The sequence below is a fragment of the Orcinus orca genome, chromosome 1, assembly GCF_937001465.1.
Source record: "Orcinus orca chromosome 1, mOrcOrc1.1, whole genome shotgun sequence".
NCBI lineage: Eukaryota > Metazoa > Chordata > Mammalia > Artiodactyla > Delphinidae > Orcinus > Orcinus orca.
Window position 1 is genome coordinate 125,398,817 of NC_064559.1, and position 285,686 is coordinate 125,684,502.

Sequence of the window (285,686 nt, forward strand, 5' to 3'; positions counted from 1 at the left end):
TATGCCTCACCAGATTATATAAAAGTTAGATTGGGGAAGACTAAAGCCGTGGTTAGAGCTTGCATAGTTACAATTTGGGACCAGTCAGGGACCACATGGCAGGATGTGACTCTCGAGCCTCTGGACCAGTCACACTAATCTAAGATTCATCCATGCACAGGGCCATGGATGTAGAATGGGATTTGGAGCAATTTTCTAATGCAACCTCTCTAGGCCTAGCACTGGCAATTACAGCCAAAAATTCACTAGTGAACAGGGACATCGACTGTTTTGTAATTAAAAGTAGCAAATATAATGCTGCCTACCAATGCCTCAAAACTGTTGAATCCCACATCAGCCTCCCCTGTGATGCCAGGCCAAGCTGTTGTCAGGAACCTCAGGATCAAGCTGCAGCAGCCAAGGGCCTAAGAGCCCTCCCTGCTTTTTGGTTAAGATCACTTGCCTGCAAGCCCTCCTATAAGAGAAGCTACTTATTTATGGGCAAACCTGATATAACTTCCAGTGAGCCAGCGAGGTCAGAATCCTGCCTGGCTTAGCTGCTTAATGTCTCCCGGCTCAGGGCTATCGGCTTAGATTGCAGCGATTAATAGCCATGGATACACTGGAAAAATATGGTGTGATATACACCAGCGTCACGGCTTGGGTCAAAACCCCACCTGGTCAGCATTGAGTCAAGCATGAGCAAAGCTTGAAGATCCCCACTCTACCTACACTAGAAGTTTAAATTTTTTAAAGCTAAATGCCAGACCTTTTTGCTCTTTCAGATTGCTGTCCGTGCACCAAAACACTGCTTATTTATGAGACCACAGGTTTTCTACCACTAAACACCAACCACCCCCATCACCCCAAATTTGAAAGCCTCATCCCTCCAGTCACAAGGTCCAACCCAGACAACGGATGCCTGCTGGAGGGACTTAGTAATTACAAGTTTACTGCACGCTTGAGAGTAAACCAGAGACGTGCTTCCTACAGACATGCCAATCCCAAGAAGAAAGGAGAGAGAAACAGGCAGAGCTAAACCCTGTTGTTCCCACCAGCCCACTACTGATGGAGAGAAGGCGCTGAGAGGCTAGAGCATCAGGGAACAGTCAGAAGGATGGAGGAGATGTATTACTCATCCTCAGAGTAAGGGTCCAAGGCTATTAACTTTTTTCCAAGCATCTTTTATTTTAAAAACCACCTTCTCCTACTGACTTGAAGTGTCATTTCTTCAATTACTAAATTTACATTTATTCATGGGCCTGCAATTATCCATTCAATCACTACTCTCAAGCTAGTTACATTACAAAAGTGTTAAATAATGTATTTGTAAATATTTATAGGGTTATTCTCCTCTCTTGTTCTTTTCCCCACATTGTTTTAATAGATATTAATATGTTAATTTTCCCAGATTAAAAAAAACATTTTGTGGTATTCTTTTTGAGATTACATTATAGATTTGGCATAGAATTCTAATACAATAATCAAACATCTTATACCATTTCCTTATTTGTACTTTTTTCTTCAACTTCTAGGTTTTGAACTCCAAAAGGACAAGGACCACTTATTTTTACTTCTGCATTTCATACAATAGTTTCTACATATGTTAAGTGATAGAAGCAAAGACATTTTCCAAATATATTGGGTATTTTTACATCAATGCCTTTTTCCTTAAAAAAAATTATATCTTTTACTTAGATTCTCTTTCCCCACCTTCTCTGTCTGCCATATTCTGTTTATTCTGCCATACTCACCTTAAATGTAACCTCCTCTGGGAAGCCTGCACATATACCTGCCCAGGTAGAGTCTTAGTCTCTCCTCTGTGCTGCTGTATTACTACCTATAGGTCTATGTCCCTCATGACATTTTACTGTATATGTATTTATCTCTCTTCCTAGAAACACCAAGTTAGGCTTCTTAACAGAGGGATATTCTTTGTTTTTTCATCTTGTACATTTGCTGATATATAACCTGGTTTTCAACATGTGTTATAAATGAATAAATGCAATAAATGCAAATTGCTTCTGCTTAATATTTATCACAATGGAAAGTAAATAAATACTTTTTTGTGTAATTCATTACATACTCCATTTAAAAAAAAATTATTGGAGTATAAGTGATTTACAATGTTGTGTTAGTTTCTGCTGTACAGCAAAATGAATCAGTTATACACATACATATATCCACTTTTTTTAGATTCTTTTCCTATATAGGTCATTACAGAGTATTGAGTAGAGTTCCCTGTGCTATACAGCAGGTCCTTATTAGTTATCTATTTTATATATAGCAGTGTGTATATGTGTCTTCCCCATTAGATAGTAAGCTTCATGGTCAGAAACCATGTCAGTCTTGTTTAACACTGTCTCCTTAGGGTGTGGCACAGAATAGCTCATTAATAAGTATCTATTGAATAAATTGATATTATTTCCTATTGTAAGTTAATAATATTATTATTCATATTGTGATGAGACCATAGCGAATGTTCAAATTGAAGTTTTGCATACAGAAATTGTATAGAGAAATACAAAAGATCAATAGACACTTCAGGAAAAGGAATAATATTGTCTTATGACGTTTTCAAGATTTAAATTCCGTATTTTAAAAGTCATGAAAAGACTGTGACCACAGGAGATGTCCTTCAGCGAAGCAATATCTTTATTTTACTCTAAGTCAAAATATGATGAGTAATTTACCCATAAAGCATTTATATGGTGCATATAAATAGGCTGTTAGCAATAGAAACAGCAGCCAACAGGTTTACCCTGTCAACAGCAACTTATTAACATGACAAATAGATAAAATAACATGTAAAATGAGCCACAATCCTGCTTCATTTTCATTTCAATGGTCACTCCAGAAGAAATTTTATTATCATTGCATTTAAGTGTTTCCTTGTTGAATATTTACAGTTGTTTTTAATAAAGAAGTGTCTGCAGAGTCATCAAGAATTTTTTTAAATGACAGTGAAATATATCTAGAGTGGCACCCTTTTGAAGGGAAAATAATTCTGAAGATATAGAAATTACAGGCTCTCCATGAACATGACAGAAAAGATAAAGATGCCATTACTGAATAATGGACTCACCATGAGTCATTAGTAAGTCGCTGTTGTTAATATATTATGTATTCTACTTAATATATGATCATATACATTATGCTTGTGTGAATAACTGCAAGCATAGATCTTAATAGTAACCTCGCAGTAAACATTTAACTTAAAATAAATCTTTATAGATCCCATTACGAATCAATTTTAAAGCTTAATTGTATACCCTCTTTGGAAAACTTGGTTAAGATTATTAGTTCTAATAATAGCTAATATTTATTGAGAATTCACTATGCATCAGGCACTGTTCAAAGCAATCTATACATATCGCCTCATTATTTGATCTTTTTAATGACCTATGAAGTAGGTACTGTTATTATTACGATTTGATTAAAAAGGGATCTAAGGCTAACAGTGGTCAATGACAAGGCCTATGTTACCAAAGTCAGCAGTGACAGAGCTGGGACTTGAAATCCAGTTACAAATCCACAGTTTTGTCTGTGCAGTGGATTTTAACCACTGTGCTCTATTCTGTACAGCAAACTGGCAGTATAAAGAACAGATCTGGCTAAAATCTTGGTCAGGAGACTATTACAAATACATTTGAATTTGAATATATTTTGGCATGGCATCACTTTACAGCTCTTTGCATTTCTGCCTTTCTCATTACTCTCTATTGCCTGATTACCCCTCTTGGTGCAGTTAGTTGACCTCTCAGAAGACATTCGATTTTGAGATTCTTGTTTAATCACATCAAAGACATAGAATAGAATAGTAAATATTGAAGTCTGGGGGCAAAAATGAAAAGGTCTAGGATCAATAAGACTAGTTGAAGATCTAGCTAAAGTGTACCTCTAAGGTTCTAAATAACATCTGTGTCTGTGTTGGCATCTTTCTATCAACCTCTCCATTGGAATTGGATTTTAGTGCAGACCTCATTTAGCTTTGACATCAGGTATGTAGCAATGTTTATACGCAGATACTTCCATTTGGGATTACAGAAGATGGAACTGATTTAGAGGACACAGATCTTGCCCACAGGCATTTTATTATCTAGATTAGGAGACATCTGGTAGCAAGTAACTGAATAAAAGCACTCTAATAAGAAATGTGAGTATAATTTGAGATACAGAGATTTATAATAGAAAGAGCCCAGGCTTTGGTGTCAGAATGACCTGAATAAAAATCTCAGAGTTTCTATTTAATAACTCTCACCTCTGGAAAACACATTAACCATTCAGTTTTACTTTTGGCCTATCTAGGATGAGAGTGGCAGTGCATTCCTCCCTTTCTAGGAAGAGATTTTGGAGCTCTGAAATTAGTTCATTTAACTTTTTTGTACCTTAACTTTCTGATGGGTATAAAACCCATGATATTTCTACAGTTCACAGGTCTTTTCTTTTGAATTGTCCTTTCAGCTTTTAGGAACATGAAATGACTTTCATTTTTAATATTGTATTTTTCAGTTCTAGAATTGTCATTTGTAGTTTTGCACTGTTAATTTTTTGCTAAAATTTCCTATCTCATTATCCACCTTTTCTGCTAAACATGTTAACATGTTTATAACAGTTATTTTAAAATTCTTGTCTGTTAATTCTAATCTCTGGAATACTTTTGGGTCTGTTTTTATTGACCATCTTTTCTTTTTTAAAATTAAAAAAAAAAAATTTTTGGTCATGCCATGGTAGCATGTGTGATCTTAGTTCCCCAACCAGGGATCGAACCCACACCCCCTGCAGTGGAAGTGCAGAGTCTTAATCACTGGACCACCAGGGAAGTCCCTGACCAGCCTTTCTTTTGAGGATAGGTCATATTTTTGTGCTTCTTTGCCTGTCTTGTAATTTGTATTCTGGATATTGGTATAAAAGAATAATGGATATTGAAGTAAATGATATTTATTCCCATTAAAGGTCATGATCCTTCCTATAATTTATAGTTGAGCTGATTCTAGAAGGGATTGAAGTTTGGTTTAATTTCAGAACACCACTGGTTCCAAATAATTTCAGAGTCCCGTTAGGACTCTCCTTTAAGCAGGACTTGGGATTTAAGCACCAATAAAAATCTTGAGATGTCTGACGGTTTTACAGTCCTGCTTTTTAGGTCATCAGAAAGCTTTCACTGCACTCCAGCCCTACTCCCAGCGTTCATAATTTCAGCGATCTCTATCTGACCTCTTTCTCTGCTCTTAGCCCTTAGTGAGCTCTGCCATGCACACACTATAGCCTCCATGAACTTTGTGGGATTTCTTTCAGCTCTCCTGCTATTTTCCCAGCCTTTGCCCTGTGTGCTGGTGAAGATCCCATAAAAGAATTGGCAGATGGGTGCAGACTTGTTCTACATTTGGAGGTCCTCAAGATTCTAATCTGCCTTATCAACCTCTGTGAGACCTTTAAAAGTTTCTCCTTACTTTGCAACCTCACCATTTATGTTGGGCATGCATTGTCTCCCACGCAACATAGGAGGACATTGTAAAGCTCTGAAATTTAATTCCATTAACTTTTTTGTGTACCTCACCTCTCTGTGGGGTATTATAAACTCTAATTTTTGCAGTCTATCCATCTTTTCAGTTGGTCCACTGGGAGCAATACTCTCTTGTGATTTTCTACATTCTAACGGAGTGAGGAAATCTTACTTTAACCATTCTCAGTCACTATTTTGTCATCTCTGAAAAGGGAAACTTCGTGTAGATTTAGGACAGCATGTGAAAATTCCTTAGCATGATGCGTGACATTGGTAGGTGCTTGATAAATACTAATGTATCCTTTCTCCATTACGTTGGCTATCAAGGGATGTCCAGTAAAAAAATAAACAGCTGTGTGGGCTTTGCCGGAATCTTTGTATGTCTTGTTTATTTCTTTCAACTAATATTTACAGAATGTTTACTTATTGACTGTGCTTATAAGGATTGTTCTTAAGGAGACTTCTAAATCAAAGGTCATGTGCTCACCTATTAATTTTTTTAACCCTATTAATGTATCCACTACATTCTACAGAAACAAACATGGTTATTTGCACTTAGGGGTTTGTTTAAAAGGGAATGGGAGATGAAGTGGAAGTTGTGGAAACATAATGGATTCTGATAAAAGGAAAACTAAATTAAGGGGCAAAAGAAGCACAATGGGTAACAAATTAAACCAGGAGGAAAACTCTTCCCAATCAAGGACAGCAGACAATGACTGAGAGTGTTTATGTCTCAAGGAAGGAAATTAATTTATAAACAACTCCTTGTTATATATCAGAAAAGAGCTATAGATCATTGCTAGGATTCACACCTGGAAGGATGAATTGGATTACTGGGGGGTGGGGAAAAGATCAAAAAGGGAAGCTGCACTGTCAGTTACATTTAACCTTGCTAGAGTTTTCTCTTGATGGTTTGCATTTACTCAGACCAAAAAGAGTCTTTTTGCTCAAACTGCTTTTCCCTCACCAGGAGAACCAGATGGGTTACCCCAATAAGAAAATGAAGTAAACCTTTACATATTAAGAGATTGTTATTGAACAGAATAATTACATTTTGGGGGATGTGAATTTTCATATCTTCCACTTTCATCGTGAATACATGATTCATAGAAAGACAGGAAATTAAAGCCAAAAAATCAAAGGAAAGAATAAGAAAAGAGTCTCTTGCACATTTTATTTGGGTCGGTAACAGATTAAAACCTCATTGAATTGAAATCCTATGGGAGTAGAAGCAGGAGTGAATTTCTCCATTTGTGATCTTGACCTATCAGCTATTACATGAGGTTTCCCAGACGCTGGCAAAATCGGTCCTTGTTCTCTGGGCTCTCATCATCCCCTCTACAGTTTCCTGCTTAATCTGGGAGAATTTGATTAAAAAAAAAAATATCTGACAAACCTTAAAGTCTCTATACTGGCCAGACTAAGAACTATACTGTGTCATCGGGCACAGCAGTCATTTTATATCCTTTCTCTCTTCCTTTCCTGTATCTCTGGGGAGGGAAATATTCCATCAGACGTCTGTATCTTTATGCAACTTTCTAAAACTGGGCATTAAGAGCCTCTTGATTATATGATTTTCTTTGCTGAATATCACACTATATATATATATATATATATATATATATTATTTATTTATTTATTACACATATTATTCTTGCCATTCTGTTTATGGCAGTCAGTACTCTAGGAAACAAAACTACTTTCTGAGTGTTTAACTTATAAGTCACTGACCTTGCTATCTATTTCATAACTTACCCTCCTCAGTCTATTTGAAACCAAAACCACAGTACTGTGGGCTACATGCATCCTAACACTTAGCACATTATATTTTAATTAGGAGATGTGATGGTATAGTAAAAAGTACACGGGCCTTGTTATCAGCATACTAGCTCTAATACTAGTTGTTTGACGTTGGGTGAGTTACTCTAAAATTCACTCCCTTTACTTGTGAAATGGGCATAATAATTAGAAGCTTTTTGTTGTACATTTTCAGCTCTTGTACATTTTCATGCAGTTATTGCCAAGCAGAAGTAGATGGCACTAGACTGGCTACTTGAAGATTTTTTTTTTCTGTTTTTCTTGATTCAGATTCTTTCCCATATCAATTCATCAATTTCTAAGCCTTTGGGGTCAAACAGAGCATGATAGTTGCACTAATCTTTCAGGATTCATGTGGTATATCCACTGTCTCTCTGATGTACACCTTTCTTATTTCTCAGATTGATTCTGGTTTAAAAACTTCAAAAGCCCCAATCTCTGGAATTTAGCAGGACAAAAGAGCCAATCTCTGTGGCCTGTGAGGCTTGACTGAGAGACATCTGAGAGGACATTCTGCTTTATTTCCCAATTTAGGGTCTTTGGTGGATATTAAATAATCCCTGACGATAGCTGTGACTATTAGAAACCCAGAGGGAAGAAATGGTAAAATTTATCAATTTCCAAATGAACATGTAAAGGAGAAGAAAACTCTTGCTACCTAAGGAATATATTTTTTTCTTAAACAAAGTTAAGTTGAAGGGAAAACTAAATAAAATAATCACAAATTCAAAAGCCCCCAAACTCTACACCTATAGAATTTGGTCTACCATTTCAGTGAAAAGGCTCTGAAAATCTGCCCTCTTCCCAGAGAATCTCAGTCTCTCTAGTGAAAATTTACCAATCAGATATCACATCCTGTTCATGCCAATATGGTCTGTCCTATTCAGTCCATCTTTAAATAGCACTTACAAAGGAAATGATAGGTGCTAACTAAGAGAGCAAGAGTTCTTAAAGGAAATCAGGACCCTGAAGAAACACAATTGGGCTTAAACAGCCACTACATCATAAAGTTTCAGTTTCACGAAGGAGAGATACAGTGTTCATAGGGAATGATATTGACAAAGAAACGCTTTAAAACACTCTCCTACTGTCTTAAATTTGGGCCCCTCACTCCTATGTAGTTCTAGTTTTCTAAAAAGTTAATTTTTTTGCCTTTGAGAGTATAGATCCCCAACAAGTCAATGGCCTCCTCTGCCTTCCCTAAGTCTTGCATCTTACCACTCCAACAGCAAGGAAAAAGGAATCCAGGACACACACACCAGAGGGAAAAGAAAGAACACTGACCCCCATATCTAAGGTGAGCTGTCCTAGGCTGTCCTCCCCAGGCCTTCTTATACTGGGCAGCTGCAGTGACCCCAGTCCAGCATCACCTCACCAACTGTGAGTTTGAAAAACATCCTGTAAGTAAGCAATGGAAGGAAGTGTAAAGAAAGAGTAATGGTTTGCTAGACTTTCTTCCAAAAAGTAGCAACACTGACCCTACTTCTATACCAGCTCCAGGGAATACCTACATCTAAAAAGCGTTTTGGGGCCTCGAGTTTAATCTATTTCTCCTTTAAAAAAATCTATAATATGTGGTACATCTCCATTTTCTATTCCACATTATCTATTTTATCTCCAATCTTTTTTATTTCTGTATTCCAGAGAAGCATATCAAAATTTCCTCTTAATCAATGAGTTGCCTTCCTGGAGCTTCAGTTCTGCAGTTTATAACCTCAACTGTGAACTTAAGTTGTTCATATTTCATCTTAAGTTTTCTAGTACTTTAAAGTTATTTCAGTCTACTTACATTTACTTAGAAATCATTCGTGAAATTCTCAATTATTTTTCAGCACTGATAGTGGTCCTTGACCAATTCTAATTGTGAGACTAAATAGTTGTGGTAGGTAATTACTTAAAATTTGTTGATGACAAATTGACGTTATTCGTGAAAGTTACATAAAATTTTAAGCATTTATGTGGACAAAAAGGGGTATTGTAACTTATGTATCTTGTTGCCTCAATATGATGTTTTTACAGTACAAAAATACTAAATGAGATGATAAAATCTCCCAGAATGTAAAGCACAAAGACAAAAGTATAAAAAATATAAAAGAGAGTGATGAGACATGGAAAATCAAATAAAGTCAAACATACATTAAAAAGTATTTCCAGGGAAAGATAGGAGAGACATTAGTCAAAGAAATAATATGAGTTTTTTACCAAAGTTAAGGAAAAAATAAGTCCTAAGATTAAGTGTCGAGCAATATAAGTGAAAAAGGCCCACACTTAGGCATACACTCCTAAAGTTTTTCAAACCAGGAATAGAGAGAAGATTCTAAAAGTTTACAAGAAGAGAAAAGAATAAAATTGACTATCTACACAGAAGTGAGAAATGAAATTACACCATGTTTTTCAATAACAAAGGCTGATAAAAGGCAACAGGATATATATACTTCATTGAAAAAGTTTCATAATATTAGAGAAATGAAACTTACACAAGAGTGAGCATAAAATCATAACACTAACTTAGCTAAGCATCAGCTTCAAGACAATGTTTTCAACTGAGTTCCTAATGAACAATTGACTTTACTGTTAATAGGTGAGAAATAAAATTCCGCTCATTTACTTGAGTATACTGGAGAGAATGTAGCCACACAGATAATATATGGACTGTAGCTCAGCCAGAAGATGAACACCCCCTCACCAAGAGCTCAGATCAAAAGGGAAAAGATCAAGAGTTGCTGCATCACAAGACCTATTCTCAGTTAAGTAAAAATCAGAATGTTGGGTCTTCCCTGGTGGCGCAGTGGTTGGGGGTCTGCCTGCCGATGCAGGGGACACGGGTTCGTGCCCCAGTCCGGGAGGATCCCACATGCTGCGGAGCGGCTGGGCCCGTGAGCCACGGCCGCTTAGTCTGCGTGTCCAGAGCCTGTAACGGGAGAGGCCACAACAGTGAGAGGCCCGCGTACCGCAAAAAAAAAAAAAAAAAAAAAAAAAAAAATCAGAATGTTGGAGGAAAGCAAAGCTTTTCATAGATTTTCTGTATGGAATTCATCACAAATGTGTAAGCAAAATCACAAAAGTTTTAATCGTCCCAAACCGAGGTGACATCCACCATATGATGGTTAGGGATGAGACTGATAGCACATAAGAAGAAGAGAAACAAGAAAGCCAGAGCACCTCCAAGTTTTGAGGATCCCAAGTAATCTGGGTAGAGTTTCCCTTAGAACTCTGAGTAATTTCATAGATGCCAAATAATTCATGCTTAAGATAATGTGTGATAAACTTATTAGTTCATAGTCTGTATGAATTGAAGAAACCTGGAAGAATATATACCAAAATGCTAATAAGAATTATCTTTAAACTGTAAGATTATGAATTATTTTCACTTTCTTCTTTACATGTATTTATAAAGAGAAGTAAATACTTTTATATTCAGAAAAAATAAAGCAATTTTTTCAATTGATAAAATAGAAATTAGAACCATTCTAATAATGGCAAAACTATGCTATATAAATTCAGGCTGCTATGATTAGTATACTGCTTAAAATAGCTAGAAGAGCTAAGACTTGTCCAGTGTAGCTCAAAAGATAGCTGAAGTGATCAGTAATAACATACAGTGCTTTTTTTTATCTTTACAAAGTGACGTAGCTAAGTTTATCTTGTAGTTTCTGTTCCTATTGAGAAAAAAAATGCTGTGGCAGCATGTATATACGACCACAGTTCTGAAACGTACAGTAAGATTCTCTGAGTCACTGTAAAGTGCCCATTGTATACTGCTGGACATCACCAACACTATTCCACTTTTTAGGTTGGGCTACTGAATTTATGCAAAGCCTAAAGACATGGCTAGAGTTTCCAACATAGTATTTGCTGAAAACCCAGGTTCACAGATTCTGAATTAAGCTCTGCAAAGAAAAAAAAAAAAAATCCATCTGTTTATTCAGACAGGGATGATTGGTCCCCCAACTTCTTCCATATGTAAATAGAAGTTTCAGAAGGGCACATTTCCCAGATTCCTAAGCACCTAGGTGTGACCTTTTTATTGTGTTCTAGTCAATACTGAATTGATATGCACATTTCCTCTGTGGGAGAGGACACCTCCTTCTACTCCTTTCCTCCTTCCTGTTTCCTAGAAAGCAGACATAGTGGAAATGAGCCATACTGGACTATGTAGATGAGGAAAATGCCTGGATGACAGAGCAACGTGATAGAAGGAACCTGGATCTTCAACACCATGCAGCTGCCTTATCTGCCCCACACCATGTACACCTGGACTATTACTTAAGTGGGAAATTAATTTTTGTTTTTTTAAGCTACTGTGATTTTAGTCCTCTATTACACATCTGAAAAGTATCCTAAATAAAGCAATTTCAAAACTGATGGGGTAACAAGGGAATTGCCTATGCGTAGGATGGTCAGTTTAAACACACATTCAAGGACTCACTACGAAATCAGTAGCTTTTATTTTTTTACATGCTGCTCCCTCATCTTCCAGAAAGCTGCCATATTCACCTATTATTTTAAAGTCTCACAAACCTCAATATTTAAAAGTAAAGATTAGAGCTTGACAAAGAGGAGATTTTTTTATATTCATGTTATTTTTTCCTTTCACTCTCTTTCTTCAAGAAAATGCATGTAAGCTACCAGTTAAATTACTGTGGGTTGGTAAAAAGATAACCTAACCAAATATTCCCTGAAATTATACAAACCCATTATGACAGTACCCTAGGGCACACAAGGTTCTTGGCATTATGGAAGATTTTAATATCATTTTGTGAAATTCTTCAATAGAAGCTGCAATTGATAATCAATGAAGTATTTTCTTGTAGAGGGTGAGTTCATATATATGCACTGCTTGAGGCACAAGGGGACAATTAATGTAAATCAATTAATACAGAATAAGGTATTAAAGCAATATATAAATGGTAATAAAATGTAGAATCATATTGTGGGGATCTCTGGCAATAATAGAATAGCATTGGTGAAACTTAATTATATTAATTTTGCTTTAAAAAAATCTGAATTTTTCTGCAGATATTTACATACTTTAAGGACACAATAATATTACAAAAGTAGCAATAATGTCCAGTCCCCTCTTAATTTTTGCACTAATGATGAATAGATGTAGCAAAGTTAAGCAAAATTTTTGATTATCTTTAAATCATTTCTAATGGAATGTGTTATGTGGTTTCAGGGATAGAAAATACAACAGATTTACCTTCCTAATTATGTTTTTCTGAGACTAATATTAACATTAATTAGCATTCCATTTGCACCTACCAGGAAAATTATTCTAGAATTTAAATTTGCTATAGTTAAGTCATATTCAAATTGAGTAGATTTTTTCCATGTATATTAAAATGCTTAAATTTCCCCTGAGTGGGGAAAAAACTTCCAAAATATATTACATTTGAATAATTCTTTCAACTTTTCAATCTGTTTTATAGCAATATAAAAATTTTTCCAAGATTATAAAGCTAGTAACAGTTCTTAAGATCCCCTCCAAAAAAGTCTAATTATCTTTTCTTACCCCAAAACTGCTACTTAGATACCAGTTAGTCCCAAATATATATAGCTAAATAATGATTGAATTTAAAGTAGCATATGAGACCCCACTCTAATACCTTGGTAGCTATTACCTAGTATATTAGCTTGCTAGAGCTGGGTGGCTCATATAACAGAAATTTATTTTCTCACACCTCTGGAGCCTAGAAATCTGAGATTAAGTTGTTGGCAGCGATTCTCCTCCCTGTGTCTTCACATGTTCTTTCTGTGTGTGTCTGTGTCCTAATCTCCTTTCCTTATAAGAATACCAGCCATATTGTATGAGGTTCTACCCTAATGACATTATTTTAACTTAATTACCTCCTTAAAGGACCTATCTCCAAATATAGTCACATTCTGAGGTACTTGGAGATTAGGACTTCAACATAGGAATTTGGAGAAACACTGCTCATAACACCTAGAAAATATAATCTCCTCTTTTTCCTCTCACAAAGATCCCAATTATAGTTCCACAGACAGAGGTTACTATCCATCTGTTTGATTAGGAGCTGAGCTCTGTAGTACAAGGTCCCATATCCTGAGATTGTTTTGAGTGGACAGTACTTATTAAGTCTTCTTCATACACAGTATTTCACATGATATTTCATTTGATCCTCAAAACAAACATGTGTGGTAGGTATTATTACTACACTCATAAAATAGATGAAAAAACTGAGGATCAACAGGACTAAATGGCTTGCACAATGTTACACAGTGATTGACAAATCCAGGACTCAAGCACAGTCCTCAGACCACACCACCTGCAAGGAATTAACTAACCAAATTCTTTCCTTCCCCCTTCCCTCCTTTTTCCTTCTTGTCTTTTTTTTTTTTTAATAAATTTATTTATTTATTTACTTATTTATTTATTTATGGCTGTGTTGGGTCCTCGTTTCTGCACGAGGGCTTTCTCCAGTTGCGTTGAGCGGGGGCCACTCTTCATCGCGGTGCGCGGGCCTCTCACTATCGTGGCCTCTCCCGTTGCGGAGCATAGGCTCCAGACGCGCAGGCTCAGTAGTTGTGGGTCACGGGCCCAGTTGCTCCGCGGCATGTGGGATCTTCCCAGACGAGGGCTCGAACCCATGTCCCCTGCATTAGCAGGTGGATTCTTAACCACTGCGCCACCAGGGAAGCCCTCCCTTCTTGTCTTTTAATTTTTTTTCCTTCCTTTTTGTTTTGGGTGCTCTATTTAATTTTTTTTCAAATGCTATAAAGTCAATGAGGATTGGTTTTTAAGATACATATGTAAATTTATATATTAATATTTATATATTTTAATATTATGTATAAAACCCCAAATACATAGAAGATATATTAAACCAAAAGAAATTGCTAATATTCAACGAGCTTTGACCTACAAAAGTGGCAATTTCCTACGATTCAATCAAGAAAAAACACACCATAAACTTCCAGTTTCCTATATGCATCTCCCTTGAATTATTTCCCTTGAGATTTACTCCCCCTTCCATCTCTCATTGGACCCCATCCCAAACCCAGCTGTTTGTCAGCCAGTTGTTCCCTTCAAGATACCAATCTGGGAACAAAGTGGAAAGGTCAGGGCAGAAGACATGGCGATGTGTCTCTTGAAAAGTGAATAAGTGAGTGGATCATGAGCAAAAACTAAATAACCATTTCCGAGAACAGCTTCTTATAATTCTATTCCACTGAGAAGTTAAAATGAGTTGACATTTACTGTTAGGTATTCCCTTCTCCAGGATAGATAATATTTCTTTACAAAGAAACTAACCCCCAATCCCCCCCAAAAAAACAAACAACATACCACTCATGATCACTGTTGTTATCTAATACACACGTGTATCACTGTTAATACTTGTGGTAATTATCTATTAGTGTGTAAAAAATTACCCCAAAGTTTGGCGGCTCAAGACAACACACGGTTATTACATTACAGCTTTTGAGGACAGGGAATCCAGAAGTGGTTTAGTTGGGCAGCTCTGGCTCAGGATCACTCTCATTGCTGCTGTCAGCACATGGCAGGAGCTGCAGTTACATGAAGGTTTGGCTGAGGATGGAAGGTCCATTTCCAAGATGCCTTACTCACATGGCTATTGGCAGAAGGCCTCAGTTCCCCACTGACTTTTGGCGGGAGGCTAATGTTCCTGCCACGTGGGCCTCTCCTCACAGTATGGAGCTAACTGGCTCCAGACCCAGCAACCTAAGAGCAAGCCAGCCAACAGGAGGACACAGTGCTTTTTATGACCAAATTTCTGAAGTCACCTGCCATCACTTCTGCTCTATTCCATTCACTAGAGGCAAGTCACTAAGTCCAGGGGAGGGAAACTAAGCTCCACCTATTGCAAGGAGGAGCCTCAATGAATTTGTGGACATGTTCTAAGCCTGCTACACTACATCTATGTCGTGCGTGCCAAGAAGCACTCAAGAAAGAGTCCGTGGCTCTCAAACAGTAATTCGAGATCGAACAGGAAATTTGGGGCCTTCGTCTTGTACATATATAATAGAATACATTAAACACTTCTGAAAAATAGTTTAACATAACTGAACGTACCAGCAGAAAAGTTGTCTTGGCTTATTTAAAAGATCAAAACATTTTGATTCTAAAGCGTTGTGTTCATGTGTACAAAGGCCATTCCTTCCTGGTTAGCTCACCTGTTGCTTCATATTATAGTTCTACTCAGTGTCTGACTTTATTTAAATCCCAAATCATTGATAACTTGCACAGACTTCAAATAAATTTAACCGAAATATATTGGTTTTATGATGAGTATGACAAATTAGCATATAAAAGTTATCAAAAGTTTGTCCTTACCTTTGCTCCTGGTTTCCAAGAGAGGGCACCAAGAGCTGAAGAATAACATCTTCATTTTGGAAGGAAGATTCTGGCAACTTATACCAAGATGGAAAAGGTTGAAAATGATGCTGGCAATATGCCATCGCAGAATTAATCATTATTTTCCCTCTAGTTTAATAAAGACCACATTTCCTTTTTCATCACTCAGTCACTGTACACATTAAATTTCATGAAAGGTTATATTAGTTTATATTTAGAGAGGGAAGGGATAATGCTTGCAGCGTGCAGACATCTAAGGGCTACGTGACCCACAACTGAAGCAAGACCATGGCATCTAGCCATCTGCTTCTCTTTTCTGCATCTCTCTCTGTCTCTCTCTCTGTCTCATTCTCATCCTAAATTTTGGGGATCTCATACAATTTGTTTTTCATCATTGTCAATTTGGATTAGTCTTTTGTGGCAGAATTAATTCACAGACTTTTTCTCCCAGGGCTTCTTTGAAGGTTCTTTGCAAGAAAGCTCAGAACCCCCTCCTCCCTCTTCCACATGCCTTCAGCTCCCCCTCAAAGATGTCCCTCCCTGCACTGTCTTGCTGCTTGGATTTCCTAGCCTGACAAGGTGCAAGAAAGCCCAAAGCCCAGGTCCCTTCTCTCGTGTCAGCTCCACCCGTGGGAAAATGAAACATCCTTCCCCTGTCAAACAGTGGGTGTGCAGGCTACTTTTCAGTGACTTGTCCCCAGCCTTACCATTTCTTGGCTAGTCTGTGCTGAAGGTGTAGAGTAAAATTGAAAACATGTGCACAGGGCCTCCCTGGTGGCGCAGTGGTTGAGAGTCCACCTGCCAATACAGGGGACGCGGGTTCGTGCCCCGGTCCGCGAAGATCCCACATGCTGTGGAGTGGCTGGACCCGTGAGCCATGGCCGCTGAGCCTGCGTGTCTGGAGCCTGTGCCCCGCAACGGAAGAGGCCACAACAGTGAGAGGCCCACGTACCCCAAAAAAAAAAAAAAAAAAAAGAAAAACATGTGCACATAAAAAAATAATTAGAATATATAATTGTTATCACATAGATTTCTTACCATTATCTTCAAAATTAAACTATGTATTTTATCTATCTATAGAGAGAGATGGATGATAGATAGATGGAAGTAAAATAAAATATTTTAAAATAAATTATATTAATGAAATTCAATAAGATCGCTGCATGTCATGAATCTCCAATAATTTAATCCATACAATGAAAACCTTATAAGCTAAATGTAGCAGGAAGCAATCTTTGGTGAACAGGATGCTGCATGTAAGTAAAATTTTTGTAATTGTGAAACAATGCCTTTATTCCATGTAAGCTTCCCTATCCATAATAATCTTCTCTTAAATTGTCGCATAACTTCTTGTATTTGTTACCATCACAGCTAAGCTACTACTGACATATTTTAAATGAGTGTAAGCCAGTGGGATATTAGAAAGTGGGGCAGAATGCAGGAACAATTCTTCATTATGTATAGAACTGTCCTGGGTACAGAAGAACATGTAGCATCCCTGGTCCTTGCCTTTGAAGGTCAAGAGAGGGTCCAACTCATTATAATGACTTAATTCCCATTTACAATTTCCAAATATCTCCTGAAGTAAGGCATTCTACTGAAAACTACTGAACTATGGGGAGAGAGAGGAAGAGGTTGGAATGGTTTGGCTCCTTCAATAGGAGGTAGACCCCAACTTCTAACAGCATCTGAACTTAGAATATGGGACATCACCTTTTGGGCCTGGTCATGATAGCACAACACAGGGAAAAAAGTCACACTTTATCACCACTTCAGCTTCATCTACAGATGAACATAGAAATTCAGATATTTCTTCTGTCTTTAATGAGTTGTTTACACACACATATTTTTGTATGTCATTCTCTGATGGTAATCCTAAATAAATATTTAATTTAGACTCTAAGGTTTTGACTCCGTAAGATTTTGCCTCCTTGACTATCTGAAGGAACTGAAACTATTTACTTATACCTTTTCATAAGGATCATAAACAAAATACATTAGTTAATAATTCTGTATACACATTTTCACTGTTTGACTCATGTTTACCTAATCAGGTGGTTTTCACATTGAGAATATTTTATTTTGTAAATTTTCCAAGCCAAGTGGTGAGGATAATAGGGAACGTTCTTGGAATTTGAGCTCCTGATCAAAGTTCAGGACCTCTTCCTCCTTCATCATGTTCCTTGGGTCATGTTATTGACAAGTGTTTACTGACAAGAGGTCATCTAAATAAATGTCTAATATTATGGTAGAATTGGGTAGGGGCGTATCTTTCAGGCACAGAGCTGCAATAGGAGGTGTGGCCATGGTGCCCAGTGAACTTCAATGCACTATTTCCATAGCCATAATGCCTATCTCTGGGACAGATATAATCTAACATTAGATACCGGGTTATGCCTGCATCAGGATGGAAGTGGAAATGTTTGATGATCTCTCTCAAGCCAGAGGTAGCATTTAAAAAAGAAGGATCCCTGTGGATGCTATGTGTAATACAAGTGAAAAAATATTGATGTTTCTGACATTCCAAACAATAACTCAGGATGCAAGATGTCAGTTCCTGTTAAAGACAAAGTTAGCTTTGTAATGAGAATTTATGGAGCTTCCACAGAGCATATAGCCATGAACAAGCTGATTTCAAAATCATTTTTTCTTTCTCCTTATCCCAACAGACAAACATGTTTCCAAATCATCAAAGCCAAGAGTTTAGGAGCTACACAATTTTCCCCTGCTTCATCTTTGTAGAGGTAAGATTATTCTGAAAATTCGACCTTAGAATATGTATTAATCAAAAGAAATATGTTACCCCTTAAAAGTTACTCTATGTATCCTCCTCTGTAGACACTGAAGCTTTAACTATAGAAATCTGTAATGTCACAGGTGTATTTTCATCTGAAATGTTTCATGGTCATGGTGATTATGAACATGTGTTCCACATTTGTGTCACGTGCAAATGCCTTTCTAGATCTAGAGTTACAGTTTCATTACCTCATCAATGCATTTCCTTCTGTCTACCTCCACTTTCTGATATCTACCCCTCCCTCCACAAGCTATTCCTTATCCCAGGACCTGTCAGCTTTGCTCTGGAACTCCATGTGTTGACTTCACTTAGTTGATTAATATAGCTATAGCTGACCCTAAATTAGCCAGCAAGGCTTGAGGCTAATGTCACGCAGTTCAGGACCTTCTGCCTCACTTTCTGCATCATCACCACTTACTTATTTTGGCTTCCTCCACCTCATTTTTCTTTACTCACCTTCTTTTCCATCTCATGCTCTTATTTCATTATATTTATCAAGGATTATAAGGAAGTTGGGTTGATGGGAAGTTAGGGTACATCTCCAAGATTTTTGCATCACACAGCCAATGAAAGAGTTTATGGGAGATTTAATGTGCATATGGATGAACTATTACTCACATTGGCCTTTTTAGATTGTGCGTGCATAAGAAACATGCTCATAATGCATCAACTACGATGGAAAAGAGACACCCAACTGAAACCTGTTTGGCCAGCCCAAATTACTGCTATATATTTACTTTTTTATTAAGTACCTGTACAACATTAGAGATACCACAAATACATTTTACAGTGACCTCATCTTTATTATATGTATATTATTTCCATGTTATAATGAATAAAAGTAATACTTTAATTAAGCCAGAAACACTAAATGATAAGTGCTTCTTGCAATGATGGCTTTAATAAGATTATAGCTTAGTGCTCAGACATGACAATTGCTTTCTTGGAGTCAACATCCTATTTTTATGACTGCAATGCAGTTTTCTCTTATCCTTCTAAAAATGATTCATGCCAATCATATGTCTTGGGAGGCAAAGGTATAAAGATATTAGAGGAAAGAAAATGATGAAATAAACTGGCAAACAGGTTTTCAATGTTTCAAACTTTCCAATTATTTGAAACTATGCTTTAAAGCTCTAGAACTACAAGAGGTAAAGCTCCTTTAAGAAACTAGGTTTTGTAAAAAAATATCCAGTAAATACACAAAGTAAGCTGAAAGTAACTATGTTTAGAATTTATGACAGAGAACTTTAGCCTTAGTGTCAGCAATATTTACATAAAGATAAATAAACTGATGAATAATGGATGAGAGAAAATGCTTTCTTTACAGTTGGGTAAAAGATATACAACATGATATTTCTACCAATTTTTCTTTCATGATCTGGAAAAGAAATAGCATGGATGGCAATAGGAAGAATTTAACTCAGTCAGACTACAAGTTAAACAAGTAGAAGTTCCTGGGTAGCTAAATAAGGCTGGCAATGGCAGGCACAGACCGTAGTTTTTCGCTATTTAAAGTTTTCCAAATTAGGTGGAGCATGAGAACTGGAGCACAGAAGGATAAATGACAGCTTCTAATGCCTAATCACGTTGCTCTTGAAACTGAAACAGTACTGGTGTTTGGGGAGCAATGGATGTTCTTTAGAAGGATTCTAAGAACTGAAAAAATGCTTTAGGGTGAGTTGAGGACAGTTGCTAAATTACCTTTGGAGTCAGTCCAGGAAAATAGACAGCTAATAGTTGAGATGGAAGGAGTAAGGCAGGAATGGTGACTAGTTGTTTTAAGTTAATTTTAAATACTATTTTAACTGATGTTAATATATGAACAGAGATTGTTAGTCTATCAATTTACTTTAAGTGATGTTAACTTGTGCCTCAGTTGAGTAAACTAGAGATTAGATTAAAAAACGTTTGGAATAGCATCCATTAGTCTACTTAACTATTCATAGCTAAGGAAGAAAAAGTCAGGCATGGTCCTCCATCTCCACCATTTCATCACCCAATTTTAATTGGACAGTTAGAATATAAAAAGATACTCTGATCTGGTTTCCTTGACCCTCCTTTGGATAGCTCCACTCCCGTGCTTTCACAGACATGGACACAGTTTTCATGCTCCATGTGCTTTGTTTCTGCTACCTTGATGTCTCTCAAAGTAGTGAGACCAAACCACCTCTACCTGCTTGACCAACCACTTCACTCCCCTATTTTCTTCCCAGACAGCATTTAAAGTTTTTCTTTAAAGTAGAAATTACTTTCATTTTCTTTCTGATTTTAAATTAAGAAATACGAAGTTTTAAAAAATGGATATTATAGTAAAGTTTTTAAAATTCCATTTATTCATTTCTGTTTACTGAATGCCTTATATGAAGCAAGCATTGTTTTCAGCTCTGGGGATACAGAGGTGATAAAAATAGATAATATCTCTTTCCTCATGGGTGTCACATTCCAATGAGCTGGGAAAACAAGTAACACATAAGTGAGTAGAATATTTAGAGAATCAGTTGCGGATAAGTGGTCTGGGGAAAAAGAAAGCAGGGAATGAGGATGGGGTCAGCTGATGCCAGGCAGCCTCAATTTTCCTTATAATGTTGCCACTCATAAATAATTCTGTTAATATTTTAGCATATAACTTACCATAAAGTTTCTTTTTTAAATTCATTTTATTTTTTTATCTATAAACATATTCACATAGTTTAAAAGGTTAAAAAGCATTAAATAATTATAACAAAAAATCGCAGTATACTAATTCTGTGTCTCTCCCTCCCGCAGAGTAACTTTTTAATCTGTTTCACCAAATAATATGTGTATACTGCTGTCTTGATTCATAAATTTTAAACATCATCTATTGACTTGCCTTTGAGGGAATGAAGACTTTATATCTTTTACATTCCCTACTCCTTTCTCTCCATTCCATTCTACTATAACTGATGTATCAGAGTTTCTGGCACAAATCTGTACACAACATTTTCATTATGATTATGGCTTTCTAGATTCTATTCAAGTAATGGACTATTGGTTCATTTCCTTTCTTTTATAACTTCGCTTTCCTTGGAGTTAATAATGGCTTCGTTATTTTATTTGCTTAGTTTTCCTTAAATCTCTGATTAACTCTTGACACACAATTTAATCTATTACAAATGTCTTACTACAATTTTCTACATGATCGAAGCTATCAGATATTCTACTAGTTACTGTTCCCTCTTAATCCCTCTAGGTACCTTTTATTCTCTTGTTTGAAACTGGTCTATCTGCTCTCTAGGCCTCGTCCACAACAGTTGTCTTGAGGTTTCCTTTGCCACCATCTTGGGGATTATCTTTCTTTCCATCTCCTGTGTTGTATTGCCTGTTCACTGCATCCTAGGTCTCCTGTTCTTGGTTTTTTCTCCTGTTTTAGTGGAGAAAATCTTGCAATAGATTCTCAAAAAAGTTAGTTTTCTATTGCTTCTGTAACAAATCACTACAAATGTAGTGGCTTAAAACAATACAAATGTATTATCTTGCAGTCCGTATGTTAGAGTCTAACTTAGATGGCACTGGGCTAAAACCAGGTATGGACAGGGTTGCATTCCTTTCTAGAGGTCTGCGGGTGAATCTTTGTCTGTTCTAGTTTCTAGCGGCTGCCTGCACTCCTTGGCTTGTGACCCTCCCCATTTTAAAGCCAGCAATGGCGGGTTAAGTCCTTCTCACACTGCATCACTCTGACCTCCTCTTCTGCCTCCCTCTTCTACTTTTAAGGACCTTTGTGATTACACTGGGCCCATCTGAATAATCTCCCTATTTTAAGGTTAGCTGATTAGTCAACTTTACTTCATCTGCAACCTTAGTTTCCCTTTGCTATGTAAGGTAACACATTAACAGGTTCCAGGGATTAGGACATGAACATCTTTGGGAGATCTATTGTTCTGCTTACCTCAGGACAGATAGGAAACACATATTAGTCTCTGTTGTACATGGACATCTGATTTAAAGATCGGTTGGATACAGGATTATATGTTTAAAATGATTCCATTCATAATTTATAAAGTATTATTTCACTCTCTTGTAGCTTGCAAATTTCTCTTCAATTCAGATGACATTCTGAATCTCAAGAAGCCTTAAGGAACTTGTTTTTACTGGTATTACAAAATTATATAATCATATAATTATATACCTTAGTTCATATATTTTTTATTTACTCTTTGGGCATTTGGGGAGGGTCCTTCCACTTTAAAGACAAATATCCTTCAGTTCATATATTTTTTTCTAATTACTTGCATTTATTGATTTCCTCCTCATCATTTTTTCTATTTTCTGTATCAGGAGCTCCTGTGGTTTGGTTATTGGACTTGAATAACATACATATATGAGATAGAAGAGGCATCATACACACATGTAGATAAAAGAAGAAAAAGAGGAGTTATGTTTATATTAAATTATGTAAAAATTAAATAAAATATATAAATATATATATATATATATATATATAGAGAGAGAGAGAGAGAGAGAGAGAGAGAGAGAGAGAGAGGGAGGGAGAGAGGATTCAACCAACCAGGACCATGTAGTACTGAAATACTCTTGAAAAATATTTGCATATAAGTGGGCCCATGCAGTTCAAATCCGCAGTATATATACATACTGTGTATATATATATATATATATATATATATAATTTCTGTGGTTTTTTATTCACCTCTTTATCTTATTTTCTGAGAGATTTCCTTGATATTATCTTTGAACATTCTCACAGAATTTGTAAAAAAAAAAGCTATAAAATATTTAATTTATAAGAACTGAACTCTGTCTTAGTCATCCTTTTTTGTCTCATTTTCTTCATACATTTTTTCTTTGTAAAGAATGATTTATTTGAAGTTGTCTTCTGCGTCCTGCATTGCCTTTTCTTGCTCTTAATTCCTTTTCTTTCTTGGTGTTTTTTTCTGGCCTCTCTCTTCCATATTCTTCTCAATAGTTAGTAATAATCAAATTTCCATTTCTTATCAGAATAAGACGTAAAGAGTTGATTGGAAATTTTGCATGTAGAGGTCAGATTTATTGATAACTGTGTTAGGGCACAAGTACTACTCAAACTCTACCCAACCCAACGCGATGAAAAATTTTGAGATGCCCAAAATATAGAAGTCACCGTATTTCTTACACATAGAAGTCTCTAGTGGGCAGGTTGTTTATAATTATAATATGATACTTTAAATATGATCAGATGCATGTGAAAATTGTGTGAAAGTGGACTGTGAGGCCTTTATGAAAAGGTCTTCCTTAAAGGTGCATAGTAACTATTCTGGAAAGAGAAGAAGAAAGATCATTCTAGCTTAACAAACAACAATCCAAGTGGTTTATTACAGCCACTATGGAGAACAGTATGGTGGTTCCTTAAAAAACTAAAAATAGAACTACCATATGATCTTGCAATCCCACTCCTGGGCATATATCCAGAGAAAACCATAATTCAAAAAGATACATGCACCCTAATGTTCATAACAGCACTATTTACAATAGCCAAGACATGGAAGTAACGTAAGTGTCCATCAACAAACGAATGGATGGATAAAGAAGATGTGGTATATATACATACACACACACACACACACACACACACACACACACACACACACACACAATGGAATATTACTCAGCCATAAAAAAGAATGAATTAATGCCATTTGCAGCAACATGGATGGACCTAGAGATTATCATACTAAGTGAAGTAAGCCAGAGAAAGACAAATATCATATGTCTCTTGTATGTGGAATCTAAAAACATATGATACAAATGAACTTACATACAAAACAGAAACAGACCCATAGACATAGAAAACAAATTTATGGTTATTAAAGGGGAAAGGAGGGAGGGGATAAATTAGGAATTGAGGATTAACATATACACACTACTATATATAAAATAGGTAACCATCAAGGACCTACTATATAGCACAGAGAACCGTATGTATAGTGATATATATATGCATATATGTATCACTTTGCTATATACCTGAAACTAACTATAACTGTAAATCAACTACACGTCAAAAAAAATTCCTGTTGGGGAAGAGTGGATCTTAAAATTTGATAGACTATGCAACTCCAGCTTTAATGGATTTTCATTTCCAGTCTGAAAGACAACAGGAATGAATATGGATTTTTTAATGAAAGAAACTTTATGAGTAAGTGAGTTTTAAAAAATTAAACTGGTGGTGGTTTTCCAAATGGCTTTCTTTTTAAAAACGAAGGCTTGGAGAAGGAAAGGAGACCACACTGGAAGATATTTTATTAATCAGGCTTTTGTGGTGATAAAATTCTGAACTATTAAGTGGCATTGAGTATGAAGAGGAAGTGACAACCTAAGATGTTGTTTCTAAGAGAAGCATCAATATTCACTCAATGATTAAATATGAAAAGGGAAGAGAGAAGTTAAACATAACTCAAAAAGTTCAGGCCTAGGGGACAAGTTTTAAGTAATTTGTGTGGTGAGAAATATTTTCTGTATAAGCCCTGAGTGCTTTCTGCTTAAAATTTTACTCATTCTCTATTTTGAGAGCTATCTCTTTATTTTCTTAATTTTTTTTTTTTTTTTTTGCGGTACGCGGGCCTCTCACTGTTTTGGCCTGTCCCGTTGCGGAGCACAGGCTCCGGACGCGCAGGCTCAGCGGCCATGGCTCATGGGCCCAGCCGCTCCGCGGCATGTGGGATCCTCCCGGACCGGGGCACGAACCCGTGTCCCCTGCATCGGCAGGTGGACTCTCAACCACTGCGCCACCAGGGAAGCCCTATTTTCTTCAATTTTATAACCAAGCCTCTGGCTCTTTCTGGAAAAGCATCATCTTTCAAGAACAACTTTTTAATTAATTACTTAACACTTTGCACGTCCTTATGAATGAAATGCCCATGTGCTTTTTTTTTCTTTTCTGGAATTTAGAATTTATCATGTGGTAGTGATCTGAATATTACAGCACAGACTAATGAGAACTGAATTTTTTATACGTTTTTTGCTTGATAAACATCCATCTTTTTTTCTGTTTCAACATGGATAAAGTTGATAAATAATATTAATGTTTTGAACCTGACAAAGTTTCTTTCCTTGACCAAACTCTACTCAGGTTCCCTTGAGCTCTTTTTCAGCTAGGCTTGACTTTTGACTTGGTGTTCTTCTCCGCACTGTTCACTTTTAACCAGTTTCCCCCATCCTCCATATCTGATCACCCTCGATATACAAGCAGGTTCCTCATCCTCTACTGTCTCCCAAGTGGTCTCTGATCACCCTGGCTTGCTTTCAGCAAGAATCCTGTTGGATGGGTTCAGCCAGAACCTCCCATTGCAGTGATTCCTATACCTATTATGATACAACCCCCTTGAATAAAAAGTCCTCCTTACCCTCTTCAACAAGTATTGTGAATAATTTTTTCTTTAACAAGTCTTATGCCCAAGTTTCATCAGCCCCACATAATTTATATCTGTGAAATGAGCAAATGACTGTAGCTAAATGTCATGGAGACTGTAGATTAATGGATGATCATCACCTCCACAATCACCCAACAGCAACAAGGAACATGACCAGGACACCTACTAACGCCTGGTACTGTGCTTGGTTCTAGGGGTACAGGCAGATATAAGACCTTTCCATGGCAAGTCAAAGATTACAATTATTTGGAAGGAAAAATATATGCCAAAATGGCAAATAACTACTTAGGTCAATATTTCATTTCATGGCTTATATTAAATCCCAATCTTCTCTTTAAAATTAAGCTTTAACTAAAAATTGTCTCCATAAGTCTGCCAGGGAAACCTTTTATATCTTTAATCCTTCAAAACTGTCAGGACAGAGGAATGTGAAAGCAAAATAAATAAGGAAATGGGGCAACATTGCCAATAGACTACTGTTATGTATTTGAATTTGTCTTGTATTTACACAACTTACTAGGTAACAAGAATGAATACTATCTCAAAAATTCATCATGAAAAGTAGATAATGTTTTCTATTCTAATTTACCATAGAATAACAGGATATTTATCTCATTCATATTCCATCTGACGCATTTAAACTCAGTTGGCTCTCAAAAATTTTTGTGACTCCTGCTGATTCTTCACCTCTCCTTTTCATGTTTCCTTTTATCTTTTGAGAAGCACCTTTTTAAAAAGTTACTTCTAAAGGAACAAAGAGCAGTGTTGTTGCAGTACACACTACTCTTCTCATCAGACTATTTCGATTGCTTTGGTTACCTGGTAATTTACATTCACTCCCTTCAGGTAGCATTCAGACCCCACAAAACATCTTCCCCAGCAGGCTTATTGCTTTTTCATTCCTATGGAGTCTTGTGCTGGACAACTTCAGACACAGGCCTTCCATCCAGTCACAGCTCCTCACTCAGTAACACTCTGCTGTGATTCTTACATCCATCGCAAGATGGTTTGATGGTTGAGACTGCCAACTTTCTACAGAAATAATAAGAAAGGTTTAGAGGAGTTGGCCTTTTAAGTCTCTATAAGAATTGGTCAATTAAAAGCAACTATAAAAAACACCTTCCAAACAAAAGCTTTTCTTCATACTGTGAAAGGCATTATGGTGTATCTTATAAAATCTGCTTCACCAAAAAAAGGCAATCTGTCCAACCCTGTATAAGTAGCTGTAGGTATACATTCTCATGGATGCTTCTTTTTTCTCACTTGGCTCATTTTTAAGCAGAAAAAAAATAACTGTACTTTAACTGAGGCTACTAAATACTGATGAAAATGATGATGAACCGGCAGTGTGATAGAGAGAAAGTCCACTCAGCTGAGATGCTCATGATTCCTGAGAAACCTAGGAGTACTTGGTGCAGAATGTTTTGTTTAGCGAATAATCATATTTTGGAGTCAGATCCTTGGATTCAAATTCATCTCTTAATAAAAATGAAAGTTTTGGAAGTTACTTTAACTTTTCTCTGAGACTCAGTTGCCACATCTGTAAAACGGAAATAATTCAAGTGGATTGTTCACAGGATCGTTGCTAGGAATAAGTAAATCATTTACATAATGTATTTAGCACTACACCTAGTACATATTTGTTCTCAATAATACAAGTTGTTAATGTGTATCTATTCTACAAGGGTCTATTGTGCTGTTTATACATCCTAGTCTTTTTTGAGTATCCCAAACTGAGTATTCCTGCACTCAAGGACTGTATAATTTAATATAAGAGATAACCTCACAGTCAAGTCATTTAAACTAGCAGAACCTATAGTGACGAGCCTAGGAAGCCATACTTTCTTTCTGTAATTTCCTCTTTTGACCAGTTGATATTTGATTCAAGGTGATTCTGTCAGTTCATGACATTGGAGATTTGGAATTGATTTTAAGAGATACAAATTAGTCTCTGAAAATTGCCTGAATCGAGGACAAGCATATCCAAGAATTATGGAAATCGTGGTCAAGTATTTCCAAAGCAAATCAGAGAAATTTGATATGCCAGGAAAGAAAGACTGAGAATATAGTGGCCTTGCTATCTGGTAGCTTTCCAATTTCTGATTCCATTTCTTTGTGAAAGCAAGCTGCACTTTCTGCTTATCGGTTACATTTAAAAATCTATATTTTAATAATTAATTTTCCTTTTGGCTTAAGTTTGTATGATTTGAGTTCTATTGCTTAAAACCAAAGTGCTTTAACTAAGACCTAGGATTTGATAGGAGAAAGTGAACTGATATTTAAAGATCTGGAAACAAAGTCACATCTGATGAAGGATTTGTTGTCAGTTATAGCAACAAGAGGAGCAATAAAAAGAAAAGACTGAAAGCCGACTGAAAACTGAGCAGGAGTGGTGCATACCCAGGGTCCAAACCTAATTGTGTTGAATGTGTTACTGCTTCCTCAGCAGACTTTTATTCTCAGCCATTCCTCTATGAAAATCTGAGCCCAGGGTACCTTTAAGAAAGTCACTGTAGGACTTCTAACAATAGTAATTGTTAAAACCCATGGATACTATAATTTGCAAATAATATTTAGTATTACTTTGCTAATGATAGAAACACCTGCCCCAATATTGTGTGTCCTAGCAATGCCTAGAATAGTGTTCTAATGTATTTTTTGCGTGAAATACAGTAGTGAATACATATTAATTACTTAATAAGATACGTACTTTGCATAATTAATAAATAATGTTTCAATGAAATGTTTGATTCAATATACGGCAGTAATTAATAATAATGATATACACTAATTAACCAAATTAAAATATGTAAATTATCTTCTGGTATTCTGTAGTTGTCAGTTCACATCATGGATTTGAGACTAATTTTTGTTAATTAAAAAATAATAAACCTAAATAAACTATAGGTTATTTTGAGATTTAGCAAGGAAATTTCTTCAGTAATAAAGCCAATTTTATAAAAACATATCTTTTATTCTGACTCATGTGTTGTTTGAGTATCAGAAGTACTCACTCCTCATACTGCAACTTAATTTCTGGTAAGCACTGGCTCCACAGGAACAGAAATCCCAATTTAGTTCTCTAGACATGAGTTGAATGAGAACCCCCAAATTTGTACCTGCAACCTTAAAAATTAGGAAAATATGTCAAAGGCTTTACCATGTAACAATTTCTTTTCCAAAAAAGGATTTTGTCCTTTTAGAAGTATTTGGGGATGTATTTACTACCTTAAAAATACATATTCTATTTCTTTTAAAATGCTTGCTCAGGGTTTTGCATCAGATTAAGATGGAAGGACAAGAACTGTATTTACACTCCCACCAGAAAAAACTTAAGAAGTAGACATAATATATCAAACAACCGTTTGCAGATATTAGATATTAGGCAGTGCAGGGAAATGATCATGAGACAGGGGAACAATTAATGTAGTCCTGTGATTGCCGGAGAGAGTTTCCAGGCCACAGATCAGGGAGGAGGAGCAGAGCCCAGGATTTTCCCTGAGTTGAGGTTATAAAGTTGGGAGTCTAGGAGCAGAGTATTGGTAAGAAAAGAGCGGGAGAGAGAGAGAGAGAGGGAGAGAGAAAGTGAATGATAAGCAAGTAGTTGCATATCCATATAACCTAAGGTTCCTCAGCAATAATAAACTATAAATGCAGCAACACAGGTGAATCTCAGTTATGAGAAGTGGAAGAAGTCACACCTCCCCAAAAAGGCTATATTCTTTATGATTTTATTTATATATATATTTCTAGAATATGAAAAATAATATATAGTGAAATAATATATGGGACATCAGCCCTTGCCTAAGCATGGGAGAGAGAAGTGGCAAGGGGAAGAAGTGATGCATAAAGGGCATGAGAAAACTTTGAGCTCGTGGATTTGTTCATTATCTTGATTATGGTGATGGTTTCGTGGGTAATAAACTCACCAAATTATATATTTAAAATATGTGCAGTATATGGTAGGTATTTATGTATATGTAATACATTGTATATGTGCAGTCAAATTTATCAATTTTACCTAATAAAACTGAAAAATGATTTTAAAAAGCACAAAAAGCCTTTTAAAATATGAGTATTTTAGCATTTTAAAATTTTCCAGTAAAGAAAATCAATCTAGGCCAATTTACATGAAAACACCTATACACAGTCTTGAATGTCCTTAGATGGAATGAAAATGAGTTATGTCATTAATTATGTATCAATATTGTTTCAGGATAATAATTATCTCTAGGCCTAAATTATCATAATGTTCATCACTTAAATCTGTGTTCCTTGCTTCTTTATTCATTTTTCTATAAAATACATTATTTTTAACTAAAAACTGATCCAAATAGCTGATTGGATAAAGGCAAAAATATATTTTATTAATATGCCACCTACTGATGAGATTATCCACTTATATATTAGCTATTATAGGCAAAATCTTCCTTTGTCTTTTTTTAATCAGACAAATTTAAATAAGTTACTTAATTTTATGAATATTGATGAATGGAGAAAAAAACATGGTCCATCTCCTTATCATTTCCCATTAAAAAACTTTTGTAGGAACTACATAGCACTCAGCTTGATACTGTGAACAGGGCCATCACCATGGGGGATAGTTCTGTTTCAGATCTTTAATTGATAAAGTGTCCTGAATCCATACAGTGGAATACTACTCAGCCATAAAAACTATTGACATATACAATAACATGGATAAGTCTCAAAGACATTGTGTTAAGTGAGTAAGTCAGTCTCAGTAGATACCATACAGTATGATTCCATTTATACGGCATTCAAAAAAAGGCTGGGTACCAGACGTTGAGGGAGGTAGGATGAGGGAGGGTCTGACTACAAAGGGTCAGCAGGTGGGAAATCTTTGGGATGTTGGAATTGTTCTGTATCTTATTTGTGTTTTCAGAAAGCTTTCTTTTAAAGTTCTCATGTTCTCCTTTAATTTATTTTTGGGTGGCAGTGTGCCAACTAAAATCTCAACTTCTTAGCCTTTGTGTCCTTGAAGCTATGGATAGCCATGTAACATAGTTATGGTTAATGATGTAGAAATATGGTACCAGGTGGGAGGCGTAGAAAACTATTCTCACATAATAAAATATTAACTAGACTAATCTTGTGTGCACCTTTTTGCCCATCACTTTTCCCCATTACTCTTGCCTTCAATGCAGATGACATGAATGAAGGTGTGGCAGCCATCTGTGACCAAGGGTTATACACTATAAAAAAAAAAAAGAAGAAGATAAATAAAGTTCTACTGTTATCAATCAATGAGTTTGAAAAAATGCTGACTTTTTATTGCTCAATTTATGATTTAAGATAATCATTTTTCAAGTTAATAAACTGTACTTAGTTAACAAACTACCTTGCCTTCATATTGGTAGCATGAAAATTCTAGTGATCTGTTATAGAAAAGTTCCCCCTTGAATTTCTCTGCAACTTTTCATAGTGATCATTAAATCTACTGTGACATTTTATCAACATGTTCAGAGTTTGCCTTTTGTGGATAATACAAACGTTGCACTCTATCAACCTGTCAATGTATTTGGCTTTCGGAGCTCTTACTCAAAGAGATTCATTCCATAATTCATTCATTCATTATCTTGAGGTGGTAGCAGCTTGTAAAAGGTTATCTGTGGGGAAAGATTTTTCTCCTAATGCTAATCTCTTACAATGAAGTAGTTATCAAAAAGATGGAGTAAAAGGAAAACTCATAGTCGATAAATAAATATCAACATGTTCAGAGTTTGCCTTTTGTGGATAATACAAACGTTGCACTCTATCAACCTGTCAATGTATTTGGCTTTCGGAGCGCTTACTCAAAGAGATTCATTCCATAATTCATTCATTCATTATCTTGAGGTGGTAGCAGCTTGTAAAAGGTTATCTGTGGGGAAAGATTTTTCTCCTAATGCTAATCTCTTACAATGAAGTAGTTATCAAAAAGATGGAGTAAAAGGAAAACTCATAGTCGATAAATAACAAAATGTGAAATATGATGTAAATACACATACACATATAATATGTATATAGTCTATATCTATAGCTGTATCATACAGATAAATGTGGGACACTGTATAGAGGATGGAGGTATTCCCTACAGACATTAAGAAATCTAAGACTTCCTGTTCTTATATTTGGGACAGTACTGTGATTTCAAATAATTAATAAAAATACAATGAAGCATTTGCTAGTGTAAAAGATAGCTCAATCTCTTCAACAAGGAGAGAAATAAATCTTGTTAAATAAAATTGTCTAAAGAGTGCTACGTAGCTACTTCTGCACACTGTTGAAAGCAATAAGAATCTCGATGGTAGTTATCGGCTGGGGTCACCCCAATGTATATCTATGACATCAAACCCACTTTCTTGGGGAAAAATAAGCATTTTACTAAATAGGTACTTTAACATAGAATGGAAAATGAATTTCAACCACCTCACCACCAGTCTATTGGTAGTGGCTGCCTGAAGCATTGCAGTGAGAAGAAAGCTGAAGTAAAAATTGGATTCAACATGAAAGAACAAGATTCTTGATTACCAGTGTCTGCACTGGTTCGCAGGTGAATTGAAGTCTCAAGTACCGTGCACATCCCAGCCCTGGACTGGATTTTAAAAGATAAAGGGATTCATATACAAATATCTGATTCCTCCTTAAGGAACTGATCAAAATCCTCAATTAAGGGAGTTATTTTTAGTATGAATTTCTTTTCTTTTAGGTTCTCTTTATGCTTTTTTGTGTGTAACCCCTGTTACCATTTTCCTATGTAGACTTGCACTGGAATAAAATATTCTGGCATAAGATACCTTACTACTTCTGGCAGACAATTTTTGTTCTCAGCTTCTGTATTTGCTGCTTCTTATAATAGAATTTTTTTCCCATATTTTTGTCTTCCTAGTATCTGATCTCCTTTCCTGTGCAGTATGAATTTCCCACTTCCTATGCTGTGTGAACTCCCTAGGCTGTGTGTACAAGTCTTGGTCTTTATGGGAGATGGAGCCTGTTTCCCATTTTAGAAGGCTAAATGACTAGATGCTCATTACGCCAGACTCTTGTAGCATGGGTATATATAATTGACCTAGGCTCAGACAATCAAGTACTATAGGCATTCAGACAGGAGCTGGTGACTGATAGAAGTGGATATAAAGATTGTGATAGAAGCAGATATGGAGATTGTGATAGTGGCAGCAGTATAAATAGTATGTTTCCAAAAGCAGCTATGTCAGTAGTTCCAGGGGCAGCATCCAGTGTCCAGTGCAGGTCTTCAGGGCAGTGGTGGCTGTCATGCATGCTGTAGCACCTAGCGACCAGGGGCAGCAGCAGTGGTGTCTTTACTAGACCTGCTCTGTGATAGGATTCAGGCTAGGGTTCTTGCTACTGCCTAGCTTCCTTTGCTTCTGCACAAGTTTATTTCTCCAGCCTTACCAAAAATTCTGTGGAAAATCCAATATATTTTCAATAAGTACTTTTTCTGTGTAAATGAATCAGAATAGGTTTCTCTTGGTTGCAGCTAAGATCACTGACTAACAGATTTGTGAGAGCCTTTATGAGTGATAAAACTAGGTAAGTTTTGCGGTACGCGGGCCTCTCACTGTTGCGGCCTCTCCCGTTGCGGAGCACAGGCTCCGGACGCGCAGGCTCAGCGGCCATGGCTCACGGGCCCAGCTGCTCCGCGGCATGTGGGATCCTCCCGGATCGGGGCACGAACCCGCGTCCCCTGCATCGGCAGGCGGACTCTCAACCACTGCGCCACCAGGGTAGCCAAAACTAGGTAAGTTTTGCTTCTCCCCACTTTGCTCTGTAGATGCTAGCTAGCTTTGTCACTTGATAAACCTCAAAAAGGGTTTTTCTGTCTCCCTGTTGAAATTTGCTCCTTTATATAAGCTCTCTATATAGGTTATATGCTGTGGTTTCTGCTGCACTGAAGCAATGGGGCTGATAAATTTTGTACCTTTTGACAAAAGGAGTAGCTTCACTTAAGTCGGAGCCAAAAGTAGAAAATTCATCTTCAGAAACATGGATACCATAACTATTTTGTCATCGTTTCTAATGATGACAACAATATATTCAAAATTCAACCAATTCTCACATCTCCACTCCAACATTGTCACCATCATTTCTCCACAGATGACTCAAGAGCTAAATAACTGGTCCCCGGTTTGTCTCCTGCCCATCCTACCCATCTCCCACATGCACAGGTTATCTTCCAGATAAAACTTTTAATGGCATCTCAGCATGACTTAGGGAAAACAATCCAGAATCTTCACCATGGTTTACAAAGATCTACATTCTTTGGCTTTTGGCTACATCTCTGACTTCATTTCCTATTGCTTTCCATCTTGCCACACTGGCCTTTTTGCTGTTCCTTTACCAAGCCAGCAGTGCTCCTATTTCAGGGCCTTTGCACTTGCTGTTCTCTCTGACTTGAGGATTCCTTTCCCAGATACTCACATAACTCATCCACTCACTTAGTTCGGATCTCTGTTACAACACCATCTCCACAGAAAGGACTTTACTTGCTATTCTTTCTAAACGACCACACTTGTCACTCTTTGACCCCTATTCTACTTTATTTTCTCCTCATAATTCTTATTACTATCTGACATTATACAATTTTGTTGTTTGTTTTTTTGTTCTACTCCCCACCCCCATTAAAGTGAGCTTCATGGGAGGCAGAGATTCTAACATACTTTTTTTCATGGCTATATGACAAGTGCCTGGTAGAGTGCCTGACACACAGTATTAAATAGAGGGATGAACCAGAACAGTTCAGAGCTGGGTGTTGGGTAAGTGTAGAAAAGTGTTGCATAGACTCTGACTTCCTTCCTACTATTGCAGCAATTTGTTTCATTGGAGCTGGACTCAAACATACAATCGCTGAGAGAAGTGTCAGCCTAGCACCTAACAAACTCTAAAATGTCTGTGTATGAGTTTGACTACATAAATTAATTGGTGACAAAACCACTTAATAAACATAATATATTTAAATAATGATCAAATGATTAAATAAGTGAGTGATCAAATATAACTGGACAGTCAACTTGGAATCCTTACAAACATTAGGAAATGCCTCGGGTGGCCTCATTCCTAAATTCTATATTTTTTTCCAGAAGTTTTTATTTCATATTTGTACCACTGGCTTAATAAATTTTCTTGAGCCTTTATGTTAAATTGGAGCAGCATGCACAATTTAAATTATCTGTTAAGTTATAGTTATTACTTGGTTGGTATTTGTGGCTTTTACAGAAATTCAGCTAAGCAATTCTTTTGTCATCATTTACCATGAGCGTCCAGGTAAATGTTATTTACTCCATTCCGAGAATATGGTGTTATCTGGTGCTTGCTTCAAGTCAGTTAAATTCAGAGCACAGTGCTAGGAAATGTGGAGATTCTCTAAATAAAATGGCATATTTCCTGTCTCCAAAGAGTCTGACAGTTCTAAAACTAGTACAAATTGGGAATCTTTCTGGGTATGACACTTGATCTGTTTCCAGCTGAGTCAGTCTTCGTCTTAGTTTCCCCAACTAAAAAATAAAGCTAATAATATCACTGACAGGAAAAAATAGTGGAGAACAGCGAGGTAAAGTTTAGAGTTTGAACTTACTAGTAAGGTACAAGTTAGGTCAATACATTCTAGAATGTTTCAGTTGTGTGAAACAACAAAAAAAGAAATCAGATTCTCTTCTAATATCTATTAGCGTTAGATGACCTATTAGAGCTGGAATTCTAACAATTCTAACAAAACAACAAATCTAGTGTTTTCAAACTTTAAAAAATTGGAATTATTTTGCAATGAAATCTTAAGCTGAGCCATAAGTGCTTAAAGTTGTTCAAAGTGGAACCATATAGGTGTACACTGCTTAATTAGAATTTGACGTCTCTGAGACCAACCTCCTGGGAAGCTGTCACACAGATACAACAGTCTGACAGTTTTATGGTCACCTGCACTAATTCAGATACAGTCTTCCCTTTGGCACCATTAGACAGAGATTACCTATTTCCAGGACAGCAATATAAGCTGTCCCAGCACAAAGAGATAAGAGGAGGGAATCGAGCCGCCTTAGATATAAGAGCTTGACTCTTCATCTCAGCAATTTCCTCTCGATATTTTGAACTTATCACCAGCCTTCCTTAATTCATGGTGTCTCATCCTTTTATCTGTGCTGCCTCCTGAAAAATTAGGAACCTAACTCTTGTCCCAGATATGATTTTCTGTCCCCACATTGTGTGTGTGTGCATGAACACACACACGCACACGCACACACACAATCTGATCCCATTCAAGTTGGTGGTCACAACCCAAAGCTGACTTGCTCCTATCTGTTTTACAAGGACAGTGTTGGCAGAGAACTTGCAGATCTTGTTCACCATTGTATCCCAAACACCTATCACAGTGCCTGTATTCATATATGCCTGCAGTTATTTATTCACCACTTAGTTAAACACTTGCAAGCTTTCTCTACATCCGACACTGTCCTTAACACATAGAAACAGTGTTGAGAGAATTTGCTCCTGCCTTCCTGGATCTTGCCATCCTATGTATGGTTGGTAATCTATAAATAATTTTTCAATTAATGAAAACAGTTTCCTTCTGGCAAATAAAGAAGCAGTCATGATTGGACAATAAATAAACAAAGAAACAAACAAGTTTTTAGAGCAGGTTTAGGTTCACAGCCAAATCGAGCAGAAAGTAGGAGAATTCCCATGTACTCCTTGCTCCTCCAGCCCCACAGCTTCACCCACTAGCAACATCTGGCGCTGAAGTGGTACAGGTGTTAACAATTGATGAGTCTGCATGGCCACATAATTACCACCCCAAGTCCACAGCCTACATCAGGGTTCACTCCTAATGTTGTACATTCTATGGGTGTGGACAAATGCCTAATGACATGTATCTGCCATTTTCGTATCTTACAGCATAATTTCACTGCTCTCAGAATCTGGCTAGACTTTTAAAATTCTATTTTAGGATTTACAGAAATTAGATTGAGTAGCATCTCCCTTCAGATTTTTTGATCAAAAGTTCTGGCTTAGATGATATTTGATTTTCTGAGGAACCAGCCCATTCTGGCTGAAACATGTGTTCAGATCAGGTGATCTCACAAACATGTAAAGGATCTGGCTTCTCATCCTCTCATAGCAAAGTAGTTTCTAGAGAAGTTTCCCAAATGAGGCAGTATATGGAATGACAGAAAAAAAGTCTCTGCCTTTATCATCACGAGGCATGGACATCACTTTGATAGTCTTTTGTTTAACTTTTTTTTTCTTCTGGAAAAGGAGCGTCAGTTGGCTGATTTCATTATCAGAAACCCACACAATCTAGAGAAACTTCTTTATAAATTAGGAATTGTCTGGCATGGACTCCTCTCCAGTCATGACCCAGCCATTAGGCCGAACGGGATTGCCACTCAGACTTGCCTTTGCACTTGACCGCTCACAGGTGGGCTCTAGACTCAGAGCTTAGAGAGTCTCAGACGTCAGAAACAGGATCAGCTGAGCACCAAGTGGTTCCTGAGGCATCAAACACAATTTGAAAGTCATATTTCTAATTCCCTCATTTTCAGAGAATGAAACAGAGAGTCACAGGGTGAAGTTACCTACTTGCTTCAGATCAAATAGCTGAGTAGAGGCAAAGGTTATGCTAGAACAGAGGGATGTGGAACACTTATTCCAAAATTATTTCTACTGCTCTATATTAGTGATGTATTTTCTGATGTACTGACTTTCATCAGTCAAAACCAACTAATCATAAACCAAGATTTAATAGAATCGCATAAAGATGATATTCCTGATTTAGTAAAACATTTTGTAGTGAGATGAATCAAAATTTTCCCATTGAGGAAACAGTTCTCTGAAAGCAGACATGATATTTGTGTACCTGGGAATATTTCCTTGTCTTAGAAATGCTCAACGCTTTTTTTTTTTTTGATGACACTACTCTTTCCTTCTGAATTCCATGCATGGGGCACCAGCAGCCATTTAGAGGGCCTTGGATTTCTTTAAGCTATTATTTTCCTCATCATTTAAGCTTAAGTATAAATCTGACCAACACAACTCTGCAACTACTGAAATCAGAAGGGAAGAATGTCTTAAGCAGGTGAAATCCCCAGGAATCTCAGGCAAGTCAGATAAAATTATTCCGTTGGAAGCTGGCCCTGGTATGAGAATAGCCACCAACACCCCAGGGAGAATTGCATGGCATCTTTAGTGAGAAGACACGATAAAACATTAGTTTCTTCCTTCAAAAAAATTATCACATTTAACTCCTTTGAGAAGGGTGCAAGAGTTCACCACTACTTCCATCTGATTATAGAAGTCTAGTTTTTTTTTTGAAATATACAGAAGCTGACAAATTCATTGAGCCAAGGGCTATAGCATCCCTCAGGGTTTCACCTGAGTACTCATAACAGGTGGCTGTCTAGACTGTTTTTGAATACTCCAAGGACAAAATTCCAGTTTTAATTATGAAAATCATTTATATAATATATTAATATGCTTGCACATGATTTTCCTACTTTACATAGCAATAGTGAGGATGAAATGAGATAATACATGCAAAATGTTAAACACAGAGGCTGGAATATTGTAGGGTTTAATACAATTTATTTTCATTTCCTTTTCTGTCACCAAATATAAACAAAATATAAATTCCATACACCTGAAACTAACACAACATTGTAAATCAACTTTACTTCAATAAAAGTTTTTAAGCTAACAGTAAGCTAACTGCAAATGCATCTTTTTTCTAATACACTATAAGCCCTTAGAGCAGACACCATCCTATTTCTGTACTCTCCCTGTCTAGTTCTGTGCATTGCTGAAGAGTAGGAAATGAAGGAAGAAGGGTGGAGAGGAAGGAAGGAAGGAAAGAAGGAAGGAAAATAAACAGGAAGGGAGAGGGTAGGAGATAGGAATCATCAAACAGGCTTATATTTCTCCAGTAATTCCCTACCACTTTCAGGATAGAAAGACATGCAACTCCTTAGCTTGGTTTACAAGACAGTTCTGGCTTGGCCCTGGCAGCCTCTGTAACCTCTATAAATACAGTTCATGTTCAGCTTCAGTCAAGCCCAGTTAGTAGCATTTCCTCAGATACACGCTACAATCACAGCCCCCAACTTTTGCATATGCTACACTTCTAACTTGAACATGTCCTCTCTTGATTTCTGTCCCCTTAGAGCCTAGCTAACTTCTCCTCACCTTTTAAGCCTCAGCTAATGCATTTCATATAATCACAGTAAGTAAATTCTTTTCATCCTTTTCCTTTCTATTGCCTCCCATTTCAAAAAGACACTTTGTCATTTTTTCTTTTTCAAATATTCATACATGATAGCATATTTGCTTTCTCAGAATGTACCCCAAATATTTTTTTGCTTCCCATTCTGTCCATTTTATGTGTACCAGATCCACATATAAATTTTTTTATCCATAACATGTGCAATCCTCTTCCCCCCTAAATATCACTTGTTCCCACCTATTCTTTCCCTGCTATGCACTCAGGAACCAGTGCTACACCTTAAGTAGATGATCTCTCTTGGACTCTGGGACTCTGGAATATTCTGTAGGAGAGTTTGGTATTTTTTTTACACCAGTCCTACTTTAAAACATTAAACTTTTTGTTTTATAGAATTGGAGGTTTATGTGCAATTGTCAGAAACAGTACCGAGAGACGCCTCATACCCTTCACCTAGTTTCCTCCAAATGTAACGTCTTTGAAAGCTCCAGTATATCACAACCAGGATTTTACTATCAATATAGTCAATATACAGAACAGTTCCATCACCACAAGGATTCCCCGAGTTGCCTTTAATATTACAAGCACCTCCATTTCCCCAGCACTATCTTTGACAGGTGGCAACCACTAACCTGTTCTTCATTTCTATAATTTTGTCATTTCAAGAATGTCATAGAAATGAGACCATACAGTATGTGACTTATTAGTATTGTTTTTTTTCACCCAGCCTAATTCCCTGAAGAGTCATCCAGGTTGTTTTATGTATCAGTAGTTCATTCCTTTATGTCACTGGCTAGTATTCCATGGTATGGGTATACTACAGTTTGTTTATCCGGTCACCCATTGAAGGATATCTAGGGTATAGTTTTTGGAACTGGAAGTTTGGTTCATGTTTGTTTAGTACCCATTTCTTCAACAAGGACATAAGGACCATGAGGACAGAGGTTATTACTCCATTATTTATACCTAAAGGTACACTTAGCAGTATTACATTGCTTGGCACACAGTACATACTTAATACATATTTTTGAATAAATAAGAGGCAGAATCTTGTCTTCAATTTATGTCCAACTGAGGATAGTTATACACAAAAAACTAGGTATTCTGAGTAGTTTATGATCCCCCTTTTCTACCACATAAGGTTGTATCTTGTAAATATATCAAAGATTGTAAGGAAGCAATCCAGTCACCCAGTTCCACCATTCCTTGGGCCTGGTGAGCACTGTTGCACCATGTCTCCTCTGGGTCTCTCTGCTCTAACTGCAGCTGACAACCTCTGAGAGCTCTACCCCTTCAGCCCCATCTCCCTGAAGCCCCTCAAGGCTTTCAGTTATTTACTGAGCACCTCCTTTGTGCCAGGCACTGTGTTTAGAGCTTGAGGAAAAGCAGTAAACAAGATGAAAAGACAGAGTCTTAGCTTCTTTGCACTCCATATTTTATTAATGAAGACAGACAATAAATATGAAAAACAGAAATTAACAAGATTTCAGATAGTGATAAATACTGTGAAAAAAATAAGACAAAGTGACATGGTAAAAATATGCTGGTGGACTGGGGCAGGATGGAGCTGCATTTAACCAATGGCTTAGAGATGGTCTTTCCAAGGAGGTAAGATTTGAACTGAGGTATGAATCCATAAAGGATACTCTACATACTCTTTTGTGTCTTTTCACTCTCATTTTTCCTATTGTTGCATACAGTTGTAGTTTAATTTTCACTGCTGCATATTATTCCATTATGTGAACCTAACAAAGTTAATTTAGTATTTTCCTGTCAATGAACATGTGAGTAATTTCCCACATTTGGGAATATTACTAGCAGTGCCACTATGAGCATTCTAGTGTGTGATATTTGGAGACATGGAGTAGAATTGCTAAGTTATGAGACATGCATATGTTTGGCTTTAGAGGATAGTACCAGTTTTCCAAAGTAATTACACAGATTTACACTCCCATTAGCACTTATTGACAATTCCTTTACTTGGTATTTTATGTATTTTCCTTTGAACCACTTTGGTGGGTGTAATAGGCATCAATTTCTATTTTATTTGATATATTTATTTTGTATGCTCATTTTCCAAATCTCTTCTTAAATCTTTGACTTGTACTCTCTTTTCATTTCTTTTATGTTCAGATACCACATTCCAAAGTCAAATACCTTTCCTTTAGTTGATAATGCTGCCAAGTGAAAGAGAGCACTTGCTTTCACACTTACACCTTCATATGCCTTCTTATCATTGAAATACAAAAATATTTAATTTTCAGCAATCTCACATTGTCTGACAGTAACCATAGACCCTAATCATTATTTTGCAGATTGATGAGAGGAATTTCATCAATAGATGGTTTCAAAGTCCCTTGTATCTTCAATTGTTATTTTATTTAAATAATTTTCATCCTCCATTCTCTTTGTGATCCTCTTTTTCCCTTGGAACAAACTTTACTTGTTTCTGCCTCAGTGGTGTTTGTTTCCCCTTTTGCCATCCATTTTCACCTAGTTTAGGATCCCAAAGCAACACTTAGGTATTTATTCCACTTTGATAAGAAGTTATATTTTATATATGAACTTAATTTCCCAGAAATTTTAAAAGTTATTTTACTTAGAAAAAGGTTATGGAAAGACATTATTTTCCTAGAAGCTACTTTTTAAAAAATTTTATTACTTTTTTATTGAGGTATGGTTGATTTACAATAATATATGTTTCAGGTGTACAACATAATAATTCACAATTTTTAAAGATTATACTCTATTTATAGTTATTATAAAACATTGGCTATATTCCTTATGCTGTACAATATATTCTTGTAGCTTATTTATTTTATACATAGCAGTTTGTACCTCTTAATATCCTACCCCTTATCTTGCCCCTACCCCTTGCCCTCTCCTCACTGGTAACCACTAGCTTTTTCTCTATATCTGTGTTTGTTTCTTGCTTTGTTATATTCACTAGCTTGTTTTATTTATTAGATTCCATATATAAGTGATAACACACAGTATTTGTCTTTCTGTCTGGCTTATTTCAGTAAGCATAATATCCTCTAAGTCCATGACAGTTATTTTTAAATGGTTTGAAAAAGAGAAGTCTTCAATACCCAAAGAAACTCAAGACTATTTTCATACATATGGTAGAATTATGACCAACATTTTCCTAAAGCAGCTTAAGAATTAAACCAGTCCTTATACACAGTGGCCAATCAAAGTGATTAATGTTTCTGAGACTGCTAATCACGGCACTATGTCAAATGGCCAATTAGTTCAGCTGACAGTTATGCTATTGGACCTGCAGCTGTACTGGTGGGAATAGCCATTGACTCAGCAAATAAAGAGCAATAAGAATTTCCAAGTAAACCAATTTAACTCCCATGTATATGTGTCTATATAAAAACATGTTTCATGTGATATTGCTAGCAGTTAATGAGGTATTGAGGTGCTGTCTCCTGAGTCCCTTTAAGCTACATGATTCTATGTTCTGTTTCTATAGAATTATAAACCATGTAGCAGGAAGCTCACATTAAGCTACTACCTTTGTGCTGCCCGATGCTGGGATTCAGGCATAGTTAGATAAGTTGTAGAATAGATCTGCCAGAGTTTCTTAGTGACTGAGAAGCTTTCTGGAAAAGAATATAAACTGTGTTCATTGCTGAACTTCAAGCATATCTGATCATGCCTGATGAATTGATGAGTTGGCTTCAAAGAAGCCTAACTGTGAGTAAGAGATTAAAAACTATATATAGAGAGTTGATTCCAAAGAAGAAGAAAGCAGGCAAATGGCTTAGATCCAGTAACAAAGATTTTAGTCATCAGAGGAGGAGGGACTCAGTACAAGTCTTGGTTGATGCATGATTTCATTCTAGGCTTAGCTTCAAGGACCTATAAATTAAAATAGAAAGACTTCTTTGGCTAAATGCTGTAAGACTTCGTGACACAGGCAACATTAATTTCCACCATTGTAGTAAAAATTTGTTAAAAAATATTCAGAGGGAAGTAAGACTGCTCCCACATCCTTTCATGGACCACACAGACCTTTGTTGTAACTAAGGGCTCAGAGTGGACACTCAGAGGTCTTGGGAACCCAGGAAAGCAGCAGGAAAGACTCTCACCACCACTGTAGCTGTGTGGTGGTCATCCGCCTCTGCATTCTTGAGAATGGCGACTTTTGCGTCAGTGGAGCATTACATAGAGCATACAGCGTCAACAGAGCAGCATGGATGCTGTATGTTAGGTCTTCTTCCTGACAATTTGTAAGACACTTCCTGGGGAATCTCCGACTTATTTGTGGCCAGGTGTGTTGAGTTGGAAGTATGGAAGGATGTGATGCAATGCTAGGAGAAGAAATTTTGCAAAGGTTGGATTTTCCTATATTGAGTAGGTCAAGGCCAGAGCGAGGATAATTTACAATAGGATAACATTTTTAAAATTTTCTCTAAAATTGAGATCTTCCCCTGCAAAACTCTAACCACTCATCCATATAGGCACCCATTTATACATTTTAAACATATTCAGTGACTGCCTTTATTTCTCCCCCTCTGAAACCAGAAATGGAAAAAATCGTTTGTCAGTTTGGTTGGGCTTATTATAAAATTTCTGTCATTTTTCAGTTCTTTATCTCATCTTAATCTTAGTTTCTTTATTCTTTCTTAGTTCCCTATCTCTCTTTGATTAAGTTTTGAAAATTATTCTTAGAGCCATGAAGTAGCTATATCAATAAAATTATATCAATAAAAATGGACATATTTTTGTTGTAAAAATTGTTGGTTATTAATTGCTCACCGTCCTTTCCTCCTGGTTCTAGCTAACTGAGAAACAGAATTGAGGGGATAAATAAGGAACACAATTAAGTATTGATACCGATTTTATTGATAGAGTGGGATTGAGAACCCAGTCTGGATCTGAGGCCAGGATGGTACTTCCTATGGCCCCTCCTGAATGGAGTCTCCTCGGTCCCACGGAAGTATTCACTCATTCACAGGCAGAGACGCTAGGTTAGAGAGAACAGAGGGCAAGCTGGGCTCACCAGGACACTTTTCAGTTTGGTGACCACACGGGTGGGAGTGCAAGGTGGTCAGGCCCTCAGCACTTGAGAATTGGTGGTGATTACTTAGCAATGCAGCAGTATTTCAACAAAGTGACACTGCCTCACAGTAAGTGTGGCTCACAGATGTTAAGCTCCCCTAGATCTCACCAATCAGATATTTTACCTCTGCTCCTATGTGTGGAATATGTGACGTACCATCCTCTCTCCAAGGAGAAAAGGAGAAGGAAGTCAGGGAATGAGTTCTCTTCCCCAATACTCCCAAACTTTGTGCTTATTTAATTGTGTGTGTTTAATAACCAAGCCTATGGTCGTCCAGGGTTGTGACTATACCTCTTCAGAGGAGGAATTAGCAGAGTATTAGAGGTGCCCCATGGCCCACCACTGCCCCTCTGGGCCTCCTTCTGGGTCAATAGTGAACAGTTCAGCTTTTGAACTCAGAAAGTTCTGACAAAGCTTAGAATAAGCCATTGATTGATGTAACTCACAGGGTACAATGTACTCATGGCCAAAAACTCATTCCCTGTTCAAGTTCTAACCTCAAATTATGCCCCACTACATTGTCAAATGCTTCTTATTAGAAACTATACAAAAAGTCCATATAAAAGCAAAAGTAGCGCCAATAATACAGTTTAACTTCAAACTATATCACACACTTGCACAACATGAAATTCTTCTCAGTATTGTATTCCTAGAGAGAAATGAAAGACCAGAAGCAAAATCTGATTCAAGTTAATGAAACTTCCAGGAAATCAAAAGTCCAAAATCTTGCCTCTTCAATGTTTTTCCTTCTATTTTCAGCAAGAAGGATTTCAATCACATGCAATCAGGGTCCTTTTAGGAGCAGGCTGGCCTTTTCCTATGGGAATAGGTGTAGCCTCTCCAACAACTTCAAAATTTAATGACTCCAATTTTAATTCACACTCACGTGTGATGTGTTATCAGACAAAGAATCCAGGGTCTATAGGACATGTAAGATGATTTCAGCTGCAGCCTTCACTCATACAATTTGAAAGAGACAAAATAATTTCAATCCTCCCACAGCAGTTATCCCCATACATAATGTCACAGTGCAACTGTCAGCACTGAACCATAGCAGAAAAAAAAAAAATAGAGTAGATTTGATTTGTCTTGCCAGAATGCCTGATAGTCTAGGCCAGTTTATTTTGAGTCCTTACACCATGAACTTAAATTCAGTTATGAGAATGCTTCCATTAAGAGGTTAATGATGACACTGTTTCTCACATTTCATATGTTCCTACATTTTCCAAAAATTACAAATTTGCTGTGATAGCCTCTTCAGCCTCCAGGCCTTATTTGAAGCTCTCATCTTTCACTTTATGTTCATTTCACAACTTTTCACTTCCATATCTCCCTTGAGTCGTACTCTTCCAGCACGATTCTGGCATGTGGATGCTGAGGAATGAGCATGCCGCCTGGGGATACAACCTCCCCTCCTCCTTGAGAGCTGGGTACCCTACATTTTAAAAGAGCCAACACTCCAGAGTTCATTGCATCACATTCTCCACAATGTCAATCTTCTGCTCTGTGTTTGGATTTCTTCAACCTCAGAAATATCGAAAGGCATTTTTAGCAGCGTGTCATTTTCTGTTGCAGCCTCTTCTTTTGGAATTCCTTGGGCCTAAGAATCCTGTGTCTTAGTGGGATCTTTCCCTCACCTTCAATTTGCCTCAGCTGGAGATTTTCCTTCAGTATATTATTGACTGAAAGTTGCCATTGATTTTTCCAATGTTTGTGCCCTTTGTGGATTAACAGAGGATAAATATATCTTTCCTGTGCGCACTTTGTCCAATTCTGCATTCCCAGAGTGTTAGAGTTGGTAGAAGTTGAATCCCTTATGTTTCTTCCAAGCATCCCAAACACTGCTTCCTGCTGTCTCTTTTTCCCACAGGTTTCCATTTGCCTTCAGGGTTCTATTTCTCTCTGTTGTTCCCCTGCTCTTTCAGTGAGAACCAGCTGAGCTTTTAAAATTTTACTCACTTCTTAAATGACTGTCTTTCCTTCTCTAAAGCAACAACCATAATATTAATTATAGCAACCTAACCTTTATTGAGTACTTATGGGGGGCCAGATCCTATGCCAAGAGTTTAAAGGTAGGCATGTTTATTTCCTAGTTACCAATGACTATTTCAAGGATTCAGGAGGTGAAGATATCTCCTGAAGTTTACAAAATTAGGGTTAAACTAAAAGAGAGAGAGAAAGCGAGAGAGAGAAGAGAGATGAATTACCTATTATCCACATTTAAATAGGATACATCTATCTGTAAAAAAGTTCCTCACCTCACCAGCCAGTTAAATCACTTATCCTCCATTAGAGAAGAGCAAATGAAGGGTTAGAGATAGTATCAGAAAATATGTACTGCCGTGCTGGAGAAAGGCAATGCTTTCTTGTGGTCAAGGGTCCAAAGTCCCTAATTGAGTTGCTGTAGAGACTAAGTGATTTCATATAAGTTACTCTCATTAATAAAATCAGTAAGTGCTGCTCCTTTCTCAAGAGTGTTACAAAATCTTCTTCCTTCTACAGAGTTAAGGAAAAAGGGAATAATTGTGTTCTCCAATAATGTCCAGTTCAGGACCCTCACAATCACAGTGGAAGGAGAACTTGTTGATTCATTCACATCATATTTCTCTCTGTCTTACAGCATGGAAGAAGAGCATGCCTATTAATACGGAACTTGTGGTGATTATGCCCCTTGTATGGTTTATAATAATGGTGTTTGATCATTTACTCACAGTGTTATATATAAACGTTAAGGATTTTTTTCCTAAGAAATAGCTTGGGTGGTTTTTTAAAAGTATAAATACAAAGCATGTCATTGCAACTATTTTATACAATACTTATACAGGGAAAAGTAAATGAAAATCACTGGTTACTCCACTTCCAAGAGACATTACTGTTAACATTGTCATGGGAACCTCTCAGGGATTTTTCTGTTCATGTGAACACACATACCTTAAAATTATAAAGTGGGGTATCCATTATACTAGTGCCCACTAATGTGTTAGAATGTATTTTTTCCCTTAATAATATATCATTGGTGGAGGGGCGTCAAGATGGCAGACTAGGAAGATCCTGAGCTCAACTCAGGGAGCCCACAAACACATCAAAGCTACAACTACATATATGGCAACTCTCACTGAGAATTACCTGAAGACTAGCAGAACAGCTCTTCTACAACCAAGGCTATGAGGAAAGAACCACACAGAGTCTGGTAGGATGGAAGGAGAATTAATCTAGTTGGGACCCACACCCCTAAGCGGGGACCCAGAAGAGAAGGGGGATTTCACAGGCTTGGGGATCCTCCCTAAGAAGTGAGAGAGATACGAGCCCCATATTAGGCATCCCAGCTATGGGGTCTGGCACTGGGAAGATAAGCCCCCGTGACTAGTTTGAAAACTAGTGGGCTTACCTGAGGGCTGTAAGAAACGGAGCCTCCACTCTTGAAGAGCACAAGCATGGACTAGCTTTTTCCCAGTCCCGGTGCAGAGGCAGCAGATTGAAAGCTGCCTGATGCTCCAGCTGGCCTGCCAAAACCTCCCCAATACACCCTCCAAAGCCACATCAGCTTCCTGCTCGTCCATCTTGCTCCGACACTGCTCCCTGCTAAGGTGGAGACCACCATCGTTTGCCCCAAGGAAAAGTGAAGCCAGCTCAGGAGAGCTGCTCCAGCACCTTGGGCCCCACACATGCCCCCAACCAAAGAGAGACTGCCATGGCTGCCAGGAGAAGCCCAACTCCTTCAGGGCCCCTTGGGCCCCAGCCTTACCCCATGAGAGCAAGGCAACAGCCACTGATCCTGGGAGAAGCCCCAGAATTCACAGGGCTTTGGCTCTTGTCCCTCCAGCTTGCCAGGCTTACCTCTCACCAAGGCAGCAGCCACCAGTGCATCCCAGGAGAAGAAACAGCCCATGCTCACTTCAGATTCAGCTCTCCCACAAAAGCCATGGGGCACAGGCAGACTGCATAGGGACACTCCCAAACAAGGACTCCTGACCATCCTAACATGGCCAAAGTCCACCATGGCAATTGGTAACAAAGGCATGACTACTTAATTGTGCACTTAGTGTAGATATTTGCAAATAAGTCCCAAGTTTACACCCATATATGCCTTATGTCCGATAACTGATGTAATCTTTCTTTGAAACCACCTTCCTGCCACGCTCTCCAACAATGCTGGCGAGTAGGGAAAATATAATTTAGTTTAATCCAGTAACTTACATTGATCCAATAACTTAAACTTTTTTTTTAGATAATAGTCTTACTCAAGCAAATTCTCCATCTTCCAGATTCTCTGTCCTTGTCCTGATATGTCCAAAATGGTCTCAAGTTGTGAGATGTAAAGGGCTACATAACCCATGGTGATTGAGAGGATGGGAGGGACAGGTCTGCACACAGGTCCCTGTATGCCGTGTTGGCATACTGTGCTAATGTCTGTGATTGGGGAATTTGTTGCATCTTCTTTGGTTTGATCAGGACCCAGAGATCCTCCGCTCTTGACTCAAAGTTTCATTCACTTACAAGCGCTAAAAGGTCCTATGTGTGGCTGCAGGGTTCTGTACTTGGTTGTGCCCGGCTATAGTACATTTAATCCCTGCCAGACCTCTATGGAACCTCTGGGAGGTACCGTAGCTGGATGCCCAACTACTTCTACATCTCCACATCAACTTCACTCTGAGGACATGTGGTACCTTCCAGGTCTTTTTCATGGCACATAAGAGTTAAGTGCCTTAGGAGTTTTATCTAAGACTCTTATTCTGCCTAAAGACTCCAGAAGGAGAGCGGGAGGGATGCTCTCTGTAGCTGTGTTCTCTTCAAGGTAGACTTATTTAGATAGTTCTTGATCCAGGGCTCAGTGCCAGCTGATACATCTCTCCATCTTACTTTTAATGTTTCCTGTTTAGTGTGGCAGACACCTATGTATACTGTCAGGTATAATACAAACCTTATATTCCCAGCTTGTGTCAAAAATATTTTTCATAGTCATTGGTAACTTTCCATTTAAAAATTGACCTAGCTTAGCGAGGTATGTAGGATAGATGATCTTAAGTCACAGCTCATAAAGCAGATCTACCACCAACAAGTAGCTATAAAAACATTGGATTGAGGCTGATGGGGAAGTTGATACAAACAAGCGTAATAGAGACATATCCTTTGGCAGGTGTCTGGGTCAGCATTATAATGTAAATTTGTTGCCAGTACTCTTTATCTTCTCAAGTCATTTGCGATTTTAGAGATGCCCGGTTTGCACTAAGGCATAATGAACCCTGTGAGATTTTAACGTTGGCCCAGTTTTAAAATGTGGTTAACTGAGTGGTTAATGTAGGATGAGTTCTTAGGACTGCATTAGGCCAATCAGTCTAATTAGGTTGCATGCCCGTTGGGCATGGACTGTGAGTGCTTGACTAAGTTTTTCGTTAAGATTTAGCACATTTTGTCTCAATAAATTTCTTTTGCACTAAACCTCACAAAGTGGTTTGCAAATCACCACTTAAATATTACAAAAATACAAACACATGATTTATAGAACTAATACTTGCACTCAGTTTGAAAGCTGGCCTCTGATTTTATGAAAGCACTTTAGTACTGTTACATAATTTTTTTCCCAAAACAGTGAAGGGAAAAATCTGGTGATACATGTGTACATTAGATACGTGTTAGGCTACTGGACTCCTGTAGGATTCTATAATTCTATGTCAATATAAAGGAATTTTAAAAAACTACTCTGTCTTATTTCCACCCAAAATTTCTAGACTGATTTATTAGTTGTTCAGTTATTTAATCAGTAGCTCAAGATATCTTAGGAGTTTCCACTTTTTCAATAGGCTGAACTGATATTAACACTGGTCTATGTAAACATGATTTTTTACTGCACTGGTAGCTAACTTTAAAGACTTTATGAGAATCAACCTTTTTCTACTGTCCACAGCTGTATGTATTATATATGTATGTACACAGAGCTAAAATATTTTCAAGAGAAACTTTCTAATCATATGCCCATATCATGGTATTTAGACTATAAGATTCATGAGGACACATCCAAGTCTTTTTCACCTTTGTTTTACAACAGAGTCTGGCACACAGTAAGGACACAACCAAATATGAATAAATAAGTACCTATTGAAACCTCCTGGCAATAAGAGACACCTAGTCATATGTTCATGAGATACCACCTTGGGAAAGAGAGAGAACGGTGACTCTAGGGGACTCTGCTTATAAAGATTCAGGAGATTCATAAAAACTTCAGTAAGGAAGAAACTCATTCAAGATGGTAAGATCCATGTAGGCAAACATTTCCCTACAAATAACATACCCGTATCTTACTTTGGTTTCATAGAGTCCATAAGATCCGTATGAGGTGCACAAAAGAGAAAATAAGTTCAACATCTTATGAACATCTTATAGTATCAGAGATTCCTAGAGTTAAGAAGAATCTTAGAGGTCATCCGTCTAAGTTTCCACCAAAAATTAGAGATTCTCTTCTCAGCCATAGTAATCATCCAGCTCAAATCCTTCCACTAATAGGAAACATGTGCTTTGTAATTATATACTTACGTGCTTGTAATCCAAACTAAACAGATTTAGATCCTAAGGAAATGAGTGGGCTTGAAGAAAATGACCATACATGTAGGACAGAAGAGTCCAGATATAATGAAGAAAATTTACCTAATTAGAAATAAAGCCTATATCTAGATCAAAGGGAAACATTATACTTCAAAAGCCAGGATTAATGAAAGAGACCAAACCTATAAATATATTGGAGAAATTGTGATTTCAAGGATAAAGCATCTTTCGGGCTATACTAGAACTGATAATTGACACCCCTGACCCAATATCATTTCTCATCTTCTTTTGTAATAAGGGTATTTTAACACAGCTACCTAAAATAAGCATTCCTTTTCCCAGACTCCCTTGCATCTTAGTGTGGCTATGTACCACATTCTGATCCAAAGGATGTGAGCAGAATTTGTGTATGTAACTTCTAAGTCATGTCCTTAGTAGGAAGAGGTATATCTGCCCCTATGCCCCCATTCCCTTTCCAGCTGGCTGAGATGTGAACATGGTGGTGAGCCATCTTCCATGTGGATGAGAACAACTTCCTAGAAGTGGCAGAACGGCAGGATGAAAGGACCTGCATGTTTGCCTTGATTGCTTATGCTTGGACTATTACAAAGGAGAGAAATAAACTTACTTCTAACTTATCTGAGTTCCTTTTATTTTAGGTCCTTACGTAATACACAGCTTTCCAGGTGGACAAATTGCAAAGTATCAGGATCTAAGTAATACAGATATAAGTGTGTTTAAGTGATGTATAATAAACTTAAGCATCATACAAAAGATACAATACTTTCTCTTCTGGAGCTGATGAAATATTTTCAAATATTATGTTAGGTCAACAAAAACTCATTAAACTATAAAAAGCAAAAGTTGTACAGGTGATTTTCTTTGATCAAGAAAATAATAACACAGAGGGTAAGGAGATAATTATCAAAAACATTTGACTACTTAGAAAATTTTAAAATGTATCCCTTAGGTCAAAGAAGAAATTAAAGTTGCAATTATAGCTATTTAGAAAATAATGACAAGAAGCTTCTATTAAAGCTTATGAGCTATGACCTCAGAGCTGTGATTGTCTCTGGACAATCTGGATGTTATTTTCGGCCAAAAGGAGCCAGAACTCACTGAAGACAGCTGATTTCAGTTCTGGGTCAGGAAATGTACACATGTACAATATGAGTCCAGAACATCTTTCATAAAAGAAAGTAAGAAAGTTTTCATGGTGTACTGGGTTCATGTCAAAATGACTCCAGAACAAACATGAAAAGATTTCCACTGGACAAAGGTGAGCATCTTGAAAAACAATAATATGTGCTCTGGGTTGAAATACATCAAATATGTTTAAATCTACGAGTTCATGAGGGTAAGTGCTTTCCCCACTCCACCCAAGCAAATTAAAAAAAAAAATCCTTGGATAACTATGAAAGTACTAGGAAACAAACTCACTGTTTTGAAAAATGTAAAAAAGAAAGTAATCAATTATTTATCTTGTCCTTCACATAAGATCTACAGCTCAGAAAAACAAATAATTGATGAGTGAATATTTCTCCTTATGGAAATTTTGAAGCTAATAAATGTAAAAGGAATGATAAAAGTGAAAATCACTATTCTGCAACCCTAATGCAAATCTAATGTAAACAATCCAGGCAATGATCAAAAATGGCTGCTAATATGACAAAAAGACAATCAACATTATGTGTTTCTTGATGGAAGTATTATACATAATTCCACCTTTGATTGAAATCAAATCTGCTCTGATAAGGACCAGTTTACAGGGAAATAAGGGACAAAAAATATGATAAATGATACCTAAGGAAAATAATCATCAAAATCCAGTCTTGGGAAACTATAGAATAATAGAAGAAAAAGTCAGGTTTCTTTAATAAAAAGATGGAGAGAGAGAGAGAGAGAGAGAGGGAGATTTGTAGAGTATAAGATACTTAAAAGACATATCAAGTTATATAAGAATGCTTATATTTTAGAGGTACTTATAGATGAAATGATATGATGTCTAAGATTTTCTTCAAAATAATCCAATGGTGAAAGATCTAGCTGAAGACCTATAAATAAAAGAAGACTAGTCATCAGTTGATATATTTGCAGCTGGGTAATAGGCCCACATGGGAGTTTATTACACTGTCTTACTTCTGTATACGTTTAAAATTTTCTAAAATTAATAAATTAAAAAATTATGGAAAAAAGCATTTCTCAGAGAAAATATCATTTTAGTCTTGGATCTCTTCATTATTAAAGAAGATATAAACTAGCAATTCCGCTCAAGAACTTTAAAAAGAATAACAAAGCAAACTCAAGGAATATAAAGTAAATTAAAACATTAAAACATATTAAAAATTTCAGAAGCATAATGTCTTCTATGTCATAAATATTCTTCAGTACATCAATTGATTCCTAATTTCCTGTGTGAGGGCATTTAAATCAAGCAGTCTTAGAATCTAGCTTAATAACAAAAAGTCCTTCTAATGGAATTCCATCAGAATAGCCTCCCTTGTCTTCATCTAACAGATGTAGAATATGTAGACTTATGAGTCCTGGTGTCACAGAATCAATAAAGGTGATGGAAATGATTTCTTTTAAAACAGTATTAGAATACTGGTCTGTTTCTGGGACCTCATATGTATAATCTTAGGACTGTTGACTCTCCTTTGACTTGAACTCTTGCCAATATTCCAAGTGGTAAACCCTTAAAGAGTCCCAAATCACTATCAACACATCAAATTCCTTAAGAAGGAGATTTCTAGTCATGCCATCTATAGTTGACTATATTGTCTTCCTCCTACAGATTGCTGTCACCCTGGTGCCTCCCTTTACTACTTCTATAGAGGGCACAAATGTCTGGAAGACAAGCTTTTCATATGATAATTTCTTCTACTCAGTCAAGATAGATTCTAAAATCAAAATCATTATACAAACATCAGAGATGATAGACTCTTCCATTTAAAAGGGATGCTGGCATTGAGCTGGTTAAGTTTCTGAAGTTGCAAGTCATTTTATAACACACTCCGTAAGTAAACAGTAAATATCTAGTCACAGTTTATGATATATCTTTTCAATATGTGTAATCATTTCTTTTTCCCTAAAGTGTTCTCCCTAAATTTGCAATAGCTCATGTAAGCATTATGAGCTGCATAATTGGCAATAGCTCATGTAGGCATTATTTTACCTATCTGTGTAACTATTTGCTTAAGAATCTATGCGATATTGGGAAAATACTGTATTTCTCTGAGGCTGAATTTCTTCATAGATAATACTGAATAGTAACACCGTATATTGATGTTGTACAAATTAAATAACAATGTAAACGTTCAACATAGTGCCTGACTTATGAAATATACCTTGTATAGCTTAGATTTCTCTGGACAAATACAAAAGGACAAACATTTAAGCACCAAAGTATATTCCTTATGAGTTGTATATTACTATGCTGTTACAGTGGCGACACTATGATATTTGGGCAATAATTCTTGTGTGTTTTAGTCATGACATTCTTTCCACACCATTTAGAAGAAATTTTTAGAGAAAATCATTAATAAAGAAATACAATTTACATTTTTTCTCACAACTTAATGGCAAAAAATTATGAACTATAAGCACCTAATAGAAAAAAAAAGTCATGCAAAGAACATTAAAATGAAGCTATTGATGGTGGCTTATTCATGAGCTATTGATTATGCTGATTTAATTACCCACAGTTATAAGATTTTAGAACGAAAAAAAAAAATTGAGGACACCCAGTGCAATCCTGGTCATCTCATCTTCTGTACTTGGGAGCATTATTCATCTTTTTAAGGGAAATATAGATCCTAATAAATCAAAACCAAATGTATTCTTCCTATGTTAAATCTTTTAGGGATATAAATTTGACAAGTTTTGAAAATTTAGGAGGGAACCTTTTGCTTTCTATATCCCTTTAATTCCTTTAATGGAATAGGGTGAGGGTAGAGGGGTGGAGCAAGGAGAGATGAATAATGATATCATTTTGATTTATTATAAGGCATAAGCTAATATTATTTCTGTCCTCCACAGTATCAGATAGAGAAAGTAAAGAAAGCACTTATTTTCAAAAATGAAGTAGAAGAAAAATAAACACACTGAAATTTATTTTTGATTATATGGTTGCTAAATCAATCTTATTTTCCATTGATTTATTTTGTTTCCTTCAGAGAAATCTAAATATTAAAATCTTGCCCAAACAGATAAAGATTTTTTTTTGCCTTTGTCAATTTTAGTTTAGTTCTTAAATTTGGTGCAGGTTTTTCAATCCCAGAAAAATGTCTGAGTTATAGGTGCATAAGAGGTACAACCAAAAGAGTTTCTGTCATCAAAGTTCATGATTTTTTCGTGTGTTACATAAGACAGCAGGCAAAGGTCACCAAAACCTGGTCCCTTCTGAAGGTATAGTTTTCTCCCCTTTCCCTCCTTTTCACTACCACTCATCCCTCCCCACTCCATTAAAATAGCTGTACATAATATACAGACTAATAAGACCCCATTATTTGATAATCTGTGTTATTCTTTACCCACTTAAGACTTATTTTTCCATAATTTTCTTCTATTTGGAGAGACTGTTCAAATATTTTGGCTACTCAAGGCCTATATAAACTCAGGATCCACCTCAAACCCGTTTCCTGCCAAGAAACCATCTTTGATTTCTCTAGTATCTGGAATTAGTATCTCTCCAGTGTAATTACTTGTGAACCCCCCAACCCTGATTAAATTCAATTAATGGACTTTTATCTTGCTCCAAGCATCTGAACTTGGTCAGAAGAAAGACAGCAATGCTGATCAATATAATTTTAAATTCATCTACACTGACCTCAAGTTACAAGCAATTCTATCACATTTCCTCACTTTATTAACTTTCTTAGTCTCTTAGGTAAAGGTTTCACATTTTCTCTCCCTCTTAAAACTCCAATACCCCATCCTTCTCCCATTTGATTTCCTTGAGTTTTTTGTCATTGAGAAAATATGGGCAACACATGCTCTTCCTACCAAATTTACCATTACTTGCATCTGTACTCATACCACCAGTCTTTATTTCCATGACAATGGTAAACTAATGGTAACTCTATATCTGAACAAACTCTTACTTTGTGCACAAAATTCCATTCCTCTCACTCACCCTAGGGCATTATTCCTGCAGTTGATCCTTTCTCTCCTGGATTGCCATTTTTATCCTCTTTTATTGGATAATTTTTATCAGCATAAAAACAGTTACAGTATCTTCCATGTTAAGAAAAAAAACCTTTCTTCACCCCACTTCCCCTTCCAACTACTACTCTAATTTTCTGTCCCTCTTTACAGCAAAAGTCCTCAAATGAGTTGTCCATCCTCACACTCTCCATTTGTCCTTTTATTCTCTCTTGAATCCAAGAGATTCATCAGAAAATCAGTTGGCTTTACCTTCCAAAGACATCCAAATTCCAACAACTTTTCACCACCTTCACCCTCTTCTAAAGAACCATCATTTCTCACCTGAACTAGCGCTTCAGCCTCCCAGCTAGTCTTCCTGCTCCCATAAGTGTCCCCACCCCTGCACTCTGAGTGATACTCTTAAAACATAAGTTAGTTAGATCATGATACACTTCTGCCCAAAACCCACTAAGGATTTTGCATCAAACTCAGAATTAAATTCACATCTGCAGCATGGTCGGCAAAGCTCCCATGATCTTGCCCTCCACTAACTCTATGATGTCATTTGCTGCTAATTTCTCATTCTGACCTCACCTCATCTCAATTATTCTGCCCCAGCCACAGTGTCCTACTTGGAGATCCTTGAGCGCACCGGGCACACTCCTGCCTCAGACCTTGGTACTTGCTGTTCCCTCGCCTGAGAAGCTTTCCTCCCCCCACATACCCACACATTTGCCTCTCACTTCCTTTAGTCTCTGCTCCAATGCCACTTCTTAACAGAGAGGCCTCACTTAAACACTCTGTATTATGTCTCTACCTTTCTCTCTCTGCATTATTTTTCTGCATAGCATTTATCAGTACCTAAATATTACATAGGTATTTGTTGAGCAACAGCTTTTCCTGCTAGAATATAATCTACATGAGAGATTTTTTTTCCACTTCTCTATTTCCAGCATCCAGACTGTATCTTTCAAGTAACTGCTCTCAATAAATATTTGTTGGCTAAATAGTAATATCACATGTTTTATCTTCCTTTATGTAATTTATTATAACTTGTTTGCACTGTATGTAATACATATATATCTTCTGGTCCATATACATAATATATCTTCTTCAGAGCAACCAATGATGCCCAACAATACATCTGTGTTTTGTGGACATTATCTGTTTTAATTCTTATAACAATTCTGAGATTAGGGTTATATTATCCTCATTTTACAGATTTGGAAATGAATCTAAAGAGATTAAAACTGTTGAACATAGTTACCATTCACAAACCTCATTCCTGACCCCCCCAAATAAAGGCTCTCCCTGTAACTTTACAGTTGAATTTGCTTTTCTAACATTTAGTTCAAACTATGCTATTTGTTGGAAATTTAATTAAGTTAACAGCTCAAACGTAAGCATCGTTTATACACCTTTGAAACGTGGATCTATAGAAATGGCAGTTGAATTAACTACTTGACAAGAACTATTTTCCCATTTGCCTTTACTTTCCTCTACGTTCATTAATGAAAGCACACTTAAATACCATGAAATAATGGAGTTGCCTAAATGATTGGGCATGAAAAGCTGGAAAAACACAGTTTTGGCTCAGTGAGATATTGAAATTTTTATTTTTAGAAATATTTCTGGAGAGAGTAAAGCTTGATGAAGTATATGAAAACTTGAACTGAAATGTTTTATTTATTGACGTAAGTTTTTTAAACAATCCAAGCTTTAATTTTTTTTCATATTTAATTATTTTTATGCCACTAATTTTCTATGACTTTCTACTCATGCGCCCATATTCCCTCCCCGAGGCCTTTATATTTCTAATTCTTACACATATAATAAAGGTTGGAACAAACTGATGAGGAAAAAAAGTAGAATTCTGCCTTACAAGATCTTTCTTATAATTTTCTAGATGTGCATCCCTTGCTTTCAAATTAGCTACGGTTCAGGAAGTGATGCTGCTAAAACTCCAACGTGAATGTATGAAGATCCAGACATGAGAGAAGCTGGACTTTACATACAGATCTTTCCTCACTGGCGTCCCTCTCCCTGCCTTGTTCATCTCTGCGTGGGGTTATGCCATCCACCCAGGGGCACAATGTCTATTTCCACAATGCATGGAAATCACCCTGGGCATCTCTTTTCCCTCTCTATGCTTTCTGTCCCCATATTAAATCCATCACTGAATCTTATTGACTTTACTTCTAAATAACTCTCTAATCTATGAACTTCTCTCCCTACTTATTGTCACAACCCTGGTCTAATTCTCTGGCTTATGGCAACAGGTTTCATACGGTCTTCCAGCTTTCAAACCTTTTTTGATAAACAGCCACTGTGATTTATTTTAAACACAAATCAATTCATATCTGTGTAAAACCTTTCAATGTCTTCCCATTGCATTTAGGAAAAAATTCATCTCCTTTCCATAAATTATAATGTTCTTTATGCTTTAGCCCAGCTAATACCACTCTCTCTCTCACTACCTACCATCCAGTGTTTATAACTTCACTGGAACTTTTTCTGGTGGTCATCCAACCACCTAGAATGCTCTTTTCCAGACCATGCAAGGCTGGATTCTTCTCACTTTCAGGTCTCAGTTTAAATGACTCTTCTTCAGAGAGGCTCTCCCTGACCACCCAAAGTAAAGTAATTGTTCTCATTGTATTCTCTGTCAAACAATTTTATTCATTTTCTCTGTAATACTTTTTGCATTCACAATGACATATTTACTTGTTGATTGTATGTGTCTCTCATTACACTGTAGACTTCATGGGAACAGAAACGTCTATATTGCTCTCCAGTATACACCCAGGGCCTTGCACAGTGCCCAGCATGTGGTAGTTGCTCGATAGATAACTGACGACTGACTGACTGACTGACTGAATGAATGAATCAATGAAAAACTGAATAAATTGTTTGATTAACTTGGTAAACCAAAATTATTGGGTTCAGAGTCTATCACAAGATGTTCAAGCCAAATAAGCTTAATTATAGATAAAATTAAAACATATATATATATATATAACTTTTGAAAATTGTAAAGCACAATAGAATTGAAAGAATCATTCAACAAAAATATATACTCTTTGTTCAAGCTGATATTTATAATTATAGACCAAATACTGGCTCCTTAAAAAAGCATAAATAAAATCATTATTGCATAAAATTTATACAGTAGTGCTTTACATTTTTAATAGTATAGGAGTAAATTTGCCTCTGTGGAAACATCAATTTTATCAACCAAGCATTAATTAGAAATCGAACTATAAATGTTGGGCTCCTGAATCAAAAGTGAAGGCGTATCTGTCTCAACACTGCGAGTGCTTTATTCTCACAATGTCGCTCATGAAAGCATCTCCTTGTGTCTGTGCCTCGTTCCTCTCCACGGGACTAGGATTTATTTATGTTGTAGCATTGCTCTGGGAAAAGGACACCGCACTGCCCACTTCCGTTGCCTCAAACTCTGGCTCATTCAAATCAGCTTATGCAAATAGATGTCTGAGAGCAGCCTTCTCTGTCTCCACCAACTCAGCAGGCATATGTGGATCTTTGTTTAGGTCAATGCATGCCATATATGCGTCCACATGGCATGAAAAATATATTTCTTAAAGGAAAATTCTTAGTATAAAAATTTAAGCTAAAAGCACAGAATATAAAATGATGTGGGAAAGAAAGTATAGTAAATTTGACTACAGGCGTGATATGTAAAGTTATATTATAATCCAAGAAAATTCATTACAGCAGAGATGAGAAAACATTGCCTTATCATCTATTCACTTTCCCAGAATACTGCTGAATTCTGGGAAGAACAAGTGGAAAATAATAACAGTTAAATATTCTGAAGCCTTAAGTTTTCTAAGCACTTTATGTACATCAAGTAGTTCATGCCCCACAAAAATTCAGTGAGGTAGGTAGTAGTATTCATTGTGTTTGACAGATAAGTAAACATGACACGTAAATATTAGGTAACTTATACGAAGTCATGCAGCTAGTAAGTGGTATGGATAAGATTTGAGTCTAAAGCCCACATTGTTTGTTTGTTTGTTTGTTTTTCCGCGGTACGCGGGCGTCTCACCGTTTTGGCCTTTCCTGTTGCGGAGCACAGGCTCCAGACACGCAGGCTCCGGACGCGCAGGCTCAGCGGCCATGGCTCACGGGCCCAGCCGCTCCGCGGCATGTGGGATCCTCCCGGCCCCGGGCACGAACCCGTGTTCCCTGCATCGACAGGCGGACTCTCAACCACTGCGCCACCAGGGAAGCCCTAAAGCCCACATTCTTAAATACTGTTCAATGCTGCCTCTGATAAATAAGTTACATTCCAAGACATTCTTAAAGAACCTACAGATCTGTAAAAGGGAAAGACACATGCCCGAACAAAGGATTAATCCTTTTATATAATTAATATTTATAATTTCCAGAATATTTTTACTATTTTATTACATTAATTCATATAGGTAAACAATTAGCATAATACTTGGCATATAGTATATGCTTGAAAAGTGTTCTTCTTCACTGGATCCTCACCTCTACTCTGTTAGGTAGCAGAGAGTAGATGTCAACATGAGGAAAGCTATTCATGATTATGAATTAACCATGAAATTCTGGTGACATATTCAGCCAGAGTTTTTCTCACTCATGCAAAGTGCCATGTTGGTCAGCAAGGGCTCTCCTTCAAGCATGGATCAGAGGCAGTAAAATCTTTGACCACGGTTACCAGTCCTAAACCTCAATCCAACTCCCTCCACCTCAACACATGGCTACTTGGGAAGGCACAGAATGAGGTCAAATGTTGATAGCTCCCTCCATCTCAACACAGGTCATTTCTTTTCCTTTTTGTTCTTTATTGCGGTATAGTTGCCATACAATATTAAGCAAGTTTCAGATGTGCTACATAGTGATTCACAATTTTCAAAGGCTGTACTCCATTTATAGTTATTATAAGACATTGGCTCTATTCCCTGTGCTGTACAATATATCCTTCTATTGACGCTTATTTATTTTATACATAGTAGTTTGTACCTATTAATCCCCTACCCCTATCTTGCCTCTACTCTTTCCCTCTCCCCACTGGTAACCACTAGTTTGTTCTCTGTATCTGTGAGTCTGTTTCTTTTAGGTTATTCAATAGTTTGTTTTATTTTTTCAACACAAGTCATTTCTGCTGCTTACATTTTCTTAATCAGAACCAGTTATACGACCTGAATGCAAATCCAAAAGAAGTTGGAATTTGCAAAAGAAGTTGGGAATGTTTTTGTTCATGTAATAAACAAAAAGAATTGTATCTGCTACTAGTACTAGTATTCCTCTTTGTCAGATCAGTATAGTGAGGTACATGAAGGTATAGTGACCTACTCTTGACCATTCAGTCAGTACACATCGAAATGAAACAGGCTTTCTGCATTTTAAATTAGTGGTCATTATGCTAAGTATCATAACCAAATAGTTAAATCTTATGAAGAAAACAGTTATTTCAGTTGAGAGTTATTGAAATCCTTCATAGAAGAAATGCCATTGAAACTGTTATTAAAGGTAGATAGGATTTGTGTACAGAGAGATGGGATAAGGGAATCCTAGGCAAAGCTACATAAGCAGAGTAGAAGTAAAGTAGTAGAAAGTATATATAGGAGCTAACTCAATTTGACCAAATCAGGATAATTATTTTAATGGGCATAAAATTATCCTGCTAAGTGAAAAATTTCACCTTGGTCTGATTGATACAAAAATCTAAGTGCTTAGTTGATATGGACATTAAGACAACTTATTATTTCATGGTTTGATCACCTTTGCTCCTTTTATTGTTAACCCAGACATAGCCTTGGGTTCTAAAATGTACATATGTTACCTGAAAACTCATAATTTATTTAAAGTTTGCTAGTGGTAAAATGCTTCAAAATATTCCCCCGATTTCAAGTATGGTCATTAATGACTGGTATATACTTGAAAAAAACAATCTAAAAAGCCATTAATATAGAAACATTAAATTTAAACAAAACTAGCACTCATTCATTCATTTATTTATTCATTTGGCATTTACCTTTCAAGGATTTATGTTCTAGGCAAAATACTTGATGCAGTTAGACATGATTGAGATAGGTCACTCACATCCTTTTAATTAGTATAGACCAGTGCACTTCACATAGAATTAAAATAAACAGGATTTGCAATAACAAAGATATGCTTTGTAAGTATTTGTATTTTTTTCCCTTTTTGAAACTCAAATGCAATAATTAAATTAAGTTGGGCACAAATACTGACATACAAAATGGAAGAATTTTTTTAATCATGCCTGTCAGGATTTAACCTAAATAAAGCAGAGGATCAGTTTTTTCTCTCTTTCTGTGTATATTACCCAGAACAAGGGGAGATTCTGAAGCTTTGGCAGTGGACTTGGAAAAGAAGCATACAACATCTCCCTAGGCAAAGCCCTAAAACAATTTAAACTGTGTGCTTCTGTGAAACATGCTATACGTGATATTATTAGGCTGAAGCAGTAGAAAACAATAAAAATAATACAGCTTTTCATTTGTGTTCGTCTTGAAAATTAGGCAAAGAGGATTCACTCAAGAACAGATTAGTTACATAAAACATGACACATGTACCCAGTTAGAGGGCACCTGCTTGTTTAGATCCTTTGGTCTCTGTGGTTACAGAAGGCTGGGCCAGATGAAGATGGACTTGCCTCATCTTTCTCATAAAGTGAAGGGGTGACAGGCAGATAGTGGCCCACAGCCTTACCATGTGCTGGGGTGTCAGGAAAGAATAGATTGAGTATCAAGGATGACAAAATATCATCAAAATGTTCCATACAAAATTAAAAATAATTATTTCAGGATTTTTGGCACAAGAAGGTAATGGATGGATTTTGATACAAACTATAGTGTGTTATAATTTAAAACCAACTATACATTATAGAAGGCACTCTAGGATTAAAGAAAATTCCCACAGCAAATAAAAATTAATGTAAATGTTCTCTGGGGTTACATTTTTGCAGCTTCATTATTTCGTGGAAACTTCTGATGTGGGAAACCATATTATTCACTGGAGATAGTGATATATGCAATCGACACAGGGTAGAATATTTCAAGTAGGGCTTCAAGGTTTAATTAGAAAAGGCAGGTTAGTGACCTATAAACCTAAGAAAGAGATTCCAGTATTTCTGTCTTAAAAAAAAATCAACAAACATACAATCAATAGACTGTTCTTATGGAGCCTTTGACGTAAACGATGAGGGATATATAAAAGAGAATGAGAAAACTTTATGCCTGCTTGAGAGGACAAAATATACCATGATGAGCACTGTTGTTTGTCAATTTTAAGAATCCTATGAGAAGAGGAGGACTGGAGACTAATATGCAATAATCAGAGAGTGATATAAGTTGGGATAGAATGAAGAACTAAATTGTTGGTTTTCACTCATCTTATTATAAAGTTTTGGAGAAAAGGGCTATCTGCAAATACTAGGTTAGACAGAAAAACATCCAGAGAAAAGTGAGCCTTGAATTGAAGCTTAAGTGAAGGGAAGAAAAGATATTGAAAAGAAGAGGGTAGAGAATTCCATGACAGGGAACTGTATGAACCTAGGATATAGAAAGATGATAAAACTTGGAAGTTGACATCAGGGCAGAGTTGGAAGTTGCTTGAGATAACTTAAGGAGGATCAGACAATGATAAAAATCATGGAATTGATATGTTCAGCAGAGAATTCATTGAAAGTCATTTTTTAAAAAGTGTGATGTGATAATTACACTCAGTGTCTTCTGAAGAATAGCCTGGAAAGTTTAAAAAAGATGAACAGAAAGTTGAGATGTGATGTCAGGGAGACCACAGATTGTACTAATTAAAGCATGAGATGATAAGGGGCCAGGAATACTCTATGTTATATAAAGAACAACAGATGATCTTCCTTGATTATTAAAATTAACGCATCCACAGTGATACTCCCTAATCCTCTTCACGCACTGCTTTTTCTTAGCTTTCCTAACCATTTTATTTTTATTTATTGTCTCTCTCATCTCTACAATAGGTAATCTTTTTTGTTTTGTTTTGTTTTTTCAGTGTTGTATTTCCACAGCCTAGAACAGTGCTTGACACATGATACGTGCTCAATAAATTTTTTTGATAAATCAATGAGTAAATATTGCAAAAATCCTGAAGAAAGTGATCCTTAGGAGCAGACTGAATATAAAGAATGCCTACTCCTGGGCATATATCTGGAGAAAACCATAATTTGAAAAGGTACATGCACTGCAATGTTCACTGCAGCACTATTTACAATAGCCAAGACCCAAGTGTCCCTCAACAGATGAATGTATAAAGACGATATGGTGTGTGTGTATACATATATAAAGGCAGACAGAGAAAGACAAATATCATATGATATCACTTATATGTGGAATCTAAAAAAATGATACAAATGAACTTATTTACAAAACAGAAATAGACCTACAGATATAGAAAACAAATTTATGCTTACCAAAGGGGAAAAGGGGGAAGGGATAAATTAGTTTGGACTGACCTATATTCACTACTATATATAAAATAGATAACCAACAAGGACCTAATGTATAGTACAGGGAACTATATGCAATATTTTGCAATAACCTGCAAGGGAAAAGAATCTGAAAAAAAAAATTATATATATATATATATATATATAACTGAATCACTTTGCTGTACACTTCAAACTAACAACATTGTAAATCAACTATACTTCAATTATAAATGAATAAATAAATAAATAAATAAATATAATGAGGAGTAAGATAAAACTAAAATAATGATTCCAGAGAATACAACGTAGAATATTTTTTAAGTGATGGGAACAATTGAAGAGTTTTTATCCAATGGGGGTAGTTTGGAATTAGTTTTAGGTTGGAACCTAAATAATATTAGTAAAATTTTATTTGGTTAGTATTGTCTTCCCACACTTAACACAGTACCTACAAAGTTGGTGTTCTATAAATTCATTTTGAAAGAATACATTCTATATTGAGTTTAAGGATTAGTGAATGTGCTCTGTTTGGAGTTGGAAAGGTAAGTCTGAAGAGCAGGGAAAAATAGGAAAGGTAGATATGAAAGGTTTCAGCATAGAAGCTGGACGATCTGGTGTGGCAAAGGAATTTTCAGAGCTTGGAAATGCATAAGTGTTTTCATGTGTTCATGCAACTAATTTTGTGAAAGAAAGGTTACTCTCATTTGACTAAAAACTTGTTTTAGCAAATTTAGAAATTAATTTGAGAAATTTGCAACCTGGAGGCAGAGCATACAAGCACTAAACTTTGGAATTAATTTTACGCATATGTGTCTTTTATTCATTAGGTAAATTTCTGAAAAGTTATATGCAAATCAAATAAGGGCAAATCTAATAACATTGACTCACATTAGAAGAGCTATTTTATATGCATTTCTGATTGATTTGCAATTGGCAGTCCTTCATAACACCTTCATCCTTTCTTTGCCCTTCAAGATTCTGTCAATTAGTTGATGAACTGTCAGCATTTAAATTCTTCAGGAGCTTACTATTTAAAGGATGCCTGTAGTGAATGCTTTAGTTGTATGAGAAAATCATATTGGGATATACTGAGTTTTATAGAGAGTAAGGAACATGTACCATGACATCTCAGAAAAGTTTTAGTATCATAAGTACACACAAAGCATGGAATGAAATAATAGTTGTTTAAAACACAACAAATGTTGATGCAAGTTAGTTTGTTGAAGTTAGTTTGTTGTTTGTCCCCTTTAAGGGAATATATATAATGCTTTTAATCAGTGCGAGAATTTGACCAGCTATTAAGGTCTCTGAATTCAAATTTTCCAAGACTGGGGACTTGATATGAAAACTCGAAAATGCCATTGATTTGCTTCTATTTCATTCTCTTTTGTCTTAAGACAAGCTTAACATTTTTACTTTGGGGATATTTTAATTATGTGTGTCTGTGTGGATAAGTGTGCCTCCAGTATATAATCTGTACATAGACATAAATAATTAGTCAACTTACTTTTTTCCCCTTCTCCTTGGAACATCTATTTGTGAATAATTTGAGTCCACTTGAACCAATTAACATCTTCAAGAAAATATTTTGTACACCAATTACATGCAAATGTTGGGGAAACAAATTTGAATAAATTTTGAACCTGACTCAAAGAGTTCTGAAATCCATGATCCAAAGATCTCCCAAGGAACCCGGAGAGCAGGGGTCCTCGTCCAATGGTACCTTTTGGACCCCATGGCACTAATGAAAGCTGTGCAGTCCGTACTTGAAAATAATGTGTCCTCTGATCTGAAGATAGTCAGATTTATTGCATTACGTATTAATATAGTTACCCCTTCTCCCTATCTTCTGATAAAGATACAACAGTATGAGTAACAAGCCAGTGAGGCCTTAGGCACCGACTCTTTTCTGATGTAAACCTCTTCCAAAACAAACACACTTATCTTCTTCCTCACCACTCTCAGCTATTCTCCTTTTCTCACCAAAACGTATGATTTTGATGCTGATGGTCTGAATTTCCTTCCCTAGGCATTCCTGCTAAAGATACAGGCAGAACCAGCATGATCATCACACTATAATACTATTCTTAATCTTTCCGAAGATTAAATAATGACTGGGAATGAGAGTAAATTATATAGGAAAATACCATTGTGTAATTCTCATATGTGAACATACTCTGAGTATTATTGAAGATAGACTAAAATATGTTGCGGTTACACCCCTCCCCCCCAAAAAAAATCCTTTAAAATCTCAGTGGCTTTCAGCGACAAAAGGTTTGGATTTTTTTGTTTGTTTTGTCTTCCTTATTCCTGCAACATATTCATCTCAGGTCAGTGGTGAGCTCTGTTCCTTTTTGTCTTTGTGGGGTGGAGCGTACAAGCCAATATGGTTTCATGTCGATGGCAAAAAACTGTGTCTTCCAAAGACTTCCAGCTGGAAGCGGCCCGCTCAACTTACCTTCACAATGCTTTGACTAAAGCATGTCACACGTCTATGCACAACCTCAAAGGGATGGAGAGTGCTGTCCCATCAGGTGCCTGGAAGGAGGAAAATTACAAATCACAAGTGCTCTTAAAACTAGCTCACCCTGAACTGAATAAGCAATATGTGTATATACTTTTTTTTAAAATACAAATTTTCAGTTTAAACCAGTTCAAAAGCATTTTGGAAAGAATAAAGCACTATATAAATATACGTACTATTATTATTAACATATTTTAGGCAACATATGATCATTAGAATGGAGAATTTGGTAATTATAATAAATGACTAGTTTTAAAGTGTCCTTTGCTTTTTTCCCCCCATTCATAGAGTATTTATTGAGTACCTCTGATTTTCCTGGTACTGAGCACATAGGAATAAGTGAGACATATAGCCTCCTATCAAGGAAATTACAATCCAGTAGAAAAGAGTCACTAGTAAATCAACAATAATGACAGATTACATTAAATGTGATGACAGAAACAAATAAGTGATGTAAAGAGAAATTTCATAAAGCGATGTCAGGATGACTCTGCTTGCCCAGGTAGATTGCCAAGAGTAGGTGACTTTGAGATGAGTCTTAAATACTGAATAGAGATTATTACAGAATGGATAAGAAAGGTCTGGACAAGCACAGACATAAGAGTTTATATAATGGTGAGAAATTGCAAGGACATCCGAGGCTAGAGAATAGATTTATGAGGGCAAGGGGTCCACAAAGCAAAGTATAAGTTAAGAGATGTAGGCAGATATATTTGTGTCATGCTAAAAATTTTTCAACGTTTCTGAAAGATAGTGGTGAAACATAGTAGACTTTGCCTTAGAAAGAACATTCTCTTGGTAGGTGAAGAACAGATCTTCATTACCTTGTATAATACCTAGTATATAATCGGTAGTCAACAAACAATGCTGACAGAATGAGTGAGTGAATGGTGGCATGTAGGCCTCACTGCAATACATTAACCAATTTTTCTGAAATTTGGAAATATCATACATTCAAAATGTTGGTAATGTTTATGACAAGTATTTCTGAATAAAGACCCAGAAATGCAACTATTAATTTATTCATTCAAGTATTCATTTCTAGATTTTCTAAATTCATTCATGTAACAGATTTTGCTTCTATGCAAAGCACTACATTAAGTGCTATGAGAAGCGAAGGTACTGACATATAGATTTATTTTTTCCTGCAAGGACTATAGAGTCCAACAACAAAAAGAATAAGACCCATGCTCAAATAATTGCTTCAATGTGGTATATGGTGAAAGGAATAAAAGAAAAACAGATTGGTGCTTACTCTAGGCCAGTGGTTGTAAATGCTTTCTGGAAGAGGTTATCATTCAGGCTGGCCTTTGACAGATTTATTTTAGACTTTTAGAGATAGTCAAGTTAGCAGTAAATAAACAGCAATGCCTATTTCGAACAATCTGATCCATTTTGTATTTTATTGTCGTTATTTATGTTAATCCGTCGAAATTATGAGTCAGACTAATTTTTAACTATGCAGCTGATTCAAGTCAGTGAGATAACCCTGAATTTATCTTGCATACAAGTTAGCTCTCAATGCACCAGCTACTCATATTTAGTTACCTTTCCTGACTTGTGGAACAAATATTGACAGTTTGTTTTTGTCACCAGTATTTCCAGAAAATTAAAATTTATCAGCCTTTCAAACCATTTTCCAATTTTATCCTTTGGGAAAAAGGTGGTAATGGAATGATTAAGTACATATGCAGATTTTATAGGAAATACATTACATTTTATAACCTGATAAAATGCTTGTTGATAAAATGCTTTCATTATATTATTTTATTTCATAAATTTATTCATCATTAGAGTATTTGTTATGTTCCAGAAAATGTACCAAATGATTAAGAATACCAGATTCATTAAGCCTATTGATTTGCCAAGCATTCAACTATTTGCTTTGCACACCTTATTCATTTAATCCTCAAAATGATGATATAAGTATTGTTAGTCTCATTTTACAAATGAGAAAATTTAAGTGTAGAGAGTAACCTGCCAAATGTCACATAAACAATATGTGAGGATCCAAGATTCAAACCCAGATCTGTCTTTTCCAAATCATACTCTTAATTTCTATACAGATTGAGGAAAGAGAGAAAAAAAATCTGACTCATCCTAATGTCCACCCAGGATAACTTGACATATACAGAAACCACAACTGTAATAGAAGTGCTGAAACGGGGACTGGAAGTTCTAAACGGCAGAGTCTGTCTTTTCCCTTTTGGAATCCCAATGCCTCACCTTGGTCATTGGTGTATAGTGGTTGCTTAGGATACATTTGTTGAATGAACAAATGAATAAATAACTACAAAGAGATAAAAGGAGAAATTGGAGCATCAGGAGACTTTTTTTTGCATAAGAGGAAATTGAGAGGTTAAATATCTGCCCCAAACAAAACATCTATTCTAATCAAAATTAGGCTTGAGCCCAGACCATCTAACTCTATTCTTTTCCATGGTACCACAGCTGCAGGAAGATGGCATACAGACACAGATGACACTTGTCCTTTATCAAGATGACAATACCCTTGAACTCAGGTGTCGCTCTGTATTTACTGTAAAGCTCCAGTGTGTTATTGTATGCATGGAGTGGAGAGTTATGTAGTGATGAGAGCATGAGCTCTCAGGCAGGTACGAGCAGGTTCAGATTTAGGCTCTGCCATTTATCTCAGGTAAGTTGCTTAACCTCACTAAACCTCAGTGTGATCATTTATAAAATGGACATGTTGTGCCCAATCCATAGAACTGTGAGGATTGAATGTGAAAACTCGTGAAAAGTGCTTAGCACAGTGTCTAATGCAGAGTTCAAAAGAGCTGGCTGTTATTTTGTATCATCAGATGTATTTACTTAGTAGGACTGCTGCAGCAAAGCACCCAAAACTAGGTAACTTGAAACAATAGAAATTTATTGTCTCACAGTTTTGGAGCCTACAGCTCTGAAGTCCAGGTGTTGGCAAGGCCATGCTGTCTCTGATGGATCCATGGGAGAATCCTCCCTTGCCTCTTCTAGCACCTGGTGTTTGATGGCAAGCCTTGAGGAATGTATTACTCATTATTTAGCTTGAGGATGTATTACTCCAGTTACATGGCTGTCTTCTCCTCAGGTGTCTTTACATCATCTTCCCCCTGCACGTGTCTCTCTCTGTGTCCAAATTTCCCCTTTTTATAAGGATACCAGTCATACTGGATTAAAGCCCACTCTAATGACTTCATCTTAACTTGATTACCTCTGTAAAGATGCTATTTCTAAATTAGGTACTTGGGATTAGGATGTCAACATATCATTTTGGGGAGACAAAACTCCACCTTTAATACCAGGCATCTACTTTTAACACCGCTCCTTAAGGGAGCTGTGTAACTTCAAATCTCCCAACCCCGAAGAGCTGTATAGAAAGCACTTTTCTGAGAACGTTCTCTTGTGCGTCCTACTTTTCTGTACCTAGCTTCTCAGCTATCTCCTGACAGCCTCAATTGAGAGTTGCCTCTTGGGTCTGGTTTAGATGTCACTCCTGGACTAATTAGGGGAGTCTCTTGCTGAACCTGCAACCTCTGTCCCCAGTGGCCCCTGAGTTCTGTTCTTCTCGCATCAGTACTGCCTTTGGTGGTAAGACTGCCTCCCTTGGAGGCCAACCTTGTCCTCATTTTACCTTCATTCATCCTCTATTGACATAGATGATAGTAGTAACTGCTCATATTTATTGAAAGCTCTAATGAGCTAGGAGTTATATCAAACACTCGACAGGCATTGCCTCATTTAATCCCCACAACAGCCACATATAGGTTACAGATGAGGAATCCAAAGTTCAGAGAGGAGGTTAACTTGCCCCAAATTGCACAGCTAGGAAAAGACAAAGCTAGAATGTAAGCCGAAATGTGTTTAACACAAAAGATTGGTTCTTAACTATACAGTCTCTGCCCTAAAGGAGCACAGAATATAGTAGAAAAATGAGACCACAAAATCAGTAACTATAGAAAGTAAAATGAATGGAATACGAGATAAACATAAAAAACTATGTGGACACCCATCAAGGGTCTTAATCCCCATGGCAGTTATCAGGGAAGGCTGCTGAAGGATTATAATTCAGTAGGCATACATGGAAGTATGTGTCATGGGCAGAAACAGGTAAAAGAAGAGGGACCAGGAAGGGCTTGTATAGCATACAGAGGTCTGCAGTCTTAAAAGATGGTAGAGGGATGGAGAGCATACCAAGAGGAGATGGCATTAAAGATTCTTATTTAAGCAAGGAAGTGACATGATTTGTTCACATGTTGGGAGATTCATTCCGAAAGGAATGTGGAGAAGAGATCTGACAGGCACACATTGAGAGGTAGGGCATGTCTATTTCATGAAACAGATAAGAAACCATGAGGCTTGAACTAAGATGGTGGCTGAAGGAATGGAAGAGAGACAGGATTTCAGAGACAGCAGGTCTAATCTATTGCACTTGGACCTGACTTAATGTGTGCAAGAGACAGTAAACAATGAAATAACTTCCAAGGTTCCAGTGTGATACCTGATGGGTGCAAAGCATTGCTTTTCACTGGAATAGGGAATGAGAAGGGAAATCAGCTGTGGATAAGATGGGAGGCAGTCGTGGCTTTAATTCTGAATTTGTTGAGTGTGAGGTACATGAGGTTATGTAAGTGAAGGAATTTCAGAACTGGAAAAAGAAGTACAGATATGAAACCAAAGAGGTTAAGTACAAATCTTGTATTCCTGACTTTGAATTGAAATGTCAGTATGAGCTCATGGTGTGTCTTCTCTAAAAGAAAAAGTTAGCTCTATCCATTGAAAAGACCTAGAAATGAAGACCAACCTGGTAGCAATAGACAAACCCTAATTCATCAGATTTTGGTCTGTAAATACCATTTTCCCCTAACAGGAACCAAACTATTTTGGAAAAATAGCTGGTTCTAGGTCTGGGGAAAAACATGTACAAGTTAATTCTGGAACACCTTATCATACCAAAAGCAAGGAAACTACCTATCCAAAAGACCCAGGAAATCATTCTGAAGACACTCTCTGGCCCAAAATAGGATAACCAGAGTATAAATAAGATTAACAACCTAATGGTTTGAAACATATCAAACACTTTTAAATCCATAAGTTTGTAATTTTATATATATAAACTTTTCTGAATGTTTGAAATGTTTCTTAATAATAATGCAAAAAAATTAGGCAGCTAGTACAATGCCTTGCACATAAAAGACATAAGTTGGACTTCTTTTTATTATCACAGCCTGAAAGTAGCTAGCACCTTTCTATAACTCATTTTATTCCTGCTTTCATGTTAAAAAGTTTATTTTCCATTGATAAAAACTTGCTGATTCAAGGGAAACTGTTGAATTATCTTATTCCTCTTGGTTCTCATTTTTTAAAAGGGAACAAATGAAAATCGATAATTAATAAACTTGTTTTTCTCAGCTTCAAGTTACCTGAAGAAAATCACTGCAACATAATGATTTTATATGTAACCAATCTTGCCATTGACCACATTGCTTTTGTCTTTTGTGTTTAATACAAAACTGCTTTACTCCACATTTTGAAATGTTTTCATCTTTCTCATAAAAAGAGGGAGGCACATAACATATTACTGATTTTCACTAACAAGTGCTAGACCATGTGAAAAACCTCATGGGGTTAATTTTCTGTTTTTTGTTTTTCCCATGCTAGGCTGATTGAATGTGTCCCATGACTTAGTTCAGCCTCAAAACATGGCACTGGATCAATCAGTAGGTTTGACACAACTTCAGCTGCTCTGATAGAGGATTCATTAAAAAGAAGTCATATTCATGAGATATTTTAGCTGATAAAAGAGAAAAATAAAAGTGTGTCCTTGCTACTTTTTCCCAAGGGGAAAGGGAAGAAAGGGGTGTTGGTGGGATAAAAAAGAGTCAAGGGAGTGGGGGCCATGTTCCTTGGATGCAGGAATCTTAAGGTCTGCCTTTTGACTTCAAGATTAAGCTTTGTTCCCATGGTAGCATGGGTTTCCAGATTGGGACGCCAGGTCCCTTCATATAAATATATTCTTCTAAACCTCTGCTTTTTTCAATTGGGTTACTGTGTTCTATTTTAGTACACTTCTCACTTACTCTATAATCTAAAAGAGAGACTTTGATACCGGAGCTAAATTAAAGAAGAGACCTCGCTTGTTTTTAGATAAAGTGAGAGCCGTCAACCTTCTTGAGAACATCATGTTTTGATTGATAGATTTTCTCACTGGCTCTTTTCTCTCAACTTCCCCTTGGTAGAGGACCTCATCAACTTCCCTATTCTGTTTTGTTTTCCATCCATCTCAGTGAAGGAAGATGGCTCCATGAAGGCTGACCCTATTGCCCATCTCACCTTCTCACTCTTTTCTGTCTCTTTCAAAATCAAAAACAAGTTCTTCCCCTCCGGCTTCCTTATTCACTCATACTTCTATTGGTTCTCAGCCATCAAATGTGTGCGCTGATTGTTCCTTTCTTGGGAAAACAGAACAGAACAAAAAAGTTTTTACCTTGTGACCTCCTCCACCCACTATTCTATTCCCCTCACATTACTGATTCTTAAACTACAAGAACAAATAATCTGGACCCAATGCCTCTGTTTCCTTACTGCCTTCTGAATCCTGGCTTCCTCTTGACCATTTCATGTCGAATAAAATTGTACACGTGACCATGTACCTAATCACCGCATTTAGTGGCTCAGACTCTGTCCTCATGCCCCACATCTGCACGACAGATTTGATCTGTGTTCCTCACACATCCTTTGTGAACTCTCCCTCCAAGATCTACTTGACACTGGGAAATCCTTGATATCTTCAAACATTTTCAACCATTAATTCCCTGTTGCACTGGCTGCTCTATTTTTCTTTACTCGTATACTTTTCTTTCTAAAACTTTCCAGAATATTGGGCCTGTAGGAGGATAATATACAGTATCACTTGATTCTACTGCATAATTTTGAACCAAGTGAAAAACTGAACATGGGAGATCAGCAATTGGATATTAACTGTTTCTATAGATCCACGGCCAAAAAGGGATGCTAATATTCTTTGTCTCTCCACTTATCCTAAGCTCAGAGCTTGAAGGAATCTATTCAAGGAAACAAATTGGCTTTGTAGGGCAGACATACTTACCCAGAATTGTTGCTTCCCACAAAAAGGGGGAAATGAATCTCCAGATCTTTCAGGCTTTAAATAGATAAGATTTACCCAGTGGAAAAATGTGAACCAGTGAATGTCACTGCACTCCCAGTCAAATAAATCACTGCTCCCTCTTGGGGAGAAGTGATTAAGACACATCATGAGTGTTACTTCTAGTGCAGGTTTTTCCATAAGGAAATACGGAACTATATATACACAGAGTATGAGGTATTCTTCATTCTTATGTTAATCATCATCTTTATGTAGATAATTCTGTCTCTGAGTTTGATGTATGCCTAACTTTACAATGTGAAACTTACTCACCTGCCTCTACCCCATGTTCTTCTCCATTATAGCCAATGGCAATACCACTCCCAGTCATCCAGACGAAAAACTTTGGCATCATCTTTAATTCATGAGTCTCCTTTCTTCCTATTGCTTTTCTTTCAAAATGTCTCTCGTACTCATCCTTTCTCTTCAATTTGTACATCTACCACTCTCTTCTACTCCTTATTTATCATCCATGCATTCAACAACTATTTATTAAGTACACACCAGGTGCTAGGAAATGTTTTAGGCAGTGGAGATATAACAGAAAGGTAAACCATGGATTCAGCCCTCATGGGGCTGAGAAGAGCACACAAAGGTTTTTATCCATCTCCTTTTGATTCAGTTATCAGAACATACAACATCTGCTAAAGCTGAAGCCCACAGTCTTAGAAATTTTTCTTTCATTGCACTCCCAGTCTGCACATCATTAGTACAATTCAGATGGAAATCCTGTAGAGATGCAATATTGCTAACAGACTGCACTTCCCAGAAAATTTGACCTCCCAAATTTGATTTATTTAACATATTTGCATTTTAATGCATTTTTCTGAAAGGGTAATCTCATCAAGATGGGCTGCTGTGGTTTTACTGAGTAATTCACAATTTTCAGCTCATTTATATGTATTTATTAATGTGCAGTATGAATATTTGCACAATGCACAGGCACATATGGATTGTGTCCACCAGAAATGCACATTTAAAAATTTCAAAGGCTGAGCATTTGGTATCTTGGTTACCTTACAGATGTTCCTCCTCTAGCTTAATATACTCCATTGAGTCAGTCTCCCAGTTTTAAGGTTAATAATAAGTAACACTTCTGTGGTACCCTACAATTTATAGTACACACTTTTCTCTGACATTAACTCATTTAATAACATGCCTGACATCTTGGGAAAGCTCAATAACCTCTTGAAGCTACAGAAGAACCATTTAAAGGGCCAGTTCTCCTCCAGCCGCTGTCACTAACCTTCAGTGATGCAAGTTCCTAAGTCAATCCTGACTAAGCTGTTACATTTAGGTATGGCACATGGACATGGTCAGTGGATGTGGCCAGAGAAATTCTGATATGACCAGATTAAATTCTGGCACTCTCCTTCCACCAGCCCCAGCCTCCTTTCAACTCCATTTTCTAGGCTCAGTTGGCACAAATGTGTTTTTTTCCAATGTCTCTTTCCTAGTTCTCTAGTTCTTCATGGGAATTGGTATGCTTTTCCTTAATCATTGGGACAGGGTGCCTATTTCTGCCAGCTGCTACCATGAGAAGGAACTCTGGCAGAAGAACCCTATCTACATTCTTCTCAGATATTGGATGGGATGTTTACATTAATACGCTGAATTCTTGTCTGAAATGTTCACAATATTCCTTAGGACATATATATGTGTGTGTATATATATATATATAAGAATATATATTCCAAAAGACTGTTGCAGGTACATATCAGTCTTCATTATTTCTAAACATCATATTTTATCATCTTTCAAATACAGCTAAGTCATAATTTATACCTTTCTGTATGGGATTAAAAACTCTCACAAAACATGTCACCTTTATGTGTAAGAACAAAACTACAAAGATATCAAAAGTTTTATTAGTATGATGATGTCTTTCTTGTAATTGTCCACACTTTAAATATTTCCTTTTTAATTTTTTATTGATGTCTTGTGTACAGTTCAATGAATTATAACCTATGTATATTTCAGATCATTGTCACAACAATTGGGATGCAGAACAGCTCCATCACCCAAAGAACTCCCTTGTGCTATTTCTTTACAGTCACCCACACATCCACTCCTAGCCTGTGGCAACCACTGATCGGTACTCTATCACTGTAGATGTGTCTTTTCCAGAATGACATAAAAATCGAATTGTACAGTATATAACCTTTTGAAACTGGCTTCCTTCACTCAGCCTAAAGTCTCTGAGGTTCACCCAAGTTATGGAGTTTTATTCCTTTCTATTGTTGTGTAGTATTCCTTAATATGGATATACCACAGCTTGTTAATCTATTCAAGTATATCTTTTAATATATTTATATTAAATATAAATGGTATTTGTAGAATTGGTACAACATATTAAAAACTGTCAATATGATGCAATAGAAATTTCTTGGGAACCGGCCAGATCTAGGTTCAAACACCAGTTCTGCTACTTATTAATCATGGGCCAGCAGGAAAGTATCTCTGAGATTCAGATTTGGCAAAGTGGGAGGTAATGGTACTTAATATTGCAGGGTTCTAGAATTAACTACATACAATTGAAACATGTGAAGTGTCTGGCACATGGTAAATAGTCAAACGTGTCTGTATTACCTCCCATCTGCCACTAAGTTAAGGTAGCATAGTGTATATTTTTAGAAATTTTTGTCTTCCTGATTTTCAGGTGTGGAAACTCATAATATTGACCTTATTGTAATGATCCAATAAGGTCATAATATTGACCTTATTGTAATGTTTTGTGAGCAGATGGGAGGTAATCTATTCTTACTATGCCTGTACAGACCTTTGCAGAGCATAAATTCTTAATAAACATGTCTCTAAACAAATGCAAACCACTAGTTTGCATGCTTTTCTAGTACAAGGTTATCTTATGGAATAATTTTCTAGAGGACCGGAATCTGGTAAACTTGTTTTGAGCAGCACCAGCAGAACTGGGGGTCCATGTAGTCTGATGAGATATATAACAGAATATATATATATATATATATATATATATATATTTTTGTGGTACGCGGGCCTCTCACCGCTGTGGCCTCTCCCGTTGCGGAGCACAGGCTCTGGACGAGCAGGCTCAGCGGCCATGGCTCACGGGCCCAGTCGCTCTGTGGCATGTGGGATCTTCCCAGACTGGGGCACGAACCCGTGTCCCCTGCATCGGCAGGCGGACTCTCAACCACTGTGCCACCAGGGAAGCCCAAGATGCATATTTTATCTGCTCCTCATCTTGCAGTCATACATAGCCAGGTGGAGAGAAGGGGGCAATATTTAAATACAAAGGAGGCTTGGGTGATTCAGAGAGCATTGGTAAAGCCCTCTGATGAAGCTGATTTCTAAGCACTCTTATCTCACTTGATACTGGACTCCATTACCTGTCAGTAATTGATTTGTTGCAATTCCTGGAGCGTAGCATTTGGCTTCCTTATCAGTATGAGCAAGAAGCAGCAATTAAATTTCTGACCCAAAGGTAAAAAATATGTGTGTGCTTAGCCCAGACTCCCCATATTATATTCATTTTATACTTCCGGCTGTACAACTGAGTAAGACTGTCCTTCAGACACCAACATTTATCGTCTGAAAATCATGTTGAGGAGGGTTTCAGAGCAGTTGTATTGCCAAGTAGATCGTTAAAGTTATGTACCATTGAATCAATTTTAACTCATGTTTTCTGACTTTTACAATGAGGTAATAAAAATTTACTTGGTCTCAAACTTAACTTTAAAGAGTTCAACTGGAAATCCATCCGATTGGGAGGCACAGACATCATTAAACAGTGAGGAAATATAACTTATTTTTTCCTAACGTTACAATTTATGAAATAATCACCTGGATATTTCAGCAATCAAGCTTATTTGTATTGATCTTGTATAGGTTGATCCACTTGCAGTTGCCAATTTCATACGGTTCAACCTAATGAAGCATTCTAATATATTGAATTGGGAGAGCAGTGGGATGCTCTTACGGACTGCATTATGTCCTCTCACCACTAATATGTTGAAGCTCTAACCTCCAGTGTGACTGTATTTGGAGACAGGACCTCTAAAAGGGAGATAACTAAGGTTAAATGAGGTCATAAGGCTGGGACCCTAATCTGCTAGGATTGGTGTCTTTGTGAGAAGAGGAAGAGCTACCTCTCCATGCGAGGGCAGAGGAAAGGCCACATGAAGATACAGTGAGAAGGCACTGTCTGCAAACCAGATAGAGAGGTTTCACAAAAAACCAACCCTGATGGCACCTTGATCTTGAACTTCCGGCCTCCAGAAATGTAAAAACAAAAATTTCTGTTGTTTAAAGCCACCCAGTCTATGGTATTTTGTTATGGCCAAACAGGCAGACTGATATAGTTGTCAATCCCCAATCCTCCCAAAATTTTCACTCCTGGTTCAGTAGCTAAGCTGGATTATCCAATATTAAAAGGACATAGGGCATCTACTCCTCAAGCCTATGGTCTCATTTACAGGTCCACCAAACACTAAAATGAAAACTCTGTGTTATTTCAGAGCAGCTTATGTTTTATGCTCCTGTAGAATTACAAATAGGTATCTTGATTAGTAAAAACCTGATTTACTCAAACTGGACTCCACAAAGACTAGGACCCTCAAGTAAGTGGTAGTATTCTGCATACTACTTTTTGGAAGACTGATGTTGTCATATCTCTTCAGTAAATGGAGTGGGGGGAGTGTAGTTTTAAGAATCAGAGATTCTTAGAACTATTTTAGCATATAGTAGTCACTCAATAAACAGTATTGTGGTTTCAAATAAATAAAAATATATTTCAGGCAATTTTTTTCGCAAAATGTCCAGAGTTTATCCTACCATCAGCACTTACAAAAATCAATCTCCTACATCTAGAATCACTACAATAATAAACAGTAAGAGCTGAGCTTCCAAATAATGACCCCTATGTCAGATCACCAAAGAAAAATGTAGTACATTCAGCACAATTTGATTACTAATTTAAGAGTTCTGACAAAGAACGTTAGAGGGTTTCTATTAATAAAAGCAGTAGTTCCCCAGGATACTCTATTTCATGAGCCTTTCTAAAGTTAATTAAGATTTTACTCTTCATGTTCTTCTATTTTTATTGGCGATCTGTATGAGACAAAAGAAGTATTAAAGCAAGTCATCACTAAGTGGAAAACAAGGTAAAATATTTTATCCTTATCAAGTACATTAAAGGCCCCATTACACATTGAAGCATTGATTATAATAACATAATTGATAAATAATGAAATATGATTAATCACACCTGACTTAATAACAAAGGGTGATAATCACAAGAGTAACAAAACAATATGCACAGTGATGTTTCTCTTCCAAATACTTCCCCCACTTTCCTTCAAAGTGATACAATCTATAAATATTTATACTTTAATGGCAATTTTTCTGCTACTTACTAGCTTCCAATTAATTCAGCAATTAAGACATTATTTCTTTACTTGACCAAAAAATTACTTTCCATGTTTATAGATGTAAACTTGTAGGTGGAAAAAGCTCAGTAATTTATGAACACATTCAAGAATGATGAAATGATGAAATTTAGGGCAGAAATTCATCATGCCAGAAGCCTTTGTGCTCTCACTAAAATAGCATTCCAAAAATCATCTGATTTTTTTTTTTTTCGGTACGCGGGCCTCTCACTGTTGTGGCCTATCCCGTTGGGGAGCACAGGCTCCGACGCGCAGGCTCAGCGGCCATGGCTCACGCGCCCAGCCGCTCTGCGGCATGTGGGATCTTCCCGGACCGGGGCACGAACCCGTGTCCCCTGCATCGGCAGGCGGACGCTCAACCACTGCGCCACCAGGGAAGCCCCAAAATCATCTGATTTTAAACTAATAGTACTAATAGTTGATCATGGTCCATGTGTGAACATAAGGAACCATTCTGAGTGTCTAATTTCTGTTGTATCTTTACTTCAATCATTACCTAGTGCATTGAAGGACAACCAAACAAACGCTGATTGGCATTCACAAGCTGAATCTTTGACAAAGGACCCGCAGCTGTCATCAGCATAGTTGGCATCACATGCTCCATATCGCTGCTAAAGAAACTGTTTCTCAAATTGTTAGCAGGATTTGTGATTTTGTTCAGTAGGATGGTTCTCATTTATCATAGCTCACATAACGACTTTCAGGTGTCTTCAAGTAACATGAAGTTACAAAGACAGTTCAGCAGAATTTTATGCAGGCACTTTTCCAAATGGATCAATAAAAGTTTTGCTGATCCAGCAGTGGCAGGATTAATTATACCAGAAGAGTAACAATAACCGTAATGATCACTTATTGTGGTGAATGGCCAAGGTTCTATATCACATCTTAGTGAAGTAGGCAACATTATCCTCATTTTAGGACACTACAGAAATTAAAATGACTTGGGCCAAGGTCCCTCAGTTATGAATCTACAGAGTAAAGATATGAAGTCAGTTCTGTAATCCCCAGTCCTCAGGCTTACCCATCATACTTAACTGACACACTCTTATGTTCTTATCCTTAACAATTGTTTAAAGGTATTCTTAGGGAAATTGAATATTTTGAAACTTCCCCTGATGTTTTGGATCCATAGATTTATACTTAACAAAATAATTTTTTTTTATCACTAAAACATATGGTAAACAATTCCATATTCACAGACATGGCAACAGAGCAGGAAGCAATTAATCTGAGCTTTGGGGAACTGAAACTCAGTGCTGGGGAGAAAATCCAGGACCCACTCAGATGAGGTATTCTCTCCTCCTAATTAGGATGCTTTCTAATGTAGATTTGTCCAATGCTTTAATATTTATGAAACATTTTATAAATATAAGTCATTCGATGTCTTTGTAAAGATTCACTAACCCAGTTTTACAGATGAGCAGACTAGATTCAGAGAGGCTAAGTGATTGTCACGGCCACACAGCTTAAGTAGTAGCAGCATGTCCCAATTAACTTTCCCTAACTTAATAATTTAAATTTTAAATTTTACTATAGGATAATAACAATAATTTTAAAAGATAGCATGCTAGTTAAATTTTTCTGTTCTTTCCCTGCTTTAATATTTAATAAATTTGGGTTCTTTTACCTGGTCAATCAATTTCACACCTATACCTTCAGTGAAATATAACTAGGTTTTCTAATAAAATATGTGCTTCGTTTGTGATAACTGTTTTGAAAGTGAAAATTTAAAATACTGGAAATATAGAAGAATAGAATAGCTGTAATACAGTCACAGAGTAAGGCACTTTAAAGATATCTTCGTGGTTCTAGAGGAAGATAAGTACCACTTATTCAGGTCAGAAGCATCTGGCCTTTGAGATAAACATCCCATTACAGCTGGAACCTCAAAGGCAGACATACAAATTACTATTCTAGCTGTTTTTCTTTCCTGTTTTCTTGAGAAAGCAGTTACCTCCTAAATCAAGCACTGAAAACCACCCTGTGAGGATGCAGTATGCTATGACATCCAAAATAAAGAGGTCAAAGGTGTAATCCCAAATGCTCCTATCTCTCTTTAGTTTTCGTATGAGGATATTGTCTCTTTGAGTTTGTATGAATGTGTTTAAGTACAACATTTCTTTAGTTAACCACCCCTACATCTTATTTCTTATTCAAGCTTCAGGGGTGTTCTCTATATCAAATTGTTTGGAAGTTAGTAAACTAGTGCAATTGTTCATTTTCTAGATCCAGGTCAATAAAGATCTGTTGAGATATTGTCTTTTGCAGCTCAATAAGTATTAGAATGAATTACTTATTCTGAACACAGCTATCTGGCCTATATAAAGCCTTTTTTTTCCAAACCTATTCCCATGAGATCTTCTACCAATATATGTTAATATTTAACGTTCCTCATTAGTACAAAGTCCTGTAACTTGTCACACATGTGAATCTCCTTAAACATCTCTAGTGCAGGTTCAGCATTATGAATACGGATTTTTGTTGTTGTTTTTAAAAGAAGGACTCTATTCTTCTTTTGGAGAGCTTCCCTAGTCCATTTATGTACAGCCTTCTAAATTCATACCTTACCATCTCATCTATGAACTGAAAGTAACGTTATTTATCTCACCATCTCAGCTATGTACAGAAAGTAATGTTATTTATCTCTGTTTTTGCACATGGAATGAGAAAATTTCAGGAAAATGCCTGGGTTTACCTCTCAGTTACCTGAAACACATGGAAACCATTGTTTATAATTCCATATCTCCTTTGGTCCTTGGAAATGCTCAGGTATCTCTGCCAAAAACATTCTGTCTATAAACTAATGAGGTCCAAATCCCTGAACCTGAGCAGAGAATCTCAATCTGGCTCTTGGTATTCATAGATTTGTTGTACGGAACCCAACTGGTCATAATCCTGAGGAGTCATGTCCATCTCCTGTTCCGTTTTAGCAGGCACATTAGGTTCTCAAACTTAAAGAAGAAGAATACATTCAGTCATCTAGCTATCCACAAATATTCAATGCTTGGCTTCCCAAGGATTATTCAAATGGTCTTTGCACTTGCTACCAACCTAAAGGTCCCCTCCACCTTGCCTTTTTGTACATTTGTCTTCTATCTATAGAAGAAAAGTTATAAACCATACAGACAAGGACTACATCTTTCTATGCCAGTCTAGCACCTTACTAGTTCTTACTGGAGCATGAGTATTGGGGTGGGTAGATGGGAGGTATTGGAACTGATAAATGATTCCCCCAAGATCTGTCCCAGTATTCATGTTTTATAGGTGGAGAAACATGGTGGGATGGAGTGGTTGTTAAGTCATGCACAGATAAATACAATATGAATCACTGGGAGTTGGAAAATAAAAGTTATAAATACCACACTTTTGACCTACATTACTCACTTTGGTAGGAGCTGACATGGGGAGAATTTGGACAGGACAGACTGACGGCTACAATACATTTGAAAGCACAATGATATGCCTAAGAATTAAATTAAATTAAGAATTTGGGCAAGATTCCAAAAGATTAAATATGAGTAGTGCTTTTTTTAATCTAGAAACAGATAGTTACATTAAGAATTGAGGCAGGGGCTTCCCTGGTGGTGCAGTGGTTGGGAGTCTGCCTGCCGATGCAGGGGACACGGGTTCGTGCCCTGGTCCGGGAGGATCCCACATGCCGCGGAGCGGCTGGGCCCGTGAGCCATGGCCGCTGAGAGGCCCGCGTACCGCAAAAAAAAAAAAAAAGAATTGAGGCAGGGTTCCAAAGGATTCTTTGAAGTTGAAAAACGTCTTTTAGAAAAGAATTAGCTTACATGATTCACAGGAAAATAAAATGAAGAAAGGCCCTAAATAAGTACCTTCTTTGGTACTTACTTGGTACAAAGCCCAGAGGTAAGAAAATTAGTTCATTTTGTCCCCAAAGAAGCTCAGGCTCAGGAAAGTAAAGTAATCAGCCCAAAGGCATATTGCTCATGCTCTTTCATCCACCTCACACCATTTCTATGTATAACCAAGCTGTTCAAATATTCATGGAAGTTTAATTTAATGTTGGTATCTTTATAATGTGAGTTAAGATTATTAACCTTGAATTTCAGCATTGGATGGTTAGTCAACCATGAGTCGGTCAACAACAGTTTTTGACCATCTAAAATGAACAAATCATGGGGATATTGAGAATTCTGAAGGAAAATAATATCTTATTCTTGAGGTGGATACCATCTGAAAGAGAAGATAGAATGTGCACAAATCTACAGAAAAATATATACAGAAATATGGATACACCCAGAATCACTTTGTTTTTGTTTTTGTTTTTCTTTGCGGTACGCGGGCCTCTCACTGCTGTGGCCTCTCCCGTTGCGGAGCACAGGCTCCGGACGCGCAGGCTCAGCGGCCATGGCTCACGGGCCCAGCCGCTCCGCGGCACGTGGGATCTTCCCGGACCGGGGTACGAACCCGTGTCCCCTGCATCGGCAGGCGGACTCTCAACCACTGCACCACCAGGGAAGCCCCAGAATCATTTTGTAAGCAATAAAAAGAGAAGGAAGTGACTGGTGATGGGTGTTAGAATGACCTGGGTTAAGGCAGGCTAGATACATGTATGACTAAAGGTTAAACTTTATAGAATTTAAACACAATGTGCCAGACATAATGAAATGAGCATCAATAATCCTCATAACAACCTTGTAAAGTAGTTACGAGTATCATCCCTATTTTACCGGTGATGGAAGCAAGGCAGGAAGAGGTTAAGCATTTTGCCCAGGTTCCCAGAACTGGTAAGTGGCGGGGCTGAGATTTGAACTGAGGCAGTACCAGAGTCATTGCTCTAACATTGCCCTGTGTGCCAAATAAGTATACAGGCTAGGTTTATCTGGGGACATAAAGATTGGGATTCCCTAACCTCGAAGTAAATTTTATACGTGAAAACACTTCCCTGTTGTTCTTAGAGGAGTAAGTTCCTTAATTCATTCAAAGATTAAATATCTACAGTATACCATACACTGCTCATGCTGGGGACAGAGCAGTGAACAGGACAGACGAGGACCCGGCTTTGTTACACGAACAGTACTAGGCACACATAACACCAGAACAGTGCATTACAGTGCATTTTAATTTCAAAAGTAATGCACGTTTTCATCAGTTTGAATACATTACCTACGTTAGACTCTCCTTAATCCAAAGTTACATTTTAAAACTATCCTTTTAAATTAACACCATTCTTCCAAAAATTCTATTAAACAGGATTTAGAACCAGATTTGCAGTTTAAACACTCTTACAGTCTTAGAATGATTTTCTGAATGTAGCACTAGACCATGTATCTTTGTAGTAGTTATATTTTCATCGTATGATAAGTCTTGCTTGTCCATTTAGGAACAGTTTGCTCCCACTGCCCCAAATTGCTTATTACATAGGTTTTTCGGTGTTGTTTTCCTGGTAAGCACTAAGTAATTAGTTATTAAATGATGTCTGTAATAACATGGAGGGTAAAATAATTCTACATTAAAGAAAGTCACACTGCCATTATTATCTCATCCCTAAACCACCAATCACTTGCCAAATTTAAAAGGCCTTTTTTAGCTTAAAAGTGTTTTTTCCTGATGATAAAGGCCCACCTCTAAAAATCATCAGGCTACAACCCATTAACATGAATATTCTACAAATCTCCTAAGGTAATTCCACGTTGTAATGAGAAGGGCAGGGCTCTAGGAGTATTTTCATCCCCTCGCCGTGCATACAGGCTTCCTACCTGCTCTCCGGAGTGAAAGGTAAGCAGTGTCAGGTTCCACTAAGCTCCACCCCCCCCTAAGCCCCCTCAGTCGGCTGCCTAATCTTGCAGGCAGGGACCCATATGGCATCACGAAACGGGCTCCTTACATACATGCAGTTACACAGCTACTTACATACCCACGCACACGCGTGCCTGCCCAACGTATGGGTGTGTTTTGTATGCCTGTGGTGTGAGCCCTCTGTCTCCCTCTCCTTTCACTTGACCCCTGGGGAATCCCGGCAGTACCTGGGAACTCAGGGAATAGCGAGGTGAGGCAAATGGCCCTTTTCCCTTCCCTAGGGGCTGCACTGCTGGGTCCCAGGAATCTGCAGTGCCTCGTCTCACAAGCAGCTAATAAAGGGAAACTGAGAAGATGAGCCAGAGGAGACTACGTGAACGAGGAAGGGGCCGTTGTACAAGACATGATGCTTCGGGAACTCCCGAGCTATGATTTCTGTTTTTACATACAAAGCCCTAGGAAGCTGGAGCGGGAAGCAAAAAAACTCAGAATCTAAAATCCTCTGGGATGATGTTTCTCATTGCGCCTAGAAACTCGCGCTGGGCGTGTGTCCTGCACGGGGTTAAGGAATCCAAAGAGGCACCGGCTGAAAGTCGCTGCGCGGAATCGGCACTTGGCGCTTTACGGGGTTGCGCTCCGAAGACGCGTCCGCACCATTTTCCCAGGCGTTGCGCGGGTTTCCTAAAACACCCAGCTGCTGCCTCAGAAGGGAGTTTCTAGAAGCTCCTTCTCTACTGCCTCCCCTCCCCCCCTTTTGGTTTTTACCCCTGTGAGGAGCTTCGCTTGCTCCACTGCCTCCGCCTTCCGAGGGGTACAGGTGCCGCTGTCCCAGCCGCCGCCGCCCGGTCCGCCCCTCCTCCGGGCGGGCCTGGGGGCTCGGCCCCGCGCAGCTGCATAGCGAACGGTGTCTCGCCTGGCCGCGACCCGCCGCCCGGGACTCCCCGCCCTCCCGCGCGACCCCGCGCCCGGGCGGGCGGTGCTTGCGGCGGGCAGGGGGCGGGGAGGGGAGCGGGGGTTCGTCCGGGGGTAGCCACCTCCTCCGCAGCCAGCCGGCGCCTCGAAACCCGGACCTGCCTCCGCCTCTTCCTCCGGCGGCTCCATCCTGCCTCCCGCGCCTCGTCCTCCCGCCGCCCCCGCCGCCGCGCCCCCGGTGGCTGCCTCGGCGGACCCGGGAGGGGGCCCGTCCGCCGCCCGCTCGGCTCGGCCCGGCCCGGGAGGCGTGCATGCCCCGGCTGCCCGCGGCGCTCACCAGCAGCATGCTCTATTTCCAGATGGTGATCATGGCAGGGACGGTGATGCTGGCGTACTACTTCGAATACACGGACACGTTCACTGTGAACGTGCAGGGCTTCTTCTGCCACGACAGCGCCTACCGCAAGCCCTACCCGGGCCCGGAGGACAGCAGCGCCGTGCCCCCCGTGCTCCTCTACTCGCTGGCCGCCGGGGTCCCCGTGCTCGTGGTAAGCCCGGGGGTGCCCGCCCTCGCCCCGACTGCCCTTTTCGGCCCCTCGCCTTCAGGGTTGAGGCCCCGCTGAGGTCGGGGCGCGGCAGCCTTTGCCTTCTAAGTTCCTCCAAGTTGGCGGCAGACCCTTCCCCAGAGGACATTCTTCTAGGGCGCGTCGGTATGGGTCCGAAGGAAGCCCCCAGCTCTCCCCACCTGCCGCCCCCGCACCCCCCGCTACCCCCCGCGGTGGCTGCAACTTAGCGTGACACGGAGGGGGATGGGAGGGAAGGGGGCTGTAGACGGTAATGGGTGGGAGTCGGGGTTGGGGAGGAGGTGAGTTATCCGGTTGAATCTTGACTTCATCTACTCTGTGGCCTTGCTCCGCTGGCTGCCACCTCTCACATTGCGACTGGAAGACGAGCAGCAGCGGGGCCAGCGGGAGGGAGACGGCGATCAACTGCTGGGGTGTGGAAGGGACTTCTGCTTCCAGAGTCGGGGCGCAAATTCCCTTTTTACCGCCTCCTTCCCTTTCGAAAGGAAGTGCCAATTAGACTAAGCTGACCAGGGAACAGATATCTAAAAAAGAACATGAGACCTCTCCTAAATGAAGAGGCTCCAGTAGCAGTGCTTGCTGAAAAGCAGGAGCTGTGCCTAAATTACAGGATTCATTTAAACGCTCTTCCATTCCCTGGGCGGCTTAAGTCCTTTTCTCATAGAGCTTTTCTGAGAATGCCTTTTGGATTGTGTGTGTGTCTATACGGGCACATGCACGCATATATATACACAGATATACATATGTAACTATTAGAATGATAATCGTATAATAATTTACATATGTGAATGTGGTGCAAAGTTATAGGTAGGAGAATTGGTGGTGTTTTTTCAGAAAATAATTATTATGGTTCCTTTAATACTGTCAAAGTATTGGAGGTTCCCTTCTTGTGGTACAGCTCATCTTGTCTCTCTCTCTCTCTCTTTCTCTCTCTCTCAACAGATAACTAATAAGAAATTAAAAATGAAGAGGGAAAGGAAAGGGACTTTTTTTCCCAGTGGTTGAATGTGTAAATTGCAATAATGAATGTTAAGAATATCTGTTTTATCTGTTAGGTTTGGATATTCATGTTTTCTTTGATTTTAGAGGAAATGAGTTAATAATTTACAGAATAATGAAAAGTTCCTAACACACATAATGGAATTCCACAAACCAAGGAACTTCTTGATAACTTCAAAGTAACTTTATCACAGGTACTGTGATAGTTGACGTCAAATACGGCTCCAAGAATACTGTTTTGAAAAGTGTTAGACCTTGCACCAGAAAATGTTTTGTTTTGTTTTTTTTCAGTTGTAATTTGCTAAAATATATCAGAAACCCCGAATCCAGCTTCATGTTGGTGTTCTCTCTCCTCTATTTGGAAAGCTGTAAGAGAAAAAAATAAATTGGTCCTTCTTGGGCCCTTTTGCTTTCTGCAGATGTTGAGTTTCCAGACACATGTTTTCTAGGAGACTGAATAGCTCAGGGATTTTTCAAGGATTTTTTTTTTTTTTTTCTTTTAAGAAAAAAGCCTGTCACTTTCAGGACACTGGTTTGGGTACAGCCATAATCAGTAATGTCTGTAACTCATCCCTTGGTGATTACGATTCTGTGGCTTATTTAAATGAGATAGCACTTTTCAGATCCTAACCATCCATCCATGGTGGCAGGTGCCATTTAGAGACATAACATATTTTCCCAAAGAATTTGATTATTCTCCACTTAGGGGGAACCACAGAGGGGAAAGGGAATTAATTAGTCATTATTGAGCACCTGCTTTGTGCTGGGCACTGAATAGTCATGGCCACGTATACTTCTCAGAGCATCCCTTCCAGGAGATAGTCTCTCCAGTTAACATTTGAGGACCCTGAGGATCAGATAATAAACTAGAAGCACCTGAAAACAAAAATGGTGGGTGTGGTGTTTGATGCCTGTGAGACTGATGCCAAATGCCATACTGCTTGTCCTACTTCCAAAAAACATGTTCTCTGAAAGAAGATGAGAAAGGCTGCTTGGGTGGGGATCTAGAATATTCTTGAGAGATTTTAAAAGGGAGGATCCAACGTGATTTCCATGTTTCGATTTTCAGTTCATTAGTTACAAGAGAGAGAATTTGGGAGTCAGTCTGAAGAGAAGGAAATGTTGGATATTCAGGCTAGCTGTGCTGCTGGCCTTTGTTTCTGCTTCTGCTCTTCCCAATATTACACTCTCATAATGTGAAAGTTTGGGAACAGTAATGGCAGCCCTGCTTTTCCATTCTTCTCAAGAACACTGGCTTAGCACAGTCACTTTGCATGAAAACAATATTATTAATAGTAATGTTAGTAGTACCCATCATTTGTTGGGTTACATACCCTATACCTATCTAATACTTGCATTATCTATGAAAGCAGTTATTATTACTGTCACCTACCCTTTGGCAAAACTGAGGTTTAGGAAGGTTAAGTAACTTGCCCGAGGACCAAGGCTAAAAACATTACACCCAGAATTTTAACCCTACCGTGTCACGCTTCCAAACCTGCGCCTTTCTATTACAATATGCAAATTCAGCTTACTTATAAATCATTCTTCTAAATAAATGCCTCAAATGGTCTCTTTCCCCATCTTTTACATTTCTTGGACTGTAGTGATACAGATTCTTCATTATATATATTTTTAATCTTCAAAACTCATTCTAATCCTTAAAGTTAATTTTGAAAAGTAGCTCTCCTTACTGCCACAATCTGTGGTTTTGTTTCAAATTTGCCAAATTTATTTATCTAAAAATTAAAAGGAAAATATTCTTTAAATTTTATCACTTTTATATAGTGTTGACTTGGGGCACATGTTAGGAGTCTGACAAGTTTGGATTCAGATTCAAAGTGCATCCTGCTGTTATGGTAAGAGTTGGGGATTCTGCTTGCTGTGTAACCTTGAACAACTAATTTATAGCTCCTTAATCCTTAATTTTCTAAGTCACAGGATTTTGAATATTAAATGAGATATAATATATAAATATCATTCTTTGCCCATAGTTGATACTCCATAAGAGATCACTATTTCATTAACACTATTAGTAAAATAGTAATTCAGTAAATGCTTATTGAATTCCTGTGTTACAAGCACCATATCAGCCAGAGTGGTGGTTATAAAGGTAATTTCAGAAGTAAACCATGGTCACTAATCCTTAAGAGTTTACAGTAATTTGGGAAATTGGGTAATCATGCCAAAAGTCATAATGTAAATCACCATAATAAAAGTGTTTATGTACATATTTACATATATATATATACCGCAAAGACCTCTGGTGGTTCAAAGAGGACAAGATCATTTTTATTTGGAGAGGAGAAGAAAGGCTTCATGAAGAAAAGGGTGGCTTTTGAGATGTGACTTGAAGGAGAGGCTGAAATGGAGTTTGAGTCAGGACATCACAGAAAGCAGCAGTGTGAACATGAGTGACTGCTTGGTAGCAGAAAATGCAGTCTGTACTCTTGAAACAGTGGTTGGTCTGTCTTGTTTCTAAGAGTGGTGTGTGGGGAATACAGGGGTATATGGCAGAAGAGGAAGACTAGGGTCTCATTGCTGAGTCTTGGAATGTCAGGCTGAGTTTTTCTCCGTTTATTGGGAATTGAGTAGGGACTTGTCTGATAGGTGGTGTTTTAGGACATTTTGGGGACAGTAGTGTAGGGCTCTTCTATTAAAATATCTGTGTAAGACAATTTTACACTCTAAATCCCCGAGTCTATTTTGTGTTGTGAAATATTATTATTTTAGTTGTGTTTTCAGAAAACACCTGTAATTTGGGCTCATTTACAAAGATGACATGGTTTATAAACTCTTTGAAAACAGGTACTGTTCAGTTTGATCTGTATGCACTCACCCAAGCACTACCTACAGAATTTACAGATATAAATTTAATTAGTGATCTTTGTTTTTCATTGATTAAAAGACCTGGTGATGACAATGTTTCTGCCCCCCAAATTTGGATACAGTGGCCACTAGCCCCTATTGTACCTTAGATCTCTGAGCAACACAGATGATTTGAAGGAGACAAAGCTAGACCATCCCTCTTCATAGAGTCAGAATCAAGACAGAGAAGACCAGCACTGAGGGTTAGGGAGCATCTCTGATTGTTTATGCCTGCATCCCCAGGAAGCTCCCTCTGGGTTCCGAGACTGAGGCATGGAGCTACTGCCGCTATACCAAGGATGTTGCATCACTAAATGTGGTGGAAGTAGATGGTGACAGAAAGGCATCTTATATCCAGAGGTCCATCTTGTTAAATCAAAGCCTAAAGCTCTCCCATAGACCTCTCCTTCCTTGAACCTTGCCTTGGGTGCCCACTACTATCTCCACCCATCTCCACTCCTGGAATCCTATGAGTATAAAATGAGTTGACATTTAAGTACCAGAGTAGTGCCCAGCTGAATATGTGTTAGCTACTGTTAGTCCTCCCAAGGTTGGGATAATTCATCAAGACAACCTATTTGGGCTTCCCCGGTGGTGCAGTGGTTAAGAATCTGCCCGCCAATGCAGGGGACACGGGTTCGAGCCCTGGTCTGGGAAGATCCCACATGCCGCAGAGCAGCTAAGCCCGTGAGCCACAATTACTGAGCCTGCGCGTCTGGAGCCTGTGCGTCTGGAGCCTGTGCTCCGCAACGAAAGAGGCCGCGATAGTGAGAGGCCCGCGCACTGCGATGAAGAGTGGCCCCCCACTCGCCGCAACTAGAGAAAGCCCTCACACAGAAACGAAGACCCAACACAGCCAAAAATAAATAAATAAATAAATGAAATAATAATAAAAAAAAAAGACAACCTATTTAAGGCACCTAGCAAAATACCTTTGTTAGTGGGTTCCAGGGCTGATAAAATATTTGAGGTGAACAGAAGCCACCTAGTTCAATTCATCACCCACAAAAATTGGGGAGTCTGAGTAGCAAGAACACTAAAACTCAATTAGAACTCTGTTCTTCCAGTCAAGTCAGTGATTTCTGCCTTTGACGACTCCTCCATTTCTTCAGCGGGCTAACACTAGCTAATATTTCCTATGTACCAGACACTGTGTAATGTACATTTAATGTGTTACTTCATTTAATGCTCACCATGATAGTACTGTCTTTAAACGTAGGCACTATCATTAAGCCCACTTTATAAATGAGAAATAGGATGTTTAGTGAGATTAGATGTCAGACTTGTATTAATTTTTTTCAGTCCATTAGTATAATTAATCTTCACAATAAACTTATGAAGGAGATTTGGATGTAAAAAGGTGAGATGACCAGTCCAGAGTCCCACAATGACAGTGCTAGAATCGTCAGAGCCTGTGCATTTAGTTCTTTTGTTATGTACCTTTATCCTTACACAATAAACAAATCTTTAAAGATATTTAGTCATAGGGATTCAATACTAAAAGGGTTAAATTTTTCTCAAAACTTTTATCTTCAATTTCATTTTTTTCTGGTTTGATGGGAAACTTTGTGTTCTAGTGTAGACAGTGGTTTCAATGTGTAGTGTAGGAAATTGTTTTGTTTCCTATTAAGCTCGAAATGTTATGGAGAGGTTGGTGGCAGCGGGAGGGATTCAGAGATATTTCTGTTCTGATCTGCAGCCGCGTTTCTTATCTCTGTGGCACACATTGGCACAGGGCTTCAGGCACCTGCTTTTCTGTGGAACCACCCTCTGGTTCTAGATCTGCAAACTGCAGTGCACGGAGAGCTGAGGGGACCTCTGTTTCTAAGACATGTTTCTTAAAATGGGACCTAGCACTAGATTTGGGGGGGGGAGCAGTGAACACACTGAAATTATATTATAAAATACCGTATGTACATATGTATGTATGTGTGTGTGTATGTATGCATTTTTCTAGTGAGAGCCTCCATGGCTGTATCGGATTGTCAGAAATGCCCAAGATTCCTAAAAGTTAAGAACTACTCTTTGAGGATTCATGGATCTGTTTAAACTCCTCCTTAGGTCTCTTAGGCCCTTGCTTTACTTAGATATTCTCATTCATATTCACTCATTCATGTTCACCCTCCCTCTTTCCCTTCTCCTCCCTGCATTCCTTTGACGGTCTCTCTTTTTTCATTTATCCCCTCCCCTTTGCAAACTGATTAGGAGATTGTGATGGGGGTAAGGGGAAGCAAAGGCCCAGGAACCTGAAAACCAGCTTGTGTTTCCTTTCCCTTCCTTTTCCCTGCCTCTCCCCCTCCCTTCTGCCTCTTCTCCTCCCACGCCCCTTCTTCCTTTTCCTCTCCCCTTCTCCCCCTCCATCCCCTGTCACTCATCATCCCTGTTGCTTCTCTGCACCAGTTACCTTATCTGAAAAATGTTGACTTATTCCTTCCTGCCTTTCCTACCTTTTGGAACTGTTCTTGAGAATCAAACGGATGTAAATGAACCTTGGAGACAATAAGTCACTTCATGCATATGTGGAAAACATAATGTGAGCAGATTACATGGGTGTAGCTGCTTGGTCATTGGAGATGGTGACTGCTTATGGCATGGCTTTGCCAGCTGTATACACTTACTCTGTGGAGTAGAAAAACGGAAAAGTGTTTTATACTTATTTTTTAATTTTCTTGTAGAAAGAAGAGCAAAAATAAAAAGACAACAGTATGAAATGGCCTAACTGATTATTACAGACTATTACTCCAATACTCAATGCTGTTTTTCAAAATGTTTCAATAAGCTCTTACTGTCAAGATTATTATAAAGAATCATCCCATTCATTTGTGTAATTTGAAAGAAATAATGTTTCCAGGGAGCAATGTTGATACCATCTGTTAAGTGTGCATTGTATCATATTCATTTTTAAATTTGTACTGTACCCAAAAGTCATTATTTGTAAAAGTTTGGAATGATGATAATGGATCTACTATGTGCTAGACACAGTGCTATTACTTGACTTGTGTAATGAGGGAGGCATAGTCACTGCCCTTCAAGAGTTCAAACACTATGCATGAAATTATATCTCCAAGCCTCAGCTTTCTTGTCTGTAAATTGAGATGATACTTAACATTATCTTTTAAGAATTAAACATAAGCATGCATTAAGTGATAGCTGCTCTTTTAACATAAATGCCAGTAACATTTATTGGTGCTACGCAGCAAAAGGACATCAGGTGTCCTTAATCATTTCTGTTGAATGGATGTGGTAAACCATTTACTCTTCATATTAACTATTCCAGGTACTATGTGTGGTAACTAACACATCTAGGGAGCTTATGCAATTCCTCCACTGGGTAAATGCCACATCTAGGATCTGAATCTATTACTTCAAATCCAATGCTCCCTTGGCTACCTGCCATTGCCCACTAATTTGATTCATAGCCTGAATGGTGGCATTCCTAGAAGGCAGAGGAGAGTTAAAGCATATTGATTATGTATCATTGTGCTCTTTACAGCGTCCTTATGCTTGTAAATGTATAGGCTCAATTACAACCAGACGTGAAAAGGGGAATTTAAAATCTGTGTTCAATATGTATATGTATAGCTGATTAACTTTGCTGCACACCTGAAACTAACACAACATTGTAAATTAACTATACTCCAATAAAAATTTAAAAAATAAAATAAAATCTGTGTTCAAAGACAAAACTTCACTGGTTCCTAAAACCAGTGGAATAGCCAACAGAACTTGCTTCTCCCAGCTCAACATTCCCATCCATACAGTTCGAGGAGGCAAGTTCTGATGTCAGAGATCTTAACCTAGGAAGAGGAAGAGCTTTTAAACAGACTTTGGAAAATCATAAGACTATCGTTTTGATGGGAGATATTGTAAAATATGTGAAATGGAGTTCTATGTTCAGTACTATTTAAACTATTTCTGAGAATGCCAGTTTTCACTCAGCAGGCTGCTTACTTTTTTAGTCTTATTATGACAGATGTAGTTTGAGAACCACTGTCAGTAAAATCACCATTTTTTTTTGTAAAAACAGAATCCTAGAGATTCTTTTTCCAGTTCAGGTGCATTTAAAACTTTACAGACAGTCTTGGTGGACGTTTCTCACTGAGAGAACATGTGTGAGTGGAAGCGTGTGTGTGTGTGTGTGTGTGTGTGTGTGTGTGTGTGTGTGTGTATGTGTTTTTGGTATTTAATACATTTGTAATTTTTTGTATGAACTCACTTTTATGTCCCTTGCTTCTAACCTTTATAGTGCTCTCCCACCCTTCCCCTCAGGAAAAATAATATTTCTGAAACATTCTGCTATATCCTTTCAGACCTAGCACCAACTCCTCTAAGTAGATCCTTTTTCCCATATGAGGTAGCTGCATTCTCCTCTATGATTCCTTTGTGGCTTTAGCACATTATGGCATTAAAATAATCTTATATTGTGCTTTATGTTGTATTTAATTTTATTCATGTTTCTATCACTAGACTTGAGCATCTCAAAATCAGGGTTTTGTAATCTGACTCATCATGCCCAACTCTTTGGTTATTTTTGGTGGATAAATTATCCAGGGACTAATCGAAGTTTGTGATGATGAGGTTATAATGACCAAATTCTGCTGAGCACACAGTTACTTAATAACCATTCATTAAAATAGGCAAAATATTCCATACAGCCTATTCTGTAAGTTTAATGAACTGGCAGCTCTCTGTCCTTTGATGCGTTTTAAGTGTATAAACCCTGTATAAAAGGTTCAGCATAGCCAAGGTATGATTCTGTGTCCTCAGACTGACATGCTTCAAGCAGAAACCTTCCTATCCATTGAGAACAAGTCACTGGGATATGGGTTACAGGCCTCCCTGGAGTCTTACACCCTGATCATTCAAGGGTAGGAAGTATCTCCAAACTATTTTAGTCAATCCAGTTCAATAGCTTGAATTTCACCAATTAAGAGTCCATTTTAGCACTTATCATGCTAACTAAAAGTCACTACTTTCATCAGTAAAAAATCATTTTATACCTACAATGCTAATTTAGTTGTGATATGATATATGATATATGATAGCAAAAAGACTTACAGCAGCCTCTTTGGAGTGTGACCTTTCTGATAAAATGCTTGTGACATCGGACTTCCTCTCTCCCTCTCTCCCTCCCTTCCTCATTCCTTCTTTCCCTGAGCAACTATTTGTTGAGTACCTTCCATGTGTAGCATACCTTGAAAATAAGGCTTACAGAAGTTACCTGACTTGCTCCAAATCCCAAAACCAGAATTAGAGCCGATCTTCCCCTTTTCCAAATCTTTCAAAGCAGTGTCAGGAAGTAAAACACTCATGAAATCATGGGGCGGTTAAATACAAATGTAGTCCTGACATATCTGCATATTACCAAAGTAACTTACGGCATTTCTTCTCTAAGGATTTGTGTTGATATAACCAGCCCTGCTATGTTGAGGAAATTGTGTATTGTGTTTCTAGCATAATGATCCCTTTTTTGAAAGGGTGCTCTCAGTAGTGCCAGCAGAAACTGTACTTTTCTATCGAGATTTTTTAATCGAGATTTCAGATTTAGCTTTTTCTCACACTGGGGTGCACAGAAGCACTCTTGACACTGAGAAGAATCTTGTATTTCCAGAGATCTCATCAAAGCAGAATGCCATGTTCTCCCAAACAGAAAAATTGAGCAGTCTTGGATAAAGGCAGTGCACCTGGGGCCTCATCTTGTAATTTAAAATGAGCTCCTGACATTTCCAGTCAAAAAACAAAACACTATCTTTGGGTTGGTGGCAATGACCTCTTCCTTCACACGTGCCTTTCCAGTGTGGGGTTTACTCAGTTACTAAAATGAATGAAGAGACTTAGTCAAAACTACGTGACAACCCTTTTGGTCTTTCACAAAGAGACCTTTGTTTCTTCTTCTTGCTGGCTCCATCACATGGTTCCTTGGGGGGTCTCCTTTTCCTTTTTCCTGGGGCTCAGTCTAGAATACAGATAGAGGAATCCAGTAGACACTTTATTCAAGCCACACTGTCAGGCTTTTACTGCCACTCCATTTTTGGAAAAGATTTGTGAATCCCCTGTGAGAGAGATTATGCTTCTTTGTAGCTGGGACTTTTTAGTCATGAAAGAGGCCTTAGAGATCATTTAGTTTCATCTCTTAATTTCCAAATGAATGGCCAGAGAGATTAAATGACTTGCCCAAGGCCATGCAGCTAATGAGAAATTACACCAATTGCTGACATGTATGGGCACTTGGTATACATCAGTCCTTGTTGTACTTTACACTTATTAACTAATTTAATCCTCACAGCATTAGAGGTAGGCACTATTGTTATCTCAATTTACAGATGAGAACACTGAGGCACAGAAAGATTAAGCAAAGACCCCACAGCAAGGAAGTGACATGCCTGGGCAGAATGTCTCCATATGAGCTTTTAATAACACAGAGATGGTTCTTTTCTCCAGTACCATTTTTTTTGTCATCTCCTGGAGAGGTTAAGGCCGCCTGCAGCAAATCGTTCTGCATAGCAATATTAGTTGGGAGATAGAGATGAAGAGTATGTGATTATTATGATAGCTTTTTCCTTATGACACTGTAGTGCTGATTGAGAACATTTTCCTGAATATTGTATTTACAATTAGCAGTTAATCTGTGATAGTGAAGACATAGTAACAGATAAGGAAAAAGAGCATTTAATTCCCTAATCACTTGGTTCTATGATGCCTTCTTTTATGTTGCTGACATCAAATCTTTTCAGACAAAAAGTAAAACTACATTTAAAACTTGCCACAAGTGGATATAACAAAAACCTAACCATGTTTAATACGCAGACCTTTAAGTTTTTTTTTTAATTTAAAACTGAGGGAATATCATTAGGGAGTTGATTACACAGGTGATGGGAAAGTTGAGAAGCTGAACAGGAAATGGTGAGGCCACCCAGAGTTTATGCAGTTGCAGAAAGCCACTACTACAACTGCCAGGGCTGGAGAGACAAAGGAAGGAGATGGGGTTAGCAGAGCTTGGGGCAGAAGTTGGAACCTTAAATGATGTGTTTCACAGGAGCTAAAAGTATGGAGGAGAGCTCTTGTTAGAGGTGTTGCCTGAGGAGGGAGGAAGGAAGTGGTGAAGAAATACCGACTTTGCCTTCCTCTGCCTTTCAATCTCCCATCCATACCTCCCAGACTTTAAGTTCTTTTAATGTGATTTTTACGTAACACAGTAAAATGATCACACTACATATAATTGATATATAGCCTATCTACTGCATTCAAGACATAGTTACTACATTTGGCATACTAGTTTGGCATAAGTTTGGCAACTAGTTAGAGGCATGGAAAAACTATTGGTGTAAATATATGTCAGAGAAAAGGATAGGCAATTATATATTTATATGTTTTGAAGTCTTCTCTTTTTTTTGAAGGAACTTGGAGACATTCTCAAAACTTGGTTCAATCCTGTGGTGCCATTTCCTGCGAAACAGCAGTGACCTGAGAAAGTGCAGCTCTCTGCTCTCTGTAATTCTCTCTGCTGTTTGTTTCCATCTATTAAATGATCTCTATTCTTTAATCTGGGCAACTTCAATCATACCTCTTTCATAATTCTTTCCTTGATGTGTCTAGTCAATATTAATCTATCTTTCCTATAAACTCCTTTTTTTTTTTTTTTAATATAAGTCTTTCCCCTTATATACTTTCCATAAAACAGGAGTTGTTGCAGGTGTGAGATGGGGAGCTGGAGAGAAAGCAAGACAAAAGAAAAGGATCAGGGCTTCCCTGGTGGCGCAGTGGTTGAGAGTTCGCCTGCCGATGCAGGGGACACGGGTTCGTGCCCCGGTCCGGGAAGATCCCACGTGCCGCGGAGCGGCTGGGCCCGTGAGCCGTGGCTGCTGAGCCTGCGCGTACGGAGCCTGTGCTCCGCAACGGGAGAGGCCACAACAGTGAGAGGCCCGCGTACCGCGGGAAAAAAAAAAAAAAAAAAAAAAGGATCAGTAGCAATAATGTACTCTTTTATGGAAATAGTGAATGCAGAGAATTGGTAATAAATTTTGTATTCGCAGGTTTCATGATAATCTGAAATTAAAATAAATAAATAAAAGGAGCAGTGACTCACTGGACTCACAGGCAGGTGACCTGAGCTGTCCTCCTTGCTCTGCTGCTTTCAACCTTTGAGACCTTGAGAAAGTCAAGTAGCTTTCGCACCGCTGTATCATTAGATAATTGGTTTGAAAGTGTTTGAACCTCACCCAGGGCAGAAAACTGGCTCATGGCCCCCGGAGCAGCTCTTTCTGTGCATGAAACAAGTCTGACTATTAGGACGCTCTATATTACAGTGAAAGTCTGTCTCCCTGTCTTCTGCTCAGTGGTCTCTCTCACCTTTTGAAGCCATCTGGAACCACCTAGATGGTTTCTCTCTGAATCTTCCTTTCTTGAGACTTAAAGTCTTCATCTTGACGTAGCATGGACTTGAGTCCATTTTACCCTTTTGGCCACTCACATCTGACTTTACTTCGGATGTCCTATGTTTTTAAGGTGTGGCACCAGCACTGAATGATGTGTCTCAGGTGTACTCTCACCCCTCACAAATAGAGCAGGAATTTTGCATACAAATTTTTTTCTTAATACATTAGCCTTGGGACCAATATCCAGTCACCTTGTGGTTAGTTATCTCATCTGTAAAGGGAGTAGCTTAAACTTTTCGTCAAGTAGGCAGAAGCCCTGTATGATGATGTACACCGTTCTGCTCCCATGGCCACAGCAGACATTGCTAAGAGACTGTGGCATTTTCTCACCAGCTGAGACTGATCTGGGCTTTCAGTCCTTAAGACAGAACTCCAGGCAACCTCTTGTAACTGTATTTGCCCTCTTGGAATCAAATGACTATTAAAAAGCTTCAATTGTATGTAGCATGTACAATGTAGTATACTGCATGGCTATGCATTATAGTTAATTACATTTAAATACTATGGCCGTCAAAAGATTATAAATGCTTATAGAACAGCAAATATGTCTCGTATGTCTTTGACTCTTGCTCATCACATAATGCCTAATAGAGTGCCTTTCAAATAGTAGATATAAGTAATTATTTGTGTATTTTAGAAGAGAATTAGAGAAGCATAAATTAAAATTATTTATAATTTTACCCGTTCACAGATACTTAAATCGTAAAGTCCAAATTATTTTTCCCAAACCCATCTTTAATATTTTACTTTATTTGCCAGTGATCCCTGATTTCAAATATTTTCCCCATGTACACTCACTTCATTTTTTTCATTTACTTAAAGTTATGTAGAATGTAGTTCAAAATAAATCTTATTTACTTGATATGAAGAATATGTCAAACACCTATCATTTTGTTTTAAAAATCTTTAACATCATCAAGTTTTGCTTCTGTAACCACTATTTCATTCCCCATGTCTTTAATTGTCCGTTGCACATACTTTTGTAACTTAAATTGTCACTACTTAAGCTTTTATGTAGCACATGCTCTTTCTTCATCAACTGTGACATTTTCTTTATTTCAATACTTTATTTTATTTTTCTCAAAACAAATTGGTTGATTTAAAGAGCATATCATCTTCCATTCTGTTTTGTAAATTAAACCACCAGTACATTTTATGTGTGAAATTTGCATGTATGGTAAATTGGAAAACTTTTTTGGTGTTCTGAAGGAGAATCCAGATGGCTGGCAGGGTTTCTAAATGAGATGAGTCATGATTTTATTGTCACTCAGGGTCTCTGAATCATACTGTATACATTTTCATTAGTAACCATAGATTAACGGTTGAAACATTTGACTCAATACATGGAACTATTTTTGAGGAGAGTTTCTTTCCTTGGAGAGTGATAAAAATTAGTGGTGCTTTAGAGAATGACATTAATGAGTAAAGAAAGATTCAGTGCTGCTGGGGCAGGCAAATCACTTACAACTTCAATTAACTTCAGGAGGAACCAGGAAAATGAAATTAGGATTTTACTGTTTATGGATACTTTTCATTGAAATTCAGGATTTCCCAATTAGAGTAAAATATCAAACAAGTGCAAATTAGTTCCTCTCTGAATCAAATGGGTGCACATGAAATGGTCTCCTAACAATCACATTAAAGCACAATGACCTGGTATTCAGTAATTCATTTCTTCATGTATTCTTGAGAAAACATTTACCAGTCCTCCCCGGACAAGGTTTTGTGTGTGGAAGCGATTCTACACATTCAAATGGAAGAAAGGATTCCTGTCCTCAAGGAACTCAGTCCCATGTGTGTGAAGAGTTAAAATATACTAATCGTGATAACTGACAGTGAGTGGGCTGGGGTGAGGGAAAGCGAAGAAGGGAATGAAAGAGAGTTCTGAGAGCAGGTGATGTTAGCTAGTCAGGGACGTGACGCAAGGGTGTTCCAAGCAAAGAACAAACACAAAGTCATTTAGGCTGGAGAAACCTTCTTGTTTGAAGAAACTCCAAGAATGTCTGGAATGGAAAGGTGTCTAACACAGAGGCAATTAGGTTCAGAACATAAGGATGTTTAGTAAAAAGTACATTACAGTAATACTCAGAGTTTGAAGTCCAGATTCCCTTATCTGCTTGAAGAGGTAAACCTGTGATACACAGTCTAACCTCTTAGGCTCACTTGATCTGTCTGCAAAATGGGACATCTAAATCTACCTGTCTTACAAAGTAAGTTTATTTCTGTGACTGATTTTTATTTAGTAAACTAAAGGAGAAACATTAGAGTACTTTTCAGAGTTTTACGGCAATATTCATCACATGGGTCTTGGCTGGCAAGTGTGTTCCAGAGTACTTATATTTTCCTTGTTTTAAATAAACATACCATTGTGAAATAAACTGTTAGATAGCTACTGAGAAGTTAACCCCCCTGACACATATATTACATGATTTTAAATCAGTATTTGCAACATGGACAATGCTAAAATATCCATATTTGTATAATTATGAAAGCTTATGTTAGTATGCATATTTAAAATTTAAATTGGTTAGTATATTTTTGTTACTATTGCTGTGTTTTGCTTCTATAATTAGGTCATTTTGACTTGCATTTTATAAATTACATAACAGGTGTGCTCACCTGTGTAGTAAATGTCTTCAGTCTTCTCATTTTAAATTGGATACTAAAGTGAAAAATATGCATCTACATATTGCTCTAGAAATGTGAGGACACGAGTGTGCAATTCTTTTAGAAAGCACGGGTTAAAATTTATGTGTAATGGAACTGTATCATTCTTGGTAGGTGAAACTCAGATTTTCCAGTTTATGGCATTAAGGATTGAATGTGCTTGGTTTTCTTGCAAGATGCTCTATCCTTCTAAATTTAGTCATCTAATTAAGATTTCCATTCATGGGGAATGACTTTAAAGAGCACATAAGACAGGCTTTTACACAAACAAGCTTTGATTGGATTAATTGGATTTGCATAAATTTTATGAGGTGAGTGTGCTAGTGTCTCAGCTTCATCTGCTTGGAAGGGAGAACTTAAAGGGATTTGTAAAGAGGAAACACATTAAAGGTTGCAAAGGAAGCACGCAAAAGCAGTCAGGTTAATGGCATGGCGAGAACAAAGCAGCGCTTTGGCAATATATAAGCTGGCCAAGTCTGGAAAAGCTGGGCATAGGACAAAAGAGATGGGAGGTTCAGAAAGACCACAAGATTTTGGGGTGTGTGTGTGTGTGTGTGTGTGTGTGTGTGTGTGTGTGTGTGTGTATGTGTGTATGTGTGTGTGTGTTTGTTTTTGTTTCCCCAAAAGAAAAGGGATCTAAAGCAGCCCTGATGCCTGATGTGGGTCTGACTACAGAGGCTGGGGGAGCTGGTGGTACATTTAGGACTGAGATAGCCAAGGCAAGGATGGCAGCTTGGATTGTAGGCAGGCAGGCTTCTTGCAGGCAGTTCTAACAGAGGGTCGCTTGGTCATTAGAGACCCGTGCTGATCCAGGCTTACCGAAAAGATGGCATTCTGGAACTGGGACGCTGAGAAGTAGGACAGAGCAGGGCAGCACCAGGGAAGCAAAGAGGTGGTGAAGTGGAGCAAGGCACATGTGACACAAGGCAGGCTGGTCAGAATAGGCAAGTCCAGAGGAGACAAAGGACAGAACAGGCTGCTGAGACAAGGTCTCAGGCACACAGCCCGGGGCACCGGGGCTTGGCAGCCCAAATTAGGATCTCCAGCAGTGGAGACCAGGAACCCTTCCCAGCAGGCAGCGATCAGAGGCTCAGAAGTTGATTCTGAGCCGAGGCTCAACAACAGATGTGAGGTAATAGAATTCAGAAAGCCTTGATATGGAACCAAACTTCAGACCTTCCAGCCGCTAGTGCACAAGTGATCTGCAGAACATTGATTCTGGCATTCACGTATTAAATAGTAACAATGAGACATCAACAATAGCAACCTCATCACCCCTTACATTTGCATAAAACGCTATCTTTCACAGAATGGTTCACAACAATCATGTGACATGGATAGTCTAATCACTTAGAGGTGATAAAACCCAGGCTCAGAAAATTAATATTTTCTCACAGTCATGCAGTCAAAACAGTGGCAGGGTTTAGATTAGAACCTGTCCCTGGTGTGTTTAAACCTTTGTTTTTTGGTTTTTTTTAAACATCTTTATTGGAGTATAATTGCTTTACAATTGTGTGTTAGTTTCTGCTTTATAACAAAGTGAATCAGTTATACATATACATATGTTCCCATATCTCTTCCCTCTTGCATCTCCCTCCCTCCCTCCCACCCTCCCTATCCCACCCCTCCAGGCGGTCACAAAGCACTGAGCTGATGCTTTGCAGAAAGTAAAGAAAAGGGCAGCTGGTATGAGGATAAATGAGAAGGGCTTTCCTGACCTCGGGAAGTTCACAGTCTAGTCAAGGATCCAGGCTCATGCAGAAATAACCTTAACGTTTCAAAAACTCATCCCTTTACTAGAAGAGCAACTGGGGCCTGGGAAGCATTCAGCCACTGTGTGATGTCTGAATGAATATCGAGTGAACTGTGGTAGCCCAGTGAAGAGAATAATCAGTTTGAACTCAGGCTATAAAGAAGGCTTCTCTGAGAACATGGCATTTTAGCTACTAAGGACAGGATGCTTCCATGAGGGACATGCTTGTTTGGATTTGGATGGAAGGGAAAGAGAATTAGTATTTATTGAGGTAGATTTAGATTAGACATACCTGGGCTTGGATCCCGGATCTACCTCTAAATCAGTGTAATATGGGGCCGGTAACCTGACCTCATTGACTCTCGGTTTTCTTATAGCACATGCTCATTGTACAGAAGCTAGTGCCTTGGAACATGTTAATTTGTGATCTGCAGATTGGATCCTGGATCTACTACTTAATCAGTGTAATGTGGGGCCGGTAACCTGACCTCATTGACTCTCAGTTGTCTTATAGCACATGCTCATTGTACAGAAGCTAGTGCCTTGGAACATGTTAATTTGGTGGTGGGGAGTGTAAGTTAATTTTCACAAAGGTTCTATCATTTTGTATTATCACCCTTTTGCAAAAGAAGAAACTGAGACTCAAAAAATGTTAAGTAACTTGCATGAAGTTAAGCAGTTTGAAACCAGAAGATCTTCCTGGCTCCAAAACCCATTCTTTTTTTTTTTTTTGCGGGGAGCTTTGAAAAGAGGGAGTGAGCTTCTTTCATTTAGTCCATTTGATTGTATTAGGGAGTTTGTAGCAGGAGAGAGTTAGAACCAAGAGAAGAGAGCAGTAATTTATGTGCAATTGAAACAATTCCAAATGCAACGATAACTATCACTGATGGAGAAAAGAGGTTTAGAGGATAGGGTAAAAATTCCATATGAAAATCAGACAGCTGAAATGCCTATTGAAATTGTAGCCCTTATAAAGTAAGATGAGGTGGGTTTAAAGGTGTGAACATATTCAATGAGTGAATCAAGACAATATTGAGTTGAACTAAACAACCAGAAGAACTTATGTCTCATGGGTATTTTGAATTAGGAGAAAACAGCTTAACTGTAAGAATATTAAATAGGATGGAGGTGAAAAAAAAAGGGGGGTATTAGTCTCTTCCCAGAGTATGATCTGGGATCATCTCTTCGTGTTTAACGGTCTTTTTATATCTCCTTTTGTCAATTCTGCTTTTCCCAAATTATTCTTGATTGATGCAGGATCCCAGATAAGTAGATACGATAAAAATGTAAATGTGAGGGCTTGTGGATTCTCATAGTACCATAAAGAAGGAAGCTGTCTTGCTACTGGATATGTGATATGAATAAAGACTTTTTGGTATGTTGAAGTATTGGCAAAGGCATAAATTCTGAGTCACACAGATTGTCTGTATGTGAATATGTGGATGGATGGGTGATGAAACATTGACACCGGGGCATGGCTATGGTGTCAGGTCCACAAGTGTCTCAGTGAGATCCTACCATTGTTATAGCTAACATCGTTCATTCAGGTAGCAGGTATTCAGTTTGTGATTCAACTGAGCCAAGCTTCTTTTCATTCTTCCTATATCTCTCTTTCTTCCTCCCTCCCTTCCTCCTTTCCTCTCTTTCTTCCTTCCTTTTTTCAGCAAACATTCATAGTTTGCCTTCTCTGTGCCAGGAACTGGGCAAAGTTCTGATAATAGATAAATAAAGGAGTCAGGAATCGTAGTTGAGACTCAACCATTGTAGACCTTAGAGGAATTAAAACTCATTCCTGCTTTTCTCCTTTGGCTTTTGGCAGACAAAAGTTTGGAACTGTCAAAGATTTTACAACTTTTGTCTAAAGTTACATTCATGATCTATAGCATAGCTATAACACCAGAGGTAGTTTTGCATGAGTATTTTGAGAGAGTTACATTCTTACTATTCCACTTTCTCCTTTTCATCTTTGTTATCTTTGGTTACTGGCTTATTTAATAGGTACTTTCCAAAAGCTCTGTCTACTGTAGTCTAAGTATGTAATATATATGATGTGAATGTTCCGTAAGAGCCTCCTCTATGGAAGAGGCCAGTTTCTGACCAGAGTATAAGCCATCGCTCCCTAGCAAATATCCACACGTATTAGCCACGCATAGGGAAACTGGATTAAAAACATACCAGGAAAAAGGTATACTTAAATAATGCCAAGATGAGGAACTAGATAAGGGGAGGAGCTGGTTCACTTAGAAGCGTTTATTGAGTTTGCTGCATTTAAATAGATGGTATCTATAAAAAGTTTACTTAAGAATCCTAGTTGATTGGCAAAAATTCATAGTCAAGAAAAGCCAAGTTAGAAATTCTAGATACATTAGCACATGTCTATAGAAACAATAATAACATTGCTTTCAGGAAGGAAGATAGGAAAAAAAAAACAACAACAAGGTACAAATTTTGTGAGTTGATTCCTCTCTGATCTGTTTGTTGTTTTAGTTAGACCACGTAGGAATAATGGATGGTGAATTGATTTTTGCAGGTTAGACCTCAGATGTGATTGACACGTCAGAGCTGCATCTAATTCAGGAACATGACAAATGTCAGGACAGTTGATTAAAATAACCATCCAATACAGTAGAGTTTCATGTGTATTTATTTAATCCATCCTCAAATGTATGCTCAGTTGTTGGTAGAGTGTCTATCATAGAGCACTTTATCTTTTGAAGACCAAAACACTGTAATAAAGAGACATGATGAAAAGTTTCCTAAAAGCTCTCCTCATATTTAGTTTTATATTTCTGCCTTAGAGAATCAGTCAGATGTGCACACTAAGTAAATGCCTACGAATCTATTTCCGCGATCCACTGGCAGCTCTTCCCTCTGCTCTGGCTCCTCTGAAAACCCAGGGCCTCCCGAGCCATCTGCAATTATGATGGACCAGGGGATGTAAAAATAGAATGTAGCCCCATGATATCTAATAGAAATATAATACAAACCATATTTCACAATTTTCTAGTAGCCACTTTTTTAATTAAAAAAATTAAAAAGAAAACAGGTGAAATTAATTTTAATAATATATGTATTACTTAACCCTGTATATCTAAAATATTATTTCACCAGGTAATCAATACAAAAATTTATTAGTAAGTTATTTTCCATTGCTTTTTGTACTAAGTCTTTGAAATTCAGTGTGTGTTTTACACTTACAGCACATCTCAGTTTGGACCAGCCACCTTATGAGTGCTTAATAGCCAAGTAAGTGCCCAGGGCTATTGACAACCGTATTGGACAGGACATTGTTTTCTTGTTATCTTAAAGAAACTTAGCGGTTTCCTAGCCTATTCTTCCTCTGCTTTTAGGGGATACTTTTGAATTGATATATACCTTTTTTTTTTTTTTTTTTTTTTGCGGTACACGGGCCTCTCACGGTTGTGGTCTCTCCCGTTGCGGAGCACAGGCTCCGGACACGCAGGCTCAGCGGCCATGGCTCACGGGCCCAGCCGCTCCGCGGCATGTGGGATCTTCCTGGACCGGGGCACGAACCTGTGTCCCCTGCATCGGCAGGCGGACTCTCAACCACTGCGCCACCAGGGAAGCCCGATATATACCATTTTGAGTTGTGCTTCAGAAGACACACCTGAGTAGATTTTTAAAGAAGTGTTCTCAAATTAACAAAGACTTGGTTTACTGTAACTGTTTCGAATATGATTTTTAAAACACTTTTTTAAAATAAAATACTCTTTTTCATCAAGGTTAAGAAATAGAGAAAGATGTGAAAATATTAAAACACTTCTGAATCTTAAACTTGGATCTGGACATATTACAGATTTCCCTTCCATGAATCGTGCTGTGGGAGGAAAAAATTCATTGCTGTGTGTGGATTCTCCCCCAGTCACCTCTTCCTTTTGCCCGTTCTTTGTATATGTTGAAGTATGTGGAGAAAGGTTATTCAAGGCATCATTAAGACATTCTTGCTTTTTTTTAAATAATAAGATTTTGTCTTATCATCAGCACACATGGTGGCAGCAAGTGCCCTAAAGACTGCAGTTCTGTCATATGTATCTTTTCTTTCTTTGTTTCATTCATTCATTCGTTCATACAACACTTAGTGCCAGACCACTTGCTGGGCATGGAGGTTAAACAATGAAAAGGCTCTCACAATGTAGTGGGAAAATTGTGTAAAAAAAACTACAAATATTAACATATGATGTCCTTCACTACCCTCAAGAGGACATATTACTTAATCTTTGTTGGTGTGATAGAGTTTGGGCCCAGATGTCTTGGAAATGGGAAAGTGTTTCTCTTTTCCTTTACTTTTATTGAAGGTGCTAATTATGTTCATGTTCCTGGGTTCCAGCCAATCCTTTCTCCAAGCAAATACCCCTCTCCAGAGAAGCTTATGTTCATGTTTGTGCTCAATTATTAGAGCCATCAAATCAGTCTGCATAGATATCAAAAGAAATAAATACTTTACTATTTGAAATTACACTGGGTTATATTGGTACTTTTACAAGTATTGCCACCAAAATCTCATTGTTGACAACTTTATTCATACTGCAAATACTGGCAAAAAATATACTGTTGCAGCGTTCAGTTCATCTGTGTGTGTGGATCGGAGCTTCTCACTGGTTCCTGTACATCTCCAAGTACATGAATCACGTGCCATGATTTTTGTTAATGGAGGGGCACATTGCAGAATCTGTTTTCCTCTAGTGCCAATTTACAAGTGTTCCCACTTGCCAGGATGCTCTTTGCAAAGATGAGATTGGATATAAACACCTAATGCCGTGTATCAGGACAGGTGAGGCAGAGAGCCATTCTGTGACCCAGTGGAAGAGCTGGGGCATGGGAGCAATTGAAGAATGGACACAGAAGAGTAGACTACCCCAAGGGTGCTCTGGGCATCTGGTCTTGCAGCAGAACATGAGCTATGGAAAGAGGACTTACAGAAGATAGGAATTATAGGAAAGTCTGCATCAGGGAGGCCTATGGGGAGTAGTGGCGTGTGCTGGTATTGGGCAGAACACATCTCCCAGGAATCTAGGAGCTGGTGGGTGTGGGGAAAACCTGTTGCTAAGTTAGAGAATAGGGCTTTAGCCACCATGTAGGGTTAAGCAGAAGAACTCCACTACTTGGAAGACAGAGGGGGACTGAAAGTCTCATCCATAGCGGCACTGGGGTGCTAAATAGGTGACCAAGGCAGAGACTCAGGAACTGGGCTCATCCAGCAAAAAACAGGCACAAAGTAGAAATTACATTTCAGGAACAAGGCATAAATCTCGTTATCAAATATAGGCAGGAGTGTTCAACCTGAATTAGCAGTAGAGACTTGATATTGAATCACAGAGCCTGTGCTATAGTTGTGTAGTTCTCTCCTGCCTAAACTCTGAGTTTTCAGAGATCAGGGAGAGCTCAGCTTAAACTTTGGGGACAAAGGGGAAAGAAATATACTCAAGTGACCCTGGTTTTGTGAAGAGGGTGGGGGAGGGGAGGTACAGAGCTAAGAATGAACTAGGATGAAACACTGTCATCCATTTCAGAGTCCCACCTTCAACTCTTCACCAAATTGATTTCATTATTTAAATTGAACCCATTGTCAGGTCATTTACGATTAGACTGTTTGGGGAATTGCTCTGTTGATTCAGCTAACAAGGTTTTGTGAAAGGCAAAGGCAATGTGAAAAAGTTTTCTGCTTTCATCACCACCAAACCCTTTCTTGGAGGTCACCACCACCAACCTTCTTGTTTGGACGTTAAATTCCTCCACTTCTTTGCAACACTGGACACAGCTGATCAAGGACCCCCCACCCCCACCCCCCTGACATTATCTCCTCCTGGTTTCCTTGACGTGATCATTTTCTTCCATCTCACTGACACTCCTGCTCTGTGTCCTTTGTTGCTTGTCTCTTTGTTTCCCACTCCCCAGTCGTAGGTGATCTCAAAAGGTACCCTTAAGCTTTTCTTTCCTCTGCTCTCCTCTCCTCATTATTTGCATGTGCCCCTTTGCTTCCCCACTGCTCTAAGCCTGGCTCATTACCTGGAAGGATTACTGCAACAGCTAACTTAACCTGGCTTTTCACCCCTCTCTGTAGTCTCTTCTGCTTCCAGATTGATTTTTCCTGAAGCACAGGTCTGATCACACTACTCCCCTGCCCAGAAATGTTATAGCCTCCGACTGTGAACAAAATTAAGTACCAGCTTCTCACTTAGATCTCAAGGCATCTACATCATGGTCCTAAGATAATCTCCCATTAGGCCCCCATATCTAGTCTGCATTCCAGCCAGATTGGCCCACTTACTGTTTCTCAAGGGTATCCTATACTTTCCCTCCTCTGAGACTTTATTTATATTCTCCTTTTGCCCTGTAACTGTGGTAACCACATGTCTTGGTTTTTCTGGATCAGTCCCGGTTTATTCCTATTGTCTCGATAATAGTATTACTCAGCTCCCATTTCACACTCAAAAGTATAGTAATTTGAATGATAGATTATATGGTCACCCTACCTATAAAGCTCTTTTTCCTGTTCCTTCTCTCTGTCTTATGCCTCAGGCTGCACCCTATTTAATTTTGCTTGTGGTAAACATAGCCCTATCCTTTTAAGCCATGTGCCATATTAAAAAAAACCCAGAAAACTAACTTTCATGAGATTTACTTTCTCACTCTCCACCCTACCATCACCAATTTAATGTATTCCCTTCCTATTTTCAGCCCCTACATTTGCCAACATGGTATTGTAGTTGTTTGTTTTTAAATGTAGTTATTTGTATATTTTAAATCCTTCATAGTAACTTACAAGTTCAAGGCCTTATTTTTTGTATTGATTAGATTACTTTTATTTGTAAATAACAGAAAACTCTGACTTAACCATTTAACAATAAGGAAAATTTATTGTATCACATAACAGAGGGTGCCAAGTTAGGATGGCTCAAAAATGACTAATTTAGTATCTGAACAGTGGATTAAAAATCCAGGTTGCCCCTTTTATTAAATGCTTTTTCAACATCCTTGGAAATGATTGTATGTTTTAATATTTCAATTTAGTAAATTGTGTTACTAGACTATTTTCACTGCATTCCTGAATATAATCAATCTGTTTCTCATTGTATATTGTTCATACTGCATGGATGAAATAGTTTTGGTAATGCTTATTTATGAGGCGTACATTAATATTTGTAGATAAGTGGTTTTAAAAAAATCATTGAATTATTTAAAAAAAAAGAAGATCCAGGTTTCTCTTCTCTTTCCATTCTGATACACTATGCGTCTACTCTAATCTTGCTACCTCCGCTCACAATTGCCCAGTGGCCAGCCTTGTTCTAGAAATCATATGCAAATGTGATGATGTCTAGAAGAAGAATATTTCTTCTGTGAGTCTCTAAGCAAGAATCCCTGTTACAGAAGCACCCATTCCCAGCAGAAGTCACCTCATCCCTCCTTGGGCAGAATTTCATTACATGCCCAGCCTAAACTAGTCACAGATGAGGCCGTCAGGACTTGACAAATCATTCATCCCCTGAGGTTGAGGTGGCCCTGATTCCCTTGAAGATCGTGGCCATTAGGGAAGGTTGAGCAGAGCAAAATCAAGGCTCTGTGAGGAAGAGGGATAATTACCACTAGTGAGGCAAGCAACAGTATCTGCTTCATATAAGTTTGGGTTCAATCAATGTTTATTAAATAAGGTTTTAGTTTTATTTCAAGATATGAAGAATTGTAATTCACTTGAATATTCTAATGCTGTAATGAATTATAAATACTGATCTTAAATAAACCTTTAAAATGATCAGTACTGCACATAGCAGGTTCATTTCAACACTGTTTTGCTTAAGTTCATATGGAGAGATTAGAATTAAGACTTTGAAAGAAAACTTGATTGAGATTTTAATAGCTATCTAAAACTGCTGGCCAGAACACTGTGCTCAGAATTGCTCATTAAGTAGAATTATTTCCTGTTGCTTTTTGAGGGAATGTTTTTCTGAGTATTTGAGTGCTATATTCATAGGATTCAAATACTCATAGGATATCAACTCTCTGTTAACAAATTTACCTTTTGGCACTGAATTGCAGAATTCTCAAAATACCTGCCAACTATGAAATGTAATCAACAATAGGTCAAAACATTATGATTTTGAAATGTCCTGCAGCATCAAGAGGAGTTGGAAGGAGAGGCTGCTGAACGAGAATCCTCTTCTCATACCCACGAGAGGACTCTTGTTCTTTCCACCCAGGGTGTGTTCAAGCCCAACACCTCCCAAGATCCTCTGTGGGTAAATCAGTGGTGGAAGCCAGAGAATTTGGAGCAGTTCTTGTGTTCCTTGCACAGTAGTTAGTACTGTACTCTGTAAATGGGGGCTCGTTCAACCTTCTGAAGTGTTGTCACCAGTCTGCCACACAGATGGTCCCAGTGAGGAGACCCTAGGGAGCCAGTACCCTCTGGGTCAACAGGAGATGGAGCCAGCACTATTAACCTGAAAATATTCCGTGCAATAAAAGTGATCAGAAAGACTCGTTTTATTTCTGAATGAAACAAAGGACAGAACAGAGGAAAACTGCTTCTAAACCCTTCATTGGATATTGCTGCTCAGAATTCTGGACCTTGGTGCCAGAGGGCTTCAGGCTGGCATTTTATGTTTTCAGAAACCCTCTTGTTAAGTGCTGAGATGTAATGACTCTAAATATTTTGACAGCCTGCAGTAGGACTCAGGAGAGAGGCAGAATCTAAGATTATGCCTGGCTTGGATATTTGAACAAGTTTTCTGAAGGGTAAAGGGTCTGGATAAGATCGAATTCCTCCCAAGTGTAAAAGTCAGGGATTCTTATCTAAGGGCGGCCTATTTGCATGTATGTTCAAATATATGTCAAAGTTAATCTGAATCTCAGTGGGGAATCGTGGTAGGAAAATAGCACAGAAACTGAGTAAGCTGTGTATGGAAGAGATAGTGGACTTCAAAGTCAGACTTTTTTTCCCTTAATAACTTGAATGAATAGAAACATTTTCACATCAGTCCTATAGGCTTCTACTGTTCCATTAAACTCCTGCAAATAGATATATAGTCATTATTCTTTTGAGAAATAATATGAATATATAATTTTTATTCAAAGTTTTTAAAATAAACTTCCTGCTAATATTATCTGAACATCCCACCAAACTGCGCCATCACCAGTACTTCAAATGACATTTTGGGGTAACAGGCTGATTCTAAAAATAAGATGCAGGAGGCTGGGAAGACATTGCAGAAATTAATATTCCCAGCCCCACTGCACTCTGCCTACCCATACAGACTGTACTCTTCGTTTGAATGCACTTAACTGTTCATTAGAACATCTTATCTATAAGCCTCATCTAGCTTTTTTTAAAAAAACAGATTCCAGTATTTGTACTTTATTCAGAAAAGCTAATTGAGGGAAATAATATTCATAAGTGCTGAAGTTCAGGTGAAAAACTTTGCTAGACTTTCTTCCTAAAATCAAGCCAAATAATAAAAAATATTACAGTGTCAAGTTTGACATTGAGTGATAAAGTAGGTTAATATGGATTTTATAAAGCGCTTTGACTACATTCCTGCAAAAATCTTTAATGATGAATATAATATTAAAATTGGAGTTACACTGCCTAGATTTGAATCTCAGGTCTGCCATTAGCTATGAGACCTTAGGAAAATTACTAAACCTTTTTGTGCCACAGTTTCCTTATCTGTAAAAAGGGATAATAATACCTAGGGTAAGGTAGTGTAGTTGTGAGGACCATGTCAAATTGATATACATAAAGTGTTTAGAACAGCACCTGGTCCATGGTAAGTGCTATATATCGCTTTTTAAGATGACAGCAAAGAGGGTGTATTTATGAATTTATATAATAAATATGTATGTGTCATAAGCTTAAATTAAGGGCATTTGGGATAAATAATCAGTTTTCTAAAATGCATTTCCTCTTATATATTGGAAAACCTTACATTGGCTTGCTTAATAAATTCAGTGGAATCAGAACTGTTAGGGTTTCACATTTAAGTTCTAGTTGTACCTTTTCCTAATAAGCTGGGAGCAATAAGCTGGAAAGTTACACGTATACCAAATACAAGTGAGCCCAGACTGCAAAATGAGCTTATGTTCCAAGATTCATCTCATTCATTTATTTTTGGGTTTCAATCATGCTAGTCTTTGTACATTCTCATCAGCATTTTTAATGACTTGGTAAAGTAGAAGCATTTCCTGCATAATCAACATTTATTTTTCCTGAGAAAGTATTTTAAAAATAAAGTCCTTCAAACGTCTAGTCTTTTTTTTTTTTTTTCAGTAAAAATGAATGGCCTTAAAAGACATTTGTCCTGGCAGTCTATTTAAAGATGAGAGAAATGAAAGCCAAGAAAACCAGAAGAAGATGCCCTCAAGGGAAAGATCTGTATGATGAATTTGAAATTGCAGAGAATACTATTTCTGCTTTCCCAGGCAGAGCTGTCACCTCAAAAGCCTATTTTCATGAAAGGAGAGTGTTACTCAGAGTATCAGAGTTTAGTCTGTTGAATGCATATTCCCTTAATGCGGGTAAGGCACTTGAAGGTGACCACTTATCATTCAGTCTTGTTGCACAACAGAAACTTGTATTTTGGTCCAGGAGAAATCTTAACCAAACAGCAGTGTAGATTCTTCGAACTAGCAAAAAAAAAAAAAAAAAAAAATTACTGTCCACTAAAGACAGTAATGAAGAGTTACTACATTGGCTCAGGTCCTGAGATTATTCTCCCCAGATTCAGTTGCCAGCAGGCATTCCAAGGAAGTCCAGTAAGGGAACATATAACTCGTCTGTACTATAGAGAAGAAATGTCATTCTTTCTTAGCCATTGATTGAAAAGGTCAGGTATATCCCACTATCCTTCCCTGGGTGCTTTTCTGCTACACAGATACATCTCAAAACACTACTTAAAAGCCTCTTTATTTCCCACCTGTGTCATTTTTTAGAGTAATATTTTTCTCTCTCGTGTGACTTATTACTTGGTCTCTTTTGTTTTAGACATTCTTCTCTCCTCTTCCTAATAACTAGGGAAGTGGTGAATGAGTTCATCATTGCTTTATAAAGTTAGCATTTCTCAACTTTACTTTTTCTAAAGAGCCCTAATTCTTTTATCCAATTATCATAAATAGCTGTACTAGCTAATCCTTCCTAAATGTGAATTTTTCTCTTCTTAAAAAAAAAAACGACTTCGCTTTTACTTACTCTGCCTAGTGTTTCTGGGATACAACTCTACCAGGATTGTCCCTAGAAGATAAATTGCTAAGATCACATCAATTTCGGAAAGTTAACAGTTTTCTTTAACAGATTGTAATACTTTGGGTTATGTAGGAAAGCTAATTGGGAGGAAATTGCACTTTTAAATGCAGAAAGTTCAGGCAAGAAAGCTTTAGCTACCAGACTTTTCTTCCTAAAATAAAGGAAGATAATACAACTTTACAATGTCAAGTTGAACTCCAGAACTGGACTGCATGGAGCTGAGTGAGTCCTGACTTCCTGACTTATTACCTGAATGACCTTAGATAAGTCACATAACCTCTCTGCACCTTAGTGTCCTCATCCATAAAATGGAGACAGTAGAATAATACCATCATAGGGTAGCTGGAAATTATGAATCTTGATGTGCTAATGTGCACTGTGAGTCTCCAGGAGGGGTTAGAGTTTGCAGCTTTCAGCTGATTTTTTTTTGATCTAGGAGTCTCCTCCCAACCTCCCTAAAAAAACCCCCAAACAAACAAGAAAAAAAAAAAAATTACTTTACATCCTGTTGAACTTAGTTTTTAGAAGCACTGACATAGGGACATTTAATTACTGCTTGTGCTTCAAAGGCTCATTTCTAAAAACTCTGTTATCTCCAGGTCCCAAAGAATAAATTTTCTCACGTTGCTTTTTTATTGTTGATAAGAACAGGGGAAATTAATTCAAACATGTATTTTAGAAGAGCTTGAAAGCAAGCTAATAACCTGTATACTAGTTTTTATTAATTATAAGCTAGCTCTTTTGAGGAATGACAGGTACACTATAACCGTAATGGCCTACAGATTTGTGAACATGCAGAATTTGACCCTATATGTTAAAATTTTTAAAAAAACACTACAAGTATGCAAAATGAATTTATATTACAGTGCTCTTATAATTCATTTTTCTCATAGCTTATGTTCACTACATTTATATGAATGGTTGGGCAAAGTATGGATATCATGTAAAGTTTAATTAGCAGCTATTATTTTAAATAGGAAAGAAGTTTTTTTTAATGGTTTTCACAAGCGTCTAGTCATTAAAAAAAAACAAACAAGAATGAGCATAGCATGTAAATCTGTGCCTTGTCAGGCAGACCGTGTTTCCTTTTACTGCATCCTCATGCTGCTCTCCCAACCCCCCAACACAACACACATATGCACCCCAAGATTAATGGCAGGACTTTCATACTATTCCAACTTATCAAACCACTTTATTATGCTATTCCAGGCATCCCAGATTCCCTTACCACAAACACTAACCCATCACAGATCTGAGCTGGACAGATTCTTCAAGGTCATCTAATGATAGCTAAAATGTGCAGAGTGCTTACTCTGTGCTAGCTCCTGTTCTGAGAATTTTGTAACAGTTAACTCATTTAATCTTTACCACAGCCCATGATGCATTATTTCTATCTGTTTTTAATAGATGAAGTCACTGAGGCAAGGAGAAGTTATGTGGCTCATCTAAGGTCATTCAGCTAAGAAGAGGTAAAGGCAGGACTCAATTCCAGGCAGTCAGGTTCTCGAGCCCATATTCACTGTACTGCCTTGGAGACACAGGCATGCCTTTCCCGGGCTTGGAGCGAATATTCCAGGTAGTATTTCTCCATCCTCTGCTCTCTGGTCCTCAGGCCCTAGAGAGTTAATACTGACCACACTACTTAGACTGGATCCCTTTCTGCAAGGGTGTTTGCTCACTTGCATACTCAAGTCCTCAGTCAGCACTTACTCCTTATCTCACCCCTTCTTTGTTCATTCACTACTATTACTTGTGTATGTGACCGTAGTGGCAGGGAAGTTGGATGTTTCTCCGATGTCCTCCTGCATTTCAGCCATAGTGAGAAGTGCGGTGAGTAGACTCTGAGCCAGAGAATGAGCATGACCTGCTGGGGTGCTGAGCATTAGGTGACCTGTCAGGGTACTTCATCTCTCCAAGTCTCATGTAAAACATCTGGAAAGTGAGAGCATTGGATTTCTTTTTATTTTAGGCTTCATTTAACCTCTTTTACAATCCCACCCTTCACTACAATGCCTAGAATAGCTCTTTGCACAGTACAAGTACCTAATAATTATTTGTTCAAATAAATATCTAGAAACCCCTTTTATAAAATGTCCCTGACAAATTTAAAACATGCGGTAATCAGGAGTTTTAGACGCCTTGAAATAGCCTGTAGAGAGCTTGAGGGCTTATTAAAACACTAACGGCTGGAACCCGTGCCCAGAGTTGCCGAATCAGTAGGACTGGGGTGAGGCCCGAGTTGCATTTCCATCAAGTTCCCAGATGCTGCTGATGCTGCTTGTGTGGGGACCGTATCTGGGAATCACCACCCATCAAGCACTCTCAAAAAAAAAAAACATATCCCTTTCCTCTGGTTTCTCAATTAAAAATGATTTAATAAGATTGTCGCATCCATTGGGTGGTTTGACAGCTTTCATGTGTCTCTTATCCCCTGCTATCTGCATTTTAACAGGAGTCTCTTTTTAAAGACTACAAACCTTATTTCACAGGAGCAAATCTAGTTCTTGGCCTCCTAGCCTTCTATCTAAGCTACCTTTGACCCACTGTGGCACTAAATCTGTCCTCTCCCTAAGGTATTAGGGCCTCCTTGTCGTCACACACCCACATCTTAACCACTGCTCTTAACATGTAAAGATTAAGAGCATGGGCTCAGGAGGTGGGCTGTCTTGGGTTGAGAGGTTGGTTCCTCACTCTATATCCAATCCTAGACACTTTCTCTGTGCTTCATCGTCTTCATCTGTGACTGGATTTCAATAACAGTACCTACCTCATAGTGTTGTTTTAAATATTAAATTGGTAAATATTTGCAAAGCACTGAGAATAGTCCCTAAAACGTCATACATGCTATGTGTTTTTGAAATCTTTTTTCCCCCACCTTTATGGAAATATAATTGAAATAGAACATTGTGTAAGTTTAAGGTGTACAGCGTGTTGGTTTGATACATTTTATATTGCAAAATGATCACCACTATAGCCCTAGCTGACACCTCCAACCCATCCCATGATTACACAATTTTGTGTGTGTGGTGAGAATATTTAAGATCTACTCTTTCAGCACCCTTCAAGTATATAATACAGTATTTTTAACGATAATCACCATGCTGTACGTTAGACCCCTAGAAGATGTTAATCTTATAACTGGAAGTTTGTGCCCTTTGACCAGTATCTCTCCATTTCCCCAACCTCCCAGCCCCTGGTAACTAAACCACCATTCTACTCTCTGTTTCTATGAGTTTGACTTTCTTTTTTTCTTTTCTTTAGATTTCATATATAAGTGATACCATGCAGTATTTGTCTTTCTCTGTCTGATTTATTTCACTTAGCATAATGCACTCGGGGTTCATAAAGGTGTCACAAACTAGGATTTCCTTCTTTCTCATGGTTGAACTCCATTCTGTATACACACACACACACACACGCACACACATAAAATACACCTTCTTTATCAATTCGTCTATAACTGGACACTAAGGTTGTTTCCATGTCTTAGATATTGTGAATAATGCCACACTGAACATAGGAGTGCAGGTAACTTCTGTATCCTGATTTCAGTTCCTTTGGATAAATACCCCTCAGAAGTGGGATTGCTGATTAATATGGTAGTTCTATTTTTAATTTTTTGAGAAACCTCCATACTGTTTTCCATAGTAGTTGTACCACTTTGCATTTCTACCAACAGTGCACAAGATTCCCTTTTCTCCATATCCTCTCATACACTTGCTATCTCATATTTTTGATGATAGCCATTCTCACAAGTGTGAGGTGATATCTCATTGTGGTTTTGCTTTACATTCCCTGATAATTAGTGATATGGAGCACCTTTTCATGTACCTGTTGGCATTTGTAAATCTTCTTTGGAAAACTGTCTATTCAGTTCCTTTGCCTAGTTTTTAATTGGGTTGACTTTTTTGCTGTTGAGATGTGTGAGTTCTTTATATGTTTTGAATATTAACCCCTTATCAGATGCATATTTGCATATATTTTCTCCCATTCCATAGGTTGCATTTTCATTTTGTTGATTGTTTCTTTTGCTGTGCAGAAGCTTTAAGTTAGCTTTTATTATATGTTAAATGTTTCCCAAATTTACCTCTCAGGGTAAATTACCTTCATGATTTCTATCATGGCTGCATATCCCCTCAACTATCATTTATTTTTTCTTTAAATCAATCTACTTTGCTAACAAGTTATTATAAAAGAAAACTTGTATTATTACTGTAAATGGAACACTGGTATCACTTGATAAATAGAGGGTAACCATAAATTAAATACAGTGAAAACCAATGTTTTTTTATTATAACCAGTTATTTTCTGCTGAGTACTCTGAGCCTGAGACTTATTCCCTTTTTATGAAAAACAGGTAAATTAGCAAGTTCTAGCTGCTCTAACAGATAAACCGCCACATTTCACTGGCTTCATACACTAGAGTTTTTCACTCACGTAACAGTCCAGCGCAGGGCTGCTGATTCAGGGACCTTGACTCCTTCCGTCTTGTGGCACCAACAGCTGAGGGACCCAGAAATCTCTCTGCGTCCAGTTAACAGATGCAGGGAGAGAACATGGAGAAGTCACCTGATTTTTTGCCCTTTTGGTCTGAAACTACCATAGGTAATTCGTCCTTTGGTGTAAATCACCTAGAGGTGGGTGAGCAGGGAATGTTGGTCCAAGCTAGGTAGCCACTTCCCACAGCTACTTTATAGTATGAAAGTGAGAACACAAGTTTTTGATGGTCGAATTATGAAACATAAACAGGTTCTAGCAAGACATAGCCATAGTTTCTGAATTGCTGGGAGGGATTGTGCAACTACTTCTTCACTAACTATATTACTATTTTAGTTCAATTAATTCTCCTCTCTCCTAACCTCAATTTCACTCAGAAACTGTTCCAAGAAGTTAACAACTGCCTTACTTAGAGAGAGTGAAATCCATATAAACACAGAAGAAACCTGTTTCTCTGTATCATGACACAAAATTAATGAGATAGTACCCAGTGTAGCTTTTTACCTCTTAGTATAGCTTAGAACTTTCCTTGGCTAGATGGGAAATGAGCTCTGTCTCTATATATGTCTGTATAATAACCAAGAATGAAAAATGTGGTTGATAGGAACTTACATATAAACCCAGTACCCTCCTACATTTTAAAACTTAACTGTGTGCCATTACTAAACTTTTATGATTTAAAGTTGTTGTTATTATTTGACATATATTTGAAATGTGTGAGACACATGCCCAGTACCACCACACTGATTGCATGATTTCTGCTGCTGTAGTACAATCTGAAATATTTTTCCTGTGCTATTTCAAACCAATGAAGCATGGATATGTTTGAGTGACCACCAGCTGAAGGGGAGAGGAATTTCTAATTGGGTTTTTATAAGTGAAAACTAAAGCTATTTGGAATTTGACATTTGATGAAAATCTACTATGATGTTATCATCCTGGAAAAAATTTACTTCTCTATTTTGTCATGAAGAAGTAGGGATAACAGAGGGTCAGCCCCTGGAAGCTGAGGTATGAGAGCAACATTATGTGCTCATAACAGGGAAATTTATACTTAGTGATTTATGATTCATACCTGTATTTTTGTAGGTTGCTTTCATCAGCCACATGGAGCTTTTTACTCACTGGCGAACATAGTAAAAGATAAGAAACAGAACTGGATACCAGATCTGTGTTCAAAGATGAGCTGGAGGCATTGATGGGTCATTTAGGAAGGGGGACTGTATAGGCCCAGCTCGATAAGCAAGGTAGGGTTCAAGCAGCTTCATAATGTCAACACTGAGTTCAGTAAAGCATGATGGAGTGACTCAGAGGGTGGTGTATCATAGGGAGCATATAGTACTTCATTTTGGTTGGTCAGTGGACTGTAGGGCTTCCATTTACAGGCTGGGTGAGGTTCAGGAGCACAACTGTTTCCTCCAAGGAGGTAGACTGTCAGGGTGCAGTGGGGAGGGGACTGTGACTCAAGGAACAGCACAGTTGCTCAGACACAGCTCTGTGGAGCAGTGACAGCCCTTCAGTATCAGCTCCTGAGCCCTTGGTGGGCATCTTATCACATTCCAGATATATTGTCATGGACCACGAATGACAGCAACCTTCCAGGGAGGTTGCTTGAGGGCTTCCAATGGAACTGGGGGAACAGGGGCCTTCCCCTCTCTTAGCAGGGAGGCGTGATGGTGGGATGAGGTTAGTGAGCCCAGATGAGGGGAGCTGGAAGGCAGATGCAAGGAATGAAGTGAGGGTTGACTGCTGTGTTCTTACTGTGCCAGCCTACACCCCTTCTACCAGTAGAGTCTTTTTTTTTTTTTTTCTTTTATTTCCCAGTGAATGGGGAGCTTTTGCTGAGGTGGGGGAGGAATACCCCCAAGGAACTGATGGCCCATGGGAAGCGGGTTGATTCTCCCCGCCAGAGCCACAGGTGTCCTTCCCGATGTTCTACTCCTTTCTCATTCTCTGTAGCCCACTGCAGCCTGTGGCAGGCAGGAGGAGGGGCCGTGCTTCCTCTTGGTGGGTCACAGTTAACACTGTTCATCATCTCAACTCTCTCTGGAAATGGCTTTCATTTATAAGTTCACAGAGAAAGGGAATTTTATCAAGGAAAACTACAAAGCTTTTAGCATCTCCATCTATGGCTTCCATGCCCCTGTCCTGTCATGTTTCCCTGTCTCCCACTCCCAGGACAGAAAGCAAGCAATTATGATCTTTCCCCAAGGGCTGCTTTGGGAATCTACTGACAATGGCAGCCAGTGACTCCAGATTAAGAACTCCTTCTTGACAATGGTGAGAAATGCCCAAAGCACCAGGTCCTCAGTTACACGTCAGAACCTAATGCCTACAGTAGAAATATGAAGAAATTTTACTGGAAAGAGAACCTCAAAATAATAATGGCAGAGTTAGAAAGGGTGGTGTGAAGCTTTTTTGGTCTTTGTGGGAAGACTGGTGTGTGTGTCAAAAGGATCAGGAAAATCTTTTTCTATACTCAGTTCTCTTATATCTGGAGATTCCAGGAGTTATAAAAGTGCTTTGTGCCCCAGCACCTTTCCCTTAAAACCGTAGAAATGCTAGGAGTATGGTGGGACTCCAGGATGTAACATGAGCATTGAGGACCGACAGTAGGGATCAGGGGGCTGACCTGGCTTAACCTGGGAAAATTAGAGGAAAAGCTTACACATTCCTAGGTGAAGGCTGTGGTCAAAATAGCTCTAAATTTGGATTTCAGATTCTCGTTGTGCCAGTAACAACCATGTTTGACTTCTTTATTTCTCTCTGGGTTGGTGTCCTTATCTATTAAGGGCAGATTGAGCTCGATTTCATTCATTCATGCAGCCATTCATATTTATTGCCGATCATGGTGTTTTAATATGGAAATATAAAGATAACATTATACAATCCCTGTCTCAGAGAAGCTCTCAATTAAGTGGAGGAGACAGATGTTACTGATACTTGTAAAAGCATACGTAAAGTACCATAATAAATATACAAAGTGCTGTTGGAACACAGAGAGGGAGGGAGGGATGGGTTGTACCAGGAATAGAGTTGCAGTAGAGTATGCAGTATGTAAATCATGTCTTAAGAACAGAACTGCCTACCATTGCCTGTCATAAGCGTGGACCAAGTATACAAGCCAGAATGTATGGGAATGCCTGGTATGTTGGGGAATGAAAATGTTTAGCTGTGACTAGAGCATAGCGTGTCTGGAGGCTTGTAAGGGAAGCTGAAAAAGATGGATTTAGGTTCACCTGTAAACAGTCTCTTACAACAATTCCTGTTACTCCATTGGCTATGAAGACACACTGGAAATTGTAAACAGGAAATTTGGATTGCACACAATTTGAGCAGGGAAAAATGCAAGCACAGAGGTGAGTTCTGAGAATATAAGAGCAATACAAGAATATTAAAATATAAGAGCAATAGAAGTTAGCAGTTGATAGAGGCAGAGGAGGGAAATGAAGGTTTCAGCATGGTGTGTAAGGGTGTGAGAGTTTTAGCCTGTGTGTCCAAGTTGGACAGGAGGTTTAGGGTGTGAGACTGGAATTTCACTTTGGATGGGAAGGCTTTGAGGCTTCAGTATGTAGGTCTGAGCATGTTGAGATGTTGCTATTTGATAGGTGGTTGGAGACCTGCATCTGGAGCTCAGGGGAGAGAGAAATATTTAGGACTTGTTACAGTAGCAGGGGTTGGTAAAGCCTTAGGAGGAATGAAATCCTCTAGGGAGGGCTTCTGACAGGTCAAGAGAAAAAGAACCTGATAAAATCAGGGAACATAGAATTTAGGTCTGCAGTTCACTGACCAGAGCCTCTACCTCCAAGGCAAACTCAGTCCACTTTAGCCTTATGTTCAGGTCAAGTTGAGAGCTACAAGGAGAAAGGCTATCTCCTTTCCTCTCCTAATGCTGTCTTCCCCATAGGGCTTCCATCCAAATCCTCTACATCTGTCTAAGAACTATCCTTCCTTGAAGCGTAGTAAGAATCACCCCCTGTCTTTCTTTGATACCATGTTAATTTGGGTTCTTCTAGAAGCAGGTACCAAATGTGATTAGATATATACCATATGTTTATCAAGGGAAACACTTGTAAAAGCTAAAAGTTGCAGGGTGGTAAACCAGAGAAGGCAAGGAGAACCTTCAGACTATGATGGAGGGCTGACCCCTGTGAAGGAGAGGGGGAAGGAAGGAGGATTGGGTAGGAAGCACCTCAGAGTACAGCACAGCTCCAAGAAAGGCCAGAATCATGGGGAGTCTTTATCCCTCATCTTAGAGGAATAGACTCACCTGAATCCCCCCACCATGCCTAGCCATTGCCAGGAGGAGCCTACAGGAAGTGTGGCCTCAGCAGGGACTCAGTATTTGATCCAGAGGAGTGACAACTGGGAACATCAGACCAAAAGCCTGCCCAGAGCAGGAGATCCTAGTGGCACATTTCATGGCCACCATAGATGGCCTCAGTGACTCAGTGACACTTCCTAAATGTTCTCCTGGCACTTATTGTCCAAACCAGTCAAAACTCAGCGTTTACAGCCTTGCACCATTATTAATTATCTCACCTTGTGTCTGCCCAACTAGATTATAAACCCTTCCTTAAACATCAGTGCAGTGTCCTTAACTCAGAGGCATCTATGTATTCATCGTAATAAGAATTGTGTTATTTTCATTACTTGAATTTATCTGAGAGGTGTAGCAATGGGAGTTTTGACTTAGGAAGTTGGGATGAGGGAAGTTAAGAAAGAATATGATTTGGATGAGGCGTTCCACAGATGTCACAGTGAGGGAGGGAGAACTAGGGAAGCAGACATACCCACTGAAGGAAAGCAGACACTAGGGCCTAGGCACATGAATTTGATGAGATGAAGTCCAGGTAGGCAGACAGAAGCCAGTATCCAGAGAACATGGTAGAAAGTGCTAGTCGAAGGGCAAGAACTAGCACGGAGGAGGTCCAGCAAGATATAATGGATGGGAGTTTGAAGTAGACATCACGGCAACTCTCTTTTTTTGAGAACTAACCTTTCTACCCACCAGGCAGTTTTCATGCACCATATCACACCTTCTTATCCTTGGTTAATTGGACCGAAGAGACACCTGTCTCAAGCTGAACCTTCTGGGAATTTTGAATCGGGGTTCAGTAAATCTAATTAGTCGAATTTTCCTTGAACTGAGCTGACCTGTTGAAGCAGGGCTCTTGGAGACTGCTGGAGCCCTTGTGTACACTAGGAAGCAGTAGAAGCGGCTGCAGACAGACAAGAATGAGTCAGGCATTCAGAGACAAGCTGAGATGAGAGACAGCACAACTCCAGAGAAGAAGAATGAGACTGAGAGAGTCGTTGCCTGGACTCCTGAGAAATTTCCATCCCTCAACCTAATCCTGTGCCCTTTCACACTAGGTTCTGAGATAACCCACCAACCTTAGAATAAATTCCCTATTCTTCTTAATCCAGTTTGAGTGGGATTCTTTTAGTAGCAGCCAAATAATATTGACTGAGACAGTGTGTTGACAGATATGCTCAAGACACAAACAGGAAGCTCAGAAACATGCAATTTGCAGGGATACAGACAAGCGAGAGGTTAGCATTAGGAAAACTGGGAAGAGTATCCCGGACAAAGCAGCTTTTAGTCTGGTAAGTAAATGGGTAACCAAGTCAGAGAGTAAACATACAGGATCTGCTTAGAGGAACTAGGGTAGAAGGTAGAGCCTTCCTCACAAGAACAAGGCAGAAAAAGATGGTTATTAGGTGTCAGGTAAAAGGTCAGAGGCAGGCTAAGATCTTCCGATCTATTGAGGATGGGACTCATTCATGCATTCAGTAAGAATTCTTGGGTATCTACTACAGTCTAGGGGGTTTAGTGTGTTAACAGACTGAGTTGTGGGTTCAGTGTAATGTGGGGTGGAGCCAACCCGGGAGTGGAGACCCTATGATACCTGCTGTGGGGAAGAGAAGGCTCAGAGGGCAGAATCGGGGGGCATCAGTCAGCTCATGATGTGGAGTGGATGATAGAATGTTAGAATTTGGAACATTCTGGGGTAAAACAGACCTGGACGAAGTTGGAACTGAGAACTCAGAAAGTAACTTCTTTTAAGGAGCAGCAGAGAGGAAGGTAGGGTGAGGAAGGAAAGAGTGATTCAGAATGGGCGATAAGAAGGTGTCAGGCACACAGCTTGTCTATTTGTCAGTTTCTCCTAGGACCCTGGTGGCAGCTGATGAACCCATAAAAAAATACCTGTTGTGCCTGTTTATGCTGACCTGCTCGACTTTGCCAAAGTTAAAAATTTCAGGAGGATTTGGAAAGCTATAGACTCTAGCCTTTCCTAATTCAATTCTACCTTACCAGATAGGCAAGACTAGATTCCTTTAAAGTAATTCAGTTCAACATCTGGTTAAACTTTGAACCCTCACATACTGGGAAGAAGAAATATAGTAGAGGAAAAGGAGGGAGAAGGAAGGATAAAAATTAAGAGATGCCTCATAATCTGTTGCACATATTGGGATAAAATTAGTCTCCTGTGATCTCCTTCTCTACCTCCCACTCATAATTTTGAATATCTGGTAATCGTAGGTATATCTTTTCACAAAGACCCCAAAATCACTTCTCCAGTGGATGTCAGGGACTCCCTATATAGTGCGTTATTTAACCTTGATAAGATGACCTAAAAACTAACCTAAACAATGACAAATTAGGAGACATGCTATTGGCTCTGGTTTCTTTTCTCATAATCTTATTTCTAGTGTGGTTGTGGTGTTAAATAGAGTCAGAAGATCTAGGGCTGAGTCAGAAATTTCTGCTTGGCTTCTGACTGGCCTTATGGGGAGCAAATTATTTAACCTCCTCAAGCTTTCATTTCCTCATCTGTAAAATGGTATTATGACACATGACACTTGTTCTAATACCCTGATGGGTGATTTTAAAGACCATGTATAAAAACTAATGAAATGGTACAAACACCAGTGGAAGGTAGCCAGGTCCTTTCATAAATCACATAGTTGAGTAAAGAATCTGTATCAGAACCTAATTTTTCTCCTCACTAGCTCTGTGGCCTTTGACAATTCATTTGAGTTCCAAGTCTTGTTTTTTTTCCCTTGTCAAAGAGGTATGATAATATTCTCTGTTTCATGTAGTTTTTATGACGATTAAAATGACATATGTATACTAAAGTATAAAGAATATATTAGTGATTACAATTCTTAATGATGTCCCAGAATAGAATAATGATACTATTTTGATTATATTTTCTTGTTATAAAAGTATTAATATAATTTTATATTAGTATATTTATATCAGATCCTTTCAAGATTCTTTTCTTTTTTTTAAATAAAAGCATTCTTTTTTTAAAAAAAAATATTTATTTAGTTATTTTTTATTTGTTGCACTGGGCCTTCGTTGCGGCATGTGGGATCTTCGTTGCGCCGTGCGGGATCTTTAGTTGCGGCATGCGGGATCTTTTAGTTGCAGCTTGCGGGTTCTTAGTTGAAGCATGTGGGATCTAGTTCCTTGACCAGGGATCGAACCAGGGCCCCCTGCATTGGGAGTGTGGAGTCTTAACCACTGGACAACCAGGGAAGTCCCAAGATTATTTTCATTGAGATTTGTTCTGATATGCAGAGTCAAATTTAAATGAGACATAATCACTTAAAAATGAAACTTGAAATTCAATTACAGATAAAAAATGAGTGCATCCTTAAAGCAAAGATCTTTCATATATTTCACTTCTAATGAAGTCTTTTAGAAAGCAAAAATGTTATAGTCTGTTTTTATTCATAATTTATCAGTTTAATACTTTTTTGAATTGAGGGAAATACGGGTTTTATATATATAGGGATAAGGTTATAATAAAAGGGTCTGGGGCTTCCCTGGTGGCGCAGTGGTTGGGAGTCCGCCTGCCTATGCAGGGGACACGGGTTCGTGCCCCGGTCCAGGAAGATCCCACATGCCACGGAGCGGCTAGGTCCGTGAGCCATGGCCACTGAGCCTGCGCGTCCGGAGCCTGTGCTCCGCAACGGGAGAGACCCGCGTACCGCAAAAAAAAAAAAAAAAAAAAAAGGGGTCTGGTTACCCAAATATGGTTCAGGTTTATATTGAGATTATTACCACTCAAAGGAAGTCCTTTTTTTGCATTTTTTAAAAATTAAAATAGTCTACACTTATACTGGCTAAATTCTAATGTTCTTTAATCTTTTATTTCCTTGGAAGATAATAGTTGGAGAAACTGCTGTGTTTTGCCTACAACTGGCCACAAGGGATTTTGAAAACCAGGAGAAAACTATTTTAACTGGAGACTGTTGCTATATAAACCCACTGGTGAGGAGAACTGTGCGATTTCTTGGTATGTGTTCATTGAATTGTTTTTATTGTTACTGAAACAATGTTTATGTATCAGCCAACCTTTAAAATGACCAGCATATTAACTGTATTTGAATATTAGATTATATTTTCTTTGAAATGTTTCAATTTGGTTTTTAAAAATAAATACTGCATACTATTTTCTCTCCTGTTTTGCAAAACTCCATTTCGTGGTGTCGTTTCCATATTATTTTAAGGAAAACAAATCCCACCACACTTGGATATTTAAATTCTAAAAGAAACTAAAAATTACGTAATTTAAAGAAATGATTTACTATGTTTATTAAATTTCAGAAACAACGCTTAGGTAGAAATGATAATCTAGTTTGGTTATCGAACATCATGAAGGACAAGCAAAATAGCTGGACAAATAAAAGAAATGCTGTATTTGTTAATTATCATAAGTAGCACTCCATGAACTACTTCTGGGGTGTTTTTTTTTTTTTTTACCAAAAAATGGTACAAAAGCCATTTTTTACAAAAATTGGTGATTTTATTAGGGGACAAGATTTACTGATCCTTTAAATCTCAAATTCTAGCACTAATGATATGAACATTGACGAATTACTGAAAATCATCTCAATTCAAAAGACACGTGGCCAAGACAGGTTTTTTTTAACTGAAACAATAAAACTTAATATAGATTATTATTTCCTGGCTTTATCAAATAAGAAAAAGTGCATCTAAATATACTAAATAACATTTAAGATAAATTCTGATCAGTATTAAGATTACGGATACTGTAACCCTTCAATATATTTCTCATATTGATGGGAACAAGATGAAGACTTTGGAGATATTATGCACAGCTCACCTAATCTATATATAAACCCACTAAAGACTAATCAAATGTCATCATGCCTTTAAATCTCTCTGGAGCCGAAAGGTCTTCATATCTAAGACTGTTCATTTTATTGCCGTCAACTTATACATCCCCACAGCCCTCATTTATACTGTGGAAGGGATAGCTTTTATATGAAACTTTAAAAGTTATATTTTTCACATGCATCAATACTGTGTTCTTGACCCATTTAATCTTTGCATCAGAAACATTTAATAACAAAATAAGCAATAATATACTCAGAACTAAAGTATTTTGATGAAGTTGAACTTTCCTAAATATTGTTAAATTATATTATGCCTACTTAAGTAAAATATTTTTATTCATTTACGCACATATTTCTAAAGAATATACAGGCATACCTCCAAGATATTTGAGCTCAGTTCTAGACCACTACGATAAAGCGAATATGGCAATAAAGCAAGTCACATGAAGTTTTTGGTTTCCCAGTGCATATAGAAGTTACGTTTACACTCTATTAAGTGTGTAGTCTGTTACACTCTATTAAGTGTGTAGTCTGTTAAGTGTGCAATAGCATTATGTCTTAAAAAAATACATACCTTAATTAAAAATACTTTTAAAAATTAAAATCACTAAAAAATGCTAATCATCACCTGAGCCTTTAATGAGTTGTAATCTTTTTGCTGGTGGAGGGTCTTGCCTCAACGTTGATGGCTGCTGACTGATCAGGGTGGTAGCATCTGAAGGTTGGGGTGGCTGTGGAAACTTCTTAAAATAGGACAACAATGAAGTTAGCCACAGTGATTGAGTCTTCCTTTTACGAACGATTTCTTTGTAGCATGCAATGCTGTTTGATAGCTTTTTACCCATGGTAGAGCTTCTTTAGAAATGGTAGTCAATCCTCTCAAACCTTGCTGCTGCTTTATCAACTAAGTTTATGAAAGATTCTAAATCCTTTGTTGTCATTTCAACAGTCTTCACAGCACCTTCACCAGGATTAGATTCCATCTCAAGAAACCACTTTCTTTCCTCATCCACAGAAGCAAATCCTCATCCATTCAAGTTTTATCATGAGATTGCAGTGATTCAGTCACATCTTCAAGCTCCACTTCTATTTCTAATTCTTTTCCTATTTCTACCACATCTTCAGTGACCTCCTCCACTGAAGTCTTGAACCCCTCCAAGTCATCCATGAGGATTGAATCACCTTCTTTCAAGCTCCTGTTTAATGTTAATATTTTGACCTCTTCCCATGAATCCTGAATGTTCTTAATGGCATCTAGAATGGTGAATCCTCTCCAGAAGGTTTTCAGTTAACTTTGCCCAGATCCATCAGAGGAACCCCTATCTATGGCAGCTGCAAACTTATGAAATGTATTTCTTAAATAATGAGACTTGAAAATCAGAATTACTCCTCATGACCTGCAGAATGAATGTTGTGTCAGCAGGCATGAAAACAACATTAATCTCATTGTACATCTCCATCAGAGCTCTTGGGTGGCCAGGTGCGTTGTCAATGAGCAGTAATATTTTGAAAGGAATTTTTTTTCTGAGCAGTAGGTCTCAACAGTGGGCTTAAAATATTTAGTAAATCATGTTGTAAACAGATAATGCTGTCATCCAGGCTTTGTTGTTCCATTTATTGAGAAAAGGCAGAGTATATTTAGCATAACTCTTAAGGGCCTTAGGCTTTACAGAATAGTAAGTGAGCATTGGCTTCACCTTAAAATCACCAGCTGCATAAGCCCCAAGGAAGAGAGTCAGCCTGTCTTTTGAAGCTTTAGAGCCAGGCATTTTCTTCTCCTTAGATCTGAAAGTCCTTGATGGCATCTTCTTCCAATAGCAGGTTGTTTTGCCTACATTGAAAATTTGTTGTTTAGTGTAGATACCTTCAGTAATGATCTTAGCTAGATCTTCTGGATAGCTTGCTGCAACTTCTATATCAGTAGTTGCTGCTTCACTTTCTACTTTCCTGATATGGAGATGACTTATTTCCTTAAACCTCATGAATCATCCTCTGCTAGCTTCAAACTTTTCTTCTGTAGCTTCCTCACCTCTCTCAACTTTTTTTTTTTTTTTTTGCGGTACGCGGGCCTCTCACTGTTGTGGCCTCTCCCGTTGCGGAGCACAGGCTCCAGACGCGCAGGCTCAGCGGCCATGGCTCACGGGCCCAGCCGCTCCGCGGCACGTGGCATCCTCCCGGACCGGGGCACGAACCCGTGTCCCCTGCATCGGCAGGCGGACTCTCAATCACTGCGCCACCAGGGAAGCCCTCTCTCAACTTTTATAGAATTGAAGAGAGTTGGGGCCTTGCTCTAGATTAGGCTTTGGTTTAAGGGAGTATTATGGCTGGTTTGATCTTCTATCCAGACCACTAAAACTTGCTCCATATCAGCAGTAAGGCTGTTCCGCTTTCTTATCATCCTTTAAGAACTTTTCCTTTGCGTTTGCAACTTGGCTGACTGTTTAGCACAAGAGACCTAGCTTTCAGCCTATCTCAGCTTCCGACTAAGCTTCATCATTTCTAGCTTTTGATTAAGAGTGAGATGTGTGACTCTTCCTTTCACTCGTACACTTAGAGGCTATTGTAGGATTTTTAATGGCCTAATTTCAATAATGTTGTGTCTTAGGGAATAGGGGGTCCTGAGGAGAGGGAGAGAAATATAGGGGAACGGCTGGTTGGTGGAGCAGTCAGAGTACACACATTTATCAGTTAAATTCACTGCCTGGTATGGGTGCAGTTTGTGCTGCCCCAAAACAATTACCATAGTAACATCAAAGATCACTGATCACAGATCACCAATAACAAATATAATCATAATGAAAACCTTTGAAATATTGGGAGAATTTCTGAAATGTGACATAGACACACAGAGTGAGCAAATGTTATTGGAAAAATGGTGCCAATAGTGTTGCTCAATACAGGGTTGCCACAAACCTTCCATTTGTAAAAAAAATGCACTCTCTGCAAAGCCCAATAAAGCGAACCTCAGTAAAACGAAGTCCGCCTGAACGGCACACAGTAAAGTGTGCTTTTAAGTCTCTGCATGTTTCTTACTTCTTATATGATTTTATAAAATATTTAGGAGTGCTTTGGTTTGTTTCTTATTTCCTTGTTTATCATGATTTGGATGTTTCTAGTTTGTTAAAATAAAATGGAAGCTTGCGTGCAAAGCATTACTGCATAATAAGACATCACTCTTCATAGCGACTTTATTCTGGAGGTCAGCACAGTGGATACACTCATGAGATCTCACTTTAATAAGTATCTTTGTAGTTAACTTCAATATTGGCCTTGGGCCTGATGCACTATTTTAATTCTAAAGCACATTTGGGAACGTTACAAGTATCAAGAGACATTTCCATATCCTTATCACACATTCCTCTGTATTTTAAACAGGAAAACTTATTGTACCAGATAAAAAGAATGGTTTGGTTAAATAAAATGAGTACTTCTTAGCCTAGGTTTCAAGAGAAAAGAGGTGAAGACTTGCCATTTATATTGCCGTGCTAGACCATGAGATTTGGAAAGAGAGAGTATATGCGGTAACATTTTATTGAGCTTTGTTCTTTTCCATTTCTCTGCTTATGCCAGATTTCTGATTTGAGTATCATTTACTTGTATGGCTCATGGAATACTGGTAAGATGTAAAGAAAGCTTTTCATTGCTTCCTTGTAAGTTTTTTCAATAGAGAACTAAGGTCTTTGGTTCATGGTGGTTTGTATGCACATAGAGTTTTGCTATGTGCAGGTTTGGGTGCAAGAACCTTGCATAATGTTACATAATATTTTGAAAATGAAAAGGATAGTCATGTATCTAATCCTGGAAAATTATTTGAGCCTGGTGAGTTGCAACACAACTGCCAATAATTATGTAAAGGCTTAGGAAACAAACAATCCAGAAATATATGACAAAGAAAAAAAAGCATCGAATTATCATAATAGAATTTTATGACTTTTTAATGAGCCGACTGTTTGGGAAGTATTATTTTGGCATAGTTTTAAAATGTCCTGATGGATTTTATTACCCAAAATTATAAAAGAACGGATTTCTTTACATAGATACCACATCTTTGCGGATTGTATCTGTAAGTTTATTGACAATGATGCCAAAGAATTTATTTTGCCTATCCTATCTAAGTAGAAAGATAAGTTTTGGCGATAATGACCAATGACATTGAATTTAGAAAATATTTTTGGTATTTGAGTAAATTGGCATGTTCCTTACAAAAGGGGAAACATTTATGTACTTAATTTTATACCTTCAGGTAAACAAAGTAAATAAATTTTACTACTGCAAAGATAATTTAAACATTATAATGTAATTGCTTTATTATTTACTAAATTGTCCCAAATTTGATAAATTGAAACTCAAGCCATAAAAGATAAGGCGGGACTTAGCTGTTATGTAACTTTAAAAAATGTGTTTCTGATGGCGATATAGAGATTAATCTGAAAACATTCTGCTTTACTTAAGATTTTCCATGGTATTTAAATGAAGACTGATGGCATTGGATTTTGCTGCTAATTGGCACCTCCAGCTGAGTTAATATCAGTTTGAATGAGCTTAAGAGGCATAATCAGAGGGAGATGACTGCTCTGCTTAATGTTAGTAAGATTAAAAAAAAATGCAAAAATAGGGAAAAAATAAAGATTACTAACATTAGCAGAAGGTGATAGACTGAACCCTCTCAAGGGAAACACATCTCCATTTAAAAAATCTCATTATCCAAACACAGCCTTAGAATATATTTTCTTCTTTTATCATATGTCTTATAAACCTGTCGTGCATAAAAATGTAGCCAGTGGTAGACAGCTCAATATGTTAAATAATTTAACACTCCCACTACTTCAGAAAGCAAAGGGAGGAGCTGGAGGGAGTGAAATGGAAGGAACCGTATATATATATATATATATATATATATATATATATATATATATATATATATATATATGTATGTAGGAACTATTTTATAGTTTCTAAAATATTTCCATCTTGGTGTATTGTAAATTAACCACAATAAACCAAAAAGTTAAAATGGTGTGTTTTCTTCCTCAGGAATTTATACGTTTGGACTGTTTGCTACAGACATCTTTGTAAATGCTGGACAAGTAGTTACAGGAAATCTGGCTCCACATTTTCTCGCCCTGTGTAAACCCAACTACACGGCACTTGGGTGTCAGCAGTATACGCAGTTCATCAGTGGGGAAGAGGCCTGCACGGGCAACCCGGATCTCATCATGAGAGCAAGGAAAACATTTCCATCCAAAGAAGCGGCTCTCAGTGTCTATGCAGCTATGTATCTGACAGTAAGTAAGAGTTAGAAACCATTCTTAGTTTGTCTTTTTGGTAATTCTCCCAAAGCAGAAATTATTTCTCCCTGCCATAATGGAAGTCACAGTAACAGCTTTCTGCAGGACATTTAATTTATTTTTAATGATAGCTGTTTGTACTGTGAATAAAATTAAGTCAGTTGACTCTCGTGAGATTACGTGTGGATATTTGGTTGTATTAAAAAATATAGCCATTAGCATTTCCATTTGAGAATATGTTTGTCTTTATTATTAAATAGGGCTTAATGGAAACAAATTTGTCCTATAGCAGTTGCCATAAACTTGTAATAGTGCAATTAAGAGAACTACCCAGGCCTCTTAGCCACCTACTCAAGTTCTAATGTACTCTGGTGAAGGTGGGGAAAGAGGCACTCTTCTTCCAGAAAGTTCTTTTGTTATTGGTAACTATATCATCTTAATATCTCAATGAGTGTTTTAATATTTTCTCATAGAACTAACCAAAATGCCCTTAAAAATCATATATATTTTCTTTATTCTTGAGTATTTGCCATCATTTTAGTGGTAGGAGCCAGGCCCTAAGTGCTGCTATCTTAGGACATTTAGGTGGAAGTAAGTGGTCAAAGCTGAATGCATTAATGACAGGCAGGAGTACAAAGAAGGGCAGCCTTGGCAGGCAGCTCTTGACCCCAGTATTTATATCCATCAGTCTTTCCCTCTGTCACCAGAATGTGCCTTGCCAGCTATAACGTTGAACTCCCAAAAGTGTGCTTTGAAGGCTTTTCCATAGCTACAATAAAAAGTGCAGAAAATTTTTCCTTTCGGAGTTCTCCTGTCCAACAATGCCAATAACTACTTCTGATTTCAGCTCATTGATGAGACCTCAGGACCAATTTGAAACCAAATTTGATAATTTCTGATTTCTTGAAAAAACGCAGAATTATTTTTACCTTCAACAAGCTATTTGATTATGGAAATGTTTCTAACGCTCCTGATGCAATCTTGTCAGTTTATCTCTAAAAGAGAGAATATCTGCTGTGACACCTCTACCTGAGATTGGAAATAAAGGTTACTAAAGAAAGGACAAGTTAAGAGAGGAACTATGGCATCATACATAACATTCACGATGGCACGGTAATTTTGGAGGTCATAAGGGTGTGTGCATTTTTTTTGTTGTTGTTTGTTTGTTTTTGCGTTACGCGGGCCTCCCACTGCCGCGGCCTCTCCCCTTGCGGAGCACAGGCTCCGGACACACAGGCTCAGCGGCCATGGCTCACGGGCCCAGCCGCTCCGCGGCACGTGGCATCCTCCCGGACCGGGGCACGAACCCGTGTCCCCTGCATCGGCAGGCAGACTCCCAACCACTGCGCCACCAGGGAAGCCCAGGGTGTGTGCATTTTAACATTTTAAAAGTTTTTAATCCAAGCTAATCTACCACTTTTTTTTTAATTTAATTTTTTAAAAAATATACAGCAGGTTCTTATTAGTCATCCATTTTATACACATCAGTGTATACATGTCAATCCCAATCTCCCAATTCATCCCACCACCACGCCCACCCCCCGCCGCTTTCCCCCCTTGGTGTCCATACGTTTGTTCTCTACATCTGTGTCTCTATTTCTGCCCTGCAAACCAGTTCATCTGTACCGTTTTCCTAGGTCCTGCGTTAGTATATGATATTTGTTTTTCTCTTTCTGACTTGCTTCACTCCATATGACAGTCTCTAGATCCATCCACGTCTCTACAAATGACCCACTTTCATTCCTTTTTATGGCTGAGTAATATTCCATTGTACATATGTACCACATTGTCTTTATCCATTCGTCTGTTGATGGGCATTTAGGTTGCTTCCATGACCTGGCTATTGTAAATAGTGCTGCAATGAACATTGGGGTGCATATGTCTTTTTGAATTATGGTTTTCTCAGGGGATATGCCCAGTAGTGGGATTGCTGGGTCATATGGTAATTGTATTTTTAGTTTTTTAAGGAACTTCCATACTGTTCTCCATAGTGGCTGTATCAATTTACATTCCCTCCAACAGTGCAAGAGGGTTCCCTTTTCTCTTCACCCTCTCCAGCATTTGTTGTTTGTAGATTTTCTGATGATGCCCATTCTAACCGGTGTGAGGTGATACCTCATTGTAGTTTTGATTGGCACTTCTTTAATAATTATTGATGTTGAGCAGCTTTTCATGTGCTCCTTGGCCATCTGTATGTCCTCTTTGGAGAAATGTCTATTTATGTCTTCTGCCCATTTTTTGATTGGGTTGTTTGTTTTTTTAATATTGAGCTGCATGTGCTGTTTATATGTTTTGGAGATTAATCCTTTGTTGATTCATTTGCAAATATTTTCTCACATTCTGAGCATTGTCTTTTTGTCTTGTTTATGGTTTCCTTTGCTGTGAAAAAGCTTTTAGGTATCATTAGGTTCCATTTGTTTATTTTTGTTTTTATTTCTATTACTCTAGGAGGTGGATCAAAAACATATTGCTGTGATTTATGTCAAAGAGTGTTCTTCCTGTGTTTCCCTCCAAGAGTTTTATAGTGTCTGGTCTTACATTTAGGTCTCTAATCCATTTTGAGTTTATTTTAGTGTATGGTGTGAGGGAGTGTTGTAATTTCATTCTTTTACATGTACCTGTCTAGTTTTCCCAGCACCACTGGGAAAAGAGACCATCTTTTCTCCGTTGTATATCCTTGCCTCCTTTGTCATAGATTAGTTGACATAGGTGCATGGGTTTATCTCCGCACTTTCTATCCTGTTCCACTGATCTATATTTCTGTTTTTGTGCCAGTACCATATTGTCTTGATTACTGTAGCTTTGTAGTATAGTCTCAAGTCAGGGAGTCTGATTCCTCCACCTCTGTTTTTTCCCTCAGGGCTGCTTTGGCTATTTGGGGTCTTTTGTGTCTCCATACAAATTTTAAGACTTTCTATTCTACTTCTGTAAAAAATGGCACTGGTAAGTTCATAGGGATTGAATTGAATCTGTAGATTGCTTTGGGTAGTATAATCATTTTCACAATATTGATTCTTCCAATCCAAGAACATGGTATATCTCTCCATCTGTTGGTATCATCTTTAATTTCTTTCATCAGTGTCTTATAGTTTTCTGCATACAGGTCATTTGTCTCCCTAGGTAGGTTTGTTCCTAGGTATTTTATTATTTTTGTTGCAATGGTAAATGGGAGTGTTTCCTTAATTTCTCATCATTAGTGTATAGAAAAGCAAGATATTTCTGTGCATTAATTTTGTATCCTGCAACTTTACCAAATTCATCGATTAGCTCTAGTAGTTTTCTGGTGGCATTTTTAGGGTTCTCTATGTATAGTATCATGTCATCTGCAAACAGTGACAGTTTTACTTCTTCTTTTCTAATTTGTATTCCTTTTATTGTTTTTTCTTCTCTGATTGCCGTGGCTAGGACTTCCAAAGCTATGTTGAATAATTGTGGTGAGACATCCTTGTCTTGTTCCTGATCTTAGAGGAAATGCTTTCAGTTTTTCACCATTGAGAATGATGTTTGCTGTGGGTTTGTTATATATGGCCTTTATTATGTTGAGGTAGGTTCCCTCTCTGCCCACTTTCTGGAGAGTTATTATCATAAATGGGTGTTGAATTTTGTCAAAATCTTTTTCTGCAACTATTGAGATGATCAGATGGTTTTCATTCTTCAATTTGGTAATATCATGTATCACATTGATTGATTTGCATATATTGAAGAATCCTTGCATCCCTGGGATAAATCCCACTTGATCATTGTGTGTGATCCTTTTAATGTGTTGTTGGATTCTGTTTGCTAGTATTTTGTTGAGGATTTTTGCATCTATATTCATCAGTGATATTGGTCTGTAATTTCATTTTTTTGTAGTATCTTTGTCTGGTTTTGGTATCAGGGTGATGGTGGCGTCATAGAATGAGTTTGGGAGTGTTCTTTACTCTGCAATTTTATGGAAGAGTTTGAGAAGGATGGGTGTTATCTCTTCTCTAAATGTTTAATAGAATTCAACCGTGAAGCCATCTGGTCCTGGACTTTTGTTTGTTGGAAGATTTTTAATCACTGTTTCCGTTTCATTACTTATGATTGGTCTGTTCATATTTTCTATTTCTTCCTGGTTCAGTCTTGGAAGGTTATACCTTTCTAAGAATTTGTCTGTTTCTTCCAGGTTGTCCATTTTATTGGCATAGAGTCGCTTGTAGTAGTCTCAGGGTGGTTTGTATTTCTGCAGTGTGTGTTGTAACTTCTTCTTTTTCATTTCTAATTTTATTGATTTGAGTCTTCTCCCTCTTTTTCTTAATGCATCTGGCTAATGGTTTCTCAATTTTGTTTATCTTCTCAAAGAACCAGCTTTTAGTTTTATTGATCTTTGCTATTGTTTTCTTTGTTTCTATTTCATTTATTTCTGCTCTGATCTTTATGATTTCTTTCCTTTTGCTAACTTTGGGTTTTGTTTGTTCTTCGTTCTCTAGTTCCTTTAGGTGTAAGGTTAGATTGTTTATTTGAGATTTTTCTTGTTTCTTGAGGTAGGCTTGCATTACTATAAACTTCCCTCTTAGAACTGCTTTTGCTGCATCCCATAGGTTTTGGATCATCATGTTTTCATTGTAATTTGTCTCTAGGTATTTTTTGATTTCCTCTGATTTCTTCAGTGATCTCTTGGTTATTTAGTAACGTATTGTTTAGCCTCCATGTGTTTGTGTTTTTTAACTTTTTTTCCCTGTAATTGATTTCTAATCTTATTGTGGTCAGAAAACATGCTTGATATGATTTCAATTTTCTTAAATTTAGTGCCGTTTGATTTGTGACCCAAGATGTGATCTATCCTGGAGAATGTTCCATGAAGAAAGTGTAATCTGCTGTTTTTGGGTGGAATGTCCTATAAATATCAATTAAATCTAGCTGGTCTATTGTGTCATTTATAGCTTGTGTTTCCTTATTAATTTTCTGTTTCGATGATCTGTCCATTGGTGTAAATGAGGTGTTAAAGTCTCCCACTATTATTGTGTTACTATCAATTTCCTCTTTTATAGCTGTTAGCAGTTGCCTTATGTATTGAGGTGCTCCTGTGTTGGGTGCATATATATTTACAATTGTTATATCTTCTTTTTGGATTGATCCCTTGATCATTATGTAGTGTCCTTCCTTGTCTCTTGTAACATTCTTTATTTTAAAGTCTATTTTATCTGATATGAGTATTGCTACTCCAGCTTTCTTTTGATTTCCATTTGCATGGAATATCTTTTTCCATCCCCTCACTTTCAGTCTGTATGTGTCCCTAGGTCTGAAGTGGGTCTCTTGTAGACAGCATATATATGGGTTTAGTTTCTGTATTCATTCAGTCAGCCTGTGTCTTTTTGTTGGAGCATTTAATCCATTCACGTTTAAGGTAATTATCACTATATATGTTCCTATGACCATTTTCTTAATTGTTCTGAGTTTTTTTGTAGGTCCTATTCTGCTCTTGTGTTTCCCACTGAGAGAAGTTCCTTTAGCATTTGTTGGAGAGCTCATTTGGTGGTGCTGAATTCTCTTAGCTTTTACTTGTCAGTAAAGCTTTTGATTTCTCCGTCAAATCTGGATGAGATTCTTGCTGGGTAGAGTAATCTTGGTTGTAGGTTTTTCCCTTTCATCACTTTAAATATGTCCTGCCACTCCCTTCTGGCTTGTATAGTTTCTGCTGAGAAATCAGCTGTTAACCTTATGGGAGTTCCCTTGTTTGTTATTTGTCATTTTTCCCTTGTTGCTTTCAATAATTTTTCTTTCTTTTTAATTTTTGTCTGTTAGATTACTATGTGTCTTGGTATGTTTCTCCTTGGGTTTATCCTGCCTGGGACTCTCTGCGCTTCCTGGACTTGGCTAACTATTTCCTTTCCCGTGTCAAGGAAGTTTTCGTCTATAATCTCTTCAAATATTTTCTGGGGTCCTTTCTCTCTGTCTTCTCCTTCTGGGACCCCTATAAGGCAAATGTTGTTGCGTTTAATGTTGTCTCAGTGGTCTCTTAGGCTGTCTTCATTTCTTTTTATTATTTTTTCTTTATTCTGTTCCACAGCAGTGAATTCCACCATTCTGTCTTCCAGGTCACTTATCCGTTCTTCTGCCTCAGTTATTCTGCTATTGATTCCTTCTAGGAATCAATTTCAATTATTGTATTTCAATTATTGTATTGTTCATCTCTGTTTGTTTGTTCTTTAATTCTTCTAGGTGTTTGTTCTTTAATTCTTCTAGGTCTTTGTTAAACACTTTTTGTATCTTCTCAATATTTGCCTCCATTCTTTTTCTGAGGTCCTGGATCATCTTCACTATCATTATTCTGAATTGTTTTTCTGGAAGATTGCCTATCTCCACTTCATTCAGTTGTTTTTCTGAGATCTTATCTTGTTCCTCCATCTGATACATCGCCCTCTGCCTTTTCATTTTGTCTATCTTTCTGTGAATGTGGTTTTTGTTCCACAGGCTGCAGGATTGAGGCTATGTAAGAGGCTTGTGCAAGTTTCCTGATGGGAGGGACTGGTGGTGGGAAGAGCTGGGTGTTGCTCTGGTGGGCAGAACTAAGTAAAACTTTAATCTGCTTGTCTGCTGATGGGTGGGGCTGGGTTCCCTCCCTTTTGGTTGTTTGGCCTGAGGCGGCCCAGCACTGGAGCCTATCCTGCTCTTTGGTGGGGCTAATGGCCGACTCTGGGAGGGCTCACGCCAAGGAGTACTTCCCAGAACTTCTGCTGCCAGTGTCCTTGTCCTCATGGTGCGACACAGCCACCCCCCGCCTCTGCAGGATACCCTCCAACACTGGAAGGTAGGTCTGGTTCAGTCTCCTATGGGGTCACTGCTTCTTCTCCTGGGTCCCGATGCACACACTACTTTTGTGTGTGCCCTCCAAGAGTGGAGTCTCCCACTGGAGACTGGAGTTTCCCCCAGTCCTGTCGAAGTCCTGCAATCAAATCCCAGTAGCCTTCAAGGTCTGATTCTCTAGGAATTCCTCCTCCTGTTGCCGGACGCCCAGGTTGGGAAGCCTGACGTGGGGCTCAGAACCTTCATTCCAGTGAGTGGACTTCTGTGGTAAAAGTGTTCTCCAGTTTGTGAGTCACCCACCCAGCAGTTATGGGATTTGATTTTATTGTGATTACACCTCTCCTGCCACCTCATTGTGGCTTCTCCTTTGTCTTTGGATGTGGGTATCTTTTTTGGTGAGTTCCAGTGTCTTCCTGTTGATGACTGTTCAGCAGTTAGTTGTGATTACGGTGCTCTAGCAAGAGGGAGTGAGAACACGTCCTTCTACTCCGCCATCTTGAACCAATCTCCTCTTTATTACTTTTCACTACCTGGACTTTTAAAAAAATCCCATCAAGAAAATTTTTATAGAGTTAAGGATCAAATCTCATCCTATCCATTTTCTCTTCTGACTTCTGTACAATTTTCCAGTTACAGTTTCCTTCTTACGCTCACTCTGCTCCCAACTGTGTTCCTCTAATTTCTCCTGATTTCCACTACACACTTGAAGGTGTGTAGACTTTATATGAAATCTAAGCTATGCGTATTCTTTCCTATTCACTAAATTGCTTGACTGCGTGTTCCACCTCTCCTAGAATATGGAACATTCAGCCTTAATATGAAGATTTAAAACTTGAGTGAATCAGGAGCCATAAAGTACTTTTCACTCATTGTCATCACATCTAAATCTGATGTTTGTATTTGTATCTGGGTATGAGTTGTAAATGTATCTGCATATACACATGTGATCAAGCCAATGACTTTAGACAAATTTTAGAATACTCTCTGACCCCAAATACTGTGACATGGTTATCTTAGCACTGATATAGATGTTAGATTTTACTGTGTAATCAGGGTGTGCCAATGGTGGTGAATGTGTTAGTATAGTGAGATACTTGGTCTTTTTATTCTGCCAAAATGGTGTGTCTGCTGGCATTTGTTTTAGCAACTTCTTTTTTTTTTTTTTTAGCAACTTACTTAAAGACATTTATTTAAACTGCTTCTGAATTATAAGCCATACTGTTCTAATCTGTAATAAACCTTTGGAGATGTTTTAATAATAATAATTATTATTATTAGCAAACATTTATTGAGCATTTGCTATATGCCAGGCATGAGTGCTTTACTTTTACTAATTTATTTAATACATTACTAGTTCTTATTTATGTGTTTTAAAATTTGTTCTTTATTTATCATTATTATTATTGTAATAACTGATTATTTGTATTAATTTATTGAATCCTCATAACAACTTCATGAAGTATATAATATTATTATGCACATTTTACAGATGAGGACACTCAGAAGGTGAAGTAACTTGCCCGGATCCATAGAACCACACTTTTTCCTGGCTACAATGATTCTAAATGTTCCAGAGAGGGAATCATTAAATCATATTAGCCCTAATGTGTGTGTGGTTAGCTGAGTTCCCTCCTGGTCCTACATAATTTCAGCATACATAAAAGTTAAAACCAAAGGTTCAGATGGTAGATATGTTTAGAGAAAAAAATTAATAACACTCCAGCATTCAGAATTCTTCTATCGTTAAACAGTGATTCAGACTAAAAGTCAGCATTCCTGCTTGTAATTACATTGAAGGGTACCGCTGTCTTTTTAACAATAGATTCTGTTCTCTGCTAACTGCTTTTCTCTCTTCTCCACCACCCCTTTGTGTGTGTAAGTGTGGGCGGCTGCCATGGCAACTCTGAATATAACTCCTACTGCAGATGGAGGGAGTAGTCAGGATTTGCTGTTCTGTTTGAACCTGTACATATATTTCTTCCCAGCTTCACTGGAGACACCTTGGGGAAACTATATAAGAGAAATGTTGGGGTGTTTCAAATTAATACAGTCTCATGAAACACTTGCCAGAATTTTGACGTGTAGGTAAATAGGGGAAGACAGCCATATACTCAATATTCTCTGTGGAAATAGGCTTATTTCTATATTTAGGGAGAGAGATTTGTTTAATGTGGTGAAGGTGTTATAAATGTATGTAAACACATAAATAAAAATAAATGAGCCCTAGGAGGAACTATGTGAATAAGAACTGAAGAATATTTTCCTGCTGCTTCTCTTTGTGGATTAGTAAATAAAATTAAGGAACTTGAACTCTCCCTTAGCATCTGACTTTAATTAAGGCTTTGGAGATAATTTGGTCACAGAGTTGTTCTCTTTTGCTTTACTGAGAACTTTCAGGAAAAAAGAAAATCCTATGCCTAGCTTTGCAAATGCTGTCGGTTTCCCAGGAAAAAATTCTAAAGGTTATTTAACCCTCAACCATTACATTTATAATTCAGTGTTAAGTTGCATTAGAATAATATTTAAATTTAGCTGTGTGGTATTCCTTTTCATATAAAATGGATAAAGCTTTTTTTGATTAAAGTCAAATGAACTCCAGAGTTGAGAACGAGACATAATATTTGGTGACTTTCCAGTTAACCTCATAAACCATTGAAAGAAAAAGTCGTAGAATGGTCTCTTTAGGTCACTTCCAATTCTGGCCTTAGATTTTCTGAAAATCTTTTTTTTTTTTTTTTGCGGTACGCGGGCCTCTCACTGTTGTGGCCTCTCCCGTTGCAGAGCACAGGCTCCGGACGCGCAGGCCCAGCGGCCACGGCTCGCCCGCCCAGCCGCTCCGCGGTATGTGGAATCTTCCCGGACCGGGGCACGAACCCGCATTCCCTGCATCAGCAGGCGGACTCTCAACCACTGCGCCACCAGGGAAGCCCTGAAAATCTTTTTTAAAAATGGGAAGGGTCAGCTACATTTATTGAATATTAGTCTTTTCCCACTGTCTGTTGCCACGTAACAAACCACCCTTAACCTCAAAACAAGAATTTATTATCCTCAGGACTCTGTAGGCTGACCTGTGGTTTTCTTGGTAGTCAATCCTCTTTGCTTCTCTCGTGGGTGGCATTCAGCTGACCAGTCAGCTGGGGGTGGACTGAGCTGGGACAGCCCCAATAGCTGGGCTCTCTCATTCTCAAGAGGCCTTTCTCACAGGTTGTTTTCCCTGACAGAATCTTAGAGCAGCCTACCAAAAGGGCAGAGGTCCAAGCTGTAAGGCATCCTGAGGCATAGGTTCCAAAACTTGTTCAACATCCCCATCTCTGTATTCTCTTGATCCAATCACATCACAAGGCCAGCCCAGATTGATGGGGATGGAGAAACAGTCTCCACCTAGAGATGGGAGGCACAGCAAAGTCAGATTATAAAGAGTGAATATGCTGGGAAAGGAGGAATTTGTGGACATTAAACAATTTACTACAGTCTTTTCCCAGAATATTAGTAGAAAGCTCTAAAATATCATTTTCTTCTCTTCTTCCTCCTCGTTGTCGACAGATCATTCGTATCATCCTACTGTCACTTCCCACATGGCCATCTTTTATAATAAGTTCACAAGGTCCCACGTGCAGCAATGACTGCTTGCAGGCTGCCAAGACCAGAGTTAAATAAACACAGCCCACTGGTGTGTCTGCCCCTCCTTTTGTGATGTTTTACCTAATTCTGCACAGGGGCACGAGCAGGGCTTCATTCTGGGGTACAGGAACTTGGCGGAGCATGCCTATTACTTGCAGCAGTTGGCTCCATGAGACTGACTGGTCGGGGACTGTGTTTGGAGAAGAAGGGTTGGGGTGGGTAAAAAGAAAAGCTCTGGGCTGCCTTCGCAAATTGGTCTTCACTGGCTGGTGAGACCTGGCTGCCCTCAGAAAGCCATTCCTCTAAATCTTCTCTGCTCAGGAGTCATTTAACACTGAAATGTGTAAGGTCCCTGTGCTCTAGATTTCAAATGAGCAAATTTTATTCTACTAGATAATATATCAAAAAGTATTTACTGAGCACCCACTCATAATGTGGCTGCTGTGCTATTACTTGACTACCTGTGCCACAACCACTGATATTAGCCGGCTGACGGTTCTGCTGTCCGCCTTCAGCTATGTGTTATTGGTAACAGGTGGGGAAGGTACGAAAGGTATCCGCAAAGTACCCATGGGGTTCCAGTATTTTCACTACCATAGACCCCTTTTGTAGTTTATCTTTCCCCTCCCCCCCACTCCTCCATGAACTCCATGTCTTTAAGTTTTCTATTAACACATTAACACTTTTCCTTCTCGCAACTTAGGCCCAGATATTAAACAATGGTCCATAATAATAAAACTATAATATGCTGCTTTGAAACTGCACAATACAGTTATTAAAACTGCACACATACAATTATTAAATAACAAGCAGTAAATGATTAAAGACACATGGATACTCTGCCTCTTCACCTTAATTTTACCTGGCTTCTGTAAGTGACACTTATATCTGGGTATTCGGTGATTGACCTGTGGCTTTGTAGTGGCATCTGGTTTTCTGGTCACATCACAAAAATTCCTGTGCATTCCACAACATATGAGAACCACTCAGCAGCATGAGATCACCAGTGTCGCCAACTGACTTAATATAGTTCCAGCCAAAAGCAAAGAGTTACTGACATTTTACTTAGTGCGTGTGGGCTTATTATGGGTAAATATACTGTTCTGTTAGGTTCGTTGAAATATTGAAAAATATGTCGTGGCATTCCATTCATACATCTGGGGTTTCTTAGGTGTTAGCAAACTCCAGCTTGGGGATTGCTGGCAGCACTTGCACATTCTAATTAGGAAAAGGGGACTTACTATCATTGGGCAATATAATATAAGATAGCCAGGGCTGCATTATGACTTTTGGAGGCCCTAGGCACTTACATGTGCCTTCATAGGCCCCTTCTGCCATTGAAACAAAATGACCTCAGTACTATAAAAACAAATTTGTAAATAATATACATTCAACATTTTCTTTAATATTCACTTTTTCCTTCTGATTTTAAAAGATATTAAGACAGTTTCATGGGTCCCTAGAAGTATCATGGGCCCTAGAAGTATCACTGTGCCTACTGGAGAAGTTTGTCCTGAGGATGGTACCTAATAAAGCTCTAAGTGATATATGATTGTTAGTGTAGCAGGTAATGACAGTGGGAGCCACTGAGTGTCCAGGAGGGAAGAGATTACTTCTGACAAGCACCATGGGGAGAGCTTCAGAAGTAAGTGGTCCTTGGGATGGGTCTTGGGAGATGAATATGATTTGAATAGGTAAAGAAGAGGCATTCCAGGTAAGGGGACAGGGAGAGCAAAGGCCAGGAGCAAGAAACAGCAGACACAATTAGGATGGACTAAGGTGGGGAAGCTCACATTAGGAGTATATGGTGTGTGTGTGTGTTGTGGGGGGATTGTGAGGTTTAAGGATTAGCAGGAATAAATAAATCAGAAAGACCTTGTAAACCAATCTGAGGCCATATGCTTGAGTTAATAAGCAATACAGAGTAAAATAACGTTGCAGAAGCAGTTCTTTAGAATGATTTTATTTACTTCAGTTTCATTAAATATATTTTGAGTACTTAGAATGCATCCAGCCTGTACCTACTGATATCAACTCCTCCTGAAGTTTAAAATGGCCTGATAGAGACTAAAGAGGGAGTTAAAAAGGAAAGAAGCTAAACGCTTAGGGAATATTTTAAGGTTGTCAATCTCAGACATGAAACGATAGGGATTTAAATTCAGCTGGTTTCCTTAAGATTGAAAGCCCTAGTGCTGAGGAGACCAGAGTCAGACGATATGAAATGTATAGATTCAAGCAGCTGAGGGATCCCTAAGCAGTTTCTCTTAGAGCACAGGAATAGGAGTCAGACCTAGACCTAGAGCCAATGCTCTGCTGTGCACCTCAGGGTTTATACACCGCCACCAGATTACTTAGGTGCTATGGCTAAACGGAGCCAAGTCCCTGGGCCCAATTTTTGTATTTCATACTGTTTCTGTATTCCATCCTCCTGTTCCCCAGCTTCCATTTGTTAAAAAGTAACTGTCTAGCATCATACGAACTACTCTCTATGCCTTAATCTTCACAATGGCTGGAATGAGTTTGGCTGTCTTCATTTTAAAGGTAACAAAGCTGAGGATACAAGAGGCTAATTAACGTGATTAAAGGTATTCAGCTAGTTTTTGTTAGAGCTGGTACTGTGACCCAGGTCGGTGTGACTCCAAAGCCAGTATTTGGTCTCTTATATTGCACAACCTCCTGAGATGTGCCCCAGTGAACAGAAGGCAGCTACATTCTGAGTTATCTTCAGAGTCCAGTACCTTACATATAGTAGGTGAAGAAAACTACTTAGTTGATTTTAATTGAAATGTTCCACAATATGAATTAGGAAGGTTGTCAAAAAAGTATGCATTCCATAAGTTCCTGTTTTGTGTCCTATTTTCCAGGCAGCCAGGTAGCTCAAACACTAAAAGTTACACAAATGGTCATTATTACTGGACTTTAATTGTACTTTGATTTTAAGCGAATACGTATTTTATTCTTATGAACCTTAATTTTGAATATCTGTGTTCTGCACATTGTTTGAGATGTTAAAAGAACTTCAATTGCTTTTAAAATGACAATTTCTAAGTTATCTTCAACTTCTTTACAATGTACAATAATTGGCGACATAATAACCTAACTACCACTGGCCATGCTTAATGCTGATTAGGCCTCTGTGGTAGGCAATATTACTTTGATGTTATGGGCCAGAACTGTATTCATAAGTGTGGAATGTGTCTTCCCAAGGCTCCAGTGTGCTAACCACCTCTTGTTTATCTTGCCTGATCAGAATGATGTCTTGGATGTAAGGATCAGTATGGTGGTCTGTGAGATGTTCAGAATGTCCACCTCACTTCAGACTATGATGTGGCAAAGAGTAGGAGAGTTAACATAGCACTGACATAAACTGTGATGTAAGGAGTTGCTCGTTCCATGTGAATGTGAACCGTTTCTCATCCTCTTTCTTGAATGAGATAGAAAAGAACACATTTAACAAATCAATGGTCACCACTACTTGGTTGAAGATTCAGTAGTCTACATTCATTCTCCAGGATCTGTCCAGACCGGTGAATTAAATAGAGACGAGGAGACCTACCACCCCTGCATTCTTAAGATCCTAATCGGTGGCATTAAATCCTCACCATCTTCCCTTTCCTAATGCAATATTATTTTTTATTTATTATCTTGGCAGGACTGGGAGAATATAGTTTCATAAGCTTCCAACTGAATTACCCAATACTCCAACTGCCCAGGGGAAAATGACCACTAGGTGTGCTCTCAGACCTAGTACATCCACTGTGAGCCACTTTGGCCTGGACTCATTTATTTAGTCCCTATGTGACCCTACTCTACCATGAGGCCATGATGATGTTAATTCAGGTGTCCAGGTAACAATGTCCATTGGGATCCTATGTCCAATAGTCCTCAAAATATCTGGATATTCTCTTTTCCCTAGTGTAGTCACCTGAATGCATGGTCACAGGTCCTTCTGGGGCAGGACTGGGAAAATCATTACAATGTATACTTTCTATAGTTTTGGAGGTCCTTCCCTCTGGAGACCAGCTGCCTCTTCAGTCAGTGAGTTTGATTCAGGTCTAATAACTGCACAAAGGAGTAAAAGTTTTTATTGCAGCATCCACTCTCAGCTCTGCATTCTTGCTTTCTTGTGATTATATATTAAGTAGTCTCATTGGCTCCCCATCTGTTTTGCCCCTAGGGAAGACTATGAGCTATAAATCATCTTTGAAACTTGCTGCTGGTCAAGTCTGCTTGGCTGTCACTCAGGCCTTCTGCATTATTATGATAATTGAGACACTCCCTCCCACCCCACCCCTCTTCTGATGGTTAAGCACCCATAATGATAATTGGCTTCTCTTTCTTCAGGCTCTCATCATCTGCATAGATATCAAGGAACCCAGCTCTGTGATAGGCTCTCCTACCATCAACCCTGGCCTGCACAGGAGAAGCGCCACTGAACTTCTGTATCACGCTGGTGCCCCTCCCACTTAGCACACTCCTGATGCCTCAAGGAATAGCTCCTAGGTCCTCCCATGGTACACAATACTCTGGTGCGCCTTTGAGATCATGTTGTATGTCCATTCCAGCAGCACCCACTTCTCTGAGACTTTTCATTTGTTCCCCCACCAACTGCCAAGGCAATTCAGGCATGCCAGCTTCATTAAGAGAAAGGAACCATTTGCTCTAGGCTTTCAGGAGCCAGCCCAGCAAGGTGCTTGTACTGTCCCCTGGGGCCTTGCAAGAGTGTTAAATCCTACATCCCCAGGGAAAGTGTCCTGGTATCAACAAACACTCCCTTACCGTGTTTCGGTTTCATCTTCCTTGATAAAGCCCCCTCAAAATCCAGCCCTGTAGGTCTGTCCTGGCTCCAGCCAGTGTGTACTGGCTAATTCTTGCAGCTCTTTGGGAGTGAAATCTATCTGCTTCTCATCAGGTTCATCACATCCTGGGCAACTGAGTCCTAGTTATTTGCCTGGCAGCCAGGAGGGGAGGTGGGGGCAGATCATGAGGGGTCCCCTGGTGCACTGGGGGACAGAGACTTCTCATTCCGCCACAATCATGTGTCCTGGTATGGGTGGACTGGGGGAGTACCAGCACTTTGTAGGTAGAGGTGGGCCGATTCTGAAGGCTCCGAGGGTTTAGAGGAGTCTTCGTGAACCAAAGTCTTCAGGCACATCCAGCCAGATGTCCCCATCCTTTGTGTTAAGGTCTTAGATTTTCCAAACCAGGGTCCTGACCTTGGCACAATAGACCTGCCTTAGCTGAGCACTCAGTCATCTTTGAAGGCCCCCTGACTCTTAGCTAGTAAGTCGTAAATTAGGCCTTCAGCTTTTTCTACCCTCTCACTGCAGAATAAACAGCCTCTTTCTAAGTTACCAAAGAGGCTCTCTGGCCGACACACTCAGTTTTCATTTGTTTGTTAACTACCCTCAGCTTTTCATTTTCTCTGTGTAGGGCACCAACACGACTTAATAAGAGTCAGCCAGTTTTATTATCCCTGAAGGCAGCGTTTCCCCAATTTCTCAACTGGATCATCAACCTGGTTAGCATCTTCCTCCCACCTAGTGTGACCAACTATCAGACTTCAGACTTTCAGTGGTAAAATCGGGAAAGTTTGTGTAAACCAGGATGAATTGGTTACCCTACTCCTACCGGAGCATTCTCCCAAGCCACTACTGATGGCTTTTAGCAATTGCATTGCTATCTGGCAGACTGTCTGTGCCTCACACACCACATAGAATTGGGTCCTTATTTCCAGCCAGGATTTGTTCCCAAACCCTGTCTTACCACCTGCTTTCTTAGACCAGCCCTGGTACCAACTCCATTAGTTAGGATCCTCCAAGAAGTGGACGAGATTTATTAGCAGCTTGGAGGGGAGGCAGTCCTTTCAAAAGTTAGAGGAAAGTAGCAAGGTTGGATAGGGAGAGTCTCAGCCAGTCTTGAGCAGAGGTGGTCCATTAGAAGAGCCCCACATTGGGCATAAATGGCCAAGCCTTAGGTCCCCTGCCATTCTTAGTTGCTGGTGGGGGTCTGGCCAGGAAGATTGTGGCCTCTTTTCAAACACTGTGGAGAATCCAAATGCTTTACAGGTGGAGATTCTCAGCTCACTGCTCTCCTAACAGCAAAAGAGCTTGATCTTTTCTGAGGGGAGATCAGAGCAACTTACCTCTGTGGCTGCCACACAGCTTTCATCTAGTTCTAACTCAGAGAGGATCTAATAAGATAAGGGCTTAGTAGTGTGATGTATTATCTTCTGTGATCCTCCCTGTGTCAAATATATTTGCATTTGAATTGCCTTAATGTATAGGAAAAAAATGATAACACGGTAATTTCAGTCATCAAGCTCCTCCTAAACTGACGATATAGTTTAAATCCAGATTTCCTGTCACATCCTCCACTGTATTACAAAAGACATCACCTTTTCCTATGAACACAGTCTGCTTTGAGCCTTTCGTTTGTTTACGCCATGTAAAGAAAATCTTGGAAGAACAAAGGACTTCAAATAACAAATAGAAATTCTTTTATAATAATATAGAAATTTAGAGTATAAAAATAATTATTACTGAGCGCTCACTGTGCGAAGCGTTTTACATACAGTTTATTTACTGCTTCCTCTCCTTCCTCAAACATATTAATCAGGCCTCTTTCTATATATAGGGATGTGTGCCATTAGCTACGTACAATGGAGGGAAATATGATTTCCTTAGACATGCTAAAGTTTCCACCACCAAAAAATAAAACCAGCAATCACACAGAAACCATCCATTAATTTGAACTACCATCCCATTTCTGAAAGAAGCTTCTAGAAAGACTAGTTTATACTTCCTCACCTTCTAAACTAGTTACAGTGTGGGTTTTGTCCTTCTCCACCCCGCATACACTCTACCTACCTCCACCAGAGGTCTTAATCAGAAGCCTCTTCAGATCCTTGTCTTTCTGACCATTTCAACATCACTGAGACTCCTGATCACCCCCTCCTATCTGAACTTTTCTCTTTTTTTAACCTTTGAGAACATTATATTTTCCAAATTGGCCTTCTGTCTCATTAAGTGCTTTACTGCAATGTCAGAAAACCACCTACCAGCATTTACCAGGTTTCTGTTCTTGACCTCCTTTTCTTCCCTCTGTTATCCCTCCCAAGGGTGATCTCATTCATCGCCATTGCCATGTCTTTTGAAGTGAACCCTCAAACTCCTTCCCTGGCCTTATCCTCTCTCCTGAACTCCAGAGTTTATTCCTAACTTGAACATAAATATGTTGTGTTTCATCAGCTCCTTAAACTCAGCATTTCAAAAATGAAAATCATGACCTTGCCATTGCTCCAAACTAGCTACTGCTTTTGTATCTTCTGATTTGATTATTGGCATTCCTACCCTCCCAGTTACCCAAGTGAAACCTGTGTCTTCCTCAACTCCTCCTACTTCCACACCCCCACGTCAGATGTCTGATGAATTATGTTGGTTCCACATATGAAATCTCTCAAATCCAGACTCTTCTTCTCCACCCTGCCCCCCACACTTCTGCTTGAACATGGGTCCTTTAAATCACTTGCCTTGACTATTGCAGGAGCCTCCCAAAACAGTTTCCTAAGAAAGTTCTTCCTTACCCCATCCATTTTACCCTGTGCCACTAGAGTAACACTCCTAAAGCATGAGTGTAAGCAAGTCTGTCTTTGCACAAAAGCTTTTCGTAGTCTCCCCTCACCAACCCCTCAAGGGTCACACTCCTACACGTGATATACGAGAGCCTCTTTGTCCTGTCTTCCCTTCTGCTATAGACTGAATTGTGTCCCCTGCAAAATTCATATTAATATATTGAAGCCCTGACTTCCAATTGATGGCATTTGGAAGTGGGACCTTTGGGGGTTAATTAGGTTTAGAGGAGGTCCTTATGATGGGATTAGTGCCCTTATAAGAAAAAACATCAGAGAGCTTGCTCTCTCTCTCAGCCATGTGAGGACACCAAAATAAGGCAGCTCTCTGTAAACCAGGAAGAAGACTCTCAGCAGAACCCAACCATACTGGTCCCTGATCTCAGACTTCCAGCCTTCAGAGCTGTGAGAAAATAAATATCTGTTGTTTAAGTCATCCAGTCTATGGTATTTTATTATGGCAGCTTGAGCTAAGACACCTCCCTAAGTTCATAACACCGTCTTTCATGAGCTCGGTTCCCAGGTCACATGAACTCAGTTCACACTAGATCATCACCACAATTACTGACCACAGTATTTTTTTCCACTTTAATACTTTTACTTTTGCTGTTCTCTCTCAACCTACAGTATCTGCAGTACCTCCTACCTCCATATTCACCTAATCAAAATTCTAGTCACCTTTTCATGTATCAGCCAAAGTTCTCTACTACACATAATAGAAAGTGAATCTGGCTGATTTAGCCCAAATGAGGTGAAAGGACCGGCTGAAAAACTAGGTTCAGGGAATGAGCAGGAACCGATGGAACCTGAGCAGCCAGAACTCAGCCAGAATCTGACCACAGGAAGGGCTTGGTGAGGATACACTGCTGTGACCACAGGACCCGTTCACCACATTGCCACCCTCTTGCCATGCCTCTACGAGCACGGCTTCCACTGCAGCTCCCGGTGGAATGAACATTTCACTTTATCCGCTTCTTTGTGTCACTTGCAGGCCTGCAGGTACATCTGATTGAGTGTGGGTCACGTGCCAGCAGCTGGCTTGCCAGGGCTTTGAGGAAGGCACTGTCCAGCTCTTGTTGGCTTTATTGGTGGGATAGAGTCTGTGCTTCCCATATGGGAGGTGTACTGTAAGGAAAGGGGTTCAAACATTTTGTAGTAAAAAGAAACACGCTCTTTACCTTTATAACCTAGAGCAAGGTTGATCTCCTTTTTGAAGTTTAGTCACATCTTTTTAATTGAAATTACTCTACCCGTCTTCAGTGGCACACCTAGCCTATTTGACACCAAAGCATATCATTCTTTAGCATCCCTTCCTTTAAATGGAAAAATTACTTTCAGTAATAGTTATATGATAACAGTAATAATCATTATTTTATTGATTCATTTTTTCAGGTTTAAGATAAATAAGAATGTTTTAATTTTAAAGCCATTAAAATTTGGTAAAGTGTTTCATGTATGAACTAAAGTTTGCACTTACCCAATAAAAACACTATACTCTGCTTTTCCATTATTTTATGATTTTATTATGCTGAAGTATCTTATTATTTCATTACATCATTTCATTAAGTTAAACATAAAAACTCCAAGTAGTCACATAGATTGGCAGAATCAAAATAATTCAAGGTCTTTTTCTTCATCTTTACAGTTACTAAGCTTCATTTTTTTTCCCTCTCAAATCTACTGTTTAAATGTGGCACCATAGGGGTTTGAGACACTCCATGACCAAAGTGTGCTTGAATGGTTCCCAACCTTTACAGACTTACTCTCCAGATGAGTATGTGTGGCTGAGTCCACATGCCAGAAGTCGAAAGTATAGCTGGGAGTTCAAGTTAACTTCCATGTACAATGCAATATTTATTAGAGATTATGTAGTCAAAATGTGCTGATTTGAAGACCATATATATATATATATATATATATATATATATATATAAACACTCATCAGTAACAGCATCAATTATTTCAGCTTAAACCAATGTTCCACTTACTATTGCTCCTTAACAAACCATCCCAGACTTGGAATAAAACAATTTACTGTGCTCACAGATTCTGTAGGTCAGATATTAAAAAAAGACGCAGCATGGCTGTCTTGTCTCTTCTACATGATGTTTTTGGCCTCAGTTGACAAGACTCAAAGGCTGGCTCCAAGGGCGCCTTGATATCTAGGGCATGGAATCATCTGAAGGATTGTTCATTCAGATGCTGCATCAGGGCTGGGAGGACTTGAAGACTAGGGCTACTTATATATGACTTTTCCATAGGTCTTGGCTTCCTCAGAGCATGGGTGCCCCAGATGGTCAGGTTTCCTACAAGACTCCAAGCACGAGTGTTCCAGTGAACAAAGCAGAAGTTCATTGGCTTTTATGAGTTCATAGTGTCACACCTGCTGCATTTTGTTGTTTACAAGCAAGTCATAAGACTGCCCAGATTCAAAGGGAGGAGAATTTGACTTCACCACTAAATGAGGGAATGGCAAGGGAGCAAGGGGATGGCGGGACTGTTGCAGCCATCTTTGAAGAATACAATCTGCCACAACCAACAAAAGATCCTGGGGGGCAGAAGTCCCTATTCACTGACGTTGTTTAGAATTGCCTGGCAATTATAGAAAGCAGTTAGACAGTTGGTTTTATTATTGTATTCCCTTTATTGCCTGCACCTGGGGCAGACTGCTGTTCCCACTCTGCCCTTAGTATGCCACCGCTCATGTTCTGATCTGGGAAGGCCTTGGTAAATTAGCACTTTAAAAGGGTAAAGGTTCTCCCAGTTGTTTTATTATTTATGTATTTCTGCCTCCAGTAGATTATAAATTCACTGAGGTTAGAGACCATTTCTTTATAGCCACCACAATGCCAGCAGTAGCATGAGTATAATACAGACTAGAAACATATGTTGATTGGTTCAAACAACTACACCCTATTTTAAATGCTCATTATTTGTAACTACGAAGTTTAAATAGATGTTTTCCTCTTGCCCCCTAATAAATCTATAATCTCTAATTATAGTGATCTAGAAAATGATACACAGAGGTTGTTCCTATACAAAGCACTGGATTGATCCTTCTGAATAAACAGGTCAAATTCCTTTTTTTTTTTACGTTTAAATTTTATTTCATTTGTTGGTACAGACTCTTTTTTCTAACATCTTTATTGGAGTATAATTGCTTTACAATGGTGTGTTAGTTTCTGCTTTATAACAAAGTGAATCAGCTATACATATACATATATCCCCATATCTCTTCCCTCTTGCGTCTTCCTCCCTCCCACCCTCCCTATCCCATCCCTGTAGATGGTCACAAAGCACTGAGCTGGTCTCCCTGTGCTATGCCGCTGCTTCCCAGTAGCTATCTATTTTACATTTGGTAGTGTATATATGTCCATGCCACTCTCTCACTTTGTCCCAGCTTACCCTTCCCCCTCCCCATGTCCTCAAGTCCATTCTCTATTAGGTCTGCATCTTTATTCCCATCCTACCCCTAGGTTCTTCATGACCATTTTTTTTTTTTTTAGATTCCATATATATGTGTTAGCATACTGTACTTGTTTTTCTCTTTCTGACTTACTTCAGACAAGACTCTAGGTCTTGTATGACAGACTCTAGGTCCATCCACCTCACCTCACAAATAACTCAATTTCGTTTCTTTATATGGCTGAGTAATATTCCATTGTATATATGTGCCACATCTTCTTTATCCATTCATCTGTCAATGGACACTTAGAATGCTTCCATGTCCTGCCTATTGTAAATAGAGCTGCAGTGAACATTGTGGTACATGACTCTTTTTGAATTATGGTTTTCTCACGGTATATGCCCAGTAGTGGGATTGCTGGGTCGTATGGTAGTTCTACTGTTAGTTATTTAAGGAACCTCCATACTGTTCTCCATAGTGGCTGTATCAATTTACATTCCCACCAACAGTGCCAGAGGATTCCCTTTTCTCCACACCCTCTCCAGCATTTATTGTTTGTAGATTTTTTGATGATGGCCATTCTGACTGGTGTGAGATATCTCATTGTAGTTTTTCTTTTTTTTTTTTTTTGCGGTGCAAGAGCCTCTCACTGTTGTGGCCTCTCCCGTTGCGGAGCACAGGCTCCGGACGTGCAGGCTCAGCGGCCATGGCTCACGCGCCTAGCCGCTCCATGGCATGTGGGATCTTCCTGGACCGGGGCACGAACCCATGTCCCCTGCATCAGCAGGTGGACTCTCAACCACTGCGCCACCAGGGAAGCCGCTCATTGTAGTTTTTATGCATTTCTCTAATGATTAATGATGTTGAGCGTTCCTTCATGTGTTTGTTGGCAGTCTGTATATCTTCTTTGGAGAAATGTCTATTTAGGTCTTCTGCCCATTTTTGGATTGGGTTGTTTGTTTTTTTGATATTGAGCTGCATGAACAGCTTGTTAATTTTGGAGATTAATCCTTTGTCAGTTGCTTCATTTGCAAATATTTTCACCCATTCTGAGGGTTGTCTTTTCGTTTTGTTTATGGTTTCCTTTGCTGTGCAAAAGCTTTTAAGTTTCATTAGGTCCCACTTTTAAATTTTTCTTTAATTTCCATTTCTCTAGGAGGTAGGTCAAAAAGAATCTTGCTGTGATTTATGTCATAGAGTGTTCTGCCTATGTTTTCCTCTAAGAGTCTGACCTTACATTTAGGTCTTTAATCCATTTTCAGTTTATTTTTGTGTATGGTGTTAGGGAATGTTCTAATTTCCTTCTTTTACATGTACCTGTCCAGTTTTCCCAGCACCACTTATTGAAGAGGCTGTCTTTTCTCCATTGTATATTCTTGCCTCCATTCTGAAAAAAGTGGTGACCATATGTGCGTGGGTTTATCTCTGGGCTTTCTATCCAGTTCCTATGGTCTACAGTTCTGTTTTTTTTTTTTTTTTTTTTGCTGTATGTGGGCCTCTCACTGTTGTGTCCTCTCCCATTGCAGAGCACAGGCTCCGGACACGCAGGCTCAGTGGCCATGGCTCACGGGCCCAGCTGCTCCGTGGCATGTGGGATCTTTCTGGACGGGGGCACAAACCCGTGTCCCCTGCATCGGCAGGTGGACTCAAACACTGCACCACCAGGGAAGCCCTACAGTTCTGTTTTTGTGCCAGTACCATACTGTCTTGATTACTGTAGCTTTGTAGTGTAGTCTGAATTCAGGGAGCCTGATTCCTCGAGCTCCGTTTTTCTTTCTCAAGATTGCTTTGGCTATTCGGGGTCTTTTGTGTTTCCATACAAATTGTGAAATTTCTTGTTCTAGTTCTGTGAAAAATGCCAGTGGTAGCTTGATAGGGATTGCATTCAATTTGGAGATTGCTTTGTGTAGTATAGTCATTTTCACAATGTTGATTCTTCCAATCCAAGAACATGGTATATCGCTCCATCTGTTTATATCATCTTTAGTTTCTTTCATCACTGTTTTGTACCTGCATACAGGTTTTTTGTCTCCTTAGGTAAGTTTATTCCTAGGTATTTTATTCTTATTTTTGCAATGGAAAATGGGAGTGTTTCCTTAATTTCTCTTTCAGATTTTTCATCATTAGTGTATAGGAATGATAGAGATTTCTGTACATCAATTTTGTATCCTGCTACTTTACCGCATTCATTGATTAGCTCTAGTAGTTTTCTGGTAGCATCTTTAGGATTCTCTATGTATAGTATCACGTCATCTGCAAACAGTGAGAGCTTTATTTCTTCTTTTCTGATTTGTATTCCTTTTACTGTTTTTTCTTCTCTGATTGCTGTGGCTAAAATTTCCAAGACTATATTGAATAATGGTGAGAGTGGGAAACCTTGTCTTGTTCCTGATCTTAGTGGAAATGGTTTCAATTTTTCACCATTGAGGACGATGTTGGCTGTGGGTATGTCATATATGACCTTTATTATGTTGAGGTAAGTTCCCTCTATGCCTACTTTCTGGAGGGTTTTTATCATAAATGGGTGTTGAATTTTGTCGGAAGCTTTCTGTGCATCTATTGAGATGATCATGTGGTTTATATTCTTCACTTTGTTAATATGGTGTATCACATTGATTGATTTGCGTATATTGAAGGATCCTTGCATTCCTGGGATAAACCCCACTTGATCATCGTGTATGATCCATTTAATGTGCTGTTGGATTCTGTTTGCTACTATTTTGTTGAGGATTTTTGCATCTGTGTTCATCAGTGATATTAGCCTATAGCTTTCTTTCCTTGTGACATCTTTGTCTGGTTTTGGTATCAGGGTGATGGTGGCCTCGTAGAATGAGTTTGGGAGCATTCCTCCCTCTGCTGTATTTTGGAAGAGTTTGAGACAGAGAGCTGTGAGCTCTTCTCTAAATGTTTGATAAAATTCGCCTGTGAAGCCATCTGGTCCTGAGCTTTTGTTTGTTGGAAGAGTTTTAATCACAGTTTCAACTTCAGTGCTTGTGATTGGTCTGTTTATATTTTCTGTTTCTTCCTGGTTCTGTCTTAGAAGGTTGTGCTTTTCTAAGAATTTGTCCATTTCTTCCAGGTTGTCCACTTTATTGGCATATAGTTGCTTGTAGTAATCTCTCATGATCCTTTGTATTTCTGCAGTGTCAGTTGTTAATCCTCCTTTTCATTTCTAATTCTATTGATTTGAGTCTTCTCCCTTTTTTCTTGATGAGTCTGGCTAATGATTTATCAATTTTGTTTATCTTTTCAAAGAACCAGCTTTTAGTTTTATTGATCTTTGCTATTGTGTCCTTCATTTCTTTTTCATTTATTTCTGATCTGATCTTTATGATTTCTTTCCTTCTGCTAACTTTGGGGTTTTTTGTTCTTCTTTCTCTAATTGCTTTAGGTGTAAGGTTAGGTTGTTTATTTGAGCTGTTTCTTGTTTGTTAAGGTAGGATTGTATTGCTATAAACTTCCGTTTTAGAACTTCTTTTGCTGCATCACATAAGTTTTGGGTTGTCATGTTTTCATTGTCATTTGTTTGTAGGTATATTTCGATTTCCTCTTTGATTTTTTCAGTGATCTCTTCGTTATTAAGTACTGTGTTGTTTAACCTCCATGTGTTTGTATTTTTTAGTTTTTTTCCTGTAATTGATATCTAGTCTCATAGTGTTTTGGTCAGAAAATATACTTTATATGATTTCAATTTTCTTAAATTTACCAAGGCTTGATATGTGGCCCAAGTCATAATCTATCCTGGAGAATGTTCCATGAGCACTTGAAAGAAAGTGTATTCTGTCATTTTTAGATGGGATGTCCTATAAATATCAATTAAATCTATCTGGTCTATTGTGTTATTTAATCCTTGTGTTTCCTTATTTATTTTCATTTTGGATGATCTGTCCATTGGTGAAAGTGAGGTGTTAAAGTCCCCTACTATGATTGTGTTACTGTTGATTTCCCCTTTTATGGCTGTTAGTATTTGCCTTATGTATTGAGGTGCTCCTATGTTGGGTGCATAATTATTTACAGTTGTTTTATCTTCTTCTTGGATTGATCCCTTGATCATTATGTAGTGCCCTTCTTTGTCTCTTGTAATAGTCTTTGTCTTAAAGTCTATTTTGTCTGATATCAGAATTGCTTCTCCAACTCTCTTTTGATTTCCATTTGCATGGAATGTCTTTCTCCATCCCCTCACTTTCAGTCTGTATGTGTCCCTAGGTCTGAAGTGGGTCTCTTGTAGACAGCATATATACAGGTCTTATTTTTGTATCCGTTCAGCCAGTCTATATCTTTTGGTTGGAGCATTTAATCCATTTACATTTAAGGTAGTTATCGATATGTATGTTCCTTTTAGCATTTTGTTAATTGTTTTTGGTTTTTTATTGTAGGTCTTTTCCTTCTCTTGGGTTTCCTGCCTAGAGAAGTTCCTTTAGCATTTGTTGTAAAGCTGGTTTGGTGGTGCTGAATTCTCTTAGCTTTTGCTTGTCTGTAAATGTTTTAATTTCTCTGTCGAATAAGAATGAGATCCTTGCTGGGTAGGGTAATCTTGGTTGTAGGTTTATCCCTTTCATCACTTTAAATATGTCCTGCCACTCCCTTCTGGCTTGCAGAGTTTCTGCTGAGAGATCAGCTGTTAACCTTATGGGGATTCCCTTGTTTGTTATTTGTTGCTTTTCCCTTGATGCTTTTAATACTTTTTCTTTGTATTTAATTTTTGATAGTTTGATTAATATATGTGTTGGCATGTTTCTCCTTGGATTTATCCTGTATGGGACTCTCTGTGCTTCCTGGCCTTTATTACTATTTCCTTTCCCATATATGGGAAGTTTTCAACTGTAATCTCTTCAGATATTTTCTCAGTCTCTTTCTTTTTCTCTACTTCTTCTGGGACCCCTATAATTCGAATGTTGGTGTGTTTAATGTTGTCCCAGAGGTCTCTGAGACTTTACTCAATTCTTTTCATTCTTTTTTCTTTATTCTACTCTGCAGTTATTATTTCCACTATTGTATCTTCCAGGTCACCTATCCCTTCTTCTGCCTCAGTTATTCTGCTATTGATCTCTTCTAGAGAATTTTCAATATCATTTATTGTGCTGTTCATCATTGTTTGTTTGCTCTTTATTTCTTCTAGATCCTTGTTAAAGATTTCTTGTATTTTCTCCATTCTATTTCCAAGTTGTTGGATCATCTTTACTATCATTATTCTGAATTCTTTTTCAGGTAGACTGCCTATTTCCTCTTCATTTGTTAGGTCTGGTGGGTTTTTCCTTGCTCCTTCATCTGCTATGTGTTTCTCTGTCTTCTCATTTTTCTAAACTTACTCTGTTTGGGGGTCTCATTTTCTCAGGGTGCAGGTTCGTAGTTCCTGTTTTTTTTTTGGTGTCTGTCCCCCAGTGGCTAAGATTGGTTCAGTGGGTTGTGTAGGCTTCCTGGTGGAGGGGACTAGTGCCTGTGTTCTGGTGGATGAGGCTGGATCTTGTCTTTCTGGTGGGCAGGTCCACATCTGGTGGTGTGTTTTGGGGTGTTTGTGGACTTATTATGATTTTAGGCAGCCTCTCTGCTAATGGCTGGGGTTGTGTTCCTGTCTTGCTAGTTGTTTGGCATAGGGTGTCCAGCACTGTAGCTTGTTGGTCATTGAGTGGAGTGGGTCTTGGTGTTGAGATGGAGATCTCTGGGAGATCTTTGCCGTTTGATATTATGTGGGGCTGGGACGTCTCTGTTGGACTAATGTCCCAGACTCAGCTCTCCCACCTCACAGGCACAGGCCTGACGCCTGGCCAGAGCACCAAGACCCTGTCATCCACACAGCTCAGAATAAAAGGGAGAAAGATAGAAAGAAAGAAAGCAAAAAAGAAAATAAAATAAAGTAATATAGAATAAAGTTATTAAAATTAAAAATTAAAAATAATTATTAAAAATAAACAAAAATTTAAAAAGTATTTAAAAAAACGAAAGAAGTGCAACCAAATCAAAAAACAAATCCACCAATGATAAGCACTAAAATCTATAGTTTGGAAAAAACAAAAACAAAACAAAAAACGGAGAGACAGAAACCTAGGACAAATGGTAAAAGCAAAGCTATACAGACAAAATCACACACAGAAGCATACGCATACACACTCACAAAAAGAGAAAAAGGAAAAAAAAATTATATATCGTTGCTCCCAAAGTCCACTGCCTCAGTTTGGGATGATTTGTTGTCTATTCAGGTATTCCACAGACGCAGGGTACATCAAGTTGATTGTGAGATTTAATCCGCTGCTCCTGAGGCTGCTGGGAGAGATTTCCCTTTCTCTTCTTTGTTCTCACAACTCCTGGAGTTCAGCTTTGGATTTGGCCCCGCCTCTGCTTGTAGGTCCCCTGAGGACGTCTGTTCTTGGCTCAGACAGGATGGGGTTAAAGTAGCAGCTGATTCGGGGTCTCTGGCTCACTCAGGCCGGAGGGAGGAGGGGTACGGAATGAGGGGCAAGCCTGCGGCCGCAGAGGCCAGGATGATGTTGCACCGGCCTGAGGTGCTCTGTGTGTTCCCCCGGGGAAGTTGTCCCTGGATCACTGGACCCTGGCAGTGGCAGCTTGCACAGGCTCCTGGGAGTGGAGGTGTGGGTAGTGACCTGTGCTTGCACACAGACTTCTTGGTGGCTACAGCAGCAGCCCTAGCATCTCATGCCCGTCTCTGGGGTCTGCACTGATAGCCATGGCTCGTGCCCATCTCTGGAGCTCGTTTAGGCAGTGCTCTTAATCCCCTCACCTCATGCACCCTGAAACAAAGAGGCAAGAAAAAGCCTCTTGCTTCTTTGGCAGTTCTAGACCTTTTCCCGGGCTCTCTCCCGGCCAGCTATGGCGTACTAGCCCCCTTCAGAGTGTGTTCACGCAGCCAACCCCAGTCCTCTCCCTGGGATCTGACCTCCGAAGCCCGAGCCACAGCTCCCAGCCCCCACCCGTCCCAGCGGGTGAGCAGACAAGCGTCTCGGGCTGGTGAGTGCTGGTCGGCACCGATCCTCTGTGCGGGAATCTCTCTGCTTTGCCCTCTGCACCCCAGTTTCTACGCTCTCCTCCATGGCTCCGAAGCTTCCCCCTGCCGCCACCCGCAGTCTCCACCCGCGAAGTGGCTTCCTAGTGTGTGGAAACCTTTCCTCTTTCACATCTCCCTGCCAGAGGTGCAGGTCCCGTCCCTATTCTTTTGTCTCTGTTTTTTCTTTTGCCCTACCCAGGTACGTGGGGAGTTTCTTGCCTTTTGGGAGGTCTGAGGTCTTCTGCCAGCGTTCAGTAGGTGTTCTGTAGGAGTTGTTCTACATGTAGATGTATTTCTGATGTATTTGTGGGGAGGAAGGTGATCTCCATGTCTTACTCTTCCGCCATCTTGAAGCTCCTCCTAATTCCTTAAATAAATTATTTACACTTTCTATGGCACTTTTATTAGAGCCAAGAGAGGAAATGGGCATACACCTTGGCGTTTATATATTTCCCCCAAAGGCCCTCCTGTGGAGTCTCTTTGCCACTCTCATCTCAACTGGGTAAGCCTTTAATCAATCTCGTAATTGGACATGGTGCCTGCAGTGGGTCCATGCACATCCTGAGGGTGGGGAGGTCCTTTTTATACCCTTCAGTGATCCTAGTTACTTGTCACTGCCTGGGGACGTGAAAGCAGCTGAGTTGGATTCACAGGGATGCTGGCTGGTAGGGTCCCTGTCCGCAGCTGAGCTGTGAGTGGTGATGACCACAGCCTCAGCACCCGGTACAGCACCCCCTTGGACCCTTCAGGAGTCAGCTTTACAATACTTCTTATACACTCAAAGAAGCCCTAAAACTTAAGGCCCTTTTGACTCTTACTTTCCCTAAAAAGGGGTCCAACATTTTTGTGTGAATAGCTGAATAATAAGTGACATGCTTTTACTGTGTGCGCCAGTACTGTGCTAAGTGCTTTCCATAGATTAGCTTGTTCAGTCCTCACACTTGTAAGCCATGGATATATTATAATTCCCAAATTAAAGATGAAAAAACTGAGACTCAGAGAAATATAATAACTTGCCCAGCGTCACACAGCCGGTGTATGCTGGAGCCAGAGTCTGAATCCAGAATGCGCCCCAAGTGTATTTTCTGAGCCACTCCCTTGCACTTCCTCCCCGGTACAGCCAGTAAACTAAGGTGCACACCTGGAGTGCTGACAGTGTAGAATTCCATCCAGGTCCCTTACCTGGGGCCCTTTGTTCTGGGTGGCTGGGTCTCTGTAGTTTCCCAGGAGCGTAGTTTTGACTCCCATGTGCCAATGGTATAATACGGTGTTTCAGCCTGGTTGGTTTCTTAGGGTGAGCCAGAAATCACAGTGCACTTACCAGAATGCTAAAGATAGCCACTGCACGTAAATCAGGCATACTTCTTACACTTAAGTGTTCTTAATGGCCCCAGTGTGCTCATATATTCACAGCTATTAGGTTTAACTAACTTACGGTGACACCCACTAATTCACTTGGGCCATTTTTAACATAGAATCACAGGGTCTTTTAAACTCATTCTGTAATTCATTTTCTTTATTCCATAAAGTTTTCTTAGTGGGTATTTTCATTTCATGAAGGTCTATGGTATTAAGATGATAGCTTTGGGGTTATTTACAAATATAATTAAAATAGGGAAAATTAAATAGTAAAGTTGAACAGTTATTGGAGGTATTACTTCAGCATGAAAAACTTCTCTTCATCCCACCTACAAACATGGTTTAGGCCCTCATCGTAGCATGCCTGGATTACCAATAAAATTTTCCTAATAGCCTCTCCTCCTGCCCATTGTAATCCATTTATTCTTCACGTAGTTTTCCAAGTGACTCTCTAAAATGGAAATCATAACATGCAGGGCCAGTTTCATTGGGTGTGTAACCTGTGCTGTCACACGGGGGCCCATGCCCAGGAGGGCCCCGTGGTTGGTTTTGATGCTCTGCTCTTGACATTCCTAATGATTTTTCCACAAGAGGTCTCGCATTTTCACTTTGCACTGGACCCTGCAATTTAAATAACCAGTCCCGGTAACATATAACCATGTAATCCTCTCATCACACTTCCTCATGAATGATCTAGAAGCCCCTCTTTGAATTTCCTAAGAATTCATGAAATATGATTTAGAAACATCTGGATTTTCTGTAAACTTCCTTATTTTGCAATTCTATAATTCTATGACCGTAAAATGCTTTACAAATATAAATACTAAGGGACGTCAAAGATCCCATATTTACACAAGCACCTTCCAAACTGATCCAGTGCACATAAACCTAAGATGGCAGTAGTTTTTGTTCATTTGTGTTGGTTTCTCTGCTTGCTTGCTTTATCACACTGTTGACTTGTATAGACTTCACGGTCACACAATTCCCAAGGGTTTTCTTTAGCAGTGACCTTTGTCTTTTCCTTTAAACTCACAGGTCTAGATTCAGCTTTTCAGTAATATTCAATGCCATCAATTATCTTAGTGTCTGACAAGAAATGTCTAAAAGGGCTCAAAGTAAAATAATCTTGATTCACTATATTTTTATATGAATTTGCAGCACTTGTACCACATTTTAAAGAAGAAATTTAGATTTAAACAATGAAACAATTATTAGTTGGTTTACTTCCCCAAACACTGACAATAACAATTGATTCAGTTATGTATTCATTAATTTATCAAAAAAATATTGCTCACCCATGATGTTCTAAGGATTCAAAGACAAAGGCATTCAGCCCTTAATCTCATGGTGCTTAATACTTGGATGTAGCTGGGAGGGGGAGGGTTCTATTAATTTGCTAGGGCTGCCGTAATAAAATTGCACAGACTGGGTGGCTTAAACAACAGGAACTGATTTTATCACAGTTTGCAGGCTATAAGTCCAAGATTAAGGTGCTGCCATGGTTGATGTCTGGTGCTGTCTCTCTCCTTGAGTTCCAGTCTGGTATTTTAACTTATTTGTTGAAACTTTACCTGATGGCAAGCATGTCTTACCTGGAGTTTTGGTACCTAGCTCAGCCTTCAAAAGCCTGTTTAACTCATTAATGTTATATACTTAACGGATATTACTAATAATGCTATAGGACTACCATGAAGTACAACGCTTCCATGATGAAACAGGTAGAATGTTTTGATTCTTGGTGAATGTGTGAACATAATTGTCTGTTAAGGTAGGAATATAGATTTCCTCACTGGAACCTTGTGTTGAGGCCTGGGACTAATTATGCTTTACTCCTCATTCACCTTACTTTCTACCCCCACTGACCTGCACTCAGTTCACACTCATCCACATGAATGCACGTGCACACACACACACACACACACACACACATCCAGTTAACCACCACATCTTACCAGTTCAACTTCCTAAATATTTACTTAATCTGTTCTTAATTATAGCCATTACTCTAGTTCAGGATATGACGGTCCAACACCTAGAACCCCTTCAGCCAAAGTGATATTTTAAAACTCAGATCTTGTCCTATCATCTCCTGATGTCCCTTTAATGGCTTTCCATTTTCCTTTTAATAAAACTCCAAACTCCTTCACCTGACACACAAAGCCTTTGTGGTTTTTTTGTTGTTTATTTTTCTTTTTAAAGCCATTTTTATTTCTTTGTTGTTGTGAACAAGCATATGCTAATTTTTTAATGAAGTATAGTAGATTTATAATATTTAGTTTCAGGTGTACAGCATAGTGATTCAATATTTTTACAGGTTATACTCCATTAAAAGTCATTACAAGATAATGGCTGCAATTCCCTGTGCTATACAGTATATCCTTGTTGCTTATTACATAGTCATTTGTATCTCTTAATCCCATATACCTATCTTGCCCCTCCCCATTTCCCTCTCCCCACTGGTAACCACTAGTTAGTTTTCTGTGTCTGTGAGTCTGTTTCTGTCTCACTATATACATTAGTTTGTTTTATGTTTTAGATTCCACATATAAATGATATCATACAGTATTTGTCTTTCTCTGGCTTATTTCACTAAGCATGATATCCTCTAGGTCCATCAACATACAGAGCCTTTGGAAACATGATCCCTGTCGCTCCAGACTGATTTCCCGCCACTCCCCTCTCTGCGGTCACCTCCCAGCCCTCGCCCACACCCCACCAACCAAACCTTCAGTCTGACACACTGATTTTCAGTTCCTCCAGTTTCTCCTTTGTGCATGCTCTCACCTCTGCTTGAAGGACCCCTCAAGCCGTGCCCTCCTCCAAGACAGAGGTAGAGGCTACTGCATATGGCATGGTGGTGGTCAGAGCATGGACTTGGCACCTAACTGCTTGAATTTGGAGCCCTGCTTCATCACTGTTAGCCATAAGTCCACGGGCTACTTAACCTTAACCTAAGTCTTAACCTTTCTGTATCTTAGTTACCTCTGCTGTTAAGTACCAAAGTCGTGGAATTATTTGGATTACATGATTGACACAAGTACTGCATGTAGTATAGTCCTTGACAATAGTAAGCATTCAGGTGATCTTAACTTTTAATGTGATTAATTAGTTATTGAGAGTGAGCCACACACCGTGTTAGCCACTGAGGTGACAAAGAGGAAAGGATATTTCTATCCCTCATAAGCTAGCAAAGAAGAAAAACATATATTGTTTCAATACAAAAATGATGTCTTTTCATAATTGTTATGAACAAAATGCCTAGTAGCAAAACGAGAACGAGTTCACTCCCCACAACCGCTGGACCAGAGACTGGGAATGTGATTTGAGGTGCAGGGCAGGCATCAAGGAGAGAGGGATCTTTTAACATCTAGCCACTCATGTGCCCTAGGCCTAGAGCTTCTTGAGGTACGGGATGAAAGCTGGTGGGGATATGGGAGAAGAGAGGCCACTCATAGGGTTCATCCTCTCCATTTAATCCTTCTTCTTGAGGAGGAGTGAGGTGAGAGTTGGAGATCGGATGGGGGCACAATGGAAATGAATCTAGGCGGCTTTTAGTTGAATGAAAATTGAGGGGTGGGAGGAGAGAAGTCTCAAGACATGAGATGGGGGAACAAAAGGCACCTCCTAAGACCCTTGGGACCATAGAGGAAAACTTATCTGCCTGTGATTTAGCCACAGATGAGGGTTAGTAATGAGGTCAGCAATATCCTGAAAGCACACTCTCAGATTTTAAGATATCCCTTGAAATCTCACACTGTTATATTTAATATTTATTATTTGTGTGAAATGGGTAAAGTACTTTGTTGCTAATTGCAAACATATATATACTGTCTTTTATTATATACACTCAGTAACTATGAGACTCTGTGTGGGGTTGGGGGAGGCCAGGGGAGCATGCCTTCTCTTCACACATTTCTTTTCCTTATTGCATTATTACATTTTCTTTTTAAGTCTTATGAGTCTTTTCCTATTATTGTATAATTTAAGAGAGTATCTCAAGATCTGTACTCCAGTTCTTAGTCTTTAATTTTTTATAATTCATATGATATATAGATTATTATACATAGTGCATATCATACAGCGATCGTGTATTTGGATAATCACTTATCCATTAATTATAGCTTCTTTCCTTAGCTAAGGAAAATCTGAGAAACATTGTGAGTCCTAAGATTTAACCACAAATTTAAACAGTTTTGAGGATTTGTCAGAGATATTTGAGATGTGCTTTTACCATTTTTACCACTAACTTCTTATCCCTGATTTTTTTTTTTTTCCTTTTTCCTTTTTGCGGTACGCAGGCCTCTCACTGTTGTGGCCTCTCCCGTTGCGGAGCACAGGCTCCGGACGCGCAGGCTCAGCGGCCATGGCTCCCGGGCCCAGCCACTCCGCGGCATGTGGGATCTTCCCAGACCGGGGCACGAACCCATGTCCCCTGCATCGGCAGGCGGACTCTCAACCACTGTGCCACCAGGGAAGCCCCTTATCCCTGATATTAAACTTAAATTTCTTATTTGCATATTTTAATAGTTTAGTAGGTTCTACTTTCTTCATTTGCCTTTAAGTTAAACCAAAACGAATTCCTCAATTCATCTAACAGTCTAGTGCACGTTTTGTTGTATTTCAAGGTCTCTAGGTTGGTCTTTGACATATTAATTTCACTTTCTTACTTACCAGTTAGAGAATTTTAAATCTTAGAGATGATGGAATTCTCACAATCACAGGCATCAAATTCCTTTTGCTTGCATGTAACTCCTCACATGTCACATAGCTTTCTTTTCCTTGTATCCCAATCAGAAATAAGACAGAAGCCTATCTTTATCTAAATATTATCTTACTATTTTATCTGGTGAATGGAAACAGCTGTTAGATGATGGAAGTGTTTTTATAGATGACAGAGAAAATGTCAAGTAAAGGAGTTTTTGTTCTTCTGGCTGATGGACGAAGTGCCGTGTGTACAATATATTTATCATGGGGGTCATACTGGAGAGAAATGGCCTCCATGTAAAACCAGCCACGGCTGCATTACAAGGATAAAGTAAATGTGTCAGTGATGAAGGGGCTGCTATTCACAGCCAAACCATCAGTCGGCCATTGTGCTGGGGGCAGCTGAGTCACTGAGGGTATTCTGATCCTAACTGTGTGTACCAGCTGGTCCTGAACACTGAACTTGTTAATTTACATCACATTTGTGACTCCCTAGCGTTACCCATTCAGGGACATCAACTACACGATAAATTTTGTGTCTGTGATTATGTGATCTTTTGTTAGGGACCCATTAAGTATATTGTAAAGAAAATGGATGGCCACCCTTGGTTTTTCAAATGCAATATGTTTAAGGACCTTTATTCCCATGCACATAAGTTAGGCGATTCAATTTATTATTTCTCCCAGCAAAGGTAGTTTTAATCCAAATATATCATTTTAATCCTTTAGGTTTTTTCCTGGCACAGAGCAAACAAAAATCTTCATGGTGCCTTGTGACAGTAATAAAACTTACACTCCTTGTAAGATAACTGTGCTAAATCCTACAGACTGTTATTGTCATTTTCATTTAAAAACTGATCTAACTAAGATTCAGAAAAGTTAAGTAATCTGTCTAAGGTCACAGAAATAATCAGTGGTAGACTGACATTTTAGCCCAGGTTACTAAACTCCTAAAGTTCAGCTTTTCCTCCTGGTTTACACCGACTAAATAAGGAATCCACCAAGTATTTAAAGGGTATCGGGGGGACCTTCAAGTTGACGGAGGAGTAAGACATGGAGATCACCTTCCTCCCCACAAATACATCAGAAATACATCTACTTGTGGAACAACTCCTACAGAACAACTACTGAATGCTGGCAGAAGACCTCAGACTTCCCGAAAGGCAAGAAAATCCCCACATACCTGGGTAGGGCAAAAGAAGAAGAAAAAACGGAGACAAAAGAATAGGGACAGGACATGCACCTCTGGGAGGGAGCTGTGAAGGAGGAAAAGTTTCTGCCCACTAGGAAGCCCCTCCACTGGTGGAAACGGGGCGTGGGCAGGGGGGAAGCTTTGGAACCACAGAGGAGAGCGCAGCGACAGGGGTGCAGAGGGCAAAGCGGAGAGATTCCCACACAGAGGTTCGGTGCCAACCAGCACTTACTAGCCTCAGAGGCTTGTCTGCTCACCCGCTGGGACAGATGGGGGCTGGGATCTGAGGCTTGAGCTTCAGAGGTCAGATCCCAGGGAGAGGACTGGGGTTGGCTGCGTGAACACAGCCTGAAGGGAGCTACTGTGCCACAGCTAGCTGAGAGGGAGTCCGGGAAAAAGTCTGGAGCTGCCAAAGAGGCAAGAGACCATTGTTTCCAGGTGCTCGAGGAGAGGGGATTCAGAGCACCACCTAAGTGAGCTCCAGAGACAGGCGCGAGCCATGGCTATCAGCTCAGATACAAGAAACGGGCATGAGATGCTAAGGCTGCTGCCGCAGCCACCAAGAAGCCTGTGTGCAAGCACAGGTCACTATCCACATCTCCCCTCCCAGGAGCCTATGCAGCCTGCCACTTACAGGGTCCCGTGATCCAGAGATAACTTCCCTGGGAGAGCACACGTCACGCCTCAGGCTGGTGCAAACTCACGCTGGCCTCTGCCGCCGCAGGCTCGCCCCGCATACAAGTTATAACTACTGTACCCCTTCCTCCCCCCGGCATGAGTGAGCCAGAGCCCCCTAATAAGCCACTGTCTTAACCCCGTCCTGTCTGGGCGGGAACAGATGTCTAAGGGCAGCCTACACACAGAGGTGGGGCCAAAACCAAAGCTGAACCCCAGGAGCTGTGTGAACAAAAAAGGGAAAGAGAAATCTCTCCATGTAGACTCAGGAGCAGCGGATTAAATCCCCACAATTCCTTTTTTTTTTTTTTTTTTTTTGGTGGTACGCGGGCCTCTCACTGTTGTGACCTCTCCCATTGCGGAGCACAGGCTCCGGACGCGCGGGCTCAGCGGCCATGGCTCACGGGCCTAGCCGCTCCGCAGCATGTGGGATCTTCCCGGACCGGGTCATGAACCCGTGTCCCCTGCATCGTCGGGCAGACTCTCAACCACTGCGCCACCAGGGAAGCCCCACAATTACTTTTTTTTTTTTTTACTAATTTAAAATTTTTTTTAATTTTAATTATTTTATTTATTTATTTATTTATTTTTCTGTCTTTTTTTTCCTCCCTTTTCTTCTGACCCATGTGGCCGACAGGGTCTTGGTGCTCCACCCTAGTGTCAGGCCTGAGCCTCTGAGGTGGGAGAGGCCAAGTTCAGGACATTGGACTGCCAGAGACCTCCCGGCCCCATGTAATATCAATCGGCGAGAGCTCTCCCAAAGACCTCCATCTCAATGCTAAGGACCACCTCCACCTAAAGACCAGCAACTCCAGTGCTCGATGGTCCATGCCAAACAACTAGCAAGACAGGAACACAACCCCACCCATTAGCAGAGAGGCTGCCTAAAATCATAATAAGATCACAGACACACCAAAACACACCACCAGAAGAACAAGATACAACCCCACCCACAAGAACACAGGCACCAGTCCCCTCCACCAGGAAGCCTCCACAAGCCACTGAACCAGCCTTACCCTCTGGGGGCAGACAACAAAAACAATGGGAACTACGAACCTGTAGCCTGTGAAAAGGAGACCCCAAACACAGTAAGTTAAGCAAAATGAGAAGACAGAAAAATATGCAGTAGATGAAGGAGCAAGGTAAAATCCCACCAGACCAAACGAATGCAGAGGAAATAGACAGTCTACCTGAAAAAAGAATTCAGAGTAATGATAGTAAGGATGACCCGAAATCATGGAAACAGAATGGAGAAAATACAAGAAACATTTAACAGGGACCTAGAAGAACTAAAGAGCAAACAAACAATGATGAACAACACAATAAATGAAATTAAAAATTCTCTAGGAGGAATCAATAGCAGAATAATGGAGGCAGAAGAACAGATAAGTGACCTGGAAGATAAAATAGTGGAAATAACTACTGCAGAGCAGAATAAAGAAAAAAGAATGAAAAGAATTGAGGACAGTCTTGGAGCCCTCTGGGACAATATTAAACGCACCAACATTCGAATTATAGGGGTCCCAGAAGAAGAAGAGAAAAAGAAAGGGACTGAGAAAATATTTGAAGAGATTATAGTTGAAAACTTCCCTAACGTGGGACAGAAGTAGTCAATCAAGTCCAGGAAGCACAGAGAGTCCCATACAGTTAAATCCAAGGAGAAACACACCAAGACACGTATTAATCAAACTATCAAAAATTAAATACAAAGAAAAAATATTAAAAGCAGCAAGGGAAAAGCAACAAATAACATAAAAGGGAATCCCCATAAGGTTAACAGCTGATCTTTCAGCAGAAACTCTACAAGCCAGAAGGGAGTGGCAGGACATATTTAAAGTGATGAAAGGGAAAAACCTACAACCAAGATTACTCTACCCAGCAAGGATCTCATTCATATTCGATGGAGAAATTAAAACCTTTACAGATAAGCAAAAGCTAAGAGAATTCAGCACCACCAAACCAGCTTTACAACAAATGCTAAAAGAACTTCTAGGCAGGAAACCCAAGAAAAGGAAAAGACCTACAATAACAAACCCAAAACAGTGAAGAAAATGGTAGTAGGAACATATGTATCGATAATTACCTTAAATGTGAATGGATTAAATGCTCCAACCAAAAGACATAGACTGGCTGAATGGATACAAAACAAGTCCTGTGTATATGTTGTCTACAAGAGACCCACTTCAGACCTAGGGACAAATACAGCTGAAAGTGAGGCAATGGAAAAAGATATTCCATGCAAATGAAAATCAAAAAAAGCTGGAATAGCAATTCACATATCAGACAAAATAGACTTTAAAGTAAAGACTATTACAGGAGACAAAGAAGGGCACTACATAATGATCAAGGGATCAATCCAAGAAGTAGATATAACAATTGTAAATATTTATGCACCCAACATAGGAGCACCTCAATACATAAGGCAAATGCTAACAGCCATGAAAGGGAAAATCGACAGTAACACAATCATAGTAGGGGACTTTAACACTCCACTTTCACCAATGTACAGATCATCCAAAATGAAAATAAATAAGGAAATACAAGCTTTAAATGACACAATAGACCAGATAGATTTAATTGATATTTATAGGACATTCCATCCCAAAACAACAGAATACACTTTCTTCTCAAGTGCTCATGGAACATTCTCCAGGATAGATCATAACTTGGGCCACAAATCAAGCTTTGGTATGTTTAAGAAAATTGAAATCATATCAAGTATCTTTTCCGACCACAACGCTATGAGACTAGATATCAATTAGAGGAAAAAAAACTTTAAAAAATACAAACCCGTGGAGGCTAAACAGTATGCTACTGAATAACCAAGAGATCACTGAAGATACCAAAGAGGAAATCAAATACCTAGACACAAATGACAATGAAAACACGATGACCCAAAATCGATGGGATGCAGCAAAAGCAGTTCTAAGATGGAAGTTTATAGGAATACAATCCTACCTCAAGAAAAAAGAAAAATCTCAAATAAACAACCTAACCTTACACCTCAAGCAATTAGAGAAAGAAGAACACAAAAACCCCAAAGTTAGCAGAAGGAAAGAAATCATAAAGATCAGATCTGAAATAAATGAAAAAGAAATGAAGGAAACAATAGTAAAGAGCAATAAAACTAAAAGCTGGTTCTTTGAGAAGATAAACAAAATTGAGAAACCACTAGCCAGACTCATCAAGAAAAAAAGGGAGAAGACTCAAATCAACAGAATTAGAAATGAAAAAGGAGAAGTAACAACTGACCCTACAGAAATACAAAGAATCATGAGGGATGACTACAAGCAACTATATGCCCATAAAATGGACAGCCTGGAAGAAATAGTCAAGTTCTTAGAAAAGCACAACCTTCTGAGACTGAACCAGGAAGAAATAGAAAATATAGAGACCAATCACAAGCACTGAAGTTGAAACTGTGATTAAAAATCTTCCAACAAACAAAAGCCTGGGACCAGGTGGCTTCACAGGCTATTTCTATCAAACATTTAGAAAAGAGCTAGCACCTCTCCTTCTCAAACTCTTCCAAAATATAGCAGAAGGAGGAACACTCCCAAACTCATTCTATGAGGCCATCATCACCCTGATACCAAAACCAGACAAAGATGTCTCAAAAAGAGAAAACTGCAGGCCAATATCACTGATGAACATAGATGCAAAAATCCTCAACAAAATACTAGCAAACAGAATCCAACAGCACATTTAAAGGTTCATACAGCATGATCAAGTGGGGTTTATCCCAGGAATGCAAGGATTCTTCAATATACACAAATCAATCAATGTGATACACCATATTAACAAATTGAAGCATAAAAACCATCTGATCATCTCAATAGATGTAGAAAAAGCTTTTGACAAATTTCAACACCCATTTATGATAAAAACTCTCCGGAAAGTAGGCATAGGGGAATTAGCATAATAAAGGCCATATATGACAAACCCACAGCCAACATTGTTCTTACTGGTGAGAAACTGAAACCATTTCCTCTGAGATAGGAACAAGACAAGGTTGCCCACTCTCACCACTCTTATTCAACATAGTTTTGGAAGTTTTAGTTACAGCAGTCAGAGAAGAAAAAGAAATAAAAGGAATCCAAATTGGAAAAGAAGAAGTAAAGCTGTCACTGTTTGCAGATGACATGATACTGTACATAGAGAATCCTAAAGATACTACCAGAAAACTACTAGAGCTAATCAATGAATGCGGTAAAGTAGCAGGATACAAAATTAATGCACAGAAATCTCTTGCATTCCTATACACTAATGATGAAAAATCTGAAAGAGAAATTAAGGAAACACTTCCATTTACTATTGCAACAAAAATAATAAAATGCCTAGAAATAAACCTACCTAAGGAGACAAAGTCCTGTATGCAGAAAACTATAAGACACTGATGAAAGAAACTAAAGATGATACAAACAGATGGAGAGACGTACCATGTTCTTGGATTGGAAGAGTAAAATTGTGAAAATGAGTATACTACCCAAAGCAACCTACAGATTCAATGCAATCCCTATCAAACTACTACTGGCATTTTTCATAGAATTAGAACAAAAAATTTCACAATTTGTATGGAAACAAAAAAGACCCCGAATAGCCAAAGCAATCTTGAGAAAGAAAAAAAAACAGAGCTGGAGGAGTCAGGCTCCCAGACTTCAGACTATACTACAAAACTACAGTAATCAAGACACTATGGTACTGGCACAAAAACAGAAATATAGATCAGTAGAACAGGATAGAAAGCCTAGAGATAAACCCACACACGTATGGTCACCTTATCTTTGATAAAGGAGGCAAGAATATACAATGGAGAAAAGACAGCCTCTTCAATAAGTGGTTCTGGGAAAACTGCACAGCTACATGTGAAAGAATGAAATTAGAACACTTCCTAACACCATACACAAAATAAACTCAAAATGGATTAAAGACCTAAATGTAAGGCCAGACACTATCAAACTCTTAGAGGAAAACATAGGAAGAACACTCTTTGACATAAATCACAGCAAGAACCTTTTGACCTACCTCCTAGAGAAATGGAAATAAAAACAAACATAAACAAATGGGACATAATGAAAATTAAAAGCTTTTGCACAGCAAAGGAAACCATAAACAAAGTGAAAAGATAACCCTCAGAATTGGCAAAAATATTTGCAAACGAAGCAAGTGACAAAGGATTAATCTCGACAATATACAAGCAGCTCATGCAGCTCAATATCAAAAAAAACATTCAACCCAATCCAAAAATGGGCAGAGGAGCTAAATAGACATTTCTCTAAAGAAGATATACAGATTCCCAATAAACACATGAAAGGATGGTCCACATCACTAATCATTAGAGAAATGCAAATCAAAACTACAATAAGGTATCACCTCACACCGGTCAGAATGGCCATCTTCAACAAATCTATAAACAATAAATGCTGGAGAGGATGTGGAGAAAAGGGAACCCTCTTGCACTGTTTGTTGGGAAGGTAAATTTATACAACCACTATGGAGAACAGTATGGAGGTTCCTTAAAAAACTAAAAATAGAACTACCGTAGGACCCAGCAATCCCACTCCTGGGCATGTACCCTGAGAAAACCATAATTCAAAAAGATACATGTACCACTATGTTCATTGCAGCACTATTTACAATAGCTAGGAAATGGAAGCAACCTATACATCCGACAGATGAATGGATAAAGATGTGGCACATATATACAATGGAATATTACTCAGCCATAAAAAGAAATGAAATTGAGTTATTTGTAGTGAGGTGGATGGACCTAGAGACTGTCATACAGAGTGGAATAAGTCAGAAAAAGAAAAACAAATACTATATGCTAACACATATATATGGAACCAAAAAAAAAAAGTGGTTCTGATGAACCTAGGAGCAGGACAGGAATAAAGGCACAGACGTAGAGAATGGGCTTGAGGACACAGGGAGGGGGAAGGGTAAGCTGTGACGAAGTGAGAAAGTAGCATTGACATATATACACTACCAAATGTAAAGTAGATAGCTAGTGGGAAGAAGCTACATAGCACAGGGAGATCAGCTCAGTGCTTTGTGACCACCTAGAGGGGTGGGATAGGGAGGGTGGGAGGGAGACGCAAGATGGAGGGGATATGGGGATATATGTATATGTTCACTTTGTTATACAGCAGAAACTAACACAACATTGATTCACTTTGTTATACAGCAGAAACTAACACAACATTGTAAAGCAAACATACTCCAATAAGATGTTAAAAAAAATAAAATATCAATAAAATACAAAACAATTGATTAACTTTTAGAAGCAAAATGTTTTTTAAAAAGCTGTTTTAGGGCTTCCCTGGTGGCGCAGTGGTTGAGAGTCCGCCTGCCGATGCAGCTGACGCGGGTTCGAGCCCCGGTCTGGGAAGATCCCACATGCCACGGAGCGGCTGGGCCCGTGAGCCATGGCCGCTGAGCCTGCGCGTCCGGAGCCTATGCTCCGCAACAGGAGAGGCCCGCGTACCGCAAAAAAAAAAAAAAAAAAAAAAAAAAAAAAAGCTGTGTTAATAATCAGAACCTGAAAAAATAGACTGTGATAGTTTAACTCTGAAAATTAAAGATAATTCCATAAAATCATTTTATTACTTTATGTGCTGCTTGAAATAGTAATATATTAATAGATGTAAAAGTTAGATATAGTTAAAAGATATAGCTAACTATTGTCTTACAGAACACGAGTGCCCTAATAAATGGTTTTAGGTTCAGTACACAACTCCAACCAATATAATAAATAAAAATAATAAAATAGCAATAAATGCTGAAATAGGAACAATATTTTTGAATATTAACTGATATATTTTTCATTTCCCTTGAATCATATGCTCTTGTCTATGTCTGCAATATCTAGTAGAAATATAAAATGAACCACATATATGATTATTAATTTTCGAAGTCATATTTTTCAAAAGCAAAAACAAAGGTTCAAGTTTTAAAATATATTTTATTTAACCAAGTATGTCTAAATTTTAACATTTCAATATGTGTCAATATAGAAGTTATTAATGAGATATTTTGCATTCCCCTTTTTGCAAAGTTTTCAAAATCCAGTGTCTATTTGTCTTTTGCAATTCAGCTCAGTTCTGATACTACATTTTCATCTCAAGTATTTGATCTCTATTTAGGTTTCATAAAATTTACAGTGTAAAAGTAGAAACATATACCCAGTTTGTTCCAAACATATTTAAAAGTTTTCTAATAATCAAAGCAAGTACCAGTTTTAAAAACTGAATTTAACTAATATTAAAAATGCAGTCCCTTGGTCCCACTGTCTATGTTTCCAGTGCTCAGTAGCTCTAGCTAGTACCTACCATATTGGGCAACGTAGCTCTAGGATTTCTCATCTGTTATTCAGTGCCTCAGAGAAGGACATGCCATAAGAGAAGGGCCAACATCTATCTCCCCATTTCCCTGTCTGCTAGCTTCTGGCAGCCCCCACTCTACTCTCTGCTTGTATGGGGTTGACTATTTTAGATTGCACATATAAGCGAGATCTTGCAGTATTTGTCTTTCCTCACCTGGCATATTTCACTTAGCATAATGTCCTTCAGGTTGATCTGTGTTGTCTCAAATGGCAGGACTTCCTTCTTTTTTGATCCTGAATAGTATTATATCTATACATACCACACAGATATAATGTATAGCAATGTAACTACACTGTATTGTGTACTTGAAATTTGCTAAGAGAATAGGTGGATCTTAAATGTACACATACACACAAAATGGTAACTATGTGGGGTAATGGTTACATTAAATTAGCTTGATTATGGTGATCACAATGTACACATATATAAAAACAGCAAGTTGCATACCTTAAGTATATCGATTTTTTAAATTTGTCAATTATACCTCAGTAAAACTGGAAAAAGGAAAAGAGAGATGGGCCAGTACCAATTAGAAAAGGAAGACAATGTTTGGCTTCAGTAGTCAAATCTCTCTTTGTCAAAAGAGAACAGGAATTTCTAAATTCCAAAGCTACCTTTACATACCAAAAGCAAAATTTGAAGATCTGTGTATTTTATTACAAGGTAATAATAAAGAGTACACAGGATATAGTATAAACAGGGTGGTACCACCAACATATAGGAGGGGAAAGTGTCAGACTTTCTCTCTCCCTCATTCTGTTCCTCTTCAGTGCAGGATGGATGCCCATGATGAAGTTTAGGTCAGTTAGGGGAAAAAAAAGTAGCTGCATGCTCTATACAATCTAGGTTTAGTACATAAAATTTATGGCTTCAATATACCACTGTTTATTGTGCTTCCCCAACACAGCCCTGAAAGGTCTGAATTATGTGAACACAAATCTGGTACAAAGTCCATGGTCTTTCTACCACTGCATTACCTCTCATCACAATTCTATTATATACCCTATCAAATACATTTACATTGCAGTTTGGCAAATTTATGATCACGGATAAGTATGGATATAATAATAAGACTTTCAGGACACTGCACACCTGGCTTAATAAATGTACACTCCAAATTTTGTTCAATGTCTCTGTACCAATTTGCAAATAAATCTCCAGTGGAGTGCCATGGAATTCTACCCTTGACACTGCCTTGTTATTGGTGATCTGTATGGTGCTAAGAAGAAGCTGAGAGAAATGGGACTAATTTGATAGATGTCAACCTCAAAGGTCAAAAGGGTTTTAACAAGGTGGAATGCTATTTTGAAAACAATTAAGAAATTTGATTTTTTAAAAATAACCCCAGGAATCCAAGATAAGAAGAACTTGGTGGGACATCAGTCCATGTGAGGACTACAAACAGTATGACCAGTAGTAATGCTATGTGGTTATTAAAAAAACAAAACCAAAAAAACCTATTTCTTCTTAGGATATATGAATCAAAGTAGTCAAAACCTGGAAATCAGTTTAAAGAATCCATCCTAACCTGATTATGAATTGTAGATTCATGAGTAAGACTATAGGGTGCAATCCGAATAAACCCACACATCATGGTCAATTAATCTATGACAAAGAAGGCAAGAATATACAATGGAGGAAAGACAGTCTCTTCAATAAGTAGTGCTGGGAAAACTGGACGGCTACCATTCTCTAACACCAAACTCAAAATGGATTGAAGACCTAAATGTAAGACTGGATACTATAAAACTCCTAGAGGAAAACATAGGCAGAACACTCTTTGACATAAATCACAGCAATATTTTTTTGGAGCAGTCTCCTAGAGTGATGGAAATAAATACCAAAATAAACAAATGGGACCTAATTAAACTTAAAAGCTTTTGCACAGCAAAGGAAACCATAAACAAAATGAAAAGACAGCCTAAGGAATGGGAGAAAATATTTACAAACGATGCTACAGACAAGGGACTAACTTCCAAAATATGCAAGCAGCTCATACAGCTTAATATCAAAAAAAAAACCAACCCAATCATTTTATACATAAGGAGTTCAAGGCTTAGATAGGTTGAATAACTTGCTTAAGTAAGTGACAGAGCCAGGACTCAAACCCAAATCTCATTGGTTCCAGAGCAGGTAACCTAATCACTTTGCCACAGTTATCCCTTATGGATCATTTTTACAAATTCCAGTCCATTCATTCATTCACGCATGAAGCAGATATTGATTGATTATCATAGTTTTCTTTTGACACCATGACAAAATACCACAAACTTAGGGACTTAAAACAACCCAAGGTTATTATCCTAGAGTTCCATAGATCTGAAGTCCAGCATGGTCTCACTGGGCTAAAATCAAGGTTTCAGCCTGGCTGCATCCCTTCAAGAGGCTCTAGGGAGAATTCATTCCCTGCCTTTTCCAGCTCCCAGAGGCTATCTGAATTCCTTGGTTGGTTGCTCCCTTTCTCCATTGTCAAAGATGGCAGCATAGCATCTTCAGATCTCTCTGACTACAGTTAGGGAAGGTTATCCATTTTTAAAGACTCATGTGATTTGGTGACATATTCACAAGTTCCTAGGATTAGAGCTTCGGCATTGTTAGGGGGCTAATATTCTTTCTATCACAGGTGCCTACCCTGTACCAGGTTTTGATCCAGGCAATATGAGATAGACAAGGAGGAGAAAGACAATAGCAACTAAACACATGCATATGCAAGACAATTTCTGATAGCGATGTGTATTTTCTGACAATAAAAGAGTTCAAAAATTCACTTTTCCCCAAGCATGCCATTCATGCATTCATTAATTCAACATTTTTGAATACTTACTACATAAAAGGAGTTCTATGCATTTCAGGTAGAATGGTGAATGGACAGAGGTTTTATTCTAATGGAATATTCTCGTGGAGGCAACAGATATACCTACACAGAAATGGGGAACATGATTTTAAATAGTGACAAATGCTATGAAGAAAATACTCTATACTCTTTCTCTTGTGCCTTTGCATTTTTCATTTATTCGTTCTTTTATTTAGTAAGTCTAGTAAGTCTTTTGAGTGCTTACTGTGTTTCAGGCAAAGTGCTAAGCTCAGGGCTTACAGTGCAGACTCCAGATTTGCCTTCTGTGTCCTCACTGTAGTGAAGGGAACAACCCAAATGAGTATAAACCACACATTGTGGTAAGTGTTCTGGGAGAGGACGACGCGGGTGCTTGGGGAGCGCATAGCAGGGTTACGGATGCTCTCCCTGGGTCTAGGACACCTTTTACCCCCATTTCCCCTTTGCCGGGAACTCGTACTCATCCTTCTGGATCTAACCTAGATTCCTCCTCTTTGAATAACAGTTTCAGTTGTATAGTAAGTAATTAACAAACACAAACATTTGTGTTTTTATTTTATAATAGTATTGTTTTAAAATTGTACAGTGCTTTCTCATTTACCCAAGAGATAGATTAATATTCTCACAAGTGAGTCCATTCACTTTACTATGTGGGCATTGAGATTATATTTTAGTAAAAGCAAACAAGTAAGCAAAACCCCTTTATATGTGTGTCAATTATTGTATATATTGTATAAGCAAGGAAAAAAATGTGTAGAAGAATATACACCTCGCTGTTAGCAGGTAGCAAATGACTGGTTTTAATCTTCTGTATCTTGGGGCTAATAGATATTCATGGGATTGATGAATAAGAACTGCCTAATAATGGCTAAATGGCTTGGCCTATGAGGTAGTGAGCATTCACTGACCCTTGAGGACTGAGCAGATACCATCCTGCTCAGATTATACACCCTTCTGTTTGTGTTTTATTTTAGCTACATTTTGACATCTGGTTAACCTAGATGGTTTCATAAGTGAATTAAAAACCAAGAGAGCATAAATAATCAATTCCTGTCCTGTGTCCAACTTGCTTAATAGATTCTCATGCTATAATTTCCTCTTCTGCAAATTAGGTATAATAGACCTTCTGTAAGGATAACATAATTAGACTGGTTAAAAGGCACTTACGTTCATAAGTACCAAAAAGTTTCCTAGTACATATAAGTGCAAACTCAAATTTTTCTTTTGTGACATCCATGTCAACTGATTATGGTACAGAAAAATCTGTGCATTATAAAGCACTACGGTGACCCACTTTAAAGTTGAAATTATTTGAAGAAATGTCATCCTTCTCCCATAACGCTTAAAATTCAATTATCTTCTATTCTGGTTCTGGACATTAAGTGGGGATCTGGTGGGGGAAGAGCCAAATCCCAGGCTATTCCTAATATAAAAGCCTTTTCATGAGTTTGCATAGTGGCCAGACTGTGTCTTGGGACGCTTTATAAACAATGCTTAAGTCATAGAGCATCTTAGGAATAAACTCAAATTCAAGAGACACTTCAGAGGATTGTAACCCAAGGTCACAGATTACTATAGGCTTACACAATTTGGATAAGTTAGGGCTGAGCTCTATCTGTGATGGCCTCTGGGGTTGAAGGAGAAGGCAAATGTTTTCCAAAGCCATACAGATTCTGTAGGAGATTTCCCACACAAACCACATATATACTACTTCCTACTTCTTCCTACTAGTAGAGTATAGATGTAGCCTCACTGCTATGTACTATGGTGGCCTTCTTTCCTGTATTTTTCGTTTCATTTCTCTTGCATTCACTGATACTTAGCTTATGCCATTTTCTCTAGGCAAGAAATCAATCAAGAAAGAAACAAAGTTTAAAGGCACCAAAGTGCTTTACCCCTACTTCCCATTGACATCTCTCCTTCTCAAAAGTGCCACCCCCAATAGTTAAGTTGTATATTCTTCATAGTAAGCTTTGTCTTGAGTCAATTTTTTCATCTATAAAATGAAGATAATGATGATTTCTTACTAATATGGTTATTTTGAGGATTTAATAAGTAAAGTAAAATGCTTAGAACATTGCCTTGAACAGCCATCGCTCATTAAATCATAGCTATAATAAGTATTAGTGGTATTAATACTATTCAGTTATCATTTCACGTTCATTTTGTTTTAATAAGGATAGGATGTCTTTAGCGTTCTGACAGATGTGAAGAAATGCAAAGGTAAGAAGTTAGTAATCAGCCGCATAGCTGTGTTACAGAAAATCCCACAAGCAGCTCAAATTTCACTCCCTGTTTATATGCACGAGTCAAATAAGGAATTACTCTATTAGGTACGTCACTGGACACCTGAAGTGGTGTGATATTCTTGCCTTGTTACTCATGTGGGCAAGACTCTTTAATATATTCTCTTAGAATGGCAAAAGCACCATTTTCTCTTTCTCATCTCCTATTTCCCTCTCATGTATACTTATTCTTCTTAACTGAGATTATTTAGCTCTTTCAAGCACAGGCTTAGAATACACAGACATAGCTCTGAAGGTCATAGGCCCAAAATGGAGATAATCCAGCTTTTTTTTCCCCTAGAGTATCGGGACCAGGGATAGATTGCAAAGAGCTAGAACTTGGCTAGGTAGAAGCCTTGTATCAAATGAACTGTTTAAATATTCATACAGTGTGTACTGGCAGCTAACAGGGCTGCAAACTTGCCCAGAAAAAAAAAAAAGAGAGAGAAAAGATAATTACTGAATTTCATAGCATTCTAAAATGGCTGCCATGAACTAAAAGCATAAGTGCTGATTTTGGTTTAATCTCTTAGGCAAATGTATTTTTTATTCAACTGAGGACAATAGGCAAGTGGTTACATACATTTCTAAGTATTTTTCTGATTATATTATCAGTATCAGATTCTGACATTAATATCATAAAAACTGATTGCACTGTCAAAGCCATCTCTTTAATAGTTACTTTACTAGTGACTTGAAATAATAACTGACACATTTCCTTCACAGTCAACAGATTCACTTATATAGGAACACATGGTTTAAGTTATGAGCAATTGAGCTATAGAATAAATCAGATTGGGGGAAAGACTGGGTTTTTTGAGCATGGTGGCTCACAACTTGAAGGCATTTCATTCTGTGCAATCAGCTGACACTTAATTGTTCTTCATTAGCATATGTGAAGATGCCAAAAATGTAGGTGTTTACTAATTGTTTTGTTTTGGCTTTAGCTGACACATTTCCCCCATCATCGTTAATTTTTTGTTGTTGTCCTAATGCTGGTTGATAAAATTTGGTTAAAACAAAGTAATTTCACAATTTCAGGTAACAGCATAAAAGCAAACCTTGGCACTGTATTGAACTTTAAATTCTTTTTTCAAAGTAGTATCTGTTTAGTGGAAATCCACTCCATTTTGTTTTTTATAACTATACTCACAACTTCTAATTTTTATAAAGTATGCATCCTCTCCATATGGTATACAAAAATGTAAGCATTAAAAACATTCATTCATCAGTTTTCCCCTTCTAATAGTATTGATCTAAAATGTAAATTCAGATGAAACAGGAATAAGTACATTAAAAGTTAAAAAAAAGTCACTTGGAATGTCTGCACTCAGTATCTTAGATAATTACTAGTACATAAGAATTGGCCATTAGTCAATATAAGGTAAGTAAAATGAACTAATCACTACTTTTAAACTACTTTTAAGAAACTTCTTTCAAAAAAATTCGTAAACTTCAGTTAATTATTTGAACTATATAGGCATATCTGTGTCAATAAATATATATATGTACAGACACATATATGAGGTGTATATCAAGGAAATACGTTCATGGAAAGTCATGTTTTTCATTTACTATTTCAGATGTACATTACCAACACAATCAAAGCCAAAGGAACAAGACTTGCTAAGCCCGTTCTATGCCTGGGCTTAATGTGTTTGGCCTTTCTTACTGGGCTCAACAGAGTAGCAGAATATCGAAATCATTGGTCCGATGTGATAGCAGGCTTTCTGGTTGGAATATCTATAGCAGTATTTCTGGTAAGTACAAATTTCTTTAAATATAATTTGTTTCTTAATCAACGTGTATAACCACCTATTAGAAAATACAGGTGTGAATCACTGGGTTTAGTTGTCAAAAGGTGGTATAGCAAATAGAAATATTTATGTTTTAAGTCATTCGTTTCTTCCTGCTCCCTCGTTTATTCTGCCCAAAGTCAGGTTTGGGGGTGAAGAAAACACATTGGGTTGACCAAAATGTTCGTTCGGGCTTTTCGTAACATCTTACGGGAAACCTGAACGAACTTTTTGGCCAACCCAATATATTCTACATTTAAAGGTGAACAAAATGTTTTCATGTAAAATGGAACGGGGCTAAAAACACTCATGCCTCCCCAGATGGTTTTTAAAACTGGGTTGTTTGAATATTTTAAAAGTTTCCTCATGGCACTTTGCATCCTGGAGTATGTAGACCATCCCAAAGTGCCCTGGTGCCTCTGCGCAGTACTCTTAGTGAGCCGCCAAGTCTCAGCACCTGATAACAGGTGAACCTCACTTGTGAGATGAACCGGTTCCCTGCAGTGACTAAAAACCCAGGGATAGTTTCCAAGACGACGTCGCGCAAATCAGATTTTGCCAAGGAGTGAAGAGCATACGTAGTGACTTCTGATGAAGTCATCTCTACTCTTATGATAAAATCCCCTTGGAATATGTCTATAGGTTTTAGTTGTTGGAAAATATACTTCAGTCTGGCTGTAGAATTAATCAATCCATTATAAGTATGGATGTTTTACCCAGATGGAAAAAATGTGTAGACGACTGTATAAATCAAAACATATTTTTGGGGCTTCCCTGGTGGCGCAGTGGTTGAGAATCTGCCTGCTAATGCAGGAGACACGGGTTCGAGCCCTGGTCTGGGAGGATCCCACATGCCGCGGAGCAACTAGGCCCGTGAGCCACAACGACTGAGCCTGCACGTCTGGAGCCTGTGCTCCGCAATAGGAGAGGCCGCAATAGTGAGAGGCCCGCGCACCGCGATGAAGAGTGGCCCCCGCTTGCCACAACTAGAGAAAGCCCTCGCACAGAAACGAAGACCCAACACAGCTAAAATAAATAAATAATTTTTAAAAAAAAACAAAAAAACCCATATTTTTGCATTGACACATTATAAGAAACACTTTATTTTAATTATATTTAAATTGTTTCTCCAGAGTAACTTTCCTTCTTCAGTTTATTTTCACTAGTTCATAAGCAGTAAGCAAAAACTTATATGAACCTTTCTTCTACCAAAGCTTTGGGCACTATCTATGTGTCGGGCATTTTAGGAGGTTATTTCTTCTAGAACTTCCTGCGGTAAAGTGGTGACTATCCCCTGATCCCTCTCTAGACCCTGTGCTGCTTTTCTTGCTGATGTCACTCCCTCTGATGTCCAAAGTCCTGAGAGACTTAGGCTCACCCCACTCTGTTTCCCAGAGATATCCTGTAGCCTCAGGAAAACTGGGGCCCACCCACGCTTGGGCCAAAACCTTTCCCTTGCTGTCACTTATCACAATTGAAACAGGTTAACTTTTTATAAAACAGAACAAAACAAAAAGCATCTTACATAAATCCTAAGAAAATAATCATAGGCAGGGCAAAGAGCATACCAAAAGTCAAAGTTTTAAAACACTGCTGTCAGATGTAACTGCGTTTCAGCTCTGCGAGTCCAGAACATCTTTGCTAGCATCTCATCAGGCTTCGTCTTATCCTCCTGTGGCTCTTACGATCTTCCCTTTACTGCCAGTGAATGTCGTGACACCCTGCGTTGTGAAATCTAGAGCCCTCATGTCTTCCCTGTCGCTTCCTTGTCTGAGAACCATGTGGTGAATGATGAGTTGGGCTCTGGATACCCCTTGGGTTCAAGACCCTCCTACTGCACATATTTAGAACATTCCACAGGCCCCTTCAGACATTCCCATGCACCCAGGGAAATGACCTTATAAAAAGGTCATGTGAAAATGCTTTAACCACGTAATGGCTAAACAAGCTTTTATACGTTCATTCCCAACTGTTTATGAATGTGAGTGCCTACAGGTGCCAGGCAAGGTGTCAAGAACTGGGGCTGCAAGGAGGCTCAGATAAGCATGACCTGTCTGCTGTGGGAATTTGTTTCCGGGGTCAGGGAGGAATAGTCAGGTTATTCCCGTAAACGTTCCCTCCCTCTCTTCCTTCATGAAACAAACATTTACTGAGACCCTATTCTAGTCCAGGCACTGTGCTTGGTGCTGGGAATAAATACACGAAAAAGATACAATCCAGGTACTCAAGTAGATCGCAGTCAGGTGGGACAAGGTGGACACAAAGAGTTCTATAGAGGGTAAATGTAATGGTAGAGGTACATATACTCAAGACATCTACCCTGTTGGGATTAGGGACAAATCAGAAAGAGGAGATAATTTATAAACTTGAAAGGTTTGTAAAGCAGGTAGGTCTAGCCTGGGGCATAAGGAATGAGGGGCAAAGAGCACAGAGCACAGAGGCAGTACGAAATGCTTCATAAAATAAGTATGTATGAAGCCTCTCCTATAGTCTAGGCCCAAGGCGCCATGTGCATCTGAGAGAACATGGCCCCCGGAAATGGTACCAGACCTCCAGCGCGAGTGACGAGAAAGGGGAGTGGAAGAGCACACAGGGGAATACCCTGAAAGGCCTTGTATGTTATGACAATAACGTAGACTTTTGTTTAAAAACGTAGGTGTTTTGGGAGCCTCTGTCAGGGTCCAAGTGAGTTGAAACAGAAAAACAGCCTGATTGAATCTGAATCCCAGCTTCTTTATCTACTCAGTTTGTGCCGTTAAGCAACCCTCAGTTTCTTCCTCTTTAAAGGAGGCTATAAACAGCCTCCTTAAGGGATTATTATAAGGATTTATAAAGGTTAAACAAAATGGTGTGTATATTCAGGGCATGGCCACATGGATGACTGAAATAATTTCTGTAAGTGAGAGTTTGTTTCCTGTCAGTCCTTTTACTTTCTGATAAGATTTGTGCTTTGGGGAAAATATGTTTTCTGGAAAATAAAGCTCCAGGTGAAGATAGAGGAGACAAGTTAGGCAGAACCAGGGAAATAAGATGGCACAAATCGGGCCTCTGAGGGCACAGAGAGAGGGGAGGCTATCGGGAGGTATTTGGGAGGTGGAATGTTTTGGAGCTTGATGGAACATTGGAGATGACGAGGATGAAGCAGGCAGCAATCTATGATGATTCTCGGATTTCTCACTTGGGCAACTAAGTAGAATATTTATTTCAAGCAGTGACTGCAGCTCTGGTTTACAATATGCTGGGGTGTTTCCAGTGATCCTTCAGTGTGTGCAGATCACTAAAATGATTCCAAAATAAAATTAACAGTAACCTACTCCAAGACTCTGTGTGTCGGTTGAAGGCATTCACATCCCCCATCACCCACACCTGGTGTCTAGCGTTTGCCTTTGACCCACTCTCCTCCTTCACCCCCACACCCAGTGACTGATCTAGTTCCAGTTCATTTCCACCAGAGTCTTTCTCCCATGTCGTATTTCTGCACTGTTCTGACCATAGCCTCTCGATTTTAGAGATCAAAACTTCTTACCTCTATTATATCAACGGGTTCCTAGCTGCCTGCTCACTTCAGACTCTCCTCCACATACCTCACATTCTGCTTCATACACATGATACCATAATTCATTGCCAATAACAAAGCAAAACAAACAAACAAAACCCTCTTTCCTGCTGCATTAAATCAGACACTTCCATTGAACTTCTGGGATCCTCCATAGTCTGGCTTCACTCTTCCCCACCAAGTTTATGTTTCCCTCGTTGCAGTGGAACTCCTGCACTTGGAATCCAGTCAGTTTTCTTCCTGTCTTACACAGACAGGCTCTGTCTGGCCTGTGCGTTGCCTCAGCTGGAACACCCACTCCTCTGTATAGTTTAGAGAGCAAAACAGGAGTGGGAGTCAGACAAACCTAGGTTGAATCCTTCTGTTGCCACTTTTTCTTTTTGCCACTTTTGCTGGATGTGTGACATCATACAAGTCACTTAGCCCCTCATCATCCCTAAAATAGTGAGGCCTCCCCTGAACTGTATTTAAAGTGATTACCCCTCCCCAAGGACTCCTTTTCTCATTTCCTATTCACTTTTCTCCACTGTGTAATTCAACTTTTAATATACCACATATAATATTTTTGGTTTTGTTTTTTGCTATCAAACCCACTGGAATGTAAGCCACTCACAGAGAAGGTGTTTATTTGTTTTCATCACTGTGTATTCTCAGTATTGGGTCTGGTACATAGGAGGTTCTCAGGAAATATTTGATGAATGAATGAATGAACTGTTTTATTTACTTTCCAGAGCTCTTTTGAGGGTTAAGGGAAATCACATATATAATAAAGGCAGTCGAGTGTGTGGTACAGAGAAGGCTCTAGGTATCATGGTCTTCACCTTTGATGACTGTATTCAAATCCTTTATGCACTTGAGATTTTTCTTAGACAAATCCCAGCTTCCCCAGGAAGTGTCCCTGATTACATCGTTCTCCCATTTTTCCTGAATTTCCACTGCACTTGAAGTCAGTCCTGTTACAGTCTAACGAGTAATTACCTTCAGTAGTAAATTTATTATTCTTATCTCACGTGCCTTTTCTTCAAAGTTAGAGAACACAATCCCCAAGCTTAGGAAAATACAAAGCAAATACTAGTTGAACAATAGGTGTAGATTGACTAATATTGTTTTATAAAAATGTGTGCCTCAAAGCACTTACAACAAAGATGCATATTACTGTCCAGCAGAAAAGTTCAAGTTTACTGAGCCAAAGCAAAAGCTTGTCGGGTTGACATATGTGATATCATAATAATAAAAATAGGAACTATTTGAATACTCTTTACTATATTAACTCAATTAATCCTCATAACAGCATGTTGAGATGTAATTATTATTGTCCTCAGTTTTCAGATAAGAGAAACAAGTCTCGTTATATTAAGTAACTTGCCTGGACTCACAAAGTTAGTAAATGAAAGAGCCCGGGATTAAGCCCCAGGCCTGTTTGACCCCAAAGCCCGTGCACATAGCCCCATAAAACAGAGATGTTTTATTTGCCACAAGCAAGAGAGAAAATGATCACAGATGGATCAGATTAATTTATTATCACTACCGGATAAAGGAAACAAAAATCTATGTGTAACGGTGACTTAGGAGTGTCATTTTTTGGAAGAGAGGGTAGAATTACACTCATGGAAACCACTCATGTAAAAATAGAATGTTTCAAAAGAAAATCACTTTAAATTGTACAGGAACGTTAGAAAATTTGAGAATTTTTAGGCTGGATACATACATGCTCATTCATTAATCTGTTCATTCACGGTGGCACTGAGAATACAATAGTGATCAGAAAAAAAAACATGTCTGCTACCATGGAGCTGACAACCTTGAAAGAGAATCACATCAACCAAAACACTATGCTAACAGATGTATAATTTCATATAGAGATAGGTGCTTGGATGAAAAGAATCACAGGTCCTTGCCTGCAAACAAACAAACAAAAACAGCCTGGGGTCAAGGAAGACTAGTAAGGAAGTGGAGGGGAGATGGTGATACCACAGATGAGTAAGATATGGTGCCCAAAGACAGTGGAGATGAGTATTCCGAGCAAAAGGCAGTGAAAGGGAGCAGAAGGTGTTTAGATAACCAAGAAGGAAGGTTGAAAGGTGGGCCAGAGTTTACACTTGAAGAGAAATGAGAAGCCAAGCCACAAAGTGGTTTTAAGAAGGTTGACATGATACAATTTGCATTTTGGAAAGACCATTCTCACTTCTTTGTAGGAAGGGATCAGAGGGAGGCAAGATTGGATTTAGGGAGACTTTAGAAAGCCATGCAGGAATTCAGGCAAGCGGTGGTGATTGCTTAGTCGATGGAGTCGGTGTCGGAGATAGAACAAAGCAGATATAAGAAATCAAAATCTTTAGGAAGGAAAATTGAGCAAATTGAGTGACTGGTTGAGTATAAGAGGTGTCCAAGTTTTCAGCCTCGTGCAACTGCATTAGGGGAACGGGAATGTGAGGGGTATTGCCTTTCCCTGAGAGAGTCCAGAAAAAGATCCAAGTTTGGGAGTAGGGCCAGGAGATGGGCGCATCTTGGGTTTTATTTTGAACATTTGTTGAATTTTTCATACCTTTGCCAAACAAAGAAATGGAGCTAACTTGCTAATCTATTACAAACTCTTCACTTTCAAATTGAGAAGACTGAGACCTAGAGGACTGTTCAAGAACTTACAGACTCAGGATCAAAAAAACAGGTCAATTGCTTTTCTTGGAGTATTTTTCTAATAGGATATCAGTTTCGTGCTTGTGAACGTTACAAGACTTACTAAATATTTGAATATGATTCTAGGGAAGATTTGGTAATTTCCTTCCTTATGATTTAAATAATAACAGTAATGAAGAGTAATCATTATGTTAATAGATGCTTTAATGAATATCTACTCTGTGTTAGGCATTTAAATATTTCACATGTGAATTCTTAGCTGCTTCAATGGGGTGTTGTCCTGACCCTCAATTAAGGTAAAGAGATAACTGATAATACCTTTCAAAGAGTTTTCCAAACCTAAATAACGTTAAAAGGAATTAAACTAATTTCAGTAGCCCATATTAACTCTAGATGAATGTTTCTTCATCTAGTGACTTCCTTTTGTCTATGTACATAGTTATTTTAGCAAATTTTAATTCAGAAGAATTTGTAGCAATGTTTTTCATCTGCCGATTTTCCATTAATTTATAATATTAATGAAAAGGGAAATGTGCATGTGTGTGTATATATGTCATGAAATGGGTATGAAACTGCTGTTTGTTATGTTGTTGTTGGCTAAAATTCTTGATTATATTCTTTGTGCTCTTGGCAGTAATCAGTTGGCAAACTACAGCCCATAGGCAAAATCTGGCCTGCTGCTTATTTTTTTTTAAACTTTTTATTTTATATTGGAGTATAGTTGATTAACAATGTTGTGACAGTTTCAGGTGTACAGCAAAGTGATTCAGTTATACATATGCATGTATCTATTCTTTTTCAAATTCTTTTCCCAATTAGGTTGTTACAGATTATTGAGCAGAGTTCCCTGTTCTATACAGTAGGTCCTTGTTGGTTATCCATTTTAAATATAGCCGTGTGATAAGTTGTATTGGGACACTGATATGCCTATTCCTATATGAATTGCCTCTGGCTGCTTTCACGCCAAAATGGCAGAGCTGAGTACTTGCTGCAGAGATTGTATGCCTGCAAAATCAAAAATATATACTATCTGCCCATTACAGGCACAACACTATCTATTAGTCCTTTGCAGGGTCAACATTTGATAGAAGGATTATCAAGTACCCATCTCTAAGCCTTTGCCATCCCTTACTTTAAACATCTTGATGGCAGTGATGAAGCTGAGGTATCAAATAATCAGGCTTTGATCTATGCTTCTGAACTGTAATTATTCAAGGAAGTGGAAGGATAATAAGTATATAGCAATTTGCAAGGAAATTTTTTTTCTGAGATAAAGTCTCAGAGTATGTGTTATTTTGTAGATTTGAAAATTTTATTTAAAAACTGGAGAGTAACCAAGATCTAATTGGCCTTTGAAAATATTCAGTAATGAGCCCTACTAAAGGAGAGGCTTTCCAATGGAGGATTTGTGAAAATATATACAGTGTAAATTTATACTTGTATATTAAGCATTTATTTTTTTAAATGAATGTTAGGTTATAAATTGCAAGTAAGTTCTATATTTTGGTTTGATAATAGAATATAAAACCCAGAAAAAGAAGACTCAAGAATAGCTTACCCATTAGTTCAATATAAGCAAATAATAGCAAATAATTTTCCTGAATTGTTTAAATCACTATTACTTTTTTTTTTACATCTTTATTGGAGTATAATTGCTTTACAATGGTGTGTTAGTTTCTGCTTTATAACAAAGTGAATCAGTTATACATATACATATGTTCCCATATCTCTTCCCTCTTGCGTCTCCCTCCCTCCCACCCTCCCTATCCCACTCCTCCAAGCGGTCACAAAGCACGAGCTGATCTCCCTGTGCTATGCGGCCGCTTCCCACTAGCTAGCTACCTTACGTTTGGTAGTGTATATATGTCCATGCCTCTCTCTCACTTTGTCACAGCTTACCTTTCCCCCTCCCCATATCCTCAAGTCCATTCTCTAGTAGGTCTGTGTCTTTATTCCTGTCTTAGTCAGAAAGAGAAAGACAAATACCCTTTGCTAACACATATATATGGAATTTAAGAAAAAAAAATGTCATGAAGAACCTAGGGGTAAGACAGGAATAAATCACTATTTCTTAAAGTTTGACTCACCTACATTTTTTTTTTTTTTTTTTTTTTTTTTGCTGTACGCGGGCCTCTCACTGTTTTGGCCTGTCCCGTTGCGGAGCACAGGCTCCGGACGCGCAGGCTCAGCGGCCATGGCTCAGGGGCCCAGCGGCTCCGCGGTATGTGGGATCCTCCCGGACCGGGGAACGAACCCGTGTCCCCTGCATCGGCAGGCAGACTCTCAACCACTGCGCCACCAGGGAAGACCAGGAATGCCATTTAAAAGTGGCAACTCCTAGGCCTTATCCTTCATCTGTGAAATCAGAATTTTTAGGAGAGGGCTTCGGAATGTGCATTTTTAAAAGTGCCAGAACTTTATTTTATGCACACTAGAATATGAGAACTTCTGGTTTAATTCAAATTCTGTCACTTATGGGATATAAGTGGGATAATTGAAACAAGGGCCAGTTTCCTTTATGTAGAAGTTCTTCTATTTCAGTGGTAGCAGTAGTAAGCTATTGTCGAAATGCCAAATATGTGGGATACAATAACAGACAATAACTTAGGTTAATTAAAGGATGCTACTAAATTAGAAAGTGCCAGCTGTAGAAGGTTTATTATGAATGTAATGATCTTAAAGCAATAGGAAATAATTAGCATTTATTAGCCACAAAAGAAAGGTTAGCTTGCTATGAATTTTTAGCCACAATAAGGAAAGGTTAGCTTGCTATGAATTTTTATAGGGTTATGATCTTATTTTTGGATTGATTTGAGCATTGACTATAAGCTAATTTAATGAAAAGTTTGGAATAATAAAATTGTCATTATTAACTGAGCTACATATTAATTGATGAATGTTCTTGAACATGCTTACACTGGATTAACCATTAAAATTTACACAGAATAAATCTGGATGTAAAGGTATAGACATGTAATATTTAAGTAATTCCAATACTTTATTACTGTGATTAGATTTATCAGGCTATCCACAAGGGTCATAGTTATAAGGAGCATGGCTTTGCTTTAACTGTATTTTTTCCCAAAATTTTAGGTCGTGTGTGTGGTAAATAATTTCAAAGGAAGACAACCAGAAAATGAGCATATACACACAGATAATCTGGCACAGATGCCAATGATCAGCATTCCTCGAGTAGAAAGTCCTTTGGAAAAGGTAACATCTGTACAGGTGATTCATAATTTAAATTCTAAATGTGATTGTTAGAGCAAATGAATAATTACTCTTGAGAGTTCCTACACAGTCATTTTTGATTTACTAAAATAAGCTCAGAGTCTAATGTGGTGTTTAGCAAGAATTTAGTCACTGAATACAGCATCTTAGAAAAATGCGTATCACGTGGAAAATATTTCTTCAAATCCCTCACGCTAAATGCTGAGTCTGTACATGGGATGCGTTCTGTAAGTTGCCATAGCTTCAAGATAGGAATGTTATACAGTGGTCCCACACATGGGCAAAATAATAAGATAGTTTTACTTGAGAATATAAGCAGTTTTTCATAGCATATATTCCATTTCTTCCATGTCTCACTTATATGAGAAACTGCTTAGTGTAACAACTGGCACATAATCAGGACTCGGTAAATATTTGTTGAACCTCAGTGTATAAAGTTCTGGCAGCAGGGAATCACCAGTCATGCTCTCCTGCTCAGGGGGGGGAACTGGGGGTCAGCTTGGGCTGAAGGGAGCCTGACTAGGTAGCACTTTGAATGGCAGGTCAAGGCCTCATTGGGCATAGCAATGAACAGAGAAGCAGGTAGATAACAATAACTTTTCTTGAGACTTTAAATGACTGCTCAGAGGGTTACTAATGGCTTCTCCTCAGCCCTGTCCACGTCCAGATTTTGATCAATATCTTAAATGAAGAGTTCAGTTACATGCTAATTGGCGGTTTAGATGGTCTGAGTCTGTGAGGGATAATTAATACATTGGATGAAAGAATAAAAATTCTTGGAAGAGTACAACAAAGATACAACTAACAATTAACTAGAAATAAAGGAAGTGTTTTGTATTTGGACTTTTTAAAAAAGTTCCTGTAGGGTAGGGTATGTCTAGGTTAAGTGCACAAATGAAAAAGGCTCAGAGAGTATAGAAGTCTACCATTCAACTTGGGTCAACAGCATGATATGTCTTCCAGAAGTTAATATGGTTTTAAGTCCCACTTAGGGAAAATGATATCCTGAATGAGGGGTTCAACGGTTTGCTTTGCTCAGACCAACTTGGTGTACTGTGTACTGCCCTTGGCAACATGGTTTAAAGGTGAATATTGATAAAATAGAAAAGTTGACAATAAATATTTGTTAAGTGAGCAAATAGATGTGTCTAAGATGGTGAGTGGACTCAAAATCATGGATTATAAGAGACTGGAAGGAACAAAAATGGTTAGTTTATAGGAAGAGAAAACTCAAGAAAGAAGCAATATCTTCCCATAAATATCTGAAGTACTGCTGTATGGCAGAGGGTTGCGATTTGTTCTGTGGGGCCTCAGAGATCACAATTAGGATGAAAGAAATGAAAGTGTAGAAAGATAAATAATGTCTGGTAAGTAGTAACAACTTTCTGAAAGTGGAATTCCCACCTTAAAAGCAATGAAATTTCTTTTTACTATAGGGATTCAAGAATAGCTAAATAATCACTTATCCATGATACTGTGGAAGCAATTCAAGCATTTAGATGAGGATAGAGACACTAGATGATGATGATGATGATGATGATGATGATGATGATGGTAATAAAATAGCAATGGGCATTTAGTGATCATTCAGAATGTGTCAAATACTATGCTGATTGCTTCCACAAAAACACTTCTGTGCTCTACAAGTAGAATTTTGTTCTTTACAACAATTTTTAAAGCTGAGTATTATTAGTGGCAAAGACTGCTAATAGTTGACCAGTATTCCTTCTCCCCTTCTTCCTTTTAGTTACTGAAATTTCCCACTCCAATTTTAGCTACACTCACAGCTGCCCAGCTGTAGTCTTTTTCCCAGCTTCCCTTGCAGTTAGGTGTGACCATGCAACCAAGTTTAGACCAATACAATGTGAGCAGAAGGGTAGGTGCAACAACATCTGGGTCATCTCTTTGAAAACTCTTGTCCTGGACATTCTGTACTCCTTCTCGCCAAATGGAAAAGGTAAATGACTGGAATAGTCTTTAAGTTTTAAAGACGACCTCCTCTCCTTGACAGCGTAGGTTCTGGATGAGCTCATGGAGCAGTCCACATACATACCCTAGATGGTTCTGAAAAACAAATAAATTTCTTTTCTCTTTGAGTCATTGGATTGTTTTCATCTTTTTTCTACAGTGGTTTAGTTGATGCCCTCTTATAATAAATTTCCTCATTATACAGTTAAGAAAACTGAACTTCCAAGTAGTTAAGCAGTTTGCAAATGTCCATATCACTGATAAACAGCAAAGAAAAATTATACAACATAGTAATCCAAGACACATGCCTATGTGATAAAATATATAAGTGAATAATACATATAAAATTCAATCTTGTTTAATTTTAAATTAAATATAGAAAACAGTAGAATTTAGGAAGAGATCTTGAACATACTTTGAAGAAAATGGTTAGGGTAAAAAATAGAGTCTTTATTTTATATAGCTCTCAATATATTAACTTGAACAAAAATCACAGTCTTCTGCTTTTTAACATATTTATTTGCATAACGGTTCTTTAGTGGTCTACTAGCATTGCCAGATATTCTTATATACCATTACATCATTATGTATATTAAGTTATTAAAATATTTCTGTTCTTGATTTTATGCAAATTTATTTTTATTTATAGTGACTTTTAAGATGTTAGATGGTAAAAGCAAAAATATTCTATTAGAATCCATAGATTGCAAGAGATCCGTGTTTATTAACTTCTTTCTTTCATTAATATTTTTGTTTATGACAAATTCATGTGCCTTGTCTTCACTCCAGTAGTTAGGCAATAAAGATGATTGGAATCTGATTTGATTCTCCCCTTCACACACCTAGCACATTTACGCTCACCCCGCTGAGCTCCAACTTCCCTCTCCGCTCTCTCCATCCCTGTCTGCAAGGCAGAACGCTGTCTGCGCAGTTTGTGGTCTGCTGCCCTCACTCACATAGACCGCAGGAAGAGCATGGGTCTCAGGAGTTTCCGCCAGGAGCTCTGCGGGTGAGAGGACATGTATTTGAGCTCATCAGCCAGAAAGGGAAGAAGACCATCACTTCAGGGAAGCCCACAGTAGCTTTCTCTTCTTTCTGTGATAAGGAATGTTTGGAGTAAATATATTGCTTTTCATCATAGTTCACAGTGGGAAACAAGTGAATGCAAATCGCTCCCCAGTAAGTTGATCTTAATAACCGATAGTTGGAGAATGACATTAAATCCTTAAAGCTGGCCCTCTGAGGAGAGAAAGGAGGCCCAGTGTTAAAGTGTGGTCCACAGGCATGGCCTAATGTTTTAGCATTATTATGCCAAACTATCATTTTCTGGTTGTCGGTTTTACATGGAGAAGGCAAAGGGTTTCTTTTGGAAGTTATGTACTTATATAACCTCATGTTCAAAGTACATGTTTGATAGATGGTACACTACAGAGTAATTACAGCATGCAAACGTTCTTGCTTATAAAATGCCAGCAATTTACCCCTTAATTATAGGGAGTTTGTCATATAGTTAATTACCACAGTTTGAGGAAAAGTCATGATTTTTCTGAAGGCTAAATAAATCTGAACATTCATTACATTTGGTTTTTGAAAAGAATTAATCATCTGTGGAAAGTAGCCCATCATATCTCAATGCCCACTTATTTAAGTTACCAGTAACTTTATTACAGCCATTTGTAATATCAAATCATGGAAGATCTAAATGTATATCTGTCGTGAATTATTAAATCAGTTGTGATACATTCCTACAATGGGATCCAGTACATTATAGTGTGGTACTTCTGCTTACAGTTTCTAGAGGTAGACTAGCTGGCAGTTACGGACAATTTTGATCTTGGGCAGCTTACCTAAATGCTCTGTGACTCAGTTTTCTCCTTCATAGAATGATTCATAGAATGATAGTCGTAAGAGTTCAATAAGATAATAGTCAAGCATTTTAGGGCAGTGTCTGGCACCTCTGAAGCCCTTAATCATTACGAATTATAATTATTATTACTATTCCACAGTTAAAATGGATGAGGTAAATCAAGATGTGGAAAGTTTTCTAGTATGTTGTAAAATTTTTGTAAGTTGATATGTATAAAATGTGTCTGTGTATGATGAAGCCAGTTGTGCAAAACACCACACAAGATATTTCTCTCTAGTAGGAAAGAAAAGAGCATATAGATGAGAGAGAGAAGGGGGCAGGGTACCCACCGACACCAGTCTGAGAGCAACTGACATAGTGGACCTGATTCTCTCCTGTCTCTGTCTTCCTCCCTTTCTTCCCCTCCCTCCCTCCCTCCCTCCCTTCCTTCCTTCCTTTCTTCCTTTTCTCTCTCATTTTCTCTTTATCTTCCTGTAATGAGGCTATATTTATGAAAAATTGTGTAACTAAAATAATTACAGTGTTTTAAAATTATTCAGTTTTCTTCAGCTGCTCTCTGAGGAGGTCTTGGTTATGCTTCCTTGTATTGACTGTTGGTATGTTCTGATTGAGCAAAGTCCCTTGGAAAAATTTCCCTGGAATAATTTAAATTCCTGTGTCCCTTCCTTATGACTCCCACAAACCTTTTGAGAGTGTTTGGTTTATTTTTCTCTGCCAAATTGGTTGTAGCTCGCATGCCTTTATGCATCACGCCCAGGGTCCAGCTGTCCTTGGCACACCTGCAGTCATCTCCATTTCAGGTCCTATCTGTCCTGGGGCCCTGACACGAGCTGTGTGTAGGTGCCTCTCATTTTCAGGAGCCACAAAATCCCACCGACCAAAGGCCTCAGGGAGCCAAGTCACACCACTCCTCCCCTTCAAACTTATCCTTTTCTGGCTCCTGCCTTCAAGGGCCCATGCATCCCAAACAGAATCTTCAGGGGTGCTGGCTTCAGGAGGTCTCCAAAAACACAAAGACACCATTAATTACTCTCAGGAGGCCAAAAACCAAAAGTCTGCCTCTCCTTCTAGGAAATGAAGATGGAAACATTTACATATTCATTAGCTTTACTCTCCTATATTAGCAAGGGCAAAGTAGGAGTTAATATCTTAATAGCTGTGTCACAGAGAGAAAACAAGATAGAGTAAAATTATAGGCATTTCTACTAGATATAGTATAAATAGTTCCAGTTTGATGGATGTCACCAAAGGACAATTAAAATTTTTCTTTGCCAGTAAAGAAGTTCAATGTTGCAGAAGTGGCTAAAATCCTGTACGATCCCAGTAATAGCTCCAAAATTTCAGAGTGAGGACAAGAGATAAGAAAGACCTTTAAGAGAATGAGAAGACTTATTTAGAGCACAATTCAGCACCTTGGACCAACACCATGTTGAAGCAGGGTTAGCAGATAGGCAAGTACACACCAAAAGAAAGCCTTCAGGCAAGAAGCTTTCCTCTGATCAGGCTTCTCATTAATATGGGCACGTGCCAGATGAAAGAACCCTTTCCTGAACTGAATGGGTACCATAAAATGGGTAAAAAAATAAATAAGCTGCCTCCAAGGACTATGCCATCTTCCTGTAGTAGCGTTTAAGCTGAACAGAATAGCAGTCCTGATATTTCAGCAGACATAGCAATAGTTTCATTATAGCTTCTATATAGTTTCATATAGAAATAAAGTGACCTTCCTGGAAATGTCCATGGCCTCAGCTTCTTCTCCCACTCCTGTCAGGCTGGTAAATCATCAAAATGATATTATAAAACTACATTCACCAGCTCTTCAGCTCAAGATCTAGGTGAAGGATTCCCTGACTATTCAAGAAAACAGTTCAGGGGTCTTTGAATCTTCTCCCACTCAGTTTAGGAAGATAAACTGAGCTAAATCTATTCTGATTCAAGTATAAATAATCAGGACAATTACTTAAATCCTTTAAAACGATTTCTTGACACAGAAGAGAGACATATTTTAAGAGATAGAATACGTTTTTGAGGGAAAAAAAGATTACAAGATAATTAAATTCATTGTAGACAATATCTGCTTTCTACTGTCAAGGAAATTAAAGAAAATATGTGAAATGAGAGATGAAAGATAGCTGGAACAATTAGGAAACTAATGTAAGAAAAGAATGTCATGGCAAGATTAAAACCAATACTAGAAACCATAAAGAACAAAATCCACAATGGAGAAAGTGAAATCAGTTATGTTAAGGACAGGTTTCAGAATTCGTAGTACAAGAACAAGAGAATAAAATTGATCTGAGTAAAAATAATAGATATGAAGGATATACCACAGAAATGTAACATGTGAATCACTGTAGATGCTAAAGAAGAGGACAAATGAAGCTATAGCAATATTCAGAGAAATACTATAAGTAAATTTTCCTTCCAAATAAATATCTGAATCTTTAGGCTCCAAGGGTTAACAGGATACAAGGGAAAATTAAAATATATACCAGAATTTAGATATTTCTCAGTGAAATTTTCAAATTTCAATACTGAAGAAAGAATTCTATAAATATTGTGGTAGATGGTATTGTTGTTCCCAATTATTAACTACCCTCTTCTATACGCAGAGTATCCTTCCTGCTCCAGTTATTTTGGACTTGATCAATAACATGTGAGTGAACCTGATAGATAACCCATCAACCAGAAACTTGTAGAACCATCATGAGCTTCTGCCCACCCTGTTGCTCTTGAGCCTTCTTCCAGGAGAAGGCTGTGTTCCAGATACGGGCTGTTCTGACATCCTGAGTCCCAGAATGGGAAGTCATGGGAAGCAGACCAACACCCAACCTGTAGCTTGGGGCAGATCCGTAGAACCTGACCACCAACATGTAGTATGAGGAGGTATATATACACATTTGTTGTTGGAAGCCAACTGAGCTTTTGAGGTTAAAATAGAGTGTGCCTACTGAAAACTAATACACACAAAACTAATATACCACCCAAGACTAACAGCATGTTAGCCTCAGACTTCTCCCTCTATAGGATTATATGCCAGAATAAAATGGAGTAATGTCTTCCGAGTTTCCATGAAAAAGGTGGTGACATACGAATTCTATTCCCACCCAAAAGGTCATTTAAGTGGTAAGATAATCATAAAGCACCACATGCTTAAGAATTCAGGAACTATATTACTCGTGAAAGAAGATACTTGCTCGTACCAGAAGATATTTACCAGTTAACTGAGCAAAACACCAATATCTAGAGCTCTCAAATTGAAAAGTCATATTATGAATGAGTTGGCAGGAAAAATGGAAACCATTTAAATATAGACTTAATTAGAATTGACTGTGGTAAATGCAGTGACAGAAACAGGGCAAAATTATAAAATTCATTTAGAGAGAAGATCTATAACAAAATTAATTAATACAGCAATGACAAAATGAGACAAATCTTAGATAATGCTAATAAAATTGTCAAAGTATGATAATTTGTAGATTTTATAAAGGAGGGACTCAATATTACTGCTTCATTCTTGCGTTACTGACTAGAAAAATTTAGGTTCAAGCATTTTTTAAAATAAAATTTATCAAGAGTAGTTTAAACAGTTTAAAAAGTCCAATGACGAAGTGTAAGATGTAAACTACACACTTGCCAATGGGTTAATGTCTGTAATATATAAAACATCCTAATTGAAAACTGGGCAAAGTTCATGAATAAGCACATCATTAGAGATCAAATGCAAATGAAAAAGAAGTATATGGAAAAGTACTCTCTGTCACGTTTGATGAAAATTTGTGAAGGGTCTTTTACGCAACACTGTGAAGTTGGTCCTTACCCTGTAAGCAAAGGGGAGCCATGAAGGAGTGTAAGGAAGGAAGTGGCGTGTTCAGAATGGAGAATAAATTGAAGGAGAGCAACACTGCAGCAAAACAAAATCAAACAAAAACCAATCTGAGAGGCTGTTTTAAAAATCCAGATAAATGATAAAGATTACATGGACTAGACCTCAGTACAGCCATGTTATGCCATATTGACTGACCAGGCATCATTTGGCAAAGTCTCTCTTGGTCGGGTGCTGATTCTGATCAGAGGAGTTGTATTACTCCATTCAGGCTGCTATAACAAAATACTATAGACTGGTGGCTTATAAATAACAGAAATTTATTTCTCACCATCCTGGAGGCTAGGATGTCTAAGATTAAGGCACTGGCAGATTCAGTCTCTGGTGAGGGCTCACTTCCTGGTTCATAGATGGCCATCTTCTCCCTGTGTCTTCACATGGCAGCAGGGGTGAGGGAGTTCTCTAGGGTCTTTATAAGAGTACTTATCCCATTCATAAAAGACTCTGCCCTTATGAGCTAATCACCTCCCAAAAGCCCCATTTCCTGATATCATGTTGGGGATTAGGTTTCAACATATGAATTTGGGGGCACACAAGCATTCGGTCTATATGCAGGGGTTATCTAACCATACCAGTACTTTACAGTGAAAAAGGGCTAACTGCTGACCCGGGTGTCACTAAGAAAACTATCCCTCCACCCTACCCACCTCAAGAAACCTGCTGACCTTTCATCTATGGAGTTTTCCTGTCCTCTCTTCAGACATTTCTCTTGGCCATAACTAACAGAAAAGGAGCACCTGGACTTCCTTCCTTCCAGGGATCCTCCTGGGTCAAGCTGCATTCATCCCAGAAACAAAACACTAAGTGCTTTTGTTTTTTCCCTCTTGCCCTCTGCTTGTTCTCTCTCTAAGGCAGAATGCTGCTGTTCAGATTTGCATAGGTAAGCACATACACATGATGTGTGCTTATGCATTATCAATTTTAACTGGTACCAAACAGCAAATCTAAAGAAAGGGACACTCACTATCTAGCAAGGGAACAAAAATATTTAAAAATAAATGTAAGGATAGATGGGATTTGATAGAAAATGGAATATTTCCAATAAATCTGAGAGGAGTTGATAATCTACATAGTTTTATTAAGGCAAATAGAACAGGCCACTGTAGCCACTTATGGCTGGCTCATTGGAGATCATTTTGAGAACTCACTTAGTGGATAGGGCCAGGTATAGGCAATGCTTTTTGAGAAAAAATATTTTTTTTCCATCTAAGCCTAAGCATTTTTTCTTAGGTTTATGTGACCTAATCATTTAAACCGAAGGTAATTCCCTCTTGCCAACAACAAGGAAGGGAAGGTAATGCTAGGAATAATTTACAAGATGACAGCTTTGTACATCGGGTCAGGGACTTTTCACTAACCTGTACTACTCAAGAAGCTTCGTTGTATGAAAGCACTTCCTGATTAACAGAAGCATCACCTGAGTGAAAGTGGTAACCAGTGATGGCAGTTCGAAAAATCTAGAAATGGCATAAGGAGTGTGTACTAATACAGATAGAAATTACCATGGTTTGTTTAATTCCCATGGCAACTGCGAAGGAAAACTATATGGATAGGAAAATTCTAAGGGAATTCACGGTGACCCAGGAAAGCCCATGCATTAACATTTACATTGACTGTTTTGCAGATTATAAAATCACAGAAATCAAGGTGAAGCCTGAGCTGAAATTTAGGCAGAGTGGGGGTGGGGTGGAGGTTGGAGAGACAAGCTTCTGCAGCTGGCAGTCCTGAGTCTGAAGCTTGGTTTGTCTACATTAGAACTAGGTGGGGTTAGACAAATTATTCCTCTTCTCCTTTTCCAAAAAGATTGATATAATAATGTTTTCCTTATGGAGTGATTATTGGGATTAACAGATCCCAAATGAACTTCTTGGCACGTGGTAGGTGCTTAACACAAGTTAGTTCCCTCCTGTAACAATAATGATTCCCTTAATAGGATTTTCATTTTATTGCAGGATAGGATACCCTTATAGATATGTTTCACGGATTTAAAAATTTATACAGATCGTCTATGTCATACATAGCACATGTGGCAGAAAATCTTATAGTATAAAATGTTGCATACATTAGTGTCATAGCAACAGCAAAACAATTCTGTGGTTTCTTGCCAAGACAAATATGATTATACGTTACGGTGCTCTCTGTGATAAATTCTTTTGAGGTTTCAAAATGTTGTGCTTGAATAACAATGGCAATCTATTTAAGATTCAGTTACTTTTCTATAATGCAAATCTTTGTTTAACAGAGCTGCTGAACTGTAATGTAAATGTTACATAGGACCTGTCAAAACAACTGTATTAGTGATCAGATATTGGAATAGTTAGTGGAACAAAATATCTTTATATTTTAGGCCTTTTTTCTCAATCTAAGCTTTGAGCACTTATGAAAAATATTTGAAGTGAATCAATGTTTACATGCCGTACTCTGTTCTCATTTGTTAAATTTAATATTGCTTAAAAAAGGCAATTGAAAATGGAAGCTTAAAAATTCCAACCAGGCATCAACGTTTTAGTTTAGAAAAATTAGCATATACTGATATTACTTTGCCATATGTCATTTTTCCTATTTGTACTTACATATATTCATTATTTATTTCTCCACACTATTTATAAATCATAATATACTATACAAAGAATAAAAGCCAAATTTTTTTGTTCAGTCGTATCTAGCAGGCCTTTTATAAAAGCGTCTTTTCAGTACATTACTTTTGAATATAAACAAGCTCTCTCATCTCATTTTATGAAAAATATAGAGTTGATGACTGTATTTTTAAATTATATGATTCGTGCAGTCATTAGTTAAGGACAGAATAAGACAATGACGGATTAAAAAAATCATTCTCAGTGGACACATCGTTAGTTACACATGGAAAACTTCTTCCACCCATTCATCCCCCTCTTCTCTCAGATTGGTTCCCTTTTGGTAGACTGTCCTAGAGACTCTTTTGAAGCTATGGCAGCCTTCAAAATCAGTCCAGAGCACCATGACACTATGAACATTTTTGGTAGAGAAAATACAGTTTTATTTGACTAAAACTAGGAAAATAAACAATGACCCCATTCCCAGTCTTATGAAACAACCACATTTAGTTTTTGTTGTTTGTCGTTTCTGTTAAAGGAGCAACAAGTAACTTATGTATATTATTTAAAATTTGAAAATCTGGGTAAGCAAAACAGTAATGAATAGGAAATATCCATATCCTACCACAGTAATCACTGGACATATTTTCTTAAAATAGCCTTTGAGACCCCATGAGTATGTGTCTGAGTTTGTGTGTGGTACAGGACCGCCCTGGATGCTCCCTTCTGTAGCCAGCTTTTGCCCATGTAACAGTATATCATGAGTATGCTCACAGCTCAATGAATATATCATCATATCAAGCATAACTGTAAAAGCTAATCTTCAGTGAGAACCTAATATGTGTCCAGAATTATGCAAAGAACATCACACATAAAATGCCATTTTAGTTTTTACAGAAATCATTTGAGTGTAGCTTGTTATTCCGATTTTACAGAGGAGACTTAAAGAGGTTAAGTAATTTGCCCAGGGTCACATAACCTGCATTCTGAAATTGGAATACAGAACTGTTTTTTCCATTTTTAATTTATATTCCATGTTTATCACTGCAGAGCTCCAGATCATAATCACTGTGCTGTACACATAGAATTACAATATAGAATTACATTGAAAAGCTTTAATCCATATAAATTAATCATTACCTTTGTTAGGCAGAGGATTGCTTCCACTTCCAATTTTCCACAATTATAAACAATACTAGGGTAAACATCTCTAAAATAGATATATTTGTAAGTTCAATTAATAACTTATTTAAGATACATTTATAGAAGTGGAAATGCTGGAAAAAAAGAGGATGAGTACTCTTTAAGGTTTTTGGTTTGATTCACATCAAACCAAGAATGGAGAATATTGTTCTTAAAAATCTTCACCAATCTTATAGGTCAAAAATAAATGAAGTACCTCATTTTAATTTGCATCTTTTGAATACCTTCCCATACATTTATTTTGTATTTCCCTTTTTGTGACTGAAACAAATATTGAAACAATAGCTCAATAACTGACAAATCAAATTCTAGTCATCACTTGGCCCTTAGACTTAATTCATAGAGTGGCTTAATGGTACTCCTTTTTTTAATTGGGGTTTATTAAAGGCATAATTTACATCCTATAAAATTCCCTTTTTAGCATATAGTTTTATGAGTTTTGACAAATGCCTAGCATCATGTAATCATAACCACAATCAAGTTATAGAACATTTCTATCATCCTAAAATGGTAGCCAACCCCTCCTTTAGCTCCCAACCCCTGGCAACCACTATCTTTTTTCTGTTCCTATAGTTTTACCTTTTCCAGGATGTCATATAAATGGATTCATATAGTATGTAGCCTTTTGAGTCTTCTTTCACCTTGCATAATGCATTTGAAATTCATTCATGTTGTTACCTGTTTTCTTTTTTTCCTTTTTTATTGCTGAGTGGTATTCTGTTGTATAGGATGTACCACCATTTTTTAAAATCCATTTACCAATTGAAGGATATTTGGGCTGTTTCTAATTTTTCCCAATTATGAATAAAGCTGATATAAAAATTCATGCACAGGTTTTTGTGAAAATGTATATTTTTCAATCTCTTGGATAAATACCTAGGAATGGGATTGTTGGTTTGTATGGTAAATATATTCAATATGTTTACCTTTACAAAATTTTTCTGAAGTATCTGTGTCATGCCTAATGGCCCTTATGGGTTTGAATGGTTCTGAAATTACTCTTGATGTAGCTCATCCAGATTTTTATTGACTGGTACCTTTTTCTGAAAATAGGCAAGTTTTTAAGTAAAGAGTTCTAATCAGCTCCTGGTTATACAAGAACTTACCATGCACTTGATTCATTACCCACATCCTCTGATTCTTCTCTGTCAAGTAGCATTGGGCTGCTTATTTAGCAAATATAATGTGTTTTAAAAAGTTAAAGAGAAATTAAATAAGAAGCCATTAGTTAGATTAAAATACTAGTGTAAAAGAAGGCATGGGTACAATTTATGGGTGAGTTACATTTTTTACCATCATTTGTTATGTATAGTAAAATTTTATTTGTTACTAGGTTTGTAATATATGAAACATGTAACAAATATCAAATAAGCAGCACTATGGTACCTTTCCCAGGACTCATGAGTTTACAGTCTCATGAGTCTGTACTTTTATAGATTCTATAAATAATTTTATAAGCAAATTCAGAACAGGGTGATGATAGCTATGCTAGAGGAGCACATAAACGGGGACCCATCCAAACTTAGCGATGCTTACAACATCCTCTAAGTAGAGATCTGAAGGACTGGTGGCCATGGGAGAAGGAGAGAAAAATATTCCAGATAGAGGAACCAGCTTGCACCAAGGTTTTATTTGGCAAGTGAGGTAAGAGCACTGGGACAAGAGACTTGAGGATGCCATTAAAGAGAGTTCAAATGGGGTCCAGAATGAATGTAATAGAAATAGAATTGAAAAGAAGCAAGATGAGCTGGAGCAGATGCACAATTATTGGTTGGGAAATTTCTAAAATGGCCAAAGAAACTTTGTAGTATGAGGGAGGTAGGCCAGGAGGTACATTGAGTTGATGGTTGAGAACATAGTTGTGAATATGGGCTAAATGTATGTTAGACAGGTCATTAGAGTTAGGGAAGTTAAGAAACTTTAGATAGAGTCCAGGGATACCCACATCCACTAAGGACCATAAACACATTAGTATTAATAGACTTACATGGAGTTTCATGTCGGTGCATTGGGAAACACTGAGTTACAGTGAAACCCAAGAGTTTATTACACATCTTCTCAATACCTTATGCCCCATGAAGTTCTAAGCAAGGGAAATAATGTGCAGCTGTTCCCAGAAGTATTTAAACACAGAGATTTTTTTTTTTTTTTTTTGGAGAACCATTCAGGATTACTGCTTTTTTAGGCAATGCTCTTTTTACCAGATACATAATATTTTAAGAATTGATTGTATATACCTGGCAGTGCTCACATTGCTAACTAATCACTTTTCTGTACCTTTTGGCAGTGGTTCTCAAACTGGTGTAAAAGGAAATTCCTGCGAAGAAACAAAACTCTGAACTAATATAAAACTCTGAATTGAAACAGAACCACTATAAAAAAAAGAAATAGTTCCCCAAAAGTCATCTTTCCTGAGAGAACTCTTGTTCTATCACATTTATCTTTTATGTCTTCACATCCCCAACTTTTTAAAACAAGAAATTGCTTAGATGAACTTTACAATGTTTCGTAGTCTCAAGTTTGAAGTTCTCTAATAATTTCTTCTAATATGGACCTAACATCATTTCTCTTTTCTAAAATACTCACCAAGTTCACAACCTACCAGGAGGAAAACAATGTGACAAAGTAGAGTCTAAGAGCACACACTTCATATGCTACTGCTTTTCTTCCTTCTCTCTTCTCCTACCCATTTTGCCTTCATCAAGAGACACAGTGAAGGAAGGAAGGAAGCAAATGCAAAATAAAGATAGCCAATATCTGGGAGTATGACATCCATCCACCTTCCCCTGATAAAATGTAGGTTGTGTCTGTAATAATTGTTGATTATTATAGGACCATGATTCCTTATCCTAAATCATTAGTGCTAGGTGTTTTTCAGGATTAAAATATTTTATATTTTAGGGAAAAGTACTGTGTATTCTGTTACACAAGCAGGATCTTGGGCATCACTTTGTAATCAAAGATGGATATTTCCACAGCATAACAGAGTACAAATTGCCTCACAGCTATTCAGGTTTGTTTTTTACCACCAAATGAATTTGCACCAATTTTACCAGAAACATTTGGGTTTTAAAGTTTGTTTGGATATTAGAATTGTAGACTATAACATTGTGAAATTCCAACCAATTATAAAAATCTTCTTGACTTCATTCTCTCTCTTTTTCTTTCTTTTCTTTTACTTTTTTATCTTGTTTCTCTGGCTTTTACAGACAACTATCGATATAATGATATGTTTGAGTAGAGACAAGGACCTTTGTTCATATCATCTCATTTAATCTTAATAAAAATCTATTCGAATAGGTATTATTATTTCCATTTCACAAATGAGAAAGCTAAGTCTCTGAAAGGTTAAATTGCTTGTGAAAATTTCAGTTGGTACGGAGCCCACCTTCAAACACTTGGCATTCACACTACCTGACTGCAGAGTCCACTGTGCCACCCAGCTTCCTTACCAATAGAGCTGAGTACACAAATCATTGAGTTAGCCATCATATGCACAGATCCCATTTTATGCTTAAGTTTAGCATAAAAGCTGATTGCTGATAACCTCCTGTTAAAAAACAAAAGCTGTTTATAATCATCCAGAAAGAAGGAAACTGGAACAACATTTAGCCTCAGCATTTGGTCCAGCAATATAACAGCGTAGAACTTTAAATAGACTAGCACTTTATCCAAGTAAGTCAGTCAGTATTTAAATAAACACTGAAATAATATATAAAACACATTTTGTAGGTGTCCCAAATCCAACCTATTGAGAGTGGTCAAGAAGAAAATTCACAGGGAAGGTCCTTTAAAGGCTGTCTTGCAAGGCTCTTCAGCTGGATAATGGGAATCAGCCACTGTGAACACCTTCAATTAAGGCAATAAACGTATGTGCGCTAGAGCGCACTGGTGTTGGAATTGGTTGCAAAGCTAAGCCAAATACAGAAACCGTGTCCTTTTGTGCAGGTTTCCATTACAACGAAAAGGGATCTAGATACTAGATTGTTTGGGTTGTTATTGTTACTTTTATTCAATATAAAATTTTGTATATATTTATTCAAATATATTTTGTTTTTTCACTGATTTTTTTCACTCATTAATGGGAAATTAGCGTTCTTCAATGAAATAGCCCTTAATAGTAGTGACTATTTTTTGTTTTCTTACCTGAGGTACTCATTTTGCATCTCCCTCTGTTTTCTCAAAGAGAAATGGCGGGTGGCAGATCTTGTCAGGTGGCAAGTCATCACCAAATTTTCATGTCATAAGTAAATGACAATTTTGTTTTAAGTAACTTTTTAAAATTCCAAAGCATAATTTATACAACTGGGGGTATAGAATAAATAGGAAAACAGAAATTTTCACATAGAACTTAAGGCTTCAAAAATTGATATGCTAGAGACTTAGAGTTTATCAAATTTAAGAATCCAAAACTACTTTTCAGAAACAAGCGCTTGTTTTTCCATGGGACCTCTGCACTCAAGGACTGGATTCAGTATTTTGCTCACTGATTTGCTGTGGACTTGAATGAACACTTTCTAATGGATGTAGCATATTCTAATCTTCAACTCTTTGGACACAAGCTTTGTTATCTCCACTCTAATCCTCTGTATAATTGCACTGATGATTTATATGACCACTTTCTTCTTGTGACTCTGAATTAAGCTTCTATGCATGAGTTTTTGGTTTGCCTGCTGAGTGTTTGCACTATCATCTACTAATATGATTTAGTATTGCATATTAAGAATTCAGCTCGATTAAAAGGGGAAAATCCTTGTCACCTAGTTTGCCTCATAAGGAGTCCATTCCTTAAGACAGGTGATCTGAAAATATTAAGTGCAATTCTGTTTTTTTAAATATTACTGAGAAAAATGCTGATGAAGTGAGCAATGTCATAACTTCCTGCATAGGAATTATACCATTTGAATATTTCAAATCATGCATTTACATGCATGTAATTGTTATAATATAGAATCATAGAGTCTTATAGATGGTAAGGACTTTAAGTAATTAGTTTGCCCTTTCTCTAGATTCTTTCAGGGAAAAACTTCTCCTGTGCTAGACGAGAATTCATCTTATTTCTTAAAGCATACTGAGATATAAGGTCCATCCCTTTCAGTCTGTGGTGTGGGTTTATTTGCTCTTAGTGAAATTAATAAACAGATGGCCCCTGTGCTCTCTGTATACTCCTTTAATGTACTTGGAAACTGTTATTAAATTTCCCCTTTATTTTCTCTTCCTTTTGCATAGTCACTTTGTTATTTATTTTCCTCTGTTTACCTAATGACAATCTTTAAATGATTAGCCCCAAGTAGAACCCTTCTAATTCCAGTCAAATAGGAAAAATCAACTCAGAGATTAGAGCTTAATTGTGATGTGAAAGTGAAAGGGTACTAATTGGAAAAAGCAGGCATTTCCCCAGAGCCCTGGGATCTAAAAGTGGAGTCAGTCTGAAAACAAACTGTTTACCCTTGAAGTTTAACCTGGTAATGACTTAGCATAAAGAAAGGGGTAATATCCTTCAGAATTTATGGGCAGTGAAAGGAAGATCTAGTGGTCACCAAAACGTGCTTTTATTTTATTTATTTTTATTTTTTTGCGGTACGCGGGCCTCTCACTGTTGTGGCCTCTCCCGTTGTGGAGCATAGGCTCCGGACGCGCAGGCTCAGCGGCCATGGCTGACGGGCGCAGCCGCTCCGCGGCATGTGGGATCTTCCCAGACCGGGTCACGAACCCGTGTCCCCTGAATCGGCAGGCAGACTCTCAACCACTGCGCCACCAGGGAAGCCACAAAACGTGCTTTTAAATGGCAAGACTGAATCCAGGATTTCCTGGTTCTCAGTAGCACACTTACAGTTATCCATTCAATGTCTCATTTCTAAGGTGACCTCGTGTCCCTATTTGGGACAGCCCCAGTTTAAGCCTCTCATTCCTATGTATGATTAGCATCCCTTTTCTCCCCCACTATGTCCAGGTTTAGATGATAATTTATATGCTCTTCCTGCAGTCAGTCATTGCACAATCTTTGTCACTCTCTCCAGCTTGTACCTATCCCTTGGTTTTTCTTACTCTGCTTGTGTTCTCCCTTGCACTGATTATCAGTGATTTGTTTCTGATACTTTCTTTGCTTTATTAATGTATTTTAACATTTCAGTTCTATCTTCCAAAGTGATGGCTGTCCCCTTCACTTTGGATCATCTTCAGCAAATTTAATGAGCCTTGTGGACACTTTATTATTTAGGTTAAGGGAACACTGATACCTAGGCCAGTGGCCTTTGGAACAGCATCCATTTTCTCTCCCTTGTTTTTTGTGTGTGTGTGTGTGTGTGTGTGTTTTTGCGGTACGCGGGCCTCTCACTGTTGTGGCCTCTCCCGTTGCGGAGCACAGGCTCCTGATGTGCAGGCTCAGCAGCCATGGCTCACGGGCCCAGCCGCTCCGCAGAATGTGGGATCTTCCCAGACCGGGGCACGAACCCGTGTCCCCTGCATCGGCAGGTGGACTCTCAACCACTGCGCCACCAGAGAAGCCCTCTCCTTTGTTTTAATCTCCTTTCCTTTCTTTTTACTGTCATGTCTTCACCCTTTCCCAAGCCTCCATTTGCCACTGACCGATTAATCTTCAATTTATATCTTAACATCTTTCCAGAAATTACTATGTGCTAGGTCCTGTCCAGAGGAGTGCACTCCTGTCAGTTTTGTACTGAAACACTGTATATCAAATTGTTCACAGATTTCAAGTCCCCATGGGGCCACTGGAAATAAAACTATGATGTACTGTTTCCACAGTTCTTATGGCTTTTACTCAATCATAGTGCATTATATAACTCTGACAAACATTTTTTGTCCTAAAGTCATGCTTGTGCTTTTGGAAGGAAAACTCAAGAAAACTTAGAGATGAACTGTTAAATTTACCAACATTTTCATCATGCATTTTTTTAAATGGGAAATTAAAGTAGCCAAGGTCTTGTCAAGCAGTTAGTAAAAGGGTCCACATGCTCTGCTCACTACTGATTCTTACTGATATTGTTTTTCTCTAGGCTTAAGTGGGTCACACCTAGAAAATAATGCCTTAAGTTGTGGTTAGTAATATGCTTCTAGTGTTTAATATGCCTCAATTCAGTGAAAATGAATTTTAACTTATTCACATACATTCAGAAAATGTTTTAGCTATTTAAAACACCTTAACTTGAAAAGAGCTACACATACATGGAAGAAATCTCATGGCGTGCATTCATTATGTGAAATTCTATTTATGATGTCTTTGACTTATAAAGAGTCCAAGCTACTATGAAAAACATTCCAAACAGGTAATTTGGTGGTAAAACCCTTCCATAATGCTGCTGTTAGTGGTTGGGGCTGTCACTTAAGTTAGCTCTTGACATGACCTATATGTGGCATGATTAATTATGTCATGTCGATTTTCCACTGCAGTATTTCAGCAGCCATGGTATGGCCTGTTGCATGTCTGAAACCATTTAAATATTAGCCATTCCGCAGGGTTCCTTTGTACACAATTCAGTTGCTTAAACAAACAACAACAACAAAAAATTTAAAACCTCCTTAAAGAATTTTCTGGTTGAGGTAAACAACAGAGATTGCAGTCTGTAGTCTGGATTCATGCATCAAAAATGAAATGTTTAAAGGAGATCTTTGTCAACTAGCAAATGCCATTTCAGTCTGAACATTTCACCACTCCTTCTATGCCATCTGTCTCACAGGGAGCAATTAGTCTGAAACTTCAACATGCAGCATTAAAATTCCATTAACACTGAACAGAATATTAACATGCCTGGCATTGCCATTTTTATCTCTCCAAATTTCAGTGTTAATTTTGAATAAGGCAGGTATAACATTTTACTCTATTTGGTTAATTAATAATATTGAATAAAATATATAATTAGCAGCCAAATTTATGTAATAATATGTACAACTCATTTAAATAATGCTGTATACTTTTGCAGTTTAAACATACCTGGGCTACAGCTTTATATGAGGCTAATGATTATTTGTAAAAGCACTGAATCTTTTACAAAGCCAGTTTTCCCAGGGCTCTGACTTTGTAATTCTTTTCTTTTTGCAGAACCACATCACTGCCTTCGCAGAAGTCACATGATATTGAAGCAGATGGTCTTTCACTGCATTGGACATCGTCCCTTTTCACCATCCATTCATAACACCCAAAGTGTGTTTGATGACAAAAACGTTTATCAAGTTGTCTAATCATTTTTATAATTTAAAAATCAGTGTCAACTTATCTGTTTCCCCCACTAGACTGTGAGCTCCTCAAGGGCAGGACTGTGTCTTTCTTCTCTGTCTCCCCAGCACCTATGACAAAGCCTCACACAGAGTAGGTTCAATAAAAAATGATGACCAATGAACAAAAATTAATTCTGAAATAAAACATTCACTTCAGTTTCTCACAGAATCACTGAGACCATGTGAAAAGAAACCTCTACGCGAGTCGTATTTGTGTAAGAAGTCCCTCTATTTTGAGCTAGTCAAGCTTTTTAATTTTTCATGTATCTTCTATTCGGCAGCACACCATGTTTCATTTGAAGTGGACTTTGAAAGTCATGGGGGTTTTTATTTCATTATTCAGCATGACTTATTTCCATTCTAACAGATTTCAGTGTGTGAAATTACTTTACTTTTAGAAAGTATGTTCTGTACTAAAATAATGTTTGCACATAATATTATGCTATATTTCACTTAAAATACCATTCATACTATAAATTCTAAGACTGGTGCTTCTGCTTTTGAAGGGGAAAATGCCAATTTTTACTGTAATAAGTAATGTATCATAATTAAAAATTATTTATTTGGATTTTTGTTCCTGACAGTTGTGGTTTAATTGTTGACTTGTAGTTTTTGAATTCAGGCAGTGTTTAGGAGAGTCAAAGTGACTAAATCCTTAGCAATGATACCTATTTATTGAGCATTTTTCCACTGATAATTGTCTCAAGAGTGGTCTAAGGCTCCATTCTTTTACTAGTCAAGTTTCCAGATAATTTAAATAGCAAAGAACCACACCCTGACAGCGCAGTTTAAATTATATAAAAGTAAGAAATGTAGTTAATGTATTTTACTTTGCGTATGTGTAGTACGTTGTAGTTTACAAAGTACATTTTCATTTATTAGTTCATTTAATCTTCACAGTAACCCTGGGTAAACATTAAGAGATTGGCTTTAGTGTTACAGGTGAGAAAAATAAAGACAACGCAGGTTAAATAATGTGCCCAATTCTACACAACTAGTAAGAGGCAGTTAAAGTTTAAATTTAGATTTTCTGACCCTAGTATTCTTTTTAAATATGCCACAGCTGCCATATCATTTTGGACACATCGAGGCCTTTCAGAGGTCAACGGAGTCTGGGCAACTATCTACACTTCAAAAAATGAAGACATGCCAAAATAAAGTTATAAAAGTTATGCTGTATTTTAAACATTTGTGTTTTAAGAACGAACACTTTTCAAAGCACAACAATATACTAGCCAATTTATAATCCTATTTAAAAATAACGTCAAGAGTCTAGATGTGAGGTCTTTTGTAAAGTCAAAACCTAAATCAGATGTCTGTCCTGCAACCCTCACCCCCATGCCCTAACCCCACCCCTCAGGAGAGGCCCTGAGGGACTTCCCTTACACTGAGCATGTGGAATTAAGGATGAAAATCATAATATAAGGAAAATAAATTGGCCTCTGAGAAAACCATTCAATGTACTGCTCAACAATAACTTTGTGATTTTCAAAGCTACGCAGAGTAGCTTTGTCTTATATGAGAAGTGGTTAATTGACTGAGAAGATTCTTCCCAACCTTGATAGAGCTAAAGGAAATAAACTTTTAATTTTCTCTGTGATTTTAACAGAAATCAGAAAATAAATATAACCAAAGACTTGTCCATTACTCCCAAATTAGATGTTACTTACTCTTTTTCATCACCGTGGGAGTTAAAGCACTTTTAGTAGGGCCAGAAAAACAAACAAACAGAAAATTCACGTTTCTACCTTTCAGACTTCTCTAGAAAATTCAGTTCCGGTAGAAATTTAGAACACAAAAACTTGGAATGCCTTTGACCCTCATTAAAGACTTTTTAGGCAATAACAGTGATGGGGAATTCACTTACTGGCAATGAAAGTGGAGGGAATGATCATAATATCTTAGGAGGCAGGATTACAAGTAAGACTTAAAGAGATCTGTTCTCTTGGTTCTAGCATCAGTCTTCAAGGAATCAATTAGTCACATTTTTCTTGTTGGAAGCCTTAGCTATATATTATATATAAATGTATCTCTGTACCTGGTTAAACCTGGTCTGAATGCAGGAGTTATAAATTCCTCAGAAATCCACATTTAAACCAGGATCAGAGTAAGGTCATCTGTAATATTTAAATGTCGTGGACCCAAGATTGTGCAGTGAATGATCCTGCCATGAAGGAAATTCAGAAGGATAAAAAGGATACACATGTATAAGGCAAAAAGTCAGCAAAGAGCCCTTAATCATGATGCTGTTACTGAGAATAATGATAAAACTCATTTAAGAAAATATTCATTTGTAAATATGTACATAGGTAGTCTAGTGAAAGCAGGCAAACACATGTCTTTCTGATAAAAACATCTTTTTATTCTAGTTACTTGGGGCCCAGGTCAGTATAAATTGGTCAGCCTGAAAATTTCAGTAGTCTCTGTTTGCATGGCAGAAATTCTGCACATGTTTTATCTGATTCCTAAGATTATCTAAAAGGATCTTTTACGTTAAAAGAGAGGTGAACCTTCTTTGACAGACTTTGTCTATTCCACTTCTAACTGGGCCTCTCTTTTCTCAGGATCTATCCTAGCCAAATATCTCAGTTCCATTTACCATACAGTTTCCTTTGTGAAAGAGCAGTAGGGGAGGAAATAATTCTCTGCTGTGTATTGTATTTTTCAAATAAAATTTAAAAACTAAATTAAAAAAACTAAGTTTGATTTTTTTTCCCCAGGTATTAATTCTTTCTTGGGGGTAGAGTAATAAAGAATGCTGGCTATCCTGATGGAAGTCAGATTGCCAGAGAGCGACTGGAGAATATTTGGAAGAGGATCACAGTGGTTCCGATTGGACCAGTACTTTGGGCAGCTAAAAGACCCTCTGCATCCCATGGGCCATCCTGGGATCTCACCAACTTCCTTATTTACAAATCACAACCCCCTGGAGACAATATGGGATACTGAGCAGGTACACAATCTACTACATAATCTGCCTCCTATGTATGAGCAAGATGCTAAAGACTAGTTGTAAATGACCTTGTGATGCTGAAAGCTCAGCTTCTCTGTACACAGTTGCTGAACCAAATCTTGGAGACAGAGTTTTGGGTGAAGTAGAAAAGAGTAGCTTTATTACTTTGCCAGGCAAAGGGGACACAGTGGGCTCCTGCCTCGAAAAATTATGTGCCCCCCCTTGGAGAAGACAGAAGTTTTGTTTGTTTGTTTGTTTTGTTTTATTTTGCGGTACGCGGGCCCCTCACTGTTGTGGCCTCTCCCGTTGTGGGGCACAGGCTCCAGCCGCGCAGGCTCAGCGGCCATGGTTCACGAGCCCAGCTGCTCCGCGGCATGTGGGATCTTCTTGGACCAGGGCACGAACCCGTGTCCCCTGCATCGGCCGGCGGACTCTCAACCATTGCGCTACCAGGGAAGCCCAGTGAGAAGTTTTATAGTAATTGTTCAAAAAGGGTGTGATCAGCTCATGGATATTCTTCTAATGGGTTCGTGGGTAGGTAAGTAGGAGTCAGCATCATCAACCTTCAGGTCCAACTGGTCTGGGGTCTACATGCTTGTGTGCAGCATACCATCGTTAATCGTTAACTTCTCCCACCTGGAGGGGGTTTCAGTATCTGCAAAATAGTTCAAAGATATTGTTGTGTGTATCCGTTAATGGGGAAACAGGACCTTGCCCCAAGGCTGCTCGACTGTTTGTGTCTCCCTGGTCTTGCATCCCCTCCCTTCGCTAATTAACAACTGCTTGGATCTACCCCTTGGAACTCAGGGAAGGTCATGGAGGCTGAATGAAGGCTGTTTCCTGTCATCAAAGAAACGGGGGACACAGAAAGGTTTTGTGCCTAGGAGCCCCACGGGGCCATGCTCAGTATCACTTTTTCCTGCCTCTAGGGTACCAGTTATTAAATTTTTACTTTATACTCTAAAAAGTTTCCCTGGACATATACCAAATGGTTCTATTTACACCTTACAAACATTGATCTCACATTTGGCAGGCATGGTCTTTCTAATGAGTTTTGTGAGTTATGATTCTTTAAAAATATCAATTAAGGAAATTTATTCCAGATTTTAAATGAATGATTCTCTTCCAAGAAGTAAAAATAAAAGTATTCAAATTCTTCTTTCCTGTCTCCTTCACTTTAGATCATAGTTGGCTCTTGGTCTGATAGAGCCTCAGGACATGATCAAGGTGTAGTAAAAATTAAGTTTGCTCTCACCACCCCAAGATTGTGAGCCATGAATGGATTATAGGATCCAAATTCTAAACTCACACTGCCATTTTCAAATCTGTGGACTTGCTCACAAGGACCTCCAGACAAAAAGAAATACAGATGAGTGGGCATGAAACCACCTCCAACAATCAGACAAAAACTGAAAGTTTACGTCTCAAAGATGCCAATATTAACGAGGGTGATTCTTACACCATCCTTTGGCCTGTTGACCTTCATATTACTGCATTTATAAATTCATTTCCATTTTCATTTTGCACTGAAATACTATCACTTGTAGAAAAGGGGAAAAAGTTTTTTTTCTTCCCAGGAGGAAAACAAGAGGTGCATTTTAAAATTGATATTTAAAAAAGGTGTATTTTAAAATTGAGGAAAAGAGGTGTATTTTAAATTTGATATTTAAAAAAGAAAAAGAAAAACTTTCCAAAATACTGATACATTTTGAGTATTAATCAAATTTCCCTAGAGATATTGTTCTTACTCAAAAAGGCCTTTAGGCCTTCACTCATTCAGCAAATATTATAGAGAGATTCTGTACACCAGATAATTTGCAGTGTGTCAACTAAACAGTGGTTAGAAAGGTTGGATAGATCAGCAGCTCTGACACTGATGGTGCCCTAAGAGGTCTGTTTAAAGTTAAGGTAGTAGAATTGGCTTGGAGTTTATCAACTACCTACTCTTGGGACTAAGCAAAAGACATTTTTATAGATTACAGCAACAGCTAAAGTTAATTTAAAAAACCTTTGCCTCTATAAATGACACTGTACTATTTATTGCTGAGCTTTAAAAAAAAGTCAAATGCCATAATAATAAGCAAATACTATTCTCACAAATCTATGGTTTAGCCGAGCCATTTTTCTAGTCTGAGCTGGGTTCATTCATGCATCCGTGACCAAGTTGACAGCTCTGTTGATCTTGGCTGGACGTTCTCCAATGTATGGGGATCATCTGGATGTAGGCTAATCTAGGATGGCTTCACTTGGGACAACTGAAATTTTCTCTGCGTGGTCTCTCCTTCAGACTAGCTAAGCTGCTTCACATAGGGGCCAAGTTAGAGCAGAAACATGCAAGGCTCTGGCACATTATCAATTTCATCTCATTCAGTTGAGATGGGCCAAGGCAACTCCCAAGGCCAGCCATTTTCCAAGGAGTGAGGGAGGAGCTGCAAAGGCACATTGCAGAGGGGTGGACACAAAGATGGGTGGAGAACAAGGGCTATTTGTGCATTCAATCTACCATAGACTTCCTGCAGCTAGACCTTAAAAATGTTCAAGCAGAGCCTAACTGAACTGAGTTCCTCAATGTGCTGAGCACGGATTTATTCTGATAAGCATGAGAAACTCACAAATGACAATAGAGAGCAAGCTCATTGTATCTGACCCAGAATGCACCTCCCCAATCTCCAGCCAAACCCCCAAAATGCCTTTGAAATAAACTGACTAGAGAACTGTCCACCTGGTACTTAGAGCCATGGGGAGCTTGCTGAAGCCCTCCTAGGTTCTCCCAGAAAGCCTTCCTAGCTCTTCTCCTGTAGGCACATAAGAAAGAGAGAGAAGGAGAAAAAAACATCTGAGCAAAAAGAGTAGGGAAGAGATTGAAGCAAAAGAATAAAACCTGAAAAAAAGAAAGAGACTAATTGAAATATAAGACCATGTTCTGATAGATTAATTGTGTGCTTGCGTGAGTGCATGTGTGTGTGCGTGCACGCACTTGCTTTGTGCAACTCTGATGTTTAAAACTTGTTACCATGGTGCTACGGACTTAATATTCATGTCCCCCCAAAATTCATATATAAAAACCTGAATCTCCAACTTGATGGTATTTGGAGATGGAGACTTCGGGAAGTAATTAGATCACAAGGGTGGAGCCCTCTTGATGTTAGTGGCCTTATAAGAGAGCTTGCTCTGTCTCTTGCTGCTCTCCACCATGTGAGGATACGAGAAGACAGCTGTCCACAAACCAGGAAGATGGCTCTCCTCAGATACCAGGTCTGCAGGCACCTTGATCTTGGACTTCACAGCCTCTAGGCTAGTGAGAAATAAATGTCTGCTGTTACCCAGTCTACGGTATTCTGTTATAGCAGCCCAAACTATATAAGACACATGGTTCAAGTAAATAACACCACTTCGCCAACAACAGTGTTCAAATTTTATTTGCTGTGGTGTAACTGAGTATTTGCACAAAGTACCATGTTTCTGCTAACTCTTCAGTTCATAAATTACTAGGTAAATAACACATGCACATAATGATCGATGACCAATCATATCACTTTTTTGAAGTCTGTCAGTGTTCACTGCACGTGTGTTATTCTGTTCACACACAGACATCAAAGCATGCAGTTGTGTTGACCCCTTATCTCCCAGTGACAAATCCATGAGACATTTTCAAAAATACATAAGTAAAACAGGAAACTGGCCAATAAAGACGGAAGGGCAGTAAAGAAGAAAAGGTGATAACGCTGAAAAGGAAATTCAAATCAAACATAAATGGCATAAAAGAAGATATAGCTGACCATGGGAATGTTGAGTGCAGCCAGAGAAATTGAGTAAAAGTGAGTTTATTGACAAAAATAAAGAATGAGATTGTGATGAAAATGAAGGTGTCCCAGAGAAGTGATTCTGACCAAAAACATCACATTAAAGGAACTCTTGGAGATATTTTCACAGCATTGAAAGTTCAAAGGATAAATTTTGGTAAACGTAGAAAGGAGTATGACAATTAGCCAAGGCAGAGAGAAAATAATCACTCTATGCAGTAAGTTATATGACAGGAAGAAAGCAGCAAGCACTGTTCAGGCTGCTATGGATAAATTTTTTAAAAAGAAATAAAACATTTAATTCAAAATGTTTCCATCATTTTAAATTACAGTGTACTAAATAAATATTAGTTTTGCTAATTTTTTCACTTCCCTACATATTTAAAATTGACAGTAAGGGAGCTTTTAATGTTTTGACCAAAAAATAAAGGTAGCAGATTAACTGTAATATTCCCCATCGCTTATTAAGATCTTTTTGCATTGATTCAGTTTGCATGGTCATTTTATGTTTTATGGTCCCACACTACTGTACAAAGACTGCCTATCTATCTATCTATCTATGTATATATATACACACACACATATATCTACAACTGTCTATATAGAGAGACCTAAATAGAGACCTGTATATAAACACAGAGAAAGAGATATATCTAAAATCCCTAATATATATATAACACAAAGTTTTCTTTTTAAAAGAAATGTTATCTATACTTTATTAATACATAAGAACTTTGTAATCTCATAATTGTTCATTATTAGGTCTCTTTTTTTAACTTTTTTACTTTTCTTATTGAAGTATAGTTGATTTACAACATAGTGTTAGTTTCAGGGGTACAGCATAGCGATTCAGTTATGCATATACATATATGTATATATAAATATATATATATTCTTTTTCAGAATCTTTTCCCTTATAGGTTGTTACACAATATTGAGTATAGTTCCCTGTGCTATAAGTAGGTCTTTGTTGGTTATATGTTTTATATATGGTAGTGTGTATAAATTAATAGCAATCTCCTAATTTATCCCTCTCCCACCCCCTTTCCCCTTAGATTTCTTTTTATTGTGATTATAGAGATCCAATGGGAAAGGGAGTTACTTATTTTTATATGACCAAATTAAGAAATACTGGTCACATCAGTGGATAGAAACGTATTTGTATTAGAGTGCTATCTCAGCTATTCAGACTCCTCAGTAGAAGGAGTAGAAGAGAGACCAAGAAAAGTGATTTTTTTTCCAAATAACTCAAGCTTGATAATTTAGGTAATTTTTCTAAATTATATTGTGCACATTCTAGCTCACATATGTAATTTAACCCACCCAGCATTTTCCCACCCAGCCTTTCGAACATGAATCATTTTTGTTGCTCTAATAAAGTAAAGCTCTTGGGAGTTATAAAGAGCTATATAGAGGACTTTGTTCCCTTGAGCTAAAGAAGTTCAGAAGCTATGATTGTTGATATTTTTTCCCTATTCACCTTCTTATGGCTTTCTCTGCACTCTGCTGTTAATTCTCATTATTTCTTGAATTTATCTCTCTTAGCAACCTCCTCACCCATTTTCATTCTGCTATTGTATTGTCAGCTCAGGCTGCCATAACAGAATACCACAGGCTGGATGGCTTAAACCACAGAAATGTATATTCTCACAGTTCTGGAGCCTGGAAGTTCAAGATCAAGATGCCAGCAAGACTGGTGTCTGGTGAGGCCTCTCTTCCTGGGTTGTAGACAGCTGCCTTCTCACTGTGTCTTCATATGGCTTTCCCTTTGTGCACACATAGGGAAAGAGGGAGATCTGATATCTCTTCCTCTTCTCACAAAGACGTCAGTTCTATCAGGTTAGGCCCCATTCTTATGACCTCATTTAACCTTAATTATCTCCCCAAAGATCCTATCTCCAAATACAGTCACATTGGAGATTAGGGCTTCAACATATGAATTTTGGGCAGAACACAATTTAGGTCCTAACAGCTATCCACTGCCTTAAAATTTCATCTCCTGCAGCTGTGTCCTACAGAAGAACTGAAGAATGCCAACAGAACACAGATAATCATAGTGCTATTATATGTAAAATTAAGTCCATTAGGCTAAAGTGGACTCAACTCTCTTATGAAATAAAATGTGAGGGCTTTTTTCACTATTGTTACTCTGACTTATTTGCTGTGCCACCAATCATCAAAAGTGGGGCCATGATTATATATGTGATGTAGATAAGTACATCTTAAATTAGGGTATTTTTTTTCTCACTGCTAAAAGTGAAGAAGTACAACATGAGATTTCTGGATGTTATCCTAAGTCATAATCTGTAAGAACTCAGATGTCAGATCATTATGTTTGCTCTCTTAGAAAATTCTTTTAGCATATGGTTCAATATTAATACATTTTTATTATAAATGAAATTTCAACTTTTGAGAACATAAATTGCAATGACTGAAAGAAAAACTTCAATGCTACGAAAATTTCAAGCTCTCTTGGCTAGCTTGCTTTATCTGTGATATGGTGCTTTGTGCTAGGAAATCAACTTGTATGTTATACCAGATAAGCCAAATGATATAGACTTGGTATTTTGTAAATGGGAAATTCATTATACATATGGTGACAATATCTGGGATCACATCCCTACCATTTTAGATGCTTTTATATTTATTCTGAATACTTGGTCCTAATTTTGAAATGCTAAAGACATAGGGACATAACAGCTGGACCACCATCAATTGAGACTAACACTCTTCACTTTGACAATATATATTTTACAAAGATAATATTGCAATTTCTCATCTCCCATTTTTTTTCATTATTGCTGGCTCTTTCTAATTCAACAGATTTCCAGGAACATTGTAAGGATAACAGAAGCAATAGTAAGGAAAATTATCTTCAATCCAGGTTAATCTAGATGTAGTCATAGAATTGTTATACACTATTTATACCCTTACATAAGCTCATGGCATTTATTTTTGAATTGTGTCCCCCTAAAATTAATATGTTGAAGTCCTAGCCCCAAGCATATCAGAATGTGACTTTATTTGGAAATAGAGTAGTTGTAGATATCATTAGTTAAGATGAGGTCAAACTGGAGTAGAATGGGCCCCCAATCCAATAAGACTGGTGTCCTTATAGGAAGGGGAAATTTGGACACAGCCAAACACGCATAGGGAGAATGCTATGTTAAGATGAAAGCAGAGAGCTAAACCAACTATACTTCAATAAAAAGAAAAACAAGATGAAAACAGAGACTGAGGTGATGCTTCTACTTGCCAGGGAACTCCAAAAACTGCCAGCAAACAGACAGAAGCTGGTGAGAGGCATGGAACAAATTCTTCCTCACAGCCTTCAGAAGGAACCAACTTTGCAGACATCTTGATTTCAGATTTCTAGCCCCCAGAACTGTAAAACAATAAATTGTTCTTGTTTATGCCACCCAGATTGTAGTACACAGCCGTAACAAAATAATACACCTATTTACTATCTATAGTACTCTGGGCTAGTGGAAAAGACACAGGCAGAACCAGGTTTGAATCTTGGCCTCTCCACTGCCAGCCCTGTGATTCAGACCACACTATGTACACATACTAAACTCTGCATTAGTTAGGTTACACTAGATTTTACTACAGTAACAGTCAGCCCTCAAATATCAGCCCAAAGTAATTATTGTTTATTTCCTGTTTACACAGTATATCTACCAAGGACTACTTGGAGGCTCTAATCTATTTCATAGCCCTCCTAAATTTGAGACCTAGGCTGGCAGAGAAGACACTATTTGGAACTTAGGCATTAACTCTGGCAGAGGGGAAGAAAAAACAGTGAGGAGTGTGCCTGGCTCTTAAACAGTCTACCCCACTAAGACATACATCACTTCTGCTCACCTTTCATTGACCAAAGCAGATAGACCATGCTTGACCAAATTTTAATGCAACAGAGTGTATCCAGAAAGGACAAGACAGCACCATATATCTCTAAACAGTCTTAATGGCAAGCCAATAGAAGTGACATGATTATGAACTGAGACTAATTAATTAAACCTTTCATATTTTCATTCAACAATGTTTATACAGACTCTACTGTGTGTCAAGTACTATCCCAGATAATAACACACAAGACAAAACCCCTCTGTCCAGCGAGTTTTCATTTATTGGAGGAATTGGTAAAATAAAGAAGAATGTAAATGTGTAATATAATTTTAGATATTTATAAGTGTTACAAAGGAAAGTGAAGCAGATGAGGGCTATTGAGAAACACTGGAGTGGGGAGACAGTGCTAGGGTCAATATTTCAGGCAATGAGTATAAATTTCCTAGCATGGTGCATAGCAAGTGTAGGTACCCAGAAAATGTTTCTTTCCTTTCCCTAACACCCTAGATCATTAGCATCAACAACAGAGGACAAAGTGAATTTCGTGCCTATTAAATTATACAACATAGAAAAAAGGATTAAAATGCCTAATTCTGGCAAGGATGTAATATAACTGATACAAGCATATATTTCTGCTGGCAGTGTAAATCCCTTTGGAGAGCAATTTGGCAATATGTTTCATGATCCACTAAAATGCTCATAACCCTGACTCAATTTCATTCCTGTGAATCTGTCTCCAAAAGTAATATAATTTAATAATCACAAAGATGATTGTTGCAGTATTATTTGTGATATCAAAAACAACCTGAATATATAGCAATAGGGGAATGCTTAGATGGATTATGGCTTAGCAACTATACAGAATATTATGTAGTCATTAAAATGATAATTATGCACATTATGTAAGCAACAGGAAAAATGTTTATGATATAATTTTAAGTTAAAAAGGATGCAAATTATACCCTGTAATTACTGTGATATAAAAATCATATATGTAAATGCATAAGATTAAAGAGAACAGAGAAAAGTGAAGTCTAGAATGAGCAAATTCTTAGCAGTTAAAAAATATATTTCAGTCACCTTGTTACCTTTATCAAATGTTTAACAAGCACTTTCACAGTGGTATTGTTTATGTAATTGTACTGAGTCCAGGCTTGTACTGCTTGCTGCACGACAGGCCAATAAATCGAGAGAGGAGTTGCTGGGACAAGGAATAGAGACTTCCTTTGGAAAGCCAGCAGGCCAAGAAGATGGTGGACTAGTGTCCCAAAGAATCTTCTTCCCTGAGTTAGAATTCAGGCTTCTATTATACTAAAAAGGGAGGGGGTAAAGTCCTGCTTCCAGTCAGACTCTGGAAGGGATGTGTTAATTTCTTCCTTACTGCTGTCATTCACAGGTGAGCCTGGTCAGGAGGCTTCCTGTGAGCTAAACAAAGGTATTTTAGCTTAATGTTCATTGCACTGGAGACAGTGTTCCCAGAGATGGGCCATTATGTATAATTTAAGCTTATAGGCCACATCCCTTTAGCAATTAACTTGTAGCAAAAGCAATAGAATACAAAGGGTAAAGTAATTTGTTCTTCCCTCTTATATAATGAATTCAAAATTATAATTAAAAGGGCCATGGAGAACAATGCCTCCGCACTCCATGGATCTAATCTTGAATGAAATCCTAACACGTATGTGCTCTAATCTGACCAAATGTTACCCTTTCCTAATTTATAATCCTCAAATTAGCATTTTTATTATTTCTATATTAAATTACTATTGTAAATGATGTCCTATATATTAAACAAATATAATTCTTAAATTTGGTGAATGATGCAATCACCCAGAGCTTATTTCTAATACATTACAATAAAATGTGGATTTTAAATTTTAAGATATTTGAGATCTTAATTGTTGAAGTTTGGGGGGGAAAGAAATGTCTATTGCTTAAAAGCAGATTATTAACTAAGGCCAGTAGTTCTCTAACAGGAGGTCAATTTTGTCCCCAGAGAATGTTTGACAATGTCTAGAGAAATGGTCACAACTTGGGGGAGGGGAGTGTGCTACTGGCATCCAGGGACTAGAGACCAGGGATGTGGATAAACATTCTACTATGTACAGGACAGCTCCCACAACAAAGAATTATCTGGCCCAAAATGTCATTAGTGCCCAGGTTGAGAAACCCTGGGGTAAGCAGTGGGAAGAATACAAGCTGAACAGTACAGAAACCCAACTTTTAGTTTTATTTCCACTGCTAAAAGAATGACCTTGAGCTAGCTACTTAAACTCAATCCCTCAATTTACTTATTTGTAAAAAGGAGATAATTTTTTTAACATCTTTATTGGGGTATAATTGCTTTACAATGGGGTGTTAGTTTCTGCTTTATAACAAAGTGAATCAGTTATACAGATACATATGTTCCCATACCTTTTCCCTCTTGCATCTCCCTCCCTCTCACCCTCCCTATCCCACCCCTCCAGGTGGTCACAAAGCACCAGAGCTGATATCCCTGTGCTATGTGGCTGCTTCCCACTAGCTATCTACCTTACATTTGGTAGTGTATATATGTCCATGTCTCTCAAAAGGAGATGAATAATATTTATCCTATCTCATGGGATGGTTCTGAGGGTAAAATGGGAGACATAATGTGACTGTGTTCTGAGGAGCTAAAATGTACCATATAAATGTTACCATCTCATGTATTTGAAATATCTCTTAAAGTTGATTACCAAAAAGAAGAAGAAAAACTGAAGGTAGAAACAATTATTCAATAGTTTATGAGTAATTGCATCTGACATTTTTTATATAAATTTATTTATTTATTTACTTTTGGCTGTGTTGGGTCTTCATTGTTGCACGTGGGCTTTCTATAGCTGTGGTGAGCAGGGGCTACTCTTCGTTGTGGTGCGCGGGCTTCTCACTGTGGTGGCTTCTCTTGTTGCAGGGCACAAGCTTTAAGTGCGTGGGCTTCGGTAGTTGTGGCGCATGGACTCAGTTGCTCCGTGGCATGTGGGATCTTACTGGACCAGGGCTTGAACCCGTGCCCCCTGCATTGGCAGGCGAATTCTTAACAACTGTGCCACCAGGGAAGTCCCGCTTTTGACATTTTTAATCTGTTGTGTTTCCCTGGAAAATATTGATGAAAACCATGACAAAATATTGCTACCTTACTGATATTTTCCAGATAGAATAATCTAGCTTCTTTAATCAATTATCTGCCCTGTCCTGTGTCTTGAATTTCTTCTTTCATTGTCATTGGATCCTTGCCTTTAGATACAAACATTCCCAGGATCCTTTGGATGGTCACCATCCAGGCTCCACCTCAAGCCAGCACTTCCCCTCTACCATTTTTTTACTTGTTACCGAAAATTTCTTATCTCCCATTCACTCCACTGCCAACTGGCATATAACCCATGCATGTCTTCATTGCAACTGCTCAAATTAATCTAAACCTCCCTCTGACTTCACAGCAGCTGAAGAGACTGGCCTAGAAGCAATGACACTCCAATAGCAACAAGCACACTCAGTGCCTACATCTTGGTTTTAATATCATTCTTCAGTGAGAGGAAGCAGGGCATCTCAGGAAAATGGCTGATTCTAGGACTGGGGCAGGAAAGATGAGCCTGGGACATCATCTTGTAGTGCCGGAAAGAAAGGAAATGATCACACACACACAGAGTGATGGAGGTGTGTTGAAGAAAAACAGGGGTCTACTAAAAGAGCTCCCAGTGACCAAAGCTGGAACAATTTGTGCAATCAAATAAATAAAGTAGCATTGGATTATAACCCAAAGTACAAAATAAATACCAATGATCCCATGTTTATATAAATAAATGATTGGATAAGTACATGGGAGAGAATAGACAAATCTGTGCAGCATAAGTGTTAATAATTTAGGTAGATACTTAGCCCTCAGGGAGATGGAACATACCTCTCTACTCTTTAAGTGGGGACTGAGCTTGGCGACTTCCATCCAAAGAGTCAGTATGGAAAGAGAGGAAAAGGAATGATTTCACAGTGAAGAAACCTGTCAATTACTACCTCAGCCAGGTGATCACAATTAATATCAATAGTCATAAATCATGTTTATAGTATGTATCCTTGATATAATGTGATGAGAATGGCACTTTACCTCTGTGACCTTCCCAAAACCCATAAACCCAGTCTAACTAGGAGAAAAATATCAAACAAATCTCCGCTGAGAGACATTCTACAAAATACCTGATCAGTACTCTCAAAGCTATCAAGATCATCCAGAACGAGGCAAGTCTGAAAAATAATCACAGACAAGTGGAGTCTAAGGAGATACGACAAGTAAATGCAATATGATATCCTGGATGGGATCCAGAACAGAACAAGGACATTAGGTAAAAACTAAGAAAATTAGAATAAAGTACGGACTTTAGTTAATAATGAAAGACTGTTGGTTCATTAACTGTGAAAGTTGTGCCATAGAAACGTAAGATGCTAATAATAGGGGAAACTGGCTGTGGGTATATAGGAATTCTCTTGTACCATCTTCACAAAGTTTCTGTAAACCTAAATATTTTGAAATAAAGTTTACTTTAAAATAATGCTTATTGAAAAAAAAACAACTGTTGTCAAGATTAGTCAGTGCATCTTCTTTTTGCCGAACTACCTGAAAGTCACAGGCAGAGACAGACACAGAGAAAGTCCACATTCTTTACTATCAAGACTTCAACTTCATCTATTGGCTGTTACTAGTTATTCATAAATATGCCTAACATCTACTTGGCAGCCTCTTTATAAATATTGTTTATATATTAATTAAGAGCTAGAGATATTTGATGACAAAGAGGAATACAGAAGAGAAATAAGCCTCATGCTTCTTTAAAAGATCAGAACTACTGGGTGGGCTGTAATGGGATAGATCTGACTGAAGGATGGGGCTGGGAGGTAGCAGGCATGGTGGCCACTGCTGGTCCTAAATGGAAGGCCAATCTGGTAGGTAATAATACAATACCTGAAAATAGCAGGGGAATAGAAAACAAGAGGTAATGCAGTATGTTAGTCTGTCTCAGAAGAGCCCAGAGTGGAGCAACACATATTAAAGAGCACAGAACAGCGTCCAAGTTGCTAGTGCAGATCCAACAGGCAGTTGCCATTGAATATATCTACAAGCAGGGCATTGGTTCAGAAACCACCGAGCTGGGTACAGTAGTGGGGCTGAGCCTCTGACGTTCTTCTCCTCCCCACTGCCCTGCCTCCAAAGAAAAATATAAAGGCAAACCTCAGTCCTGATGTGATCAGAGTATAAAATAGACTTGTCATCACAACAGGCATGAAAACATGAGGATCAAATAAGGATCTGATTACCAGTGGAAATAGAAGATTAAGATCAGACATTGGGATGAAGCAGAAACCTAGGTTTATTTAACAAACGCTTAGAGAGCATCTATATGTCAGGCTATCCTAAAGCACTTCAGAAGTGTTAATTCATTGGTTCCTCATGAGAGAAGACAACTTTTTATTATCATTTATCCTCTATACCTATGACAGTACATAGTTCCTAAAAGACCCTTACGAAATGTTTTTTCAAAGGAAGAAAAGAAAGAAGCAAGGGAGAGGAAGGGAGAAAAGGGGGGAAAGAGGGGAAGGAGGGAGGAGTGGATCGCTATTCCTAAAAGTCTATGTTGAATCCACTTAAATATCTCTTGTCTAGATCTAGATTGGTTTTAGGGAATGGAAAGGAGCAGAGAATATAGGTGGTGGGGTTGGGGGGAGAATAAGAAGGTTAAACTATCTTTGAGGAGGCGATGGAGAAGATAATAACCATAAAATGGCTAACATTTATTGATGTCTCACTATGTGCCAGGACTGTGCATGTACAAGCCCATGTGATCCCTACAAATCACCTTTATCATTAATATTATTATCCCTCATTTTACATATAAGGAAAGTATAACACTTATAGTTAATAACTTACTCGAGGTGACACAGATAACAAGGTATAAAGCTGAAACTCAAACCCAAGTTAGATTCTCTGCTCTTAGCCACTAGGCTAAAAGCAGACAGAGCCTGACAAAAGTAGATCAAAAAGTGGGCCTTTTTTTTGTTTTGGTTCGCGGGCCTGTCACTGTTGTGGCCTCTCCCGTTGCGGAGCACAGGCTCCGGATGCGCAGGCTCAGCGGCCATGGCTCACGGGCCCAGCCGCTCCGCAGCATGTGGGATCCTCCCGGACCGGGGCACAAACCCATGTCCCCTGCGTAGGCAGGCGGTCTCTCAACCGCTGCGCCACCAGGGAAGCCCGTGTGCCCCTTTTTTAAGAGATCAATGTGGTGCTCATTTTAAGCAATCAGGTCTGCCTATCAGTGTAAGAAGCACATTCTACAGAGTCAATATAGTCAGCTTTTGTGAAAACAAGTCAGAAACTGGTGTACAGGGACAAGGGGAGGGAAGTTTTGGAGGGTGGAGAGGGTAATATAAAAAGCGTTGGCATTTACATCGTATAAATCAATATCTGCTTTAAAATCTTGCTGATGACTGTGAAAGGCAGAGGATATTAAATAAACTGTGATGTAAGTCAGATATATGCCACAGCCTGGAAGTAAAATAGTCTAAACAAAAAGTCAATTTATATGGCAGGAATTTTGAAAACCATTCAAACACAATGCATAGTTGTACAGAAATTATTCAAATTTTCTCTTTTTTTTTTTGGTTTTCAACTAATGCCATCACCTGGAAGGGGGAAGACCTTTTTAATAGTTAAATATTAACTAATCCCAAACTGACAAAATCAAAATACCACATAATATAACAAGAACCAAAACCAAAAACCAAGAACCAAAAGTGTCTTCACTTTTAGGCACTTTGTTCAAAGTGCTCCATTTTCAAGGGTCTCAGAGACACACTGAGAGCAGAGTCATGAAGCTCAGGAGATGACCTGTGTCCTGACTTCTTGTACCCTTATCTTTGACCGTCACCCTTTCCCAATCTTTGTTTTAGTCCCATAGCAGAGTGGAATTGTGCTGTCTCAGAATCTGGTCTCTGACCGGAAATGTCAAATTAGTTTCCAATCAATATTAAAAATTGCTGCCTGGGTTGCTCAGTTAAGACTGATAGTGAAGCTGCTTCCGGGCTTCTAGTGGGAAAGAGTCCAGTGATCGATTAGCAATGTCTGGCACGATTGCTGAGGGGCGAATTGCAGGGAAATGTGCCTTATTTGGCACCTGTGGCCCCTTGAGGCTTCTATTTCTAGCATGCCTTAATAGGACTCTCTTCGTGTGATTTCCATCCACCTACACGGATAACAGTGGATGGGTTAACCAACCCTCTGCAAGCCTAGAGACTTAGGCATGGAATGGGGGATCTTCTCAAGGCTGTAGAAGGAGCCAAATTTCAACACAGCTCCTCGCAGCCCTGGGCTGCCAGCTCTCACTCCCATTTGCTTCTCTCCATGTGATAAGCCCACTCCAAGATCTACCAAGAGTGTCCCGGACATTGGCCTGGGAACTTGCCTGGCTCTTGCTATTCTTGCCCTAAACATACAAACCAAAACATTCCTAAAGGTAGCATTACGCTAAATCACTCCTGGTCCATTTTGCCATTCCGTATCTCCCAAACTCCCATTTTTCATGGCAGGTATTGCTAATCCGTCGTTGAATTTGCTCCCCCTGAGACTGTATGCAGCTTCAGAAGCAGCTTAACTCTGCAACCTAGAGTGAACATGGAAGGAGCAATCCACTCAGGGCTAGGAATCAGGGGGATCTGTCTCCCCCCCACCAAAGGAACAAGAATCTGTGAGAGGGCTTTCCTGGTGGCGCAGTGGTTGAGAGTCCACCTGCCGATGCAGGGGACACGGGTTCGTGCCCCGGTCCGGGAAGATCCCACATGCCGCGGAGCGGCTGGGCCCGTGAGCCATGGCCGCTGAGCCTGCACGTCTGGAGCCCGTGCTCCGCAACAGGAGAGGCCACAACAGTGAGAGGCCCGCGTACCGCAAAAAAAAAAAAAAAAAAAAGAATCTGTGAGAACTGTGATTTACTCTAATGATGTATCTGCTCTGGAAGGGGAAAATTTGTTTCTAGAGCCAGAGTATCAAAGCCAGTATATCCTGCATATATATATATATATATATATATATATATATATATATATATATATATATATATATCCTGAATATAGATATATATATATTTATATATATATATTTATATATACTTATATATATATATGTATATATATTCAGTATATCCTGAATATAGCCAGGGCTGACTATAGACAAAATTCTGAAGGAGACTAAATTAAGGTTTTTTTTAGTGAAGTATAGTTGATTTACAGTGTTTCAGGTGTACAACAAAGTGATGCGCATATATATATATATATATATTTTTTCAGATTCTTTTCCATTATACATTACTACAAAATATTGAATATAGTTCCATGTGCTATACAGTAGGTCCTTGTTCTTTATATATTTTATATATAGTAGTGTGTATCTGTTAATCCCAAACTCCTAATTTACCCCTTCTGACTCTTTTCCCTTTGGTAACCATAAGTTTCTTTTCTACATCTGTGAGTCTATTTCTGTTTTGTAAACAAATTATTTGTATCATTTTTTTTAGATTCCGTATATAAGTGATAGACTAAATTGAGTTTTAAGCTTCCTTCCACATGTCCCTCTTTTAATTTCTTCACAATCCAGCCTGCCTGGAGTCCCTTACCACGGTTCCCCCTCCCTGCCAAAATTCTTTTTCCCTCTAATGACTTCTTCCACCTCAAACAGTAATTCACTGCCTCGTTCCTTCAAAACTAAGCTCTCAGCTTGAGTACATCTTAAGTATTTAAGAGATGCTGGCAGTCTGATTAGAGGGGGGAAAATGTCAAGAAAAAATGCCCATTAGATAAAAGGAGTTCTTCCCAATAGGTAATAAAATATACTGAATCTTGTGACATAGCGCATACTGTGGCTGCTTGGATGCAACTTACATGTAATGGGTATGAAATAGTTAAATAGCAAGTCCCAGCTAGGTGGCACTGTGTTTTAAGTAAATAATTTAAAACCCAACTACAATAAACCTGCTGGGAAGTTTGCAGAAAATGGCTTCCAAATAGTAAGGGGCAATTAATTAAGCTATAGGGCACCATAAAAACAAATGAAGTTTTATGGGCATAAGGTTGGCAGATTTGGCAAACTAAAATACTGATGCCCAGCTACCTTTGAGTCTGAGACAAAAAATGGATAATTTTTAGTATAAGTATCCCCAATGCAATATTTGGGACATACTTATACTAAAAAATTATTCACTGTTCATCTGAGATTCTAAGTTAACTGGGCATCCTGTATTTCATCTGGCAACTCTATATGGATATTTACTATATGTCTGGCACAGTATTAAGTGTTACACACACATTTTCCTTTCTCTTGTTCTTACATTCAGATCCCCAGTCCCTGGCTATCCAACTCCCAAGTTTCTCGGTAAATCTTCAGAGTGTATTTCACACATGCCACCAGTCAGTTACTCTATTACACAATATCACTTCTGTCTTTTTTTTCCTCTGTCTCTCTGCTTTCCTCTTTTGCCAGGATAGTCTGGCTACAACATCATGCTGTAATGCTGGATATTGCCACCACAGCATCTTCTGGGTACCATACTGCTCTTTAGGTGGCTCTGGCATCACCAGACATCTCTATGTCCCTATGGACACCTGTGCTTCTTCAGCCTATTACCACCATTCCCTCTGGGCACCACTTATTTTCCAGGCACTACAGCAGCCTCTGCTAAGGAGTGCCACATCTTCCAGGAACTATCTCATCCACTCGACTTTTCGACTCTTTCCATGGGGATTGCCATCTCATGAGAGGTGTGTTGCCACTGAAGCTAAAGCACTAAAGCCAGCTGTATTCTCTGTAGAAATAGACAGAACTCTCAAGATGTGTTAGATTTTTACTTTCTCATGTGGACCCCCCAAAACTTTTGCTTGTGTTCCAATATCTTAAAGGGTTTTAAATGAAAGTAAATAGCACTTATAACTTTTTACTTCCAGCTCACCCTGTCCTGTCACCAAAGAACACCTTAATTCCACATAGTCCACAGTAGTCAGACATGAATTGGATAGGGGACTGAATTTGACGTGCACCTGCTCTGTGCTCAGAAACCTGTCTCTTCTATGAAGGAGGTGTTTGTTGCTGGATGAAGCTTGTTTACTTATTCCTTTCTCCTAGGAAGTTCCACAATCCTTCAGAAATGACCCCAACAGATTAATATTTTATCCATGATTATATTTAATCCTTATACAACCCAGTGAAAGAGATGTTATTTTCCCTATTTTACAGTAAGTGATTTAGAACCACAAGGAACTTACAGACATGAGAAATGCACCTCAGTCATAATCATCTGCCACTCTCTTCCTTGTTGGCCTTGTCTCTGCCTCGAGAACATGTCAAGAGCCTTCTTGCCTTTACATTTTCTGTGTCTACTGTCCAGAAAATGACAACCCCAGGCTGACTCCTCATAATTCAGTTTTAATTCAAATGTCACTCTTCAGAGAGTCCTTCCCTGACCTGCCTTTCTATAGCAACTTTCACAGCCATGCCACTTTCCATTCCAATAATGCTTTTATTCATCATAGCTCTTATCAAAATGCAAAATCATGTATTTGTTTACTATTATTATTTATCTATTATCTGTCTTCCCACTGGAATTTAAGCTCTAAGAAAGAAGGAACCTTGAACCTGCTTTATCCCCAGGAGCTAAATAAATATTTGCTGAAAGAATAAATGAATCTAAAACCCAAACCTTTGATAGTACCCTAGTAGTTAAAGCTAGAGATAGTTGTAAAATCCTATTCTCTTTAGCTACTGAGAATATTTTAGAAGATGTTTCATAAATATAAATACATAAACATGTACACATATTTTACAGAAGATGTTAATGAAGACCAAAGAATCTGGTGATATACTCCAATGCTGAAGAGAAAGAAAAGGACAATGGGAAAGGTGGTTTTTTTGACTCAAAATAAAATTTGACCACTTGATAATTTTTCTTTAGATAGGTTTTAATTAGAAAATCTATTTAATCTAATACAATTGAGAGCCTCCTTCTAGGTGTCAGCCTTCATGCTGAAGATATTTCTGGAAACATTTTATTATATTTTTTCAAAATGAACAATCCCAACTCCTTTAGCCTTCCTTAGGGGTCTTATTGGATCCAGTTATGAAATACTCTAGCCCCTGAGTCTTCACTTGCAACTTAAATCAGGGACTGCACACTCAAATGCCCACAAGGCCAGAGAGATAATAAAAATGAATGATCGCTGGTCTTTCTGTGAATATGTTTACATTGTATAAATGCGGGTGCATGCCCAGATACAGGGTTGGTGGCTGCAACATGCAGCTCCTGACAAGTGTTGCTGTTGACCCTGAGCCTCTGGATCTTCTAATATTTCAAGAGAAGCCAGAAATCTGGATTTTTATGAGAAAATTACTCATTTTAGTTTATAAACCACTTTAGGCTACATAAGTATGTCTGTGCACCCAATGAAACATGCTGGCAGTTGGTTCAAAACTCTAAGCTATTGATTCTCTCTGGGTACTCCACTTAGACACAGGCAGCCTTTGGCTCTCCAAGACTTTGACCATCTGTGTTCAGATACGTTATTCTACCAGACTGTGTGGAGCAAGCAACGTGTCATCAGGCACCCTTGATTAATAGAGATTACAGTCTTTTCTTCTAGCTCATGTAAACACCTTAGGCAGTATTGACAGCACTGAATATTAAAATAACCTTGTCTTTCATCTGGGTCATATATTAATTTTTTAAATTGGGGTTTTCTATGTTTATTCTTTATTACAGATCCCCTTGCTTTCTTTCTAGGTTGCTGGCATTTGATATAGCTCAGTCATATCATCAAATAATAATGATTCTCAATTGCCTAATGTGTGGAGTGTTTTTTTTTTTTCCTTCAGGGCTTTTCCTTAGCTAGTAATCTAATGTATTGTGTTTAATTTGGTCCATTCTCTGTACTCAAACAGCATGCTATATATTCCATACCTGAACTGTTGATTAGACATTAAAATTAACTCATAAATCCAGCCCTTCCTCTTCACCAAATCAATTCCTATCAGTTTAGTTTCGCTTTTTCCATTACAATGGGTTTCCAACTGTTTCCTGGACTCAAGTCTCATCCCCATGTTTCCAATCATGCACACTGCTACCTGAATAAATATTCTAAGACCATGGTTTTACCATAATCAGATAAATATTCATAGCTAATTATCTATAAGTCTATGCATCAGAGCATTCAATATTATCAGATCCTAATATATATTTAAAATGGCATCTTTTGGTTTTCTCACAAACAATCTAACATTTAGTCCCAATTCTGCAGTGACCACTTGCTTTCAACCCTCTCTGACTTTGCCATGTTCACACTGTGCACATGGTATGGAAATGGCACATCCTTGATCATCCTATTCTGCTCTCCAGACCCATTGTACCTTTCAGACTCTGATCAAACTCAGCTCTATTTGATAATTTTCTCTACAACCCCAGGTAGTAAATTCCTGCCTTGTCTGTGCTATATACCTTTAATACAGCATACAACATACATTTCTAAATTTGAGGGTTTTTTTCTCACATTTTTCTGGGATCATAAGGTGGACAGGAACCATGTGTTGTTCACTTACATAGGTCCACTACTCAAGAAATGACACTACAAAATTGTGGCCATTCATTAAAATATTTCAATCTAAATAAATGAATTATTTCAATACGCTTTAGCAACATAGCACAATGGCTAAGAGCTAGGATTGGGGAAATGAAAAGACTTGAGTTCAAATTCCAGATGTAACATTTATAAGCCAGGTAATTTTAAGTAAGTCAAATCAACTGTTTTGCCCTGCTTGAAAGATGCCATTAAGAAAATGAAGGGACAATCCAGGGACTGAGAAAAAATACTTGAAACATACATTTGAGACAAAGGACTTACATGCAAAATACAAAAGGACCCCTTAGAGCTCAATATAATACAAAGACAAACAAACCAATTAAATATGGGCAAAAGATTTGAACAGGCAGTTCACACAAGAATATATATGAATTGCAAATAAGTATGGGTAGAAAGGTCTAACATCTTTAGGTGTTATTAAAATGCAAATTAAAACCACAATGAGATACCACTACACACTCATTAAAATGGCTAAAATGATAAAATAATTAAAAGTCTGACCATATCATATGCTGCTGGGCATGTGGAGTAAGTAAAACTCTCATTCATCAGTGCTGAGAATATAAAATGTCACCATGACTTCAGTACAGGTCTTGGCAGTTTTGTAAAAAAGTTAAAATGCATTCATTATACACCCAGCAATTCCATTCCTAGCTATTTACCCAAGAAAAATAAAAATGTATGTCCATTCCAGTATTTGTACATGAATATTCATAGAAGTTTTGTTTGTAATAGCCAAAAATTGGATACAATCTAAAGGTTTATCAGCAATTAAATAATTAAACAAATTGTGGTAGAGCCATACAATGGAAAATAACTCAGGAATTAAAAAAAGGAAAGAATTATTGACAGATGCAGCAACATAAATCAGAAAATCATTATGCTCAGTGAAAGAAGCCAAGTAGAAATAGTACACTTTATTATTTCATTTATATAAATTTCTAGAAAATGCAAACTAATCTATAGTGACAGAAAGTAAATCAGTGGTTTCTTGGGGATAGGAGATGATGAGGGATGGATTTCAAAGGGACACGAGGAAACTTTGGGGTATGATGGATACATTCACTTTATTGTGATGGTGGTTTCACAAGGGTATGCATATGTTAAAACATATCATGTTGTACACATTCTACCTGTGTACTTGTTTTATACTTCAATTTTATGTTAATAAAGTTGTAAAAGAAAAGAGTAACCATCATTAGCTACTAAATTTAAAAAATTAATGCTGATAAACTTAAAAGAATTGACAGAAGAAATTATTCTCAAATTACTTCTTATTTTTTTAGTTAGTTTCCTCTCCAATTACTTAAGGCAAATTGAGACAGAGATGGCTAGCTGTGCCAACCAGAAAGAATTAATGACATAATATGCAAAAAAGCTAATAGACTGGCACAACATCTTCCACAAGTGAAGACCTTTAACATAATACATGCATTGGATTATTCTTTTGGTCATGATAGATTTTCTACAGATCTCATGCAAAACCAACTGACTATAACTATGAGGGTCAAAATGATGTCTGTGGTCAGGCAACCAAAGAAAATAAACTAATCAGCCCTATAGAGGAACTACAGGTAGCTCTGTGTTATAAACCACTTAGCTCTCCAGCCCTCTGGCCATAAACTCTGGGGAAGACCAATCCACATATTAAACTTGTGAAAAATACCACTAGACATGTGTTTGAGTGAGAGACAGAGAGAGGGGGACAGAGACAGTGACAGAAAACAGGAGAGAGAGAATACAATTTACTATCCTATAGGAAAAAAGATGGAGAAAACCAAGTCTACCGCTTCATTCAAAGAATACATTCCACAGAGAGTATATGTGGATCTGGTGTTTCTTTAGTCAGCATCAGTCTCTTCTCCTAGTATAAGCACTAAATGTGATCTAGTGCTTAAAGATACAAGTTTTGCTTTAATATAGCCCTTCTTCACCTGGTGCTCAAAGAAGCTGGCCATCTATCTGTTGAACTTTCTGAAAGGTGGTATGTAAATCTCTGTTCCAAGTGGTTTTCAGTGATAAGTTGGGGTACATGCAGTAGTTGTCTTATATGTCAACTTTAGAACTTACCCTCTAAAAACACACAACGCAATCACCACCACAACCACCACCATTACTACCACTATCAGCACTTAAAACGTGATTTCACTATATTAATTATTCATAATATCTGCAACACATTTTCCTAAGACTGAAAAGTGTGTGCTATTTCAATTTTTTTCCATAGGGAAAATACTCTGCTGAAAATGTTTTAAAATAACAAAATTATGGTTCAGTTCCTAACTGAGAAGTTAGTATTAGACTTACCCTTATGTAATAAAAAACTGTTAATACTGGAGAAAAAAAAATTGTAACTGTTTTCAAATGTTGAAAAATGGACAGTACAAGGCTGTGATCCTTGACAGAAGGGAAGCTCATGAGGTAAATTTTCCATTCATGCTGGTTTTCTGCCTGGGAGAGATTTCCAAATTATTTCTCAGAAGATTGAACAAGCAAAAGGAGCTATATGGCTGGATATAGGAAAAGGTAAGTGGGTAAAAGAAATGAATGTTAGACTTTGGGGATTTTAAGACATCTGGAATTGTTAGGGCAGGACCCTGGAGAGAGGAAAAGACTGAAAATAAGTCTGAGAAATTAGCATAAATATTCACCTCATGTTGTTGGCTAAATTCTAAGTTGTGCATGTGTGGGACATGAATATGTGAGGATAAGCCAAAAAGAGCTGCTGGGGGACTAAGAAGTGGACAGAGGTTTCCAAGTCCTCACAGTTCTGGGGAAACATTGGCATCCCCACCCAGCCACATGGAGAAACCGCGACGAATGACTTGAGCATCCAGATGAGAATTTAGAAAGCCAATGCCTTAGGAGTTAGAACTGCAGCCTAAGATCCTTACTCTTGTAACATGCTAAAACCAAGAGCAAATGAGATCAAAGTAACCTGCCAAAAATTTAACTATTCATCGGGACAAAATCCCCTCTTTAGAGGAAAATGATTAATCCAGAAGCTCTCCAATTATCATTCACAATGTTCAGCATATAATAAAATTACTAGATATGGAAGAAGATGAGACAAGAGACCTATCTCAACAGAAAGTTGGCTGATAGAAGACCCATAAATAATTCAAAGGTTGGAATTAGCAGTGAGGGACTTAAAAGAGCTATTATCAGCATGTTAAATAATTTAGTGGAAAATATGGACAAAAGGTATGAACAGATGGAGAATTTTAGCAAAAAGTTGAAACTCTAGAAAAAGATCAAGTGAAAACTTTAGGACTGAAAAGAAAATCTGTCTGAAACAAAGAATTTATTGAGATGCTTAAACAGACTTGAAAAAAGCAGAAAAATTTTAGTAATCTCAAATTCAGATCATAGGAGTTATCTAATCTGACTTACAGAGAAGAAAAATGAAAGAATAAAAAATGCGGGCCAAAGTTTCCATTATCACCTGAGCTAATGTCAAACAGTTGAAGATACATGCAACTAGCATACAAGAGTGAAGAGAGAAAATGGAACAAAATACAAAATATTTGAAAAGATAGTGACCATTTTTCAAATTTGATTAAAATTATTAATCCACAGAAGAAAAAAATTCAGCAAATTCCAAGAGAATGAATAAATATAAAGACCACACTGAGGCACATAAAAGTGAAAATTGAAGCATACCAAAGACAAAGAGAAAAATCTTAAAACCAGTAAGGGGCAAAACACACATTAGCAGTAGAATAATAAAAATGACGGCTGTCTTCTCATCAGAAAGAAGTGGAAGCCGAGAGAGCATGTAATGACTTTTTTTAACATTTAGAAAAGAAAATCCTTTTAATTCAGAATCATATGTCCAATAAAAAATGTCTATCCAAAACTGAAAGCAAACCGAAGACATTTCAGACAAATAAGTGTTTAGTAAGTTCAACAGTGGGAAACCCACACTACAGAAGTACAAAGGAGGTTCTCAAGTTGAAGAGAAATGTTTCCAGATAGAAGTCTGGACCTGTAGTAATGAAGAACACTGAAGGTGACAAATATGAGGGCAAATATAAAAAATTATTTTTTTGGCTTCCCTGGTGGCACAGTGGTTGGGAGTCCGCCTGCCGATGCAGGGGACACGGGTTCATGCCCCTGTCTGGGAGGATCTCACATGCTGCGGAGCGGCTGGGCCTGTGGGCCATGGCTGCTGGACCTGTGCGTCCGGAGCCTGTGCTCCACAACGGGAGAGGCCGCAGGAGTGAGAGGCCCGCGTACCGCAGAAAGAAAACAAAAACAAAAACCAAACAAAACAAAAATTATTTTTTAAATTTCCCTTTAAAATAACAAAGAACATATGGGACATATGCAAAACAAAGAGCAAGACAGTAAGCTTAGACACAATCATATCAGTAACTACAATAAACCTAAGCAGACTAAACCACTCTATTTAAAAGACAGTGATTGCCAGAACCAACTAAATGCTATTTACAAGGGATCTATTTTAAATATAAGGACACATATACATTGAAAGAAAAAGGACAGGAAATTATATAGCATGCAAACACTAATTTTTTAAAAAGGCAGTGTGGCTATATAGATATTAGACAAAGCAGATGTGCTTTATGGTTCAAAGATAGGATTTTTAACAGAGATAAAGAGGGAGAATTCTTAATGACAAAAAGTGTCAATTCATTAGGAAGTTATAATGACTTAAATATATTTAACCAAATAACACATTTTTAAAGTGCTTGGAAAAATGGAGAAAAAAGGAAAAGAAAACAATAGGTAAGTCCACAAATAACACTTGGATATTTTCATACTTTTTCCTCAGTAATTTATAGTGGGAACTGGCACAAAATTCAGTAAACATATAGAAGATTAGGAGAACACTATTAACCAGCTTTACCTAAATGACATTTGTAGTGCACTATGCCGAACAACTGCAGAAAATACATTGCTTTCAAGTGTACATGGGACATTGACTAAAACAGACCATATGCTTGGCAGTAAAAATGAGTCTTAATAAATTTAAAAGATAAAGCTCACACAGAGCATGTTTCTTTAACACAATGGAATTAAAAGTAGAAATCAATTTAGAAAAGTGGAAAATCTTCTAATAAATAAAAATTGAATAACACACTTCTAAATAACCTATGGATCAAAGAATAAGTTGTAATGGAAATTAGAAAATATTTTGCGTCCCTCTGCTGTGAAGAATAGACAAGGGGGAGAGGGCAAGGAAAGAAAAAAGGAGACCAGTTTGGTGGTTATTACATTTATCCAGGTGAGAGATGAAGGCATAGATGAGTGTGGTAATAGAGTGTGAGAATCGGTCAGATTCTGAATATGATTGAAGTTACACGCAATAGGATTTGCGGATAAGTAAATATGAAGTTTGAAAAAAAAAGAGAGAAGTCAAGAAGGATTGATCTGAAAATTTTGGCAAAAAGATGGAGCTGCCATTAACTAAAATGAAGAAAATTAAAAGAGAAACAGGTTTTGAGGAGAAATAGTATGAACTGAGTTGTGACCACAGAGATTTATTATCTATTCAAGAGATGTCCAGTAGGCTGTTGGATATATGAGTCTGTTATTCACGGGAGAGATTGGAGCTAGGATATACATTTTATATATACCTGATTATATATATTTATATGTATAATTTATACCTGAAATAAATTCAACAGTCTATACTTACAGAGTGAGTAAGACTTATCCCTGAGGCTCTCCAACATTAAGTGGCCAGGGAGATGAGAAAGAAAGAATCATCAAAGGAAACTGAGGGGTAGCAGGAAAAGCAAGATTATGATGTTCTGGAAACCCAGTGAAAGTGTTTCAAGGAGAAAAGAATGATCAAATCTACAAACTTCTACATGTAGGTTAAGTTAAGATGAGAGCTGTAGATGGACGCTTTGTTTAGAACAAGCAAGTCAGCTGATGACCTGGAGAAGACTAGCTGTAGTGGAATGGTGGGAGTGAAAGCCTGACTAGAGTGAATTCAGTACAGAGAGTAAACCAGTGCGCAGAGACAACTATTTTCAGTAGGACTTTTCTCAGACAAGAAAAAAAAAAAAATAGAATAGTGACTGAAAGGGAAGTTGGGTTAAGAGATGAATTTTTAAGAAGGAAGAAAGGATAGCGTTTTTGTATACCAATGAAGAAAATCTGATAAAAAGAAAATCACTATCAACTTGGACATAAAAGGAGAGAATTGGTTGAATGAGCAAAAGGTGATAGGATCCAGCACAAATGAGAGAGGCTGAACTTACCTCAGAGCACAAGCAATTCTTCTATTATAATATGAGGAAATACAGAGCATATATAAATGGCAAGAACTTGACAGATCCTTTTCTGATTGCTTCCTCAGAGAGGTGAGGAAGGTGTTAGAGATTAGAAGTGTGAAGGAAGAAGTATAAAGTAGTCATTTACGAGAAATGGAAAATTAATCGAGCAAAAAATATAGTATTACTGTTGAGAAATGTTAAAAGCCCAATTAAAGTTATTGATTGTGGGCTTAAGTGAGACCAGTCATTGTGGTTACTTGCTTTCCCCCAGACATTTTCACCTGAGCAGGTACAGGGATAAGGTAGGCAGAGATTTAGATTTAACCAGGATTGGGGTTTTGCCAAATAAATATAAGAAAGGTGAAGGCATCTTCAAAGAAATGATTATACTGATTGACAATGGAATTTCAGGAAGGAAGGACATAAGAATAAGTGAAGAGGTGGTAGAATCAATGGATTTTAACTCTGAAAGGGGGATTGAAACAGTAATCAGAGCAATAGTATGAGTGAGCAGAAGAGCTAAGAGTGAGCAGAAGAGCTAAGAGACAGGATACTTGGGTTTAAGTTACGAAGGGATTTCAGTATTGGTACTAGCAGTGGAAATGGTGTATGAGGTAGTTTAGGAGAAAAACGTCATCACTGGAGGAGGGCAGCTAAACTGAGATTTTAGGGGTTTGGAAAAATGGCGTAAGTGAATATTGAAATCATCCACTGTTATGACAGGAGTAGTGTTGGAGAGAGAGACAGTCAGCCCGGATCTAACTTCTTCAAGGAATAAGGAGGTGTTGGTTTGGCAGAGGGGTTAGTAGATGGGCTGCATTGGGTGTTTTCTGTTGGTTTAGAGAGGAAAGAGAAGGGTCCATAAGGACCAGTAGGAGCAAACAGGATTCCTGTCTCACCTCTAATACCTGATGTATTACAGGCGCAGGAGAGAAGACAGCCCCCAAAAGAGGCACACAGGAAAGAATTGTCTTCAGAAGAGATTCTGGTTTCAAATTTGTTCTTAATGGTAGAACTATCCTGTTATCCAGAAATAGCCTAGGAGAGAGTGGCTGTCGCTAAATCTGTTTTTCTGGCTGCTGAAGTGTCTGCTCTATCTTGACACTTCCTTTGGTGCTACAAGAAAGTGTTACTGCTGCATCTCTGGCAGTCTCAAGCAACCCCCAAACCACTGACAATGTTGAAGATCTCACGCCTATTGATGATAAAATTAGTTTCCACGTGATGAGACAGAGGTTTTTCTCTTTCTTTTTTTTTTTTTCTCTCTCTCTCTCTCCTCCTTCCTCCCCATATTCCTTTCACTTCTCCTTCTCTCTGCCTTTTGGAGGAGGAGGATAAATGAAGAGATGATGAGATAGTTTAAAGCTCATTTGGCTACTGTTAGAAGCAGAAGGTAGTAAAACTATACTGTCAGAAAACACTAAATATAAAAGCAAAGCATGTAATTTGTTAATACTCTGTAGCACACTAAGTGGGATGTGGCAGATCCTGAAGTCAACCAAAGAGTGTTCTGAGAGGTAAAACTTTCAAGCTGGGAAAATGTCAGAAGACTATATTAAAGAAGAAAAACTGTCGATGGCCAGATGCTCATCTCTCTCAGAATTCTACATACATTTCTTCTTTTCAGATTGGTTTTTCAGCAGAGGAAAACTGTTCTTAGGAGTTAACGTGCTAGACTATTAGACGACAGTCAGGAATCGATTCCTAACGTGCTAGACTATTAGACGACAGTCAGGAATCATTCCATCTGATGAAATGAAGTGAAATAACTTGTAGTGGATCGTACAGTAAATTTTCTTTTCTAACGTGGCTTGTATTAGAGATAAGATCCTTGAAATTCAAGTCACAATATTGGCATTCCAACATTGATGCTGCTATATGCCCGACCTCTTACTCGTGTCTGAGAAAAAGCTCATCATTTTCTTGATTCATCTTGGGAGACTATATATATAGCTGATTTAATAAAGAGACCTACTTCAGTCTCACAGGTGGTTAACATTTAATCACACCAAGAGAACACTCACTTGTGTACACCTATTTAGTACATAGGTACCACCTACGTGGTAGCCAAGCTCCAAGAAGGTCTCAAAGATCCTTCCCTCCTGGTATTTCTGCCCTTGTGTAGTCCCCTCCCACAATGATTCACGGCTGGCCTGGGTGGCCAATTAGACAGTGCAGAACTTACAGTGTGTGCTTCCAAAGGGAGTTCATAAAACACTGCGGGTTTTCACCTTGCTCTTTCTTGGATTACTCTCCCTAGGGGAAGTCAACTGCCATGTCAGAACACTCAACAAGTTTATTTAGAAATCCATTTCGTGGCGAACTGAAGCCTCCCTCCAATAGCCAGCACCAGCTTGCCATCTGTGTCTGTGAGTGTCCTTGGGACCTTGGAAGCACCTGCTGCAGCCCAGTGAAATCTGAAGATGACTGCAGCACCAGAGGACATCTGAAACCTTAAGAAAGTACCTGAGCCAGACCACGCAGCTAAGCCACTACTGTAGTCCTGACCCATAGAAACTGTGTGAGATAATACATCTTGTTGTTTTAAGTAGCAATTGTTTTTCTGTATGCAAGCAGAAGCTTTATTCATTGATCAAGGAATGGGGAAGGAAGGGCTTGTACTCTAAAAACACCTTCTCCCCGAAGGGAGGGGAATAATGGGAATTTTTTTTTAAAGACTTTTTTTGTTTTATGTGGACCATTTTTAAAGTCTTTATTGAATTTGTTACAATATTGCTTCTGTTTTATGTTTTGTTTTTTTTGCCCATGAGGTATGTGGGATCTTAGCTTCCTGACCAAGGATCAAACCTGCACTGCCTGCATTGGGAGGTGAAGTCTTAACCGCTGGACCACAAGGGAAGTCCGGGGGAATTTTTTAGTTGAAGTATAGTTGATTTACAATGTTGTGCTAGTTTCAGGTGTACAGCAAAGTGATTCAGTTACACATATGTATATATATATTTTTCAGATTCATTTCCCTTATAGGTTATTTCAAAATATTGTGTATAGTTCCCTGCACTATACAGTATGTCTTTGTTGGTTATCTGTTTTATATATAGTAGTGTGTTTATGTTAATCTAAGCAGCAAATTGTGAAGTTATTTGTTACACAGCAACTAGAGCTATCTAATACAACCTGATCAAGATACCTAATACAAGTTATAAATTCATCACTTATAATCCCAGAAAACAGTGACTCCAATGCTACTAAAAGCAGTAGTTCAAAAAGAGAAAAGGTTTTGGATATCATGGTAAACAGAATGGCCTCTCAAAGATGTCCATTGGACTAAAGAGGTTCAAATCTCCAGACCCTATGAATTTATTTCCTTACATGACAAAAAAAGAGTACAGATGTGATTAAATTAAGAATCTTAAAATGAGGAGGTTTATCCTGGGTTATCCAAGTGGGCCCAATATAATCACAAGGGAGCTTATGAGGCAGAGGAGAGAAGGTCAAATGAGATGTAGGAGATAACGACAGTGGAAACAAGAGGTTGGAGTGTGACAAGGAAGAGACCATGATCCAAAGAATGCAAGCAGATTCTAGAAGCTGAAAAAGGAAAATGATTCCCCAGTGACACCTCCAGAAGGAACACAGCCCTGGTGACACTTTAATATTATTCTTCTGACCCTCCAGATTTGTAAGAGTATAAATTTGTGTTATTTTAAGCCACTAAATTGGTGATAATTTGTTACAGCAGCAAGAGGAAACTAAAACAGTAAACTAATATTGTGCCATAGGAATGAAAAACAAAAAGAAGTCAAAACAATGGTTGATTTCACTACTTTATCTTACAAAAGCCTCTCTGAGCCTTGTGTAAGCACACCAAGCTTCTACTCTGAACAAACGCACTCCTAAGGTTGCAATCCACTAAATGAAGGAATTCAAATGACTTATCATTTAACTAAGAAACACTTTTGATGATGCCAGTCCTCCCACACTTTCACAGAAATGCAAATGAGGTTTCCAGCACAAGTTCCATAAACGTTTGTTGACAATGATACAGAGAAAAATTTACCAAAAGCATTCCTGGCAATAAAGCAAATTTGAGGATCTTTGGGTACTTGTTCTTTCCATAAGTGAACTTTATGCACTCTGACTTATGACACTGATTTTTTTAGTAATAATAACAAACCTGATACTTTTACAAAATGCTTCACGTATATGTCTCAGGTGATCCTCACAACACCACTGGGAGGTGGATGAGACTATTTTTTTTTTTATTCATGAAGAGGCTAAGTTTCAGCAAGATTGACTTCTCAAATATCATCCAACTATAAATGACAGAGCAGCAACAGAAAATCCCTTATTTAATTATAAATACTGTGTATCCACATGTTTCTTCATTTTATGTTGTGCTTTTTCTAGCTTAAATTAAACAATATGTTCTTAGAAAAAGAGCTGGATATAATATTTATCATTCTAACTTTTCCTTTTGACAAATACATGTTGAGCATCTCTAAATTTCAGGCATCAGATCTACAGCAGAGAAAAGGATGTAATACTTAGCCTCAGGAAGTTCATTGTGTAGTGGAAGAGACACATTAGTGGGTTGGCATTTACCCTTAAACTGGTGGGGGCTGTTATAGGGGTAAGTACCGTGTCAGGGGGGCAGAGAGCATGAGACACTAATGGGGAATTGGGGACATCAAGGAGAATTTCTCAAAGGTGGTAACTCAAATTTTCAGCCGCAGCTAAGAAAATTAGCCTGGTAAATGGAAGATGGGAGTAGGGGAAGATGTTCCAAAAAGAAGAACAAATGAAAGCTGGGAACCAGTTTCCAAGAATGTTCCAGTTCTGCAGAACTGCTCTGCCCCCCACATTGGATAACACACCTGTCGCTCAGTAGATGCTACCCAGATGCCAACAGAATAGTTCTGAGTCTCACTGGTCCAGGAGGCCATCTGAGTAGAAAGATGACTTTTTTTTTTCTAATTTTTCTTTTCTCAAGAAATTGGCAGATGTTCTTGATATGGAAATGTTATATTGTGTACTTCATATCTTAAAGGGCTGTTGCCTAATTTCTTCTAGGAGAACTCCTAAGCCACACTTATCTTTTCAGACTGTGCATTGATTCCTGTTAGCTCTTGTCCATGAGGATCTCCTTCCCTGAATCCTGCCAGTTTCCCTGCACTGGAAAGAGCAGATGTGGTAAAAACATTTTAGAAGGCTGTTGGTATATCATTTTGCAAATTCCTTAACTTCAGAAGTATAGGCCTAGAGTGTATAAAGCATTTTAATAGCTTAGAAATGCAAAATTAATGCAAAGCAATGTTTTGTTGAATAACAATTAATTTGCTTACAGTGTTGTATGTTATGTCACTTAATACACAGCCAGAAATAATTCACTGAAGGTTGTGCTGGGGACATAAAAAAAAAAAAATAGTTTTTCTAACATCCAAATTTTATCCCCAGGTGGAATAAGTTCATTTATTAAATACAGCTGAAGTGTTTACTTATTGCACAGGGTATGAAAAATGGGAGATATATGTACCTTTTAGCTACTTAAAATATGGGATTAAAATGTTAAAATAATTTATCAAGAAAATTCATAAGGAGTCCAGTAGGATACAGCAGAAGGAACTTTGGACTAGGCAGGTACAAGTGAGACCACATGCCATTAGAGCAGGGACCTTATCTGTTTTGTTTATTGCTTACTCTCCCCCCAGCCCCACAAAGCAGTTTCTGGCACCCCGTAGATGTTTAGTGGTCATGGGCTCATTAAGTAAATGCATGAATATCTGTTATGGTTTGAATTGTGTCCTCCTAAGATCTGTATGTTGAAGTCCTAACTCCAAGTACTTCAGAATGTGACCTATTTGGAAATAGGGTCTTTAGAAAGGTAATCAAATTAAAATGAGGGTGGGCTCTAATTCAATATGATTAAAGTCCTTATAAAAAGAGGAAATTAGGAGATAGATATGCACATAGGGAGAACACCATGTGAAGATAAAGGCAAAGATTAAGGTGAGGCTTCTACAAGCCAAGGCATGTCAAAATTGCCAGCCAATGAATAGAAGCTGGGTGAGAGGCATGGAACCAATTCTCTCTCACAACCCTCAGAAGGAAACAACCATGCTGACACCTTAATCTCAGATTTATAGCCTCCAGGGCTGTGAGACAATACGTTTCTGAGATTTAAGCCATCCAGTTGTTAAAGCCCTAACAAACTAATAAAATATCTTTCTAGTTAAGTCTTCCATATCCAAGTTACAGGCTTTCTTGATTTTAAAGTTCCACTATGACTTGCTTAAATTCTTCAGTTGTGGTTATATCAGCATTTGGCTATCTAACTACTCTGTAAAATAGTAAATAAACTTACTTTCTTTGGATTTCACATACCATAAAACTGTGCACAGGGCAAGTGCTTGAAAGATGCTTAAGTGCACAAAAGCTATAAAATAGTCTTACCTCTTCTGTTATTACATTTTACATATGCTTGTTGGAGAGTTAGATGAGATGATTCATGCAAAATACAAAGATGGCCCAGAGAAAGCCCTCAATAAATGAAATTTGAAAAGATTTAACAGTTTAGTATAAAAAATATGTTTTGAAATTAGATATTATGGGTTTAAAATTTTACTGTGTGACCTTGAGCAAGCTTTATGATTTCTCTGTGTCCATGGAGAGGTTACATTTTTTCATATTCCCTTGTAATGATTTTGTAATATGATGTTAAGATGATTATGATAATGAATGAAAATCTCTCGGCATAGTGATGCCCACATAGCAAGAACTCAGTAAGAGATAGTTTCATTGCTACTCATTGAATATGAAAACACTGTGCTAGACACTGAGTGGGAGTTGGAAATAGAAGTTTCAAAAATAAACAAGCCAGTTTTACTTCTTTGTAAATTCATAGAAGCATATAAAACTATTATAGTTAGGAAACGTTCACTGCTGTAAAAAATAAATCACCAAATTTCCATGAGTAACCTCAATAGAGGTTCATTTCCTATTCATGCAAAAGTCCAAGGTGGCTGTTCTTGTTTGGTAAATGTGACATTCCTTTATGCAGTGATTCAGAGAACCAGGTTCCTTCGCCTGTGGTCCTGGATTCCCTTAGAACTTCTGTGTTGTCGTCCTGCAGCCAGCAGAAGGGGAAAGTGAGAGAGTGTGAGAAACGTGGAGAAGGCGTAACTGCTTTTAAAAAAACCTGGGTCCAAAAGTGACCTCCCACTTCAGTTCCCATTCCACTGATGAAAATCATTTAACCTGGTTGCAAAAAGTCTAGGAAATGTAGTCTCTGGCTCAGTAAAACTCCCAGCAACAACTCATGCTATGAAAATGGAAGATATAGCTTATCTATATCTGTCACAGACATATAGCTATACACAATGACAGAATGGAGTGAGCCCAGAATGGAGAAGAGATATAGAGTATAGTCTGGGTGTGAAACCAGCTATTCTCAAGGCTCATAATTAGAACTCTGGAGTTCTGAGCCACTTTTAAATCCACAGTCTCTTGTATAATCAACAGTAGAAAATCCTACTTGGTGGTAGAGGCAAGAGAGAAATAAAAGTGAGGGGAATACTATTAAACCCTATTTCAGGAATGTGATAAAAATTATAGAATTCCAGAGTGGTATTCTAAAGAAAGGATTTAAGTTTATAGTTGAAGATTTTTGACATAATTTATTTCTGCTCACCCCGGAAGTTTGAGGCTATAAATGAGACAGAATATAATTACTCAGTGCAACCATTTTTCAATAATACATATGAATCCCTATGTGTGTTGGGTCTGATCTTACCAGGTATGACTGAGTTTTCTACTTTTCATTATCTTTCTGAATAAAGATCATTAAAACAAAGGTAGCATTCAGTTAGCAGCACTTAGCTTTTCAGAATACCTTTTCCCAAAACTAGCTAGGTCAGCAGTACTACTATACATATCTTTGTTGCACAATAAGAGACTCCAAATTCCAGTGCTGAGAATGCCATTCATTGAGATGCAATGCATGGTGTGCCAATATATTACAAACCTTCCAGTTTGTTACAACATTTTCTAAGAACTAATAAACCCAAGCAAATGGCTTATGGCTGGTCTCAGGATGGGAAAAAAAAATGTTATCCGAAGGGAAATGTGCACCAACCGACATTAATTTATCTGTGAGCCAGCTCTTCCATATTAAAGGGAGTCAACAGAAAATGCTTTGCTTAGAGGACTTAGATTTGGATTCAATTTGAAAATAATTCATTGCATTATCTTACTAAAAATTATGTCACAGCAGAAGGGTAGAGTTTACTCTTATTTCATGAGTAAATTTTTTAAATTACATAATTTAACAATATAAAGTTGTTTCTTTTTAAATATCCTTAACAAGTGATGAAATCACAGTGTGGCATACACTTGTTAAGGCTGAAGTGTTTTCTCACTTGTATTATTTAAAATGTTATTTTTTTGAGTAATGGTTTTAAAAAGGATGTCTAATTTTATGAGCAATATTAAGGCTAAGGGTCAAATTACACTCAAAGAACACATGAAACTTCTGTGTGGTAATGGTAGGCCTCCTTAATATATGTACATTCTAAAGCTATCTAAATATTCCATCAAATTTCATCAAAGAAAAATATGAGCCCTATAATTTAATACAAAAAGGTAGCTAGTGATACATGAGAATTAGCATATCAAAATAATTATAATGAGAAAGTTGCTTATTAGAGATAATGTTTTATAAGTTGCATCAAATGGCTAGCTCTTCTGTTTGTTAGGTCAAAAGAGATAATTCCAATTTGTTTAATGCTCTTTGTCTCTGATGCAACTAAAGGCTTATGTATTTAGGAAGATACAGGTCCAGGCAATAGAGCAGGAGCTTATCTAAATGGGCCTGGACATTTAGTGAAAGGCTACCATATCCATGGCAGGGAAAAGAAGACCTTTTATCAACAGGGAAAATCTACATGATAGTTAAATGACAAGGAGGAATACTTAAGGTCTGAGAATGATTCCTCTGTCCAGTAATAAAAGGGGATACAAAATACACAAAAGCTATTATCACCATCATGAGAGCTTTAACTGGTAATTTATCCCAAGAGTTCCAAATATTCAAAATATTTTCTTCCTGGGGGTTAGTAACCAAAAGTAATACAAAAAATGAATCTAATAGTTCATGGTCATCACACTTTATAGTACTGACTTTCCAAATTGCTTTAATATTTTATAACAGAAGAGTTCAATGAAAAAGGGATTCATTGATGATCTGGAGACATAGGATGTGTGACTTCAGAAAAAACTGTATGCACTCTTGGCCTCCATGACCTGAGAGGTAAAACAAAGGCTTTAAGTTGAATTACTCTTATCTTCTTTTCACTCCAGTATTCTGAGCCTCTTTATTTCGTTATTCTAACGCTGAGCCTTCCAGTTCAATGACATAAAGAGGGAAGTGGCACCTCATTCATGCTAGGGTTGGTCCCAGCCATCTGAGGTTTTCCAGAGACACCACATTTATGGTCCAGAAATGAAGAGAAGAAAAATCAACTGGTAGCAAAGTAATCACTAAAGCAGGGCCTTTTAAAAGCATATGGTGAGGAGCTTCAAGATGGCGGAAGAGTAAGATGCGGAGATCAACTTCCTCCCCACAGATACGTCAGAAATACATCTACATGTGGAACTGTTCCTATAGAACACCTATTGAACACTGGCAGAAGACCTCAGACCTCCCAAAAGGCAAGAAACTCTCCATGTACCTGGGTAGGGCCAAAGAAAAAAGAGAAAACAGAGACAAAATGATAGGGACGGGACCTGCACCAGTGGGAGGGAGCTGTGAAGGAGGAAATGTTTCCACACACTAGGAAGCCCCTTCACTGGCAGAGACGAGGGGTGGTGGGGGGAAGCTTCGGAGTCACGGAGGAGAGCGCAGCAACAGGGGTGCAGGGGGCAAAGCGGAGAGATTCCCGCACAGAGGACCAGTGCCGACCAGCACTCACCAGCCCTAGAGGCTTGTCCGCTCACCCGCCGGGGCGGGCGGGGGCTGGGACCAGAGGCTTGGGCTTTGGTCAGAGCACAGGGAGAGGACTGGCAGCGTGAGCACAGCCTGAAGGGGTTAGTGCACCATAGCTAGCCGGGAGGGAGTCCTGGAGAAGAGACAAGAGACTTTTTCTTGCCTCTTTGTTTCCTGGTGCACGAGGAGAGGGGATTCAGAGCACCACTTAAAGGAGCTCCAGAGACGGGCATGAGACGCGAAGGCTGCTGCTGCTGCCACCAAGAAGCCTGTGTGCGAGCACAGGTCACTATCCACACCTCCCCTCCTGGGAGGCTGTGCCGCCCGCCACCGCCAGGGTCCCGTGATCCAGGGACAACTTCCCCGGGAGAACACACGGCGCCTCAGGCTGTTGTACTGTCACACTGGCCTCTGCCGCCGCAGGCTCGCCCTGCACCCGTACCCCTCCCTCCCCCCGGCCTGAGTGAGCCAAAGCCCCAGAATCAGCTGCTCCTTTAACCTCGTAGTGTCTGAGCGAAGAACAGACGCCCTCAGGTGACCAACACGCAGAGGCAGGGCCAAATCCAAAGCTGAACCCCGGGAGCTGTGGGAAGAAAGAAGAGAAAGGGAAATTTCTCCCAGCAGCCTCAGGAGCAGCGGATTAAATCTCCACATTCAACTTGATGTACCCTGCATCTGTGGAATACCTGAATAGACAACAAATCATCCCAAATTGAGGAGGTGAACTTTGGGAGCAAGATATATTATTTTTCCCCCTTTTTCTCTTTTTGTGAGTGTGTATGTGTATGCTTCTGTGTGTGATTTTGTCTGTATAGCTTTGCTTTCATCATTTGTCCTAGGGTTCTGTCCGTCCATTTTTGTTTTTCTTTTTTTTCTTTTTAAAATTGTTTTCTTAATAATTATTTTTTATTTTAATAACGTTATTTTACTTTATTTTATTTTATCTTCTTCCTTCCTTCCTTCCTTCCTTCCTTCCTTCCTTTCTTTCTTTCTTTCTTTCTTTCTTTCTTTCTTTCTTTCTTTCTTTCTTTCTTTCTTTTCTTCTATTTTTTTCTCCCTTTTATTCTAAACTGTGTGGATGAAAGGCTCTTGGTGCTCCAGCCAGGCGTCAGGGCTGTGCCTCTGAGGTGGGAGAGCTAAGCTCAAGACACTGGTCCACAAGAGACCTCCCAGCTCCACATAATATCAAACGGCAAAAATCTCCCAGAGATCTCGATCTCAACGCCAAGACCCAGTTTCACTCAACAACCAGCAAGCTACAGTGCTGAACACCCTATGCCAAACAACTAGCAAGACAGGAACACAGCCCCATCCATTAGCAGAGAGGCTGCCTAAAATCATAATAAGTCCACAGAAACCCCAAAACACACCACCAGATGTGGACCTGCCCACCAGAAAGACAATATCCAGCCTCATCCACCAGAACACAGGCACTAGTCCCCTCCACCAGGAAGCCTACACAACCCACTGAACCAATCTTAGCCACTGGGGACAGACACCAAAAACAACAGAAACTACGAACCTGCAGCCTGCGAAAAGGAGACCCCAAACCCAATAAGTTAAACAAAATGAGAACACAGAAAAACACAGAGCAGATGAAGGAGCAAGGTAAAAACCCACCAGAACTAATAAGCGAAGAGGAAATAGGCAGTCTACCTGAAAAAGAATTCAGAATAATGATCGTAAAGATGATCCAAAATCTTGGAAATAGAATAGAGAAAATACAAGAAACGTTTAACAAGAACCTCAAAGAACTAAAGAGCAAACAAACAATGATGAACAACATAATAAATGAAATAAAAAATTCTCTAGAAGGGATCAATAGCAGAATAACTGAGGTAGAAGAACGGATAAGTGACCTGGAAGATAATATAGTGGAAATAACTACTGCAGAGCAGAATAAAGAAAAAAGAATGAAAAGAACTGAGGACGGTCTCAGAGACCTCTGGGACAACATTAAATGCACCAACATTTGAATTATAGGGATCCCAGAAGAAGAAGAGAAAAAGAAAGAGACTGAAGAGATTATAGTTGATAACTTCCCTAATATGGGAAAGGAAATAGTTAATCAAGTCCAGGAAGCAGAGAGAGTCCCACACAGGATAAATCCAAGGAGAAACACACCAAGAAACATATTAATCAAACTATCAAAAATTAATTACAAAGAAAAAATATTAAAAGCAGCAAGGGAAAAACAGCAAATAACACACAAGGGAATCCCCATAAGGTTAACAACTGATCTTTCAGCAGAAACTCTGCAAGCCAGAAGGGACTGGCAGGACATATTTAAAGTGATGAAGGAGAAAAACGTACAACCAAGATTACTCTACTCATCAAGGATCTCATTCAGATTTGACGTTGGAGAAATTAAACCCTTTACAGACAAGCAAAAGCTGAGAGAGTTCAGCACCACAAAACCAGCTTTACAAAAAATGCTAAAGGAACTTCTCTAGGCAGGAAACACAAGAGAAGGAAAAGACCTACAATAACAAACCCAAAACAAGAAAATGGTAATAGGAATATACATATCCATAATTACTTTAAATGTAAATAGATTAAATGTTCCCACCAAAAGACACACACTCGCTGAATGGTTACAAAAACAAGACTCATATATATGCTGTCTACAAGAGACCCACTTCAGACCTAGGGACACATAAAGACTGAAAGTGAGGGGATGGAAGAAGATATTCCATGCAAATGGAAATCAAAAGAAAGCTGGAGTAGCAATACTCATATCAGACAAAATAGACTTTAAAATAAAGACTATTACAAGAGACAAAGAAAGATACTACCTGATGATCAAGGGATCGATCTAAGAAGAAGATATAACAATTATAAATATTTAGGCACCCAACATAGGAGCACCTCAATACATAAGGCAAATACTAACAGCCATAAAAGGGGAAATCAACAGGAACACAATCATAGTAGGGGACTTTAACACCCCACATTCACCAATGGACAGATCATCCAAAATGAAAATAAATAAGGAAACACAAGCTTTAAATGATACATTAAACAAGATGGACTTCGTTGATATTTATAGGACATTCCATCCAATACAACAGAATACACATTCTTCTCAAGTGCTCATAGAACATTCACCAGGATAGATCATATCTTGGGTCACAAATCAAGCCTTGGTAAATTTAAGAAAATTGAAATCATATCAAGTATCTTTTCCGACCACAAAGCTATGAGACTAGATATCAATTACAGGAAAAGATCTGTAAAAAATACAAACACATGGAGGCTAAACAATACACTACTTAATAACCAAGAGAACGCTGAAGAAATCAAAGAGGAAATCAAAAAATACCTACAAACAAATGACAATGGAGACATGATGACCCAAAACCTATGGGATGCAGCAAAAGCAGTTCTAAGAGGGAAGTTTATAACAATACAATCCTACCTTAAGAAACAGGAAACATCTCAAGTAAACAACCTAACCTTGCACCTCAAGCAATTAGAGAAAGGAGAACAAAAAAACCCTAAAGTTAGCAGAAGGAAAGAAATCATAAAGATCAGACCTGAAATAAAGGAAAAAGAAATGAAGGATACAGTAGCAAAGATCGATAAAACTAAAAGCTGGTTCTTTGAGAAGATAAACAAAATTGATAAACCATTAGCCAGACTCATCAAGGAAAAAAGGGAGAAGACTCAAAATAATAGAATCAGAAATGAAAAAGAAGTAACAACTGACACTGCAGAAATACAAAGGATCATGAGAGATTACTACAAGCAACTCTATGCCAATAAATTGGAAAACCTGGAAGAAATGGACAAATTCTTAGAAATGCACAACCTTCTGAGACTGAATCAGGAAGAAATAGAAAATATGAACAGACCAATCACAAGCACTGAAATTGAAACTGTGATTAAAAATCTTCCAACAAAAAAAAGCCCAGGACCAGGTGGCTTCACAGGTGAATTCTATCAAACATTTAGAGAACAAGTAACACCTATCCTTCTCAAACTCTTCCAAAATATAAAAGAGGGAGGAACACTCCCAAACTCATTCTATGAGGCCACCATCACTCTGACACCAAACCCAGACAAGGATGTCACAAAGAAAGAAAACTACAGGCCAATATCACTGATGAACATAGATGTAAAAATCCTCAACAAAATACTAGCAAACAGAATCCAAGAGCACATGAAAAGGATCATACACCATGATCAAGTGGGGTTTATTCCAGGAATGCAAGGATTCTTCAATATACTCAAATCAATCAATGTGATACACTATATTAACAAATTGAAGGAGAAAAACCATATGATCATCTCAATAGATGCAGAGAAAGCTTTCGACAAAATTCAACACCAATTAATGATAAAAACCCTCGAGAAAGTAGGCATAGAGGGAACTTTCCTCAACATAATAAAGGCCATATATGACAAACCCACAGCCAACATCATCCTCAATGGTGAAAAACTGAAACCATTTTCACTAAGATCAGGAACAAGACATGGTTGCCCACTCTCACCACTCTTATTCAACATAGTTTTGGAAGTTATAGCCACAGCAATCAGAGAAGAAAAAGAAATAAAAGGAATCCAATTGGAAAAGAGGAAGTAAAGCTGTCACTGTTTGCAGATGACATGTTACTGTACATAGAGAATCCTAAAGATGTTATCAGAAAACTACTAGAGCTAATCAATGAATTTGGTAAAGTAGCAGGATACAAAATTAATGCACAGAAATCTCTGGCATTCCTATACACTAATGATGAAAAATCTGAAAGAGAAATTAAGAAAACACTCCCATTTACCATTGCAACAAAAAGAATAAAATATCTAGGAATAAACCTACCTAAGGAGACAAATGACCTGTAGGCAGAAAATTATAAGACACTGATGAAAGAAATTAAAGATGATACAGATAGATGGAGAGATATAGCATGTTCTTGGATTTGAAGAATTAACATTGTGAAAATGACTCTACTACCCAAAGCAATCTACAGAATCAATGCAATCCCTATCAAACTACCACTGGCATTTTTCACAAAACTAGAACAAAAAAGTTCACAATTTGTATGGAAAAACAAAAGACCCCGAATAGCCAAAGAAATGTTGAGAACGAAAAATGGAGCTGGAGGAATCAGGCTCCCTGAATTCAGACTATACTACAAAGCTACAGTCATCAAGACTGTATGGTGTTGGCACAAAAACAGAAATATAGATCAATGGAACAGGATAGAAAGCCCAGAGATAAACCCATGCACATATGGTCACCTTATCTTTGATAAAGGAGGCAGGAATATACAATGGAGAAAAGACAGCCTCTTCAATAAGTGGTGCTGGGAAAACTGGACAGGTACATGTAAAAGTATGAAATTAGGACACACCCTAACACCATACACAAAAATAAACTCAAAATGGATTAAAGACCTGAATGTAAGGCCAGATACTCTAAACTCTTAGAGGAAACCATAGGCAGAACACTCTATGACATAAATCACAGCAAGATCCTTTTTGATCCACCTCCTAGAGAAATGGAAATAAAAACAAAAATAAACAAATGGGACCTAATGAAACTTAAAAGCTTTTGCACAGCAAAGGATACCAAAAACAAGACCAAAAGACAACCCTCAGAATGGGAGAAAATATTTGCAAATGAAGTAACTGACAAAGGATTAATCTCCAAAATTTACAAGCAGTTCATGCAGCTCAATATCAAAAAAACAGACAACCCAATCCAAAAATGAGCAGGAGACCTAAATAGACATTTCTCCAAAGAAGATATACAAATTGCCAACAAACACATGAAAGAATGTTCAACATCATTAATCATTAGAGAAATGCAAATCATAACTACAATGAGATATCATCTCACACCGGTCAGAATGGCCATCATCAAAAAATCTACAATTGGGCTTCCCTGGTAGCACAGTGGTTGGGAATCTGCCTGCCGATGCAGGGGACACGGGTTCGTGCCCCGGTCCAGGAAGAACCCACGTGCCGCAGAGTGGCTGGGCCCATGAGCCATGGCTGCTGAGCCTGTGTGTCTGGAGCCTGTGTTCTGCAACGGTAGAGGCCACAATAGTGAGAGGCCTGTGTACCGCAAAAAAAAAAAAAAAAAAAAATTAATTGAAATAATCTACAAACAATAAATGCTGGAGAGGGTGTGGAGAAAAGGGAACACTCTTGCACTGTTGGTGGGAATGTAAATTGATACAGCCACTATGGAGAACAGTATGGAGGTTCCTTAAAGAACTAAAAATAGAACTACCATACGACCCAGCAATCCCACTACTGGGCATATTCCCTGAGAAAACCATAACTCAAAAACAGTCATGTACCAAATGTTCATTGCAGCTCTATTTACAATAGCCAAGACATGGAAACAAGTGTCCATCAACAGATGAATGGATAAAGAAGATGTGGCACATATATACAATGGAATATTACTCAGCCATAAAAAGAAACGAAATTGAGTTATTTGTAGTGAGGTGGATGGACCTAGAGTCTGTCATACAGAGTGAAGTAAGTCAGAAAGAGAAAAACAAATACCATATGCTAAGACATATATATGGAATTTAAGAAAAAAAAAAGGTCATGAAGAACCTAGGGGCAAGACAGGAATAAAGGCACAAACCTACTAGAGAATGGACTTGAGGATATGGGGAGGGGGAAGGGTAAGCTGTGAGAAAGTGGGGGGGGAGGGTAAGCTGTGACAAAGTGAGAGAGTGTCATGGACATATATACACTACCAAGCATAATATAGATAGCTAGTGGGAAGCAGCCTCATAGCAGAAGGAGATTAGCTCGGTGCTTTGTGACCACCTAGAGGGGTGGGATAGGGAGGGTAGGAGGGAAGAAGACGCAAGAGGGAAGAGATACGGGAACGTATGTATATGTATAACTGATTCACTTTGGTATAAAGCAGAAACTAACACACCATTGTAAAGCAATTATACTCCAATAAAGATGTTAAAAAAAAAACAATTTGAATTCTTTGTCAGGCAATTCATAAATATCCATTTCTTCAGTGTCAGTTAATAAAAAAATATTATTTTCCTTTAAAAAAAATTTAAAAAGAAAAAGAAAAAAAAAATGAAAGCATATGGTACCTGAAATACAACTTAAAAAGTGGGCAGAGCAGCAAGATAATATTATTGTACATAGCCTCTAGTCCCATATATCATTCTGTGGTTTGGATTCAAGAGAGACTTTTTAGATCAGAGCAAGTAAAATTAACCTAATGTTGAGAGGAAATCACTTATTACTGAGAACAGATGATGCTTTACAGAGCTGATTGATTGGCTTATATGACGTCTCATTTATTTTTGCACACAAGCATAAAGTAACAATTTTCCTACATATTTCCAGTGTATAAGCCATTAGTTTACAACTATATCAGGAGACCTGTTTAAAAAATTATTCTGAGAATAACTGAGGTGATATCAATTTTTTTTGCACGCTCGAGTAATATGGTTTTATATTTACCCAATGCATTATGTCAGAACCAAGAGAACTGAACAAATAAATTGTTATTCTATTACAAATTCAGCATGAATGAAGGAATCCAAATGCTCTTAAATAAGCATTTTCCCAGGCCTCATTCCTAAATCAGTGGTGAATTTCAAGATAAAGACTAAGCGTATAGATCCCACCCCCTTTCCCAATTCAACATGTTTTAAGAGGCTGAAACAAATAAATTGAATGAAAACTACACATCTGTAGCATTCATCGTCTCTACTGGCACTCAGCCCATGTCCAGTTATGAGATGAAATGGATTTTTGCAGAGCCAAAAAAAAATTTGCTCAGCTTTTTCTCTTAAGCTTGACTGGTAGGCACTAAATGATTGGGCCCTTTGTCCCATCATAGGCATCCTTAGTGATCACCAGCCCTGCCTCAGAGCTAGATTCTTTCCTGCAAAAGAGGCTTGATATTCCTTTCTAGTTCATGGAACTAGAGTCTTGCCTTTCCAGTTTAGGCAACTGCTTGCTCCCTAGAAAAAGGAAGTAAAGGTGACTGATGAATGAATTCATCATGAGTGTATATATGAATGAATAAAAAAGAATCTCCCTCAAGTCCTCTGAACTTAAGAATGCTTAAAAATTCTATGTTTTTTACTTAATCCTGCTCCTATATAAATGAACTAAAAAGTAATTTATACCTCCCTCCCTAAGAAGTTGTTGAATCAAAAAGGACATATTTGTGTTCATTCCTTCCACATCCTGACCACACATCTCCTACTACTGAATTGATAGGGATATTGATTAGGTAAAACTATTAAGAGAGATTATATGAATACAAACAACATTGATCTCAAGTTCTACATAAAATTTAAATCTCTCAAAAGTACTGTCCACTCAGGTTAGAATGTGCTGAATCTCAATAGATCTCAACTCTTTATGTCAAAACAAAACAATAAATTTGTTTTATTAATTTATTTTCTTTTCATCTGTGGCTGTTTTTAAAAAATGAATGGAAATCCTTTGACACAGGTCCTGTGGAGGATTGTGCTCTGTGTCATCTCTCCTTGAATCTGGGTAAGATTGTGCCTCATTTGTAACTAGTAGAATGCAAAAGTGACTCTGCATGACATCCAAGGCTGAATCAGAAAAGGTAACACAGCTTCTGTCATGTTCACTGGTACACTCGTGCTTGGAGATTTGAGCAGCCATATAAAAAGTCCTATTACCTTTAGACCACCATGCTGGAGAGGCCACTGTAGACTCGCTGGCTGGCAGCCCGGTGGGGTCCCAGCAAATAGCCAGCAATTCACTTTCATATGAGTGAGCTGTATTGGACATCAAGCCCAGGCAATCCCTCAGGTGATTGCAATCCCAGCCCACATCTGACTGCAACCACATCAGACACCCCAAGCAAGGATTGCCCAGATGAGTCGTCCTCAAATTCATGACCCACAAAATTATGACCAAAAAGAAAATGGTTGTTTTAATACAGAAATTTTTAGGGTAATTTTTTATGTAGCATTTGTAACCAGAGACATCTTTTCCTGAAAAGATTTAAGGCAATTTACAAAGATATAAATACAATAGGTGGGATATATTAACATTTTTTTCATCATGCCCTGCTTTTCTTTCTTGGATTTAATCTTCATATAACTTTTGGAAATTTGAATGAAAAGATTTTGCTTGTCACGAATATCAATAAAGTAATATATAATATATATTACATATATAATATATAACTTACCAAAATGTATTTATTGCCAAATTTGTCTGCATATTTTTTTGACAACAAATGTAAAGATATATTCTTTTAAATTATGATCTTCATATTAATCTTTTATTTTAACTGGGTTAAAATTTATATACAGTGATTTATATATAAAATTTGATGAGGATATGACAAATGAGACATCCATATAACAAGAGGCCAATGATGATATGAAATATTTCTATCACTCCAGGAAGTTACCTTTGCCCACTTCTGGTCACAGCCTACCCACCATAGGTAAACACTATTTTGATTTCTGTTATCATATAGATTAATTTTGCCTGTTCAAGAACTTCTGTAAGTGGAATCATACCGTCTGTTTTACTGTAGCTAGATAGTATGTGTTCTCAGTAGAGTTGATACCTTGGTTATTACAGTAGTGTGTGGCACTCCAGAAAAGTTTTACCTGACAAGGTTTTATCACTTAAAATTACTTAAGATCTACAGTAAACTTTTTAAAGTCATACAGCCTGAGTCTTCCAAATTTATTCTTTTCCAAGATTCTTTTGGCTACTCTAAGTCCTATTTATTTTCATATAAAGTTTAGAATATCTCAAATTCTATAAAGAATAATTTGGGGATTTTGTTTGGAGTTATAGTGAATCAGTGGATCAGTTGGGAGACCTTCTAAACAGTATCAAGTCTTTTATTCCATGAACACAATATCTTTCCATCTAAGTCTTTAATTTCTCACAGCAATGTTTTGTAGTTTCCAGTGTATAAAATTTGCATTACTTTCATTAAGATTATTCCTATGTATTCTTTGTTGTTAGATACTATTGCAGATGGTGTTTTTACATTTCATTTTCTAATTAATTACTGCTAGTATATAGAAATAAAATGTATTTTTGTAAACTGACCCCACTTTTTGTTCTAGTCAGTGTGTGTATTTGGGTATGTGTATGCACGTGTGCATGTGTGTGTGTCTAAAATACAGTTTAGGATTGTCTATATAATCAGTCATACTGCCTGTGAATAAAGATAGCACTACTGATTCCTTTTTAATCTTTATGGTTGTATTTCTTTTTTGAGGCTTCTTGTTGGCTAAGGATCCCCAGTATATGAAAGTGCATTTTCCTGATTTTGAGGGGAAATAATTTTCTAGTTCTCCATTAAGTATAATATTAGTTGTAGAGTTTCCATAGATGTCCTTTACCAGATTAAGAAAATTTCTTTCTATGCCTAACTTGCAGGGAATGTTTTAAAAATCATGAATAGGTGTTGAATTTTTCAAAATTATTATTCTGTATCTATTGAAATGATTATAAGGTAGTTCCCATTTGTTCTGTTAATATGGTAAAATACACTAATAAGTTTTTTAATGTAATCTAACCTTGCATTCCTGGAATAAAATTCACTTTTTTGTAATGTATTACCTCTTATAAATATTGTTGGATTTAATTTCTAATATTGATAAGAAATTTTGTACATATTTCTAATGGAGAAAGTTATAGTAGTTAACCATAAATTATTTATGTTAGTTCTTTAATTTCCAAATATTTAGGGGATTTTCTAGATGCCTTACCATTACTGATTTTAATTTAATTCTATGGAAGTCAAAAAAAACACAGCCTGTTTAAGATTTAAATCACTTGAATTTTTTTTAACATCTTTATTGGAGTATAATTGCTTTACAATGGTGTGTTAGTTTCTGCTTTATAACAAAGTGAATCAGCTATACATATACCTATATCGCCATATCTCCTCCCTCTTGCATCTCCCTCCCACCCTCCCTATCCCACCCCTCTAGGTGGTCACAAAGCACAGAGCTGATCTCCCTGTGCTATGAGGCTGCTTCCCACTAGCTATCTGTTTTACATTTGGTAGTGTATATATGTCAATGCTACTCTCACTTTGTCCCAGCTTCCCCTTCCCCTTCTCCGTGTCCTCAAGTCCATTCTCTACGTCTGCGTCTTTGTTCCTATCCTGCCCTTAGGTTCATCAGAACCACTTTTTTTTTTTTTTTTTTTTTTTTAGATTCCATATGTATGTGTTAGCATACGATATTTGTTTTTCTCTTTCTGATTTACTTCACTCTGTATGACAGACTCTAGATCCATCCACCTCACTACAAATAACTCAGTTTCATTTCTTTTTATGGCTAATATTCCATTGTACATATGTGCCACATCTTCTTTTTCCATTCATCTGTCAGACACCTAGGTTGCTTCCATGTCCTGGCTACTGTAAATAGAGCTGCAATGAACATTGTTGTACATGACTCTTTTTGAATTATGGTTTTCTCAGGGTATATGCCCAGTAGTGGGATTGCTGGGTCATGCGGTGTTCTATTGAAACTTATTTATACTTATTTTATGGTCTATTTTGGTGAACAGTCTATGTGCATTAGAAAAGAGTTGGTCTCCTGCAGTTGTTGCTATAATGTTCTATAAATATTAATTGGGCCCTGCTGCTCAAGTCTTCTATATCCTCACTGATTTTTTTTAGTCTACTTGCTCATCAGTTATTGTTAAGAAGTCTCCGTCTGTAACTGTGGATTTGTCTATTTCTCATTTCAGTTTCATCAGATTTTGTTTCATGTGTTTTGAAGTCTTATTAGGTGCTCTGAAATCCCAGTCCTTCAGACCAAAAACTTGCAGTCATCTGGGCTAATAACATTATCTAATTCCACACATCCAAAGTGTCAATTCTGTTTGTTCTAACTTCAAAATATATCCAGAATCCGATTATTTCTCACTGCCTTCACTGTTATAATTGTGGTCTAATCACAATATATCTCACTTGGATCACTGTAAAGCTTTCTGTTGGACCTTCAATTTCTGTCTTGGCCACCTTACCATCTTTTCTATACACAGTAATCCTTTTAAAATGAAAATCAGACCTTGTCACACTCCTGCTCAAAATACTCCATTGGATTTCCATCTTTCTCATATAAAATCCAAATTCTGTACAATGACCTACAAGTCCTACATGATCTGTTCCCTCTTCCTACCTCATCTCCTATCACCTTTGCCCTCGCTAAATCAGCTTTCACAGCCATCTTACTGTTCCTAGAGTGCAGCAGGCACACTCCTGCCTCAAAGCTTTTGCATTTGCTTTTCTTTCTCTCCAGAAAGCTCCATTCAAAAATAGCATCTCCCTCCCCACCTCTCTCCTCAAACTCATCTCCTTCAGGTCTTTGCTTAAATTCTATTCTATTTAAAATAGCAATATCTATCTCCTTTTCTATTCCTCTCCTTTGCTTTTGTTTTTCTGCTTGTTTTCCATTTCATTTATCACCATCTTCAATATTCTATTTGTTTTTTATTTGTCTCTATCACTAGAATGTAAATACAATGAGGACAGATATTTTTGTGGTATTCACTATTGCATGTTTAGCAATTAAAACAATGCTTCGCACATAACAAGCATTCAATAAAAATCTATCAAATAAATAAACATACTTTTTTCTTATAGCACGGTGGCTCTCAATCTGGTTCCACATAGAATCATTTGGGGATCTTTGTAATAATATTGTTTACCATCCTAAATCTGACTCTTGAGGGGTGTGGCCAGGGTATGGGTAAGATTTAAAACATTCTCAGGTGATTCTGATATGTAGCAAGGGGTGAAACTACTTACCTAACATGATGCCTCATCCATGTTAATTATTAAGTGGACAAATTAAATATTAACCTGAGTCTATGCACTGGATCTCCCAGTGAACTTATTTAGAAAGAATCTGAGCCTCAATTTCTCTATAAAATAAGATCATTATATCCCTTCTACCTGAAAGGGTTACATAAATTTAAAAAATGCTTTTTAAACTGTAAGGCATTCCCAAAAGGCAAGGTTTTTAAATTAACTGTTATTTTATTTCTTGAATGAATATGAACTGGGTGTCAAAGAGACCAAGATTCTACTCTTGGTTCTCTGGCTATGTGATTTTGGACAAACCATTCACTTCTCTTCACTGGAAAAAGTAAGAAGATTGGATTTGAAGACAGACCTACAATGTCCCTCTGATTTGGATACTTTATGATTCTATAATATATCAGTTGAATATTTCAGCATTCTATTCTTACTTCTCTCAGTTTTGTTGACAAGATTTCATTTAGAATTTTCTGACACATGTCTATGAAGTCCATACTGGCTCAGAGAGCATACCACATTGAGCAAAACCAAACAACAGCAACAAGAAAAAAGGTGGCTATAAAGGGGAACAAAGCCCAGTTACAAACTGTCAAGTTGGTATGCATGGTGTTACTAAAATCCTATGTATTTTTAAATGTCTAAGTGCTTTTCAGTATAATGTGCTTTTCTCAAGTCATGTAAAAATATACTGCTCCTGTACATAAATTACACCAAATATTTGTTTTGCCCGATGGTATTTCCTTACAAGGAGATCCAATTAGAAGCTGAGAAACATTTGCTCTCATTGATTTCCAGGTCCACAAATTCAGGTGGAACTCAATTTTGATTAGCAAAGGTCAGAATTTTTGAATACTCGTTGTTGTCAACAGAACATATCCCTTGCCATGTCCTCATTCTCTGAGGGAAAATGTCAATAGTGTCTGGCTAATACACTTCTCACCTAGAATCAGGACACATCTTTTATAAACTGCCATGATTCATGATTCTCAGTTAAAAAATAACACTGAATTTTGATCCAGATTTTTACTTTGCAACTCATTCTCTCATTTGATCTTGGAAGATAATTTAATGATAGCTTTTTATAGCTGTGGGTTTTAGTCTCCACGTTGGCAAATTCAAGGTCCCAGCTGATCATATATGTACCTTCTAAATATATTAATGCACACTTGTATTTTTTAATCCTTTGATTTATTTCTGGTCTTTTCTAGTCTTAACTCTTTCACACTCATAAGCATTAGCATTTATGATATTCCAATCAAGCTTTTGCACAAGAGAAACAATTTTAATAAATACTCCTAAGTTTTTCACAATATTTAATGATTTTTGGCTGATAATAAAAATAAATGCACTTTTATTTTAAAAAAAGAATTGAGAACACAGAAGATATACAGAAAAAAGTGAACAAAAATTGCATAAAACAATTCCACAGAGATTAACAGTATTATGTTGCAAATTTCAACCTTTTTTTTTTCAAGTGAAATATTTTATTGTAAATAGCTCCTCATAGGTCAACCTTTTCTTTAACACAAAAACAAATGTTTATTTTCAACAAGTTCATAGTTTTGATTCCTTTTTTTTTAAATTGAGGTATAATTTACATACAATGAAATACACAATTTTAAGTCTGCAGTCTGTTGAGTTTTTTTTTTCTGTTAAGTTTTAATAAATGTATTATATGCTTGTAATCACTACCCCCAAGCATGATGCAGAATATTTCCATCACCCTAGATAATACCTTCCTACCCTTTTCCAGTAAAGCCACTCCCATCCTCAAATGTAACCGCTGCGTTTTTTTTCTGGCCACTCTGCATGGCATGTGGGATCTGAGTTCCTTGACCAGGGATTGAACCTGTGCCCGCTGCAGTGGGAGCACAGAGTCTTAACCACTGGACCACCAGGGAAGTCCCATAATTTTTATCACCAGAGCTTAGTACTTAGTACGTGTCTAATTTTTTTAGTTATTTAGTGTGGGCTAAGTGACTTTGGCCAAGTCATCAAAACCTTTACTTTTCTAAATGTCTTCATTCATTATAAAAAGAAGAAGAAGGAGGAAGGGGAGGGGAAGGGGGAGGAGAAGAAGAAAAAAGGACTTGAAGATAAGATCTCTCCCAGTTTAAAGACCATGTATCTATAATACACCACTTGAATATTTCAGCATTATATTCTTACTTGTCTCCATTTGATTGGTAAGACCTCATATAGAATTTTCTGACACACACCTGTAGAATCCTTTTGTGTCTGACTTCATTCAATCAACAGAATATTTTGAGATTCATTCATCCAAAATGTGGAGAGTACCAGTAGCTCATTCCTTTTTATTGGTGTGCTGTATTACACCTTTTGAATATACCACAGTTTATCCATTTTTCTATAAATTGCTATTTGGATTGTTTCTAGTTTCTTTAATATTATGAATAGCACTGCCATGAGTATTTGTATACTTGTTTTTTTGTAGACATGTTTTGATTTCTCTTGGAAAAATATCTAGAAATGAAATTTCTAGTTCATAAAGTAGGTGTTTGTTTAATTTTATAAGAAATGGCCAAACTTTTTCTCAAGTGGTAGTGTTATTTTATCTACCACCAGTGATGTGTGAGAGTTTCAGTTGTTCCACATATTTGCCAACATCTGTTATTGTCAATCATTTTTATTTTAGACATTCTAATGTGTGTGTATGGTATTTGATTTTCATTTTAATTTACATTACCTTAGGGGTAATGATATTTAGCATGTTTTCAAGTGCATATTTGTCATTCACATAACTTATTTTTGTAAAGGCTCTGTTCAAGTTTTTCATTCACTCTGTTGATTTCTTAGTCTTTTTATTATTGAATTGTAAAAGTTCTTTATATATGCTGGATACTGACATTATGTCAGATAGAATATTTCCTCTCAATCTCAAGGCTATCTTTCATTTTCTAAATAGTGACTGTATAGAGCAGAAGTCTTTAATTTTATAAAAGCAAATTAGTGATTTTTGGAGCATAAAAAATCTTTGCATCAAAGTCACGGACAAATTATCTAATATACTCTTCTTGAAGTTGTATAGATTTTGCTTTTATGTTTAGGTATATGATACATTCTGAATTAATTTTTGTGGATGGTGTGAAATATGGGTCAAGGTCAATTTTTTCCTTATTTATATCTAGTTGTTCCAACAATATTTGTTGTAAAGACTATCCTTCCCCAACTAATTACCTTGGTACCTTTGTAAATAACCTATATGAGCGGGTCTGTTTCTGAAATCTCTTTGCTGTCACATTCATTAATTTAATTGTTTATTTACTTATATACTTATTTGTTTTATTTTATCATTAAACTAATACTACAATGATTTTATTACTATCTTTTTATGGGAAGTCTTGAAATCAAAGAGCATATGTCCTCCAACTTCATTTTTGATTTTTAAGATTGTTTTGGTTTAGGGTCTGTGCATTTTCATACAAATTTTAGGAGCCCATACTCTGTTTGTTCTTTAAAAAATCCTGCTTTGATTTTTAAGTGTTTGGCATTGAATCTGTAGATCAACTTAAGAATAACTGACAACTTAACCGTATTAAGTCTTCTAATCCATGGTTATGATAAATGTATTATTCCATTCATTTAAATTTTCTTTAATGTCTCTTGGCAATGTTTTGTAGTTTTCATTGTAGAGATCTTGAAGATTTTTAAATTAAATTTATTCCTAATAAGTTATACTTTTTGGTAGCGTTGAAAATGCATTGCTTGATTTTATTTTATAATTCATTTGTACTAAGTACAAGAATCTAACTGATTTTATACTGACCTTGTTAAATTCACTTATTTTTCTGTAAATACTTTATACAATTGGATCTTGCTTTTATATCCAGTCTAATTATCTGTGCTTATTAAGTGAAGTGTTTGCTCCATTTCCATACAATGTGACTTTATATTTAGAAACTGCTGATATTTGTTTTCTATTTGTCCCCTCACTTCTCTTTTTCTTCTTATTTTCCTGACTTTTTTGTTATTGTAAATAGACTTTTAAAATTTCATTTTATTCTCTTCACTCTATTGGCTTTTTAACTGTCCTCATATTTTTAAGTGGTTGTTCTAAGGATTTCAGTAGATATCCTTAACATATTATAACCTAATATTGTAGCAGTTCATTTACAATGTAAGAACTTTAAGAGTATAATTTCTTTTAACCTCTCTCATTTTAGTGCTACTCTCACCACATATTTTACATCTGTATATGTTATAAACCCATAATGTATTATTATTTTTGCATTTAACTGCTTTTAAAAGATGTACAAAACTAAAGAATATTAGTCTTTCAAATTTACCCCTTCTGGTACTCTCCACTCATTCCTGTGGCTCCAGATTTCCACCTGGTGTCATTTGCTTCAGTCTAAAGAATTTCCTTTGGCATTTGTTGTATTGTGGGTCTGCTAGTGACAAATTCTTATAGCTTTTGTTATTTTGCCTTCTTTTTTTTTTTTTTTTTTGTGGTACACGGGCCTCTCACTGCTGTGGCCTCTCCCATTGCGAAGCACAGGCTCCGGACACGCAGGCTCAGTGGCCATGGCTCACGGGCCCAGCTGCTCTGTGGCATGTGGGATCTTCCCAGACTGGGGCACGAACCCATATCTCCTGCATTGACAGGCGGACTCTCAACCACTGCACCACCAGGGAAGCCCCATGTTTACATTTTCTAAAATTTTAGATTGGACACTGTAGATGATGATACTTGTGAAAATTGTGAGTTCGGTTATACAACTATTTGTTAAACAAATAGTTTTGAGATTTGTCTGAGAATGCAGTTAAATTATTGCCAGATTACCTTGATCAAATGGAGGCTCACTTTATACTTTATTAGGGAGGAACTATTTTAGTTTTGCCTTTAATGCTATGATGAATCCCTTAATTCTGGTCATGTTCTTTTCTTCTAGCCCATGGCCTCTCCAGCATTTCACTGGAAATCCCAAGGTGTTTTACAAGAATGTCAGGAAACCAGGCACAGTTTAGCAGGTTGAATCTGGTTCAAGGTCTCTGAGGAGATAGCTGTTGGCCAGAGCTGAGGTGTCTTCTGAAGGTTCAGCTGGGTGAGTTCAAATGGGTGGGGACACCCCTTTCCAAACTCACTTACATGGTATTTTCAGAGCTTCGTTCCCTGTCACATGGGCCTCTTCATTGAGCTGCCTCACCACATGGCAGCTGGCTTCCCCCAAGGTCAGGGACTCAAGTGGGGGTCTGAGAGAGAGAGCCAAGCCCCAATACAGAAGTCCCAGTCTTTTTATCACTTGATTTTGGAAATGACATCCCATCATTTCTGCCATATTCTATCTTTACAAATGAGTCAATTAATCCAGGCCATGCTTCAGGATAAGAGGGAGTAAATACCAGGAAGTGGGAATCTTTTGGGACCATCTTAATGGTTGCCTACTACACCATATAAGCTTTTATAATTAGTAAAATATATAGTAACATTTTGTCACTGAGTACCCATTTTTAGTTTGTTGGTCTCAGACATCCTTATCCTCAAAATAATCCTATTAGGATGGCAAAACTAGTTTCAGAGAAAAGAAAAATCAAGACACAAGGAGCTTAAGTGAATTGTCATTTGAAATCACAACTTTGATCTTCTAAATTCTTTACTGTAGAATCAAAGAGTGCACATTCAGTGGTCAACTCCTGCTCCTTTTTCAGATCTCAGTTTAATTTTCTCCAGAAAGATTCCTCAATTCTCCAAGACTAAATTTGGTATACACTTTAGGTATTATTTAGGTCTTTGCTGTTGCATTTAGCATCCTTAGCATGTATTTGTAGTTGTACTCGTCTGTATAGTACATTACTGTACTATAATGCAAGCTCTTTGAGGGCAGATATGGTGCCTTACTCATGGTGGCATGCCCATTCTTTTTCTAGCAATCTACAGGAAAATACCTACCTCAGGTTCAAAAATAATTGATTTCCTTTTTTTTTTTCTTTTTAAGCAAAGAGCAGACTTTAATTTAAAGGGGGGGAAGTTGAACAGAGACTGGAGGAGAAACGGAAGTGACTCTAGGTCCATCCCATGCTTTGCAGGTCCCACACAGAGGAGGAAGCTCCAGAAATATTGATTTATAAATGCCCCAGAGAGCATTCTATTTATTTTTAATATAAAAATAAAAGTTATGTTGATGTTTTATGAGAGAGGGAAAAATAAAAAACAACCAATGAGAGATATAAAAAGACGGAAGAGAAAGGTAGGAAAAATAAAGAAGAAAGACAATTCTTTCCTTTGTAACATTCGTTACCAGATTTGCTCGCTCACTGGCCTAAGAATTATTTAGTCTTAAAATATATCTCCAAAATGAAATGGAAATAAAAATGTTAGGGACAGGTTGCACATTAGCAGGGCAGTGAATCTCTGCTCTGTGGTTTCTCCTCAGTTCCTGGGCCTTTCTACCGGGTAATTTGAGAAGCCGTGACAGTCATCATTGGATACTCCAAGAAGGTCATTTTTGACAGTCAGTCATTAATTTTCTGACTTACGTAACTTGGTTTTTTTTCTTCTAAATTTGGAGATGATGATTCTTTTGTGTACTTTGGCTTTTCACTCATTAGATTCTCCAGGATTGCCAGGGAGGATTGTAGAAAGCCTTTTGAATGACATTTCAGCACTTTTTCTGAGCATTGAAGAATATTGTTGCCGGGGCTTTTGGAGGATGGATTATTTTCTTGGCAGGTAGTGTGGCCTCCACAGGGCTCATTAGGCTTTCTGTTGGGAAGATCTAAAGTGCACAGTTGAATACTGTCATAAAAAAGGAAGTAGTTTGGGTCTAATTCCTAATGGAGCTGCAAAGACTACAGCTCCTTTTTGATCTCTGAATTCCAAAGTAAGCCTTTTACAGTTGTCATATTATTGACTGCTCATTCTAGAGCCACAATATTTTTTCTTTCTAAATCTTTTATGCTCAGAATGTTATTTTGATGCTTAGTATACATGAGCAGATTTGGCACCCTTGTGTATTTAATAATAACATTTCCTTCTTACTGGCTGTGTATGTATGTGTGTGTTTCTCACAAAAGAGCTCTCCTTTGTAGGACCTAGTTTCTCCAGGTTAAGCAGTCATACATCAAAGTCAATTGTCCTTTCTCACTATTCCTTGTGTAGCCATTAGGTTATAATACACCTCATTTGATAACTGACATAGAAATTTTAATGTATGATGTTCTTTGGTGATTTGGGATGGAGGGAACAATTTATCATTTTGGTATAAAGGTAATTTGCAAATTTTCTTGAGAATGAAGATTCAGGGCAATCTCATATTCTGGATGATGGCAGGACTACACTATTGCCTAAAGGTAAAAATCTGCATCTGGATAAGAAAGCAGAAAAAATAACAATGTCACTTTACATGTAAAGTTTTTACTTACTTCCCATTATAGCTATTTCATGCTGTTTTAGAAGAATGCAATTTCAGGAAAAACAGTTTTATTCCACTTATGGAATAAATCATGTGTCCATTATTAATTTTTTTCTTGTTTGCAAATAAGCAGTAGGTATGCATTGAACACTATATCACATGAATTTAAGGTTTATAACCACAAAACATTATAATTTGTGTCTGTGAAACTAATTAATAAGTATATCATGAGTATAAACATTTTAAAATGTAAGGTTTTAAAATGAAAAATATTACTTAGGGAAGAATTCTTAACATAATTTCAAACATCGTTTAGTATTTACTTGGGCTAATAAATATGAGTGTGACTATTTCTTTTTCCTTTTTGTTAATAATTATTTCTCTCTATTGTTTTCTAGGCTTGTAGTGTGTCTGAATATCTATAATCCATAGCTTATTTTTGTTTAGAACTGTTAAAAATTAGACACTCCTGGATTTAATAGTTTATCATAACATGAATGAAGAATATTTGTTTTTTTAATAAGAAGATAAATGTAGTATGAACTGAAGGCCTATACTAAGAACACAGAATACTGTAGCAATTCCAAAGACATCATACCTATCCCTATAAAGTAATCCCAGGCTGTGTGTTCACATTTCCAGAGTAATCTTTTTGTCCTATAATGATACCAGAATGTATTGTCTTACCTTTTAAAAAGAAAAATGATAATGCAGCAACACTTTTGAATATAACTGTGTAAAAGGAAAAATAGTTACCTATAGCCCTGAGCCCTAACTAGCTATTTTAATTCTTGCACATTAGCTTCCAATCCTTATCTATTTGCATCTATATTTTTATATAACATATGTTCCCCTTAACATTATATCCTATACACTTCTACATGTTCTTGAATAATCTCCTAGATTACCATTTTCAGTTAAGTATAACTTTTCAAAGAAGACTACTCTTTATTTTCATAGCTAAGAGATTTGAATCTCCTTTTCTAATACTTAAATCAAAGAAAGGTACAAAGTTCATGTCAATTAGCTACCAAATCACTGATGCAGACCCGCCAGCATGATGAACATTTAGGCAGACAGAATTCAAAATGCTGAGTTGTATGTGCAGAATTGGAACTTTTCTTCAGTCAGTACCTATAACTACAGATGCCACATTCCTGTCTTCTCAAGTCCCTAAAAGTAAATATTGCAATGAAAGCCAGAGCCCTGTGAACATCAAAGGAGATCCTATTAGCTAAATTCTCTTTATAATCTTTAAAAATCTATGGAAATGTTTTGAATACATGTTTTGAATTATGATGTTGGATTATTATTTTGTCAACAGCCAGAATATGAATCAGTAACAAAAGAATAGTAACATTTTCCTTGAACATGTTTTCTTAAGACATCAAATGCAGAGGCACTTTGAAAAGTTTAGTATTATCAAAAATTTATCTAAACAAAAATGTGTAGGCTTTTGTAACTGACCTTATAGATATTTCAAAATTAAAATAATTTCTAGTATTCTACTGATTATGAAACATAATGTTGGCCTTATAAACCTAGTCTTAACTAGAATATAAGTATCATAAAATTAGCGATTGAGTGCTAGAGGTCTGTAGGAGACAAAAAGTAAAGTGGAATCAACATAAACCATTCATTCATATATTCACTCTGTGAATATTTACTGAACACTTTCTTTGTATGTGGTAAGACTCTAACAAAGACCAAAGCTGTCCAGGTGCTTGCCCTCGTGAAGCTTAAATTTTCAAATTGAAATTCTTTGGAAATTGAAGGCTGTTAGGAATATTAGTAACCATTTCGTTCTGTTATTTATTACACAATTTAGGTGGAAAAAAGAAAGGAATACAATAAATGTTTAATTTCCTTGTTTTCTTGTACAAAACTCTGTCCTTCTTACTAAGACCTGTCTGGAAAATTAAGAGCTTGGAGTGTAAATATGTAAATGGATTATCCTCCTCAATGGGGTTGGATAATCTTAATTTAACAAGAATTTCAACTCTGTGGTGGTACTTGGCTCCCACTGAGATATTCATTTCTGTGCCAGAGTGATCAGCTCTAACTATGCAAGCAGGACGTGGCTTCACTTCGGGCAGATGGTGAATGTACCTCATCTGCAGGTATGTGTGTAAAAAGGCTGCTTCGTTTGCATGCCATATTTATGCTTTGCAATTTTAGCAGGTATTCTCCTACAAATATATCAACATTGACACTCCAGCTATGAGCAAGAAAGCCCCATATTTGTAGTAAAGGTGGAGTCAACAATCTTCTCGTTAGCTGTTGGCACTTTCCACCTTGAGCTCTGGGGATCAGAATAAACCTTTGTTTTCTTTCCCTATTCGTGTCAAAAAGACACCTGTGCTATTTGCGGTGTTTCTTATAACAAATGTGCTTCACTTACTTTCAAATATGTACACTTTTAGTCTATCTTCCCAGGATGAAAATAATTCATTATTTTGAATATTTTTTCTTGCCAGATTAGAGCTTAAAGAGACAATCACATGAAAATTTTCCTCCAAGCAAAATCACTGTTGGGGGTCCCTTCATTCACTTAATCCATATTATTGTTATTTTTCTCTTGCTGGTAAGTAAAGACAGTCAACTGTAAATATATTCCAAAGCAGTGTTGTAAGATTGGGGAATTACTGGATAGATCATCTGAGAGACAGTAGATGTGCTTGGTAATTATGATGATTTCAAATTTTGTTTTATTTATATGTTACACTGTACCTGCTTTTTAAAAATTAATGTTTATTGTATACCTAGAACTCCAGATAGAAATAAAATGAAGTATAAAATAAGGTCACATTTTAGCTGAGAGAAAGATGAATACACATCTATCCAGGTGTCCTGTTTAAACCCAAATTGAAAGCTTAGTTATTTGCAACATTCGTAGGTTGAAATCACCTAGTTGGTTGTGATTCCTTTGTCTGAGTTAGAAACCCTAGTAGAGATGAGTTCTAGATGGGGCAGGTGGAAGATATCTGTGGGGAAGGTGTCTGGATGCAATGGTGGACAGAAAAAAATTACCACACAGAGAGTGTAGCACAGCTGGTGAATGATATGGTTGACCTTAGAGGTTGTGGGTGATTAGGTTACTTCAAATTCTGTCCTATAAGAAATAATTGAAAGGAAAAAAAAAAAAAGAAAAGAAAAGAATTAAAGGCTCTGGGAAATTTAGCTAGTTGAAAAGTTAAAAAAACTAGGAGTAGCATGTAGCAGATAACACAGAGTTGACCAAATATCCTTGTGCTCTCCTAAATTTCCCAGCATCCCTTGCAGTTAGGTTATGGTCACAACTAATTCAGGTCAGTGGATTGGATGATGTGTGTCACTTTGGTTTCTTTACTGCTTCCAAATCTCTTTTCCTCTGGCAAAGTGATGCAGAAGGCCCCATGTTCCAGAAAGCATAATTACTAGGTTCAGAAAGGCATTTTGACCCACATGAGAAAGAAATAAGCCTCAGTGTTAAGCCACTGAGATTTCAGGGTTTATCTGAAATGACCGCTAATTACCCTGATTAGTCTGGGGAATAATGACTGCTTGTAAATATGTTGAGAACCCAGTCATGTAAAGCAGTAACAAGTTCCTAAGGAATAGAATTAAAACCAAATATAAAACATACAGAAACAAATATTAAAACAAAGGAACACTTTTTAACAATCAGAACTATACAAAGATGAATTTGGCTTTCTTAAAGAATAAGCACTGCTGGTGTTTGGACACTGGGAACATTGTAGAAGGGATTGGAGCATTTCACAGATGACTGGACCAGGACTCCAACAGAGAGCTGCATAGCTCTGGAAAAAGCAGGAATTTTTAAGAAGAGGAATGATCCCTAGCAAGGCTGCCTGGGAAGGCCTGTGTTACTGCTTTCTAATGGCAGTGAGGAGGTACATATCGGCCACCTCTCTTGGAAGCTGCTGCAACCAAGCAGTTAAACTCACATCTCACCGATTCCTTTGATGAACTGGTAAATTTCTTCAGTGTCCCAAATACCCCTCCAATCATCCAAAGCACACTAGTGTCTGTGGCTCCTGACTTTGGCTTTTCTAATCAGCATCTTTTCTCTTTCTACATTTCTGCCATTGCTGGACCACTTTCCCTTTTTTATTTTGGACCTTAAGCAATGTGACCTTGTATTTCACAGCCTCAAACTCAGGTTAACTTGGGCATTACCTGGCAGAAGCAGCAAATGAGATAATTTAGTGCTTCTGACATTTATTTTAACTCACTGTGTTCTACAGTGACAAGGGAGGGACTGTTCTGAGGTAAATTTGTAGCTACCGTTCCAGGTAACATCCTCTTGAGAAGGCAGGCTCAGTTCTCGCCAATTTTATTGATTCTTAACTCAGTACACTTGATTTTTTTTTAAATTTGTATTGGGGGTGTAGTTGATTTACAATGTTGTGTTAGTTTCAGGTGTCCAGCAAAGTAAATCTGTTATACATATACATATATCCACTCTTTTTTAGATTCTTTTCCCATATAGGCCATTACAGAGTATTGAGTAGAGTTCCCTGTGCTATACAGTAGGTCCTTATTAGCTATCTATTTTATATATAGTAGTGTGTATATGTCAATCCCAATCTTCCAAGTTATGCCTCCCCCACTTACCCCCTGGTAACCATACGTTTATTTTCTACATCTGTAACTCAATACACTTTAAAATGGATGGACTCAATAGACAGCAAGATGACATTCAGTCAACTATTCAAAATGTATTTATTGAGCAACTGTTATGTACCAGGTAGGCTGAAAGTATGCCTGCACAGAATACAGAGTTCTCTCTTTCTTAGAACTTTCATTTTAATGGGACTATAGAAAATAAGTAAGTAGGGAAAATATAATAAGTAAGTATAGATAAGCAATGTGGAACAGATAAAGCACCTAATTTATTCTGAGTGAGTTACTAATATCCTGGATTAGGCTGTTTGATTTATCCAGAAAGATTAAACTCTTGATATCATCCAGAATCTATCTCACAAGCTACCATATTTCATCAGTTACCACCAAAACCCCAAACATTGTCATGCATACTGTTGGCTCACAATCAAAAAGGACAGCAGTCTGGAATGCAAGAAGAGATGCAGCATCTCTCTTGAAAGAGGAAAGCAGAACTTTTGCCAATGCAACGGCCAAGATTCAAAATTCGAGAAGCTTTCAGAAAAGGAAGGACAAAACAGAGCTGTTCAACCATAATGTCTTATCCCAGGCAGAGAAAGGACACAGATGGACAAAGGATTACTGCCATGTGCCGTCCAATGTCACCACCAGGCCGGACTCAGCAGTGCCCTGGGCTGGCGTGCAGAACACCAAGCGCTATACGCCATGGGCAGCCATATGCAAGGCCCACTGAAAGGCTGGCTGGTTGTCTCTTTACTTTTTAAAACTGGCATTTAAATCACTCTGGCAGATGGGAGAAAAGTATGTAATAAAAGTTGACATTTCATTTTTACTCTTTATGTTTGTTAAGTTAATTCTATTATCATACACTGGGAGATCAGTACTGAATGGTAATCAGACTGTGGCAGCTTGCAGTTAATGTAAAGAGAGAATAGTTTCTAAGGGCCAAATAGATACTAAATGATAAGCAACAATTAATCACAAGTATGTCATTACCTTTGGAGGTTCCAGGATGATGTAAAGGCAAAGGTATAAAAGAGAAGTCTATGTTTGGTCATACGTATTTTTCAGCAATATTCTCTTTGAGTTGTACATTCTAAAGAAGGAAGGAAGGAAGGAAGGGGAGTGAGAAGAAGAGGGAGAGAGAGAAAATTTCTGCTAGATTTTGGGTTTTCATTTTTTTTAGAACTCTCATACCTCTCTTTCTGTATTAAACCAGCATTCTCTTTTCTAATACATTTAAAGAGGCAGCTTTTAAGCAAATAACTCTCAGCCAAAGTCTGTTACTTTTCACTCGGAAATATACCACTTCCACACATTCATCTCAGATAACAAATTATGAAACTGATTTAAAGTTCTCAATTATATTATTTGACCCCCAAAGTAACTGGTTTTAGTAACTGGTTTCACAACATTCTTAGGAGGTGTAGGAGGATTAATTTTTCCTCCACAAATGGATTTCCTTTCTTCCTTGCTCCATTTCTGTTAGTCCATCTTTATAGTTTTTATTTTCTTTTTCCCTTTATCCAATATATCACTGTAGTAAATGTTGCCAGAGCCCCACCTGGATACCTGCACCTACCACAGAGGGTACCTGTGCCTTGACATGAAGTTCCCATATGTGTCAATGGCTTCTTATCTCAAGCACCTGCATTCAGGGAAGGCTGGAACTGTCACAGGTAAATGCTCTGAGGATTAACACTCAACCTGCAGGAGCTACAGTTGATAGCCTGATGCTGCAGCATCCTTGCCTCTTGGTGGGATTATTCTGAGGTGTGTTTCTTATAGCCTGTTAAAGAGTCCCAGATGGATTGAGTTCCATTTGTCCACACTGGTAAACTAATCATAGCACCATCCTTTCTTTGGTTGCTGAAATCTTTTCCCAAATAAAATACACATGTCCACATCCTTCTCTCAGGGATTGCTTTTGGTAGAATGCAAACTAAGTCTGTCATTGATGAAAACAAACTAGTCATTAAGCAAGCATTAAACAAGCACTTACTATGTGCCAGGCACTGTCCAATGTTTGCATATAAGAAATATATTTTAATTTCTTACTCGTGGAAGTTCTTCCCTTAAAATATCTCACTAGCATAAGATTGTTCCGCACACTCTTAGGGCAAATTTAATGTTCTTATTTTTACTTTATAAATTCTTTGCTTTCTTTTCTTTTTTCTTTTTGCGGTACACGGGCCTCTCACTGTTGTGGCCTCTCCTGTTGCAGAGCACAGGCTCCGGACGCACAGGCTCAGCGGCCATGGCTCACTGGCCCAGCTGCTCCGCGGCATGTGGGGTCTTCCCGGACCGGGGCACGAACCCGTGTCCCCTGCATCGGAAGGCGGATTCTCAACCACTGCACCACCAGGGAAGCCTTCTTTGCTTTCTTTTATTATTTATTTTCATACGTGTACCAAATGAGAGCCCAGAGGACTTGGGTATGTCTATGTACCTCGGCCATAGCTCACTTCTGGCATGGGTGCTGGGGATGGCGACACATGTGTAGTCCATTTTAAAAAGCCATTGGAACGTAAAAAGGAATGTTCTGGAGAAAAAATACTGGCAATGGATATTATAGACACTAATATTCTCAATGTACAATGAACATATATAAATCAATAAGTCAAATATAAAGATTGAAAACTAGGCGAAAAATAACTCACAAATGGCCCATAAATAGGAACGCTTCTTTCAACAATACTAGTTGTAGCAGGCTGTTTTTTCCGAGATTAACTGTAACAAGATTTCCCTTCTCATATGCTCTTCAAGCAATATGACCTTGAGACTCCTCAACCAGTAGACTTCAGCTGAAGTGACACTATGTGACTTCTGAGGCTAGGTCATAAGAATGTCATGCATTTCCATCTTGTTTTCTTGGAATGCTCAACCCTGGAACTCAGCCACCATGATGTGAGGAAGTCCAAGAAACCCATGGAGAGACCACATGAAGAGGAATCAAGGTCCCTGGCCAAAAGTCTTGGTTGAGCTCCAGTCAACAGATTCCAGTGAGTGAACCATCCTGAAGATGGGTCATCCAGGCCACAAGCATGCTGTCTTGTTTGACACTGGATGGAGACAAAATGAGCTCTCCCCACAGAATCCTGCCCAAATAACAGGTTGTGAACAAAATAAATGATTGTTATTGTTTTAAGCCACTATGATTTGGAGTGATTTGTTATATAATGATAGACACCTGATACATAATTTGATACCCGAAAATGAGTGATGTCATAACAAAAACCTAAATATGAGGTATTGGTTTAGGGATACGGTACTGAGTAGAAGCTGGAAGGAGCTTGAGAAGACTGTTAGTGAAATCTGGAAGGGACTTAAGGGTAGTGTTACAGATATGTAAAAGATCGCAGAGCTCAAAGGCTATCAGTGACAGCTTAAAGAAAAATAAGAAAAATGTTATTGGAAGCTACAGAAATGGGTTTCTCGTTATGTAAAGGCAGAAAGCTTGGCAAATCTATTGACTGCTGTAATGTGAAAAAACAGAAAATGTATATCATGAAAATAATGATATAACTAAGGAGATTTCCAGGCAAAATATTAAAATTGCCACCTGGCTTCTTTTACTAGACTTTGATAAAATATGAAAGGAACAAGTTGAGCTAAAGAGAAAACTGTTAAATATCAAAGAGTCGGAACTTGCTGGGCTCAAAAATAAAACTATTTCTCATTTCTAGTCTCTCCAGATGGCAAATGATTCTCAAATTAAGTGTCATATCAAAGATCAAATCCTGGATGGGGTTATAAGCTCTTTTTTTGACTTTATAAAGTTCTAATACAGTGGCTTATAAAAACTTCCAGACAAATAAAAGCACTTTAAAGATCTTAGAGAATGCCTTGCAGATTCCACCAAAAACTGGGGTTTATATGAATATTAAGCATTTTGTCATTTCGCTTCCTTCAGGAAGCCCAAGATAGAAAAGGACCAGTCTTAAAGATACTTGTACTTGTGGCTTTTGTCTATGGGAGTGAACCCCAATAAAATTCATAGAAAAGTCACAACATTTTTAAGAAAACTGTTTTGGCACGAGCATTGCCATCATAGACTGAAAGGGACAGAGACGGTACAAAATGAAAAGAAAACTGCACCTACAGCATTTACAGGCAGGAAGCAGACTGGGAAGACTTCTCAACTGAAACCACAGGCTTTTTCTTGGGGAAAAGGAAGAACTCACAGGACAGAACCAAGCGATACTGAGAACTCCCATAGAGTAAGATTGAGCCCTAATCAAAGAACTGGTGAAATGTGTTCTACTGGATTTCAGAACTGCTATGAGCCCCTGAATGTGCATTTTTCATATCCCACCATTTTCAAGCAGTTATCTTATTAGTATGCCAGACTTTTATGTTTGGGGGTCAGAGAGCTAAAGGACAGATAATTTATCTCTTTTAGTTTACATGTCTTTAGATCGAGAGGAACTGTACTAAAGTTGATGTATTTGAGAAAATGCTCATGAGGAGACCAAACCGAATTTAAATGACAAAATACTGAACTTTGAGCAAATGCTATAATGAGATGAAACTTTGGAAATCTTGAGGCAGGGATAGACATATTTTGCCTGCAGAAGCAATGTGAATTCTTGTGGCCAGAGAATAGACTGTGGCAGATTGTATTTTGCAAAGATGACCATCGTCAGTATCTCTTGTCCCCCATGGTCTTCTTACAATGTCATCTTGATGCTCCTCTCATTGAGTTGTGAGATCTATGTCTCCTCCCAGTGAACATGGGCAGACCTTTGTGATTGTCTCAACCCATGGAATACTGTGGGAGTAACACTGTGTAACTTCCAAGTCTAGGTGATAAAAATCATTCTAAAGAAAAGATGTGTCAAAAGAAGTGGAGATATCCTCAAGGGTCACAAAAAAATGCAAATCACAAATGAGTTTGGTAGTATCACTCCACCACTTTCTAAAGAAAAGTGACATTAAACCTTACAAACACATTTCTTACTCATTGGAGAGGGGGAATCTGTTGTGAAGCAGGGAAGGTTCATGGGACCTCATCATGAATCAGTAAAACCATCTTCAAAATGTTCTACTTCTCTTTTCTCTGATCCTGTGCCTGCCAAGGAACATTCCAATTGCCAGTTTAATAACTCTGGACTCTGTTACTGCAGAGGCATTGACTTGTGTAGAAGAAGGTTATTTTGGTTGCTGGAAATGAAAATTCCCTCAGTCTCAAGTAATGAATTAGTCATTCAGTTTACTTAAATTATTGGTTAGTGTGAGTTAGTCTTTATGACCAATGAAACTATAATTATGTCATTGAGTTCCTAGACCTCCAAAGGTAAGGAAAATATTAGAATGCGGGGGAAAAAGGCCTTGGGAAACCCAAAATGAAAGCTTTCTTTCTTCCCTTTCCATCTTTTCATTTAAACATTATTCAGTGTTTAGACTTCATAAAATGGTTTTAGAATAGAACAGGCTGAGTTGAGATGACAGGCAGTGGTAGATACAAGCCAACTAATAGGCATTCATGGTATTAGAGACCTTCAATAGTGGTTTAAATATTTTCTCCAAAGGTTTTTGCAACAAAAATAAGCATCTAAGTATGTAAATTGTATTTGTTATATTCATCACCAAAAACCTGTCAGATTTATCATTCCAGTATCCTTTTGGTTGGACATTTCTTATAGTCTTTGGCATGTGAAAATTGTCTTTGAACATCTGCTAGGAAAAAAAGTTAATTAAACACATATGGTCTGAAACCTCATGAAAAATTTTAGGATTCAAAAAATAGTACCTAAATCTAATAAATATATCCCTGTAATTTTTCTTTTATCATTTTGTGATCCAACTCTTTCCTCTTTGCCTTATCTGCCCTCCTTAGAATTTTACATAGCCATACCTTAGTAAATGGTCATTAAATGTCTTCAAAACCTTTCCAATTCAAACCCCAGATATGCAGGAAGAATACTTGACAGAAGAAAGCCACAAATTTGCATATCAGGTAAGGAAGGCTACATCTCTGGCATCACCTGTGCCCCCACCCCATGCTCCATAGTGGCCAACTGCATTCACCAGGCCCGCCAAGCTCTCTTCCCTCTCTGTGCCTGGGAAAACCCTGGTACCTCATAGTCTGCCTAATACTTATTCCTCCAAAGGGAGATCACCTTAAAAATATTTTGTGGAAAGTTCCATTTACAGGTTAATACCTGACTTTCTTTTCTTTATCTACCAAAGTGAAACAATATACTTTAAAAAATATCTGAAGAATTGCCATTCACATTTAAACTTTATGAAAACATCACAACGCCACTCCCCAAATCTCAAGATAAAAATAATTCCTTTTTTATGTATAACCATAATGCCCTTAATCTCTTATCAGAACATCCATAATATTTCAATACTGTTTATTAATTCCCTTTGTCTTTTGCAAACTGAAAAGTTCTTGAAGGTAGGGGCCCTGTCTTATTCATCTCTGTTTTCCATGGCCTGCAAGATATTTGATATTGTTGAATATGGAAATGAGAGAAGGGAAAATAAGAACATAAAGACAGAGTGGAACTAATTACTTTTTCTATACGCTATACACCATATTCTAGCCCAAAATAAGCAGTGATGGCTTAAAATTACTTCAGCTTTGCATGAATATGGAATACTATGTCAGTTTCCAGAATATCCCAGAGAAACAGCCATGGTAAGTACCGGATGATTTCTGGGTCACTCGGAATTGTGCTCACTCTGGATTAGTTTACAGTTGTTTTCAGTCTGAACTACTGATGATGCCTAATCTGAACACCTTCCAGTGGTGGGAATTTCCAACTGAATGTCTCGTTTCAGGTAAAACCTTAAGGTGAAAAAAATTATTTATTTAATAAAGAATAAACACCTACTATGTAGGAGGCACTGTAGTAGAAACTGGGATATGATAAAGAAAATGAGTTCCAGTCCCCTCTCACTCTTAGGTGTGGCCTAGAATTGTTTGCTTAATGAACATATTAGGAAAGTGCAAAGAGCCCACATCTCATACTCCCTGACCACTTAGCCCCAAGAGCCCCACTGTTGAAGACTTACGGGTTTGTTAGACAGGAACCTGCCAGAAGGCTTGGGGTCATCAAACAAAGGTAAGACTCACATTATTGTCATTCAAGATGTCAAATTGCAGTTTATTCGAAAGAACTCATTTTCTGTTATTTAAGCAACAAAAACTCTACAACTTTCAAATAAACAAATAAATATTGTTTCAAATAAAACAAAAACCAAATCTGTGCTTGAATGTCTTAGAATGGATTACAAATCACACTGCATTTTCTCATCAAATACAGTTCTGGGCATTACATAAGAGAGCAAAAACCCCAGATTATCATACGCCACTAAGAAAGAATGTCCCCTAACTCACAAAAGCTCTTCTAAGACCAAGTCTATGCTCATGAAACTGCGAAGGATTTAAAAGTCAGTCCCTTCATTTTTCAACTTTCAGTCTGGCATGGAATTTTCTTCTGAGTGGTAAAGGCCTTGCTTGTTTCCTAGTTTATGTGTTTAGAGAACAAGAAAGCAGATACACACAAGAAATAAAAAATAAAAACTTTTGAAAGAACTTAATGTTTCTGAAAGCATCAAAGTTGTCATCAGCACATTGATGGACTTTGCCACATGCATTTTATTTATTTATTTAAATATTTATTTATTTGGCCACGTGGGGTCTTTGTTGCGGCATGCAGGATCTTTGTTGCAGGCCTGTGCGGCCCGTGGGTTTCTCTCTAGTTGTGGCGCACGGGCTCCGGAGCCTATGGGTTCTGTAGTTTGTGGCACTCGCGGGCTTGGTTGCCCCGCAGCATGTGGGATCTTATTTCCCCGACCAGGGATTGAACCCCTGTCCTCTGCATTGGAAGGCGGATTCTTTACCACTGGACCACCAGGGAAGTCCGGCCACATGTATTTTAATGATTGTTGTTGTTTTTACTTTGAATTACCATGCTAAGGGCTTTGAGATCTCAGTAGGGCCCTGGGTAGCGAAGGAAACAGAGCCTAGTTTCCTCATCTGTAAAGGGAATGTATTTTGACACACTTGAGGTTGT

General features: G+C 38.0%; 1 protein-coding gene across 2 annotated transcripts; it reads left to right on the top strand.

Annotated features, from left to right (window-relative positions):
* Positions 1 to 86,210: 86,210 nt before the first annotated feature.
* Positions 86,211 to 214,164, top strand: PLPPR5 (phospholipid phosphatase related 5). Of its 2 annotated transcripts, none has more exons than XM_004263066.4 (6): positions 86,211 to 86,630; positions 127,319 to 127,451; positions 133,330 to 133,580; positions 184,025 to 184,201; positions 193,524 to 193,658; positions 213,221 to 214,164. In XM_004263066.4, the coding sequence occupies exons 1-6, from the start codon at positions 86,394 to 86,396 to the stop codon at positions 213,251 to 213,253; spliced, it is 966 nt and encodes a 321-aa protein (XP_004263114.1). In that variant the 5' UTR covers positions 86,211 to 86,393; the 3' UTR covers positions 213,254 to 214,164. The 2 variants fall into 2 exon arrangements, with proteins under 2 accessions (XP_004263114.1, XP_049570763.1); XM_049714806.1 differs by having other exon boundaries at positions 86,221 to 86,630; positions 193,524 to 193,643.
* The last annotated feature ends 71,522 nt before the right edge of the window (positions 214,165 to 285,686 follow it).

Excerpts from the sequence above, each read along its gene's own strand:
- PLPPR5 (XM_004263066.4), top strand. The coding sequence starts at position 86,394 with ATGCCCCGGCTGCCCGCGGCGCTCACCAGCAGCATGCTCTATTTCCAG. Across the intron at positions 133,581-184,024 it reads ATGCAGCTATGTATCTGACA|ATGTACATTACCAACACAAT; the intron begins GTAAGTAAGAGT and ends TTACTATTTCAG. Across the intron at positions 184,202-193,523 it reads TATCTATAGCAGTATTTCTG|GTCGTGTGTGTGGTAAATAA; the intron begins GTAAGTACAAAT and ends CCAAAATTTTAG.